Below are 284,137 nucleotides of genomic sequence, written 5' to 3'. Positions count from 1 at the left end.
CCGCCGCCGCTGCCACCGCCTCCCGGTGCCCGGGTTCAGCAGCCGCGGCTGAGTCCTTCTCCTTAGGACCGAGCCGAGTGAAATGACAACCAGCTGGAAAGACCAAGAGACACTTCCGGTTCGAAGAGGGAGGGGTGGGTTAGCGCAGACACCCCGCCCACCTGCCGAAAAGCCAATCAGATGCTAGAATTCAGATTAGGCCACACCCCTCGGCTCAGGCGCCCTCCCAGGAAGGTCGAAAAGTTATCTCGAGAGACGCCCCTTCCGTCTGCGCCTCGCCCAGTGAGGCCTGGCGCCTGGAACCCGCTCCCCCCGATCCAGAGTGAGCGCAACTGGTCGCCATCTTTAGTGTGGGCAAAGGGCTCCTGCGCTGTTTATCTCGCCTAACCACGCTCTGCAGGAGGAGTATAGCGGGACGCGTGGAAGAGAACGGATTCCTCTAGCACTGCGGTAAAGAGTCCAGGTGTGGGAGATCGGTGGGGCAACCCCTGAAACCGCGGATGAACGGGAGGACTGCCCATAGTAAACGTGGTTCCCCAGGCATCACGTGCTTTGACCAGAGCTCCTCCCCAGAGGGATCTGGAAGAGGAGGCGGGTTTTCCCGGCAGCTGTGCGGTGCCTGGAGTTGCGGATGTCCTTGTCCTGAATGTAGACCTCACGCGGGACTCTCCTTTCACCTTCCATTCCCCCACCCCCACTCCTCCTGCTTAGTTTAGGCTCCCGTCTGGTGCAGTCTCAGGCACAAAGATACAGCTGCTGTAAACGTCTGTGGCTGAGCCCTCATTCCCATCCGGCTCTAGTGCACCCTTCTCGCTTACTAGAGGGACATTTCCAAAACGAAAAGCTTGTTAGGGTCCTCACCTGCTCAGACCTCTCTGCGACTGCCCACTACCTCCTTGAAAAAGACCAAACTTTTTAGTCTGGTGTTCAAGGCTTTTCCACTCTGGGGGCAGTATATCTTAACACCTCGTCTCCCTCCAACCGCCTCACGCCAAGGTGCTCCAAATATAATCTCAGCGCCTTTTAACCTTCCCTTTCCTCACTTCTCCACTTGGTAAACTCCTATTTAGTTTTAGGAATCGGTTCAAAAGCTGCCAACTCTGTCTTCCGAGCTCCCTCTTACGAACGTCCATGGCCCAGTGTACATCTCATGCTTCTTTATCACCCTCTATTGTAATGGTTGCTTATGTCTCCTGGGCCTGTGGTCAACTGTGGGCTCTTTGAGGAGGGAATCTTGTAGATAGGAGTCATCAGTGAATGAATGCTGAAGAAATGAGTGAACAAACCAACTACAATGAAATCTTTCCTGAATGACAGTCCCTTTTCCAAATCTGAATAATTTCATTCCTTATGCCATTTGGTTTGGGACTCACATCTCTCAAACTTTAATCATTTAGATTGTTCATTTGCTGCTCAAGGGCTCCATGTCTTGTTCATATTTGTACGTTCTCACCACTATGACCACCATCAGGACCTAGATTAATGCCTTGCTCTCAGCACTCGCTCTAAAGATGTTGAATAAGTGAGTGTTTTCCTTTAGTAGAAAACGAGAAATGAAAAGAAATCAGAGGAGAGCCATGAGTGACTATGGCAAGAGTCGGGAATAAAAAAGGGAGAGATCAAAGACTTTTAAGAAGAATCTCATGAAAAAAGGTGGCTTCCATTTCATTTCCCTAGCCTTTCTTCAATGACCCCAACTTCTGCTGTTTAAGTTTGTCAATCCTCCCATACTTCCATGTAGAACACCTGTTTGGGACCTTAATCGGTGATTTTTTTGTCTTTTCATTGTGCCATGAACATGAGTCTTGTCTCTGTAACTCTACTTTGAGTTCCTTAAGTGTTAGGGATTGGGTCTGATTCTGCTGTTTATTCCCCACAACTGGACATACCTTGAGACTTAGCTGGTTCAGTTAGGTGTCACTTCCTCCAAAATGAGTTCCCTGACTGCTCCTTTTTGTAGCATCTTACAGATTCCTCTCATTTACTCACTGCTGGTTGTCAGTGAGTTAGTTTTTTCACGAGCAGAGCTTGTGTCTGATTTATCTGTGTGTCCCCAGTGGCCATCAGAGGGTCTGGCACAGAGCAGACTCAGGACATGTTTATCGAATGAATGAATGAATGAATCTTCAATGTCCAGTAGATGGTTGAGAGTCTTTTGGGGCTGCCAATTCTTAGTGACTAAACTGGCTGCCATATTTGAAGGAAAGAGGGCTATCTTTAGAACCAAACAGGTAATTTGAATTCCAGATCTGCTACATCCTAGTTGTAGAGCTCTGGGCATCACCACTACAAGCCCCTGGTTCCTCATAGATAAAATGTGAATGATATTCCTCCCTGGCTAGGAGGTGGTAAATTACATGAGATACAAGTGAAGTGCTGGGCTCATAAGAGGTTTCAAAAATGTCAGTTCCTCATTAACATATGAAGCGCAGAGAACCACTTCTCAAGTGCCTTTTGCCTAGAAGCTGCATGCATGAGTGAATCCAGGAACCTATGTTGGTTTGCAGAGGGAGGAGACACACCAGAGCCATAGTCAGGGTGCTGCTAGGTCAGCCTGATCTTTTAAGGCTAAATCAAGCATGGGCAGTAGGTTTGGGCTGGGCTGAAGCTAAAATGATCTCTGCAAACATCAGGTTCCTGGCTAGGGATTAGGAGCATGGGAGAAGGAAGCGGGAAGCAATTCTCTTGAGTCAGTTGCCTACTCAGAAACCCAGGATACCCAGCTCAGGGCTGCCCTCCTTGAAAACATTCTGGCCTCAGAAACTGTCCCAGGTAACCATGACAACAATTCAGCAGCTCTATTTAGGATTTCCAAAGAGATCAACAGTTGCAGATGAGTGCTGGCTTGAACACTTTGCTGGCAGAAGAGAGCACCTCCCATGAAACATGCTCACTGGGAAGCCTCCAGGTTGCAGAGAAAGCAAGCTCTCCCTGGACATTAAGGTGCTACCAGATTTTTTTTTTTAATTAAAAAGATTTTTTTTAAAACCCTCCTTCCCTGTCCATTAAGGGCTGACACACCTTCAGAAAAGTTGTAGGCTAGTGAATGGACCCTGCTGGCTACAGCCCAGCCCCCTCTGGGGTTTGAGGTCAACCACACCCCAAAGTCGGAGCCTCCCAGGAAGCAGGGCCCTAATATTTCCTTCATCAGCCTCTCTTAAAGCTTGGCAGGCAATATAAATCTCACCTCATAATCACACAGAGTGAACTCTTCCCCATGCTGGCTAATGTCCTCCACCACTGCCCTTGAAGCACACACTGTCTTCTCCCAACAGCACACACCCAAGCTCCCCAGGGGCCTGTCTAATGACTTTAGCAATCAGGGCCACCACCCATCGTTGCCCAGGTTGTGCACTGTGCAACTCCATAAGGCACCACAGACTATGATGTGAATACCCATCCCCCTGTTGCACAATGCAGTGGCCCTGCTTTGGTTCATTTCCATGAGACACCGAGGCACATTATGGAAATATGACACTCATACACAAAGCCACCAGATACTACCATAAATTACATGAACACATGCTCATCACATGGAGAAATATGTAAAGCAGTTGATCTTTTTAGATTTGGTGGCCCAGGAGCTTTCTCTAATGGAACTGAAGGACACCGTGTCCTTGGTGTTGTTTTGGGTAGGGAGCTGTAGTGAGAAGACAAGTCCGGGCACGTACATGGTCCAGTCCCCTAAGAGATTAATACCCAGCAGTTATTTTGCTTAGCAGCGTTAACAAGGATTCTAACATAGTAGAGGAATATATATGTTACGGAAACGAAAAACATATAATATTAATATTCAAAAGCAGGTCTTGTGAAGGTAGGGGAAGAGGGAAGGATGGAATTACTTTTGCAATATCCTCTTTTCCAAAACTACTTGAAAGCTCACTACCAGAAGGCAAGACAGACAGAAAGAGAACCACGTCCTGAAGGCAGGTTTTATTAAACCCACCTCTGATCTTCACCCTGTTTCAGTGTTGGAAAGCAGGCACATTTACTTAGAAAGCACCATTGGTTTTTTTACAGTTAATTGCTGGGTTACATTTTCTCCTTTTGTTTGTTGTTTTATAACCTGCAAAAGCCCTCTGCATTTTAAATACTGTTTTCTTCCTGCTTTCCCACTTAAGGTGTTGTCATTAACATGGAGTCCATAGTTAACAATCCATTTTGGTGGGGAGCGGTGAAGTCAGTTCTTCCAACGCAATGTCACTGAACAAAAGGTTTGGAAAGGTCCAGGACAGAGACGCGCTTCACTTGATTTCGCCATATCCCGGCAAAGATTTAGGTGAGCTGGAATGGAGGGTTGACCTTCCAAACTGTGACATGTATCACATGGGATGACTTGGATTCTTTTGTGGTTCCAGCCACATATGTGGATGGGCTGTTGACCTAGATTACCCCTGGCTGTTTTGATTGGACACACTTCACTTCCCTGTATCAAAACCATGGCCAGGCTGCCAAACAGCCACCATCTCACACTCTGTGGCTAGACTAGAGGATCTTCACCTACGATGCTGGAAAAAGAAGAGCTTTTTGGAGCTCACAGGGAAGCTACAGAGATCAGAGATCTGGGAGTCAGAGACCAAAATTTTATAGCCTTGAGCTCACAGGCACTGGTCCAGTTTGTCCAATGATTTCCTTTCAGCCAGAATTTTTACTGCCAAAGGAGTTTCACTTTGGAACCCGTAAGCAGTAAAGTTTCAGAGAAAGTCATCTATATAAAAAAACACTAAAGATGGTTCTTTCCTTTTATGTCCAAATTTCTTGCTCCCCTATTCTTGGAGCATATATATATATATAAAACTAAAGAACAATTATAAGAGTTGATTCGTAAGCATCCAACCTCAAACTTTAGCATGCAGTCCCCATGGGAGCCCATCAAATGCAAATTCCCAGGCCCTGCCCCCACGATATTCTGATTGTTTTCTCATAGTATTTTCTCATAAAGTTATAAGGTACTAAAGATTTTCTCATAATAATGCAAAAGCACAGAAAATCCAAATGAAGCATGCCTAAAAGAAGTGTCTTTCTCGCATGAAAGAAGTTTGCAAGAGTCCATATAGCGCTGGTGGGGTAGTTTCAAGAAGTCATCAGAAACCAGGGTTCCTTTTATTTCATTGCTTTTCCCTCCTCAGAATTCAGCTTCTACCTAGGATCTAAGATAGTTGATCTAGCTCCAGCTATCACGTCTGTATTCCAGACCAAAGGAAATAGAAGAAGCTGAAGAAGGACACAACCGTTCTTTGAGGGAACTTCAGAAGACATACACATCACTTTCGTTCTCTTCTCGTTGGCCAGAATTTGGCCATACGGGCACACCTAATGGCAAAAGAAGTTAGGAAGTATAGTCTTTATTTCATGCTTTATGTATTAAGCTAAAAATGTATATTCTATTATCAAAGAAGCAAAGGGAGGTGGATATTGGGGGTGAGACATGTAGACCAGAGAGGTTTCATGACTACCTGAGGTCTTATAGCCAAGTCAATGCCCTCATTTTGCAGTTGAGGAAACTGAGGCCCAGGGAAGGGCCTTGTCTAAAATAACTCAGTTATTTTGGCCAGGTATCTTGACTCAAAACTCTTCCCTCTACTCGGTGGTCCTCAAATTTTAGTAAGCATCAGAATCACCTGGAAGACTAGTTAAACTGGAATTTCTGATTAAATAGGTATGGGATAGAGCCAAGAATTTTCCTTTTTTTCTTTTTTTTTTCATTGCCCTATTACTTTTATTTTTTTTAATTTTTATTGGGGTATAGTTGCTTTATCATATTGTGTTAGTTTCTACTATACAGCAAAGTGAATCAGCTATACGTATACATATCCCTCTTTTTTGGATTTCCTTCCTGGACCGGCTCACTGAATTTTTCTAAGTAGAGAATCTAATGACCTTACTCCATTGCTTAAATACTTTCAAGTGGCTTCCTTATGTATTCAACTCTATTTTTCAAACTTGAGTGATTTTCATTCCAGCATCCCAGTTTTTGCCATATGGATGTAGTTCCTGCATTGTCATTCCTTTAACATTTTTTATAAACTGGTTTATCTTTAAAAAAACAAACAAATAAATATGCAGTCAAGACAACTTGATTAGCCACCCGAAATGCTATAACCAAAAGGTAATTATCACATTTAAAATAATGAAAACAAAATAATGGTATTGAATTGCTCCTAGATCCTCTGAGTATATCACCGGCCCTAAGTCTGAGGCTTTCTTTCTCTTTGTTAAAAAGGAAGATTAATAAGGTTAGAGAGAGGTGCTAAAGACTTACTAGCCCAACCTGGAAGGTCGTCTTTACCTAATGAGAAGGGCTGAAAAAGAATGGAAAAGGAGCGAAATTTCTCATTGTGTGATTCAAGATTATATACTGTCTTGTCTGTGTACCACCTACAACTATCTCATATACCCCACTGGGAAGGGACCCATTCTCTGGAAGGCACTGCCAGACTCCTGAGTGTGGCACCCCATGCACCTGATGAAGTGGCACCTGCCTAACATTTTAGCATCATCTCCTGCCACTCTCTGAGAGCACTGTTCCAACCATTCTGAAAAACTTGAGGTTCCAAGTACTTGCAATGTCATGAATACTATTTACTGGAAGTAACAGAATGCATGAGTAAGAGTGACAAACAGTAAGTGGTGATTTTTCTCACACATCAAGAAGTCTAGAGGTGAGCAGTTGCTGATGCTGGCTGGTCAAGTATGACAGGGCTGTGGATTGGAATCTCTGGATGTTCTTGGCCTCACCTTCAGGGTCTTAAGATGTCTGCCACAGCCCCAGTCATCACACCATGACATTCAGAAGCAAGACACAGAGGGCTTCAAAGAGCTGAGAGTTTCTGGTCATGAACTTTCCTCTGATCAGGGAGGAAAGGTCCACCTCAAGGACCCTCCAAGCACACTTCCTGTTATATGTTTTTGCTCAGGATGGGGTCACATGCCTTGATCTAGACGAGATCTGGGCCCACCTTCCCTGAGACCAAAGGATCCCAATGTGAAACAAACAGAATCAGAATTCTGCTAGTGAAGGAGCAGGAAAGTCTTTGGAGGAATCAACAAGCGTGTCCTATGCTCACCGCATAACTTTCTTAGGCCTTTCAGTGTATGTCTGTCTGCCAAGAACAGCTATCTCGTTTGCCAGGGGAGATGGGACTCAAGCACCCTCACTGCCTTCTCTGACCCCCCCAGCAGAGGTGGGCATCTTCTTCCAGGTTGGCACAGACACTTGGCCACATAACTATTTATGTAATTGGCTATTTAGATCCACCCACTGGAGTTGCTCCTCCAGGTCAGGCACTTTTCTTTCTGTTGTGGAACCCCTAAGCCCGGCATTATGCCCAGCACACAGTAGGCCTTTAATGAGTGTTTAAGGTTGAATTAATCAGTTTTCTTTCCTCTTGTTATACAAGTCATAAGGAAGTCCGAAGTAATAAATGTTAGGTTGACTTTAACAACAAGCCTTGGAAAATTTGGGGAATCTCCTAATAGCGTACATCAAGTTTCTATTGGCATAGCATAAAACTTCTACCACACTGCTGATCTTTTGGCGAATCAGTGGCTTTATAAACTTAGTAAACCATTTCAGTCTTGTGTAAAACACATTGTACAGGGTAATAGCTTCATTTGGCCAAGTCATCTTAGGTGCAGTTCCACGATTGCATAAAGCTAGTCTTTATTGATATACCCTCCATGCTAAACAGCCTGTTAATGAAGTGTGCCTTGAAGCCATTGAATAGTGCAGATACACACACGTACACACACACACAAAGTTATCACCACCTGAAGACAATGGCAGAGGCAGTAATTGTATAATATTAACGAACAATATCACATACAATTGGATGTGCCAGTTTCTAACATGGCTGAGTTGATTCTCAGTAATGGGTTTCTTGAAATGACCTGGCCCCCACAGAAGTACCATCAGGTTCAACAGCCCATGTAAAATATAATAAATGCATAAATAATTTAGCAAGGGAAATAGGTAGCATTATGGCCGCACTTCTGTGCTGCTCTTATTTAAAAGCCTGGCAGCTTGGTAGTTAGAAACCACTATGTCCAGGGGTGTTGTAATTCACCATTTGCTTGGAGTTGAAATGAGGCAGAGGAGAGCTCCAGGCCCCTAGCTCATTTCTTATTTAGAGGCAGGGTTTTTTTTTTTTTTTTTTTTTTTAATCCATTTGGCTATTTAAATTCCAAAAATAGAAAGAGGAAGAAGAAACACGCTTCAAATTTAGAAGTTTAGAGGCTAGTTGGAGTCCTCTTAGGCAGGCCCTGGGATGTGTTTTTTTAAGCAAGTGAGTTTACAAATTAGTTTCATTGTGTGTGTGTATGTCTTTTTAATCCATGTATGGCAACTGATGAGGCAGTGTTTTTCAAATTCTAGTTCTTTTTGTTATCTCAGACACATAATTTTTGCTTTATTGTTGTATGACCTATCTTATTATTCACCCACCATTTTGCCCAGGTATCTTGACTCAAAACTCTTCCCTCTGCTCGGTGGTCCTCAAGTTTTAGTAAGCATCAGAATCACCTGGAAGACTAGTTAAACTGGAATTTCTGATTAAATAGGTATGGGATAGAGCCAAGAATTTTCCTTTTTTTCTTTCATTGCCCTATTACTTTTATTTTTTAAAATTTTTATTGGGGTATAGTTGCTTTATCATATTGTGTTAGTTTCTACTGTACAGCAAAGTGAATCAGCTATACGTATACATATGGACTCAATGTTTTAGAACTTAACTAAATGAGTTGGAAAGAAAAATTCTGTTATCACCAATGTAAATAGAAAAATCAATACACCATGCCATAAATGGATGCTGTCATTTATTTTTTCCTAACCCACACTAAAATAAATGAGTCAAGCAAATGCCTAGTAATAGAAATAAGAGTTCTTCTGTGCCATCTAAAGACATCTCAGAAACCGTCGGTGGCACTTTTAGGGAAGCCTGGCTTACTGGTTGAGTAATACGTACCTTTCGAATCAGGCAAGATTGGTTCAAGTCCCACCTCTGACATTTGCCAGCTGAATGACTCATGAGCAGGTCTTTTTGTCTCTCTGAGCCACAGTTTCTGCATCTGGAAAGCGGGGATAAAAAATTGTTGAGCAGTTAGTTGAGAGGATTATATAGGTAATACATGTAAAGCTCTTAGGATGGTGCCTACCTATAGCAAGTGTCCAAGAAATGTCCCCTATGATTATTATTCATTTGTGATTGGGGAGATGTGGGTCATCACAGAGAACCAACCACCAACAAATTCAGTCCAGAACAGACAAAATGTGCTAGGTGTCTACCATATGACAGGCTCTGTGGTAGGCCCTGGGGACATGGAGGTAATTCTTGAAGTGACAGACGTGTACAGAGCTAATGACAGTGCTACATGGGAAGTGCAGGGAGAGGTAGGTTCCCAGGTTATTATGGCAGGCCAGAGGAGGACATGATGAGAGTCAGTGGCAGGGAAGAAAAATGAGCAGATCCCCAAATCAGGCCTTTCCTGATAGCTTATGGGGGACATACATCAGTACTAGGAGGTACCAAGTAAATTGGATTTCTGCTGGGGAGGAGAAAGTGCATGAAATTCAGACATATATACAGCAGTGGAGACATACCATTTACTTATGGGCTTAAGTGACATTAATGAATTGGTGAATATCATTTTCAAAACTAAATGGTGGTCAAGCAACTTGTAAATGGAATTTTAATTTTCTTTCCTTTCATAGAGGCCACAGTGATTCACAGATACTTTTTAATTTGGCCAGCCGGATGATTTTTGTGTTTTTTTCATTATTATTATTACTTGGTAATGTAAAAACTATGCAGTTTCATAGGAAAACCCAGATTTGTGTTCTCTCTTTAAAAAAAGTGGAAGATGTAGCCATCTGAATCCATTCCCCACATATGGCAAATTAGGGCTGGCATTGAGTAGCTGCTGCTCTTGTACGATGGGGCATCTGCTCTACAACACTCCCAAGGTGACAGTGCTGCCCTAAGACTCCGGCAAGTGGGGGCCCTGCCCTTGACCCCATGCAACCAAGGGATGCCTGCACTGCCTCGTCTAGACCAGGCTGCTGGGCCCTGGCCACGTGACCCAAGCCTGCTTCCAGAGCCTGCAGAGACCTCTTTCCCAGTTAGTTCTCCCAAGGGCGAATAGCACTGCTAGGGAGTATACCCCATGCCCAAGGGGTGGCCAAGACAAAAGCTGGAGGGAGGGAAGGGACTGAAGCTTGAATGTGCAGGCCCTGGTGTCCATCCACCTGTACAGAGTTCCTTGCTGTGGGGGATGGAGTCAGGCATGGGAAGAGAAGAAGAGCAGACGGTGTGTTGAGTGGGGTGGGGAAGCCCTTGGCCTGGGGACCAGTTCTCCCCATCATCTTCAGGTAAGGAACCCTGAGGAGTCTGAGAATTCTACATTGAACTTGGCCTTCCAGGTCATTATAAAGGTACATTTGTCAGGGTAGGAGACTAGAAGTTACTTCAATTTGTTAACTCGATTTATAGCTTGTAAAGTATTTAGTGATCTGGTAGATGGACTTCCATTTAAACTTTTTCCCAGGGCCTGCAAAATATGAGGAGTGGGCCTGCTGGTGGATTTCACTCCTTTCTCCCTGCTGCCTGACCCCCATTAGTGCTGAGTTTGTGGTTCCCAGTAGACTATGAGCTTCGTGAGGGTGGGAAGTATACCTGATGTTTGCACTTCATCTCCTCACCCCTAGCACAGTCCTCGGCTGGGGTACCCAATTCATACTGAATGAGTGACTGTCTAACCTGAGAGTTGATAGTTCAGGTTAGTCCCCTTGGAATTATCTTCTGTCATAGATGTCCACACATCACAGATTATTTAAAATTGTCTCCTTAGCAACTTCATTAATTGCTAGAAATGATTTTGGTTATTTGTTTTTCTGATGTAAAATGAATTTATGTACACGGTAACATAATCTGAAAGGTTTTGTAAAAAAAAGTAAAAAGAAGAAGAAAAGAGCATCACACATCACCCTCATTCCACTGGTAAAGCCATTATTAACATTTTGATATATTCATTTCAGTCTTTTTTCATATGTTTCTTTTCAGAGTTGAGATCCTACCCAGAGACTGATGACAATAAGCTGCCATGTTCCAAACTTTGAGCGGCTTTCTGGCTGCTGTTTGTCACTCCCCGTGATGCCTTTTAAAAGATAAATTGCATGAGAAACTTCTAGATTTCATGGAGAAATATTGAAGTGAGGAGCATTACAAACATTTTCCCAAGAGGTGAGTGATGTGGTTCTAAAGTTTTGTGCGTGCGAGAGTTTGTGATTTACCCTACTTAGCGATCATTCATTATTTTTATCAACATCATGATCACTGTCAAGGGTCAAATATTTGCCATCTAGTTTTTTACAGCCTTCTTCTGTTCAGCTCGATGTGAAGAATGCTGCCCACACTTGGCCCCCTCTCTTTCAAAGCCAACAGACTGCCATGCATACATGCTTGTTGTGCTGCCAACCGTCCCCAAACCCTGATCAGGTGATGCCTAAATACCATGCACCACTGAAATGCTGAGACTGTCCAGTGTAACAGGGGAGAGGTGACTAAATTCCAAATTGCAATAAGCATGACAAGCCTATAAATAAGGGTGCCATGGGGACACGGAAGAGAAGCTGCCTTACTCAGCCTGAGCTCCAGGGAGGGCTTCCAAGAAGAGGGGATATTTGAGAGCTGTCTGGAAAGCTGAGCTGGGGGTTGGCAGCTGCAGAAAGGAATCGGGTGTTGGGTTGAGGCCCCTTGAGGGTGTGGCTGGTGCAGAGGAGAGGACCTTAGCAACATTTAGTGACTCTGCACTATGTATCAGGGGCCATGCTGGGTCCTCAGAAGACAGAAATGGCTAGGCTGGTGAATGAATACATGAACAGACCTTTGGGTGACATCCTACCTGATAGGATACTTCAGAACTACATCCTGATAATTAAGCCCAAATCCAAGGCATTCTACATGATCCCTAATTAAAGTAATGTAAAATGTCCTCTACAGTTCGGCAATATCTATTAAAATAAAAAGTGTGCATATCCCACGATCCAGAAATTCTATTTCTTGGTTCCTACTGTAGAGACAAAACCTGTTCAAATCACTTGCTTGTGTAAAAGGGTATATATTGCAGCACTTTTTGTCAAAATGAAAAACAGTTGGGATCAACCCAAATATTTATGCATAGAAGAATGGCTGTCAAAACTAGGCTGAATCTATCCCATAGAAATGTATGGAAAGTTAGAAAGAGTAAAGTTGATTTATATATAGACAGTAAAGGCTATGAGACAGATAGCTGAGGAAAAAAGTTACATAATACGCATACAATATATCATTCACGTAAAAAATTCCACACACAAAAACCACCATGTTTTCTATAGTTACAGAGACATGAGAGTTTTTATTAGTTCATAGATATACATTTTATATAAGCACACAGATAACTAATTAAATGCATTGATTAAGGGCTTTTTAACTGAAAACGGTGGCTGCCTTTGAGGGGTTCAGAGATTGGAGGAAGTGGTGATAAGAGATACGGGCCTTACCTTTTAAATCTTTTTACAAGGAGCGTGTATGCTGTGAATGACTTCTGCAATTAAAGGTTAACTAAAATGGTGAAAATGTTCTTTCAGGGTAAATCAGTACCACTTATTCAGAATCGAACTGAGCAACATGAAACAAGACACTAAATTGTTCCTACCCTATGACCCAGTAATTTTCCTCTTGGGAGTCCAGCCAAAGGAAATAACCCCAGAGAGTCACAAAGATTTTCATATAAAGGTGTTCAATGCATTATTATTTATCAGAGTGAAAAAAAAAGGGAATCATCTGAAATGTCCAGTAATGGGTGACAGCTTAAATGGTAAGTTTGCATAATGGAATGCTGAGTAGCCATCAAAACCTGTTGCAGAAGAATTTTGTCGACTTGTAAAAATGTGACCAAAGTCATATTAATATAAAAAGGTGAAGGTAGAATGATCTCAAATATGGTATAAGCACAAATACACATACATAAGACCCACGGGGGTGAGGTAAGGGACCCAGGAGAGCTATTTGACTGCGCCTCATGTTCACCTAACGTCTCAGATTTAGATTTTTGACATCATCTCTAAATGCAGTTCTATAAATAATCATAGGGATACTCGCACATAGTCACAGATACACTCTTGCTAATATCATGTGACTCTGATTGTTGCCTGTAAATATTTAAAATACAGCACAGTTTTTTTCCATCCTGCTTTAGCATTTGCTTCACAAATAGAGGAAGCCAGACTGGTCTCACTGGCTGAGAGACCCCGTTCTGCCACAGGTACAGAGGATCAGAAGGAAATACCCCGAACGGGAGTATACAAGCTGGTTGCCTCTTGGCAGTGGGATTTAGATTTTTTTAATGGCTAGTTTTCTGTTTTTCCTAAATTTTCTACAATGAGCATGATAAATTAGGAGTTTGGAGTAACATATACACACTACTGTATATAAAATAGATAAACAACAAGGACCTACTGTAGAGCACAGGGAACTCTACTCAATATCTTGTAATAACCTATAATGGAAAAAATCTGAAAAAAAAACATATGTGTATAACTGAATCACTTTGCTGTACACTTGAAACTACCACAACATTGTAAATTAACTATACTTCAATTTAAAAAAAAAAAGCTCCTAGAATAAGAGTTTTGAAAACAAACGGGAGAAAAACAAAACAAAACAAAAACACAGAAGAGGAAGCGTCCTCCTTTAAAACACAAAAGCAGCGCCTGGCTGGAAAATGTGCCACATCAGGATGTCCCCGGGCGGAGTCCTCGGCAGGCTGGCACCAGGGCTGGACAGAAAGAATGCGGCTGGACCCTGCTCCAGTGTGTCACGGGAAGGCCAGCGCGACTCCGGCCCCCGCCCCTCCCCCCCGGGTCCTGCTGGGTGAGGCCAGAGCAGTTCCGCAGACCAGAGGCGCAAGAGGATTCGGGTTCAAAGCCGGACCTGGGGTTTCGAGGGGGGGGAGATTGTCCCGGCTCCTGATCAACCAGGCGAACCTGCGTCCGTGGCTCTAAATCAGAGTGCGCAAGAGCGGGGAGGAGCAAATTTGCAGGAACAAATGGGACACTCAGGTCGGGCCGATAAATAAATCCCTTTATCAGGGGACTTCAGAGCGGAGGATTTATTTGCATAGCCGACAAGCTGCACACTGGTTGGCAGGCACAATAGGGTGAGAAAGCCAAGAATCACTAGATTACGGTGGAATCTCTTATTAATAGATTTGGGCCTTAACTCTTGACAGGTTCACGGTGTGTGTGTGTGTGTGTGTGTGTGTGTGTGTGTGTGTGTGTGTGTGTGATTGTGTGTTATAGTCAACAAAAATGAACACTCCTTCCCACCACCCTCCTCCCCCAGGCTTTTACTTCTCACTAACAAAGCGGGTGTAACTGGTTCCATCAGTCGAACAAACACAAGGCCATCAGTTCTTCCCCTGGTGAGGAAATCGCTCCTGCGTCCTCACCGGAGGAACACGTGCTCCGATAGGTCAGGGAGCACATTGAGTGTCTGGTGGTGAACAGCTGGGGCCAGGAGCCAGCACCCTCATTAGAGGAAGCTGCTACTATTTCCAGCCCGCCTCTATTCACTGAAAGCAGGTCATTACAAACACAGCGCGTTTTTGCATATTAGCCAAATTAAAAGAATAATATGTTCTCTCCTTTCATGTGCTATACTGATAAATCCCAATTTATGAATGAAACATGCTGATTAGTTAGTTAAAAAATAATTAGTCCCAGAATGTGTTTCGGAGTCGGAGACTTAATGAAAGCACACACAAATACTGTTTCCCAAGTATTCAGTACATGTCTCTGAAAGAAAAATATTCATAAGATGCATCTATGAGAGACTAATGATGAAGTAGCCTGATCTTATTTTTCTTTCTTTCTCACCATGTGGGTTAACATTTGGATGTTAGTTGGTGCCTGACAGGCTGGTCACTTTAGAAATATGGGTGATGGCTGTTCTCCTTGATTGAATCTCGATTTTCAGATTGTCAAGAGAAAGGGTCTCAGCTCAGAAGCTCCATCTTGTTCTGGAGAGAACCTTCCAACCCTGCTTTGGAGCTTTCATTTCTGGGTCCAAAGGTTAATTACAGAAAGACTGGCAGTGGAGAACCAGGGGGTAGCATCCAGTGGGGTCCATTAGATTTTCATTGTGTTCCCACAGCTGGGAAAACCAATATTGGGTTTCAGACAAAATCTGAGTGTTTTGGCCACTGAGAATCAGAAGGTTCCAGACACTCCAAGGACATAAGGGCATAAGGATGACGGCCAAGCCAAGGACCTTTAACCCAAATACCAGCTGACCATTCCTAACCCTGGAGGCTGTACACAGCACAACTGCACCGTACCATATACTACAGCTTGTACTACAACGTATATTATAAAAACCACCCTTGCAAATGCCTTCACTTGCCTATCCGATGTATGTGGTACAGTAAGATGGTTTAGCTTCCATTTTTGGACCAGATCATGGTTTCTTTGATTGAACCCCCAAGGGAGTATATGTTTGCATTTAGGAACTTGGCTGTGTGGAAGTCACACCGAGATGCTTTGGCCATGAGAGGCCTGTGGGAAGAGAGATGAATCAGGCTTCACCCCATAGTTACTTCAGGGCGCAGGCCATTGGGAATTAAAATGTTGTGTTTTTTTTCAAATATGTATAGTGCAATTTACATAAGTGAAACAGTCCTGCTCCCCTGCAGGGTATGGGCTAAGGGAATAAGATGTGGTGTCAGACAGGTCTGGCTGTCCAAACTGTTATCATATTCCTCTGAGTTTCCACACGTGTATCTGTAACTTGGGGATAATAATAACTAACACCGATGTAACACTTGCTATGTGCCAGAGGATTTTAGGTGATGTGACTTCGCTCCTCTAATCTTGGCAATTCATCTCCCTCTGACAGGCAGCAGGGAACATGTAGCAGACTACAATAAATGGCAGCTCCATTATTGTCTTACCGCTGCTCTTCAGTTTCATCCCCTGTGACTACCCATCCCACGGCCTCCATTTCATTCATTCGTTCAACAAACATCTCCTGACCACTCTGGGCTTCTAAGGGACCAGAGATAAAGAAGTCTCAATAGCCCCCTAACTGACTCTCTCTCCTGTCTCTGCTCTTGAAGTTTGTTTGCCTAATGACCAAGCCCTCACAACTCAGCTCAGGCATCTCCTCCTCTGTGAAGCTCTCTCTCAATCCACCACGAGCTGATATTCACCCAATTCCATGTAAAGACTGGAATCTCTTCTGACGGGTTAGGCGACCATTCTGCCTGGTACGTTAGTACCAGTCGTAAAATATCTGGAAAATCCCCCCGACCTCCCGGCCCATCCCTCTTTCCCTGACTCCACTCTGGGGTCCCACAGCACTTTGCATGCGTCTCCATCTTTACTTTATTATCCCGCATTTTCATTGTTGGTTTTTCCTCTCCTAGCTCCCCTACCTGACTGTGAGCCCCTGGAGGGCAGGGTGGAGTATCACTCATCTCCAGGGCTGGCCACTAGAAAATATCAATAATGGAGAGAGAGGGAGAGGAGAGAGCAAGACGGATAGAAGGTAAGAAACATGGGGGGAAAGGGAGCTGGTATATTTTTGGCCCATGTGCTGATCACCATGAAGAAGTGACCACAGGCTATAAAGCTGTCTTTATAGACACCTCCCCCAGCCATCTGCCCCAAAACTCTGGCATGAGAAATCTCTGCCTTTCCTATAAAAATGTCAGCTCATATGCAAATTGTATATAAATGTTGAGTATTATCTGAGTTTTACATTTGGAAAGGGAAAAAAGAAATCTCTTGCTCTTGCCTGTGTCTGTTTCATTGTCCGGCCCTTTGAGGCGCGGGTCTGTGAGTGTCTGTGCCAGTGTGTGTGGCTGAGAATGGACGCCTTATGTGCAAAGGAAGCGAGGCTTTTCTTTGGCTGCTTCTCTGAACCCAGCTGCCAGTCACAGGGCTGGCTGCCTCGATCCACTTCAAGCAAGTCTCCCGTCTGTGTTGTAGCTCTGTATTGAGGAGGCTGCTGCCTTTTCAGGCAGGCCTTTAGGATATCCCTTGAGTCAGGAGTGTCCTGGGGCCATGGAAGGCCCACAGCCCAAGTGCCCGGTAGCACAGGGCAAGGGCACAGAGCCCTGATATGCCTTCTTCCTCGGGAAGCTGTGCTACAGTGGAAAGGAGTCAGGCAGATAGCACCAATGTGGCTCTAAGTCTTCAGCTGAGTGATCTAAGACAAGCTCTCTGACCTCTCAGTTTCCTCATCAGAAAAATGGGGAGAGCAGAATTGCCACCTCGATACAGTTACTGTGAGGAATAGGTGAGATAATGCATCTGATCACATTTGGTGAACGGAGAGGTTAGATGCACATGTCAATTCATTATTAACAGGAGGTTCAAGTTGAAGTTCTAGCTGAGGCACCAAGGTATGACAGCTGCTGCATTCCACAGGAGGGGCAAGGCCAGCCAAGAGCAGAATTTACAAAAGAAAATTCCAAAAACCAGTCAAACCCTTCTCAAGGCTCTCCACCACTTTGGAAGGTAGGAAAGGGGTGGGCTGTTGAAATTTTGGGAAGGTTTTGTGATGCCTTCTTTGGAGAAGGAGTTTGTGCTTTCACCCTGAGTCTTAGCCCATTGGGACTCTCAGAGAGCTTGTTTTGTGTGCCCTGCAGCTGGAGGATGTGGTGGGCCTGGGCCTGACCTGTGCTCAAGGGAGCTACAGTGGCTGGTGGCAGCAGAGAAGGGGAAGAGGGACATGGCCCTACGATGGCAGACCAGAGATAGGTGAAACGGGGGCCAGGTATTGGGGACTGGGGGGTTGTCACATTCAGAACCACAGTAGGAACGTTAACCTGGGATCTTTGTGAAAGAGATCCTGTCCTGAAGGAAGTGCTGGAAGGGAGAGGCCGAGATGGGGAATGGCGGGGACTGGCCAAATGGAAAGCCTGGACTTGTCATCATGGGTGGTCCAGCAGGGATATCTCTAGAAAACCTAAGTGCGAAACTGTCAACTTCAAACATCTGTCAGACTCAGAGAGGGCAATGCCAGCCTTTGACAGTACCAAACAATTGAGAACTTTCCTATCCCCCTTACTTTCCTTCTCTATCCGCATGTGATCCTTGGAGGGACCAGAAACTAGGTTATCATGCTAGTGGGGGAGCAGAAAGACCCAACCCGCAGGATCCTGCTGGCAGCAGGCCCTGGTGGAAAGAGGGGAGAAGAAGTAAGTAACGAATTGAGGCAGTTGTCCCTGACTTAAAGTGACCACATGACCTTTTATTACCTAACAGCGATTAGAAAACTCACGGGACTGCTCATAATCTCATTCAGGAGTGAGGAACAGATTACTTGCAATGAATAGGTTTAAAGGGAAACGGGAGACAAAAATCAAGTTGTTTTTATAAGAATCCTGCTCGTTCAATGTATTGGATACATTATTTTTCCTAAGCTAGCACTAAGCATGTGCTAAGTACTGTGCAAAGCACTTTATAGTTTCAAAATAACCACAGAGGTAGGTGCTATTATAATGTCCATTTTGCAGGGGAAGAAACTGAGGTTCAGAAAAGTGAGATAATCTGACACAGGTTGCAGGATGGATGGCGAGGGGCCGGGATTGGGAGCCAGGAGTCAGGCTCTAGACTGCCATCCTGCCTTCCCACTTCTGTGTCTCAGTAGGCAGATCAGACAAGGGCTAAAGTTGTCCAAGTATACGTAGCTAAAAATACTTCAAGGATTCACAGGAATTTTCACAATCCCTTTGGGGAAGGACTTCAAGGAGGCATGTTTTGGTTAGAATGACTTGGTTTTAAATCTCAAGACCCACTCAGGCTAGCTTAAGGAGAAAGCGGGGAGAAGAACATCGTCATAAAGATACAGGGACATATTCTGGAAGCCTGTTCGGCCCTCTCTGCCTCCACCCCTCTCGTTTCTGGTTCTTATTCCTCTTCCTTTACCCTCTGCACAGTCCTTAATCCTTTTGCAGATTGTAGCTGCCTCAACTCTCGGGTTAAGTGTCCCTCAGTGCCAGGCCTGCAGAGGACAGTTGGCTAAATCCTGATTCCAAGTGCAGAGAAAGAGTCAGTTCAATATATACTGTGCCTGGCATAATCTTAGGCACTTGGGATTTAACATTGCACAAAATAGGAAAAAAAGAAACAAACCAAAACAAATGCTGCCTTTGGTGGTGGTGTCCCTTCCAGTGAGATTCTGATTGGTCTATCTCAGGTCAGCTGACCTCTTCCCCCAGCCCAATCGAATGTGCCCAGGGGCGGGATCACAGAGGATAGCCTCCGTGGCTGGAAGCCCAGCCAGGAGGCTGACTTGGGTGTGGAATCCAGGGCATCCGGTTCTTGAAGCCAACCCAGCCAGAAAATGTCAACCTGCCTTGGATCTGGTTCTAGCAAGGCTTCAGCCCTCCATAGTGGCAGCTGCCCGCTGCTAGGTCCTATTGGCTTTCCCTTTCAGCAGGGCCCCTCCCTCATCAGCTTTGTCCCCAGTCTCTTTCATGCTGGGATTGACACACATTGTCCCCCTTTGGTGTTGGATGAAGCCAGATCTTATTTTCCTGTTGCTTTTTGTCCATCTCTCCTCTGTGAGTGAAGGCCTTTAAGGAGGAAACAGGGTAGTCTCCCCCTGCCCTGGTGCAGACAGCCAGGGGAGGCAGAGGACAGACTATATACTGGGGCTCTTGTCCCCCCAGATGGTCTCCTCTGAGGCAGTGACACTGCTGTGTACAGCTGGGCCTGGCTGTGGGCGCCTGGCTGAACCGGGCCTTGTCAAAGTGCCCTCATCCTTCATTGTCCCGCAGGCAGGGGTGGTGATGACCTCAACTGTTAGGGTCCTCCCCTGCTTCCTGTTTGATGGCCACCGTGATCAGCTTGGATAATACCAGCCACTGCTTTTCGATTGTCTGGGTTCTGGGCCTCCCGCCTTCCTACCATTTCTACAGCCTGTTTTTCCTTTCTTTCCTTTTATTTATTTATTTTTTTTAATGTGAGCTACTGCGCATTCAGTAATGGAATAGATTACATCAGATGCTGTGTTTGCCAGCCTCGGTGCTAAGCTACGCATCTCACTGCTGCAGCAGAGGATGATGCCAACCTCGTTTATATTGGGATGCAATTCACAGGGCAGAATCCCCCCAGACAGGCTTCTGTAGGATCCCTGAGTTTTGTCAGTTGAGAAGCATGGTACTGTCTTCTTGGTGGTTAAGAACGTGAATGTCTGAGTCAGAGCAGACCAGGATTCCATCCTGCCAGAGCCACTTAATATGCATGACCCTACGTATGTAACTTAACCCTCTGTGCCCCAGTTTCCTCGTGTACAATGAGGTTAATAATGGTTTCCTTGTTGCATCATTGGAAGTTGAAATCGGGATAACGTATGGAAGATGCTTAGCACAGTTCCTGACAAGCATGGTAATGACCCAACACACGGCAGCCATTGTTAATATCTTCATTACATCCCTTCTCAAGCTCTGTCCCCCCAATAATCCCTATGGCCATAGAAACAGTGTGCTGGAACCAGGCTTTGGAGTCAGACAGATCTGCAGAGCTCTGACAATCACATATAGCTCCTAATCCTGTGAGGATAAAGTAAGTACATAATCATAATAAGCATATATAAGTGCTTTACACAGCTAACTCACTTCATCCTCACAACAAATCTGGGAGGTAGGTACCATTATCGTATACACTTCACATATGAGGAGACAGGCATTAACAAGGGCCTTAAGTAACTGGTTCAAGGTCACAAGTTGGTAAATAAATAAGGCGGGGAGTGGGTAGAGTCAGCATGTCTAGTCACTCTGTCAGTTCCACTCTCTACCATAGGAGTTCAAAAAAATGTGAATTATATTTCTACATGTTGCAGATGTAAAATGACAAGGCGACAGAGCAGAATGGATGCTTGAGACAATGTCTGTGTGAATCTGTGAATCATTAGGGAATATAGGCAAGCCGATGATACAACCAAATGAGGTTAAGAGTGCCTACTGTATACCAGGTGTCCTCCTGAGGGTTTGGCGTGTGTAGCTGCAAATTAATTCTGAGAACCACCATGCGTGGTAGATGAATAGGCCCTGGTGGCTCATGTGAATTCTGTCCACACATATATTCGAGGCTCCTAATCTCAGATGAGGCTTGAAAACCACTTTTCCTTAGAGCTGGGGAAAAAAGTGACTGGCTGGTCCAAACCAAAGAGCAAACAGGAAGTGCAGAGATTCGGAAGGGCAGCTTCATCATGGCCAAATTTCCAACCTTATTTTCCACGTGGGCCAGAAAAATATATGCGCAGAGCAAAGTGATCTCCAGGCTGAGAACCTGGAGGTGTCAGTCAGGGGCTGGCAGGAAACAGATGGCATGCTCAAATTAGGCAATTCGAGGAGCGTTTAATAAAAGAGCTATTTACAAAGGTGTGGGGGAACCACAAAGATAGCCCAGTTCCCCGGGACTGGTAATAACTGAGTTCTGTCACCTCCCCTAAGGCCTGAGGAGAGAGGGGAAAAAGTGGTGACCAGAACCGTGAGACAGAGTACTGTGTGGAGAGTTCCACCTGGCAGGAGCTGTGGCCTTGGGTAGAGGGACTCAGCCAACCCACAGAGGCCCAGCAAGGCGGAGGCAGAGGAATAAATACCCCAGTCTCACCTTCCTCCCACCTTCCCATCTCCTGTTCAGGCTCCCCATTGTTTGAGCCTAACCAGGAACCAGAGGGTAAGGGGCTCCATTGATTGAATCCACCAAGGTCAGCCTCCCAGGGGCAGGCACAGAGCAGGGTGAAAGTGGGTGGAGTATGGGTCTGGATGGGCACAGGGAAGATTTCTGGGACACTGGTTCTCAACTGGAACCACAGAGAGGCCGTTGCCCACCCTGGGACTGGAGATTCAAAGGCAAAGAGAAGTTTTGGATCTTAGGGATGGTGGCCTGTTCCAGGGAATGTGGAGGTGGATGGCTGGTACCTGACTAGACTCGTGTTGGCCCAGCTGGGAGCCTGACATCACCTTCTGTCCCTCCACACTTTGGATGGAGTCTCTCAACCAATTCGAATTGAATCAACTGTTGAATCTCATTTTTCTCTATGGCTATATTCTCTTAAAAGCCAGAAGTAGCCAAAGAGGACTTTGCAAACAGGATGTCTCTGACTACAAACCCATTTGTGTCCTTCAAACGTGGCATACATTTCCCTTTTGTGATGTCTCTCATGATGTTTGTGTGCATGTGTCCCACTATTTAAATACAGACCCCACAATGGCATGTTTTTTTGTTTGTTTGTTTTTTGTTTTTTGCGGGCCTCTCACTGTTGTGGCCTCTCCCATTGCGGAGCACAGGCTCTGGACGCACAGGCTCAGCGGCCGTGGCTCACGGGCCTAGCCGCTCCGCGGCATGTGGGATCTTCCCGGACCGGGGCACGAACCCATGTCCCCTGCATCGGCAGGCGGACTCTCAACCACTGTGCCACCAGGGAAGCCCCTGGCATGTTTTATTCATCTCTGTATGCCTGGTACCTGACACGAGACTGACATACTGTAGGATCCCAAAAATATTCGTTAAATCTTTATGTCCCTATAGTCCTCAGCAGATTCCAATTTAACCGGCATTTATTAAACCCCTACCACTTTCTAAGCACTGTGTCAGGTCATTTTCATATCAGTTCTCTAATTTAATATTCCCAACAGCCCCTGTTATTCTCCCCATTTTTACAAATGAGGAAACTGAGGCTCAGAGAGATGAAAGAGGCAGAACCTGGATTTGAACAGAGTTCCACTTCCCTGGTCTAATGCTCTTTCCTTTCCTGCTCAGAAGGTGTCCTCTGATTGGTCATTGAACAGTAACCTCCTGCATATGCATGAGCTGACTGCATGAATGAGCTCAGCGGAGGCTATGTGTGTGTATGTGGTTTGTGAAGCTCTGAACATCGCTGATGGTGCTGACCTGTTCACAGTGCTCATCCCAGGTTGATGGCTGCTGCCAACTAAAGCAATCATGGATATCCTCCCTGTAAAGTCTCCCTAAACCCACCCTGCAATATGACCATGAGATCAGATCCGATGGATGCTGCCCCTGAACTCAGCTCCAAGTTGGATGCAGGAACCTGGCTCTCTCATAATTGGCTTGCTCCCATTGATTCAGAGCACATCTATTTCTGACAGTTTCCTCTTTCAAATACTGAAAACATGAAATTGTCAAGTGCCTACCCTTCAGTTGTTCTGCAACGGAGCTGCCAAAATTCTAATTGCCCAATAAAATCCACCTGTCTTAGAAGATCCCCAAACATACCCCCACCCACCAAAAAGAGAACAAAAGTTAAAAGCTGGTCCTTGTTATGCATATTCCATATGCCTTGAATTTGCATTTAGTTCTCTCAATCCTCATAGCAACCCTGAAGATAGCACTATTTATTGTTAACTGTATTTTACAGGTGATGGGCCTGAGGCTTCCAGATGGTGAGGTGTTTGTCCAAAGTCACACAGCTAGGAAGTGACAGAGTGCGGACTCAGGGCGGATCTGGACTTCTGTCTCTTGCCCGTGGATGAGACCAGCCCGAGGGACCTTTCTGCTGCTTTTAAACCTGCTGGCCTCAATCACAGGTAGTATCACCTCGATTCCTGCTCATTACCTTCTGCCCTATTTTACTGAAGATTCAGGGCAGATTTGAATCTGGCCTAGAAAAACATCTTCCTGACCCCTCAGAGAGGGAGAGAGAGAGAGAGAGAGAGAGAGAGAGACACGAAGGAAAGTGTTTCTAGGCTGTTCTATAGAACTGAAGGCATTTCCATGACAATGCCTGCCAGTCCTCAGGACACTTTAAGTGTCTCCTCCTATGGCCCTATCTCCCCTTCTAGGCAGGGGGCTCTTCAAGGGCAGCGTCTGCATCTGATCCTTTTGTCTCCTCTCACACTCAAAGTCTCAGTGTCCATCCACATTCACCGAGCACTTTCCACATCAGACACTTTCATAACTGTAACCATCTTTCCTGTTTGTGGCAACCCATGTGGAATCGATTGTACAATTAACCCATTTTACAGATGAGGATATTGAGGCTGGGAGTAGGGAAAGAAGTTGCCCAAGGCCACAGAGCTAGTCAAGGGCAGAGCTGGGAATTGAGCACCAGCTGTGTAGCCCCACCGTCAGTGATCTTTGTGCAACATCAGCAGCTACATCTGCTGAGCAGGTGCTCTGTAAATGTCCTCCTTGAATGACAAAGGAAGGAGGCAAGGAAGGAGAAGAAGGAGGGATATTGAAAACTGTTGAAGATAGCAAAATAAAGAGAAACAACAGAATTTTTCAAAGCAGTAAATTGATGGAAGATTAGAGAAATGGGTCTAGGGTCTAACTTCCTTTCTTCTAAGGCCACGAAAAGACAGGCACACCCCCAAGATCAGAGAAAGGAAAGCACGGAAGCAGCTGGAATTTGAGCTTCCCAGTGGACCATTCACTGGGCTCTCTGTGGGGATAGACACGCTCAGAAGGTCCACCTCACAGCATCAGGATATGCCTCATAGCTCTGTGTCCAAAGAGTAAGATTCTTTTCAATGAACTTGAGCAATTTATAGATATGATATACATATACCTACACGTGCAGTGAAGTTAGAGGTCTCTGCCCTTGGAGTTAAGTGACCAAGGATCAAACTCCAGGTCTATCCTTTCCTAGCGCCCAGCCTTGGATAAAACTTCTTATGTCTCTTAACCTCAGTTTCCTCATTTGTAAAATTGGCATGTCCTCATTTCACAGGGGGCTAGTAAATCAAATTAAGTAGTGAACATAAGCCCCTAACAGGGGCCTTAGTTAAATGTTTCCCACATCATTCTATCTAATAAATTCTTTTTTTTTTTTTTTTTTTTTTTGCGGTACACGGGCCTCTCACTGTTGTGGCCTCTCCTGTTGCAGAGCACAGGCTCTGGACGCGCAGGCTCAGCGGCCATGGCTCACAGGCCCAGCGGCTCCGCGGCATGTGGGATCTTCCCAGACCGGGGCACGAACCCGTGTCCCCTGCATCGGCAGGCAGACTCTCAACCACTGCGCCACCAGGGAAGCCCCTAATAAATTCATTTTAAATGAGGAGAGACAAAGTAGCCCCCACTGCTGCAAGTTCCAGCTCTCCACCTCGGTTAGCACACGGAGACAGTACAGAGCAGAGAGGGTTTCCAGGGACTCTGGAGCCAGACTATTGGGGTTTAAATCTGGCTTCACCATTTGCAAGCCAAGTGACCTGGGACAACTTAACCTCCCTTTGCCTCAGTTTTTTCACCTGTAAAGTGGGAATAATTATAGGACTTCCCTCTTAGAGTTCTTAAGAAACATGTGGTCCCTTGGAACCCTGCCTGGCACACAGCAAGTGTTCAGAAAATGATAGTTATGACAGTATTGTCATTATTATTATTCTGTGCTGCGTGTTTTTCTTATGGCTGTTGCATTGCCCCCTCCCTCACTTCCCTCACATTCCAACTGCCGAGCTGCAGGACCCAGATCTGCAGGCCAGAGAGGCCTTACTTAAGCGAGGAGAGAGCCTCTTCATCTTTCACTGATGTCAGGAGGGCTCCTTATCAATTATTGAACAGTTTTTCCAGGAACCCAATCTAGAGAGTGCAGTGCCCTGGCTGCTGCAGAGCCTGGCTGGCGGGGGCTCCCGGAAGGCTCTGGGCACAGTGGGGATTGTTATCTGTTTGCTCTGTGGGCAGAGGGGTCTGGTGGCTGCTGGAAGGACTCCTGCTGCAGGGTGGGACTCAAAACTCAAGCCTCCCGGCAAGGTCCTTGACCCTCCCCCAGGCCCCACCCTCACGGACCCGTTCTAACAGCCCCAAATTAGAAGACCTATTCTGCACCTGGTGTGTTTGAGCCCAGAGCCTGGAAGTCATTCTGAACACCTCCCCTTCCCTTGCTGCTCACTTTCAGGCCATCCGTAAGTTCTGATCATTTTGTTTTTCAGCATGACCCAAATCTGCCCTCTTCTTCCATTCTTGTTACCACAGCCTGGTCCAGGCGTGCTGGGGCTCCCACAGCAGCATCTCTCTGGCTTCCCTGATCCCCACCCCCAGTGCGTGTATATGCATGCGTGTGCACTCACTCACACACACACACACACACACACACACACACACACACACACACACACACGGCGGCAGCAGCAACAGCAGTGGCGGCAGCTAAGAGTAATGTTTCTAAAATGCAAATCTGGTCATGTCACCTCCATGCCTAAAAACTTCAGTGTCTCGGTGTTGCTCATAGGAAAATATTCAGCCCCTCCATGTGTCCTCAAGGCCTGTGGTTAACCCAACTTCACCCCAAGCCCTTCTTGTCTTCATTCATGACCTGCTGGCCACTCTACCCTGTCCCTGTCACAGAGCCTTCGCACCTCCAGGCCCTCCCCCGTCCTGTTCTCTCTTCCATATCTGCCTCCTGCTTATCATGCAGTTCTCAGATAATGTCACTTCCGCAGAGAAGCCCTCCCTGACCTCCTGTCTAAAGCAGTGACCCCACACCCTCACCCCTTCTTCCCTCCACAGACCCTGCATATTTCCACCATGAGACTCATCCCAACCACAGTGATTGTCAATTTATCAGCTTCCTTCTTTAGAGTCTCCCTCCCCCACTAGAAGGTGAGCCCAAGAAACACAGATCCTGTCTGTCTTGCTCACAGCTGCGTCCTCATGACATCCAATAGCTCCTAGTGCCTGGTAAGTGGGCAGCAAAAATTTATTACATGGGTGCACAGCAGCTAGGCAGTCATGTTGTGTTATGGGGTGCGTGCTGGACCCGTGTCCAGAACCTTGGGTTTGAGTCCCAGCACTATGACCTCTGTGTGCTGTTAAGCCCAGCCTTGGACCCCTCTGAAGCTGCAGTGGAGTCAGGAGACCTGGGGTCTAGCCCAGGCTCTGCCACTCGCAGGTTACGTGAGATTGGACAGCTTGCCTTATCTCTTTGAGCCTCCGTTTCCTCATCTGTCAAAGAGGAGTATACTGTCTACCTCACAGGGGACTTGTCAAGAGTCCTTGAAATGGTGTGTGTGGAATCTGGGCAGGTAGACAGAGACTGACACATTCTGGGAACGATGGGAGCGGAGCCTAGGGTCTGTCAAATCCTACAGGCATTCTGCACCGCGCGAGTAGACAGATCCTGTGTTCATGCCGGGGAAGCCACAGCCAGAGGGGTAAAAAGTAACCAGCCCAAAGCCTGGTAGATGGTGCCCACTTCAAAAGCGCCAAGCCAAAGCACCAACACCCTCTGGACTTCACCGAATTTCCCTTGGGGAATGGGCTGCCAGGGAGCTCAGAGAGATCTTGGGCCCTCAACCATAGACTTTTCTCCTGTAGTGTGAGTGTCCATTGTGCAAACTGGCTATAACCCAATGGATTATTTACGGTATACAATTGGCCTTACCGGGCCCCCTGAGGGAACCACAAGGATGATAGGTGAATGGCTTTGAAGTTATAACATTTGCTTTGAGAGACTTCGTCATAACACTGGCTGAAAAAGACGATAAAGAGGATAAAAAAATACCTAAGATACTTTGCCCCGATGTCAGAGCTGGTGGCCGTAAGGGGAATGGCACATGATCCAACACAGCAGGAGCTGCTGACATTTAGGTTTTAAGGCTGTGAACACCCAGCTACAGAAACACTTCTACTGCTGGGACTCCTGGAGGAAAAATTATTTGTGTTATTGCGACGCTAAAGCTCTCTAGTCCAAACCCCCTTATTTTTTTCTGCCATCGGAACAATTTATTTTATAACCATGGCCCTGAACTCGGGGCTGCGCTGGCATTAAAGCCAGAAATGGGCCACCAATGCTTAGCAGGTCTGCTTTCACCTGCTTGCCAGAGAGTTCCTTTTTTTGTTTCCAATCTTTGGAAAAACATTAATGTGGGTAAGGCACTTAACTCAGGACCTGCTATATAGTAAGCGCTCTGTAAACATTATCTGTTATTATTCCTACTCCTGTTTTATTAACAGGAGTGTATATAAACACACTATGTAGTCAACAGCCTCAGATCCTTTTGAGGTAGAATGAGGTGAATGGTAAAGAAATCCTAGGAGTCTCGAGTAGGTTCTAAGTGTGTGGATGGAGTGAATTTGGTTCCATTGCCAGGTGACCCAATATGCATCAGGTAATGCCTGGCTGTCTCTTAAAGTTGACCTAGGTAAGAAGCCCCGGATTGGATGGGAGGAGGAAACTTATATAAAGTAAGAACCTACCAGGTACCTCCAAATGATCTTATCACATTGAGACCTCATGGCAACACTGGGAGGTAAGCCTTATTTTCCCCAACTTACACAGACAGAAACGGGGTCTCAGTATAACTCAGTAACTCGCCAGGGGAATAGAGCCAGAAAATGGCCAGGCTGGATTTGAACCCAGATCTTTATGACTCTAAGGACGGCAATCCTCTTCTCTCTGGTATCGGTTCTCAGGTCTCGGCCACTGTTTTAGGAGTCTGCAGGAAGTCTGAACTTGCAAAGTTTGCGTTTGTTGAAAAAGTAGCACCCTAAATTGCAATTTCTTTCTAAGTGTTCATTCTCCATGTTGCAGGCAGCCCTGCTTCAGACCTCCGACTTCTCTTAGCTGGTCAGACCTCTCATCTGTAATCCAATCCACGATCCTAGCAGAATCCAGTCAAAATAAGTTATCTGCTGTCAGGGCTGCTTAAATATTTCATGGTGGCCTGGATCAAGCTGGAGGACAGATCTCTCTGCTATGGGGGCAGGAGAGGCAGCTAATGGGTCAGCTGCAGGCACCAGATGTCTGGGAGCTGGGGACATGGCTCGTCAGATGAGGCAAGCAGAAAATGGATGTTTCAGGTTAAGCATCTTTTAAGGACACTGATGCATGTTTATAAGAGGTCAAATTTTTAAATGCCTGCTTTAGATGGACATTGAAACTGGCCTTAAAGAAGAAGCTGCTTTAGTGTTTTTATAAGCATTATATCAGCGCTTGCACAATCTTCTACAAAACACACACACACACACACACACACACACAGAGCCATGAGGCTGGCTGAGCACACTAATCTGCAGATGGGTAAACAGAGGCTCACAGAATTTAAATAACGTGTTCTAGGTTACCCTGGACGTAATGGCAACTCAGGCGTCTGATCTCCATTTTCTCTGTCTCCATCTAAGAGAAGTAACAGGTTATTGAAAAGATCTTGGAATCTGAAAAGAGAGGAAACCAAGGTCGTCTTCCACTCACTGCCTGTGGCCAGATCATTTTCCCAGTCTGAGCTAAAATTTCCATCTTCTGAGGAATTCTTGGGGTCCATTGCCAATGTGACCTTTTCCCCACTGCAGCAGATCCGGTGGGGCGCTACTGGCAGAGAAGGCAGGGAGGTGGACAATAAAGCCATTCCAATCCTGGGCCCGGCATCTCAGTCTAGGGACCGTAGGCATCAATCCTGGGCAGAGAAACCAACTGCAGGCCGGGAAGTTACTTATGTGTTGGTTGTCTGTTTCTTAAGGGTTCAAGTGCAAAGGGAGAATGCTGATCGTTAGGGGGAAATGCCAGGGAGGTTAATCAACTGGAACTTGCCTCTGCAAGTTAGGGAGCCCACGCTGCTAGGGAAACAAGGAACCTGAATCCGAAAGGAGGGAGGAGAAGGGTTCTGAAAGGTGGCGTCTAGCAAGGTGGGAGGTGCCTCGGATTAGAATGCCAGCTCTCCACTTCTCATTCACCCGGAGATGATTTCTTGAGTGCTTTCTACATTCCAGGCACTGGGCTAGGTCCTGGAAAGCGAGCTGAATAGCCCTCATGGGCCCTATGTTCCAACACAAGGGAGGATGGTGCCGTCCCTAAACAAGAGAGGTTTCATGAGTTCCCAAGGGTTCTGCAGGAAACCGAACAGGATGGGATGGGGTGATTGGCAGGAGGCACATCCAACAGGGAAGTGACAGGGAGTGACCTCAGAGGTGGACCTGAAGGATGGGGTGGAGCCAGCCAGGGGGAGAGGGTCAGGCAAGAGGAAAAGCCTTGAGGCTATGCACACATTTTCAGCTGAAAGTAACGGAAAACCCAACTCAAGGTGGCTTAAATGATAAGGAAGTTTCTGACTTCCCTGCCTGGGAGTTCTCAAGTCCAAGGGTGAAAAGCGGGGAACACAGCAGTGTTCAAACACGTCATTAGAATGTGGGGTCTTGCGCGTGTCACTGCTCTGCCAGTCCCAGCATCCCAAGGCTGGATCCCCTTTAGGGTCCTAGGGTAGCTGCCTGTAGTTCCAGGCACATTTAGACCTGTGTCTAGGAGAGGGAAGAAAACTTCTCATGGGTCATTTTGAAAAGAGAAGATGATTTCCCCGGGAGACCCCACCCCCCACCCCAACACACACACAGGACAATTTTTCTTAAACCAGAACTGGCTCACAAGCCCAGCCCCAAACCAATCACAAGTGAGAGAAATGGCATTATCCATGATTAAATTGGGCATCTAATTGCGATGGGCTACGATAACCACCGCCCACCCACCATGGGTGAACATGTCTATCCAAATCAGGATTCTGTTAGCTGTGGTGGGAGGTGGAAAGAGTGTTAACCAGACAACCAACAGTACCCAGTATAAATAGGCACAAGCTTGTGGTGAGAGGTGGGAAGAGAAGGCAAATGTAGCAAGAGGGAGGTGTCCTAGGAGGAGGGTAGGTCAGGGAGATGGGCAGGAGACCCCCGATTTACTTGTGAGCAGGCTGTTACTCATCCATGAGAAATGAAGGTGATAATCATGTATTTCATAAATAAAGGCACCAGCAATTATAAAGCACACCATTATCTTATGAACTACTAAGAAAGAATCACCACTGTCAGACTATGACATGCTATTAATTGTGAATTATGCTCTGATTTCTCAGATGTTAAAATGCGGGAAAAAAAATAAGTGTGAGTTCAAATCATTGAAATATGGTGGCAGCAACCTCCGGGGCAGAGGCAGAACTGGAATTTAAATCCAGGTCCCCTGTTTCTCTTCCTATGTGGTGGTTTGATTTCTGTTTATCTTCCAGTATGGTGATACAGTTCCTGTAGGGGTTGTTATGGCCACACCTTAAAAGTAGGGCCGACATGTTTGACTCATGATGGGGTGGAAAACATACACAGCAAAGAGTGAAAACAACCTAAGTTTGAGTTCTTCTTGGGCCACTCAGCTGTAATGGGACCTTGGACGAGACCCTTGTCCTCCCTGGGTGTGTTTCCTCTTCTGCCTCTCCTCGTGCTATGAGGATTCGCAGAAGCAACGTGCAGGAGCCTTCTAGCCCATACCCAACACGTTTGCAGGAGCCCAGTTATTTCCCTTCCTTTCCGTCTTGCAATTGGGTAGACTCAAATATAATTCCCCAGAAATAGAAAGAGCCCTTGCTGTCAACGCCCCTTCCAAGCCCACTGGCCCTAATGTTGCATTTTTGCCTTTGAGTCCACAGTGACCGGAAATGGACATCACCATGGACTCCTCTGGATGGTGGCTGAATCAGCTGTGTCCAACCTACCACGTGCCACCAATGCACTTGCTATTTCAGTCACAGTCACTGAGTGCTTCCATCTAAACCTCTTGAGGCTACAAGGTACCAAATGTTTTGAATTAATTGGCTTCTATTTTCTTCCCGTACGTGTGCCTCGGTGCCTTTTTAGGGCAAGATTGACTAGAGGAATCCTTTCTGAATTCTGGCAGCCCTGATTCAACTTGGAGTTAATTATCTCTTATATGCTATACAATTCCCTCTGTACTTTTTATGACACGGAGTGGAGGCATAACTTATCCAAGTCTATCATTTGAGACTTTTTTTTTTACAAAAAGAAAATTATTACGTGTGTGCCTTATAAAAATATTCATTCTGCCATCACTGTACATTTACGAGATGTTTATGGAGGACGCACCTCTGTGCCAAGCATCGTGCTGTGTCCCTTAAAATTCATTACCAGATTAACTACTCACAAGCCTATCAGGTCAGTGGTCTTATCCCCCAATGGCAGAGGAAAAAACTAAGTTCAGAATGAAGAGGGAGTTCTGCCAGGAGCTGTGTCCCTCCATGACTAAATTTTCCATAACCTCCAATAACTCAGTTTCCTCCCTTTGTCCTCCAGCCCTAGGGCTGCTCCCAGCTTCCCTCTGTTGCCTCAGCATCCCTGGTTGTCCCCTAACCACGTGCTGTGAAGGGTCTTTCCTCCAGGGCGCTGACTGGTCCACTTGTCCAAGAGCACGCAGCTGATAGGGAAGGGGTGACTCTGAGATCCCACGTTCTCCCTCTGTCTACCTTCTGCATGATTCTGCTCTCTCGCTCCCTGTTATCCTAAGAACTTATTTTTTGAGGATAAGAAAAAGAGAGCCGTGTTGCATCTTCGAATGTCTCTGTATTTTTGGTAGGACATTTAGAGGAAGACAGGCCATTTTAGTATCCGGTGAAAAGTGAATGTGTTTCGCTTCCAAAATTCTATTCAAATTGAACCAATTGACATCTATCACCTAGTTCCTTTTGAAAGACTCTTGTTCAGTGGTAGATTCGAAGACAGCTATGCGGAGCTGTGCTGAGTTTCCCAGGGCACACACTGGGTGCTTAGAACAAAAGAAATTTGTTCTCTCTCGGGTCCAGAGGCCAGAAGTCCTGAGCCATGGCATCAGCAGGGCCGTGCTCCCTCTGAGACTATGGGAGAGTCCTTCCTCACCTCTTCCCAGCTTTTGGTGGTGGCCAGCAATCTTTGGTGTCCCTTGTCTTGTAGCTGCAGCACTCCAATCTCTGCCTTCTCCCATGTGTCTATGTGTGTCCTCTTCTTCTAAGGCACCAGTCTTATTGGATGAGGGACCCGCCTATTCCAAATTGAACTCATCTTAACTAATTACATCTTCAACAGCCCTATGTCCAAATATGGTCACTTTCTAAGGTCCTGGGGGCAGGGGTCTGGATTTCAACATATCTTTTTGATTGACGCAATTTAACTGATAACAGAGCTGTCGCGGAAGACTGGGGGGGGTCAACTTGGTAGGGGTCTGACTGCCACTTGGAGATGGGTTTAGCAAAAAAGATTTAAGAAAAGAAAAAGATCAGGAGCCACAATAAAATTTAAGGGCAACCTTTTTTTTGTTTGTTTTTTAATGACCTTAAGCAGTGTTTACACACTTTGGCTTACACCCATTCCTATTGGAGGGGCGAGGATGGTAGTGGTGGAGACCCCAAGGGGTGGGTGATTAGACAGATCATTTTCATAGAACTAACAGGACCTGAGGACACATGCAGTGTTGGGTGGGGGTAGCGGAGGGTGACTGGGAGATGACAGTAGGCTTTTGAAAAATCCCCTTTTCTTGTGTTTCAGAGTAACATGTACCTATCTGCACCAGTCAGTGTAATAGGCAAGAGCAGGGGACTGCAAGGGCAGAGGGGACAAGGGAAGCCTGGGGCAAGGGGCAAGGGTCTGGAGGAAGAGAAGCTTTGGAGAGGCTGTCTACAAAAAGGCAAGAATCAGCACCCCTCCCTCCCTCCCCCCCTCTTTCCTTCTTTCTTTTCTTCCATCCATGTTTCTTTCCGTCCTCCTCTCCCTTCCTCAATTGGCTCCCAGTATATCCCACATCACGATCTTGCTAAATAAGTTTAGGCATTAGGCTGCCTGAAAGTCACAGATTAGGATCCCGCCAAGCAGAAGCAGGGGCCACCAAGGAGGGTGTGTGGCGAGGAGGCTGTGGGTGTGTAGACGCATCGTCTCCAGCAGTGATGGGACACAGCCCAAGCTGTCTGCAGTCTGAACAGGCACTTAATGAACAAAGGCAGAAGCACTTCAAGAGCATTATAAAACAGCGATTCCCTTTTTATAACTTTATTTTCTGTTTAAAAAGGCTGCAGTTCTGATTGCAGCAGGAACCCTCACTAACAGGAGCCCCTGCCCTACAGAAATAGAGGGTCCGGGAGGAAACCAAGTCAGGTGAAGAGTCCCACTCTGTGTGCTCTTTTCAAGACTTCTTGTTATGGGGAAAACGGGATTGATCTTCTTTGTGTTTAGCTGTGAGTTGTATTAATGACCAGCTATGTGCTCGGCAAAATAATCATGACCAAAGAGAAATTGTTTCAACGTTTGAATTTCCCATATTTAAATTCTTAATTTTTTTAATGATAAAGACTACATGTACATGAGGAAAAATATCTAGACAGTGCCAAGGGGTAAGCACTAAAGCATAGCTTTTCCCTCCATCTCTAATTCCTGGTCCCCCAGAGGCAACCTCTATTATGGGCTTTCTTCAATGAACAATCTTTATGAAGTAAAAAGTCAATGTCTTCTTTGCTGATAGTGTTCTAACTGTTCCAGATGGTTTGCTTTAAAGTAACATAAGAGGTTTTTTTGTTTTCTTTTCTTTTGTTTCTTTTTTCCCCAAAATAAACTTGTTTCTCTGGAGACTAAGCTTTTCTTCTACTAGGTCATACCACCTCAAGATTAACCAAAAAGGCTAGGACATTTCCAGTGAAACCTGGAAATACCTTGTGAGGTGGGTGTTGTTATTCTCATCTGTAGGTGTAGTTATCCCCATTTTACTGATGAGCAAACTGAGATCCAAAAAGACTAAGTGACTTACCGAAGGTCATAGGAGAAGCAAGGTCTGACCACAGGTCTGGTGAGCTCTCTTCAGTATATGGAGCTGCCTTCTCACTTATTCCAAGAAGACTGTTAACCTATTTCAAGGTCAGTGATTCCCAAATAAATAAATAAATAAATGATGGAATCAATTGATCACTCAATTCCCAATCCTACTCCATGTAGGTGATTCAGGAGGTTATGCAGGTAAGGGATGGTGCATTCAAAGATGGCTGCACATTTTTTGCCTCTTTTCCCATGAAGAGTCTATTTCAAATCTGGATTGACGTGTGACTTGCTTTGACTAAGAGAGTTCAGCAGAAGTGATCATGAGGCTGGGCTTTAGGAGATTTGCAGCTTCCACGTTCACACCTTTGAGATACTTCCTTTTGGAATCCAGCTGCGCATGCCACACGGAGAGACCATGTAGAGAACAGAGTCGTCTGGTTGACAGCCCCAGCTGAGTTCCCAGCTGACAGCCAGGACCAACGACCAACCACAAGAGCAAGCCATCTCAGCTGAGCTGTGCCTCTAGATGAAAGTAGCCTCTGCCAACACCGTGTGGAGCTCAGCAGAGTAAGTCATGTCCTTCGCTATATGATAGCTTACAAGCAAACTTCTGATGATTTCATGTGCTGCACTATACCCTTTTTATAAATTTATCTTCTGTGTAAATGGGCTGGAGCTCTGATTGCAGTAGGAACCCTGACTGATGGGAGCCACTGAAGGCATTTTTCCTAAGCAGTGTCAGGATAAGTCTGCATTTTACGAAGACCACTTTGGCTGTGACTTGGAGAACGCCTGGGAAAGGGAGAACACCAGAAGGCAGGGAGACCAGTTAGGAGGTCACTAAGGGTGATGATGATGTCAACTTGGCAGTGGCAGGGAGAAAAGAAGCACTTTGGGAAGATACTGAAGATGTAGCCTTTATATGTCTTGGTGATACAGGGGGTAAGAGAGAGGTAGGAGGTAAGGAAGATAACCAAGTTTCTGACTTGATCAACTGGGTGGATGGAAGTTCCAGTTACAGAGATCAAGAACCCTGGAGACAGAAAGGTGAATATTAATTTCCATCTTTCCTTAGTAGGCAGTAGTACTGAGCAGTTGCTGGCTTCAGATCCACACTCTGATTTATCCTTCCACCTTAGGAGATCTGAAGCCTGGGTGATTATTCCAATAAGCACGTCTGATCATGACACATTGATACTTAAGACCCTTCATGGCATCTCCATTCTTTTAAGATGAATCCACAGTCCTCACTGGCTTGCTCCTTACTCTTCCAGCCTCCTCCAAAACCTTTCTCAACAAGTTCCAAGAACACGTAGGTCCCACTGTGCACCGTGCTCTTGTCTATTTCCAGACCTTCGCTCCCATGATTCCTCTTGCCTGGATCATCCTTCTCTTCTTTGCTCTGCTGAATCTTTTGTCAAGATTCAGTCATCACCTCCTCCAGCAGCTTTCCCATCTCAGGGTAGGCGTCAATCCTCCAAGATCCGAGAATACCCTCTGTTTACTTTTGGAGCCGCCCTGCTCAGATTCCATTGTAATGGCCTGTTTTATGTGTCTGGCTCTCCCACTGGACTGAGAATTCCCTGAGTATTTGTGTCCTCAGAGCTGGCTCAGAGCTGGGCTAGGACTTTTCCCCTGCATTACCTCATTTCTTAGCTATACTACCATCAGCAGCATTTTTATTATTGTTTTTGCTTCACCTCTGTTAAGGGAGTACTCTTGGGGCAACCCTGTCCAGAGGAATTCATAAATGTACTTAAGAAAAAACAAACAACAAGCAAACAGCATTTCAGAATTGAACAACTAAAGAAAGAAGCCCAAAGTTTATACACAACTTCCTGTGGTAGTGGTTTCAACAAGAGGAGAATGAGTCCCCGGGTAATGTTTTACAACTCAAACAAGTCCCAGGGGACATATGGAGAGTCTAAGGCATGTGAAATTGCACAGGAAAATTGGAGAGCTTCAGCAGAAGCCAGCTTCTGGGAGCTAAAGCAGCCTGGCTTGTCCCTACTTGTTTGATCCCAGCCCCCTTGCCCAAACTGCTCGCGGGCTGGGGCTTCGCACCCACACCATACAACCGGGGGGCAATGCCCCAGGCCTCCTGCCTAGGGCTGGGTCTTGGGCTGTAGAGCAGTGCCTGCGAAGAAGTCCTAGAGTCCCCGTACTGTTGGTCCCACGGGAAAACTCAAATTCCCTCCAAATGCTCCCACTGTCCCATCCCTGCCCTTCTTCAAGGACTCCTGGCTGCAGATTCGGGTGGTTGGAGTGAGGAACAGATGCCATCGGATCCTACCATCAGCACTGCAGGCATCAGATCCGTGGGGGAGACTGCAAAAGGCCAACTGGGACAAGGCCAATGACACAAACAGGTGCACTGGCCGAGGGTAAGGCGGTAGAGAAAGGTGGGGAATGAGGCAAATCAGGGTGCCCTGCTCCATCCAAATGCAGCCGCTGCTACCCAGCTCCCAGTGACTTCTGCCAGGAGGGAATGTCAGGTTAGGGATGCCAGATCTTCTCATGTTTCTTCAGCTATACCCAGAAACTGGAATTTTAATGTGGAATCTCTCCCAATGTTAAATATCAAACATGAATTTATAAAATTTAAAAAGTCTCTTGCCAAGCAAAGCACAGGCAAGGTGTCCAGTTGGTGACCTCTTTTCTATTGACAGCATGTGTCCAAATTATAATCTGTATCTGAATGCTTTCTACTGCAGGAACTTTCCCGTGTCTGGGTTATTGATAAATCCACAGGTAGAACAAGGCAGTGGAAAGATTTTTGGGAGTCAGAAAAATAATGGGTTTGAAACTCAACTTCATAATCTTCTAGGTATGTGGTCCTCACTGAGCTGTACTTTTCACATCTGTAAAATGGGTGCAATAATTTTCCCCATTGCAGGCTCTTGGTTGCCTGCAAGCGGTCATCTCCTACCCCCACCCCCGATTGGCTCTTCCTAATAGGAAATAACTTTGTTCAGGCATTGGAGGGGCAGCAGTGAGCTTACTGCACATATTTGAGAAGATTATGCCCATTCTTGGAGATACCTTATGTATCAAGCAAAGCCATAGTGCTCAGGAAGACCTTAGTTTCTTTCGTTCTGTCTTTATTTTCATCTGAAGACATCTGAAAAGGTGTCATTGTCCACCCAAGCCAACTTGATACAGGTCCAGCTTGAACTAACAGTCTGAAATATACCTGGAGGGCTGCTCTCAAAAAATATTCATTATCCAAATGTAAAGGACAGTGAAATTTCCCCTGTGTAACTTCCCATAGAACCTCTCACCTCCAGCATGTTTGAGAAACCTCCATGAAATGTGCAATATGGGACTGGCTTCTACCTTCAGTACAAACTGTCAGTTCAAACCTTTGCAGTGGAAGGGCTTGAGATCAAGAATTTCCCTGTACAGCTCTTTTCAGAAGCCTCCCACTTGGTGACTCTGGATTTCTCTCATTTACTAAACACCCACCTAATCATGCCCAGAAACCAGTGTAACTATTTACCATTATCTCTCATTATAGTGGAGTCTCTTCAAAGCTTCCCTCCCCAGACCTGCCTCTTGGCTTGCTGTCCCCTTATGACCAGGCTTTTTCTTCTGCTTTCCTTTTCACATCTCTACTCCTACTTCCTATGAATCCTTTTCCTATACCCAAGCCCTGCACATTTTCCCCTTTCAGCCTGTGCTGGTGTTTTCTGCCCAGCTGAAAGGGCTCAAAGGGAGGCAGTGTGGATCAGTAGAAACAGTCTGGCAAAGCTTCCCTTAAGAGGAACCTCTGGGCTTCCCTGGTGGCGCAGTGGTTGAGAGTCCGCCTGCCGATGCAGGGGACACGGGTTCGTGCCCCGGTCCAGGAAGATCCCACATGCCACGGAGCGGCTGGGCCCGTGAGCCATGGCCGCTGAGCCTGCGCATCCGGAGCCTGTGCTCTGCAACGGGAGAGGCCACAACCGTGAGAGGCCCGTGTACCGGAAAAAAAAAAAAAAAAAAGAGGAACCCCTGCCCAGCCCTCTCTCAGTGGAGTCAGTGGGTTCAGGGGCGTTTGGTAGCAGCCAGCTTCTCAAACTTTAATATACATATCCATTGCCTGGTGATCTTGCTAAAAGACTGATTCTGTCTAGGGTGGGGCCTGAGATTCTGCAGGTGCTGTGAATTCTGCTGGTCCCCAGACCACACTTGGAGCAGCAGGGTTCTAGACCTGCACTGCCAAACAAGGCAGCCGCTAGCTATTGAGTGGCTGTCAAGCATCTGAAATGTGGCTGGACTTAACTGAGATGGGCTGTCTGGAATTCTAAGGCTTAGCACAAAACAAAGGACGCACAATTTCTCGTGAATATGTTTTTACATTTGCTTACATGTTAGAGGGATAGTATTTTGGATATATTGGGTTAAATAAAATGGATTACTAAAATTAATTTGCCTTGTTACTTTTTACTTTTTTTAATTTTTTTTTGCGGTACGTGGGTCTCTCACTGTTGTGGCCTCTCCCATTGCGGAGCACAGGCTCCGGACGCGCAGGCTCAGCGGCCATGGCTCACGGGCCTAGCCGCTCGGCAGCATGTGGGATCTTCCCGGACCGGGGCACGAGCCCATGTGCCCTGCATCGGCAGGCGGACTGTCAACCGCTGCGCCACCAGGGAAGCCCTGCCCTATTACTTTTTACTCTTTGTTCCTAATGTGAGCTAAGAGTGAATTTTATTTTTTTTAAATAAACTAAACCTATTTGTTTATTTATTTATTTTTGGCTGCGTTGGGTCTTCTTTGCTGCACGCAGGCTTTCTCTAGTTGCGTCAGGCGGGGGCTACTCTTCGTTGCGGTGCACTGGCTTCTCATTGCAATGGCTTCCCTTGTTACGGAGCACAGGCTCTAGGCGCACGGGCTTCAGTAGTTGTAACACGCGGGATCAGTAGCTGTGGCTCGCAGGCTCTAGAGTGCAGGCTCAGCAGTTGTGGTGCACGGGTTTAGTCGCTCCGCGGCATGTGGGGTCTTCCCGGACCAGGGATCGAACCCGTGTCGCCTGCACTGGCAGGCGGATTCTTAACCACTGCGCCACCAGGGAAGTCCTAACAGTAAATTTTAAATTCCATATGTGGCCAGCACCTGTAGCTCATGTTATTTTTCTATCAGATAGCGCTTTTCTAGATCATGCTCCATGCACACATTCTGGGGACCATGGAAGTCTTGCCCAAATGGCTAAAAGCCCAGTTCTGGGCCCTGCATAGACTCCTTCCCCCATCTGTCCTCCCAAAGGCTGAGCAAGCTGCCTATGTCCAAACCTGAAAGCCCAGTGGAGGTCAAAGGGCAGCTATTGGAGAGGAGAGGGTGTAGATGATGGGGCTTGGACATGAGGCTGGGGTACTGTCAGGTGTTTGCCTGCACAAGGCCCATCTCAGGACAGAGATCAGGGTGGGGCAGGGGCCAGGCCTGGGGCTGGGGACCAGCTCTCCTAACGTCATCAGACTGAGGCACAGAATTCTGAGGCGTGTGAGATTTCTCAATTCCATCTTAGCTTCCAGATTGTTAGGCAGATGTATTTTTCAAGGTATGTGGATAGGACATATTTTATTTAATAGTTTGTTAGCTTGATTTATAACTTTCAATATTTAGACCTATGATATGTGGACCTCTGTCTGTGTTCTTGCCCTGGGCAAGTAAGGTAATTACCACAGAGCTTCGTAAGGGCTGATGCAGGATGTCTAGGGTGCAGTCGGAGCCCAGAGGAGGGCCACACTCTGCCTGCTTCACAGGGACCTTGAAGAATGTTGAACTTCAGAGGAAAAAAATCATAGCTGAAGGACCACTAGTAAGTACAGTGGGAAGAAGTTGAACCCATTTATTTTTCCATGGCAGAAAGGCAGGAGGAATGTCCTGGGCATCTAGTTGCTGAGCTGGGGATCCCGGTGAGCAACACAGCCAACCAGCTTTGCTTGTCTCCACTGCCTTACATTTGCAGCCACGGACCATCTGGTTGCGACACCATCCATCTGCTTCCTTAGGGGAAACAGAAGATTGATTAAGTACCGTGAGGGCCCAGGCTGCGAACTTAGTTCTTTGAAGCCTCCTGACAGCAGCATCACATGCAAGATGCAGGACCGCTGGGATTTGAATTCTGGGTTCCCCTCTCTGAGTCTCAGTTTCCTCATCAGTATAAAATGGGCTTGATGATACAGGCAGACCTCAGAGATTTGGGGGGTTTGTTCCCAGACCACCTCAATAAAGCAAATATTGCAATAAAGACAGTCACGTGAATTTTTTTTGTTTCCCAGAGCGTATAAAAGTTAAGTTTACACTATACCGTACTCTGTCAAATGTGCAATAGCATTATGCCTAAAATAACAATGTACATACGTTAATTAAAAAATACTTTATTGCTAAAAAATGCTAACTATCATCTGAACCTTCAGCCAGTTAGAGTAGTAACATCGCCGGTCATAGATCACCCTAACGAATATAATAATAATGAAAAACTTTGAAATATTGTAAGATTTACCAAAATGTGACACGGTGACACAAAGGGAGGGGATACAGTTGGAAAAATGACACTGAAAGACTTGCTCGACTCAGGGTTGCCACAAACCTTCAATTTGTAAGAAAAAAACGCAGTATCTGCAAAGTGCAGTAAAGTGAGGTATGCCTGCCTTATGAGGTACCGTAAGTGGGTCCTTAAGAAGATGAATTGAGATACTACTTAGAAAGGACCTAAAACAGTGCCTGGCTCCGCCCAAGCACTATACAAACACTGGTTATCACTAAGTCCATCTTACAGATGGGACACCAAGGTGTAGAGCAGTGAGGGAATCTTGTTTAAGGACACCTAGTTCAGTGGCAGAGCTGAGGTTCAGACCCAGCTTTCCTGCGCTTCAAAGCCCGTGCTCTTTCCTGCTGTCACGTTGCCTCTCCCATGTGAGCATTTCTCAACCACGAAGATAAATGCGTCTCCTCTTTCATGTGGGGTGCATTCGCTGAGCTGGAGAGAGAAGGCTAAAAATACCACCGGGTGTAAATCTGATCCAGCGAGAAGGGGTGAGTTTGGTTGGGTTGTGTGTGGAAGGAAAGGCCCAGCGGACAGAGCATGAGACCTTACAGTGGCTCTACCGTTCCCTTCAACCTCCTCTCCTGCGGCCTCCTTCCGGCTTGCTCCCTGGGCTCCAGCCCCACAGAGCACGTCCCTGATCCTGGAACAAAGCAAGCTGGTGTCCTCCCCGGGACCTCATGCACATGCCCAGACCCAGATCTTCCCAGGGCTGGCTGCTGGCTCAGATGTCACAATCAAAGTGGCCCTTTCCGACCACCTTCCCTAAAGTGGCCTCGGTCACCTCCTCACACCGACCCCTCACTCTGTAGCCCAGAGCCCCTTCATAGGCTGTGTAGCCCTTAGCACAATCTGAAATCCCCTTGTCCATCTGCCCTTCTAGAATGGGAGCCCAGAGACTGCAGGCACTGTGCTCATCTCGCCCACTGCTGCGTCTCTAGAGCCTGCAGTATGCCTGATGCCTATTCATGTTTAAAAATATTTTTTGAATAAACGAATGTGCACCTGTAGGAATGAATGAAACCTCAATTCTGGTCTTTATTGTGCCACTCACTTGCTGTGTTATCTCAGGAAAGTCCCAAGACCTCTCTGAGTCTCAATTATAAAATGAGAGGGTTGTACTAGATTAGGAAGTTCAAAGGTTACTTTGTGGGTAATACTGGGACCCAATAGGAAGTGGATCAAATGTGCCCATTCTGGAGCCCAGGGAGTGGCCAAGAGGCTGTGACAGATGTGCAGGCCAGAGAGAAATGAGTCACCCAGGCTTATCAGAAGATAGCATGTAAAGATCACAAACTGTCTCAGGTGACAAACTGTCACCAGGACCCAAGCCGACTATAGACTATAGAGTTATATATGCTGTGGTTGAAACTTCTCTGTCTCTCTGTCTCTGTCTCTGTCCCTGTCTCTGTCTCTGTCTCTCTCTCTCTCTCTCTCACACACACACACACACAAAACCCCTTCCCCCATCAATCTGCTTCATTATCATCTGGGTTTACAAGATTACGTGATAACGGCAGATTTTTAAAATTTTAATATTTTGAGAAATTATTTTCCCACTAACAGTTTATATATATCTAATTGTCCCCTTTCTATGTGCATCTTACAACAGCACACACAATATTATATATGTACAATTATACTATACAATACAATAATACCATAAAGTAGAAATTTACAAATAGAGACCAAATCAAGATTACGGAAAGATAGATTTTAACAGATTCAGACCAGGAAGGAAGTTAGAACATAAACAAGCAAACAGAGGATTCTAGGCTTGAGTTTTGAAATCAATTTTTCCTCTTGGTAGAAAAATGAATAAAAAGAGCTACAATTTATTGAGTCTTTTTTATGTGCCCAGCTCTACGCTAAGCAGGTGACATACAGGAGCCCAGTCCTCCCCCAGACCTCAGAGGATGGATTATCCCATCGACTGATGGGCTTAGCGGGTTCTCACACCTTGCCAGAGATCAGATAGCTCTTAAGACTGGTCCTTTTGACCCCAGGTTTCTACCCCAGAGCACGAGACTCTTCCTCTCTGGGGAGTCTGTGACTTTGCTGAGGATGTGGGTATTGGTCACAAAGCCAATTTTATTTCATATCAAACCCCAGAGGAAGACTCTTACAGGAGATTTCATCCCAAGATGAATGCACAACAATGTCCACATCAGTTTCAGAGGGAGAAACTGATCAATCCACAAAGATGCCACCAAGATCCACCAGATTGCTATAATGCGGTAACGTATTATGTACAAAACATAAAATGGTCATTATAAGGTGGCAAATATGTTGCCCTCGCAATTGTTTGCAGGAGACAGAAGGGGACAAGCCTCGGGCAGCCAAGCTGTTCAGTTTTCCTTGATTTTGCCCATATTGCACCATAATGCCATCCTTATTAGAAGACAAATACTAAAAAGGACAAATCCTGTTGTTTGGAGAAAACATCTCCAGAACACTCTTCGTCCACATTCTCACTTAAGTGTAAGCCTGGGTTCTGGAGTGTGAAAGAATCGAGTTCAAGTTCTGGCTGTGCCCTCATTAGATTCCCTTGGCCAGTTATCTACGTCCTCTAATGATAACAGCTCTGACCCCGTAGGATTATTGTGCAGGTAAAGAGTGAGATGCCGGCAGTTTTGTCCCATGTCTGGCACACAGAAAGTGCCTAATAGATGGGAGTTATAATTATTCAGTAGCTTGGATTACAGCCCATCCCTGGACCCGTCACGCTGGCCAGAGGGATGTTGTACTCTCCTTGGCCTGGCTTGGGCCACAGAGTTACACTCTGAGAGATGATACTGATTGCAGCGTGGGCATGGACCAGGGGTTGCAGAAAGGAAAGCGTGGGAAGCACTGATTAGGAGCCTATTGCAGAGATCAAGGCAAGAGATGGTCGTGGTTTGAAAGAGGGTGGTGACTGTGGTGCCAGAGGTGAGGTCCAGGCATTGTGTTCCTGGCAAGCTGTGGGCAGTGAGTAATGCGTTCTCCCAGCTGTACTTGTAGCTCTGCTTCTTCTTATCTGTGTGCATAGGGACAGAGGATGCCAGAGGGACCAAGGTGAGGCAATACACACCATGGGCGCATCTGCAAGGCTGAATAACAGGCTATCCTTCCTGTATCAGGTCAGGCCACCAGATAATGCCTTCCTTTGATCTTGGATTTCTATAAAAAGGAACCCCATGGAGGAAGGGCTTACTGCAAAGCCAGAAGCAAACTCAAGAGCACAGCACCAGTCATGTAACCGCGGGTGACAGGCAGTCCTTAGGCATGGGGAGTTGGGAACTGTCTTCCCCACGCCTCTACTGCTCATCCTTATTGCAAGCGAGTCCCTGGGTTTCAAAACAGGAAGCAGCCCAACTTGGGTTGCTGTTCTTCCTGGCAGCTTCCCTTCTCAGCAGCCCCTCCTTCAGACAGAGGCAAGGCAGCTGTTCCACAGTGAGACCACACCCTTCGTGGAGCTCTGGGGCTGGAGACATGAATGGCCCTGGACGGGGGACCCTGGGAAGCATGGCAGAGCTTCGGCATGGCCCGCTACCGCTCTACAAGGCACGCTTGGGATTAATCAAGCAAGAACCGCATGAGAGGGAAAGGGACATGATAGGCATTGAGAGCTAGCCATGTGCCAGGGGTTGGGTTAGGATGTTTTATCTTGGAGATGGCTTTCAGTGACCCTGAGAGGTGGGCATTGTATCTCTCATGAGATAAGCTCAGAGTTAGTAAATGGTGCAGCCAGGACTCACATCTCTGTCGGACTCCAAAAGTCTGTACTTTCTTAGTCAATCACCTGGTCGTCTTCACGTCCACAGGGAACCCATGACTCCATGGAGTTGGAGAAGCACTCAGACCAGTCAGAGACTGCCAGCATCTACTGCCAGGAGATAAGAACAGTCTCGTAGTTGTGTATACACATACACAGATATGCATGCACTTTGCACATTGTAGAAGGTAACGAAAACGTTAGGGTTTATCATTATGAGCAACTCTCCTATTTATCATACTGATTCCCCTCTTAAGTTAGAACAGTCTAATTTCCTTGAAGTCAGGAAGCACCTCTATCTGTTTCATCTTGTTCACCCAAAGGATGGTACCCCATTAATATCTCACACGTGGCAGGTGCTGGCTGTGTTACGCTTAAAAGGAAATGAATTGAATTATATGTTTTATCTGTGCTTTGCAGTTCTTCGGAATTTAAAAGGGAGCCGGTAGTCCACAAATTTTACTGTTTTGTCAATGGTAAAGAACTTTTCAAAAGGGAACATTTTCTTTAAACTCCAAAGGGGTTGGTAAACATGGGTTTGAAGGAGTATAAGGGCACGATATTCCCCCAGCTCATTTCTCAGAAGGGGTCTCACGTCTCACACGTACACAATTGTGCTGTGTCCAAGACTCTTATTAAGCTTTTAAGTTTGGCTTTGATGAGAGCCTGACCAACACCCAAAGGCCTCTCCAGCCTAAACTAAGGCTTGTCTTGCCAGAAACCAAAGTTCCCAGCCATTAATCAATGTCTGGTCCCTATCAGGATGAGAATAGACCACTTGCCTGTAAAGATGTTCAAGGAAACTGCCAGTGGCTTCCAGGAATAGGTGGTATGAGTGGGAAAAACATAAGTTATCAGGGCGGGGGTGGGGGGCATTGAGTGGATAGACAATGAGGGACCATTGTCAACAGTTTTATCCAGGCAGAGTATGATTTTACAAAAAATTAAAATAAAATAAAAGGAATAAAGTAAGGTCAGTGTCACTTCCTAGTTCATTCTGGGTTGGACTTCAAACACTGATTATTTGTGTTCAGTCTTATCTATGAAGCAAGATGTGATTGCAACTGAAGTACATTGATTAACCCAAAATAACTTTCCCTCAATTTGCTGGATGCTCGAGAATACCCTGGAGACATCGCTTTTGTTTTGAGTTAGCCATTTGGGAGCTTGGCGCTGATCCTTGCGCAACCATTCAAACTGAGTGAACCAGAAACATGTCAGGAACTACACAAGGACATATAGCATAGTTTAATTAGTTTAGAGAGAGGGTGGGGGGTGGGTCCCCCCTTCTCCTTAAACATCACTCAAGCAAATTGTTTTTTTTATCGTACTTGTTAAAATAATTTCATGGTTGCAGTTTTGTTCTCATGCTAACTGAGCAGGGACGTGTGGGTTATTAAAAAGGGTAGTCAGCCTGGCAAAGTTGGGTGCATTCTCTCTGCTTTTAAAAAACAAGAGGGGTTTAATCACCTGGCTTGTGCAATGGCACATGAAAGAACCCAATCTTGAATGTCAGCGCAAGGCTGAAGCGCCTGTTAATAATAATCACTAGCTAGGAAATTCTTCTGCTGACTTTTATCAGGAATTTTCCATAGTAAGCGAGGCTGCCCACGGCAAGCTGGCCTGTGGGATTTTCATTCCATCACGTACATTTTTCTGTTCATCGTGGTAAGGAGAACATTACTTACTGGAACATGTGACCAGAGTTATGCTCTCTGGGAATGGAAACCTTCCTCTTCCTCCTCCTTGGGACAATTCCTCAAAGAGATTAGAAAACTGATCTCTTTAAAGGAAGACAAGCCACCCTGGTTTCCAAATATTGGTCTGCTGCATTCATTCTGAGCCCCCAAGTCACTCTGTGTCACTCTATCTCATCATACACATCTTGCAGTCATCAGGGCAATCAGGGCAGCCCTCCCACCTTATGTGGGAACCAGGTTCAGAATTGATGGCATAGAAATATCACTCCCCTGCTGAAGAAACTTCCATGGCTCCCCAGGGACCACGGGATAAAATTCGACTTTTAAAGCCTGATAATTCAAGGTCATTCATAATCTAGCCACAAACCATTGCTGGCTTCTTTTCCCTTTCCCCATGCTGCCCCAGCTAGACCCCAGCCACTGTGAGTGGCTCTTTTCGGCTCCCTTAACAAAGGCTCTTCCCAACCTCACACCCATTAGGGTAGCTACTATAAAAAAAAAATAAAATAAATAAAAACAGAAAATAACAAGTGTTGGCTAGGATGTGGAAATATTGGAACCCTTGTGCACTGTCGGTGAAAGTGTAAAATGGCACAGCTGCTATGGAAAACAGTACGGCAGTTCCTCCAAAAATTAAAAATAGAATTATCATACGATGCAGCAATTCCATTTCTGTATATACCCAAAAGAACTGCATCCAAGATTTCAAAGAGATATTTGTACATCCACGTTCACAGGAGCATTATTTATGATAGCTAAAACATGGACGCATCCCAAGTGTCCAGAAATGGATGAATGGATAAGCAAAATGTGATATATACATGTAGTGGAATATTATTCAGCCTTAAAAAGGAAGGAGATTCCACAATACGCTACAACACAGATGCACCTTGAAGACATCATGCTGAGTGAAATAAGCCCGTCACAAAACAATAAATACTGTACTTCGGTGAGGCACTTGGAAAAGTCAAAACCCTAGGGACAGAAAGCAGAGTGTGGTTACCAGGGGCTGAGGCAAGAGGGGAATGGAGAGCTATTGTTTGATGATATAGAATTTCAGCTTTAAAAAATGAAAAGACGTATGGGGAATGGATGGTGGTGACGGTTGCACAGCACTATGAATGTATTTAATACCACTGAATTGTACACTGAAAACCGGTTAAGATAGTAAATCTTATTTTATGTGAATTTTACCGCAATTTAAAAAGAGAAAAAGAATGTCCTTCTCCATGTCTATTGGACAAAATCCTTTTCATCTTTCATCTGTTGAGGCGAACTCAAATAACATCTCCTGCAGGGCCTTAAAGGCTGTGCAATGCAGACAGTGAGGCTGCCTCAACAGCACTTTTTAGACCTATCTCCGACTGAAGAATTTATAGAAGGGTATGTGTGGGTTTCTGTGCGCACGCGCGCGCACGTGCACGTGTGTGTGTGTGTGTGTGTGTGTGTGTGTGTGTGTGTGTGTGTGTGTGTGTGTGTGTGTGTGTGTGTGTAATATAAAACTGTCTTTTGGGGCTTCCCTGGTGGCGCAGTGGTTGAGAGTCCGCCTGCCGATGCAGGGGACACGGGTTCGTGCCCCGGTCCGGGAAGATCCCACATGCCGCGGAGTGGCTAGGCCCGTGAGCCACGGCCGCTAAGCCTGCGCGTCCAGAGCCTGTGCTCCACAACGGGAGAGGCCACAACAGTGAGAGGCCCGCGTACTGCAAAAAAAAAAAAAAAAAAAAAAAAAAAAAAAAAAAAAAACTGTCTTTTAAGCCATTTACCCGTCAGAGAAGCTGGTGACTCCCTAGAGCTTTGCTATTCCAAGTGAAGTTTGCAGCCTCACATGAGAGTTTATTAGAAATGCATAACCTCAGGCCCCATCCCAGATCTACTGAATCAGAGTCTGCACTTTTACCAAAGCTTCAGGTAAATCATTTATGCATTAAAGTTTGAGAAGCCTTGGTCTCCAGGGCCCAACTTCATGAGGGTCATCTTTCATTCCTCCATGGTACATGGTTACACAACAGAATCAGTATGGAACTCTTTAAACATCACATACACCTAGGCCTTACCTGATTCAGTAGGTCAGGGGGTAAGTAAGCCCTGAGCAAGTATAGATTTTTAAATTTCACAGATGATTAAGATGCATAGGTAGGGTAGAGAAACATTGGCTTAGCCCAGTGGTCCTTAAATTTGAGTGTTGTATTACCTGAAAGGCTCCTTAATTCAGGTTGCTGGGTCCCACCCCAGAATTTCTGATGGAGTAGCTTGGGGTGGAGCTCAGAACTTGCACTTCTAACAAGTTTCCCAGTGATGCCACTGCTTAGGGGATCACACTGAGAGCCACAGGCCTAACACATAGGAAATATTTGCTGGATGTATAAATGGAAAGGACGATTAGAAAAAAATTTAGGTTCAAGAAATGTCCAATGGGGCTTCCCTGGTGGCGCAGTGGTTGAGAGTCCGCCTGCCGATGCAGGGGACATGGGTTCGTGCCCCAGTCTGGGAAGATCCCACATGCCGCGGAGCGGCTGGGCCCGTGAGCCATGGACGCTGAGCCTGTGTGTCCGGAGCCTGTGCTCCGCAACGGAATAGGCCACAACAGTGAGAGGCCCGCATACTGCAAAAAAAAAAAAAAGAAATGTCCAATGTTTTAGTTATAAGTGGTTGTACAACTAGCCATCCCCAAACGTAGGGGCTTAAAGCAACAGTAATGTATTATATTTCAGAATCCTGTGGGTTGACTGGGCTCAGCTGGGTGGTTCTTTTGTTCCACATGGTGTAACTGAGGGCACTCATGACCTGCCTTCCACTGGAATCTTGGCTGAGCTACACTGCTCAGGGCAGCCTCTCACCCTCAGGGCCTCTCTCCACGCCTTGGCTTCGTACCCTTCACTAGTCTGGCTGAAGCTCCTTTAGAGTATGCAGCTGGCTTCCAAGAGGGAGAAGGCAGAAGCTGTCAGTCTCTCACTGTTGTGGCCTCTCCCGTTGTGGAGCACAGGCTCCGGACGCGCAGGCTCAGCGGCCATGGCTCATGGGCACAGCCGCTCCGCAGCATGTGGGATCCTCCCGGACCGGGGCACGAACCCGTGTCCCCTGCATCGGCAGGAGGACCCTCAACCACTGCGCCACCAGGGAAGCCCTGTCAGTCTTCTTTTTAAGGCCTGAGTTTGGAAAGCCCAGAACACCACTTTTGCCATATTCTGTTGGTTATTATAAACCAAGCCTCAAGGCCAGCTTATATTCAAGGGGAGGAAAACTAGGTCTCCATCTCTTAATGGGAGAAGCAGCAAAGAAGTTGTAGCCATCACGAACCCCCTGTATCTAGTTTTTTACAGAGGACAAATTAAGAGACTGAAAGAGAAGTACATAAAATCCCATTAATCTGTCAGCTGGTCAGACCAGCAATGTCTATCCCAGGCATCTCTTGCCCTCCACGCTGGATGTCCATGGCTGGGAATGCAGTGGTGGGTGTCAGCTTTGCTCAGCATTCCTGCTCAGGCAACCTCTCCTTGTGATCTCGTTTTTTTTGGACCCAGGCTATTTTCCTGTTTCATCTATTATGCCAAAGATGGAAGGGGCTTGGGAGAATCAGTCTGTAGGTATAAAAACCACACTTCACCGAGGGTTCTATAGGACTCAGATACTGAGGTAGTGAAAGCTCCTAATTAGTGCAATGAAACACTGATGAACCTCTTAACCTTTGATCATCAGATGGCAAAAAATTTGAGGAATGAATGAAAACTTGAATGACTCTGCCCACGATCCATTCAAGTGGGAGTTGTTATTAGTAAAAATATTCTTTTGGTTTTTCTTCCTTGAATAACCATCCTTTCTGGACAGTCTACAGAGCCCTGTCTCAGGGCCATTATCACATCATCATTCATCAGGTGGTACAATTAGCCTCATGCTGCCCAGGAGGAAGCTGAGTTTCTAAGAATGGAAGTTGCCTGAGATCATGATAACTAAATAGCTGCTGGAGTTCAAACCCAGGACTCCTAGCCACGAACCCTCTCCATGACTCTGTTTCAGGAAATTCCTTCCAGGAAAGAACTTAAGTGAACATCCTGTTGTCAACCTAACATACCAGGAGGGAATATAGTACAATTTCGATCTCTGTTACTTAAAGTGTATACTCAAACCAGCAGCGTCACCATCCTGCGAGGGCTTCTTGGAAATGCTAAATCTTAGGTCTCAACCCAGAAGCTACACTTTAACAAGGTCTTTAAGTGATTTTGTGTCCCCCAGAGTTTGAGAAGCACGGTTTGGGAGTCAGAAAGGCTGGGGTGAAATCCTGCCTTGGTTACTTACTAGTTGCGTGACTTGGGCAAGTCATTCTCTAAGCCGCAGTCTCTTTATTTGTAAAATAGTAATTTAAAAAAGCACCTGCCCTCCCAGCATTATTGTGAAAATTCTATAAGTTAATGCACAGAAAGTGCTTTGCAGACTTCCTGGTTCATAGTAAGTGCTCAGTAAGTGTGAGCTACTATTATTGTTAAAAATAATCACCTTCCCCATCAGCCAGCCAGACGGCTCATGACTCCTTGCTGTGAAAAGCAAAATTCTCCACCCATATTCAGAAATTGCAAAAGAAAGAAGAGACAGAGACTTTGCCCTTGAGATGCTCTCGGTGCAATGAGAAAGGGAGGGCAGCTGCATCGAAAAACAGACAAGCAAACTTCTCCCACGGAAACATCCCCACGGAGCCCGCACCCTCGCAGCCTAGATGGGCTGTTTGATGAAGTGTCACAGGGAAGAGGCATGGTTCTGGAGCTTGTTAACTAACTGATGAGTCAGGGGCAACAGCCACTGAAGCGTGAAGGTGGAAATACACAAACAAGGCTCAGCATAGCCAGGGCTGCCAGGGCACACGTCCCCTCCCTCGTCCCCCCACGGATGAGAGCGGAGAGGGGTGGCAGGCTGGAGGCGAGTCTGGAAGGGACGGGGGTAGTGTGGGGTCAGGGCTGGTCCTACCTGGGGACACACGGGACACGGGGGCCTGAGGGGCTGACTCAGCCAGGACCTATAGGGGAATGCTGGGCTCCAAGTCCTGGGGACAAGTACATTGATTCCAAATCCAGAGTGGATAACGGCAGGATAGATGTCAGCAGTCCGGAGTCTCCAGATACGTGTTCTATAAGCACTAGGAGCCAGAGAGGGTGAAAGTGAGGGTCAGGGTCCTGAGGGCTGCCTTGAATCATGATCATCATAACAGTAACAACTGACATCATCATAATAATATAATAATAACATACATCAAGGGCTTAGTGCATGTCAGCAATTCCTCTGTGTTACTTCATCCTCACAAGTATATGAAATCAATACTTTCTTAAACAAATGAGAGGACCAAGAAGAAGAGATGGTAAACTACTGGCCCACAGTCACACAGCCAGGAAGTGGCAGAGCCACTCTCAGAACTGGGCTCTCAGAACTGGATCTCTTAACTGTTAAACTAGACTGAATATCAGCTGGTCTTTGATGATATTTTCAGGGGTGGGTGTGGGGTTGATGTGTGAGTTGGGTCTACCTGGCTTAAGGAGCCTAGGGGGAGAAAAATTAGGATAACTTATGACACTGTCTTTGGAGGGGGTGGCCACCCTAGAGATGAGGTCACTCCTAATTTTACTTTATCTTAAGTTTCAGTCCACATGGGGCAGATATGGTAAGTGCCCATCTGGGTGACACACGGAGCCAGGCTCTGGGAGACACAGCTGGGTCCTGCACTGTCCTGGCCCTGAGGAGCTCAGGGTCTCATAGCTGCCTGTTGCAGTAACATGTGTCAGAGAGGTGCAAACTACAGAGAAGCAGGGGAGGAGGCTGTGGCTGTAAACTTTCTTCTCAGCCAATGAAACCTAGATGGTGGAAAGGTTGGCACTATTCTTCCTGCTTCTAATTTCCTCCATGTCCTGGGTCTTTGTGAGTCTTTCCCCCAAACCCAATTCGGTTTTTGTTTTTTTTTATAGATTTTAAGCTATCTAGTTTTATTTTTTTTAATTAATTGATTTATTTTTGGCTGTGTTGGGTCTTCGTTGCTGTGCGCGGGTTTTCTCTACTTGCGGCGAGCGGGGGCTACTCTTCGTCGCGGTGCACGGGCTTCTCATTGCGGTGGCTTCTCGATGCAGAGCCCGGGTTCTAGGCACGCGGGCTTCAGTAGTTGTGGCTCACGGGCTCTAGAGCGCAGGCTCAGTAGTTGTGGCGCACGGGCTTAGTTGCTCCGCGCATGTGGGGTCTTCAAGGACCAGGGCTCAAACCCGTGTCCCTTGCATTGGCAGGCGGATTCTTAACCACTGTGCCACCAGGGAAGTCCCCAGTTCGGTTTTAATTTGCTTTACCTCCTCACCTTCTCTGATTTCTCCACACACCTCCTCAAGTCTCCTTCTTTATGAAGTTCACAGATGTGGTCCCCAAATAGGAAGATGCTTTGGCAAAATCCCGAATTATACAGCATGTGGTTAGAAATTGAAACTGTGTGCCTCGGGTTGGATTTGAACCTACGCAGCTGGGACTCGAACCCAGCCAAAACCTACAGTCTTCCAAGTGAGATCACGCACCTGGTTTCAGGACTTAATGAAACTCAGGTTCTTGATGTCTCATCGCAGAAAGAATTCAGTGAGAGACAAAGTGGTATGTAAGAAGTGGGTTTATTTAGAGAGAACCACACTCCACAGACAGAGTGTGGGCCATCTCAGAAGGTGAGAAAGGCACCAGGGTATGGGGTTGTTAGTTTCTAAAGGGGTGGGTAATTTCATATGCTAATGAGTGAGAGGAGTATTCTAGCTATTTCAGGAAGGGGCGGGGATTTCCAGGAATTGGGCCACCACCCACTTTTTGATCCTTCTGGTCAGTCTTGGAACTGTCATGGCCCATGTGGGGGTGTCATTTAGCTTGCTGATGTGAGCGTATACTGAGGCTCAAGGTCTAGTGGAAGGCGACTTGTCCACCGTCTTAGACCCATTTGGTTCTAATCAGTTTATGTCATGTCCTCCGGCTATGTCATTCTTTCAAAAGTTGTGCCCAGCCTCCTTCCCTCCTGTTTCAAAATGACCCCAGTGGGCCAAAACAAGCCATGAGCAAGTCTCTCCTGTAGAGATTGGCTAGGACCATTCAGCTGAAGAGGCAAAATGCCCTATACATCAGTGGAAAGAGACTTGGTCTTGGCTTGGAAGATCTCTGTGTAAATCCCAGCCCTGACACCAATTAGCAGTGGGATCCTGGGTAGTGACTTGCCCTCTTTAAACCTGCATTTCCCCTTCCTGTGCAAAATCCTTGACTTGCCCCTATTGCCCTGCATGATCTAGGCCCTGCTAACCTCTCCAGTCTCACTTCTCACAACTCCCCATTAGGATACTTTTGGCTACAAATAACAAATGAGCAGTCTTTTAAATCACAAGGATGTATATTGTTTACTTGGCAAGAAGTCTGGGGGGACACGCTTCCAGAGTTGCTTCAGCAGCAGCTCAAGGTCCAGATATTGGTTCCATGTTTCCCCAATTCTCTTGGCCTTCCCCTTATTATCACAAGATGGCTGCCACAGCTCCAGGCATTACACTCACAAATAACAGTGAGGAGCTCTCTCTCTCTCCCTTTTTTTTCCAAAGATTTATTTATTATTTATTTATTTTTAATTTATTTTTGGCTGTGTTGGGTCTTAGTTGTGGCCTGCGGAATCTTCATTGAGGCACGCGGGCTCTTCGTTGTGGTGGGCAGGCTTCTCTCTAGTTGTGGCATGGGGGTTTTCTCATCTCTAATTGTGGCACGCAGGCTCCAGGGCTCATGGGCTCTGTAGTTGTGGCGTGTGGGGTCCAGAGCACGTGGGCTCTGTAGTTTGCGGCATGCAGGCTCTCTAGTTGAGGCGTGCGAGCTCAGTAGTTGTGACGCGTGGGCTCAGTTGCCCTGCAGCATGCGGGATTCTATTTCCCTGTCCAGGGATTGAACCCGCGTCCCCTGCGTTGTAAGGCAGATTCTTTACCCCTGGATCACCAGGGAAGTCCCTACAGTGAGGAGCTCTCTTCATTGGCTTCTTTGCTTTAATCTGAAATTTCCAAGGAAATGTCTCCTGACATCTTTTTTGGATGATACTGTGTCACATGGCCTTCTCTAGCTGCAAGGGAGGCTGGTAAATCATATACCTTGCTCTCTCTCTGTAGTGTAAAGCTGGTAAGAGAGAAGTAGATGGCAAATATATGTTGAGTAGCCAAACAATATTATCTGCTATATCCCTAACCAAAATCTTGTCCCTCTAATGCACCAATTCACTCAATGTTCCCCCAGAAGAGCATATAATTTCAGCTTCTATGTCATTGCATATGATGGTTCCCTCTGTCTGGAATGCCTTTCCTCACCTTCTTCATCTGGTAAACCTCACTGACCTTCCAAGATTCAGTTGTGCCACAAATTCCTTTAACATCACTTCCACTCTAAAATCTGGGTTCAACAGACCTCGCCTCTGTGAACATAAAGCTTTTCTGATTGATTTCTACATCCTAGAATCTAGCATATTACCTAACAGAAAACAGGTACCCATTAAATGTTTATTGACTAAATAAATGAGGATAATAATTACCACCTCATAGTTATTATGAAGTTAAAAATGAGATAATTTATGAAAAAAAGTTTTCATATTTTATTTTATAAAAATAATGCATATTATTTTCATGCATAATAATTGATGTAATAAGTAGTATCTGCTAGCATTCACTGAGTACTTAGTATATGCCTGCCACTATTCTGAAGATCTTACACACCTAACTCATCTAATCCTAACAAAAACCCTATGAAGTAGGTTGATTAGTTAGCATAAGCTAGATCTTGCTGAAGTAACAAATAATACTTCCATCTCAGTAGTTTAAACACCAAAAATTTATTTCTCACCCATACTAAACGTCCATTGTAAGTTGAGGGGATCTCTATTCATTTCAAGAATTTGGGAACCCAACCGACCATCCTGTAATTACAACATCCAGGGCACATGGCCTCCTTGGTCTAAGTGGCAGAGAAAGAGAGCATGGAAAACCAACCCCAGCTCTAAATGCTTCTGTCTAGAAGTGATACACATCACTTCCACCTACATTTCATTGCTAAGGGCAAGTCCCCTGGTCACGCCTAAGTGCAAGACAGCATGCGTAACTGAAGGAGCTGGTGAGAGCTGGTAGCGTCTACCACATAGACACTACCTTTAATTAACAGATGGAGAAACTGAAGCAGAGAAAGGAGGTAATTTGTCCAAGATCAAGCAGCTGGTAAATGGTTGATCCAGGATTCAAACTTGGCTTTTGTGAATTAGTGCAGAGGTTAGCAAACTTCTATCAAGGGTCTGATGGTGAATATTTTAGGCTTTGCTGGCCACACAATCTCTGTTACAGGGCCTCATCTCTGCCGTTGCAGTGCAAAAACAACCACAAACAATATGTAAATGAACGGGCATAGAGGTACTCCGATGAAACTTCATTTGCAAAAATACAGGGTGGGCCTGATTTGGCCGGTGGCTGGCCATGGTTTGCTGACCCTTAAGTGAGAATTCAGGCTCATGACCTCAAGGTTACCCTGAGCTCTGAAGATTGTGAAATGATGAACAAATGTGAGATATCATAACCATTTGCTACCAAATATCTGCTGCATTCCTCCCTAGCCGGCCAGAGTCCGATGACTTCACACACTTTCATGGGTCACTGAGCTTTCATCCAGCCAAGGTTAAAGGTAACCAGCTTCTCTTTGGGGGCTGGCTAATTATTACTGTACAAGTTTAAAGGGAATGACAGACACAGGTAATTGTCTTACTGAAAATGAGGACAGGAACCATACCAAGGACCAAGCAAGCCAGTATTAAACCCCCATTAGCTGCGTGGGGTCATTCCTAATGGCACATTCACCGATGGGACAATTGTTCTGCTGGCCTGTGCTAACCAGCAATTGAAATCAATGGGAGGCTCTGGGCACAGAAGCAGGTTTTTTTCTGGGCCACCTAACACAGACCTTGTTTTTCCAGCTGACACTCTGCCTGTGTCAGCTAATTCCCGCTTTGGAAAATGCATTCCAGGGCTCATAAAGACTTTAAAGTCACACTATTTTCTCACCATGTTATTAAAACCTAAATGGCTTTGCTTCTTCCTAATATGACCAGATTTCCTGGCTAGCTTAGAAAAAAGGCCCGATTGTCACAGAATCTGGGTTTCCAATTGGAAAGACAAAGCCCGAGGTTTATTTGTGGATTAACTATTTCTAAATGATTCAAGCACTGCGTTGGGAAGAGAAGAACATGGAGGCGGCAGTTTTAGGAAAATGCACGTGTGTTTGAAAATCTGTAAGGCAGGATTCAACTTCACCGCTCACTTACTGCCTGCGGGAACCTGGGCAGGTCACTTCACCTCACTGAGCCTCAGTTTCCACGTTTGTAACTTGGCAATAATGAGACCAGTTTCTCAGTGTTGTCCTGAGGGTGGCAACAGGGTGTCAGTGCCCAGGAGGCCCTCCCAGAATGGCAGCTCCCACGGAAGCAGGAAGGTCCTGGGTCTGGCCAAGCCAGAAATAGCTGAGAACTGGCTCTGGAAAACTGGCAGAATCCACCCCAAACTGGGCTTGCTGGTGCTAATTGGAAATTAATCAGGAGAAACAATCCCCAGCCAGAACAATTAGGAGAATGAGCTAATGGAACCTGCCCACCCCAAGCCCTGCTCCTTCTGGGATGGCAACGAGTCCTCCCCCAGGCCAGTCGGCAGCTACCTTGAGGAAGGCAGGCTGCGTTGGGGCAGAGGGCGAGCGTGCCTTATTTCAGTGGGGCTGTCTTCATCTCCACCATCAGTTCTCACAGATGCTGCACTTAGCTCACCAGAGAGGGCAGCCAGGGCCATCCCTCAGAGGCCTGGGGAGGCCTGTGTGTGTCCCCAACAGGGCAAGTCACCAAGGAGCAGGGAAGGGCCAGATGTTGCCCTGGGCCCCAGCTCTCCCACGGTCGAGCTACAGGCAGGGGCTCAGACTAGAAGCTTTAGAAGCATGGATGGGCTTTTGGGGCTCAGCCCCACTTTATATACCCCTTTTTCAGATAAGAAAACTGAGGTCCAGAGAGAGGTCAGGCAGTAGGGTTGTAGCCATGCTAGGAACTGAACTCAAATCTCTGCCTACTGACCTATCTGCCTTGAAATCCCTTTAGAGATGGGACAGGTACCAGGGTTAGGTTGAAGAGGCTGGGGCTGTATTTAAAGAGAAGGGAACAGTGTGAGGTCAAGAGAACAGATTTCAACAAAATCTTGTAATAATCTATAATGCAAAAGAATCTGAAAAAGAATATGTATACACATACGTATGTGTATATACACATACATGTGGGTATATACATATGTATGTATGTATATATAACCGAATCACTTTGCTGTGCACTTAAAACTAACACAGCATTGTAAATTAACTATGCTTCAATTTTCAAAAAAAAGATTGCATAATGAATGAATAAATAATGAATATACACTGACCAGATTCAAAAAAAAAGAAAACAGATTTCTAAAATTCTGAGCTAGGTAAAAGGAAGAAGATTTCCTCATGATGATACTCACGTTGGAACAAGGGACCCTCTCAATCCCGTCACCCTCAGACTGTACTCAAGTCAAGCTAACCCCCGGTGAGAAGGGTTAGCCAATGAACTAGAAGACTGAGCACAAACACTATTTTTGCCCGATTTGCTTTGTGGAAAATTTTCTCATCCTGGCCCTGCCATGTCCTGGCTATGTGTCCTTGGGCAAGTCACTTCCCCTCTCTGAGTTCCAAATTCCCCACCTGCAAAACTGGAGTGATGCTAGAATTGACTATCTTTTGTAAGCTGCAAAGCATTGGACAAACATAAAGCTTTGGCCAAGAGGCTTTTAATTCTTTGTAAAGCAGATTGACGCAGAGAATTCCCAGCTGGTAGCTGGTGTCTCCATTCCTTTAAAAAGGGTAGAGAAAAATGCCAGGCAGCCATCCTGCAGAGCCTAGAAGCTCCTTCCTGTTTTAACAGCCTCCCTGTAAACTGTCCAGGGGGTGACCGGCTCTCCTCCACGGAAATCTGCAGTAAATTGCATTCCAGGCCGGCTCACCAATCATCAGCCATGCGATCCTGTTTATCCTGCCCCAGCCTGGAATTTGGCCTCTTATGAAACCCCAGCTCACAAAAAGGAGAACAGGTTGGACCAAAACTGCATAGCCAGTGAAGGAAGCTTTCCAGAAGGCTAGGGGATGTTTATTAAACAGACACGGACCAGGACCCACCCATCAGATCTCAGCCCCAGAGTCCCCGCTGACCTTTCTGTTGACACTGATTTGAGAGTTTGAGGTGTGATCTGACCCCCCCGAAAGGACAGCTCCCCAATTCAGATAATCGCCTAGCCCCAGGTCTTTACTGCCAATGACGGCATCACCGCCTTAAATTATTTGCTGGTCACCTTCGGTGGGGGCAGGGATTGTGTAATCCTTACAGGCTCTCTAGAAAGGTTTTATAGAAGTGGAAGTTGGGCTTCTGATTCATTGAGTCATTTGCCCAAGGTCACTGAGCCAGGAGGGTGGTGCAGACAGGGTAGCTGCTGTTTGTGGGTGCTGGCATGCTTCCCTGCTTCGTGGGGTAACAGATCCAGCTGCCTGTCCACCTGAGCTGGGCACGAGACCCAGGCTGATCCAATCCTAAGACCACATCCTCCTGGAAAAATGAGAGAGGAGTATGTGACCAAGCGGGACCAAACAGACACCGTTTTAAGCACTTTACATCTCTGCACCACTTTACGCCTCGTAACAACGCAGTGATACTGATTCCCATTTTATAGGTGAATAAACTGAGACCCAGAAAGTTAAGTAAAACAGCTGACCTTAAGTGGAAGGGCTGAGAATCAAATAGAGCAGTCTAACGCCAAAGCCCATACTCTTAACCACTAGGCTGGCCTGAGCCTGAATATATCTGGTGTGGACTTGAGCTGTGTGACCAACCATCAGCTGGCTTCTCTTTCACTTCCACTGCACTGCTTCTCTGGGCTTTTGTTTTTTGTGAGACCTCCCAATCCCTCCTCCACTTTGCTTCTAGGTATCGTTCTAAACATCTAATCCTGTCATTCTGCCTCTCACAGCTTCTGAATCAGTCTCTGTCTCCTACAGACTCAAGTCCAAGTACTTAGCCTGCCCCTGGGTCTGCTGCCTCCCCTGATAGCTCGACTACACACACACACACACACACACACACACACACACACACACACACACACACACACACACACACACACACACACACACACACCCTTGCAGGTAGGCCAAACCACCTACAGTTTCTGCAAAGTGTTCACTTTTCTTCCTAGGGCAACACTTTCCGTACATGTAATGGGAGTCACATATGCAATTTAAAATTTTCTAATAGCCCCATTAAGAAAACTAAAAAGAAAGCAGTAAAAATAATTTTAGCAGCATATTTAATATGTTCAAAATATTAACATTTCAGCATGTAATCAATATAAAGCAAATTATTAATGAGTTTCTCATTTTTGTTCTAAATGTTCACAATCTGGTATGTATTTTAGACTTACGGCACATCTCAGTTTGTACTAGACACATGTTTCTAGCGGCTACTGAATTGGACAGTGCAGCTGTAGAGAAAGGCTTCCCAAATGTTTTCAAGTCACAGCACATGTCAGAAACGATCATGCTTGTACGGTCGCCTGGAGTAAATAGTTGACCATGATTAAGGCCAGAGGCAATAGGCCAGGTATCCCAGTGTTCCCCCACCCTGCCAAACCCCCTTACGGGCTGGACCATATGCATATCAGGGAAAGGCATCTTGTCTGGGGGTTTCAGCCCCATTTCCCCTTGAAGCTGAAGCTGGATGCCCTTGTCTTCAGGATCCTGCTGAGGATGAGGAATCAGTTCTGGGCACACACATCTCCAGCCGCGATACATGGGCTGGGAAGCTCTGTGCTGGAACTGCCAAGCTTTTGTTGCCTTTCTTCCTTCACTTCTTTGCACCACTTCACTGCCTTCTGCTGAGCACCACAGCCTGCCCTGTGGCTTCATAAGCAGCAAGTTAGGCCAGTGGTTCTCAAAGTGCAGTTCTCGGGCTGGCAGCATCAGCATCACCTGAATCTCGGCAGAGATGAAAATTCTTGGATCCTACTAGTCCAGACCTACTGAATCAGAAGTTCTAGGGGTAGAACCCAGCCGTCTGTGTTTAAGAAGCCCTCTAAGTGACCCCGATGCTCTCTAGGCACAAAAGTAATAATAATAACATCAACAACAGTACTTTCCATTCACTGAGTGCTTTTTGTGGCCATTCACTTACTAAATGGCTTACAGGCAATCCTATGGTGCCATAACCAGCCCCATGTTACGGAAGAGGAAACTGAGGCATAGAGATGAGTGACTTGGCCAGGCCACACAGCTATTTCACATCATGGACTGGAAAATGACTTTTTTTTTTTTTTTTTTTGGTTTGTACAAAATGTCAGCTGATGACAAGCAGTTAAGTTAGGTGAGTAGATTTTAGTGGAAATTTAGGGGTCAAAGGAAGGAAGATTAGCTCAAAGCACACAGCCTTCCACCATCTTTCTGGCGTTTAAGTCGTCTCTTCCCTTCTGTTATGGCCGGCATGCTTTATCCCCCCAAATCCATGTGTCGAAACCCTAACTTCCAATGGGATAGTATTAGGAGGTGGGGTTGGGAGGTGATTAGGTCATGAGGGTGGAGCCCCATGATGGGATTAGTGCCTTTATAGGAAGAGGAAGAGAGCTATTCCTTTCTCTCTGCTCTGTGCCATAGGAGGACACAGAAAGAAGATGGCAGACCAAGAAGAGGATCTACATCAGAACCTAACAATGCCGGCACCCCGATATGGACTTCTCAGCCTCCAGAACTGTGAGAAATAAATGTTTGCCATTTAAGCCACCTAGTCAATGGTATTCCATTATAGGAGTCAAGCTGTCTGAGACATCTTCCCATCTATCTCCGTTACTTTCTCCCTCCTTCCTAGAATTCCTAAAATTCAAAATTCTAAATTCTTTTCCCTTTGTTATCCAAAGTAGTTCAGCATCTTCTCCCAAATATGGGTGGCATGAAATAGCAGTTGGTGTCAGGGTTGATGGAGCCTTGTAAGACATACATCTTCTGTGGTCTTTTTTTTAACTTTTATTGGAGTACAGTTGATTTACAATGTTGTGTTAGTTTCAGGTGTACAGCAAAGTGATTCAGTTATACATATACACATATTCATTCTTCTTATTCAGATTCTTTTCCAACGTAGGTTATTATAGAATATTGAGGAGAATTCCCTGTGCTATACAGTAGGTCCTTTTTGGTTATCTATTTTATATATAGTAGTGTATGTATGTTAATCCCTCTTCTGTATTCTTCTTGGTGTCCATTCTGCTGTGGACTGCCTACTTTAGTCTGGTCTCTGGATTGGTGCCTGCCAAGGGTAACTGTTCTCACTGGCCTTTGGGACATTGGGCGGCCACTATCGCTGAAGTCCGTGGTCCAGATATTTGCCTCTGGTTTTAAAGCCCATTTACACTAGCCCTTCTCTGTGTCTCAGTATCCCTTGCTGGGGCCCCTGGGAACTTGCCAAAACCTCACACACCTCATGCCGCCTCGGGTTCATTTATCCAGCTGCCCGCTCCTGTCCCTGCACTGTTGGGACATATGCTGCTGTCCCTGACAGCTGGACATGACCTTGTGTAGCGTCCCCCTTCAGCTATGCAGCCTGCTCACAATGCCCAGGAAAGCAAGTCACAAGCACGCCTCCTCCCCCACCCCATCCCCTGTTCTCAGCATCCTCCCTCCCACCTGGGTGTGTCTACCATGTCCTCCTTTGGAGGTCCTCTCTGACCTGGAAAAACCAGACACACATCCTTCTGGCCTCTTCATCTCAGCATCTTCTTCTCCATGGAACAGTCACATGGGAGCAGAAGAAGCAGGCCTCCTCTTCCTTGCCTCCTTCAGCTCAGGACTTCTTGGCAATCTCATCTTCTCCTCTGTCCTGGGGTGGCCTTTACACTGTTCCTTCCCTGAGGCCATGATAGATGGAGCAGGCAGAGAACTGCAACACTTCCAACAACTTGCCAATCAATAGTGGAAGATCCGCAAATATTATCCTGCCTTCAATTGCTTTTCCAAACATTTCCCAGGGCTCAGCAGAACAAAGGGCTGCTATTCAACAGTCCCCACCTTCCTGAGAAGGCAGTCAGGGTTAGAAATGACAAGTTTTTCATACATTGTGATGGTTACATACAGGAGTGAGGATTACCATGTTAATGACTCATTTAGTCCGCCATGGAAGAGAGGGAAAATACAAGCAATGCAATTAAGAAATGCACTTGGCGTTGGCTTATAAGACACCTTCTCCTCCTCTGCCTCACTGAGGCATGGCAGAAATCCGCCTCTCAAACCCAGTCCCCGCAGTCACAATTTCCTGCACTCTCCTTCCCTTAGATCTACCCAAGACACTCGTTTGCATTCAATTTCCCCCACCAAACAACTCATCACAGAAATGGAAACAGAAACAACACTGAAGTACCAACTTTACCTGTTCTGACAAAACACATAAAGTGATGATCATATTCAGTGCGTGAACCCGTTGACAACAACTTGGCAGTGAGCTGCCGGAGCTATTAAACAATGTTCATCCCCTTTGACCTAGAATTTATCCTACAGACATAATTCCTGAAAGGAAAAACTGTCACACCCATGTTCATTGTGGTGATATCTCTAATAGCTCCAAATTGGTAACCTCAGAACCAAATGACAGGGGAAAGGTGAGGGAAAATACAGTCCTTTGAAGCAGTGTAATATTATGCAGTCATTAAAACTGACGGGAAGATTAGGTAGCAACATCAAAAGTGCTTGTAATTTAATGTTCAGCATAAAAAGGCAGAATACCAAATTGTCTCCCTGCAAGTTCTCCCAGACCCCCGACAGCCCGTGTTAACCAGATCCTTATCAGTCTGGTCTTTCCTCCCTAGCTTCCTGTCTAGCCCAGTTCAGGCCTCATCCTTGCTAGCATGCATGCAATAGAAATTCTCATTTTCTGTCTACATGTCCACCTCTGGCCTTAGATGATGCATTTTAGGAGGAAAGGCACTCTTTAGGAGGAAAGGCACACTTTTCTCTCTCCTGCTGCCTGACATTAAAAAATGCTGAATAAATGTTTATTGAATTAAAGAATCAATGACAGTAACTGACTACTGTTTATTGAGCACTTACTATGTGGCAGGCATTGTGATCAGCATTTCCCATGCATTATGTCACCTTACTTTATTCTGAGATAATCTTTTGAAGTTGATACTATTATTAGCCCCATTGTACAGATGAGAGATTGGAGTTCAGAGAAGTTGTCACACGTTCAAGGCCATGCATTTGATAAGGAAAGGAGACAGGACTTGAATCCAGCCCTGTCTGACTTCTGAGCCAGTGTTATATTTATTTTAGGATACACAAGTGTGTACCTGTGTGCTGTGTATCTGTATCATCAGAGCATCCACAGAGAACATGGGAAGAAAATCTGGTTGATTTACTTGGCTGGCGAGCAGTGAGATGGGGGGTAATTTTTTTTTCTGTTTTGTATACCATTTCTTTCAATGTTAGGGTGGCCTGAAAAGAGAGGAATACACTGAAGTTTCCAAGCTCTTGTAGGGTTGAGTCTGGGTAACCTGAATATCTTAAAGGGAGATACCGTGTTGGTCACTTAACTCCTTTTCCGCTGTCAGGGCCCAGGAGACATTCAGCTGCAAAGAGACAGTCATGTGTAAGACCCAGGCCTGTGATTGGGAGTCAGGAGCAGAAAGCCTCAGCTGCCCTGTGGCACGCTGCTGAGCGAGTCTGGCTCGCCTGCCCACGGCACAGGGGCAAGTATTTGCTCACCACCCCTGCTACTCTGCTCTCGCCGCCTTCGGTGGGAGCTGCCCGGCTGATGTTTCGGGGAGCATCTCATCACTGGGGTGTGAGTGCTGAGCGGAGGCAGGGGCGCATGGAGGATGGAAGCACACTCCATGTCACTCTATTCATGGAAGTCCCAAGGGCTAGAAGACTGATGCTACCTCTAACTGAGTTGAGACAAGTTAAAGAAGATATTCATCGTAGTGCTTTAAGCTTACGTCTCATTACTGTACCACTCTGCCTGTGTGTCATGAGTTAATATATTTAATAAATCCTGTAATTATCTTGTGAATAGCATAATTATATTGCTTTGGAATTTTTTTCAGTGTTGAAAGCATACATTTGGCAAATGCAAATGTTTAAAATATATCTCAATTTTCCTAAATTTTGTTTCAGCATATCTTCAGTTTTTAAAAAATTTACTCAGAAATACTGAAAAAATTGAAGTGGCCCAGGGCTGTTTTATTTTCTAAGAAATCCAGGCCCCTGGTGTCTGAGTTCGTTTGGCTTAGAGAAGCTTGTAGCTCTTCGTGCATTTTGGACCATTCAGGGTGCTTGCAAACAGATCCCATTCTTCATGTTGAAAATAAAATAAGAGAAATAGGAAAAAAGCCGAAAATAAGATGAAAAGAAACAAAATTTAGGTTTATAAAAGAGCAGTGGGGAACTTTAATTTTAAAATAGGAATCAAATCCATTCATTTTCATCTGCTTTTTCCTCAAACGGCACTAAAATGACAAAGGAATATAAAAGGTATAGTTTACCAAAAAATAGGAACTCAGATATATCAATTAATTTTATGAAAAGGGACAACATACAGGTGAATAGTAATCAGCTTTGCCAACCAGAGGAAGCTTTAACCTAAGCCTACAAGAGAGAAGTCAGAGGACCCCAAAACATCGCAGGAATTGGATAGCAGGTAGCTTGGAGATGGAGTGAGGAGTGGAGCTGAAAATAATAGGAATGTTTGCAGAAGTAGGAGACAGCAAATACCACCACCACCAGCACCACCAGCACCAGCACCAGCACCAGCACCACCACCACCACCACCACTGTTACCACCATCACCACAACCACCATCGCTACCACCACCATCACCACAACCACCATCTCTGCCACCACCATCACCACAACCACCATCACTACCACCACCATTACCGCCATCACCACAACCACCACCATCACCAGCACCACCAGCACCACCAGCACATTCACCACCACCACCATTACCACAACCACCATCACTACCACCACCATTACCACCAGCACCAGCACCACCAGCACCAACATCACCACCACCACCACTGTTACCACTATCACCACAACCACCATCACTACCACCACCATTACCACCATCACCACAATCACCACCATCACCAGCACCATTACCACCATCACCACAACCACCACCATCACCACAGCCACCATTGCTACCACCACCATTACCACCATCACCACAACCACCACCAGCACCACAACCACCACCACCAGCACCACCAGCACCACCAGCACCATCACCACCACACCACCATCACCACCATCACCACAATCACCATTGCTACCACCACTATTACCACCATCACCACAACCACCACCATCACCAGCACCACCAGCACCACCATCACCATCATCACCATCACCACCACCACCACCATTACCACCATCACCACCACCACCATCACTACCACCACCATTACCACCAGCACCACCAGCACCACCAGCACCACCATCACCATCAGCACCAGCACCACCAGCACCAACATCACCACCACCAGCAGCAGCACCAGCAGCACCACCACCATTCCCTCCCTCAGCTGGTAAATGCAGACAACAAAAGCCTGGACGCTTATCTTTGGGGGGAAGATGAATTGGAGAGACCCTCCTACAGCTCAGGTCAGGTGCAAAAGACTATTTTACAGAGGTATTAAATGAAAGTCTCCCTATTGAATACAGAGATCCCTCCTGGGTACCTGGGTAATAACCCCCAGGCAGGAGGTTCAAGGACTCCTCTCTAGGGAAGCTAACTAGCCTAAGAGCAAAACCAATTCACCACTTTTTTGCACAATAGTGAAGCTCACCCATCAACAAGCCTCACTGATGAGTTTTCAGACAGCTTTTCAGCCCTTAACCATGAACAGCAGCCAAAGCCTCTGGAGCAAAACAAACAGAAAAGAGGGGAACACAACAGACACACAGACATGATGCTGAGGGCAAAAGAAAACTGCCAAGGAACAGGAAGAAGAACGATAGCAATGATATCCTCAGAAAGGGAGGGCTGGCAGCCCCATCCCTAAGACAAGAATAAGAGGCTGTATAAATGAAAGGTCAGAGGATAAGAAAGAGCCCTTTTGAAAAAGGAGAACAAAATAGGGACTCTAAAGGCCTTTGCCCTCCCAGACGTTAGCGAGGATAACACATCGGAAAACTAAGCCACAGCTTTGGGCAGCAGGGCACCTTGTTCCCATCACTCTCTGGCAAAGATGCATTTGAAAACTGGTGGATTTGGCTACCAAGCTAGGTCCTGGTATTTATTGTACATCTGTACAACAAACCTTTAGGTACGAATTATTATCCTCATTTGATACATAGAATCGCAAAAAGATACAGTTTTAGATAGAAACGTGAAATAGTCAGTTTTGCAGGTCATTGCAGTTTCTATGGTTCAACCTAATATTTGGTCTAAGGTCACACTACGACGTTTTTGGCCAAAGACAAAAACGTTAAAAGAGAAGACATCATCATCCAGGGGTCTCAAATTGCTGCTTTTCTCACGTGGTATCCTTGAATGTAAAAGGAAAAAGAATGTATATTTTGGTAAAGGTTGCCGAAACCCTCTTTCCTGGTTTGCAGCAAAACCATAGCGTTAATGGTGAGTGAGTCCGTGTATGTGTAGGGGGAGGGGCAGGGGTTAGGTGAAGAAATCAAATTATTGCGTTGCCCAACGTCACAAAGAGACAGCGTTTGTGTGTCGGTGGGAGTGTGGGTTGGATACAGAAAGCTCTCTGCTAGATCTTTTCTTCAGGTTGACCCTGTATGGAGGTGCAGTTCTTGGTAGAAAAGCACAGCTCTTTCGGTGACAGGCACCAACCAGGGAACTTCTTTTTTCTTCTGACTGCCCTTGTAAACTGTTAGCTTGACTCCTTTTTCCCAGCTATCTTGGATAAAATCTTTGAGAGGTGGAAATTCAGCCATCGTTTTTTTGGTCACTTATCCTACATGGTAACAAATCTTCCCCAGACACTTATGTTCCCAAGCATAGTCTCATTTCCATAATTAAAATTTCCAGTCTGGATAATTAAAGGAACTCCAAGTTTTATTTAAAGTGAAGGTGTGTCTCCTCCCCCAAGTTGGGGTCTGCTTAGGGCCCCTGCCCAGGCCATCTTTGGCCCCTCCAGGTAAAATGGAGGGTGGGGCTGGGTAGAGCTCATCTTTCTATGGTTCCTGGTACCCATGGTCCCTGGCTTTGGTTTCCCCTGGCTCTGGCAGAGGGTTAAGCCTGACTCTTTCTCTCCTGGGTATCCCATGGGTGCTTGGAAACCTTTATCATTTGGGTTCTCCCAGCGGCAATTACTGTAAGGCACAGATCATCTCTGCTGGCTGGCTGTGTACCAGCTTCACCTCCTGTAGACTCCTCATTGGGGTCATTGCACCTGGGTGGCCTTTTTGGACAAAGCCTCCAGCCAGCTCTCTCTTCTGCACGATCCCCACATCCATGGGAAATTCTCATGCATTTTCTGCCCCACCAAATGTCTGGAGTGATGGCTGTTCCCAGCTCAGCACCCCTCCGCTCTTCTTTCCCCAGCCCAGCCTCGTCTTGACCACTGACCTCTTGGATGGGGAGCAAACACCAGCCCTATATGTTCCCCCAAACTCCAGGAGCAAAGGCCAAGCTCTCCAAGTGGTCCTCTGAAGGTCTCAGATGAGAAGGAAGTACTCCCTCCCATCTCTTGCCTTGAGGCAGGGCCGAGAGCATTCCGACTTCTCCCAAGAGGGTCTTTCCTCTCAACTTTTTCAGTCTCAACGCTTTGATACCCTCCAGTGGGTGTTGGGCTCAGGGTTACAAAGCTAGATTTTGTCCCCCACCTCTGTAGGTCCTGCGTAGGTGGAGGAGTTCATCATTTTGCGGTAGAATGGGTCCTCTTTTGGTAAATTGACATTCCACCAATGTGCTCCATGAGCAAATATGTGCTTGGTAGGTGTGGGAGTAGAAGAAAAGGCTTGTATATGAGTCTGTCTGTGCCTGTGAGAGTATGCAGGGCCGGATGTCTGTACGTAGATACACACTGTGTGTTCGGCGTGTGGAGATGATCTCAGGAGGTGTACGCCTGGTGTGCGCATGCACGCATGTGTGTGTATGTGAAGCGTGTACTTGAGCTATATGTGCACATCCAGATCTCATCTATAAACACCAAACAGTGGGTTTTCCCCGTGGCCTCACATGTGCCAATACACGAGGCTCCCTCCGAGACCCCTCTGGTAAGTTGTGGGAAGCCAAAAGCCTGAGACCAGAGCATGGGTCCTCACCAGCCTGGGAGGTGGACATACCCTTCTTACAGGCAGGCACGCTGGGAAGGAACAGCAGTCACAGCTTCCCTAAGTAGAGCAAGGCACTGGTCTCCCTGCTAGGAGACCTAGAACAGTGATTTGATTTGCCTTAGAGCAAAAAGGCAAATTCTGGTTTTGCCGCTTAGTTGAATGCAAGGGGGAGAGAGCAAGAGATTCCCGCAAAGATTATGGCATTTGTGAAGCGAGCTTATTTCCCCCCCTCTTTGCACGTGAGCCACACGAGCAGTCCATGTGAGTCTTAAGTCCCTGCCATGTGACTCTCATTCTTATGTTGGTGGTGTCACGGAGCAGCTAGAGCCATTGCACCAAGGTTACTCTGTGTGTGTGTGTGTGTGCGTGCGTGCACGCATTTTCGGACCCTCAGAAGTGCCAATGAACGTCGCTGGAATATGTCTTTCCGGAGAGCCAGGGACCCATTTCCATAGCAATGTACAGAGAAAGCCAGGGACTCGGGGAAAAGTTGCCAGATGCCATGACCAGGGCAGGCTTGCCACAGTGCACAGGAAGGAAAATTCCCAGGTTGAGTGGAGAGGGTTGGGAGAGAGGTTCGTGCTCTGCTTGTAAAGAATTTGCTGTGTGTTCTGCTGCATGTCACTGGCAAACTCAGCATCCCAGGGAGAAGTGTTTGCATTTCTCCTATCCTTTCCCCAGAGAATCCAGGAGTCCATCCTGGTACCCTGGGCACACAGCAACCCTTTTAGTAAAGGTGCCAGCTAGAGGGGCTGGCTTTAGACAGGGACTTGACTGCAGAAGTGGGGAAAAAACCCAGTCACTCTCATTGTCCACGTTGGGCCAGGCCATGGGATTACCCAGCAAACTCATCTGGAGTGTTTAGATTTGAGGTGATTAAGACAGTGATGCTCTTTCTTCTAGGAAAGACACAACACAGTGAATCTCAACCATTCATAGACTCTTTTCTTTCTTTTTTTTTTTTAATTTATTTTTGGCTGCATTGGGTCTTCTTTGCTGTGCACGGGCTTTCTCTAGTTGCGGCGAGCGGGGGCTACTCTTTGTTGCGGTGCGCGGGCTTCTCATTGCGGTGGCTTCTCTTATTGCAGAGCTCTGGCTCTAGGTGAGCAGGCTTCAGTAGTTGTGGCACGCGGACTCTAGAGCGCAGGCTCAGTAGTTGTAGGCTTACTTGCTCCTCGGCATGTGGGATCTTCCTGGACCAGGGCTCAAACCTGTGTCCCCTGCATTAGCAGGCAGATTCTTAGCCACTGCACCACCAGGGAAGTCCCCATTCATAGACTCTTACAGCTTGAGAACCCCTGCAGGTCACCACCTCTTTGCAGATGAGCACACTGAGTTCATGCATTCATTCACTGGGCACATATGTACCGAGGACCCACCATGTGCTTGAGATGGGCTCTGGGAAGACAGTAGGTCATCCCAGACAGCAGGCAAGATCCCGGCCCTCACAAAACTGACATTTCATGGGGGGAGGGTATTGATGATGATCAAGATTAATAAGTGTGACACGTAGCATGTCAGATGGTGATAGATGCTATGGAGAAAAATATAGCAAGGTAAAGGGCATAGAGGGGGAGGGGCGGTCCTAGAGAGACATTCCCCTTCATAAGGGAGGCAGAAAGCCCTCGCTGATAAGATGACCTGTGAGGAGAGATCTGAAAAAGTGGAGGGAGCACACCATAGAGATATCAGCAGGAAGAGCATTCTGGGTTCCGGGAGGGCAAGTGCAAAAGCCCTGGGGCAGGAGCCTGCTACGCATGTTCAAAGAATTGCAGGAAGTACAGGGAGGCTGGAGCAGAGAGCCAGTGGGAGGGTGGTAGGAGTCAAGGTCACAGGGGTAACAGGCCAGTGATGTGGCCTCTGAAGACCTCTGTAAGGGCTTTGTTTTGCCCTGAGTAAAAAGAGAGGTCATTGGGGGTTTTGATCACAGAAGACACATGATATTACGTACATTTCTTTTTCAAAAAAATTTTTATTGTGGTGAAATACACATAAAATTTACTATCTTACCATTTTTAAGTGTACAGTTCGGTCGTACTAAATATATTCACAGTGTTGTGCAACCACAGCCAGCACCCAGCTCCATGATTCGTTTCATGTTTTAAAAGTGAAACTCATTAAACAACAACTCCCCATTTCCCCTCCCTACAGCTCGGCAGCCACCACTCTACTTTCCGTCTCTACGATTTCGCCGACTCTAAGTACCGCATCTAAGTGGAATCCTACAGTATTTGTCTTTCTGTGACTGGTTTATTTCACTTAGCATAATGTCTTCAAGGTTCATCCATGCTGTAACATGGACTGGAATTTCCTTCTTTTTCACAGCTGAATAATATTCTACTGTATGTGTACACCACATTTTTTTCATCCATTCATCCATCAGTGGACACGTGGGTTATTTCTACCTTTTGGCTATGGTGAATACTGCTGCTGTGAATGTGAATGTGCATGTATCTCTTCAAGATCTTGCTTTCAATTATTTAGGATATGTGCCTGAAGCCCAGATTCTTCATCAGTGCCTGTCAACACGGTGACGCCTGGGCGAGGGGCGGTCTTGCCTTAATGGAGCGTGTCTAATAGGCACCGGACATGCAGCTCCAGGTGTTAAGGGACACAGATGGCCGAGCCTACTGTGTGACCCAAAGGGGGAAGAATAACAAAGGAGATCCAGACTCTGCCCCTGAGATGCTCACAGAATATAAAAAAGGAGCCAACCCTATTAACCAAAGGGACTTAATTTATAATCTTCCGATGAGGATGTCTCATGGTCCTAATGTACCCAGAGCAGAGTGAATAAATGTTTTAGATCTACAGGAGCAAAATGCTGATGAGGAGGATGCTAATCGTTTTTTTTTTTTTTTTTTTTTTTTTTTTTTGCGGTACATGGGCCTCTTACTGTTGTGGCCTCTCCCGCTGCGGAGCACAGGCTCCGGAAGCGCAGGCTCAACGGCCATGACTCACGGGCCCAGCCGCTCTACAGCATGCGGGATCTTCCCGGACTGGGGCACGAACCCGTGTCCCCTGCATCGGCAGGCGGACTCTCAACCACTGCGCCACCAGGGAAGCCCGAGGGTGCTAATCTTTAGTGAGTGTTTACCCTGTGCTAGATACCGTGCTAAAAGCTTAACACACGTTATGTTACTGAATCTTTGCAACGACCTCGCAAAGTAAGTACGGTTATCATGCTTTTACAGATGAGGAAACTGAGGCTAAGGGGGGTGAACTCTTCTGCCCAAGGCATGCCGCTGGTGCCAGAGTTGGGGTCAAGCCAGCTCTGCCAGGCTCTCAGACCCGTGCTCTTGTAAGCCACTGCCTGCCTGCTCTTGGCCCTGCCATCAGGTCACTCACTGTGCCTTTCCCTCCTCTGGCAAGCTGGGTTAATCAGGCTTACGGAGGGGCCGCGTGGGCCAGGCCCCGTCCCCAGCAGTGAGGAGCCTTTGCCTCTGACAGAGGCACCAGCAGATTTCAACACTCTGATTTCCTCATCTTCCTTTCCCAACATGTGGCCCACTGGCCCCATGACACGGCAACAGTCAGGGAGAGGGTGTCGGAGGGTGACATGTGTAAGGAGATAGACTTCACCTGTTGCCTGTACTGCCCTATCGCCTCCCCACCGTGCCCTCGGCATCCCCTGGCAATCTCTGTGCCACACAGAGACCTGAGTGGTCTTTTGAAAGTGTGAAATTATGTCGTGCCAACAGCTACAGTCCTTTTGCAGTTTCCCATTTCTCTTGGAATAAAAGTTGCGCTCCCTACCCCAGCCTACAAAGTCCCACGTGGTGCTGCCCTGCCCCCCTCTCCCGCATGATCTTACCCCACTCGCCTACCATCGTTTGGCCGAGCTGGCTGGATCCTGTTGCCTCCTCCACTCTGATCAAATGTTCCTTCTCCAGAAAGGCCTTCCTCAACCACCTTAGGTAAATTAGACCTCCCATTCTATCATATAACTTTTTTTTAAAAAATCAATATTTTTTACTGCGATAAAATATGCATAACATAAAATGTACCATTTTAACCATTTTTAAGTGTACGCTTCAGAAGCATTAAGTACATTCACAGTGTTGTGCAGCCGTCACCACCATCCATCTCCAGAACCTTCATCAACTCGAAAAGGTACTCTGTACCCGTTAAACAAGAATTCCTCATCCCCCTTCCTCTCCCAGCCCCTAGTAACCTCTATGCTAATTTCTCTTTCTATGAGTTTGCCTATTCTAAGTAACTCATATAAGTGGAATCATCTTTTGTGTTTGTCCTTTTGTGTCTGACTTATGTCATTTAGCGTCATGTCTTCAAGGTTCACGCATGTTGCAGTCAGAATTTCCTTCCTTTTTAAAGTTGAGTAATATTCCATTGTGTGTCTGTTCCACATTTTACTTATTCATTTGTCTGTTGATGGATACTTGGGTTATTTCCACCTTTGGCTACTGTGAATAATGCTGCTATGAACACTGGCGTACCAGCATCTGTTTGCGTCCCTGCTTTCAGTTATCCTGGGTATCACAGAACCTTTTGAATCATCTCTATAACACACCACTACCTGAAATTAGTTTGTTTATTCCTTTGTTTGATAACTTGATTTCCATGTCCCCACATGTCTCCTTGGATTCAGGAACATTGTCTGTTTGGTTCCTGGTTGTTATTACTGTGACCCGCTGATGGTAGGTGCTCCATCATCATTTTTTTAAATGAATGAATGAATGGATGGATGAGTAACACTGCGGATGGGCCAGCCTGCTGGGCACAAGACTGGTCACTTCTAAAATGAGGACATGTCTGAAAGACTAAAATGTTGACAGGCATTCACAGACATTATTTTTTAAGATTTTTCTCTTTCACGAAAGCAAATTTAAATCAAAGTCTACGCAAGTGACGTGTGCATCAGAGTCCATGGAAATGAAAAGTGCCCGCACCATGGACAAAGCGTCAGGAAGCTGGAGAAATCAGGAAAGTATCCTGCCGATGGATCCGTGTGTCTCTGTTGCTGGCGTCAGGTCAGGGGACGGTCTGGGGGGCTCTAGCACAGGGCCCAGTCTCCCCCCAACTCCCTCCTCCAAGTGAGCACATCTCTTTGCAGGCCCCAATCATGCGGGCTGCTGTGAGGAGGAAGAGAGTCTCAGGAAAAAGACAGCAGCCCCTTACACCCCAGTGAAACCACAGTGTCAGTGAAGCAAGGTGAGGGGAGAGGCCAGGGTCCTCAATTCAGCCTGCTCTCCTCTCCCTGTTTGAGAGTGGAGCGGCGTCATTTGTCCCCTTCACTGTTCGTGTCATCTACTTCTTCCAAGTCAGCCGTAGGTCCAGTCCCCCATAATACGTCCCCTGTACCCTTCCTTATGTGTGTGTACATATGTGTGTGGGGGCGTGTGTGTATGAGTGCATGTATGTGTGCGATTTTGTGCTTCATAATAAATATGTAGTTGGTCTTCATCCCAGTTTCTGACACAGAGCTCCTAAAACCCTTAGAATTTCCTAAGTGATAAGAACAATAAAGTTGTCTTTGGATGTTTGTAACAAGCCCCTTTCAACCACACCTGAGTTTGTTAATGAAGTGACTTTTGGAAAGCCCCTGAGAAGGGAGGCTGGTTACCAGGGAACCAACCAGGATTAGCAGGTTGGAATTTTCTTTTTCTTTTTCTTTATTATTTTATTCAATAGACAGTTTTTGAGCATCTACTATTTACCAAGGATTCTAGAATAGTTATCCTCAAACTTTAACATATGTATGAATCACTCGGAGATTTTTCTAAAATGCAGATTTTAATGTGAGGGGAGAGGGACTTGGATTTTATTTTCTAACAGCCTCCCATGTGATAGAGAGCGTTGGAATTTTCAGTCTCACACCCGCCCTCCCCAGGCCTCCATGAAACCCCAAAATGATGGGGTTTGGAGAACTTCCGGTTGGTGAACACGCGGACGTGCATGTAGAGTGGGGCACTCCTGGAGGACGTGGAAGCCCCTTTCCCCATGCCTTGCCCAATGCATCTCTTCCAGTTGCCTGTTCCTGAGTTACATCCTTTTCTAAGAAACTGGTGATCTAGTAAGCACAATGTTTTCCTGACTTCTGTGAGTTGCCCTAGCAAATTAGTTGAACCTCAAGGAGAGGGTCATGGGTTCCGATTCATAACTGACCGATCAGAAACACAGGTGACAACTTGGACTTGTGATTGGCATCTGAAAGGGAGACTGGACAGTCTTGTAGGACCGAGCCCTTAACCTGTGGGATCTGATGCTCTCACCAGGTAAATAGTGCCTGAATTGAGTTAAATTGTAGGATGCCCCGTCGGTGTTCACTGAGATTTGAGTGAATTGCTGGTGGTGTTGGAGAACGCACCATGGAATGTGTGTGTGTGTGAATATCGGTGCGCACATTTGTGGATGTGAGTGCAAAGCATACATACGTGTGTATACGTGTATGGGCGTGTTTAACTGCCTGACATTTGGACTCAGATTCAATTCCGACTGGACAGTGCCGCTTATAAGCTTGGGACATTGGATAAATCACAAACTCTCTGAGCCTCTGTTTTGTTGTCCATAAAAACAGATAAATAAAAACTCTCCTGCTCTGGGGATCTGTGAATTAAATGAGGTGATGCCTTCAAGCATTGCCCACGGGGCCAGGGTCCGGCTCACGGTAAGTGCCGATAAATGACGGTTGTTGCTTTCATTCTTTTCACTTTATTACTCAAACTCCTGGCCAAGGATCTTTTTGTCAGGCACCAGCTAAACTCAATAAATTATATTCTGCTTCTATTCAGCTGGGGGTAGAGCGCCAAGAGGGGACATCAGTCAAAGAAATAAGAGAAGCTTTGATTCACCGAGCACATGGCAGAGGGGCATGTTTTCTAGCCATCCTCTGTGTTTTATTTATTTATTTTTAAAATATGTATGTATGTATGTATGTATTTATATGGCTGTATCGGATCTTGGCATGTGGCAATCTAGTTCCCTGACCAGGAAGAGAACCCAGGCCCCCTGCGTTGGGAGTGCAGAGTCTTAGCCACTGGACCACCGGCAAAGTCCTTCTCTGTGTTTTATATCCATTTCCTCACTGAATCCTCACCTCAGCCCTATGAAACTGGCTTATTTACAGATGCCCAATTTACAGATGAGATGCTTAAGGCTCAGAGAATAAAAGGTCACACATCCAGCCAGCGTGGAGCTGGCATTCAAACCCAGGTCTAGGGTCTTTAGGGCAGTGTTCCCTGTACTCCCTGACCCTAAAGGATGGCTCGAGGGCCAGCCGATGAGGCTGCTGCTGAAACAGTCCCAGGCAGAGGACCTGGGGAAGAGAGGAAAAGAACGCATGTGATTCTGGAGCAGAGAGTGAATGTGAAGTGGGCAAATGTGTGGATTGAGACTGGAACGGTGAGCAAGGACCAGATGACACAAAGGGTTGAAAGCCACATTGAGGAGTTTGGGGTTGATCCTAAGGCCAAGGGTTTTAAACAAGTAAATGAGGTCAGATGTGAGCTTTAGGGAAATGACTTTTGCACATCTAATAACAATCAACCTAGAGTTACTCCAAGGAAGAATCCAGGAGCAATGGCAGTGACCTGGAAGGATGTTTCTGGGAAATGTGTCCGAGGAAGCAGCAACCCACTGGGGGCTGCCGGGTCCCCACGCTGACCACACCTGTCACAGCACCCCAGTCTCTAGGAAGTGGGCCAGGGGCTGGGACCCAGCTGCTGCTTCTCTCCCTCATCCCACGGAGCCAGTAGGTCTGTCCTCTAGGCAGGAGTTCCAGTGACCCACACAGATGTCAGTGGAGGAACTGGGTCCAGTGGCCACAGGGAGGTCGGCAGAAGCAGTGGGCACCACAGCCATCAGGAACACACACCTGCAGAGTGTCGGAATTAACCACTGGGGTGTTACTTTGTGTTTTGTGCTCTTATACTCACTCCTCCTTTCTCCAGTGCCGACAGATAGCCCCGTGCTATAAATAGAAGATGCTCAATGACGGTCTGCCTCCTTGGCTTCTGTATTTCAAAAGCCTGAACTTGAGGTTATTATCCTACAGGGAAGAGAGAGCCAAGGGCCTTTGAGTGCAATGAGACAGCGGAGATTCCCCAAGACAGGGAAGGGAGCGGAGATCAGCCGTGTCAGTGGAGGCGACTGGGGAGGGGGGACATTTAACTTATGGAGGCCAGACCCTGGTACAGCAGTAGCAGGGATGCCTTCCGAAAGGGGGACACACAGGAAGGACAATGAACCACAGCTGGAAACATGCCCTGAAGACCCATCTCAGATGGGAGTCTACCATTTTGTGAGCTGCCCTAAAGAAGAGGATTCCCCTCACCTCAATAACAACTGAGACCAAATTTCCAGTCACCTTGGCAAGAATGTGGACTCAGGGTCAGATTTAACTGGATTTCAAGGAAATACAATAATGCAACATTTCTTGCACAGTCAAGTTTGTGGATTCATACCCTGTAACATTTATTAACAGGACATAATCATAACACTGAGGTTTTCATCAGGAATTGTCTGGTTGCTAGGAACAGACTTTTACTTGGAAAAGGGAGCCAATCATCAAGATAGAGAGCAGCCTGACAGGCTTGGGCTGTAGGAAATGCGCTCGGCTTCAGGGGAGCCAGAGCCTTCTTTCCACATGTTTCTGTGGCTCCATGCTTGGGGCGGCTTCTCTGATCTTGTGATCCACTCTCCCTGGCAGAGCCATACTGTCTGCAGGTTTTCTCTTCCTGCTCCAAGCTCTGGTCCAGCTCTCCATCATGCCCTGGGGAGACAGGAGCATGAAACGATAAAGACCCAGGTCACATCCTATCTATGGAATTTTGTTACTGCCTCTGCCAATGGAGTAACATTATAGACAAATGGCAGCAATGTAGACAAATTCTACATCCACATACCTCCTTCTCCCCTCCCCACTGAATATAGCCAATGTGTCTATATTATTAATAAAGGCCCATAATGAAGACTTAAAATGACAGATAGACCTAACGGCATATGGTCACATGATCTTGGTGGAAGTCCTCCCTGGTATACAAAGCCCATGTTAAATTCATTTCTTACATTCTTTATCCTTTGTGCCAGTTCCAAGAAATGCTTTATTTCAGAATAAATAGAACTTATTGGGAATTTTTTACTGGAATTTCAGTATACAATATATTGTATTTACATGAGCAAAATGAAATGGTTTCTTCTACAAATACCTTACAATTATTTTCAATATATGTATGAGGAAAAATATATTGAATTGTTTTTTCCTGGAAAATTGGAATGTATCTTTACCAGCTGCATGCCATAACATGACAAGTATCGTACTTCACTGGAACTCAGTTTCTCCATCTGTAAAATGGGGATACTAACACAGCCTACTTTGCAGGGTGATGTGAGAATGAAATAAAGGGCACAGGGGAACAAGTGTGCAACAAATATTAGTTATTTTTCTTCAGAATATTGCATGTATAGACTAACCCTATCTAATTGATCCAGGACCTGGATATCTTGGTTTAAATTCTCCAAAGGATCAATCTGATTGCTATGGAGTATGGATGGACTATGTCTCTTTAGGGTCAGGAATCTTGTAGAATCTGCTCCAATTAGCTTGGCCGGAGGGGAGAGGAGGTCACGTGGCACAAACATGGCAGCCTAGGCCGACCATGTGGCTGGCTGGTGGGGAGGGTGATTGCCAAGAACCTGGATGGGTAGCTTTGCAGTGACACGTGTGTCTGGAATCAACAGTCAGAGGATTTAGAGTCCCAGAGCTGGAAAGGCAATTGAGATCATCTGGCCCAGTCGTTCCAATTTTATGTTTAGAAACCGAGGCTCTAAGAAACACGGTGAGCTCCTTGAGGTCGCATATGAACTGGAAGCAGAGGCTGATCCAAAAATACCGTTTTCTTCCTACCAGTCCCTATCCAGTGGGCAGGAGCCCGAAAGGGCATGGAGGGGAGCCATAGCTGACCCAGCCACCAAACCACCTCCCAGGAGCCTGTGAGTTTGATGACGTCACAGCCTCATCCTGTCAACAGATTGGACTCCCAGACTCCAGGAAGTATTCAGCCTCCTGGCCCTTTGCGGCCTAACCCCAGCCACCTGTCTAACCAGATTCCACCCGTTCCATCCAGCCAAGCAGGTGTTCCTTCCTCTGTACCTTTGCTCAGTGAGTACTTCCCTTTACCTGGAATGCCCCATTCTCCCCACCCATGTGAGTTCCACAGACCCTGCCGCAGGCCACCGCCTCTGGGAGGTCTTCCCTAAGGCGTGCCCCTGTCACACCCCCAACTCCCAGTTTCTGTGTCTTTTCCTGTCTCTCAACTCAAAAGACCACTGCCTGCTCCATCCAGGGGGCACATAGCTATATACTGCTGGCTAGTTTCAATTCTCTTTTATGTTCTCTCTTGAGCTTAGAAAGCTTGTCTTACACATTTTGCATCAGCAAAGCACCTAGTGCTGTGCTGGGTGTTTTGAAGGTGCTCAGTAAACATCTGTGGAAGGGAATGAGTGAGTGAGTGACTCAGTGAACGACCAAGAGGATGACTGGAGTGACCGTCAGGCGGGATCCCCTCCTGCCTCCACAGTCCTGTGAGTTGGACCAGCAACGCCTTCTTGGACCCTGGATTTCCTGGGAAAGGTGGTGAGGGCCCTGGTGTACACCAGTGACCGCAGCCCGTCCTGGAGGACTCACTGGGATGGGTCAGCCAGGAAGCCTCGCCAGCCACTGCCCATTCAGTCTCACCTGTTATCACTCCCATTTCACCAAGGAGGAAACTGAGGCTCAGAGATGGAAGTGACTCCCTGGGAGTCACACAGGCAATCTGTATCTGACTGGGGACTCAGACTGGGGTGAGGCTGACCCCATGGCTCTGACCACCTACCTCATGCACAGGCCATGTGTGGGCCCCAGGGATGCAGATGGGCAGGACACACCCCTGACCTCCAGGAGCTCCTCAGGGGCCTGGTGAGCTATGGCTGGAGACCAGCCCTGAGGACACTATTGAGGTCCCACGTGCCCAACGGGACAGAGGCTAAAACAGGGGTTGCGGGAACTTAAAGGAAAGCCAAAGAAAGCAAGTGACCTCTTTCTCTGCATAGCAAAATCTATAAGGTCCCCTAGACCTTCAAAACTTCCCTGTAAGGCAGGTGGGATGAGGATAATGAACCGTGATTTACAGGACAGCAAACAGAGTCAGGGATGTAAGTGACTGGCCCAAGGGCACACGGAGACCAGCGGGGGAACCTTCTTTCCCAGCCTCCTCTCCGACTAACCACTTCTCTTTGCACTGTCCTGCAGGGAAATCCCATTCCAGAGGCTCAGCTCTTGGTTTTCAAACTCACCCTTCTTTATTTGGCTGCCCAGGCTTTGCTTGGGCCATTCCCGCTGCCTGAATGCTTTTCTCCACCTAAACTTTCCAAGGCCCCGGCTTTGCAGGACCCAGCCCAGATCTCACTCCCTCTCAAAACCTCTCCAGGTCTCCTCCAATCTGAATAAACCCCTCCACTCACCCCAAAGAATCTCTCCCTATATCATGCTCTGATTTAATACTTCATTATTTTGTAAAATTATTTTTTAATTGAAGTACTGTTGATTTACAATGTTGTGTTAATTACTGCTGTACAGCAAAGTGATTCAATTATACATATATATATTCTTTTCCATTATGGTTTATCATAGGATACTGAATATAGTTCTCCGTGCTGTACAGTAGGACCTTGTTGTTTATCCATTCTATATATGAAAGCTTAACATCTGCTAACCCCAAACTCCCACTCCATCCCTCCCGCAAACCCCTCCCTTGGCAACCAGCAGTCTGTTCTCTATGCCCATGATTCTGTTTCTGGTTTCATAGAGAGGTTAATTAATAGTTCCTTAAATAAGAATACAAGTGCAGAGCACAATATCTGGCACGCCTTTGAGGCTCAGACCGTGCTCTCTGGAGTGAAACGGCATTCCGTAAGCTCTGGCGGAGTGAAGGTCTGAATGACTGAATGAACATTTCACTGCTGTGGAGAGGATTCATTTCAGTGAGATGGCCTACAAAATTCCCAGCATAGGGACTTCCCTGGTGGCACAGCTGTTAAGAATCCGCTTGCCAATGCAGGGGACACGGGTTCGAGCCCCGGTCCGGGAAGATCCCACATACCACGGAACCACTAAGCCCGTGCGCCACAACGACTGAGCCTGTGCTCTAGAGCCCGCGAGCCACAACTATGAGCCCGCGCGCCACAACTACCAAAGCTAGCGCGCCTAGAGCCTGTGCACCACAATGAAGAGTAGCCCCGGCTCGCCACAACTAGAGAAAGCCCACATGCAGCGGAGAAGACCCAACGCAGCCAAAAAATAAATTAAAAAAAAAAGTTTCCAACATGGAGTGGGGCCCTGAGCAGGTGCCTGGAACATGCTCACTGGCATGAATTGGTTTGAAGCAATGCTGTCTCCTAGGCCACAGCCGGCCAGCATAATAGACTTCCTGATCGGGGCAAATGGCAACACAAAGGCCCCAGCAGGCCCAGTGCCAGGGAGCTGCCCACTGATATCGAGAAAGGAGCAAAGTTTGTGGCCCTACCCACCAACCCTCCGTCCTGCCAGCCATACCTCCCCAACTTCCTGGGCCCACAGTTTGGGGAAGAAAAGGAACAAAAATCAGGTTCAGCCAGATGGCCAAGCTGTTCTCTTAATCAGCACCTGTGGAGCCCTGGGGCTGGGGTCAGGAGGTATGGCTGCAAAGCAGGCCAGGGCACCTCATGGTTAAGAGCACAGCCTCTGGGTCTAGGTAAAATACTGACCTTGTGGGTACCAGCTGCTATGACCCTGGGCAAGCCCATCTCCCTCTCCGAAGCTCAGATTCCTCACTTAAAAAATGCAAACAATACATTGCCATGTGTCAATCTGAAGACAAATACTGACTCGGGACAAGTTTTTTACTCTTGCACGACATAACGAGAAAAATAATGACAATGAATATACATATATGTATCCGTATCTATAGATCTCTCTCTGTGTTATGTAGATAGAGAACTAGACATAGATAGTGATGTGGTGATATTTATCACAATAGGTTTCCAATTGCACTCCCTTAAGAAGCATTGGCCTTTATTCTGAGATTATATCTTTCCTCTATTTTTATTATTTTGCTGTTGAAAGGGCTAAGGGCCTTTGTTCTTCATCCGTTCTGCCTGGAATCCTTAACCCAACCACCTGTCCACCCACAAGACTCACTCCCTCACCAGCTTCAGAACTTTATTCAAATGTCTCCTTCTCAAGGACACCTTCCCTGACCCCTGTTTAAAATTACAGCCCATTGTGGTGTGCCCTATCCACTTCCCTGCCTTGTCTTTCCTCCATGTGATACTTACCACCATCGGACCTATTATTTATTTCCTGTTTTGGTCCATTGTCTGACTTTCCCCACGAGGACAGGGATTTTTGTCTATTTCATTCACAGCTATATCACACTAACCCTGAAATAGTGCCTGACACATAGTGGACCCTCAATAAGTATTTGTCAGATGAATAAACAATTGAATGGATATTTGTTTTTTTAATGTGTTTCCTTGACAAAATTAAAAATGAGCAATTCACTCATTTTTCAGCTCCCAAAATCAGGCATTGGAAAGGAGAGAATTTTACTGCTCTGTGAAATCCTTAAATCACTGAGCAAATCTATATAAAAGTTTTGGTAAAAGTCATCAAATGGTAATAATGATTCCGCTCTTCCTCCTGTGCCCCTCCTCCCATCTCCTCTCCTCCCCTCCCTTCGTCCTCCATCCTTATCTGTCCTCACCAGGACTGTCCCCAGCCCTGCAGAACTCAAGGAACCCTCTGGCCTCTCCATTTGCCTAATTCACTTATTTTCTTTAAAAATCCTGATTACAGGCCTGGCTTGGGAGAACCAACCAGGCTGTAAACAGGCATGTAATGAAGCCTGGCCCACCTGGGATGGGCCCACCATCCCCACCAACGAGGGGATGTGCCCAGTTGGAGGCCATGCATCTCCCCTCCAAGTGGGACTCTGGGTTCCCGGGACTCTGGGATTCCCGGTTAAATGTCCCAGCCCACTTCCCAGGTGTCTGCAGGCCTCTCCCCCATTCCATCTTCTCTTGGGTGGCCAGTGGGTGCTGCTTGCTGGGCGGGGGCTGGGGGCACTGTGTGGGCTACTTGCCCCCTTACAGCACAAGAAAACACGGAGGATGGGAAGGCGGCTGCCATGTTCTGCTGTAAAACTACAGTTAGGCCCAATTCCAGGTCATTAGGAAGCCCTGTCGCATTAGGCGGTAAAACACATTTTAGTTGTTCATTAACTTGGTGTAGGACTTTTGAAATATGTAGACTATGGTTTGTGATCTGGGGTGAATCTCTGCCTGGACTGTACGCTGCTACCCAGTGCCTCCAGCGTGGTCTGGTGGGGGAAAGGAGAGGAAAAAAAACATCAGGTTCTTGGTTTTCTTATTTCCAAGTGAGATCTTGAGTCAGTCCCTTAACGCTCTGGACCTCAGTCTCCCCAGCTGCACGGTGACAGAGTCAATGGTGTGGGTGGGGAGAGGAGACCCCCCAGGCTTCCCGAAGGAGGGAGTTGGGAGAAGGGAGTGAGCGTGGCAGCCTCCCCCTCACACAGGCGCTTTGAATCTAGGGCCCCTTCACATCACCTTTTCAGCTCAGGAAGCTCGGGCTCACAGGCTTTGGCCAAGGTCACACAGCCAGGAACAGATGGCCAAGGGTCTTTCGCCTTTCCCAGACAAACAGCAATTTAACTTTGAAATGACAAAACAAGGGGACAGAAAGAGAAGGCCCTCCCGTAAGCGCCCCCTTCAGCACATGCAGGCTTTGCTGGCTGGGCATCTGCCTGGCTACTTGACCTGGCCAGCTGGGGTGGGCAGGAGCCATGTGCCGTCTCCTTCTGACTACTGCTACGGTCCAGTCATCCTGTGACTTCTCGGGAAGGAGACTGATTGATGGGGGTGACCATGTAGGAAATAAAAACTGGCACCAGACGTGCCAATGGATATAAGAGGCTGGGATGGGCTTTCTTGGGAAGTCGGGCTTCCCTGTATGTTTCCCCGGGAGCCCCAAATCTTCGCTAAGTCAATTCCCTGTGGAAGGGAGACCTTTACTCTGCCAGCGCTTCTGTTTAATTGTTTCTGATGAAAAGACCTGAACCAGAGGTCTCTATCAGACCTGACCTCTCCCCCATTTAGAACTTCTAAACACTGGTCCCATCTGCTGCTCCAATTTCCTCTCTTCCCATCTCCACTCCCTGTGCCCTGGGCTCCACTAACAGCTTCCTAAGCAACTTTTGCTTTTGCACATGCTTCTTGCCTCGGGATGCCCTTTCCCTCCTTTCTCCAACCAGCCGGCAAGTTCTCATTTGGAAGTCAGCTCAGTCCCTGTCCCCCTGGCCTGGCCCCTCCCAGTTGCCCCCAGGCTGTCTCCTCTTTGCCTCCTGTGTATTGCCCAAGCCCCTGGTGCTTCCTTCTATAAAAGGACTCTATACAGTGGGCTGATTGCTACCTGTCTGTCTCCTAGAGTAACTAAGTCCCGAGCAACTTGGGGGCAGGGACTGGATTTAATTGTCCTCTCTGTCCTACTAAACAACGCAAGCCTGGGATGCTCGAGGTGCTCAGGAAAGGTCAACTGAGGGCAGGAGCCCCCCCCCCCCCCCCCCCCCCCGCCAAAGGGTGTGCTCTCAGTGTGACCTTATCTGCTATTTACTGACCGAGGACTGATTGGGACAGTTATTATTATCCCGATTTTATCACTCTGGAGGCTGAGAAGCCCTTGACCATGCTTGTCTCTGGGCACTGGGGCATCTGCAAAGCAGTCCTGGTCTCTCCCCTGCTTGGCTGGGGGCAGGGGAGCCACACAGCACTGGCCACGTGCTGCGCAGCCGAAGTGCAAGGTGGCGGTTGACCGTTTTCTCAACAATCCCCAGACTTTGCCCCAGGGCAAGGAGGAAGGGTGAAATGGGAGCGCTGGGGTGAGGAGGCCAGAGACCCTCCCTCTCCCAGGAACTGGCAGAGGCCCAGGCAGGGGGCATTTCCAGGCAGGAGCTGGGTCCAGCTGGGACACACCAACTCAGGGCTGGGGAGGAGGAGAAAGGTCAGTTGCAAAACGCCATCTGTGGCAGCCTCGCTGAGTCATGTTCCTGATGCCAGTGGGGGACTAAAGTCGGGGGCCGCAGGCTCAAAACTGCCCGGTTAGCATTGAGCTTGTTGATTCTCTGGGCTTCCACGTCTAATCCTTGCTGGGGCCCTACTAATCTCCTTCTGTAGAGCACAGCTGTTGTTTTGGGGTTTTTTCCCAGCATATCCCCCTTTCTTTGGGTGACAGCACCCCAGTGTTCCGTGGAGACCCGCTTCCCCCTCAGCCGGGGTGAAGTTGGATTCTTTCCTCCTCCCAAACACTAAGTCTGGTCTCATGGCCCGGGCGTAGCCAATCAGAGCATTCTCTCTTGCCCTTGATTGGCTCTAGGATGGGAACATGGTGGACCCATAACCAGTGAGACTCAATTCCAAGATATTCACCAGGAATGCTGGGAAAGAGACGTTCCTTTTTTTCCTACAGGGATTGCTAGATGCTTGTAGCAACTACAGCCTCCACGTGCATGGAGGTCGCCTGAGAATGAGGTCACCCCAGAGACAAGCGGGATCGAGAGAGCGTGCAAGCAGGACACCCAGCCTTGCAGCCATCTGTGAAACTCAAAATGTACCTCTCGCTTTTCAGCTACGGGAACTAATACTTTCCCCTTTGCTTATGCATGTTTTAAAGTTGGGTTTTTTGTCATTTGCAAACAAAAGATTTCTAACACCACCTGGATAATATTTATTCTATCTTCTCTCTGTTTTTACTCTCTAAGTCCTAGCTTAAGCCTTGTCGTTGGCCTTGGTATCCCTACCCTGGATTATTGTACCAGACCACCAACTAATAATGACAATAGGATAACAGTAGTAGTTGAATAACTGCTACCTACATGCACTTCCTACTTATTACAGTGACCCTGCCAGTTGATATTCTCCTCTTTCTCCTCCTCCTGATGAAGAGACCGAGGGTCAGAGAGATAAAGGACAGTTAGCAAACAGCAGGGCTAAGATTCAGACTCAGATGGTATGACTCCAAAGTGCATGCTCTTTGACCACAGCCTCATCCTGATTAGTTGAACTCTAGATGGACCTTGTTTCTCCCACACAGATTTTTAGGGTAGGAACACTTCGGTCCTTTGGAAGCACAGAGCCACGAGTAGCCAGACTGTCAGATATCCTGGACCTCATGGACACTTTCTAGGGGCACTGACTCTACTTTTGGTGTATCATTTTTCTTCTGCCTTCGTTTTCCTTTCCCCCAATTTCCATACTTATCTTTAATTTTGCTGCCATGCTCTGACTGGCCATGCTTGGATGGCCTAACCAGCGCTGGGCAAGCACTGAGGTCAGCTGTGCTCTCTGATTGGGCTGCCTTGGATCATATGCTCTGCCCTGAGACTTGATCAGTACCACCCAAACCAGATGGGTGGAAAGGGGGGGAGATGATTCCTCAGGGACCAATCCAGGTGCTATTACCAGAAGGGGTAGCCGCTCCTTCTCACCCGCTGTCCGAGACCTCATCCACACAAAGCAACAATCATTTATTTGGTTTTGAGGCTGCCAAGCCCTCAACTGAACACTTGCAGGACAAAGAGGGGTTGGGTGCAGACTTGTCACTGATCCAGATGGTGAGAAGTTTGCTGTCTGAGAGTAAGTGTACTATGGACGAACCTCTAAGATGTCCTGGGATGAGGTCATAGCCAAGGAAGCATAGAACACCGTGGGAACAATTCATTTTGCCTGGGGATGGGAGAGGGGGTGTCGGAGAAGCCATATTGAGGAGCTAACACATGAGCTGGGCTTCAAAGGGTGTGGTTGCTTTCATTAAGAAGGAGTGGTAGGGGAACAGCATTCCTGGCTGAGGGAACAGCATGTGCGTCAGTGCAGAGGCATGAGAAATCTGGTGCATTCTGGGAAGAGAGTATAGTTGGGTGACAACGCAAGACAAGGAAGGGGAGGAGGGCAAGTGGGGCTTAGCCTGAGGAGTAAAGGGAAACAAAAGCATAAAATCAATCACTATTAGGTAGGGTGATCTTTCTTGGCCTTTTACCTAAACTTTGCTTAGACAGCCCAAGAGGAAGTTGGTACTTCCCCAATCTGCGGTTTCCCTCAGGAGAGGAAGGGTTAATTCAGAACAAGATGAAGAAATGCCTGGAGAGCTGAGTGTGGAAGGGAGAGACCAAGGCAGCCTGAAACTTGAGCAAGGGAAAGGGGGCTGGGGAGGATGGGGGCAGGCCAAGGAAGGGACAGGTCAGTTGCTGAACTCATAAAAACGTCCATGACGAGCCCTGCACTCGACCTGGGGGATACAGAAAGCAGTAAGACAGGGCTCCTAGGCTGGCTGGAGAGACACACAAGGAGGTGGAAAAGGCAATAAAGTGGACTGAGTTCTGTGGCTTGGGCTGTGTAGCAAGTGTCTATGGGGAACACCTACCTCAGGCCAGAGACATGGAAAAGGCCTCCTAGCGGAGGTAACATTGGAACTGGGCTTTAAAGGATGAATAGGAGTTTGCTGCCTAGAGATTGAGGAGCTTTCATAATTCCCTTATCCCCCCTTTTATTAAGACTGGCCACACTGTAGCTTCTTGGCCAACGTCTGTCCTTTCTGCTGGACTCCTCAGGGACAGAAACTCTATTTGTCTGGTTCATTGAGTTCTCGCCTAGACCTAAAAGAGTGCCTGACATAGAGTAGGTGCTCAATAATGTGTGTGTGCAGCCTGGGCAAAGGGTCAGCAGACAGTGCAGACAGAGGCAGCAGCAAAAAGTGTGGTTTGGGACAAGGCAGGTAGGACAGGCAGAGTCCAGGGCAGAAATGGACTTGGTTGCCCATCTGAGCAGTTTGGATTTTATCTTCTAAACATGGAGGGACATGATCAAATTTGTATTCACCCATTTATTTGACAAAGACGTATGGAGCACCTATTATATGCCAAGTATTGTGTTAGACCCTAGGGACACCATGGCAGCAAGACCAGCTCCTTCCTCACGGGAGCCAACGTTCTTATGGGAAAACAGCAAACTTGTAAACCATGAAGAAATAGTGTATCTTCAGCTAGTGACGAAATGCTAGGTAGAAAAGTAAATATGGGTAAGAGGCTAGAAATTGATGAGAAGCAGCAGGTTCAGTGCCAGATGAGGAAGGTGTCAGATACGAGTGTGTTACTGCGAGGAGCCAAGAACCTGGCTCACAGTAGCCTAGTGTGTAGGAGTTTGTACCTCGCAATAGGAAGTCCAAGAGGTAAGCAGTCCAGGGCTGGATGGGGACTCAGTGGTGATGTTGAGAAATCATGTTCCTCCATCTTCCCGTTCCATCTAATTAGCTTTATCTCTGATGCTTTAACTTCTTTTTTTTAATGAAGAGAATGAATTCATGTATTTCATATTTATTTCAAAGTACATAATTAAAAACACTTAAGTTGATGCTTTGCTGACATAAATTTCTCCATCCAGAAAAATTCGGAAAAGTATAATGCTCACAAAAATGACTGGTATGAGTTTTGGGCGTTGGGACATAGGGAGAAGGGCCAAAGCCACAGCTGGGTTGATGTGATCTATGATTGGATGGCATCCATGCGTGTGCAAGGTATTCAGTTCCTATCCTGGGCGAATTCAATGGAAGCAGGTATTCAAAGCCAGAAATGGCCATGAGAGTATAACCCCGGTGTCCCCCTATCTCCCACAAAGAAACGTTTTAGGGAGAGCATCAGGCTTCCTAACTTTTATAGAATGGGAGATAGGGGATAAGCTGACCGCAGCTGACATTTGGTTTACTAAAGGATCATTCTGGGGCGGTGGGGAAGATGGATTTGAGGAGGAAAGTCTGCAAGTCCTGGGACAGATGGGGAAGCCTGGTTTAGGGCAGGTGACAAGAAAGGAGATGGGGGAGCAGCTTTGAGAACTAAGGGGGAGAATGCTGACATAGTGACAGTTCATGTAGAGCTGAATGAAAGACCACACCGAGGTGAGAGGACCTAAATGCAGCTGCAAGAATCAGTGAGCCACTCCCAAGTCCCCAACAATATCAGGCCCCCTTTTGGAGAGTTGCTTATAAGAGACAAATTCCAAGATGACTTTCTGAATGCTAAGAAATTCCTGAGGTCAGCCTGCCCTTCCTTTATTGGTGGAGCCAGCCGGTCATAGAATCCAAATACTCACTGGGTACTGGGCATTCATTAGTGTCTTGGTAGCCAATAACAAATCTATTTTAAAACAAGCAAACAAACATGGAGGCAGATCTTTGAGGAGTTTGGGGGAATGCAGACCAGGCAACCCAACCCTTGGGCCCTAGTCATTGGACACTTGAGTTGGTCACCGATTAGGGGAGATTTTGTTGACAGGTGGTAAAAATTGCTCTAAAATCTTGGGGCCTGGAACCTCCCTGGTGGTGCAGTGGTTAAGAATCCACCTGCCAGTGAAGGGGAGACGAGTTCGAGCCCTGGTCCGGGAAGATCCCACATGCCACGGAGCAACTAAGCCCCTGAGCCACAACTACCGAGCCTGTGCTCTAGAGCCCACCAGGCACAACTACTGAGCCTGCGTGCCGCAGCTACTGAAGCCCGTGCGCCTAGAGCCCGTGCTCCACAACAAGAGAAGCCACCGCAATGAGAAGCCCGCGCACCGCAACGAAGAGTAGCCCCCGCTCGCCGCAACTAGAGAAAGCCTGCAGGCAGCAACGAAGACCCAATGCAGACAAAAATAAATAAATATATATTTTAAAAATTAGTTCCTTAAAAAACAAAAACAAAACATCTTGGGGCCAGGAATTTCCTGGTGGTCCGGTTGTTAGGGCTCCGCGCGCTCACTGCCGAGGACCCAGGTTCGATCCCTGCTCAGGGAACTAAGATCCCACAAGTCGCGTGGTGCAGCCAAAAAATAAAAACAAAACAAAACAAAAAACCAACAAACAAAAATAAACTTGGGGCCACGTGGGGCCATGAATACCATCTCCTGAGCAAGGAAGGGTGGATGACTGGTCTCAGAAAAGCTCCTTCCCCATAGATTATGACGTTTATTTGTCTTTAATGTAGCTAGCTGAACTGGTTTCGGGTAATCAAATAGTCCACACTGCCTGGGCCTGGCACTCTTCTAAGTACTGGGGAACAAAACAGAAAAAATCTATCCCCTCAAAATTCTGGTAGGAGGAGACACCCAAAGCCCTAAATAAACAAGTAGTCTCTATATGGTATACTAGTTGTTTCCTTTTGTTCTTCTATGTTAAGCAGTGCTCTTGGAGCTAAATCCATCCTTCACTGCATAATTCACTTGTAAGTCATGCTGTCTTTTCCTTCTTCAACCCTATAGTCAAAAGGAGATTTGGTCCAGCCATGTGCCAATCCATCAGCCATAAAGAGAGTTCTGGGTACCTATTTTCCTAAAGTTTCTCATTCCAGTATTTGGGAGAATTAAAGATGGAAGCATTGAAGCCCCAGAGGTGAACTGTCCACAGACCAGTCGATTGACAAACAAGACCCAGGTTTCCCAATTCACAGGCTGAGGGGGTACAAATTCTCCATTACCTGATGGTAAGACTATTTGTTCTATTCTCCAGACCAAGCTGGTGGCCCAGGGGTTGATATGCACATGTCTCATGGTAAAGACATTATTAAGTGTACTGCTCTTGACAGGTGACAAAGAACTTTCACATTTGTCACCTCACTCCATATGCCACATAGACTTGCTAAATTTAGCTAATGAAGGTACAGGACACCTTAGTTAAATCTGAACACGATATCTGAAACATACTTACACTAAAAAAAATCTTTGTCTATTTGAAATTCAAACTTAACTGAGTGTCTTAGTGCATTAGGGCTGCTATAACAAAATACCAATAGACTAGGTGGCTTAAAAACAAACATGTATTTCTGATAGTTCTGGAGGCTGAGAAGTCCAAGATCAAGACACTGGCAGATTTGGTGTCTGATTAGAACCCTTTTCCGGGTTCACAGATGGCCATCTTCTCCTGTGTCCTCACGTGGAAAGAACAAGGGAGCTCCCTGGGGTCACTTTTATCAGGACTCATCGCATTCAGGAAGCCTCTGACCTCATGACCTTCCAAAGGCCCCACTTCTTAATACCATCACATTGGGCATTAGGATTTAGCACATTAATTTTTTTTTTTTTTTTGCGATACGCGGGCCTCTCACTGTTGTGGCCTCTCCCGTTGCGGAGCACAGGCTCCGGACGTGCAGGCTCAGCGGCCATGGCTCACGGGCCCAGCCGCTCCGCGGCATGTGGGATCTTCCCGGACCGGGGCACGAACCCGCGTCCCCTGCATCGGCAGGCGGACTCTCAACCACTGCGCCACCAGGGAAGCCCTAGCACATGAATTTTGATGAGACACAAGGATTCAGTTTATAGCACTGGACATTCTGTATTTTTTCTGGCAACCCTAACCCTACACTCCTCACAGGCAGGCAATATCAGTGTCCTCATCTGATCATTGAGGCTCAGAAGGAAAATTTTCTGAGGTCAATCCACCAAAGCGGCGGCAGAACCTGGCCCCCAGGTTGGCCCCTGGGTGCCATGTTCAAGGCATCAAGGATGCCCTGGGGTGGAGTGTGGTGGTGGTATCGGGGCTTGAAGGGATGAACACTGTAAGGGAAGGCCTTAGAAGGCCCAACCACCATGAGTCGTGGGCCCCACGGTCTTCATATTAGAGGGCAGAGAAGAGAGGGTTTCCATTCTTAGTTGTAACATGTTTTCGGTTTTAGTTTACTGCACCAGGGCCTCGGCAGCCCAGCCAACTAGGCTGGAAATGCAGGAAGCCATCTGGAGCTGAGTGCTGAGTCATAGGGCCTGGAGAAAAACAAGAACATAGGCAGAGGAGGGGGCGGGGAGCAACCTCCCTGGAGATCGCGGTGGGCACTGGAAATAGAAACTGCTCTCTTTGAAGCATCTGTTAGAAGGTCCAAGATCACCACGCGACTGCAACCCCCTTCCTATTAAGTGCCAACTGAATGTAGAGCTCTGTTCTGTGAGAATGTCAATAAGTCAGGTGGTGTAGCAGAAGTTTCTAGTTTTTTGGGGGGTGGTGGTAATGGGCTTTTGTTTTTTTGTTTTGTTTTTCAAATCCTGGTTCATCCTCTTCTCTTACTACCCGTCAGCCCTTGGACGGTCTACTTAAACTTTCTGACCCTGTTTCATCTTCAGGAATAATAATCCTCATCTCATTAAGATAAGTGTGAGGGTTTCAATGAAATAACATTTTTTACAAGTGTCTTGCCTAGGTTTAGCACACAGTAGATGGTCCGAAAAGGGTAGGTTTTGTTATCAGAGAGACCTAAAAATATCTTCCTGTCAGGTTGGTGTGGGGATTAAATCAGATAACGTATCTTCACTCTCAAGAGAGCGCTGGACCCAGGTCTTAGCAAGAAGTCAGCTAATGACAGAGATTCCTTTCTCCTGGTTTTGCCCCTGAGATGGCTGGTTCTGGTCCCCCTGGGTGCTGTTTCGTAAGGTAAATACACACACAGTGAATTCTTACATGATATATGTTCATTCCATCCACAAATGTGTCCTTTAACATTGTTCATGACACTGGTTCAGCCTCTGTGGAGGTAGAGACAAATGAAATGAAGATAAACATTCCTATTTTTCCGTTGTTTTTAGCAACTGTTCTGTGTCAGGCACTTTGCGAAGTACTTAGTATCGGAGTCTCAGAGCAACTCTTTCAGATCGGTACTATTATAATGCCATTTTATAGCTGGGAAAACTGAGGCTCAGAAGGATTCAGTATGTCAGCCAAAGGCACAGAGCTAGTAGGTAGCAGAGCCGAGGCTCAGTCCCAGGCCTGACTCTTCCAAAGGTCCTGACTATTCTACAGTGGACCAGATCCCAGAGGGAGAAAAACCCTCAGCTGGAGATTTCAACTTACTCAGGCACAAAGGTAACTAGACAGCACAGGGCAGTGAGATGATGAAATGCCAGAGGAGAGACTGGCCATCAGAGTAATCACAGTTCTGGGCTGGGAGGGGCTCCCTGAGGGACTTCCTAGAAGCTGGGCATGGAGAGTAGCACTAGACCTTGAGAAAGGAGATGGAGGAGGGTATAGAGAAAGCAGGTGAGCAAAAGCACACAGGACTTGGCCAGGTATGGGCAGTGTTCAGCGAGAGGCCAGCTGGCCGAGCCCAAGGCGTGTTTTGGAAGCAAAAGGAGGAATATCCAGTTGGGACAGAATCTGGCTGGGGCAGGCTGTCATCGGTTTCCAGAATGATAAACACCTCAAGCCCAGCTGAAGTGATTTCTAGCCTTAGAGCATCACTGCTTAGAGGATGCCTACAAATCGCGTGCTGGGCCTAGGCAGCAGTGCTCGAAGGTGTACCTGTTGTTGAAAAGGAAGGAGGTTTCTGCAGAGTCAGTAGACATCACCTGTCTTGCCCAGTGGCCTCAACCTTAGGTAAGGAGATAATGACATTCCCTTTGCCTTCAGAGGATTCCGCTAAGAAGAACAAATGCTAAGGGTCACCAAAGCAAACTCAGAGATGGTACACCTTTTCTTCAAGCCAGTCTGGCAATGTATATCAAGAGGATGAATGCAAGCCCCCTTTGTTCCCATGATTTTACTGCTAGGAATTAATCCCAGGGAAATGGTCATAGAGGTGTGCAAAACAGTGTGTGCACAAGGACAGTTGCAATAGTATCACTTGCAAACACAAGAATCAGAAATGTACCCCCCCCCAAAAAAATAGAGAATAGATTTGTGGTTGCCAAGGGGAAGGGGGAGTGGGGGAGGGATGGATTGGGAGTTTGGGGTTAGCAGATGCAAACTATTACATATAGAATGGATAAACAACAAGGTCCTACTGTATAACACAGGGAACTAAATTCAATGTCCTGTGATAAACCATGATGGAAAAGAATATGAAAAAGAATGTATATGTATTATAACTGAATCACTTTGCTGTACAGCAAAAATTAACACAACCTTGTAAATCACTATACTTCAACAAAATAAAGTAAAAAAAAAAATGATGATATATCCCTTCAATGGAATACTACACTGCCATTAAAAGTCATTGTGGGGCTTCCCTGGTGGCGCAGTGGTTGAGAGTCCGCCTGCGGGACACGGGTTCGTGCACCGGTCCGGGAAGATCCCACATGCCGCGGAGCGGCTGGGCCCGTGAGCCATGGCCGCTGAGCCTGCGCGTCCGGAGCCTGTGCTCCGCAACGGGAGAGGCCACAGCAGTGAGAGGCCCGCATACCACAAAAAAAACACAAAATTCATTGTGGTCACACCATATTAAATGAAAATATCAAGTTGCAAAACATTAATATAATATTATCCCAGCTTGAAAGTACATTAATCTAATTCATTCACTTATTAAATAGTTAATGTGCTGTGTCCCAGGCAATATTCTGGGCACTGTGGGTATGGAGGGGAGCAAGTTTAGTGTATTACTTGGGGGAAGTCAGACAACGAGCATATAGACTGTGTTCAGGAATAAACAAGGTAATTCCTGAGAGTAGTACAATGCCATGAAGAAGATATAAGATGGGCGAGTTTAGAGTGAGTAACAAGGGAGGGATTATCTGAGGAGCTGACATTTTGATTGCCACCTGCATGTTGAAAAACGTCTAGTCATGAGGATCTGGGGAAGAGCCTTTCAGGCAGAGCAACAAAGGTCTTGAGGGACAATGCAGTTGGAGTACTAGAAAAAAAGATAAAGGAAGAGAAATAGTGTGTGAGTAGGGAGAGAAGAGGTAGGGGAGAGGCAGGCACAGGCAGGGTAATGTAGAGTCTGAAAACCAAAGTGAGGTGTTTACAAGGGGTTTGGATTTTATTCTAATTGCAGTGGGATGCTACTGAGTTTTAAGTCAGGCAATGATTATATTTACACTTATATTTATGTAACCAGAAGGAAATACATCGACGGGTTAATAGAGATCATCAAGGGATAGTGGGGTAATGAACAATTTTTTATTTGTTTCTGTGTGTTTTTCTGTAACTCCCAAACTTTGGCAGTTAGAAGCAAACAATAATTTCTCTTAAAAAAAAAAATTCACCAGTGTGAGCCAATGGCTGCCAGTTACGTGGAACTGCAGTAAGAAAAGACTTTTGCCCACGCCGTCTCATTGAATTTTCACAATGACCCCGTGAGTTAAGTCAGACCATTTTAATGAGCTCCATTTTACAGGTGAGAAAATTGAGGTTGGAAGGTGCAGAAAATGTTAGAACTGGGACCAGAATCAAGTTTCTACAGCCTTTGCCCAGGTTGGCTGATCTTGCCACGTAGCCGAGCCTCTGGGCGGGTCTGCCTTAGATGCAACCAGATACCCGGAGGCCCCAGGAAGAAGTCATGGAATTACTCCTCCCTGCTTGGGGGAGGGTGGGAGGGACCTACAACCCCCAACTGCAAATGGCTAGTGCAAGAGCACGTGTGTGCAAGAAGAGGGGTCTTGCCCACATGTTAGATGCTCAATAAACATTTGTTAATTAATGAAATAACTCGCTTTCAGGAAAACGCTGCTTACCCTCGGGAAGTGGTTTAGCTGACTTCATAATTCAGTAGCTGCATGGTCTTAGGTTAATTTTTCTACCTTCCAAGCCCTGAGTCCTCCTCTGTAAAATGGAGATAAAGTCTGTACTCGTTCACCTCTGTGAAGTGTGATAGTTGGGGGCAGGCTCTGGAGCCCAGCTGCCTGGGCTTGAATTTACTTCTACCCTGTTCTAGCTATGCCCTTGTGGAGCTGCTTAGCCTCTTAACACCTCAGTTTTCTCATCTGTAAAGCGGGAGTGATAATACTTGTCTCCTAGTGCTCGTGTTAGGACTAAATGAATGAATAGAGAACTTTGAAGAGGTCTCAGCACATAGCATTTGCTCCTTAAATGTCAGATAATGTCAGCATTATAGGGAGCTTGCATTAAGGGAGAAGCTTTCGGAAGCCCACAGAAGAACTTAACACAGGGTGCCAAGCAGTAGAAGTTTCTGCTACTGCCTTTCTACCACCATGCCTACCATTATTACTGCTTCAGTGGCTTTTCATAGGAAACATATAAATTCACTGTCCATCTTTTTGTTTAGAAAGGAGACCCCTTACCCACCAGGAGGGTCCTTTGCCAAGTTAAACAAATAGATCTACTCTCTCCCATCTCAGGAGGTTTCTGTCTGTTCAAGGTCATGGGAAGACTTCCCTGGCATTTTCCAGTGTCTGTCTCTAATTCATTTAAGGAGCCACTTTTTACATTTCAGGCTTGACATTTGCTTAATGACATGAATGGAGCCTCCTCCGGTGAGTGGCCTGGGGTCATGGGACCTCTGACCTCCACCCCTGTTTTCAAGCTTGAGTTATTTGAGGACCACCAATAATTGTGCAACAGCTGTATACCACTGGGTCTAGTCTTTCCCTCATTTTTCTTGAACTTGTCTCACATTTAAAACTCAAAATACATTTATTCAAAAGGGAGATGTACTCATTACCATAAATGGAAAGCCACAAATAGAAGCTACTCATAAAAAGAAATATCATGAAAATAAAGCAGTATTATTGAATTCTAGAGGAATAGGGTTGCCCATTGAAGACTCTGGGCTCTTGAAGCCTGTTTGATTTCCATTTAAAAGAGAGATTTGGAGAGGTGTGACAGACCTATTAGTACCACAGTAAGATTGTCTTCTTGGTGTAATAAGAAGGATTGAAAACAATTTAAAAAGGAAAAACTCCCAATCACACGATTCAGTGTTTTTATTTCTCTGTCTCTTCACCTTCTAGAACTTCCTCCTGTCTGCCAGGGGCTCCCTTCTATGCGATTCAGTTCTTTTTTTTTTTTTTCCCAATTTATTTATTTATTTTTGGCTGCATTGGGTCTCCATTGCTGCACGCGGGCTTTCTCTAGTTGTGGCGAGCGGGGACTACTCTTCATTGCAGTGTGCGGGTTTCTCATTGAGGTGGCTTCTCCTTGCGGAGCGTGGGCTTCAGTAGTTGTGGCATGTGGGCTTCAGTAGTTGTGGTTCACGAGCTCTAGAGCGCAGGCTCAGTAGTTGTGGTGCTCGGGCTTAGTTGCTCCGCGGCATGTGGGATCTTCCCGGACCAGGGTTCGTACCTGTGTCCCCTGCCTTGGCAGGCGGATTCTTAACCACTTCACCACCAGGGAAGCCCTGATTCAGTTCTTTATTGAGAAAAGCTAAGGAGCGACCAGCCGCCCATCCTCTGCTTCTCACTTATTAGGTCATTTTAGGAAGATTCTTAGCCCTCTCTGAAGGCTAGGGGGCTGAATTAGAAAAATGTTCTTCTCTGATGATTTCCAGGCCCCCAAAGTATGTTGGACGCCCATCCGTGCTTTTTACCTGCTGATGGAGCAGGCGTGAAATCCATCCAGAGGATGGCTTCCTGGAATAGTTCCGGTCTCTGGATCTCCATGAGAAGCCAAGATGTGTGATTCACACAGACACAAATGAATTCACGTTTCCCGGGGGTGGACTTTCTGCATGTTGAACCGAGCGGTTGGATGGCTATGTTTCAACTGAAAAAGGAAGTAGCCAAGACCCCTCTCTGCCCAGCCCAGATCCTCGGAAGAAATGACAAAACGACCTCAGGTTTCATCCCCTTGTTCAGCAGCCCCTGCAAGTGCTTCCTTCCTCAGAGAGCGTGGGAGGAGCTGCTGAGGCATCGCTCCTAAATTATTCCCCTTTTCAGGTCTTCAACCTGCTTCTAAATCGGCTGGGATCTGCCACACCTGTGCCGCATCCAGATTCTTTAGCCTGACATGCAAGCCCCTCCCATCCGCTTCCAATCTGCATTTGCCGCCGTGGCTGCTGGGACGTCCTTCCTTGAATCCCCTGCTTCTGGCAAGTTTGTTCCCTGGCACATAGTAGGTGTGGAAATGGAATGGAATAAAAGAGTATGTCTTATGCTGGACTGCCTCTACGGTCCATTTCAACACGTAGTTCTTGAGTGTCAGGGACAAATGGTGCTCAAAGCCTTCCTATATGCCTGGCCCTGGTGGGGTAACCACTGTCTCGATTCGCTGAGGATTTTCCTGGTCCTGGCACTGGAAGACCAGAACTAGGAAACACCTGGGACAAAGGCAAAGCAGGATGGTTGGTCACCCTGCTGGATTAGACTACACATGCTCTATCTCTGTGGGACCTCCAGCATAGGGGCAGAGGATGACAGTAAACAAATTATCCCGCAAAGACATAAGTAATTACAAGCCATGGTGAATGCAGAAAAGAAGCCAGCCCTGAGCTGAGAGCCCTGTGGGTACAAAGAGGAAAAGGCATAGTTCTGGCCCTGGAGAGTCTCCTGGTTGCAGCCAGGAGAGAGAGGGACACACAGCTTATTTAATATCAAGTACCAAGTGCAATGGATCAGAAATCTACCCTCTCTTTTCTCTGTTCACAATGCACTGTTTCTATTTTAATTGTGGTTTCAAGCATCAGAATCCCATTCCGGTAAATTAACTAGATATACATCTATTGAAAGGGTATTACAAGGAAAAGCTAAAAAACTAGGCCTTGGAAGAGAGAGAAACGATTGCTTCTTAGGGAGTTGAGAGAGTAAGAAATATGCCAGAACAAAAGAACATGCCTTGTTCCATTTCCATTAGAAAAATTGTCTTGAGCCATTCTCTGCCCTTGGGTTTCTCTGCCCAATATTCTAATTCCAGGAAGAAAGAATTCAATAGCCAAGCCTGGGTCTCATGACAGCCCCTTGGCTAGGCTAGGGGGGCACCGTGATTAGAAATCCACCAAAGTAGCTTGCGATGGGGGATGGGGCCCAGGGGGTGGGGGGCGGGGGGGGCTGCTAACGGACACCGAAGGGCCAGGATGCTGGGAAGGTGAAGGCTTCAGTCACCTGCTATCTCCTCTTCGCGAGGTGGTTCAGACACTGCCTAGGGCTTCCAGCTCTGTGGTCACTGCCTTCCAAGGAGCTCTCTGCTGGACTTATGTCCGGAATATTCTGTTACCATGGACAGCCCCATGCTGACAGCTTCCTTCCCTAGGCACCTTGACCGTGACCACCTTGGAGCATGTGCTGTGTCCTTGGGTACAGCTGGTGCAATTCCTGTAACACTCTGTAAGTGTTGATGAGGACTTTCTGGAGAGTTCTAAGGAGCCCACTGCCCTCCAGCCAAACCAGTCTTCTTTCTCCTTCTTATATACTCAGCCTCCTTTGCTATCCCTTCCACGCATTTGCCTGCTTTGCTGACCTCATGGCACAGCAGTTCTCCATCAGGGGCAATTTTACCCTCCAGGGACATTTGGTGACATCTAGAGACAGTTGTGGTTGTCACACGAGAGAGTGGGCTGCCACCAGCATCTTGTGGGTAGAGGCCAGAGATGCTACTAAACATACTAAAATGCACAGGACAGACCCCACAACAAAGAATTATCAGGCCCCAATGCCAAGGCAGAGGAGTCCCGTGGCATGGCTGGATGCCCATGTCTCCGCTCAAAATGTCTCCACTCTAAGAGGCCTTCTCTGACCATCCACCCATTTCTTTCTCTCTCACCCCCTATTGTATTTTCCTAAAGTGATGGTGTCTGTATATTCAGTTGCTTGTTTGGGGCCCGTCTCCTGCAGGAGGAGGTCAGCCCTAGCAGAGCGGCCCCATGGGGCTTATCCCCCGCTGCCTGGAGAGCACCAGCTGACACACTGTGGGCGGCTCAATACAAATGTGTTGAATGAATGTTTAATAAAGGAGAGTGGCCTCAACTTCTCAAATAGCAGAAGTCAGAACACTCAGCTATGAAGCCCAGTTCCTCTAGGGCTGGCCATCTTTGGGTGCATTTGTTTATTTCCCCAGCCAGTTCAAATTCAGCCTTTGGCAAGTTTCTGAGGCCTCCTGGGCCTCAGTTTCTGCATCTGTTAAGTGGGGCTGTGATTATCAGCCCCTTCTTTGCAGAGATGTGGTAGAGATGAAATAAATGAACCCACAGAACACTTAAGAAAATGCCTGACTCAGAAGCGCCTCTGTGAATGTCATCTCTCATCATCATCATGATGATGACTTGGCCGGAGTAGGTGGTGAAGATGACAGAATGGGCTCTGGGGCCCTCCCAGAAGATCAGGGGATTAATGCAGCTTGCAAGGCCAAAGCTGTCCCCACTTGGTTTTGCCAGCTCTTGCTTCATCCATGAAATAACCAGATGAAGCCTTTATCCATCTCTTGTTTTAGAAGGAGGCCATCAGAAACTGTGGATTTAATGTGGCAGGTGGTGCTGTCCTTGAATTATGAAACCAAAGGAGGAAATTAAAGTGCTCTGTTGCAACAGATATGGGCCAGCAGCGGTAGAGGGCAGTGGCTGGGGCACAAAGGAGAGTGGAGAAGGTGTTTTATCAGCTGGACAGTGGCTATTCTTGAAGGTAGCTGGAGTCCTAGAATAATATGATTTTATAGCCTAAAATAATTTGAGGTTACCTCCTTCATTTTATATAGGCAAAGGAGGCCCAGAGAGGGAAAGTGACCCCCAAGGTCACAGAACCAGTTAGTGGCAGAGCAACCCACACTTCTTGTTTTATTGAACAGGGTAATTTTTTTTGCTGTTCCAGGCCAAGGCCAGGGGCAGCCTCTGTCCCCAGGCATCCTGACTTTGCGCACCTCTGCTCTGCAGAGAACGGGGCACAAGCACCCCGTGTCTCTTCCCAGCACATCAGGGGGACTATGAGTCAGAGTCCTGGAACCCTGTCTGTGTCCTAGAACCTCAGTTTGCTTATCTATAAAATGGGAATTATAATAGGCTCTATCTCACAGGGTCACTGTGAGAATTTGATGAGCTACCATCACATAAAGTATTTAGCCATGGGCTTAGCACATAGCAAATGCTGCATAAAATGTTAGTTCTTATTATGGCCTCAGAATTGACTTTAGGGTCCAAACGTCCTTAGGCTGTGAGCCCCTCAGAGGCAGTGCCCATCTATGGGACATCTTTTGTCCTCTATGCCTTGCCAGGCTATCGATGCCTGCCAGGGGCTCGGTAAAAGGTAGTGGCTGACGACAGCCCCCCTTAGGGACACCCATTTCCCATAGGCACCATGAAGCACCAGAAAATGCTGCCAGCAACGCATGTGACTTTTGTCACTAGTTTAGACTTTAATCCTAAACGGATAAAGCCACTCTCCTGTCCAATGGTGAACTGACCTCGTGATGAGGGCTGTGTTTGTTTTCCCAGCCTTTCTGGCAGCACGGAATCTTTCCCCAACTAGCTGTGGGCTATTTGCATTTAAATTGGTTTTCTCTCATTATAGAAATCTCTTAGGTCAGCTGGAGTTTCCATTTTCCTCGGCATCAGTCTGGAAGCTCCGTTTCTTGCTCGAGGGTCCCTCACGCCTTCCTCCCTCTTGCTGACAGTGAGATGTGGTTACGTATTCTCATCGTGGGGACCAGATAGCCTGAGAAAGTCACCCAAATCCCAGGCAGGCTTGTTGTGTTCCTCCCAGGAGAAGGTGGGGGCTGCGGGGACGGGCTGGAGGATACTGGCCCTGCGATTGCAGGAAGGAGACCCTGGGGTGGTTCAGCTTCAGCATCTCGGCCTCATTTTCTCATTTACTCAGAAAACATCGATCGACTAAGCCTGACGCTAGGTGCTTGGAATGCAGAGATAAATAAGACGCACTTACTGCCTCCCAGGAGCTCCCTGTCTAGCAAAGGAGAGGGAAAAGCAAAATAATACCAAAAAAATCATAACATAGTCCAATAATTGCTTTAATAAGGATCAGAATAGATTCCAGCCAGAGCACAGGATTTCAGGTAACGCTAATCAAAAACCACGGTCACACACGTGCACGCACATGCACATGTGCACACACACACTAGCTAACACGTTTATAGCACTCACCACGTGCCCGGAGATCTTTCTAAGAGGATAATACATGGTCTTTTACTTTGCTTCACTTTATTGTACTTCTCAGATACTGCGTTTTTTACAAATTGAAGGTTTGTGGCAACCCTGTGTCAAGCAAGTCTACGAGTGCCACTTTTCTAATAGCATCTTTTTTTAATTAAGGTATGTACATTGTTTTCTTAGACACAATGCTATTGCACACTTAATAGACTACAGTATAGTGTAAACATAACTTATATGCGCTGGGTTACCAAAAAATTGGTGTGACTTGCTTTACTGCAATATTTGCTTTATTGTGTTGATCTGGAACCAATCCTGCAATATCTCCAAGGTATGCTTGTAAATACATAGATATATATATTTATACATAATATATAAATATGTATTTAGTAGTATATTAATTTAATCTTCATGGAGGCCATAAAGGAAGTGCTATCATTATCATTGTTTTCTACATGAGGGAACTGAGGTGTAGAAAGATGAAATCACTTGCCCAAGGTCATTGCTAATCAACTGTAGAGATAGATTTGAACCCAGGCAGTCCAGGTCCAGAGCCTGTGCTATTCATCCTATGTTATAACCACACCTGACATAGAGCGATGTACTTTTGTGTTTTCTAGTCTAGTTCATCTTTCAAGACGTACTTGTCAAGATCCACTACACTGCTATCCTGACCCATCTATGGGCCGTGGACCATGGTTTGTGAAGATTGAATTGAACTATAGAAGGAGGGCCCAAGTCTGCCTGGGAGAATCAGGGAGGGAAAAACAGGGAGAAGATGCTTGTGGTAGATTTGAAGGATGACTAGAAATGTTCCAGATGGGTGAGAGGAAGAGCAGAGTATTCCACTAAGGACGACTGTGCCAATCCCAAACGTATAAGCAAGTGTGGAAGTCTAGGTCTGGGGGGACTCAAATTGCATGACAGTGCTCAGGTGTGATGTGGGCTGAGTAGGTGGTGAGCCGTGAGACTGGGAGACCAGCTGAGACCAGACCGCGGCAGGCCTTGACTGTCATGTTCATGGGCTCTGTCCTGAGGGCAGGGGGAGCCATGGAGTGGTCGAGCAGGAGAGGAACATAGTTGGTTAGAAAGATCACTCTAGCTCTGGTGTGGAGGGCTGCCTGGACAGGGAGGCAAGGAGACAGTATAATCAATAGAACCAAGAGGTGTAAGAGCCCTACTTGACTGGGTATAATCGATAGGGTTAGGTGGGGGGGGTTTCCTGCAGAGAGGCACTCCTGCTGCCCAATGATGCGCTGTGGAGTTGCATCTACCCAGAGAAGATATCCTTATCTAATTCACCCAGACACCTTATGGGCTGGTGGTGGCTCTCGTGTGTGATAGTCAAGAGGGGCGGGGACAGGGCTTAACTAAGGCTGTGGCATTTGAGGAAGAGATGGGAGACCAAATGTATGAGATAGAGTGGGGCAAAGTAATCTGGTCTTGGTGATCAACCAGATGTCAGGGCTGAGGGAGAGAGAGATCGGATGGTGCCCAGTGTACTGGTTGAGCTCAGTCAGCTTTAATCCTGCTTCAATCTAACACCAGGGGTCGGCAAACTTTTCTGTAAAGGACCAGACAGAAAATATTTTAGACTTTGCAAGCCTTGTGATCTCTGTGGCAACTACCGAACTCTGCCATTATAGTGCAAAAACAGCAATAGGCAATACGCAAGTGCATGGGCGTGGCTATGTTCCAATAAAACTTTATTTACAAAAACAGGCTGTGGGCCAGATTTGGCCTGAGAGCTGTCATTTACTGACCCTGCTCTGTGTCATCAGGTGGCCCAAGCACCAAGTAAGATGACCAACTAACTGTGCCAGGTGGCTGTTAAGGGAGAGAAAGGCTCACACCTCAGCAGGTACAGATAGACCTTATATCGCTCCTTGAATTATGCCCACCTGATCATAAAAACTCATTTGAAATTGAAGAGTCATTCCGTCGTCTAGTCCCTGGAGCCCAGCTCTGGCAGGATGGAGGCTGATGTCTCACTGCAGATACTCAGTCTCTGTTACAGTCACAGTGGAGGTCCTGGGCTCATAATTCCATTAAATGCAACGCAACAGAAATACTAGCTCACCTTCATTGAATACTCACTCTACAACAGACACTGGGCTTTACCTGAATGACCTTCTTTAATGCTGACAAAACCTCTGTGAGGTGGGTAGGTACTATGACGTATCCCCTTTTACAGATAAGGAGACTGAGGTACAAAGAGGTTCAGTACTCTGAGGCTTGGAACCAGGCAGTCCAATCCCAGAACCTAGGTCCCCAACCACTCTCCAAAGCTGATGTCACAGGCCCACATGGACAACCACAGTCCTGATGGCAAACCCACATGCTAGCCCTAAAACATAGGATAAAGCTGGTCAGACGCTTGGGAATCTTTTGTCCTCTGGTCTGCGTGGCACTCTTATTAAAGACACGGAGTCCAGCAGAGATAAACCCATCTGCTTCCCAACCAAACCAAATCAACAAAGCAAAGCTCTCCAGGGTCTCTGTTATTGAGCAAAATGTTTGTCAGAAATGGGTCCAGATGGATAGATTGATATCTGAAGGCACTGCATCTAAGGAGGTGGGGACGGAAAATGAAAGAAGACAGCTGATTTCCATGTGTTCACTCTGCAAATGTCCACAGAGGGCTTTGTGGTTCCCCGTCCCTGCCCTCCTGGAGGGCACTGGCTGGGAGGGAGCCAGACACAGAGCAGACCGTTCAAATGCCCTGGACATCATGCACATTGGGGTGAATCCAGGGTAGGCTAGGGACACAGAGCAGGGACATCTGTCTTAGCCTGAGCAGAGGCACCTAGAGCCCAGCCCAGACGATCTGGCGCTGGAGTGGTGGTGAGGGGTATTCCAGGGGAGGGAACAGCATGGTCCAAGGCAAGGGGGGTTGAGGTCTTGCTGGAGTGAGGGGATCATGTAGAAGGGATGTGGTTGGGCATGTGGGAAAGCTGGCCCCCGGCAGTTGGCCTGGACCACTCTGGGCTGGAGGCTGCCTCAGTCTCAGCTCCCTTCTGCAACTAGAACAGCCTCGGAGTTCTAGATGATATGCAAATTGCTTGCCAGGAATATGGTGATGCCAAGAACACTCTGCATCTTGAAGTCGTAAAAACAAATGATAGTAAATCACTTCTATCACTCGTCCATTTCACCCTCACTTCCGGGGGCCATGTCTTGCCTACACTCACTGACAGTTTGAAAGTGGGCAGGTATTCATATTTCCATCACCCCTGTTGCACTAACCAAAATATTAACAGCTCTCGTTTGGGGGGCCCTCACGGTGGCTAGCAGTGAGCTAAGTGCTTTCAAAATAATAGCCTATTTAACGGAGAAGCAATCTGAGGCTCAGAGAGGCATCATAACTTGCTGAAGGTCATACGTTAGGAAGAGAATAGAGCCAGGATCCAAACACACATCTGCCTGACCTCTGAGCCCGGAGTCTTCCCGCTCGGCCTCTCTGCTTCGACATCATAGGATTTAAGGACTTTGTGGATTTCTGAGAGCATTTTCATCTATTATTATATTTGCTCCTCCAAAGAACCTTCTGAATATTGCAGGTAAAGAACCCTGGCTCAGAGAGGTAAAGTGTCCTCCCCAAGGTCACACAGCTTTTGAAGGGCACAACTGGAAACTTGAAGAGAGCTCTTACATTCCAAAGCCAAAGCTCTATCTCCTTTATCATGGCTCCCAAGTCCAGAAAGAAGATGGACAGCTACTGTTCCACCCCTGGATGTTTCTTATTTAAAAAAAAAAAACCCAAACTCATGTTCTTTCAATCTCTACATTGACAGGTATTCATCAAGCAATCAAAAGACAAATACCTAGCAGAGCAGAATGTGTAGATCACAGCAGCATGACCTCATAAGGAGCAGATTGTGCCAAGCAAATCTAATTTCCTCTGGCAGAGCGGCAGCCTGGGAGATAAGGCAAAAGGCACCGACGCTGTCGTTTCCCCGGTTCTGAAGCACAAGTTAGATTAGCTCCACAGAAACACCTGGGGGACGGGGAGGGCGGCAGCTCACCCCACACACACACACAGAGGCACGCACACACGCACAGTCACTCACAGACACCAACACACACACACACACGCACTTCTCCAAAGACACACATGCAAATCGAGAGATGCCCACAAATGCATAGGCACAGACACACATCTATCCACACACCCCCAATTCAGACACACACAGTCACTTGGATACACACGCACACACGGAGGCACACATAAATACAGACACATGCAGACATATAGAGTCGCACAGAGAGAGACACACACAAGTACACATACACACATACCTGCATGCCTCCCCTCCTCATGCAAACACACAGACACAGAGGTACATGCACACGTTCATACACGCACAGAAATAGAGGCACACACAGACGGTCGCAGACATCCATCCACACACGGAGACGCACCCAGCATCCCCTTGCTGCCAGTAGGAGCCTACTCTTCTCAAAGCCCTCCTCTGTAGCCCTCAGATTACATCCTTCCCAAATTGGAGCCTCTGAAAACGGAATACCTCTCGGTGTCCGTGCATATTCTCGACCCTGCCTCGCTGGATGTCTTGATCCAGAAACTTGAAACACACCCTGGGGGCTGTGTGCTGTTGAGAAAGATTGCGGACTTCGGGGTCAGGCTGGACTGTGTTCCAGCTGAGGCTCTGCCAGTCAGCAGGTGTGGGAACCTGGGAAGGTCTCTTCACCTTTCTGAGCTTCAGTTTTCTCATCTGCAGAAAGGGCTGGCAGTCCCTGTGAGGAGCCCGTTGCACTGGAGCCCTTTGAAGTTCTGGCATTCAGCAGGGACTTGTCTGTGCCAAGTATTTTCCTTATTTGAATGTCTGTCTTGTCCCCAGTCTGGAGGCACCTTGTGGGCAGGGGTCTTTACCGTTTCTACCCAAGTCAGTTTCCAGGGCTTAGCAGTGTCTGCCAAGCACATCGTAGGTACTCAGCAAATATTTGTGAAATGAATCAAACAAGTCTGTATCCTTAGTTCCTAGCGAGGGCTGGGCACAAAGTATGTGCTCAATTACAGTTAAAGCGTGTTGAGAAAAGCAATACACGAAAGTATAATCGCAACCATGGACCAAGTTTTAACTATATGCCAGACATGCCCTTTACCGCATTCCACACTCTCCTCGAAACAGGCATTCATTCGTAGATGAGGAAACTGAGATCCAAAGAAGTTAAATAATTCACCCAAGGTTACCGGGCTTCCTGGGGGTGGCAGTTCAAACTCAGGAATCTGTTGAACACACACTCAAAACCTAACTCTAGTCTCCATGAATAAACATTTTCCCCTGGTGACACAACTCAACTGATGATGTCTACAGCCAACTCCGCTTCAGTTACAATGTGGAGTAACTCTTTAAGTGAATCATTACCTTCAATCCCGGGTTGACTTCTCAGTATCCAGCATCTGTCTGGCGCATCTTCCATATGGTCATGGTTGCGTTATAAAAGTATCACACCCCCAGACTCCCGATGTCTGCATTTCTCCTCGGTCCCTCTCAGCTGACAGCCATCCATCCATCCATCCATCCATCCATTGATCTATCTATCTCTCAATCTGTCATCTATCACCTGACCATTTTCCATTTAAGGCCCATTCTGTCCCCAGATGTTTTGCTTCCGTGTCCATATAAACCACACAGCCCCATCCTGCATCTGTCAAATCTGTTTTCCTCTCTCTTGCATTGGTACAATCCGTGGGTTTAAAACTCAACCAACCAGTAGGCCAATTAAGCTACTTTGCATAACAACCACATCTGGCAGTAATTGATGGCGCATAGTTAAGGACCTTGCAGATCCTGAAAGGTTGCTACACTTGCATCAGCCTTGCTTCTGCACACCTCAGACAGGCTCAAATCCCCACCACCAGCCCCCACCAATTTCCCTGAAAAAAAAAAAAAAAAGAGGAGGATTTCTTGAAGGATCTCTGCCTCTGTCCAGGCACTGTGCAAAATGGAAACAGCCACAGGGCACGGAGGCCATAATTACCCCTCCCCACAAGGGAAAATTAAAACGTCCAAAGATAGTGGCCACCTCGCAGGCAGGGGGCCAGGGCAGGCAGCAGTGACTCATCGGCTGCGCCAGGCAGACACTCTTCCCCTGCAAGCAGGCTCCATGCTTACTCACAGCTTTGCCAGGCATACGATCAGAACAGAGCCATCTGAGGGCGAGGGAGGTTCTATTTCTGAGAGCTTGAACCCTAACATGATGCAGGTGGGTTTTTTTTTTTTTAACATCTTTGTTGGAGTATAATTGCTTTACAATAGTGTGTTAGCTTCTGAACCTAGGGGCAGGACAGGAATAAAGACGCAGACATAGAGAATGGACTTCAGGACAAGGGGAGGGGGAAGGGTACGCAGGTGGGTTTTAAGACTTTTCTTTTAAGTCACTCTCTTGCTTCCCAGTTTTGGCTCTATTCATTGGGATAGCCCTTGTGAACAGAATAGATTTTTAAAATATATATAGTATATAGATTAGCCAAGCAACCTATATTTTCCCTACCCTTGCCACCTCAAATCCCCCTCCCCCTCTCTCCCTCAGCATCCGAATGAAATTCTACCATGATCAGTTCATTTCATGGGATTGAACTTGGTCCTCGGTAAGGGGAGCGGTTATTCGTTAAAACAGCAACTTCTGCTTGTATAGAGCAGATGGGTGGGAAGGAAGGGATGCGAACACAGCAAAGGAGAGAGCCACTGTGGGCTGGGAACAGTGCCAGGCACTTTACAAAAGTCATCTCCTCAAACACTCACAGTACCCGACTGTCTCCGTTTTAGAGATGCTGAAAGGGACATTCAAAGAGGGGAAGTGACCTACTCAGCACTTGCAGAAAGACCAGGATGCAGGTTTGTTTGTCTCCAAAGGCTACACTCTCCCCTTGTACCCCCATCACCTCCCGAATGTTTTATAGTCTTACTAAAATGCTGCTAGACACACTGCACTTTGTCCACCTTGGGATGAGAAATAAATGACATCTCAAGTGCCAATGCTGATACACTGGTGGAACCAGGAAAATGTAATGTTTCCTGGAAAACTGGTCTATTTCACCGAAACATTGAAGTTGAGGACACAGCACGCATCTGCTAGCAGGAGGGAACGTTAGAAAGACCAGAAGTCCAGAGGATGGTGGAGCAGAAAGCAAGCAAGCACCTGGGTCCCTGCTGGCATGGCTGAGCCCCTGAAAGCAGCCCTGGAACTCCCTTCTTCAGTGAATCCTAACATCTGTATTTATTTGGGCCACGAGTGCATGTTATGGTTATCTGCTGTTGAAACATCCTAGTTGACCACGGTCCATAGCAACTATTGGAGGTCTTCCCTGGTGGCGCAGTGGATAAGGATCCGCCTGCCAATGCAGGGGACACATGTTCGATCCCTGGTCTGGGAAGATCCCACATGCCGCGGAGCAGCTAAGCCCACAGCTGTGCGCCACAGCTACTGAGCCTGCGCTCTAGAGCCCGTGAGCCACAACTACTGAAACCCGCGTGCCTAGAGCCCGTGCTCCGCAACGAGAGAAGCCACCGCATTGAGAAGCCCGCGCACCGCAATGAAGAGTAGCCCCCGCTCACCTCATCTAGAGAAAGCCCACGTGTCCCAACGAAGACCCAACGCAGCCAAAAATAAATAAATTAATTAAAATACTGGAGTTCTGAGGCTGCCTCTCTGACATACTTCTGACATGAGTTTTGCTGCTCTAGAGCTTTCTGCCGAGAAGCTTCCTTATCCACAGGGTCGTAACTCCAAACTGGACTTCAGACTAAACGAATTCCGCCTCTTCACCAACCTTGGGGTTGCCGTCTTGCCAGCTCGGTAAACGGCACCGTCAGAGGTTGTGGAGTCGTCCTGAACTCTTGGCTCTCCATGTCCCCACATCCCCTCAGGTACCAAGTCCGGGTGGCCCTGCTCTCTAGTCTCCAGGGAATTGGTCCCCTGCTCGCCTTGCCTATCTGTCCACTGCAGCCCTGTCTTTCCTTGTCCAGGTGGCTGGTACCCTGACTCTAGCCCATCCTCCACCCCAGCTCAGAGAGAACATTCTAAAGCACAAAGCTGGCGGCCTCACCGCATGCTTAAAAATCCTCTCATGGATCTACATTTCCTGGAGATAAAATCCAAATGTCTAGACCTGACATCTAAGACCTTTTGTTACCAGATCCCTGCTCACTCCTCCAACCTTATCTACAGCTGCTCCCCAAGGCACAACCTGCATTCTGTTCAGACAGGCGGCAGCCACCCAGAGGCCCGTCTCCATTCCTCCCCACCTTTAACCAGGCTCTTCCCTTGACTGAACGGCCCCTTCCTTGATTATCTCTCTCATTCTTCAGCTCAGCTCTGGCCTCCCAGGCCCACCCCCTCCCATCTGGTCAGCCCAGATGGGGCGCCTCCTCTGGTCCTCTATACCCTCTGGCGTCACTTATCACCTGGTGTCAGGAGGCTTTCTTGGCTTTAGGGTTTTTAAGACGAGATTCTCAGGAGATTGGAAAGATCTCATGGGTTAGTTAAAAACATTTGGAGGAAGAGATGAGCAGAGCAAGGTGCTCCCCACTCCCCTGTTGGCCAAAAAAATGTCCCCCGGGGCTGTACAGAAAAGGACTAGGAAGGGGAGGAATGAGAAAGTTGCTGTCCCGGCTAAAAAGGGCTGCATGCTCTGCTCCCAGGGCCAGGTGTGGGGACAAAGACAAATTTCCCAGAGGGACAACCTGTGGGATCTCCGAGCAGAAGGGAAGGAGGACCCCCAGGGAGGAAGGAAAGCCCAGAAGAGCAGAAGTGTCCACATGGCATGTAGGTGATTGGGAACTTAGACATCTCAGAGTTTCCCACAATCCTGTGAGGCAGAAGAAGTAATACAATGACTCCTGTGAGCCCCATAACGTCACGGAGGTAACAGGGTCACCTGGTCTGAGACAGGGCACAAACATGGTGACCTGAATTGACCAATGGCTGAAAGATAAATGCCACTGAAACTGACATCGATGACCGGTGGCCTCCCTCCCATCACCTTTGCACACCAAGCACAGATGTGATTGCCGGGGAACGGAGGGGATGGATTGACTGTGACTCAGCTGTGATCCAACCCGGCAAAATGGAGGCTCAAAACAGAAACTGAACTTAGTTCGGTATAATAAAGAAATACCTATTTTCTATTTATCCCACACCTGAGTTTGTAGACTGAAAATCATACCCATTACAAGTGAATGAAGGAATGAATACAGTTGTTAAAAGAAGCTTCGCCAGAAAAACACATGTATTCAGAGCTGGGTCCTGACCTGAAATAGGGTCTCTTTCCCCTATTTGGACTTCTGGGGCAGCCCAGTATGAGATGTCAAGAATCTGTGAGTTGGACTTCCCTGGTGGCGCAGTGGTTGAGAATCCGCCTGCCGATGCAGGGGACACAGGTTCGTGCCCCGGTCCAGGAAGATCCCACATGCCGCGGAGCGGCTGGGCCCATGAGCCATGGCCGCTGAGGCTGCGCGTCCGGAGCCTGTGCTCCGCAACGGGAGAGGCCACGACAGTGAGAGGCCCGCGTACCGCAAAAAAAAAAAAAAAAGAAAAAAAAAAGAATCTGTGAGCTAGGGACTTCCCTGGTGGTCCAGTGGGTGGAACTCCACACTTCCGATGCGGGGGGCCCGGGTTCGATCCCTGGTCGGGGGAACTAGATCCCACATGCATGCTGCGACTAAGAGTTCGCATGCCGCAACTCAGCATGCTGCAGTGAAGGTCCTGCATGCCAAAATAAATAAATGTTAAAAAAAAAAATCTGTGAGCTAGATCCAAAGTCCGTCTGCTTGATGATTACAGCTACAGCTAAAGGGTCCCAATGCAGCAAACCTCATAAGAGAGAGAATTGAATGATCAGGGTCCAGGCTTCTGCTTGAAGGTAACCTCCTGGGCTACCCAGGGCTGAGTGAAGGCACCCCTCCTTCCCGTGACTCAGGGGAAGGATGGTCAGGAGAGGCTTCTCTGCAAAAATGAGGCTGGAGAAGAAATCTGAAATTAGGCAGTGAGGAAGGGAAGAGCTACCAAGCAGACAGAACTGTACGTGCAAAGGCCCTGTGGTAGAAAGGAGCTGGGCTTGTTCATGGAAGGAAATAGACTCCTATGTCAGGAACCCAGCGAGAGAAGGTGAGTGATGAAGCAGGACATTGATTGCTGCTTCTAAAACGTTCCCCCCTCCCTCCCCTTTAGTTGGACTGGACCTAGTGACTTGTTTATAACAAATAGAATGAGATAGCAATGGGATGCCACCTCCAAGATTAGGTTATAAAAGACCCCTTGCTCCCACTCTGTCTCTGGTTTTCTCACTTGCTTGTTCTGATGAAGCAAGCTGCCATATTGTAAGCTGCCCTACGGAGAAGCCCTCGTGGCAAGAAACCGAGGAAGCTTCCGGCCAACAGCCAGCAAGGAGCTAAATCCTGCCAACAACCGCATGAGTGAGCTTGGAAGCAGATCGACCCTGAGTTGAGCCTTGAAATGACTGCAGCCTCATCGGATAACTTGGTTGCAGCCTTGTGAGAAGCCCTGAGCCAGAGGACCCCAGCTTCTCACAGAGGACACCCACATTCCTGACCCACAGGAACTGTGACATAATAAACCCGTGTTGTTTTCTGAGTCACTAAGTTTGGGGGTCATTTGTTACACAGTGATAGAGAACTAATGCAGCTGATGAGGTAGGTAGGTGGGAGATAATGCAAAATATTTTCGATTTCAGTGGTCAGTCTTAGGGTTTTTAGTAAATTCTCCACGTGGAACTTGTGTGTAATTCACCTAAGCTTCTGACTCTGAACCTTTCTGATTCATTAAATTTAGGTAGCATTTGAAGTTGGATGTAAGCTAATGTTAGATTCTCTAACATGGAAGCGGTAGGGGGCAACAGGAGGTTGGAAGGGAGACAGGAACTCACCTTTGCTGACAACCTATGGAGGACCAGGTTCTCAAGATGCTTTTGGTTCCTGGGGAAATATTCCCAGCGTTGACCTAGGCAGCCCTTTCCAGTGAAATTGAAGAAGCTTTGAATCGGCTATGGAAGGGACAACATTCTCCCATTTCTCCTTATTAATAGAACCCCTATATTATTGCGGGGTCCACTCACCCAGTCCATTTCCCAGCCTCCCTGGCTGTAGGGGGAGCCAATAAGCTATAAGCAGAAATCATTGGATGGAGTTTCTGGTAGGTTTTTGTTTGTTTGTTTGTTTGTTTGTTTTTAAAATTTTTAAATGCGGACTCATCTGAGAGGTGCACGCTCTTATACTTCTCTTTCTCCTTGCTGGTGCCTGGAATGGTGGCATGATGGCTGGTGCTCTGGCAGCATTTATGACCATGCAATGATCTTCACAGTGGAAGCCACACTGTAAGTATAGCGGAACCAAAAGATGGAAGGAGCCTTGGCTCCTTGGAGGGAACTGCTAGGGAGCCACCATTCCAGTCCTCAACTGTTTGCAGTTTCCTATGAGTGAAAAATAAATCTTTATCTTGTTTAAGCCACTATTATCTAGGTTTTCTGTTACAGGGAGCTGAAAAACCAGTCAGTCCTAAGTGATATACTTGCATTCTAAGTAAGGTATTTAAGCAGGATTTGGGGATTTCACTTTTAAATTGCCAAGATTCCAGACGCTCAGAGAAAGATTTTCCTTTATGCCCCTCTTGGTTAAAAAGTTATTAGTATGCTCTCCAGAGGAGAGGGGGACTAAAATTTCCTGAGCTTTACCCCATGCAGGGTAGTCTACCCATTATTTGTACTTACCTCACAGTGTATTTGTGAGATGGGATTATCATCCCATTTCACAGATGAGGAATTGGAGGCTCAGACAGATTATATCACCATCCAAGGAACACAGCTAGGATTTGAACCCGGAGCTGTCTGATCCCACAGCCCATACTTTTTCTGTTGCTTTCCGACTGTCTCCCAGGTCTAGAACTCTGAGTCCCAGTTCAGGCAGAAGGTGGGGTCAGTCAGACCTTTCTGAGGTCCCTGGATCAGGCTGCCCAGCCCTCACCCAAATCTTCCAACTGCAGCCACCGACTGAAGGCTTCTCCGCTGCAAGGTGACTAAAGCAGACGGCCCAGCTGGTCCTCTCCCTAACTCACTGTCATCCTGTTTACTGGCCATCTGGCCCTCATCTCTGTGATTCTCTGACTGTCTCTCCTCAAGGACCCTCTTAAAGGGACAGAGGCCCTCCTTGGTTTCATAAAGGACCTCCATTCCTAAGCAAATACATGCCCAACCTTGACCAGGGCAAGCCTGACAAAGAAAAGGCCAAAACATCAGGGATTTCTGGTAGCAACACAAGTCTATTTCTAACCTCAGATTACAGCATTCAAAAGGATTACCTGTTCTAAGCAAACACACTCCCACTCCAGGGCAGGAATGAGATCAGAGCCACCTGACTCCTTGGCAGGATCCAAATATTCTCCATCGAAACTTGCTTTACCCTGTTCGAAACTCCTCTGTCTATCCCAGGAGAGACTGGAAATACACTCTTTCTAGGAGCTGTTGGAAAATTAACCCACATTAGGAGAGACCTAGGTGATGCTGAATTGGGGACAGGAAGGTCCATTTGAAAGAAAAAAAAAAACATGTTCTTTGTAACCAGGACAAGGCTAAACATGCCTTCTCTCCATTGGTCCAAATCTATGCCAGCCTCCCACTGGCATCCGTGGGTGTGCTGAGAACAAGCTATGGATTTCTATAGAGACCGTCACCATGGCACTAGGGGCCTTATTGTGCTATTTCAAGAGGGAAAATAATCAAAAGGTCAAAGGAAGAAAATCTACCATAGAGCTTTTCAAACTACAAATATTTATTAATCCTTTAGTGAGTGCCTGGCACCGCATTTGATGCCGGCCAGAGCAAGATGGGCTGGGAGAGATGACCTGTCTTGCAGCCCCCAGGAGTTAAGCACAAGGCTGGGCACTGCCCATCCGTCATCTGATTTCTTTCTCACGACAACCTCAAAACGGCAACAGTGTAATCCTCATTTTGTCAACTGGGGAAAAAATGAAGTTAAGTAACTTGCCCACGGGCATCTGGGATTTGCAATCAGGACTGTGATACTGGACCAGACCGAATCCCAGCAGAGGGTCCGCTCGTGGGTGGGGGGATTCTGTATGGAAGTACGGCTTGGTCTGTTTACGGAGACATGGGGTGAATTAGGAAGCCGACAGGGGAGGAATCAAGATGGTGGAGGAGTAGTACGTGGAGCTCACCCCCTCCCATAAATACATCAAAAAATACATCTACAGGGCTTCCCTGGTGGCGCAGTGGTTGAGAGTCCACCTGCCGATGCAGGGGACACGGGTTCGTGCCCCGGTCTGGGAGGATCCCACGTGCCGGCGGAGCGGCTGGGCCCGTGAGCCATGGCCGCTGAGCCTGCGCATCCGGAGCCTGTGCTCCGCAACGGGAGAGGCCACAGCAGTGAGAGGCCCGCGTACCGCAAAACAAACAAACGAACAAACAAAAAAACATCTACAAGTGGAATGATTCGCACAGAACATCTACTAAACGCTGGCAGAAGACCTCAGAGTTCCAAAAGGGCAAGAAAACCTCCGTGTGACTGGGTAGGACAAAAGAAAAAAGGAAAAAAAAAAGACAGAGAGAGAGAGATAGGGAGCCGACAGAGATGCCGAGGCAGCTGGGAAGATCACGGACAGAATCTCATACCTTCTGTTGGCCTGAGGGGTAAGGAAAGAAAACAGTGCTACCAGCCCAGTGGAGACACTGCAGGGGAGAAAGGGACCCTGGGCTTGCAGCTGGGCAGAGAGTGGATGGGAGGGGGGTGGCAAATGGAGAGCCACCAGCACAGGGACGCCTGCTAAGCACACCTGGAGCGTGCTCTCCCCCCTGGGTGATGCCGAGCCCCATCCAAGCAGCTGAGGATGGAAGGGGGATGCTTCATTGCAGAAACTGGCGATTACTGCACTAATCCTGGTGAACAACCACCAAACCCAGTGGCTTACACTAACAAGCATTTTTTTCTTGCTCACGCATCTGAGGACAAACTATGCCCCTGCTGGGGTCGCCTGGGCTGGGCTCCAGGCTCCAGGATGAGTTGGGTCTGCGCCACTTTCTCCTTATCCCGTGTGGACCAGGAGACATGATTTTCTCATCTCAGATGGCAGGCATACAGAAGACCAGACCTCACAAGCACACCGAGACACTCTGCTCACCTCGTGTCCACCCACATCCCATAGGTCAGCGCAAGTCTCTTGACCAAGCCCAACAGTGTTGCCATGGGGAGATAAAGCTACCTGACCGAGGAGCACTGAAAACCCAGGAGGTGAAGGGTACGATGTATAATCCTGTTCTATGGGAATGAAGAACTAGAAGCAATAGTTTAATCTACCATCTTCCCCAAAGGAAAATAAAAATGTTAATACCAAAAGAGGAACAGAGGTAGATTCAAAACTACCCAGGTCCACCACAGTGGTCTCATGGACAAGCTGGAGACGTTTGGGGGGATGAGAGTATGTTTGCTGGATTCCTTGGGTCAAGATTCAAAAGTCAGTGAGTTGGTAGAGGCCAGAGAGGGGCAGGTCTCTGGCAGAAACGTCAGGACTCTGAACTCAGCAGTGTCCTATTCATGACATTGAATGTCATGATGATTAAATTCCGGAAGTTACAAAGTTAGGGGTCACAGCCCAACCTAGGGTCCTGAGATACTCGGAACCCTAAAATGTTGTGAATGGCATGTATGAGAGACTGAATCCAATCACATGATGGTCACAGGGTAGTTACAGGTCCTGCCCGTTGCGACTCAAAACTTGACCACAGGGATACCAAACTGGGGGTTTTCACTTAATCCTGTGCTTCTTAGTACAGCCCCTCTCGGAGCCTCAGCTGTCTCATCTGCAAATGGAGCTGATAAGGCCTGCGCTGGAGAGATGGGGTGAAGTTTGTGAACAGCACCGTACGGGAATTGGGCCTGGAATCCAGGAGGTGCTCCAGGCACGTGGGTGCCTGCACACTTGGCCTGAGTAGCGGCAGCAGGTGTGCCCGTCAGCAAGGGGTTCTCGTTGACTCAAAGATGATGCTGCGCTGGGTGTGCCCAGCAGGAAGCCTGAGAGCAAGTGCTCACTATGGCAGGTGAGAAGCCGGTCACAACGCTCCTTAGCCCTCCTCTGCAGTGGCCCATTCGACTTCAGGTATCTTGCTTAGAAGGGGACTTTGATGAAGGCTAGTAGGTCTAGGAAGTGTCCCAGGAAAGGGACAGGAACTCCACATTCTTTCTAAGAAGAAGATCGAAGGAATCAGGGATCTCGAGTGAGGACAGAGTCATGATGCCAAGCATTTGCCAGAGAGAAGTTGAATGGAGTGACTTCTATTTGGGGAATGCTGCAGGCGAGGCTGGATCCAAGGTTGGAGCTGCTGGATACGGATGGCAGGCTGTGGATCTGGGCTCAAAGCAGGGAGGGACTTTGCACCCATCAGAGTGGCCTGAGTTTGGGATGCACGGCCTTATCACAGGGCTTGGGTCAGACGCGTCTTGTTCAAATCCTCGCTTAGCTGCTCACTCCCTGTGTGACCTTGGGCAAACGCTCCATTTCTCTGGCCTCTGCCTGGGTCAGAGTCTTGGTCACATAAAATGCTAAGGAAGGGGTAACAGATGGCAAAGATTCTCTGATTCTGTCTGCCGGTAAGAATCACCTCTTCCTCCAGAACCAGGCGGGAGGCAGAAGCCATATGAGGGGAAATATTGACACCCCCCCTTGGGACCGGGGGAGCGTGAGACAATGTGAGGGTCATCGTCTATTGCCCCCTTCCCAGTAGAATGGCAATCTCTCAGGAGAGAGGAAGGATGAGGGCGCTGTTTGACTTTTTGGGCTATCCCCCCAGGACCTAGCACTAGACCTGACATAATGGCGACTTTGATCAACATTGGAAGGAAAGAAAGAAAGAATGTGGGAGGGAAGGAGGGATAAAGGAGAACATTCTATGTGCTCAGCGCTCCTCCCTTACAGAATCTTATCTTCCCGAGAACCTAATAAATTAGGAATTATCATCCCCCATTTTCCAAATAAGTACAAATTGGGCTCAGCAAATTGCCTTTTGCAATTTATGAGACCTTGGGCAAGTTACTTAACTTCTCTGTGCCTCAGTTTCCTCATCTGAAAAATGGAGGTAATAATAACGTCATCTAGCTCATAGACGTGCTGTATGAGTACTCTGTTAAACCTTGACTAAACCCAGTGTCTGACTGGAATATTTTTTTTTCCTTCCATGCCATTCACCTCTACAAATATTTAAGTGCTTCTATCACTGTCATCAGTGCCTGATATATACATTAATTTTCTTTCCCAGGTTGATGGCTGAGCACAATTTTGGCAAGCCACAGCTGTCCACGTAGCTCTAAGGCAGATTATTTTGGAGGATGGTGAAAATGTGGCACACAGCAAAGGAGGGAAAATCACTATCATAAAATAGCGTCAAAGCAATAAATGCAGATCATGGGATTCATGAGGACGACAAGCCAACAGTGTCCATGAATATTCGACCAGGTCGGCTTCCAGTGTGGTGTGGTCTGGAATTTGCAAGCAGGCTCTGTGGTTCGGGCTTGCAAGTAACGCACATGCAGGAATGAAACTGACTCCTGCACCTGGGCAGCCCTCCCAGCTGCAATTTCTGCCTTGCCAACTCGAAGCAGGTGGTGTGTCAACCAAAGGGACCAAGGGCCACCCGCCCAGAGTGCCCCACATGGCCAGCGGCTCCCCTGGCACTGATCTGAGCTGATGCCATTAGCAAGGGCCAAAAGTCACTTGGCCTGCTAGGGAAGAGCTGGGCTAGAGTGAACCGATCTCCAAGCCCCAAGCTGTCCTCCAGCCCCTCTCAGGGACAGGTCTGGGAGCAGGTCAGGTTTCTGGCTGCTGTGGCCTCTCTAAGCACATCCCGTTACACTCCAGCAATGCCTGCCTAAGGCAGGGACACTCAGTTGGGGGAGGTCAGCCTTTGGCTCTGTGGAACCTGGGGTGAGGGCCATTCGACGGGGCCTGGCAGTATCCGCCCCTGCATCCAGGCCTATGGCTGCTACTTGAAGATGCACTACAGGGGGAATGCCTGGTTCGAATCCTAGGTCTGCCGCTTTCTAGCTCGAGCGATTCAGCCTCTCTGAGCCTCAGTTTTCTCATCTTTAAGTGTGAGGATATAAAAGTATCCAGCTCTTGCATTTATTAGGAGACACAAGTGATATAAGCCATGCAAAATGTTTTGCATAGTGCGTAGCCCACACTTAGTGCTTAATAAGCCTGAGCTACTTTTATCGTTTCTTCCTATTGCTGCTGTTCAGAGTATGTTCCTAGGAAACAGAGTTCCACGTTGTATTGGCCAAGGTCATCTCTGTTAGACCCAGATGGAACAGTGAGATAGTATAATGTCCAACCTTCTCTTAGAGACTGAGATTGCGGGGGCCCACCAGATAAGCAACTTCCTCCAGGTCACACAGGTAGCTAGCGGGTGGTTGGGCTGAGCCCGAATCCAGGCCTTCTGAGGCTCCTCCTCTGCCTCTTCCTCTCCCCACCCCCCTCTTCACTGCACTCGCCAGCAGACAAAGTGTTTGCACGTCTGTCTGTGCCCATCATGCCAGGCTCCTACAAGCCCAGATCTGAAGCCACGTGCAGAATAAAGGGAAGCAAGGCCATGCAGCCTCCTCTCATTTGTCTTTGTCCTTCTCTCTTGCAGCGCATTCTGGGAACCTCCTCTGAGCTCTGGGAAGCCCTGACAATTAGCAGCCTTCTGCCGGACTTCTTAATGTCCAAAGGAAATCAGCACAGGCAACTTCTCCAAGATTTCAATTTGCCCTCAAATTTCAGCCCCAAGCCTCAATAACATCTCTGTTCCTCACTCCCTCCATTTCAAAGGAGAGTTGGAGAGACACACCTGCCTTTGGCTTCTTTTTGTGAAAGTTAAAGCAAATGCCCAGGGCACAGGCCTTTTCTCTTCACAAGGAAGAGGAAAGGAAGAGCGGGCTTTGTAAAAATCATTCCCCAGGCACTGAGATTGCTGCTAAAGCTTGAAGGTCACCTGTGTTGTTATGAATGTTATTTTTTTTCCATAAACCTGAACTGAATTGTAGTCCAGACAAAACAATGTCTGCCTCAAAACAAAACAAACCTAAACCTGTAAGCCACGAGATATAGGATGGGGGCAGGGGGAGGGGTGCAAGGAGGCACAGGCTTTGAACCCAGACAGACTTTAGTTTGATTCCCAGCTCTGCCAAGCACTGGCCCCAAGTCCTCGACCACATCACTGCACATCTCTGGACCTCTGTCTTCTCATCCGAAAAACAGGGACAACACTGTCTACCTCAATGATTCTTTGTCAGAGCCTTTGACCAAAATGAGATGATATATGAAAAGCCCCGGACACAGAAGCACAATCAATAAGAGTTTTCATTAAGTGTGACTGCCACCATGGGGTCGTCAATCCCCCAGCAGCATTTAAAGCAGAGTTCCAGGATGGTTCTGCTGCTACGAGGAACCTTGAAAAATCACTGAACCTCTAAACCTCATTTTCCAGATAAGGAGACTGAGGCCCAGAGAGGTAAATTAGAATGGAAGTAGGGGGGCAAAAAGCTGGAAATGTCACAGAAAGTCTGTTCCAGGGCCAGTACTGCTGACTCAAGGGGCTGGAGAGGGACAGACAAGATGATAAGGATTTTCGAAACTTATTTACAAAGCCACGCCCACAACCTCGACGCCGGTGACGTCAGTGCCTCAGTCAAGTGCCCCAGTGATCCCACCGCAGGATTTGCAGCGGGGTTCAAGGCTGTGGGCGGACTGATTGGTCAGCAGAAGGGGTCCTTTAGGTCAGTTCCCTTGCCGTGAAGTGAAAATAATACCTCCATCTCAGGCTAGTCGTAAAGACAAATACTATACAGAATAAAATAGCTGCTAACTCATCTGAGTGGCAGGCACTGTGCCGACTGCACCCCAAACATTCGCCATTGGTCCCCAACAGCCACAGGAGGCAGGAGTCAGTCATTTCCTCTCGTTTGACAGATGGAGAAGCTGAGGCTTGTGGAGATGAAATAACCCACTCAAGGTCACATAGCTTGTGGAGATGAAATAACCCACTCAAGGTCACATAGATTGTGGAGATGAAATAACCCACTCAAGGTCACACAGCTGCTAAGTGGAAGGAAGAGTGGGCCTTGACCACAGTCTGTCTGTCAGATTCCTGATTTCTGTGCTCTTACTCATGGCACTGTTCTGGACACAGCTGGTGGGCCCTCGGTAAGTGGCCACCACAACCAGCAGTGACAGGGGACAGCTCTGCCACCCCAGAGGGAAAGGAAGACCACTGACACGCAGACCCTTGTACCCAAATTGTTTGGGTCTAGCAGACTGTTACTGAGTCCAAGCTCATACTACTTGCCTCAGGACAGGCCAATAAATCGAGAGACGAGGTGTTGGGGCAGGGAATGTTGACTTTATCTGGAAAGCCAGCAAACAGAGAAGATGATGGACCCGTGTCCCAAAGAACCATCTTTCCTGAGTTAGAATTCAGGCTTCTTTTATGCTAAAAGGGGAGGGGTGTTGCAAACTTCTGGGTGCTGGAATTCTGTGCTCTTACAGCTGTCCATGCAGGTGTGGTCACAATGTTCCTATAAACTTCCAATGAGACAAATGTTATTCTCTGTTCTGCCACTTTTTATCTCTATATGAATGCAAAAATGTTGTTCCTTTAAAGGTCAGAGCCTTGAGAATGGGCTACCTTGTATTTTTCAGGCTATTGGCAACATTCTTAACTTGTAGCAAAAGCAATAGAATGCAAAGGTTAAAGTAAAAGAAACAGATCCAATATGGAGTCAGATTTGTTCTTCCCTATTACAGACCATCCTTCCTAACACCTCTGAGTGGACTGGCTGGGAGGGACAATGGAAGGACAGGCTTCTTGCCTCCTGTCTTAGGCGGCTAGGGCTGCCACACAAACCACCACAGACTGGGGAGCTCAAACAATAGAAGTTTATTTCTTCACAATTCTACAGGCTAGAAGTCCAAGGTCAAGGTGTCAGCAGGGTTGGTTTCTTCTTGTAGAGGGTCGCCTTCTCCCTGTGCCTTCGAATGGGCTTCCCTCTGTTGTCTCTGTCCTTACTTCCTCTCTTTATACGGCCATCGGTCATATTGGAACGCATTTTAACCTAGTTACCTCCATAAAGACCCTATCTCCAAATACAGTCACAGTCTGGTACTAGGGGTTTCTTGTCCATCTCCTCCATTAAAACGTCAGATTCACGAAGACAGAAATTTCAGTTTGTCCCAACTGTATCCCCAGCACTAAAAATGGCACCTAGGTCAGGGGATGGGGCAGTGGAGGGAGGGAAAAAGTTGGAGCACAGGGGATTCTGAGGTCCGTGAAACTAGTCTATGTGATACATGTCATTATGCATTTGTTCAAACCCAGAGAATGCACAACACAAAAAGTGAATCCTAGTATAAACTACTGACTTTAGTTAATAATAACGTATCAATATTGGCTCATCAATTGTAACAAATGTACCTCACTAATGCAAGACATTAATAATAGGAGAAATGGGGTTCGAGGGTTTAGAGCAGTCTGTATTTTCCACTCATTTTTCTGTAAACCTAAAACTGCTCAAGAAATAAAGTTTATTAATTAAAAAAAAAGAACAACACATACCTAGCACATCGTAGGTATCCAGTAAATCTGTGCTGATGACTGAAAGAACCATCTGGTCAGCCTGAATTTATGGAGGTTTACTCCACACCTAACATGGTGATGTGAGAAACCTAGATAAGGTAAAAAGCATAGACCCCCCCCCCACCCCCCGCCACAAAAGGGATAAAAAACTTGCTGGGAAAACACAAGGTCAATGGTAAGTAAATGTTAATTCTAAAGCTCCTGAAACTCCTGTGGGGAGGCTGGGCTGTTGAGCATCTGCAGACAGTTCCTATCCACCTGAGGCTGCGGGAATGCCTTGCCCTCAATAAACTGACTCCCAACCGCAGAGGGACAGGAGTGGCGGATTCCCTCAGGATGACAGTTGAGGGGGTGAGGCACATGATTTCTCAGGGGCCCCCAGCAGGATGGAGCCCAGTTGCCCAGGGCGGGAAGCTGTTCATTATACACACTCAATGGTTTTCCTCCCTTCCCTATGTCACATGACCACTCCCTCACCAAGCTTAGTGGGGTTGCCTCCTACCTAAACTACTTGCTCCAAATCCTGGTCTCAGTGTCTGATTCTGGGGACCCAAACTAAGACACTGTCCGCTGCAAAACACGGTACAGGGAAGGCACTCCGTAACTGGCAACTGCACTTATCACTAGTACAATTAACAACAACAAAAACAAGAATCATGATGATGAATAACTAAGGCCCAAGAGGGGAGGTCTCTTGCCCAAGTTCACTCGCAGTGGGTAGAGGGCAGAGGGGGATCCTGATCTAGGTCTGTGTGACACCAGTGCCCGTGAAGTCCCACGCTCCCACATACCTACTCACTCTGGCCAGTGAATGCAGAATCCGCAACCTGCTGCAGATTCCAGGGCTCCCAGGAAGCTGCTATTGGAGGTCAGATGAGAAGGACACTGGAGTAATGCCAGAGAGCTTCCTGGAGGAGGTGCCACTGGAACCTCCATGGAAAAGCACAGATTCTGGAGTCAAGCTCAAATCTGTTATTGGATTCTGTGGCCCTGGGCAAGTCATTTTACTCTGGGTCTCAGTAGTCTTATTAGAAAATGGGAATATGGGGCCCTCCTCACAAGACGTTTACGAAATTTGAGAGGACAGATTTTAGTCTGAGACAGCTCTGGGCTGGGGTCCGAGTACTGTCATGTGCCAGCTTAGAGAAGATTTTTAATCTCTCTAAGCCACAGTTCTTTCATCTGTAAAATGGAAATAATAACAGTACCTACCAAATAGAATTGTCATGAGAATTAAATAGGATAGCACACGGGAATTGTTTTGCACCGCTCATGAGATACAATGAATGGTCACTAAATATTTTGATACTTTTTTTTTTTTTTTTTTGCAGTTGTGGAGCACAGGCTCCGCTGCGCAGGCTCAGCGGCCATGGCTCACGGTGGGATCTTCCCGGACCGGGGCACGAATCCGCATCCCCTGCATCGGCAGGCGGGCTCTCAACCACTGCGCCGCCAGGGAAGCCCCTGAAGACTCATTTTTAATATCATGCTTTTCTAATGTTTGAATGTATTCCATTCATAGGAACAACAACAACAAAATCTGCCCGCTCTAAACTATGAGATCAGGCATGTAAAACGCCAGCACACGTGTCTGCTCACGTGGTGTTCTTTCCACCACTTTCGGTTTCTGCATCTGCAGAAGCGGGTGTGCGGACGTTTGCTTTCAGGGGCGGCCGCAAGGCTCACGTAAGACAAAATGTACCAGGTTGAGGGCAACCCACATCTCAGTGTGCCGTGGTCACTCGTCAGGGACAGGTGGAGGCACCCCAGAGATGCTCCTGGTGTGTTTGAGGGCAGGGCCTCGGCTTGTGCAGAGGGAGAGCAGAAGCAGGAGATAGGCGGCAGGGGCTTGTGCTCGGGGACCATGGAGCCTGCAGCTGTCAGAGGCAAAGCGATGGGAGGCTCCAGGATGGATCCCTGGAAAAACAGTCCAGTGGGCAGCCTGCCAGAACCCACTGCAGGAACAAAGGACATAGGCTCATTCAACACAGAGCAGAGGGTTCCGCACGGAGGAGGGCCCGGCTGGTGACCACGTGGACCCGAGACCCCGCACTTGCCAGCTTCAGCAAAGCAGGTCCAACAGTTTGGGAAAATGTTTTTTTCCTAAATAGCTAACAACAAAAACTTAACATAGGGATACTTACCACTGACTCCTAGGCATACATCTTACATATATATTTTCCTATTTCATGCTCACACCACCCAAGAGCATAGGAAGCATCATGTTACAGGTGGAGAAAAAGGTTCAGAGAGAAGTGAGATCTTCACAATTCCAGGTCGGACATTCAGTCACCGACCTGCTTGGGGAACAGTTGCCCCAAATCCCTTCTGCTACTGGCTACTCTTCTGCTGAAGATCAGGTATCTCCCCCCACTTTCCAGACCAGGAATGCTTCTGAAAGACACACCCAGAGTTTGAATAGCCACATCCTTCTTTGGGAAAGAAGAGTCGGGAGCCTCACTGCTAAGATCAATTTTGCTTCCCATGGCAGTGAACCTGACTTTGCTGGGTCCCTGTGAGACAGGGCTGCCAGGTACCGTACAGGACACCCTGCTAAATGTCCCCTGCAAAATGTCCATACTTATACTAAAAAATTATTTGTTGTTTATCTGAAATTCAAATGGAATTGGGTGTCCAATATTTCGATTTGCCAAATTCGGCAATCTTACCGTCGGAGCAAAGAGGAGATTCGCTCTTCCCTCTGTCCCGAGGAGCAAGCCTCGTTCGGGAGAGAGTTTGCATCTGTTTCATTGGAGGCCTTGCTCACTTACCAAGGGAGCTTGGAGGCTGCAGCGAGGCCGAAGTGGTCACTGCCCCTGACACTTAGCCTGTTTGGAGGGATTTTTCTGGAAGCTGTTGAGCACAGGGACCATGGAGGAGAAAGGGTTGAGCGCAGAACGCAAAAGCTAATGGAGACCCTCTCTGGCACAGGTGTCTTCCAAGACCCTACTTCACATCGGTAAAAGTTTGTTCTTTCTTTCTTTTAAAATACTTCATTTTTCTAGGGCAGTTTTAGGTTTACAACAACATTGAGAAGGAGGTGGAGAGATTTCCCATATACCCCCTGCCTCCACACATGAGTATCTCCCCCATTATTAGCATCACTCACCGGAGTGGTACATTTGTCATCAAGATAAACCTACATGACACATCATAATCCCCCAAAGTCCGTAGTTTACATTACGGTTCACTCTTGGTGTTGTACATGGGATGGGTCTGGACAGATGTATGATGACATGCATCTGTCATTATAACATCCTACACAGTATTTTCACTACCCTAAAAATTCTCCGTGCTGCACTTATTCATCACTCCCTTCCCCCAACCTCCGGCAACCACTCTTTTTGGGGGGGGGGTGGGGGCGCTGTGTTGGGTCTTCGTTGCTGTGTGTGGGCTTTCTCTAGATGCAGACAGCGGGGGCTACTCTTCGTTGTGCAGGCTTCTTATTGTGGTGGCTTCTCTTGTTGCAGAGCACGGCCTCTAAGCACGCAGGTTTCAGTAGCTGTGCCTCGAGGGCTCTAGAGAGCAGGCTCAGTAGTTGTGGCGCATGGACTTACTTGCTCTGTGACATGTGGGATCTTCCCGGACCAGGGCTCAAACCCTTGTCCCCAGCATTGGCAGGCGGATTCTTAACCACTGAACCACCAGGGAAGTCCCAACCACTTTTTATTGTCTCCGTAGTTTTGCCTTTTCCAGAATGTCATACACTGGGAATCATATAGCATGTAGCTTTTTCAGATTGGCTTCTTTCACTCAGTAATATGCATTTAAGGCTCCTCCGTGTCTTTTCATGGCTTGATAGCTCCTTTCTTTTTAGGGATGAACAATATTCCATTGTCTGGATGTAACACAGTTTATTTATCCATTCACCTATTGAAGGGCATCTTGGTTGCTCCCAAGTTTTGGTAATTATAAATAAAGCTGCTATAAACATCTGTGCGCAGATTTTTGTGTGGACGTAAGCTTTCAACTCCTTCGGGTAAATACCAAGGGCTGTAACTGCTGGATTGTATGGGAAGAGTTTTGTAGGAAATTACCAAACTGACTTCCAAAGTGGCTGTACCATTTTGCGTTCCCACCAGCAACATATGAGAGTTCCTGCTGCTTCACATCCTCTCTCCAGCATTTGGTGTTGTCTGTGTTTGAATTTTTGCCATTCTAACTGGTGTGTAGGGGTATCTCACTGTTGTTTTAATTTGCCTTTTCCTGGTGACTTAGGATGTAGAACATCTTTTCATATGCTCATCTGTATCTTCATATGCTCTGAGTATCTTCTTTGCTGAGGTGTGGGTTTGGCCCATTTTTTAATCAGGTTGTGTGTTTTCTTACTATTGAATTCTAAGAGTTCTTTGTATATTGGGGATAACAGTCTTTTATCAGATGTGTGTTTTGCAAATATTTTCTCCCAGTCTGTGGCTTGTCCTCTAACTCTCTTGATACAGTCTTTTGCAGAGCGAAGTTTTTCATTTTAGCGGTGAAGTCCAGGTTATCAATTATGTCTTTGATGGTCATGTCTTTGGTGTTGTATCTGAAGAAGCATCGCCATTATCCAAGTTCATCGAGGTTTTCTCCTCTATTATCTTCTAGGAGGTTTATAGCTTTGTGTTTTACATTTAGGTCTATGACCCATTTTGAGGTAATTTTTGTGAAGGGTGTAAGGTCTATGTCTAGATTCCTTTTTTGGTATGCGGAAGTCCAGTTTCCAGCACCATTTGTTGAGAAGACTATTTTGCTCTATTGTTTGCCTTTTGATCTTTTTCAGAGATCAGTAGACTCTATTTATGTGGGTCTATTTCTGGGCTCTCTGTTCTGTTCCATTGATCTATCTGTCTATTCTATTCACTGTCTTGATTACTTTGCAGCTTTCTGGTAAGTCTTGAAGTTGGGTAATGTCAATCCTCTTTCTTTTTTCTTTTTTTTTTTTTCCCCTTCAATATTGTGTTGGTTATTCTGGGTCTTTTGTCTCTCCATATTAACTTCAGAATCAGTTTGCTGATATCCACAAAATAACTTGCTGGAATTTTGATAGGGATTGCGTTAAATCTATAGATCAAGTTGGGAAGAACTAACATTTTGACAATTTTGAGTGTTCCTGTCCACAAACATTTTTTTAGTTTTTTTTCCTTTATTTTGTTCATCAGAGTTTTGTAGTTTTCATCATATAGATCTTGAATATACTTTGTTAGATTTATACCTAAGTGTTTAATTTTTGGGGGTGCTCATGTAAATGATACTGTGTTTTTAACTTGAAATTTTATTTGTTCATTGTTAATATAGAGGAAAGTAATTGACTTTTATACATTAACCTTGTGTCCTGCAACATGTTATACTTGCTTATTAGCTCCAGAATGGGTGCTCTTTCTTAAAGAGAGACCACAAATTGTATAGGCTCCAGGGTCCACCAAACCTGGATTGGGTCCTGGCTGAGAAGGCAGGCCTCCTTAGTTTGGGAGACCAGTGGTTAATGGTGTTTATTGAGCATCTTCTACAAGCCCAGCCAAGAGCACACTTAACCCCGGGCGAGACCTCACTGTGGACATTCTACGAAGGAGTAAACAGGGTGCTGGAGTAACTCCCTCAACATCACATAGCTGGGAAGTGGCAGAGAAAGGATTTGAACCTAGTTTGAGTTTCCTCCTGGCTATGAGGGCAGTGCTCAGGGCTGTGTTGTCCCCAGGGACTTGTGGGAAGGAGAGAGTTTATACCCTGAGGGTCCCTGCTGGTCCAAGCACTGCAGGAAGGGGCTGACCCCTCAGGGAGGGGTAGGGCCCTAGTCAGGGCCAGAGCAGGAGGTGGTTCTAGAAGCAGAAATGAAAGTTACAGAATTATGCTCAACAACTAAAAATATCATCAAGTACCAATTTTGTGCCAGCCACTGTTGCTAAGAGACTTCACAAGCACAATTTCATTTAACCCTCACAGCAGGCCTGTGGGGTCAGTTTGATCATGAGCTGAGTTTTGCAGATGAGAGAACCAAGTCCCAAAGAGATACTGTGGATGCCCAAGAGCAGCCCCTGGGTAAACAGAACTGGGACTGGAGGTCAGGTCTTCTGAGAGAACGGAGGAGGCTGGAGAGTCAGGAGGGAAAAAGTACTGGGCTGCTGTTGGTTTCTGGTGGCTGCTTGTAACAAACGGCCACAAACATAGTGGCTGAAACAATGTAAATGTATTACCTGACAGTTGGGGTGTCACTTCTGCAAGCTTTAGGGGAGTGTACATCCCCTTGTCTTTTCCAGTTTGTAAAGGTCACCTACATCCCTTGGCTTATGGCCTCTTCCTACATCTCCAAAGCCAACAGTATAGCATCTTCCAGTCTCTCTCTCTGACTTTCACTTTCTGCCTCCTTCTCCCATATTTTAAGGACCCTTGTAATTAATTGCGCCCACCCCCGATAATGCAGGATCGCCTCCCCATCTCAAGATCCTTAATTTCATCATACCTGTGAAGTCCCTTTCGCCGTGTAAGGCAACATATTCACAAGTTTTGGGAATTAGGACATGGGCATCTTTGCAGGGGGTGTTGTTCTGGCTACCACAACTTCCTCGGCTGGAGCTGAAGGTGGGTGTGGGGCTGGGTTAGTGTGCAAAGGGAAGCCATGGTGTGCCAAGGGAAGCCATGAGCTTGGGCCATGGGATCAAGGGATGTTCCTCCCTGAGAGGTCTCTGACCAAAGCTCTGAGGAGAGTATATGCCATCTTCCAAGGGAGGGGTGATTCCTGCCCACTGAACCACACCAGGGGCCACATGGCAGGGCACAGTCCCTCTCAGCGGTGTCATCCAGGTCTGTATCACTGGAGAGGAATAGAGAAGAGCTCAGACAGGGCAGAGGGAGTGGCCTGGTGGTTCATGTCTTGTCATGTTTGAATAGTGTGACCTTTTGACCTAGAAGTTCCATTCATCTGAGTTTTTCCTACCAATAGACTCACCCATTTGTGAAGTGACGTGTACACACTTAATTTTTGCAAGATAATTTGTAAATTGGGGACAACGTAAATGTCCATCAATAAGGGACTACCTTGGTGGTTTAAGATTCCATACAGTGGAATCCTCTGCTGGCCTAAAAAAGGTGAAGATGCTCTTTACACACTGTCATGAAAAAAATCTCTCAGACAAAAATAAGGTACTTGATATTGCATGCTACAATTAGTGCAAAAATGGGCAAAGGGAAAATATAAATACACATGGTACTTACATGTCACAAAACATCTCTGGAGGAATATATAGGGAACTGATAGCACTGGCCACCTCCAGGGAGAAGTGGGTGCCTGAGAGATAGAGTGGAAAGGAAATTTCATGATTTACCTATGTGCCCTTTAAAAAGTCTGAACCATATGAGTGTATTACCTATCAATAAATAAAAAATTAAAGAATTATTTTTAAAATCCTATGCAATCACATGCTCACAGAATTACTTGATAGTCTGAGTTGGAAAAAACTTCAGCTCTTTGACCCAAACTGATGTTCTTGAGCATAAGCTCCTATCCATGGCCCCCCTTTAAGGGCCAGGGTGAGCACGATACCCAGGTCACTTCCTGTCACCATTCCTTCCTTCTACCTATAGTGACAGCCAGGCTGAGCGTGTGCTAGTTTCCCAGTATGCTTTGCTAGCTTTCCTCCAGACCTCTGCACACAATGGTTCCCTATCTAGAGCACCCCTTCCAGCAACAATATCCATGTTCCTCCTCTTCCTGAGCACACAGCTGGATTACATTTCCCAGCAGCCATTGCAGTTGGCTATGGCCAAGAGACTGAGTTCAGACCAATGGAATGTGAGTGGAGTACGTTGCTATGTCCAGGCTCAGCCTATTAAAACGTCCCATGAACAGTGCTGCCCCACTTCCCCATCCACTCTCCGAAGAGAGGAGACTCCAAAGACCTAGAGGAGAGCCCAGACATAAGGAACCCGAGACCCTGAGTGACTGTGTGAAGCAAAGTCCCACCAACTTTTTGGACTGTGACAGGAACAGGAAATAGACTTGTATTAGCTTAAGCCACTGAGATTTGGGGTTGTTACAGTAATTGGCCTACCTTGACTAATATTCTAAATAACTTTGATTCATTCTTCAGGTGTTGGCTTAAATGTTACTTTGTCTTTTGAGCTGACTTCCTGTTTGCCCTATGTGCCTGGAGGTGGGACAGAAAGGTGGCTGGATACAACCCCGGGGTGTGCCTGGGGTGTGCCTGGGGCTTGGCCTGGATTAAGGCCAGAAGAGGGCAGATAGGCATTCACACTTAATATCACACTTGGTTGTAATATCTTGGGGCCTATAGCCAAGTAAGTTTAACTGGTATTTATAGCGAGAGGGATTTAGGGTTCCCCCGCAAGAGACCATGAGTCCAGTGACTGTGGTTCAATCACTCTATCAGGTTCCTTTCCTAAGAAAGCGGCAACATCCTTTCCGGTGTGGTTATGAAGGCCACATCTATTCTGTAAGAATGGGCCTTTTTTGAGACTTGTTTTATGTTGATGTTTATAATTAATCAATCATTAATTAACTTATTTGTTCACCTAACTTTTATTGAGCTCTTTTTCTGCAACAGTGCCCTGGGCTGGGCACTGAGATTATAGAGGCTAACACCCAGCTGTTGCCCTCATGGGGCTTACAGTCTAAATGGGGGACCAGGTCCAAATATAATGCAGTGGGCTGAGGGCTAAGATGGGAGGGGGATCTTTCTATATGAGGCTGTGGAGCCTAGAGGAAGGGCCCTGAAATTTAGCTGAGGGGTCTGATCTGCAACCTTCAGGAAGAGTAGGAGTTAGCCTGGAGAGGATAAGGGAGGAGGGAACAGCATTTGGAAAGATGGAAAAGTGAAGGAATGTAGGTTTGGTGGACTAACTTTACTTGAGGTTAAGTCTGCAAATACTAACAATGCACAATCAACCTAACAATAGCCCACATTCCTTGACTTCCTGCTGTGTGCGAGGCATTGCGCCAGCTATTAGTTAATCTTCTCAAGAACTCTATGAAGTAGGCATTAATGTTCTCTCCATTTCATGGATGTGTTAACGCTATGGACTGAAATCTTGTCCCCTCTAAATTCATACGTTGAAGCCCTTACCCCCAACTGACTGTATTGGGAGATAGAGTTCTTAGGAGGTAATTAAGTTTAAATGAGGTCATAGGGTGGGATTCTTATTCAATAGGACTGGTGGCCTTTTTAAAAGAGGAAGAGAGAGAGATCTTTCTAGCTCTCCATGTGCATGCAACAAGGAACAGTTATATGAGAACACAGTGAGAAGGCAGCCACCTACAAGCCAGGAAGAGAGCTCTTGCCAGAAGCTGAACCCTGCTGCACCTTGATCTTGAAATTTCCAGCCTCCGGAACTGTGAGAAATATATTTGTATTGTTTACACTACCCAGTCTGTGGTATTTGTTACGGCAGCCCGAGCTAACTAATACAATTAACGTTATTTTTATTTTCATGACCGTCATCATCATTATTGGTTTAGTTGACATATCTTTTTTTTCCTTCCACTTTTATTGAGATATAATCGACATATAGCACTGAATAAGTTAAAGGTACACAGCATAATGATTTGAATTACATACATCATGAAATGATTACCACAATAAGTTGAGTGAACACCCATCATCTCATATAGATACAAAATTAAACAAATAGAAAAAAAATTTTTTTCCTTGTGATGAGAACTCTTAGGATTTACAACTTTCATGTATAACATACCGCAGTGTTAATTCTATATATCATGTTGTATATTACATTCCTAGTATTTATATATCTTATAACTGGAAGTTGGTATCTTTTGACTGCCTTCATCCAATTCCCCCTCCCCTCATTCCCCACCTCTGGTACCCATGAATCTGATCTGTTTTTCTATGAGTCTGTTTGTTTGTTTTGAAGTATAATTGAGATACAACACTAGGTTAGTTCCTGTTACACAGCATAGCGATTTGATATTTCTACACATTTCAAAATGATCGCCATGATAAGTCTAGTTACCATCTGTCACCATACAAAGATATTACATAATTATTGACTATATTCCCCACACTGTACATTTTATACCCGTGACTCATTTATTTTGCAAATGGAAAGTTTCTGCTTCTTAATCTCCCTCAGCTATGTCTCTCCTTCTCCCACCCCTCTCTTCTGACAATTTGTTTTTTCCTGTATCTATGACTCTTTTCCTGTTTTGTTTGTTTGTTCATTGTTTTGTTTGTTAGATTCCATATGTAAGTGAAAATCAGATCATATTTGTCTTTCTGTGTCTGACTTATTTCACTTAGCATAATACCCTCAGGTCTATCTAACCATGTTGTCTCAAATGGCAAGATTTCATTCTTTGTTATGGCTGAGTAATATTCCAGTGTGTGTGTGTGTGTGTGTGTGTGTGTGTGTGTGTGTGTGTGTGTGTGTGTGTGTATAGATATAGGTATACTTTATCCATTCATCTGTTGATGGACACTTAGGTTGCTTCCATATCTTGGCTATTAAAAATAATGCTGCAATGAACATAGGGGTGCATATATCTTTTCTAAGTAGTGTTTTCCTTTTCTTCAAATAACTATGCAGAAGTGGAATTGCTGGATGATATAGTAGTTCTATTTTTAATTTTTTGAGGAATCACCATACTGTTTTCCTTAGTGGCTGCACCAATTTACACTCCCACCAACAGTGCACAAGTGTTCCCTTTTCTCCACGTCCTCTCCAACACTTATTGTTTATTGTCTTTTTGATAATAGCCATTCTGACAGATGTGAGGCTATTCTGCCATTCTGCCCATTTTTTAATTGGCTTGTTCATTTTTTCTGATGTTAAGTTGTATGCATTCTTTGCATATTTTAGATATTAATCCCTTATCAGACATATCATTTGCAAATATCTTCTCCCTTTCAGTAAGCAGCCTTTTCATTTTGTTAATAGTTTCCTTCACTGTACAAAAGTTTTTTAGTTTGATGTAGTCTCTTTTGTTTATTTTTGCTTTTGTTTCCCTTGCCTGAGGAGACATATCCAAAAAAATATTGCTAAGATCAATGTCAAAGAGCTTATATACTGCCTATGTTTTCTTCTAGAAGTTTTATGGTTTCAGGTCTTACATTTCAGTCTTTAATGCACTTTGAATTTATTTTTGTATATGGTGTGAAAAAGCAGATGACATGATACTATATGTAGAAAGTCCTAAAGACATCACCCCAAAATTATTAGAACTCATCAACGAATTTGGTAAAGTCTCAGGGTTCACAAGTAATGTACAGAAATCTTTTGCATTTCTATACACTAACAATGAACTATCAGAAAGAGAAATTAAGAAAACAATCCCATTTACAATCACATCAAAAAGAATAAAACATTTAGGCATAAATCTAACTAAGGAGGTAAAAGACCCATATTTAGAAAACTGTATAACATTGATTAAAGAAATTGAAGATAACACAAACAGATAGGAAGATATATCATGTTCATGGATTGAAAGAGCTAATATTGTTAAACTGACCATAGGCCCCAAGGCAATCTACAGATTCAATGCAATTCCTATCAAAATACCAGAACAGAACTAGGACAAATAATTCTAAAGTTTGTATGGAAACACAAAAGACCCCAAATAGCCAAAAAAATCTTGAGAAAGAAGAACAAAGCTGGAGGTATTACACTCCCTGACTTCAAACTATATTCTAAAGCCACAGTAATCAAAACAGTATGGTACTGGCACAAAAAAAAGACACATAGATCAGTGAAACAGAATAGAGAGCCCAGATATAAACCCACACTTATATGGGCAATAAATCTACAACAAAGGAGGCAAAAATACACAATGGGGGAAAGACAGCCTCATTAATAAATGGCATTGAGCAAACTGGGCAGCTACATGCAGAAGAAACAAACTGGACTAGTAGACATTTTTTGACCACCCAACATACATCTTGCTCCTTCCCTGCTCCAGGAGTAGCTGATTCAGGTATCCATTCAATTGTTTGTCTGTGCTGCCCTGGGTGCTGGGGGACTCTGGCCTCCCACCTGCAACTCAAGTGGTGTGTCTGATTGGGTCAATGTCCTTCTAACTCTGCCACAGTGATTTGATCAGTCTCTTTTTTGGTCTTTTCCTGGTTCCTCCTCATTTCCCAGTCTCTGCATGTAGGAGAACCCAGGACTCAGTCTATGCATCTCTTTGATTCTCGAAGTACACCCCTTGCCCAGGTGATCACAGCCAAATTCATGGATTTAAATTCCATTTCAGTGGTTCTCAACTCTGTCTGCACAATGGAATCACTAGGGAGGTTTTAAAATTCTCAATGCCTGGCTATGGCCCACCAAACTCTGAGGATTCAGCATCATAGTTTTTAAAGCTCCCCACATGAATCCATTGAAGTTGGGTTGGGAACAACTACTGCAGGCAGGAGATGAAGCAGGGGAACCAGCTAAATGCCCAGCAAGACCTGGAGATTATGGGCACTTTGATGAGGGTGGCAGTGGATGTAATATGAAGTGGTGGATTCTGGATATATATATATATATTTTTTTTTAATATTTATTTATTTATTTAATTTATTTGGTTGCACCAGATCTTAGTTGCAGCTCACGGGCTCCTTAGTTGTGGCATGTGAACTCTTGGTTGCGGCATGCATGTGGGATCTAGTTCCCTGACCAGGAAATGAACCTGGGCCCCCTGCATTGGAAGTGCAGAGTCTTAACCACTGCGCCACCAGGGAAGTCCCTATTCTGGATATATTTTGAAGGTAGAGTGAACAGGACCTTTTAAAGAATTGGAGGTGCGATGTGAGACTAAGAGATGAATCAAGGACAATGCCAAGCTTCTGGCATGAGGACTGTAAGGATAGAAAACCCACTCACTGAGACAGAGGACCCTACGGGCACAGCAGGTTTGGGGAGGGGTCAGGAATTCGACTGAGGCCAGGTTAAGTTGGGAGATGATTATTATGATTATTAGCATCCAAATGGAGACCTGGAGTTAGAAGTTAACTCAAACATGGACATCCAGGGAGAGTTTTAAGTCAGAGATAAGGATTTGGCATATAGACCCAGGGCTCTCAACCCCAGGTGTACATTGGAATCATGTGGATTTCAGGGGAGCTTTTAAAGATCCTGATTCCCAGGCCCCATCTCCACACAACTGTATCAGAACCTCTGGGGATGGGACCCGGGCATCTGTATGTATGTATGCATGTATGTATGTATGCATTTATTTATTTATGGCTGTGTTGGGTCTTCGTTGCTGTGCATGGGCTTTCTCTAGTTGTAGCGAGCAGGGGCTACTCTTCGCTGCAGTGCACAGGCTTCTCACTGCGGTGGCTTCTCTTGTTGTGGAGCATGGGCTCTAGGCGTGTGGGCTTCAGTAGTTGTGGCACACGGGCTCAGTAGTTGTGGCTTCCAGGCTCTAGAGCGCAGGCTCAGTAGCTGCGGCGCACAGGCTTAGTTGCTCCACGGCATGTGGGATCTTCCCAGACCAGGGCTCAGACCTGAGTCCCTTGCATTGGCAGGCGGATTCTTAACCACTGTGCCACCAGGGAAGTCCAGCATCTGTATTTTTAAAGGTCTGCAGGTGATTCTAATGTGCAGCCAAGATTGAAAATTTCTGTTTTAAAATTAGATCATGTCATTTCTCTGCTCAAACCCTCTATGGAATTCCTATTTTACTCAAAGTAGAAGCCAAAGTTCTCACCACAGGCCTCAAGGGCTGTACCACCCGCTGTTCCCCTTACCTCCCTAACCTCACTCCTCTACCCTCCTCCTCACTTTAGTCACTTGGTTTCCTTGTTCCTCAAAAATATCAAGCATTTCCTGCCTCAGGGCCTTTGCACAGGCTGCCTGCACTGCCTGGAATACTCTTCCCCCAGATGCCCTCATGGCTCACTCCCTTACCTTCTTTGGTCTCTGCTTAGACGCCCCCTAACTTAACATTGCAACGTCCCTGACTTGTGCTCTCCATCTCCCTGCTCTACTTTATTTTTCTCCATATTTTTCTCTACTTATCACATCTCAAAATACTGTGTATTTTACTTTCTTCCTTGTTTTTGTCTATATCCTCCTTCTAGAATATAAGTCCATTTTTGGAACTTTTGTTTTGTTCATCACTATGCTGCATGTAGTAGGCTCTTAAATATATGTTGAAAAGAGGAATAAGTTAATCCAGTCTTCAGCCAAAAAGAGCTACAGGAACTGATTTGGAAATGGGCATGTATTAAAAAGAATGAAATAATGCCATTTGCAGCAACATGGATGGACCTAGCGATTATCATAATAAGCAAAATAAGTCAGAAAGAGAAAGACAAATACCATATGATATCACTTACATGTGGAATCTAAAATATGATACAAATCAACATTTCTACGAAACAAAAACAGACTCACAGATATAGAAAACAGACTTGTGGTTGCCAAGAGGTGGGGTACGAGGGAGAGAAGGATTGGGAGTTTGGGATTAGCAGATGCAAACTATTATATATAGCACAGGGAATTATATTCAATACCCTGTAGTAAACCATGATGGAAAATAATACGAAAAAGAACGTATATATGTATAACTGAGTCACTTTGCTGTACAGCAGAAATTAACACAACATTGTAAATCAACTATACTTCGATAAAATTTTTTTAAAAAGAAATGGGCATGTGACCCAACTTGGGCCAATGAGATGCAAGGGAGGTGGATTGGGGTCTTCTAGAATAGCCATAGGAAGAGACGGTATGTGGATGTGAAGGCTGCAACTGTCTCACCCATTGTCACCTTGTGTGGTGAGGGGATCTAGATGGAGGTCAAGGCCATTGCACCAGTAGGGTAGAGTTGAATGAAGGGTAGGTTCTAGGTTTGGACAATCCCTAAATTTGCTGTTTCCTTGTTTAAGCCAGTCTAAGGTTTTTTTTTGTTGTTGTTGTTCATTTTTATTTTTAAGATTCCTAACTGTATGAGAGATAGTTGTGGTATTTTTAAAACAAATTAAAACAAATTATTAGAGAAACACACCTCAAAACCAGATTGAGGTATCACCTCATACCTGTCAGAAAGGCTATCATCAAAAAGTCTGCAAATAACAAATACTGGAAGGATGTGGAGAAAAGGGAGCCCTCAAACACTGTTGGTGGGAATGTAAATTGGTGCAGCCACTATGGAGAACAGTATGGAGGTTCCTTAAAAACTAAAAATAGAACTACCATATGACCCAGCAATCCCACTCTTAGGTACATATCCCAAAAAATTGAAAACTCTAATTCGAAAAGAAACATGGACCCCAACGTTCGTAGCAGCACTATTCCCAATAGCCAAGACATGGAAGCGACCTAAATGTCCATTGACAGATGAATGGATAAAGAAGATGCACTATATATATACAATGGAATACTACTCAGCCATAGAAAAGAATGAAATAATCCCATTTGCAGCAACATGGATGGACCTCGAGAATATTAAGCTTAGTGAAATAAGTCAGAGAAAGACAAAAAATATATGATATCACTTATATGTGGAATCTAAAAAATAATACAAGTGAATGTATATACAAAACAGAAACAAACTCACAAAGAAAACAAACCTGTGGTTACCAAAGGGGAGAGGAAGAGGGACAAATATGGACTATGGGATTAACAGATACAAAGTAAAAAAAAATTAAAAATAAATTTTTAAAAATTAAAAAAAAAGACAAATTAGTTTCCAAGTACAACTTAAATTTTTCTCAAGACATTTAAAGGCTTCATTCCTGGGCCCGAGACTCAACAAGAACAGCAGGTCTGGAAGCCAAGAGGCCCAGGAGTGAGTCCCAGCTCTGCCATGAGCTAGCCAGCCTGTTTCTCACTCTGGGCCTCAGTTTCCCCATTTTCTAAAGTGAGACGTCTGCGTGAGCCTTTAGGTTCTCCCAGCTGGCAAGTCCATGCTTATCTGAGATGACTGGGATTTCTTTCCTTAGCCTCATCTTCCCAGCACTCACAGATTAAGCAGCTAGACCACGATCGCCAGTTTGGCCCCCTGACCCAGGCAAACAAATGAAGGTGTTCCCTGCTCTTCTCTGCGACATGTGTTACCCTGCTAATTTCATCCACGACATCACTATAGCCCAGTTACAGTGATCGTGCAGGATCAGAAAGAGAGGGATGTCAGAGGGGGTCTCAACTCCCTTCAAAATCTCAAAAAAGAGATACATGATCTGAGGAATGTGGAGGCCCAGCTAAGGATGCGTTCCCCACGGCCCTGTCCTCTGAGGAAGGCCACACTCCTTGAAGAGCCTGGGAGTCAGATTTCCTGTAAGGTCCTTCCCTCATTTAACAAGCACCTCCTGAGCCTGCTGTGGGTGGGTCAGGCCCTCAGCATGTGCCGGAGCTACAGGCTGCTGATGTGAGTGTCATTAGGGCCTCCCCGCATCAGCGGTTATACAAGCATTATCTCTGTCTTCACCATATCCCCCCAGGGTCGCTACCATTTTTGTCTGTTTTGTACTGAAGGAAACTGGGGCTCAGAGAGGGTAAGAAACATGCTCTGCGTCTCACAGAGCAAGAAAGTGCTACGGCCAACATTCGAATCCAAGTAGTCGGCTCCTGATTCCTGAGCTATGCTTTTAGGCTCTTCATGGCAGCACTTGCCACGGGAATCGGACCCCATCCGTCCATTCATTGGATGCGGGCTGCATATTTTTGGGGCATCTGCTCTGTACCTAGTCTTGTCCTGGAAGCTGGGGCTTCGGCCACGAATCAGACCCTCAAGAGCCCATGGAGGGGCTCCAAGGTCTCAATACAGAGTCTAGCTAGTGAGATGGACCAAGCGTGGAGGCCTGTTCCCACTCAGGCCCAGAGAATGTGGCCCACTCATTCATTCACTGACTCACTCATTCATTCATTACCTCACTCATTTATTCACCCAACTCCTATGCCCCATGCTGTACCAGGCCTTGTGCTAAGACCTGGTACAATCCTGAACAGGAGAAACCCAATCATGACCTCACAGATTTGAGGGTCTGAAAGGAGAGGCAGACAATCAACACAGAAGCAGATGAAATGGTTCTGGTGGGGACGAGTGCTGTGAACACAATAAAATTGGATGAGGAATTAGAGTGACTGAAGGGGCGATGAGGGTGGCCAGGGAAGGGCCGCGAGGAGATGACTTTTACAATGTAGTCAGAAAAGTGAGAGCCAGCCCATAGAGTAGCAAGTGCAAAGCCCGCAGAGCCGGGGAGAATAGAGTGGTGTAAGGGGTGACTGACGGCCTGTTTCGACCGTGGCTCCCATGAGGCCCCGGGGCATGGTCAGGCCCAGACCTACACGGCCCATATCTATAATGAAGGGTTTGGAGTTTTCTCCAGGAGCCAGTGCCGTCTCCCTACCCAGCAGCCTCTCCTGGAAACATTCCAGCTCACAGACAGCTATGACTGTAGTCAAGGTCCTGCTTGCTCCCTGGATGGGGCCGGGCCCATGTCACCAATACCTGCTATCATGGGTCAAGGAGTGTGGCCTTCCTCAGAGGACAGGGCCGTGGGGAATGCATCCTTAGCTGGGCCTCCACATTCCTCAGATCATGTATCTCTTCTCCCACCTCCAGGGCTGGGGGCCCGATGAAACTGGCTGTGCTACAGCAAAGAAAAGCTGAGAGGCTGGCCTGAGGTCATTCAGCAGGTCCTTGGGGCAGGTGGGTCTAGAATTCAGCCTCTTCTCCAGTTTCTGGCCATGATCCTCCATCCTTGGTGGTCTCTAGGCAGAGAATACGCTTCCTTCTCTTCCTGAACAATTAGCCCAGCCTGGGCTTGAGTGAAATGTGGTGAAAGAGGAAGGTTTTCTCTGTGTTTTCTTTTATTAATGTCTAATGTTCCCTTTTCTGTAATTGCCGACCCATTCATTTATTTGTTCCATGCACTAATTTATTCAATTGATTAAAGAATTACAAAGCACTCACTCTGTGAATTACCAGGAAGGACAAGTAGAGACTCTATCTTCCAAGAACTCACAGCTGAGTCAAGGGGTCAGGGCATGGCAGAGGGCAGAAAAGATGAGAGAGACAATTGCATATAGTTACCATACAATGTGATAGGATCATATAAAAAGCATAAGCAAATTACTGTCAGAGTACTGAGGAAAAAGTAACTAACTGCTTGGGGAGTCTGGGAAGGCTTCACAGAGGAGGTGACATTTGAGCTGGGCCTTGGAGGATCAATAGAAGTTTGCTAAGCAAGTCACATAGGAGATTGTTGAACTAGGTAGAGGGGCCCGCATGTGCAAAACACAGCAATATGGAAGGCCTATTTAGGGCAGAAACAGGATGGGACCAGGCTAAAGAAAACAAAAATAGCTATCACTCATTGTTTGGAGTGATATATGTCCATGTGTTTGCATCCATTTAATTTTCACAACAAGCTGCAGAAGTATCATGTTGTGGATGGAGAATTTGAGACTCAGGACAGTGAAGTCAACTGCCAAAGGTCACACAACTGATAAGAGGCAGAGCCAGGATTCAAATCAGGTCTGCCTGACTCTGGTACCCTCTACTCCTCCGTCTCAGGCTGAGATGTCAGGATGAGGACAGTCATGCCAAGGAATCCCATGGAAACTTAACTTGTTCCAGAATCTGCAGTGAGGTGGCCTGCAGCTTGGTGGAGGACATTTCAGAGTTATCTCCCAGGACACTTTTCCTCACTCTCCCTGTTAGGACTGAAGTCTTGGGCCTTGGCAGGGCAGAAGCCTCGTTGGTAATCCCTCTCTCCAGCCATCCATGTCATGCAGGCCTTGTCTCATCAACCCTGAGTTAAGGAGGGCCATGGGGACAACCGACATGGCTTCATTTTCAAAGATGTCTCTGTGCCCAGGGCTGAGGTCTCATCGACAATCAAGGGGCTCCCGCAGAGGCGGGGAGCTTGGGGTGCTGCCCGGGACGTTCTCCGAAGCCAGGCAGCACACTAATTACAGGCTGGCTCTGTAAGGAGAGGTGGGCAGGCTGGACGACAAGGAATGGCCTGGGGTAGAGGGGGGTGGGCAGTGTCCAGGCCTGCAGGAGCACTTCATTTGGCCACCAGCTCAGCATCTAGCCGGCTCCAGACCACACGCGCGCTGGCCCTGCAGAGCACGAAGGGAAGGTGGGAAAGAGAATTGTGCTGAATACCGCCCATGGGCCAGGGCTAAGCTAAGCTGGGGCTTTCACCTCCACTTTCTCATGTGCTCCCCCAATCACCTAGAGAAACAGGTGTAACTTACTCAGTTTTACAGAGGAGAAAATGAAGGCTTCCAGAAGTGAAGCAAATTGCTCAGACACCTAAGAATGGTAGAATGAAGATTCAAAATTAGGTCCGGATGAATCCGAAAGCCTGTTTTCTTCCAAGAAGGAAATGGGGGAAGAGGCGGGTCCATTCTGGAGCTGAGAAACCGTGAGGAACAGCGGGGAGCAGCAGAGAAGCAAAATGTGGAGATGAGGTTGGCCGTGGGCCTGCTGGGGATCCCCCAAATGCACGTGAGACAGAAGCCCGAGGCAGCCTTTGGGATGTTGAAGCCCAGGGTGACATCACAAGACTGAGTGGTTTGGTTACAAACTGGGGGCTCTTGTATTTTGCTTTTCTTTCTTGGATGTCTTCCCTTGCTTTTCTCTGGGCTCTAAATCCCTAGGAAAGCAAATCTCTCCTCAACCCCTGAAACAGGCTGCGCCTGAGATTTCCTCCCCACTGACAGTCCTCAGAAGACTCCTCCTGCATGTGTCTTCCTCCTTGGAAGGTCCAGGTAGTTCTTTAGGAAGAGAGCCACGCTTTTCCCTGGGGTCTTGGGGCATGTTTAGAAGAGATTTCAGTTGTCGGTGGCTTGGTTACATCTGCGTGGGCTAAGCAGCTATGACTAACCTCCCCGAGCAAATGCCGGGGCCTCGTGGCACAAAAGCGAGCTAAGCGTTCTCAGCCCCTCTCGGCAGGATCACCTGCTCCTTATTCACCACGGGGCCTGCCGAGGGGGCTGTGGGCGCAGCTGCTTCCTGGGCTCAGATCACTGCACGAGCCCCAAGCTCTGACGGGAGTCTGGCTCCCCCAGCCTGGCAGGACTCGTGCATTCTGGGCATGTCTGGGGGCTCTGAGAGCACTTTCCGCTTGTGAAATGCCCATTCACAGCCGGAAAGCACCTTCCTGTGTCCAAGGTGCTTTTCTGCCGATTCCAGTGACCTAGCAGGGTGAGCAAAGGTAGGAACGCAATAGACTGAGTTCCAAATCCTGGCTTTGCATCTTCTTAGCTGAATGACCTTGGGCAGTTGATCTCACCTCCGGAGTCTCAGTGTCCTCAGATGTAAATTGGGGGTGATAATAGTTAACCCTCACATTTGTTCATAATAGTGCTACAAAGTTGTGTAAGACCTTGGCCTCTGGAAAAAGAAGTCTCTATTCAAATCGTGGCTGTGCTGCCTGCCAGCAGTGTCATCCTGGGCACCTTGTTTGGCCTCGCTAAGCCTCAGTTTCCTCATCTATAAAATGGGGATAATGAGACTCTTTAATCCACAGGGTTGTGGTAAAGATTAAACGCCATCTAAAGCAGTCCATCAGCCATTTAACATCTCTTTGCTGAGCACTTACTCAGGGCTCAGCCGGGGATGCAAAAGCCCTAAAGATGCCCGGGGTACTTGCCTTTTCCTCTTTTTTAGGAACACCATCCATTCAGACACAAATAATTTTCTTTCATCATCCAGGAATCAGAAAAGATGCTGTCACATTCACTGCAAAACGCCTCTCTTTCCAAAAAGGGAAATTTCCAGTGATAGTAGCTCAGGAAACAGGCCAACAGGGCAGGGCTCTCTGTCAGCATCATGAAGGCTGGTGTAGGAGCTGAAATCACTAATGTCTATGTGTAAAGATGTCACGCAGTAGGTCTTTGCACCTCAGGGTGGCTGGCAAGGGCAATGCAAGCCTCCACTTCTACCCAGAGGGATGTGTTTCATTCACTGTACCAGCAGATTAGCTGTAGGATGGCCCCCATCCACCCCGGGAAAACAGGTGGCGGTGCTGAGGGTCTGGAAGAAGGCTGGTGTTAAAAGAGACTGGAAAGGTCTTGTGTGTGTTGTTTTCAGAGGCTCAAATAGCATCTTGTCAGCCCCATGGCCGCTTTCTCCTTGTGCAAAGGCAGAAGTAGCTGGCATTGCCATGGCAACCAGGCAGCATCTTCCAATTTGCCCCTGAATTTTCCATAACAATGGCAGAGTCACCTAAAACATGTTTGGAAAGTGAGAGCCATGAACAGAAAATCACACCAGGGCACTGCGGGGAGCTGACAAGGAGGGGAAGTCACGTTTCCTACCTTTTCAGTTAACCGAGAATGCAGCGAGAAGACACGGGATCAACCCAAATTCAGGCTGAGAGAAAGAAACCTTTTTAAGACTTAACCTGTGCTGAGATCCCAAGCACAGGGGTTGCTCTTTGCCTTGAGATCACAAGCACAAACTGTTGTCTGCCAGGCTCTGGCTTAGATGCTGGAGTGAGAAGCTAAGGCAATTTTTGAGATTCAGATTTCCAGGTCTGTCAGCACTAGGTACCTGGCATCAGAAAGGTGGCTCCGTGTCTATCAGCCCATCCACCTCATGAAGGTCCTGATCGCTCCTTATCTTTTTATATTAGCCACATCATTAATTTTAATGGTTCTATGAGCCACATGAATCAAAGTAAGAAGAAACAGGTGAAAGTCATTTAAATCATATATTCCATTGAGTCCAATAAATACATGTAAAATATTATCATACCAATATGTAGCCAATAGACAAATTGTTGAGACGTTTTATATCCTTTTTTCTTACCAAGTCTTAGAAATCCAGTGTGTCTTCTATCCTTACAGTGCACCTCCGTTTGGACTAGCACATTTCAAGCCCACAGTAGGCGCATGTGGCTACCATACTGGACGCTGCAGCTTTGATATTGGAAGTGGAGGCTTGGCTATGTGAGATGCTTTGTCTCAAGTCACCCAGCTCGTACACTTCAAAGCGGGGATCCAGTCCAGAAATGTGACCATAGAGGTGCTTTGAGTAGCAGGGATGGTCTTGGTAAGGAGGTCTTCTACGTCAGGATTCCTCAATGTCTGTTGACATTTTGGCCAGGATGGTTCTTTGTTGTGGGAAACTATCCTGCGCACTGTAAACTGTTTAAAACATCCTCGGTCTCTACCCACTAGATGCATGAGCATCCCTTGAATTGTGACAACCCAAAATAGCTCTATATATTCCAGGATGTTCCTTGGGGAGCCAAACTTATCCCCATTTGAGAGCCTCTGTGCTAGAATAAGACAGAGGTGGGGGAACAGGGAGGTATGGTATTGGCTTATGTGACCAAAAGGTGGGAAAGGCAGGGGTCAGGCTGGGTCTCAGAGACACACAGAATCAGCTACTGGAAAATCACCAGAATACCCTCTTTTCATCTTTCACTGTTGCTTCTCTAGCCCCATCAACCTTGCTCTACTCTATGAGCCTGGAACCAGGGCGGCTAATGGGCTCCAAGCTCTCACATCTCAGCTTGACCACAGAGAAGGACTCTCTGCCCCTTACCATTAGCATTCATTCCCAAACTCCCAAGGCAGGTGTCTGATTGGCCCAGCCTGGGTCACATGGTCACTCCTGGGCAGGGGGTAGGCAGATCATGAGGTAGGAGCAGGAGGAGGAGTTCACCCAAAGAAGTGGGTGAAGTGCCAGGAAGATAAAACAATGGTGACCCCTTCAGGGCAGCAGAATTCCCAGGAGCCAGGAATGAGACAGAGAGAGGATTGTGTGGGAACCAGCACGAAAGCTCACGTCCCTCCTCAGAAAAGACAAGCATGGTAAGTGGCATGGAGCGGGCAAAGAGCTTAAAGCCCAGGTTGAGACTGATAACAGAATCAGGATGACTTCTTCACTAAACTTTGAGCTTTAGAATGTCAAGAATCTCTCTCTTTTTTTTTTTTTGGTATTCTCCTCAGCATGGAGCAGAGCACTGGGCAGATAACATATGTGATGGTTAATTTTATGTGTCACCTTGCAGGGTGTTTTTAAATGAGATTAACATTTAAATCAGTGAACTTTGGGTAAAACAGATTGCCCTCCATATTGTGGGTGAGCCTCATCCAATCAGTTGAAGGCCTGAATAGAACAAGAAGACAGGCCTCCAAGCAAGAGGGAATTTTTTTTTTATGGTGGCTCACGGGCTCTGGAGCGCAGGCTCAGTAGTTGTGGCACATGGGTTTAGTTGCTCCGCGGCATGTGGGATCTTCCCAGACCAGGGCTCGAACCTGTGTCCCCTGCACTGGCAGGTGGATTCTTAACCACCGTGCCACCAGGGAAACCCCGGAGATGGCTTTAAATAAGACCCAAGTTGAGTATGGGGTGGGCCAGGATGGGGTGGGCCAGGCTGGGCTGGTGGGGTGGGGGAGAAGTAGGGCTGGCCCTCAGAGCAGTGCTAGATGGAACCAGTTGGAATTGGCCACAGATGGTGGGGAGGGTGTGAGATGGGGAATGTGAATGGGAGTTGCCCAGGGTTGGTGGCCATCCTGGCACATAATGATGAATTCTTACTGGGACCCTGCTTGATTGTACTTGGTAGTTGGGCACCCACAGGCAAACAGGCTGGACACCTGAGGGACAGGAACCTGAAATAAAGGTATCCTTTGGGAAGCTCAGAGAGTAGATGAGTTTCCCAAGGAGGAGACAGAGGCCTGCAATGGATCCCCGCGGGGAACCAGCCCGGGGAAGCAGAGACCAGGAGCCAGCCGGAGCCGTTCCTAGAGCACACGCCCTAGTTGGCCCTGCATATGGGGCAGATGGCTCTGGCTTTTTCCTCCTCTAAAAGCGACCATCGCTGGGCACTCCCTGTGAGCCAAGGGCTTTTCTACGTGCTTTATGCATAGTCACTCCCTCCTCAAACAACCCTCAGGGGTGGCACTAGGATTATTATCCCTATTTTGCAGATGAGGAAACTGAGGCTCGGAGACCTACCGAAAGGCACACAGCTCTTAAGTGCTGGAGCTGAGTTTCAGATCCAGGCTGCTGGACTCAGCGCCTGTTCAGCTCTGCTTGGCCACCCTACGATGCTCTGCCACCAGACTCTCGGCTCCTCGAGGGCAGGAGGGGCCCTCACTGACAATCTAGCCCTGTGGGAGTGACAGATGCTCTGCAGAGAATTCAAACAGTGCACCGGGAGACAGAGTAGGACTCGGCCCCTGCTCTGGGCCGAGTGCATCTTCTCATAGCGCCAAGGCTCTCAGGGGCTGAGCAGTCTACGCCAGGTACAGCAATTAGAGGGATTTGACAGCTGAGAGGCAGAGAGCGCCGCAGTGGCAACTCTAGGCTGGATCTACCCAGAGCCAGATACTGGGCTGTGAAGGTTGAACCCAGCACTTACTAACTTCAGGGGCTTTGGGCAAGTTATTTAACCTCTCCTGGCTCAGTAACCTCAAATAGAAGGCAGATAATGAAAATACCACAGTGTTAGCTAATATAGGTAAAGCCTGGCACGTGGTGAGTGCTGGGTAAACGTCACTCGTTTTCAGATGAAGTGCTGAGGTCTAGAAATGAAAGACAACAGCTGCCACTTAACAGGCATCTGAGATGTCCCAGGTCCTTTCTCTGCATTATATTCACGGACCCTCACCACCTGTCTGGGAGGCGGGGATCATTATTCCTCTGTGCCTGACCGATGAGGGAGATAAGGGAGAGAGAGGGTACGGGAGTGTCCCAGATTACATGAATGCAATGAATGGCCAAGGCAAGACTTCACGTTTTCCTCACTTGAAATGCCACGCCCTCTCCCACCCTTGGTGTGTCATGGAATGTTGAAGGGGAGCACAGAACAGCTCCCCAGATTGAAGAGAACTCAAACAAGGGCGGAGTAAGAGGAGGAGGAGAGGGGATGGAAGAGGAGAGCAGGGCAGTGGCATCTCATTGGTTGGATGGACCCTGGGAGAGGCGCTTTCGAAACACTATCACTCTGCACCATTATTATCCTCATTTCCCAGATGAGGAAGGTGAGGCTCAGAAGGGAAGGGCCCATCCAAGGTCACACGGCCAGTAAGCACCGAGTCAGGGTTAGAACCACTGAACATCAAGCCCTCCTGCCTCTGCTCAGGGCACCCTGGAGAGAGGAGTGGGAGGCAGACGGGGAGTAGGCAGGGAGGTTACAATCTTACTTCCACAGATGTCCAAAGAAATGCCTGGGGCCTGCATCATTCAGGGGAGCACGATGCTGCTAACTGGATTTCTGAATCCCACGGGATTATGAGCAGGGTTAGTTCCCTCCCAGGAGAGAAAGGGTATGGGGGACAGAGCCAGGCTGCAGTAAGCACACGGGTCTGTAGAGAGCACCTCCCTCTGCATGTTTCCATTCCAGTTCCAACCACACCTTCTGCTTTCTCTCTGTCTCCCCGCTGGAATGCCAGCTCCTAGAAGGGAGGAACTGGGTCTTTCCATCTCTGGCCCCTGGCAATTCACACAACTGGCTTGCAGTATTTGAACTCACATCGAATCCTCTGCTCCAAACACCTGTCCCATCGCTTACTATCCCCATTCCCTTTGTTTTTCCTCAAAGAATGTACCCCTACTTGACACCAGACTTTTATTCATCTGTTGGTCTGTTGTCTATCTCCATCACATATGCTAGGCTGTGATGATGAGAGACAGTCTGTTTTGTGCGTGGCTGTGAGTAACTAGTAGAATTTCTGGCACATGGAGGCGCTCCATAAATACTTGTCAGTTAATTGAATGAATAGTAGGTACTCAGTATGATCTTTTAAAATCAGTGACTGGGCAGTGGTATCGTATGCTGGGCAGTTATGTGTTTTATTGCATCTAATCCTCACATGCAGCTTCTGAGAAAGAATTACCTATCTTTTAAAGATCAGATGAGAGAGGAGAAGTGACTTGCCCAGGATCACACATCTAGATGGTGGCATTGGTGAGATTCAAGCCTGGTTCTACCTGACTTCAAAGCTATGCCTGTTCCACTTCTCCCTGCTGCCTCTAACTGAATGGGGAAATCAGGAAAGCACAGTGCTTGCTTTGCCAGGAGAATGTGTGGCCTCATTTTCTGGTTAAGGATACATAGCTCACAAGGTCTGTGATCTGGTCACCAGAGGATAAGGACCAACCAGGTTGAACTAGAGAAGGCATCCAGCTGCCCCTGTTCAGTGAGCATCGATAAGCTGTGAATGACATACCTGAACTCATCCAGAAGGCCTCGTGACAGCCCCACTGTGTTCATTTCCTGGTTTTACAGGGGTTCAGAGAGGTGAAGTAACTTGCCCAAAGCCACACAGCCAGCTCCTGGGAAAGCCGAATGGAGATTTGATCCCAGCCTCGTTTGACTTCAAAGCCTGTGTTTTTCCCAAGCTGTTTCTCTTTATGTTTTATGCATGCACTAGCAGGTCCTGGAGCCAAATTGCAAAGCCGTCCCATAGGCATCTGTTCTTACCCTATTCCCATAGGATTTCAAATCCCTGGCAGCCGATTTCAACTTCAGCGTGAGTTTAATAGGGGTTTCAATAGGAGCCCCTGGAGACTGAAACACCTTTGGGGTCCAGTCGAATAAGCCTCTGAAGAAAATTCAAGCATTTGGGCAGAGGACCGGGTGTAATCAATAACCATGATCCTACCTGCCTGGCTGCCACTCCCCTTTCCTGGGAATAACTCTGTCCCCACTCCAACCACTGAACCTCTCTCTGGAGAGGCCATGTCGCATATGACCCTGCTCCCCAACCTCTGTCGTTTGGTCCAAACTGAGCCAATCACGGTACCCTCCTACCTCAAGCAGTTTTGATTGGCTGAACCCAGACCAATCAGAGACCTTCCCTTTCTGAAGGTCTTTCTGAAAGGGAACTGAGGGAAGAGGTGAGTCCTTCTCCAGGTGACAGGATGTGCAAAATGTTCGACTCAACAATCAAGAAGTAGCAAATTCTCGGAGAGACATTTGAGAGTTGAGACAGCCTGCTTTGTGTCCCTGAGGACACGTGATGCTGGGGGGTGGAGAGGGACGGTTTTCTGCAGATGCACTGTTCAGTGCCACAGCCTGCTTCCCCTAGGGATTTCTCCACGGAAACGCTGCCCACACAGGGGCCAGCCTCACTTTGGCCCCAGAATATCCCCTCCAAAGGTTTGACTCCTCATCCCTTCTCTGGCCTGAGCCTCGCCCAGCTGGGCCTGGAAGGGCAAACCCCAGAATTCCTGGCTGAGCCCAGAGCCTCTCTGTTGTCATCCGAAATTCACCCACAGAGATCTCCCTCCTACTTCGGCTCCCTTTACTCCAGGAGGGGGGGGGTGCACATGCACGGGGCGCACAGCCGCACCACACACACATGTACATGCACACACACAGATGCACGCCCACTCACCCTCTCACAGCACGCTCCCGTTTATAGATACAAATTTGCACTTCGCAGAGTACTTCGTGCCCTTCAATACAGCCCTCTCACTTCCACGCATGTGCACGTGGGCACAGGAGCATCCGCAAATGCCCCCGACATCCAACACACACACACTCACGTTCACACCACACTCCCACAATCCTCTTCCCTGGGACAATGCAGACTTTCCCCGGGATGTGCAAAGAGGGCAGGAGGAAATTAGCATGTAGATGGTGGGCTGGGGCAGGGGAGGAGGAACACGTGGCAGGAACAGAAATGGACTTTACTCCCAGCAGTCCATAAAAAGGTAGTTTTACTAATATCTTGTTTCATCCTGTGACCCACACCATGAGGAAGGTACCGTTTGGACCCTCGCCTCACAGACGAGACAGTGGGGCTTAGAGAGGGTGAGTGACTCGCCTGTGGGCACACAACCACCAAGTCACAAGCTGGGTTCTGGCCCGGGCGGTTTGGTTCCAGAACTGGACTACCAGAGCCAGTGCTGTGCTCACTTAACCTGTGTCTGAGCCGGGTCAAGTTCACTGCCCTAATCGGGACTGAGGTTGCCCTTTTGCTAAATGAAGTTGAAGGAGGTATTCTCTCATTCCCTCCCCACCATTGGATGGAGAGTGTGTGATTTCATAGTTAACACTTGGCAGGTGTGAGAAACTTGACGCCTGTCAAAGCATTTCCAAATAGCCTACCTGATTGGATTCGCACAACCTAGACAGGAACCTGGAGGCTCAGGAAGGTGAATAGGTGGCTAAGCCGCGTCCCGGGCTAGTGGCGGGACCAGCCCGAAGCACCTGGCAGGTTGCCTGAGTGGCCCAGACTTCTTCCCGCCTCCTCCATCCAGGGACGGGTGGGATTTGCTCCCCCAGAGAAGTAACCATCCCTACTACCTCTAGCTTCTCCCTCCTTTCTTTCACTCAATGATAACTGAATGAATATTCAACACCTATTACACACCAGGTATTGCACCGGCCACGAGGGCTAGGGGCCACCCCTGCCTCACGAGCTTGCATTCCACAAGAGAAGCAGATGAATCCTGCCTGTGTATCGTCGGGGGAGCTGAGAGTGGAAGTGCAGGGACCCTTAGGGGCACATGGATGGAGCCCCTCGGGGTCCAGGAAGGCTTCCCTGAAGAGGAATGATGCCTTCCTGGAGAACAGTGGATTTGAAGGAATGAATGAAGTGACAGTGGAGGAGAGGGGTCTGTGCTGAGGCCCAGAGGTCAGGAAGCCCCCGTACCCACCCACCAGTCAGCTCTGGGGACCCAACCCTGCACAACCAGTGCCTCCGAGGCCACCGACTCTTGTCAGAAGGGCGCTCCTTCCGGTGTCACCCAAAGGCCGGCTGCTGCAGGGCCCCAGGGACTCCCCAGCTTTCCCCGTGCCTCGCCTGCCTCCTTCCATCTCCAGGAAAGCAGGATTCATCCCACGCCTGATTTATGAGCCTCGTCCTGGAATCATCCCAGATGCTGTCATTGGTCTCATTTTCTGACCTGCCTGAGGGCCAGGGAAGGAAATTCATTAGGCCGGGAGAGCTGGCCGCCAGGCCCATCTGTCTGGGCATCTGTCCCCCTCTTCTCCCTCCCTTCTCCCACCCCCCCCACCCTCCCCTTCTATCCTCTCCACCTGCAAAGGGAGGAGTTCTGTGCCTGCCACTCTGCCCAGGATCACCAAGGCAGTGACACCACCGAGCTGTCGGTTCCCCAGGGGAGGATCCTGACCAAGGAAAGACGGCAGAGAGCTCCTCAGGAGCTCCTCAGAATCTCCTTGAAGCTGCCCTCCAGCACTGCCTTCCCAGGCTCCCTGGGCATCCTGCTCTGACTGAGGAGACTAAGCATTTTCCATCTGGGGGTGTGGAAACCTCTCTCCCAGTAACTGAAGGCAGGTACACCAGACCGGCCTGTTTTCACGCAAAAGGTGTCTTTCTGAGCAAGTCGTAAGGAAATCAGATCTCCTGACACAGACTGTTGCTTTTAAAGCTGAAGGCAAGAGGGGACTTGCAGGCCATTCGCATCCCGACACGGGGCAAGCGAGATGATCTGAAGGAGTATTGGGATTCGTGCCTTTTATTTTAATATGTATTAAATAAATTTAAAATATATATATATGTGTAAGTAGCACATCTAATCTTTGATTACATAAGATATAATTGCTTTGAATAAATAAAATTTAGGTATTTACATTTTTAAAAGCAGATCAGTGTTTTTAAATGTTAAGTAAATAACAGTTAGAGGATGTGTACAGATTTGGCAAAAACATCAGTTTAGCACATGTTGCTTGAAATGAACGAGGCAGTGAACGCACCGCCAAGGTTAAACTTCTTGAGGTGAAACAAACCTTGATTAAGCCAGCCTATTCCATGGAGGGAAACTGCAACCCGAGTTTACCTGCTGCCCAGCACCCACTCTCCCCAGCCCACAGAGGGAAAGCGCTCAAGCCAGAGTTTGCCTGTGTGCAGTGACCCTATAAGCAAACACAGCCTCAGGTCTCGGGAAATGTTCAACCTCGGTGACTGGCTGACAGCGCAAGGCTATAGAACCTCTGTCCCTGACATCTGGCTCCATGGGGGCAAGCAGGAAGCAGGGAGGGAGAGCCTGGGTCCCATGATGCTCCTGCCCATGGTTACCTCTTCTGACCTAAGCAGAGGTAAGATGCTGAGACCCTCGGAGGCTGCAATGAACAAATGAAGGGCAGTGTTTGCAGCTTCGTCTGTGTTGATAACATCCTGGAATCTCTCTCTCTCTCTCTCTCTCTCTCTCTCTCTCTCTCTCACACACACACAGACACACACAGACACTGCCCACAGTCACCGCCATCTACATGCACACACAAACACATAGCCTACATAGTCACTGGTACGCGTTTACAGGCAGACACACTGTATACTCAAACACAGATAGGTAGCTACAGACACATCCCCCACAAACATCTGTGTACATAAAAACACATCAACACACCATCATGTGTGCACACACATGTACACAGACTCATTTCACGCACACATAGGCACAACCATGCCCACAGTCACCTACATATACACGTACACACGGACACAGCACTAACACAGTCAGAAGTAAGCAAGCCCGCAGACATGTCCGCTTGGATATTCAAACACAGGCAAACAGAAAGAAAGGCACCACGTACACAAAGAAAGATACCTAGGCACAAAGACACATAGCACAATCTCAAACTTATACTCACATCCACAGATCCACCATGACACATACAAATCAATACACATACAGGTGAACTCACACACACGCACACACACGCACACAAGCAGAGGATGTGAATATATACTCCCAGCTATAGTACAGAACAGCCCACCTTTCGCTTGGGAATGTCACATCAGACATAATAGGATCGGCTGCCCACGTGCCCCCTTGGCTGCCAGCTTCCCAATTCACAGATGATGTGAGCTGGGCCTGAGCCACGTGTCTGGGTGCAAGGAGGAAAGTACCCCTCCCCGTCCCCACAGGGAGCTCAGGGGCTGAGGGAATCAGAAGGAGACCGCTCCACAGTCCCAGAGGTACATGGGAGGGACCGAGATCACACCAGGCCCTCACCCCACACAAGTCTTTGGCACATGGTTTGTACTAGACACTCCAACTGCTGCTACAGCACGAAGCCACCTGACCCTGGCACTCAGTCACAAGGACAGGAAAAAAGGGGGAACCAGAGACCATTTGTAATAGTGGAGTCAAGCAGACCAGAGTTCCAATGCTTCTGCTGCCACCCCAAAGCTGTGGCCCTTGAGCAGGTAACGTCACCTCTCTGAGCCTCAGTTTCCTCATCTGAAAAATGGGTGTGATGTTAATCCTAGCTCAAAGAATAGTGTGGGAACTAAATTAGATGGTGCACCTAGCACAGCTCTCATCACACAGTAAGCACGCCGTAAATCAGGAGTTCTCAGCCTTGGTGCTATTGACATTTGGGGCCAGAGAATTCATTGTTGTGTATGTGTGGTTGGGGGCTGTCCAGCACAGTATAGGATGTGTAGCAGCACCCCTGGCCTCAACCCACTAGATACCAATAGCCTCCCCCCTTCCAAGTTGTGACAACAAAATATGTCTCCAGACAATGTCAAATGTCCCCTGGCGGGGGCAAAATCTTCCCCCGTTGAGAATCACTGCTGTAAATGTTGACAGTTATTCTTATTTTTGTTGCTATGATTGTCATCATCATCATTAGGATGACATTAGCTACAAGACAGTCGGAACAGAAAGGGGACCATGAGGAACATGCCCTTATTCCAATAGCCACTTCCCTCCTCTCTCCTCCTCCTCCCCTTGCCCTTTCTCTGTGTTTGCTCCTGAAGCCGCCTCTCCTGACCAGACTGGGCTTAGCTGAGTAGCTGAAGAGAATGTGGTCGAGGCACCTGCAGGAGAATCGGGCTGGAATCTCTTTCCCTAAATAAGCAGACTGGCCAGGAGCAACTATGTGCCTGGAAACCAGGCTTCCAGGGAAGAAGTTCAGGATGTATCCAACTTTTGGGTAACCTCGGGTGGGATGAGAGTAGGGGGCCAGGACTGGGGAAGACAGAAGTGAAGAAAGTCACCTGGGAAAGCAAAGGGGCAGGACAAATGCCTTCTTGGAAAGTAACCTTGCCGTATCTATTAAAATACAAAATACGCATATCTTTGGGCCAAGTAATCCTTTACATGGGAATCTATCCAACATAACAAACACAAGTGGACAAGATTTATAAGCATCACATGTTTATTGCAGCCGTGTTTGTAGTGGCAAAGATCTGGAAATAATCCTTGCATGTCCATCAACTGGGGACCGGTTGAGTAAATTATGGGTCACCCACACAATGGAATATTAATGCAATTTAAAAAAGAAATTAGCTATATAGCCAATAATCTGGATTGATGTCTCTGGACACAGTTAAATGAGAAAAACAATATATAGAATAATGTCAATAACAGAATCCCACTTTTTGGTAAAAGCAACTGAAAGCCCTATTTTTGTATGTGTCTCAGCGTGACGACTACTAACATTAGCTGCTGGGCAAGAAAGGTGGAACAAAATGAATATGGAGAGATTACTTTTTGTATATATGTGTATATATAGATTATGTGGATCATTGAGTGTTTTCACTCATAGTAATGAGAGAACCCTACTTTGTTCATTTCTGCAGAAGAATTTAGTAAGGAATGTTGTTAAATGAAAAGAACTCAGTACTGAACCAGTCTCCAAAGCTGAGGTTTGAAAGTATGGCAAGTGACTCATTCGTTCATTGATTCATTCAACAAATACTTCCTAAGCGGGCATTGCTCTAGGCACGGTGGACACAACAGGAAATGAGATGCATCCCTGTCTCCTGGAGCTCACATCCAGGGGGAGAAGCAGACAACAAACAGATGAACACCGGTGTATAAAGCGTTGCATTGCGTGGTCACGTTTGCGTGAAAAATAGAGCGGGGCAGGGAACAGAGAGTGATGGGTGGTGGCCTATCTTCTAGATGGGGTGACCAGAGAAGGTCCCTGGGCACAGACCCGAAGGGCCTGAGGGGGCAAGGGGCCAAGGGGAAACCCGGGCAAGAGTGTTCCAGAAGAGGACCCATGAGGGCAAATCCCCGAGCGACACGCTTGGTGAGTTCAAACACAGAAGGAGGTTAGTGCAGGAGATGGTGGCATGCGGGCACAGGAAGGACTTTGAACTTTAATGCAGATGAGCTGGGCGCCTTTAAAAGGTTTTGGGCAGAGGAACACAATGGTCTTATTTCCCCCGGCCAGACTGGCTGAGGGGTCTCAAATTTGTTCTAGAAAAGCAGGCTCCACTGTTTCTGGATTTCTTCAAGACTGCCATCAGTCCAGGCCCTACACTGGAGGGTCCGAGTAGAGGTCCAGCCAAGGTTCTGGTGGGCTCAGGCAGAAACTATAGGTGCTGCACGATGCCCCGATCATTCTTACAAACTAAGCTTGAAAGGAGATGCCCTTGGATGTGAAGCGATGGGCATTCTCATCCGTCACTGGTGGGAGAATCCTCGCAGAATGATCCTTCTGGAAGCAGTTTGGCATTCCCCAGTTCAGCTGAACACACGTGTACCCGGGGATCCACAATTGCACTCCTATCTGTGAACCCTCCAGGAACTCTTGCACACAAGAGCCGGGAGACGCACCCTCTCGTGCTCAGCAATACCATTCACGATCGCAAAGACGGGAACAGCCCAAATGTCCACAGAGAGGGGAACACGTGAAGAAACTAGGCGATATTCCTCCAATAGAACACAACACAGCAGCGAAGACAAATCAACCATTGCGTGCGTGGGCTTGGGGGCTCCCAAACCCTAATGTGCGTGAAAGAAGCAAGTCACAGGCCACATACGTACGATTTCATTTATGCAAAGTTCCCATGCAGCCAAAACTAGCTATCCATTGTTTAGGAATCCATAAACAGGGCATACAAATATAAAGAAAAGCAAGGGGGCTTCCCTGGTGGCGCAGTGGTAAAGAGTCCGCCTGCCGATGCAGGGGACACGAGTTCGTGCCCCGGTCCGGGAAGATCCCACATGCCGCGGAGCGGCTGGGCCCGTGAGCCATGGCCGCTGAGCCTGTGCGTCCAGAGCCTGTGCTCCGCAGCGGGAGAGGCCACAACAGTGAGAGGCCCGTGTACCGCAAAAAACAAAACAAACAAAAAAAAGAAAAGCAAGGGAGTAATACAACATTCAAAACAAGGTGGCATAGACTTTGTAATTTTCTTTAAAAACTGAAAATAGTTGATACTTCACTGTATAGCTCACTTAAAAAGAAGCCAAAATTTATGAACATCTCGACTTATTTTGTTGTTAAAGTAGAGGTGGCAGGTAAAATTGTCACTAGACTAAATTCATCCCTCTCTTCTCCCTTTTCCGTAGGTTTCCGTCAAAAGAGTGCTCCACATAGGTTGGTTGTATTGTTTAAGCCTTGAAATAAGCTACACAATTATACCCATTTCAGAGGTAAGCAGAGTGGGGCTCAAAGAGGTACAGTCACCTACCCGAGGTTACCTGGGATTCAAATCCAGGTCAGTGTGACTCCAAAGCCAGAAAGAACTCAAAGCATTGGAAGAACTGAAAATAGGCCAGGGTGGCTGGAGTGTAGTGCATCAGGGCCAGAGGATGGAGGGATTTGTAGGTCATGGAGAAAAGCCTGGGTTTTATTAATGGTGCCCTGGGGAGCCACCAACGGGTTTCAGGGCAGAAGAGTGAAAAAGGCCAGATCTGCATTTTATAAAAATTTCTCCAGCTGCTGGGTTAAGAGTAGATTGGGAAGGAGTAAGAATGACCCTGGAGACCGGCAGGGAGGCTGTGGAGTCACATGTAGATGGAGGGGAGCTAACGGGTTCTTGAGACATTTCAGGGAGGGTCACAGAATCTGGCAATGGATTGAATTTGGGGCTTGAGAGGAAAGAAGAGGCCAAGGATCGTCCGAGTTTTGATTTCAACCACTGAGTGGAAAGTGGTGACATTTGAATTAACTGAAGAAAAAGCAATTTTGGGGGGAAGCACTTTAATTAAATAGGACTTCTGGTTTCCATCCCGGTCCCCACACTAGAGTAAAGGGACAAGCCTGAGCTGCCTGAGAGTCACCAGCAACCCCTAGCAGAGGCCATGCTCTTGGCCTGCCCATGAACCCCAACTCTCTTTCTCTGCAGGTCAGTTCTTTCCCTGGGGCTCCCTCTGCCCTTCGTGCAAACTGAAGCCCCTGTCTAAAGGCCTGCCTAAAGCCTTGGGGGAGCCCAGCTTGGGCTGCCAAGCTGAGACGTCCAGTGCATTTGGTGTTGGTCACCAAATGTCACCTCTGGCCTCTGGTGACATTCTCTAGTCTCCTGCCTTTTGCAAAGTTGGAGAGAATCATCAAAAATCTGTACTGGCCCATGAGCTACCAAAAATCGCTTTTTGGGTCTCCTAGAAGTTGGGTAGCAGCATGAGAAGCAACTGAACTTCTTTTCTTTTCCCCTGAGCATCGCCTGAATTATTTAATAATTTGCTTTTCCTGGAGATGGTAGAATAGAGTGTTTAAGCCAATGGCGTTTGGAGTCACACAGTTCTGGGCCGGAAACCAGCTCTTGCTACATTAATAGCTGTGTGAGCTTGGGAGGGGTAGCACAGGGCCTGGCACTTAGTAGGGCCTTACGTAATGGAAGGTGGTAGTGATTTAAGGAAGGTGAGACCGGAGAAGAGAATTTTGGCTAGCGGAGCCCTTAGAGATCTTCCTGCCATTATATAGGTGGGGTAAACTGAGGCCTGGAGAGGTCAAAGGGCCTGCTCTAGGAATCCCATTAGACATAGGATTGGGGAGTAAATGCCACACCCTGACCCCCAGTTCAGTTCTCTCTCCAGACCTCCTTTGGGAGAGCCGGGGACACGAGTGAAGGCAGCAGAACCTACACAACATGGGTTTTCAGTTGACTGCAAGGTGGGCGTAGAGCAGAGGGGCACACAGGTGTTCCATGGGCTGGGTGGGTTTGCCTGTTTGTACAGGACAGGCAGCACAATGATTAGAAAAATACCTGAACTAGTTGCTACAATTTACAAATCAGGAAGTTTAATATAAAAATCCAAATTTCTGAATTTTTTTTTTTTAATCAGAAGACGGGGCCACCCTGGACCTGTATTCATTCATGGCAACAAGCTGTTGGAGCTGACCTGGTGCTGCTTCCTCTGGCTGGCTCTGTGCACTCTGTTTGTCACAGTCTCCACCCCTCTCTATTGCCTCCTGGTTACTACAGCCTGGTGTTGCCTGCAGTGTACCGTTATGTTTGACCTACTTTGTTTTGAACACGTGGCCCACTTCCCTCATTTATGTGACCTGCCCTGTCCTATAGTCATGCATTTATGATTCTGGCCCTAGAGTGTTTTTTTTTTTTGTAAAAAAATGTTTTGGGAGACAGAGCTATACATACACCTGTACCATATTACCTCTGTTGTGTAACCCTGAGTCATTTCTCCCAAACACACGGCAAATGAAATCTTCCTCCTCGTATCCATTTGCAGATAGAAAATCCTGCCTGTGGTCACAGTCGGGCCCTTTCTCTAGGTTCCCCACTTTTCCTTTCAGTTTGGATCTTACCAAGTGTTACAGTGCTTCCTTTCCCACATTCTTTCCTTCCCGCCCCGCCGCCCAATCCCTTGCCTGCCCATGAAGTGCCTCTCCTCCCCTCCTCCCTACAGAAGCCCAGCCCGGCGCTCTGCCTCCTGCAGCTCAGAGGGGCTTGCCCTTCCTTTCTGCATCTGGGTCGGGTGGTGTGTGGCAGAAGGATCCAAGGCCAGACAGCGCTGTGAAATGCGCTCTTTACCTGGGAGGTGGGGCAGGGGCGGGGTCAGATGTCTTGAATTTCTTATAGCAGGAAAAACAATCATCAACTCCCCACCCCCGTGGGTTGAAAGTGGGATAAGAAATCTTTACCTGCCTCTCCTCCACTTTTAGAGATGAATAAAGGAAGTGCCCAATCTGTTTGGAGCCTCTATTTAGACCCGCACCACTTTCAAATTTGCTGTGGCCTCCCAACCAGCCTCCCTGCCTCCACCTCTTCCCCTCCTGCCCCTTTTTTACTCTGCCTCAAGCGTGACCAGGTCTCCCTCCTGCTTAAATGAGCTCCCCATCACCTCCAGAATAAAGTCTAAGGCCTTGGCCAACCAGTGGGGCCACCAAACTTCCCAGCGTCGTCTCTCACCTTCCCCGTGAGCAGTAGGCACTCAGGCCAGGAAGCCACAAGCTCTCATCTGGTCTTCTGCTTTGCCTCTGCTTCTTTCTCTACCAGGACAATCTCCTGTCCATCCTTTAGGAATCAGCTTAAACACCACCTCCTCTGACTCTTTGTCTCACCAAAGTGGTTAGATTGTCATGCTCCTCCTCTGCGCTGACACCCTTCTTCTGTGGCCTGCATGGTTGTACTGTGTTTATAGATCTGTCTCTCAGATTCTGAGGCTCTCAGACAAGCACCCTCTGGTTTGTCTGTGTCAGCAGAACCTGGCCCAGGGCCTGGCAGGGGGAATGGCTAGTAAAGACGTGAGGAACTGAAACAGTACAGTATGGAATTTCAGCCAAGATGCAGAAAGGGTGTTCACGATTGGAAGAGGTTGCCCTTGGGTCTTTTGAGAATGTGTCTCCTGTTTCATACCAACAAAATCTCTGTCCTTCAAGGAGATGATCATGGGCTTCCTCCCCACTTGCCAGCCACAAGGCCCTTCCTCTTCTTCATTCCTCTCACAGGAATAGGTCCTTCCATCAAAGACACTGGACCACAAAGTGCCTTGAGTTACTACTGACCATTTTATGGGTCTAAATCTTGTTAATCCAAATGGACAGTAATCTCCTCAAGGGTAGGTCTGTGATATTCATCCATCCATCCATCCATCTATCCAGGTAGCCATCCATCCAGTTATCCATCCATCCATCTATCCATCCATCCGACCACTCATCTGTCCATCCAATTGTCCATCTGACCATCCATCCATCCATCTATCCATCAGTCCTTCCATCCATCCGACCACTCATCTATCCATCTATCCGTCCAACTATCCATCCATAGGTCCATCCATCCATCCATCCATCCAGTCAAGCATCTACACTGTACCATACACTCCAGTGGGTACTGAGGATAAAACGGAAAGCAAAATCAGATGGGACCTCTGCCCTCACTGCAGCTAGCAGTGCGCTTTGGGAGGAGACATGTAAATAGATAATTACAAATAAGGGTAAAATATCAACGGTGGCAAGTACTTTTGAAGGTGAAATCAACAGTGCTATAAAGCTCTGTTACAGGGTGACTGGTCCTGGTGTGGGGGACAGGAAAAGCCCCACGTGGTGGCAGCAACGAGAACGTGGGTGAGTGTGGTACAGACGAGCAGGTGCTGCAGAGCTAGGAGGCCGCGTCCAGGAGCCCTCTCTTTATGTATTAGCAACAGGAAGACATTGGCCTGTGTTTAGGCACCATTACCCCACTGAGCGGGCATTCCAGGTGCTTCGTTGCCCATTCGTTTATACAAACATGCCCAATAATATAGATGCATTTTTCCTGTGACGTCACTTTCTCTTGCATAATGCAAAGTGTGTATTTATATACCATATATGTCTATCTATAAATATACAGACACACGCACATATGCACAAGCACATGTGCACATTGCTTCTTTCTTCTCCCTGATGCTAGGTCTACATAAAGTAGTTCATTGAAATGCGGATACCGTCATCATCATCATCTTCATAATTATATAACTATCACATCTTATACTCCTATATAAGATTATATATATATATGATATATTTATATAACTCTTTAGTGAGTACCACTTTACCAGGACAATCACATGCATTGTCTCTACTCCTCACAACAGCCCCGCTGGATAGGTCTGGTTTCCCCATTTCACAGATATGGAGACTGAGGCTCAGAGACATGAAGTTACTTGCCCAGTGTCACACAGACAGAAGTGGGGGGAGGCAGCCCTGGAGTCCAGGTCTGTGTGATTCCACCTCCCTGCTGCCTCCTTTCTAGAATTTCTGAACCCAAAGTGACCTGAGACAGTGGTCAGACAGCTGGCTGAGTTAGGAGCTGCCTGTGACTGCCAAAGAGTTCGCCTCTATTTAAAGAAAGAGCCATTCAGGAAATGGGGACCATGACCGTGGCTGCACGGACCAGCTGGGCTCTGGGGAGTCGATGGAGCTGCCCAGCCATCAACAGCCCCTGCACAATAGATTCACTGACCCGGCGGTCCGAGGTGACCCCCAGAGGGCCCCTGGCCGAGGAGAAGGAGCACAGACCTGTGATGGCTTTTCCTGTGGACCATATAGGGAGGGGAGAGGGCCTCTGACTCAGATGGACAACCTAAGGCCCACCGGGAATTAGTCCCAGGCCTTTGGGGTCAGACTTAGATTCACATGCAACCAGCTTGGGTTATGTGTCTGACATTTGTTAGGTACTTTCACATGCGTCTTTTCACCAATCCTCAAAGTGATGCTTCAAGAATAGTACTATTGGGCTTCCCTGGTGGCGCAGTGGTTGAGAGTCCGCCTGCCGATGCAGGGGACGCGGGTTTGTGCCCCGGTCTGGGAAGATCCCACATGCCGCGGAGCAGCTGCACCTGTGAGCCATGGCCGCTGAGCCTGCGCGTCCGGAGCCTGTGCTCCGCAACGGGAGAGGCCACAACAGTGAGAGGCCTGTGTACCACACACACAAAAAAAGAATAGTACTATTTAATATCGTCATTTAGAGAGGAAGAAAGGGAGGTGCAGAGAGGTTAAGTGTCTGACCCAAGCTCACACAGCTACTAAGTAGTAGAATTCTACTAAGTACAGTGTAGCATCCATTCATCCATCCATTCATTCATTTAATCGACGTTCATGACATGTCTACATGTACCAGGCACTGTTCTAGGCACTTGGAATTCACAGATAAACAAAACTGACAAAATCCCCATTCTCCTGGAGCTGATATTTGACTGCCACAGTGCCAGAGCCTGTGCGGTCACTACTGAAACAAAGAAAACTAAGACCCAGTTCTTGCCTTTGGGGTGCCGTAGTTTACTCGAAGAGACACACAGGTGGGAAATTTAAAAGCACTGTGAACAGTTCAGGGTGCTTTGATGTGGTTAGCAGAGAGGCTGTGAGAACAAAGGGTGGGCATCAGGGAAGGCTTCCTGGAGGAAGTGTTACCTAAAATGAGCCCTGCAGTGAATGGAGCCCAAACCTGTTCTCTTTTGGCTGCTGCACCCTGAAATCCTGACAAAGCTGCCCAGACCTGACTTGTTCTCTCAGGTACATCTTGAGCAAAGGCCCAGAGGCAGGAGGCTGCTCTGTGGTTCAGGGAACTCTACTTCTGGTTACAAAGGTCAGGGATCAACCAGGCTACAGAGGACAATGGACTCAGATAGCCTTGGGCTTTCAGGAAGCACTGGTGAGTTTTAAGCAGGAAAGTGGCCCAATGCCACTAGTGGCTTCAAAGATCCCTCTGAGGCTGAGTAGAGGCTGAAGTGGAGGCGGTGAGGATGGAGAGTGGGAGGGAGCTTTGGGGGCATCCAGGCAATGACAGAAGGACTGAAAATTGTTTTGTAATTTATCTTTTTAGAGGCAAAATTATCCCTGCTCATTAAAATACAAGAAAGAAAGAAAGAAAGAAAGAAAGAAAGAGAGACAGAGAGAGAGAGGGGGAGAGAGGGAGGGAGGGAAAGAGGGAGGGAAGGAGGGAGGGAGGGAAAGAGGAAGGGAAGGAGGGAGGAAGAAAGAAGAGAAGGAGGGAGGGAAGGAAGGAAGGAAGGGAGAGAGAGAGAGGGGTGGGGTGGAGGGGAGGGAAGAAAGAAAATAGAAGGATGGGAGAAACATACCTAACAGCAAAGTCAAGCCAATGTTCTCCTTGGAAACATTAAAAAAACAAAAATGCATCTTAGATCCTTCTGCCACCTGCATTTTAAGTTCGGTATCCTGTGTCTCTGATTTATCTATGTTGATGCATGTGGCTGTAGTTTTTTTTTAATTGAAGTATAGTTGATGTACAGTAATGTTATATAAGTTACAGGTGTACAATATAGTGGTTCACAACCCTTAAAGGTTATACTCCATTTATAGTTATTATAAAATATTGGCTATATTTCCCATGTTGTACAATATATCCTTGTAGCTTATTTTATACCTAATAGTTTGTACCTCTTATTCCTCTGTCCCTGTATTGCCCCTCCCCCCTTCCCTCTCCCCACTGGTAACTACTAGTTTGTTCTCCATTATCTGTAAGTCTGCTTCCTTTTGGTTTTATTCACTAGTGTGCTGTAGTTTTTAGACTCCACATATAAGTGATATCATACAGTATTTGTCTTTCTCTGTCTGACTTATTTCACTAAACATAACACCCTCCAAGTCCATCCATGTTGCTGCAAATGGCAAAATTTTATTTTTTATGGCTGAGTAGTATTCCATCACGTGTGTGTGTGTGTGTGTGTGTGTGTGTGTGTGTGTGTGTGTGTGCGCGTGCCATGTATTCTTGGTCCCTTCATCTGTTGATGGACATGCAGGTTGCTTCCATATCTTGGTAATTATAAATAATGCTGCTATGAACACTGGGGTGCATGTATCTTTTCAAATCAGTGGTTTTGGGGGTTTTTTCTGATAAATACCCAGGAGTGGAATTGCTGGGCCATATGGTAGTTCTATTTTTAGTTCTTTGAGACACCTCCATACTGTTTTCCACAGTGGCTGCACCAATTTACATTCCCACCAACAGTGTACGAGGTTTCCCTTTTCTTCACACTCTTGCCAACATTTGTTAATTGTGTTTTCTGGTGAGAGCCATTCTGACAGGTGTGACGTGGTATCTCATTGTGGTTTTTATTTGCATTTCCCTGATGATCAGCGATGTTGAGCATCTTTTCAGGTGCCTGTTGCCCATCTGCATTTTCTCTTTGGAAAAAATGTCAATTCAGTTCTTCTGCCCATTTTTTAATCGGGTTGTTTGTTTGACGTATGAGCTCTTTATATATGTTGTATATTATTCCCTTAACAGTCATATCATTTGCAAATATTTTCTCCCAGTACGTGGCTGTAGTTTATTCACTCTCACAAGTATATGGTGTATACCATTGTGCATATATAACCCAACTTACCTACCCATTCTCCTGTCGGCAGACCTTTGGGTGGCATCCAGCTCTTTGCCATCTCAAAGAGTGCTGTTATAGGCATTCGTGGGCATAGCTCGTGAGCACCTGTGCATGAGTTTCTCTAGGCAACCTTGAGGGTGGAACTACTGGCTTGCGGGGCCCAGTGTCCGCTCCAAGCCTCTGTCCTGAGCAAGGCCCGACCTCCCCAATGTGGACCTTGCTGCCAGCATGCGGGAAGCCTGGGGTGAGGCAGCCGTGTGCAGGCAGGCCCAGGCCAGTCCTCAGTCGTCTCCCAGGACTCGGCAGGCGCCTCACACGCCCCTCATCTGCCGGCAAGACCAGAAACCCTCCAGCTGGCTACTAACTAGGTCACGAGAGAGCATCGCTCTCTGAATTTGTTCCCTTTCCTTCGGCACTTGGGCCTAGTGAGGCTCTGTTCACAAGCCACTGGCCCCAAGGGAGGTGGTAATAATAGCAGCTCTTGAGCTGACTGCACAGCAGGCACTGTTTAACTAACCTTCCGTGCACGTTAACTCACTTAATCTTCATAACCAACCACACGAGGTAGGTACTGTGTTATTCCCATTTTACAGATCAGCAACCAAAGCACGGAAAGTCGAGGCTGTGGCCCAGAGTAACACATGCTAATAAGGGATGAGATCAGGCTTCAAGCCCAGGCAGCCTGGCCCCTGCACCCCCTGCCACTCTGCTAGGCCATCTCCCACAAGATGGAGAGGGCCAACCCCTTGCCCAGTCCTGAATCCATCAGCATTCTTTTACTTGCAAAAAAACAAAAACCAAAACAATTCGAATGAATGAACATAAGCAAAAAGGAGGACTTAGTGGATGACAAAAATAAATCCAGAAAAGAAAGGTGGGAAGCAGACATCGGGGCCCGCTGGGTCCAGGGAGGCAAACACTCTCACCTCTCCATCCCCGCCTTGACATCTCTGAATGTGGTGCCTTTGCTCTGTTTACCACGACCAGAGGGGCAGGAACGTGGCTGCCTGCAGCCTTCGCTTACCTTCTAACACACCCACCAATTCCTGCTAAAAAACAAAACTCAAATAAACCAAACATAGGAAAGGAGCCTGATTAGCTCCGCCTGGGTCCCCTGTCCTCCCCTGGAGCGTTGCCAGTGGCCGGGAGAGGTCAGGTGCTGGCACTGGTGCAGAGAGGCTCACGGGCCCCAGCCCATAGCCAAAAAGGCTGCACCTGCTCCCAGGAGGGGGACAGCACAGATGCAACCCCTGAGGCCCGAGTGAGGGGTGAGTGACTGTGGGCACGGCAGCTGCCCATAATGGTAGCTTCACATACCACCAGGGCCCTGACTGCCAAGGAATGGAGGAAGCCCGGGGGGTCCCTGCCTCCCCTCTGGACACTCATCTTTACCCAGGATTCAACTAGACTGAAAAGAAGTCCCCCTTTAACAGCTTTCTATTCAGCATTCAGGGAAAAGAGGTTTCCTCCTGGTGTTTTTAATGAACAAAAACCTCCTTCCACACACCTCACCCATGGAGGGCCCCGGGACCAGCGGAAGTGAGGACATCCAAGGCTCAGGGGAGCTGCAGAGCCTTGGGAGGGGACCCGGGGGTCCCCTCCTGGCCTGTTGATTACAAGCACTGCAGCCCAGGGTGCCATTCACCCTGGCCACTGCGAGGAAGCCCAGGAGGGGGGCTCGTGGCCTCACCCTCAGGGCACAGGGAAAGGAAGCAGAAAGCCAGGCAGTTGACACGCGAGTTGACATGAGAAAATCCTGCATGGGTTGGCCTGGCTCCTCGCTGCCCATCTTCCCCCTAAAGTCCACCCAACCCTCCCCCAGCCCTGTGCTCTGGCCACCCCTGTGGACCCCCACAAAAGTCTGATGTGTCCTCAGTGAAACCAGGTCACAGAACATTCGAGAAGCGATTCGGGGAGGCCAGCAGACGCAAATCTGGACAGAACAAAGCCAACCTGTCCACCAAGGAAACTCAATCCGCTTACGCTCTGGAGCTCCCTCGTAGCAGAGAAGAAAGGGTGCTTTCATGGGCTCAGCCCTCCCTGCCTGCAAAATATGTCCCGCAGGTGTCCTGTCCTCTCTCCAAGCATCTGCCCCCTGGGACCTGTGGCCCCTCACAGCCCAGGGGTGGGCCCGCGGAAGGGACCCCATCCTTGGGCCACTGAGGAGAGGGGAAGTGGGAGAGGGGAATCAAGAAAAGCCCCGAGGAATGAATGACTTCAAGGTTAAGGCTCTGGAGATAAAAAAAAAAAAAAAAGACAGTGTGTGTTTGTCCTGGAAATTGGCTCATGGACAGATTAAATTTAGGAGTAACTGGGGCAGATACGCAGGGAAGCATGTTTCCTTAATGAATCCGTCTTTATTTAACTGCTTAGTCATTTACTGGGCCAAAAAATCTGGAGGTGACTCCAAAAGTCACAATGATGAAGACAGTGGTGGACTGTACCCTGTTGATCGGTTTCAGGGCTGAGCTCCCGTGACATTACCTTGCCATGCCGATGGGGTGAGGATGGGCTGCGCTGACCGCCAGGATAACCCCACATGACACAGCTGCTTTTTGCTCAGGAGCAATCGTCTTGCCACATCATTTTCCTAACAGGGAGGTGGCTGGGATAGGCAAAGTCGATTTGGGTGGTGCTTCCTCCTCTCACCCTGACAACTCCTCCCTTCAGCCTCCTGTGTTCTCATAAGCCCACAGTTATATCATTACACACTGCAATAAGGGCACTGAAGAAAAAGTGGAGAAAGCTGGGTTCAGAGGGAAGGGGGAGGAACAAGTGGGTGGAGCTCGGGCATTTTTAGGGTAGGGAAGCTACTTTGTCTGATACAGTCTTGGTGGATGTAGGCACGACACGTTTGTCAAAACCCGTAGAATTGTTTAACACAGAATGAACCCTAATGGAAACTATGGACTTTAGTTAATAATAATGTCCCAGTTGGTTCAGCGGTTGTAACAAGGGCACCGCCCTAATGCAAGATGTTAGAAATAGGGAAACCTGGGGGGAGAGGGGGTATATGGGAACTCTCTGCACTTTCTGTGCAATTTTTCTGTAAACCTGAAACTGCTCTGAAAAATAAAGTCTATTTTTGAAAAAAGTGAAGACGATTATAAAAGACTGTAACAGGGGGCTTTATCTACCCTTGAGCACCTGCGGAGATGCTGCTTGAATCCATAAACTGGCTGATGGTCATTTGGCCATGGTTGCATATCTGTCTGCAGGGATGGGAGGGAACCACTGTTTAGTGAGTGCCTGTTCTGTGCAGCTCATCACCGGGCACTGCCCACCTGTTACATTTGCTATGGGAAAGGGGTTCATTCTTCTAGGAGATGTACCAGAACAAAGATGGGGAGAGGCAAGGAGAGGGGAATGTGTATAGCTCCAAACAATAGAGCCAGAATAATAATATGATTTTATACTTTGGGGGGACATCTTCTATTTCATAATACAAATTGTGGGAAAGCTGGACAAAGTGTTCTTGGTTGGTGGATGTGTGTGAAATATTTATCAACAGGCCATGGAGAGGTGGAGCCTCTGAGGAAGAAGGCAGAGATTTTTGTATTTAACAAAAGAAGACACGGAATAGAATAGGTTGAGAAACACTGTACTATTGCATGTGAACTCACCACCACACTGAGAGCAAGACGGCATGACTCCCACTTTCCAGAAGAGGCAACTGAGGCTCAGAAAGTTTAAGTTCCAGCCCATGTCACACAGCTGAAGTTGCAAAGATAGAATTTGAACCCCAACTAGACCTGCCAACACAGTAGCCATCATTGAGAATAGGATGGTGCAGGGGGCTCCAGAGGACGCCAGTGGCATTCCTGGGGAGATTGGAAGTCACAGTCCAAAGTCAGTAGGTCAGCAAGTCACCCTCTGCCTGCATGGCCTGCGAGGGACAGCAGTGGGGAGACCCCACTGTGCTGTGCTCCAGGGAAGAGAGGGACCTGGGATCTTGATGCCATCCAGAAGTGTCAGCCCAGGAAATAGAGTAACAGCCTCATTTATCTGGATGTCACTAATGCAGGACACACTGTCAATCCAGCCTGGGCTGAGCTGAGGTCCAGGCTGTCCTAGGTGTTCAAAAGTTTTATAGAGCTAAAATGGGAGGGAGGACACTTAACCAATCTCAGCTAACTCTTCAAGAATTTCAGGTTATCTGACTTTTTTTTCAGGTTATCTGATTTTGTTTTTGTTTTTGTTTTGTTTTTTTGTGGTACGCGGGCCTCTCACTGTTGTGGCCTCTCCCGTTGCGGAGCACAGGCTCCGGACGCGCAGGCTCTGCGGCCGTGGCTCACGGCCCAGCCGCTCCGCAGCATGTGGGATCTTCCCGGACCGGGGCACGAACCCGTGTCCCCTGCATCGGCAGGCGGACTCTCAACCACTGCGCCACCTTTTTTTTTGTTTGTTTTTTAAAGGAGGTCATTAATCATACCACAGGTGATTCCAAACGCACGTTTCCCGCTTCCTCCTAAAAGCAGGTGCAAAAGGACTTCCAAAAGGCTATATGTCATTAGCCATGTGAGGACGTGAAAACAATGAACATCTAGGAACGTCACGACGCAGCACAAGCTCCTCAGCACAGAACACTTGGACTCTGCTATGGTGGATGTGTCCCCTACCTGCCCTGTCCAATACGGTAGCCACCAGCTACACGTGGCTATCGAGCACTGGAAATGTGGCTGCCACACCAGAGAAACTGCATGTGTCATTTTAGTTAAATAAATTAATCAGTTTAATAGCCACATGTGCTGAGTGGCTCCCACTTTGGACAGGGCAGACTTCAACGGTTCCTGTCTAAGTGCTGTGACTTCTCTCCCTTTTAGTCCAAATTCTTGTTCTCACCAATGCAGCCATGACAACTCACCTCGCCGGCGTGGCCCCTGGCACAGAAGCCTTTCGCACCTGCCAAATTGGCACAGACCCTGGGAGAGATGGAGGAGGGAGGCCATGGAGGGGGACCCCTGTGGCCCAGAGAGGAAAGGTGACTTTCCCAAGGTCTCCCAGCCTCTGAAGAGCCAAATGGGATGGGATCTGGGGCCTCTGCTCTCAGAGGGTGGCCCTGCTAGATACATTGAGCCATAAGATACAAACGTTTGCCACAAACATATACATATATATATATGTATACACACACACACACACACACACATATATATATATATAGTTGGCCAAAAAGTTCGTTCGGTCGGTGAATACGATGTTCAGTTAAGTTCTTGGTGAAAATGAAAAATGTCTTTTCTTTTTACTTAAAATCGAATGAACTTTTTAGCCAACCCAATGTCAAGCGCCAGCCTGTGCCAGCCTTGGGGACACAGCATTGGAGACAGCAGACAGGACCCCTTCCTCCTCCTTCCACAGGTCCCAGCCCAGCAAGCCTGTCACAGGCGCCCAGCTGCCTGAGCTGGAGGGCTGGTGCTTTGGAGTCAAGGGCACAAATCAGAAGACCTAGGTTCCCCAGCATCTGATTCTCATAAGGCACTCTGCACTAGAAAAAAAAGAAAAAAGTTTCCACTGACGAATGTGCTTGGGAATCACTGAAAACAAGACTTCTCCTCCAGGAGACTGACAAATGCTCATCAGCATTTTAAGGAAGGGGACAGGGAGGAGGGAGGCAGTTAGGGGAGTGGACAGAAGCCTGGGTTCGGGGTTGGCCTGCCTCACTTCTAAATCCTTGCTCTGTCCCACTAACCAGGGGACATTGGCAGGAACCTTTCCAAGCCTCAGTTTGCACGTCTGTAAAATGGGAATGATGGGAACACTGCATCTTCTATAGGACAGGGCGTGGGTCTGCACCCAGCCTGGGGTGATGCCCTGTGATTGACGGTTTCCTTTTCCTTCACCTGGCAGGAATATGGAGGGCAGGGAGGGGAGGTTGGCCAGGGAGTATACGGCTGGCCAGTCTGGGTAGACCTTGGTCACTAGGTAAAGAAGGAGGAGTCTGTAATTAACTGTCACCAGGGTTCCCTGAGGAGCATGCAACACCCTGGATAGTGGAACGGAAGGCAGAATACGCACTCCACCCCGAGCCTGCCAGCTCCTCACTTGCCCCAGGTTCTGGCCCCTCAGGCTGCCTAGCCCAGCTTGGGGTCCTTCCATTCAAGCACAAGTCAGCTTCAAAGGGGACCTGAGCCAGTCCTCGGAAAGGACAGGCTGGCCTGTGCACACGTCCACTCACCAAGAGCCCACCGTGGCCCAAGCCAAGGCCCGCAGGAGAATGTGGGTGACCTCCTGGGCCCGCAACAGAGACAGCCCGTTAAGAGCAAGCATTGACACAGTTTTCTGTGTTTTTTCTGGTGGAGGCAAAATCAAAATGTAACAACCACCTCCCCGAGGCCACATCTCTGGATCGCAAATCAAAGACCTGGGCTGAATCCTGGCTCTGTGACCTTCGGGCTGTGGACAAGTCACGTCCTTTCAAATCCCACATGCTAGCTCAGAGCCTTTAGGAAAGCGATTCAGCTGTCCAAGCCTCAGTTTCCTCTTCAGAAAAATGGGGTGAAAAACCTCTTATACTTGGGTAGTACCATGCTTACAGTAGGTATTCCCCAGACCAGTGGTTCTCAAAGTGGGGTCCTCGGACCGGCAGCTTCAGCAGCACCAGGGAATTGGCTAGAAATGCAAATTCTCGGGTTCCACCCTGGATCTACTGAATCATAATTCTAGGAATGGGGCCCAGACATTTGTGAATTTTAATGAGACCTCCAGCGGTTTCTGACACTCACGATTTCAAGGCACCACATTAAGTGGTAGCTGTCTGGGGGTTATTGACAGTCTCGAAACCCTTTCCAGCTCCCGGTCTGACTGTGGCTGGCAAAGTCCAGGGCGTGGGGTCAGACAGACCTGGGAGAAGTCCTGGTGCCTCTACTCCTAGCCGGTGGTCTTGGGCAAGCTTGTCGCCCTCTCTGAGCCTCAGTTTCCTCATCTTTGAAATGGGAGTAACACTTGTCTGGCTGTTTGCCATAAGGCACCGGATGTAATTATCTCAGTGCCTAGAACATTGGAAGAGCTCAGTAACTGGTAGTTACTATTATTATTGTTGGTTTTCCTCTTAAACAATCAGGTACCAGGGATTTTTGTTCTTAAAAAGGGTCAAGTTTCTCTGGCCTGAATCCCCGCCCACCCTGCCATCATCCCCCAGACAATGTTCCCATAAGGAGTGGTGAGTAAATTGCCAAAGGGCCCTCTGCTACCCATCAGGAGGAAGGCTTTCCACGTTTGAATGAGGCAGAGGATTTCAATTACCCAGGATTACAAAGGAGGACCTCGGATGTACCATATGGTCTGGGCCTGGCCGCCCCGACGTTCTGCGTGATCGGAGGCTCTTGTGTGAGATATTAACATAATATCCCTTCCAAAAGCGATTACAGAGTTGCAGGCAGCAGAATGTCATTTGGTGGCCGCAGCCCGCTCTCATCAGCAGCGATGACTAAACAAGCTAATCAAATCAGCACAAATTTGCACATGGGCCTGGCAGCTGGGCCTGAAATCACCATGGCGAAGGCATAATCCTGCTGTAGGATGACTTGACTAATGGGCTCCCGGTGGGCAGCCAGGCCCTAGTGGGCTGCCTGGCGAGTCCGCATGGCGAGGGCGGCTGCACCCACAGGCAGCCAGAGTCAGGCTCCTGGAAGGGACAGAGGCTGGGTTAGCAAACAGCAAATAGCCGGGGAGAAGCAGGAAGGGCCAGAACCTTGCATCAGCCTCTCCAGCCTCACCATGTTTGTGTGTGGCGTGTGTAGGATGCATGCGTGTGTGTGTGGGGGGGAGAGAGGGGGACAGAGAGAATGGCTGTGACATGCAACAAGAATGTGCACTCCAGAGGCTGCCCTTGGTTCAAGTTTCAGTTCTGTCATTTGCTGTGTGTCCTTGGGCAAGATGCTTATCATCTCTGAGCTCAGTGTCCTCTTTCATAAAATGGGGATACCTTGTGAGTGTTCAATGAACAATGATTGTTGTTGTTATTATATTGCTCAACAAACTTCACGTGGGCCTTCTATGTGCCAGGCCCCAGGCTATGGGAATGCCAAGTCAAGAATGACACTGTCCTTCCTTCAGCGAGTGCATTATGTAATGGGGGCTCCGGATGAGTGACTAGAGAATGACAATATCCCATGATGAGTGCTGTGACAGAGGAGAGAGCAGGGGGCTGAGAGCACGGAGCAGGGACACCCCAGCCTTGGGGACCTGGGAAATCATCCAAAAGGTGATACTACAGCTGAGTCGGGGAGGGTGGGTTGGGGTTATGTAGAAGAGCAACAGCGGAGTCAGAGCCCGGAAGTCAGAAACACAGTCGCCTGTCCCGGCAGCGGGAGTCCCCAGAGGGGCAGACAGACACCTGCTGCCCAGACCAGCGGGCAATCTGCCCAGGGGCGGGGGGCCCCTCAAGTCAGAGACAAGATCAGAAGGTACAGCCATATCCGAGGAGGCTGGGATAAAGACACACACGTTACTGGAGAACTTCACCCACCAAATCTTGGCTCCCAGACATATAAACGATAGAAGCAGCCGAAGGAGGCTTTCTAGGGTAGCAGGAGTGAAAAGTGGTTAGAAGGTGCCTGCTCGCCTGGCCTCAATGCGAGCCTCTAGGCAGGGCCCTTCCCAATGTCACTGCTGGGAGGGATGGGCTTGTTCCCCCATTCTGCAGATTTGGAAGTTAAGGCAAGGCAAGGCTACGGTTCCACCTCCAGCGTGGGAGGGCCCTGGCTCGGTGCCTTCTGCCTCAGTCACCTCCCTTCTACTTCACAAGTTGCCACAGCCAGAGAAGCCTGCAGGACGACTGGCTTGACATTTGTCTCAAAACAGAGGCACCCCCCTTTTATTTATTTATTTATTTTTTTTGCGGTACGCGGGCCTCTCACTGTTGTGGCCTCTCCCATTGCGGAGCACACAGGCTCCGGACGCGCAGGCTCAGCGGCCATGGCTCACAGGCTTAGCCGCTCCGCAGCATGTGGGATCTTCCCCGGACTGGGGCACGAACCCGTGTCCCCTGCATCGGCAGGCGGGCTCTCAACCACTGCGCCACCAGGGAAGCCCGAGGCACCCCCTTTTAAAAACTTAAATCACTCATTCAAACGAAAACTTTATAACACTGCCCTAACTGAAGAGCCAGTATCAATTTGCCATCGATAGAAGATAGCTGTAAACACAGCACAGTGATACATCGTTAGTCAGATGCTGTCACTTCCTGAAGACTCTGGGCCTTCGGGGGGGTGGGGTGAGGGGGTGGGAGGAGATTAGCAGGTGTTCTGGGAGGTATTCAAAGACACCCCAACATACAGGTGAGACTTTAGCAAGGTGAGACTCTAGCAAGGTGAGACTCTCTCCCTGCAGCATCGTAAGGTTGAAGGAGACCTGAAGAGGGAATGCCTCGCTGGTTAACACAATGTCCTTTAGTACCAGGTGTGTGGACCACCTCCGTGTTCTTGCAGACCACAGGTAATATCCCACCTACTTGCCCTGCACTTCGGGAAATGCTGGCCCCGATCATCTTAAAAGGCGTTTCCAGCTAGAAAACTCTTCAATGCAGTGAATGTATCAACTCTATAGAACAGGTGGAAGTGACCAGGCATGAGGCACCGGGCCACGCCCCCTGTCCTCTCTACTCCCGCCCAGTGAAGCAGACCTGGATGACACTGCTGAGAGGGGCTATGCCCTGCTGGTGGCCCCTGTGTGGTTCAGCGGGCAGGAACCACCCTGCCCTCGTAAGATGACTGTGCCCAGTGTGCTCTGCTCAGATCCTTTTTCAGAAACCTCTCAGGGAGGACCATCCGTGATCCCTCCTAGGAGCCCACCTCAGAGATACCTGTTTCCATGGCCTCCCTTCACCCACAGGCCCAGCCCCACCCCCACCCTCAATGCCAGCGCAGTGACTCGACCCCCACCTCCAGAACAGAGGCAAAGCCCACGAGGCCGAGGCAGCCCTGATCTACCCGTGCAGCAGCCCTGTGCTGCCACCCTCCTGACTCCGCAGCTCCTCCCCTCTCTCAGGAGGCCTGGCTTCAAATTCTAGCTCTGCCACTTGCCTTCTGGGGTCCCTCTGAACCTCAGTTTCCTCATGTGTAGTCATATAACTGACCTCATGGGATTGTTTCAAGAGTCAAATGAAATAATGTTGACAAACACACCAAAATACTATGAACAGACTGAAGAGATGAATGAATGAATGAATGAATGAAACTAGTTGGCCTATGGCTGATAAGAGAACCAGATGTCAAGTCTAGAGACCTGGGTTCTAGTCCTAGTCCAGAGCTAGCTGACTGCATAACCTTGGGCAAGTCGCTTTGCCTCACTGAGCCTCAGTTGCCCCATCTGTCAAGCAAAGAGATTGGGCTTGGATTTCTGCAGAGATTGTTTCCAACTTTAACTGGTAAGCTATGATTCAGGGTATGAGACCCTGAATGCGTCTGCAAGCACGGTCTACACCTGTAATTTTGCCAGCACTGGGCAGTGTAGCCTGGAAGGTGGTTAGCTAAGGGGGCAGGAAAAATCCCTCTTTTGCAGCAGAGTCGGCATGGAGTTTAACAATGCAGGTGAAAATAACAAACCTGCCATTTCCTAGCTGTGGGATGATCTTAAAAAAGTCATGTGAGCTGTGGGCCTCAGTTTTCCTCATCAGTAAAATGGGGTCAATTTTCCCACTCTCTGTGACATGTTATGAGACTCGAATGAGAGTGCTGATTCGTACTACTTGCTGGTTCTTGCTACCTACATGTAACACTCTCTCAAGAAACGGTAGAATCCTTATTTTTTAAGTTTTTAATTATTGTCATCCTGGTACAAACAGCCTTCACACTGAATACAAGGTCTAAAAGTAAAGGCAGGAAGTGAAGTCACAGGAGTTTGGGGGTGCTTGGTTCTTCAGTCCCCTCTGCCAACACAGCTGGGGCAGCCAAACCTGGAGGGGCGCAGAGGGGCAGCAAGGGGGGCCTCTGCTGAGAGAGGAGGCCAGGCCTCAGGGATGGATGGTGGTTCTGTCTCCCTCCTGCCCCTTCTCAGCCCAGCCGAGCACATACTTCCCTGGGCCCCTGGAGGCTAGTACTGAAACCAGATCCCCCCCGTCCCACCCCACACACCCCTGACTCTTCCTAAGCCCATGCCACAACCTTAACAAACAGAAATAAAGAATGCTGGGCACATGTGTGTGTTTGTGAGCACACAGCAGAGCAGTTACCGGTGTTGGACAGGAAACAGGGCCCCAAGTCTGAATCCTGGTACCACCACCCACCAGCTCTGCAACCTCGGCAAACACCTCCACCCTCTGGGCCTCAGTTTCCTCCTCTGAACAATGAGGGCAGTGTGGTGAGGATGACATTACATCACGCAGGGAACCGATTAGCACGGTTCTGGTTCACATTGCACGCCCCATCAATCCCAATTGTTTTGTTTTGTTTTAAAGTGTGGCAGTACATTTCCCTTTAAGCCAACCTGGGATTACAAAAAGCAAAATCAGGAAGGGAAGCCTGGCCTTGAAACCAGCCCCTTGGCTCTCTGAACTTCAACATGTGACATGGATTTCAAGCAGGGGTTCTCTACCCTGGCTGCACATTCAAAATCTCCCGGGGAGCTTTGAAGAATCCTACACTGGGGCTACACCCCAGGCCAACTGGTTCAGACTCACAGGGGCAGCACCTGATGCAGGATCATTCAAAGCTCCCCAAGGGCTCCCAGTGTGGAGCCAGGGTTGAGAACCAGGGGCTTAAATCAAAAGGACAAGCTCAGGGATTAGACTGGCTTGGGGTGAAATCCTGGTTCTGGAACATCTAAGTGCAGCCCTACATGAGGCACTCAACTCACCGCAGTCCTGATGTGTTCATTTGTTAAAAATCAGTGGTAGTAATATAGCCTCACAAGGATGGTACGGAGGTTTGCTGAGACAGCAGGACTCGTTACGTGCTCAATACGGTAAGAGCTGGTTACCCTGTGAGTCCTTCCAATAACTTTAAATTCATAATATGACGTTAACTAAAGGCAAGTTTAGCCACAAATATTCAAGACCATACATTTACTTACATGTTTATTTCTTTTGATTTGCTTGTTGGTGTTTGTTAAACCCTACCTTGTCTTAGGAAACATGTAAGACTACCAGGTATATCTGTAGTACAAGTATTGTAAAGTTATTCAGTTATTCAAAGTAGCGCCTCTCGCCAGCAAACGTGTGAATGCTTTCCCAGCTCGGTTCTTCTCGGCTGTGTTTCTAGGAGGGAATCTGGGAGCCGCTCAGGGGAGCTGGGAGCTAATGAAGCCAAACAGGGCAGATGCCCTTTGACAGCTGCCCCCTTCCCCGTTCTCAGAAGGGCCCTCATCCCCACCAGCTGTTTGCCTGGTCTTGGAAGAAGCTGCTTTGGGACCCTGCAAACCTTCCCTGACTACACAGTGAACCGCACCTCATAACCCACTGGTGCCTGGTGCAGGGAGAAGGGTGGAATGTTCCAGAAAGGCAAGTGGGTGGAAGAGGACTCAGGAGAGCAGAGTTCTAGGCTCGTGAAGCTCATTGGCTGTGTGTCTTCAAGCCGCTGCTTCCACGCCTTTGAGACTCAATGTCCTACTCTGTAAAATGGGCATAGCCAGGGCCACCTACCGACTTCCTCTACTTTTCATGCGGTTTCAAGGTGAGACGCTGTGGAAGGGCACTGGGTGAGTTTCCTGGGGCTGCCGTAACGAATCACCACAAACTGGGTGGCTTAAAACAACAACTTATTCTCTCACAGTTCTGGAGGCCAGAAGTTTGAAATCAAGGTGTCGGCAGGGCCACGCTCCCTCCGAAGGCTGCAGGAGAGAATCTTCCTCCGTCTTCCAGCTTCCGGTGGCCGTAGGCATTCCCTGGCTCTTGTCTCTATCAGTCCAATCTCTACCTGTATGTCTTCTTCTCTGTGTGTCTCTTCACCCATCATTGAATTTAGGGTCCACACGAATAGTCCAGGAGGACCTCATCTTAGGATCCTTCATTTAATTGCATCTGCAAAGACGTTGTTTCTAAATAAGGTCACATTCACAGCTTCCAGGGATTAGGACATGGGCATATCTTTGAGGGGCCACCATTCAGCCCATGACAGGTACCTTGTAAACCATTTTAGTGTTTTTTGAACTACATTCTATTGCTAGGGGGCCAGTAGGTTTCACAGTGCATGCCGATCTGTGCTTTTCACCATTTATCTCATCTTATCCTCACACCAACTAAGCCAGTATTCCTGCCACATTCCCCAGATGGGGAGCGCGAGGCTCAGAGGGTTGAAAGAACTTGGCCAGGGTCACTCACAGAATAAGAGGTGGAGCTGGCATTCGAACCCAGGCACGCTCTGCCTCTGTTGGCCATGCAAGTAACCACTGTTATCACCAACCACAGCAATCCACATCCACCCAGCACACAGACCAGAAACCCTGGCTCCACCTTCTTCCCCATGGTCCCCATCAAGCTAGCATCATCCCGCTGATTTTAACTCTGCACAGTTCTCGAATCCACACGCACCATTCCATCCCTGCACAATGCCCCCGGTTCAGGCCTTCATCACCTCACTCCTGGACCACTGCCCAAGTCTCCCCTGACTGCTCTCTGGACTTCTGGTATTTCCCCGCTCCCTGCTCGTTAGATCCATCCCCCTCTCAGCAACTAGTATGAATTTAGGAAAATTGAATTCCAGCCATGTGGGTCTAAATTCAAGCTCCTTAATCGTAGGTACAGTAGGGACCACTGTCTTCTGGCCCCGCCTCCCTTCCCAGCCTCGCCTCACACCCCTCCTCAATCACACAGCAAACTCCCCTAGCACCCATGTGCTTGTAGCTCCCCACCTACAACATGCTGTTTGCACCTCAGGGCCTTTGCACGTGCAAGTCTCTCTGCCTGGAACACCATTCCCATGTCTAGCCTCTTGGTCCCATCTTCCAGTCTGCATATTCTTTGAGGGCAGGGACTCTCTCTCTCTTGTTCACTGTTTTATCCCTAGCTTCAGCATAAAGCCCAGCTCCTAGTAGGGGATCGGTAAACACTTCTGAATAATGAATGGACAATTTGAATAAAGATGCCCTTAGGCTGAACTCAGTACCTCTTTTCAGAGGTCTGGTAGCACGTGTTCCCTTGTGGTATTATATCGAAATTCTCCATCTCCCTCACTAGTCTCAGAGCTCATCCAGGGTGGCAGGAGTCAACCTGAGGTTATAGACCCATGGCCCCAAGATGTTCCCTGACATGCTGTGTTAGGTTTACCCTCATGTTTTCTTTCTTTCAAAAAAAAAATTTAATTGATTGCCAACATTTTAATAGTGGGTGATTTCAAAACAATCCAAATTTAGGCTTCTCTTGAAAAATATCATGTTCTGGTCACCCTGGGCTGGATCCCTGCATGACAAGGACAGGCCAGGGTTAACAGCTGCCCCTTCAGCCAGGACATTTGCTGTCCAGTCCTCACAGGTCCACCCAGCCCACTTTCTGCATCTCTGTCACCTGCCTGCCCACTCTGGCATTTGAATTTTCAGGTCTCGGGACACATCATATTCATCTGAGAAACTCTTCTTTTGAGGACATAACAGTGTCCTTATTAGGTCTCTGCTATGTGGCATGTCTTATACATGAGGCCAAATAAGCCAACACTTCAGTTGAATTAAACCTTTTCTTCTTAGCAAAGAGGGAAACAAGCTCAGTTACAAAAGTCAAAGTGCCCATGTGATTTTTTTAAAGCACAAGTTGTCCAAAGTCAGCGCAGCATCCACCCAAGGAGGACACAGGGCTGGGTGCCCTAGGGCAGCGCTTCTCTTTTAGCGTGTGTAGGAACCGCCTGGGGCAGGGTTGGGGGGAGAGGCTGTTAAAAGGCACGTTCAGATCAGTGGGGACAAGCAGGGCCTGAGACTCTGCATTCGAACAAGCTCCAAGGGGAGGACAATCCTGCTGGTCCCTGCACACTCTTTCAGTGGCCACCACCCCTGCCGCTTGGCTGTTTGAAAGAAACATCTTCCCAATCGTTAGGGTGTCCTTGGGACAACCATTTGCCTGGCATCACCATGATAAAGCCCTTTGAGAATGCCCAACTCTTCATTTTAGTCCAGGAAAGGGAAACGTGGAAAGCAAAGGACACACAGCAGGTAGGGTGGGGCTCGGATGCCTTTGCCTTAGCCTTCCCCGCTCCCTACGGCTGACCCCCTGAAGTCCCCAAGTGGGCTATCTCACGGGGTCTCAGACTGTGACCCCCACAATAGGATGGGGGATGCTCTCAGAAGGACCTGAAGATTCTGGCTCAAGTCAACCTTAGTCACAAACCTCAACTTGCCAGCTTGGTGTTTTTTCTGAGCAGGCTTCACAGTTAAGCTCCCGTTCCCAGGGTATTATTTTTCCAGGTGGCAAAGGGAAGGCCTTTGCCCTCACAATGTCAGGGATCTCAGAGGAAGCAGAAAGAAAACTGACGTGTGCAGAACTGGTCCCCAGGGCTTCTCCCATGGAGCTGTAAACAGGAAGTTGCAGGTACACTCTTCAGGAACACCCTGTGTTTTTCTGCCGGTTTATTCTGCGGCCATTCTGCCCATTCAGATAATCTGGGGAGAGGATGATCAGAAACTCACTGAGCCTGTTGGCAGCCCGCACCTCCCCCTGCACTGACGCTGGCCAGATCTGGCGATAGCAAGGCTGCTGGGCAAAGATTTGCACCCGGGGAGGGGGCAGGCGATGGGTGCTGCTCCAGGCTGCAGGGATGTGCCCTCTGATTACTCTAGCCCACTTTCCGCCAAATCCCCTCATGCCACCCCACCCCACCGGCCCAAAGAGACATTCCTCAGGGCCGTGGAGGTTTGAGAAGCCAACCCCTGGATGTGGCAGCAGCTGGCATAGCTTTCAACAGCAGGTGAGAGGAGGAAGGGGAGATGGGGTACCCAGGCTCATACCAGGCTGCCGGCTCTAGGCTTTCATTATTGTCCCCTGTTTTCAAAGTTCCAGCTCCAGAGGGGGCTGGGGAGAGCAGAGTTTGGGGATTCGTTCAGCCTAGGTATACATAAAGAGCAGCAGACAAAATGTCCTTTATCAGCTATTTCCCAGGAAACAGAAAATTCTTCTCGTCGCCAGATTAATAAAAGGACAGGGAGACAGCCCTCTCTTCTTCCCTCTCCCCCATGCAGAACACTGAGTCACTGTTCTGACACCCACCGGGAGGGTCCCTGCTGGAGAGAAGGCAGGGGTGGGCTGCATGACTTGGGCAGCTGCTAGGAAGACAGGTTCGCTGCCAGCCGGGGCACAGAAATTCTTTCCCAGGAAAGGGGAGGTGACGTAGCCTGCTGGGTAAACTGGAAATTATTAACCACAGGATGAGTAGAATCAAAAAGAGCTGAAAACCGATTGTTGGCTTTACCGGGAGTTGTAAACATGCTAGGAAGAAAAGGACAAATATATTCGAAAAAAAATTTTTTTTTTCCTGAACCAGGAAGCACCATTTCCAATAATTCTGTCAAGTAAAGCTATCCAGTGTTCTCTCCTGCTGGTATTTCAAGGTTGGTTTTGTTATTCTTCACACAGATGGCCTAGGAAACACTCACTACACTCAATATATTTTTCTTTTCTTTCTCCCTTTTTTTTTTCACCCAAAGAATCTGAGTCTTTGTAATCTGCCCATTGCTTATTTTCTTTCTATTTCTGATTTAGATAAAACACTGACTTAAAAGGACCTTCGAGACTATTTACATCACAGGAGAATTTGAGATTCTTTTTTATCATAAAAATAATAGGTCCAGCTTCCTGCAGTCATCAACTAACATTTTATCGAGCATTTACAGTGTGTCTGGATGGGTGGTAGTTCTATTTTTAAATGGATTTTTGTTGTTGTCCTTATTGAGTTGTATGAGTTCTTTACATATTTTGGATATTAACCCTTTATCAGATATATGATTTGCAGATATTTTCTTCCATTCTGTAGGTTGCCTTTTCATTTTGTTGATCCTTCCTTTTGCCGTGCAGAATTGTTTTAGTCTGATGCGGTACCCCACTTGTTGATTTTTGCATGTCCAGCAATCCAATTTCTGGGTATTTATCCAAAGGAAATGAAAACAGGATACCGAGAAGATACCCACCCTCCCATGTTTATTGCAGCATTATTCACAATAGCCAAGGTATGGAAAGAACCTAAGTGTCCATCAATGATGAATGGATAAAGAAGGTGTGGTGTATTTACATACAAGGGACTATCATTCAGCCATGAGAAAGAAGGAAGTCCTGCCATTTGTGACGACATGGATGAAAATGGAGGGCTTTATGCTAAGTGAGATAAGTCAGACAGAGAAAGACAAGTACCGTATGAGACCCCTTATATGTGGAATCTAGAAAAATTGAACTCATTAGAAACAGACAGCAGAATGGTCATTACCAGGGGCTGCGGGGGGGGGCGGTGGGAGAACTGGGGAGATGCTGGTTAAAGGGTACAATTTGCAGTTAGAAGATGAATAAGTTCTGGAGATCTAATGCACAGCACTGTGATTATAGTCAACAATACTGTATTATATACTTTAAAGTTGCTAAGAGACTAGATCTTAAGTGTTCTCACCCCCCAAAAAGAAATGATCATTATTTGATTTATTTGACGTGATGGAGGTGTTAGCTAACAGGCTATGGTGGGTATCATAATTACCATAATAAATATGGTAATTTATTGCAATAAATACAGTAAATGTATCAAATCAACTTACATGTATACAATGTACACTTTACATTTATACAACATAATATGTCAATTACATCTCAATAAAAATAAATTAAAAAGACTGATGTGTGAACAAACCACCCAGAGACTGTATCAACACACAGAGCCTGAATCATTTGCTGTGGGGCCCTGGGAGTCTGCATTCCTAACAGCTTCCAGGTGATGCCAGTGCTGCTGGCCTCTGGACCACACATGAATTAGCAAAGCTTATACCCCAATCTCATCTAATCCTTACGTCAGGCTGGTGGAACTGATTTCATCAAAAGAACTTAAGGAGTTTTCCAAATGAAAGGGAGGAAGACAGGCCTGAAACAATCTTCAGTTTTGGAACAGGCAATGCCAACATGGAAAGGTGAGCAGATGTGAATAAGATACCTGTGGGCAGGGGCAGGCCCAGGCTTGAGACATCCTCCTTAGCTACAGAAGACAGGAGTATAGACCTTGGGCTCTGGAGACAGGAAGACACAGATTCAAGTTCCAGCTCTGCCATTCTCCAGCTGGATGGTCCTGGGCAAGTAATGTCACCTCTCTGAGCCTTAGCTTCCCCATCTGTAAAATGGGGGTAAAACCTACCACCCAGGGTAAAGAGCAAGTGAGAAGCCACATTTCCAGCATTTCACATCTGCCCACCACCTGGTCCCTGCCCCGCACATGGTAGCTCTTCACTCATTCAACAAACTTAATGAACACCTACTGATTTTCAGGTCTGTTCTACACACTAAATAAGAAAGGAAATAGACTGATGCGGTCGCCATAATAATGACCCAATGACCCCCCAAAATGCCCACATCAAAATGTTATCTTACATGGCAAAAGGGATGCTGTAGGTGTGATTAAGGCTAAGGACACTGAGGTGGGGAGACGAGCCTGGATTATCCAGGTGGATCCAATCTCATCACATGGCGAGGAAAGTGGACAAACTTCCACATGTCAGAATGCGAGCAGCATTTCTAAATCTTCCAACCCTACTCTGCTTAGATCCTGCTCAGAGCAACCTTGAGCTTCTGAGAGGAACTTGGAACCATCTAAGAACCAAGTGTAGGCTTATGTTCCTCACATCTTGCAGTTCTCACCTGGGTAGCTTTCAATTTGCAGGGGGTGGAAATGACCTTCACTCACTTCCAGTTCCTCTGCAGCTGCTGAGGCCTGAGAAACCCCAGAGTCATGGACACGTGCCCCGTGAGCAGCTGCTCTTTGACTCGAGTCTCTCCACTTACGGGAAGCTGGTTTTCCTTGGAAATCAAGGGAGATTGTGGGATAAGTCTTGAGCAAAAGCGAATGCTCCAAGCACGAGAGATCGAACTGGGGCAGGATGGAGGCTGTTCATTCTTAAGAATATCTTTTTCTTGCTTTAATACACACAAATTTGAGCCCAGAGGATTTGGGTATGAAAAGCTACACAATCATATACCAAAATGTGTGTTTTTAGGCCCAAGACATTTTTATGTTCCTGACCTTTGTACAGGTGTGTACGTTGCGCTGTATTGCATGGCACCCTGCTGAACGTATGTGGCGTGTCTATGATCCAGTGCGTTCAACAGCTGATAATCATGACCCCATCAAGGAGGCTGACTACTTAGTCACTGCTAAGCATTTCACGTGCATGAGGAGCAGTAACAATAGGACAAGAACAGGAATCCCAACTCTGCCAATTACTGGCTTGGAAACCCTGAGCCAGCTACTCGAATCTCAGTTTCTTCATCGGGAAAATGGGAACAATACGACCATATTTCATCAGTTCTAAGATGCACAGTTTTTCACATTTTAGCAGCTCTGAAATCAGAACATGCCATACAGCCAACAGAGCTTTAGATGCGATAAAAAATGGTATTACCAAAAAAAAAAAAAAAAAACAAAATGGTATTACCCATCCAACAATCTTGTCGTGAGGATTAAAGGAGATTACACTTACAAAATTCTGAGCCTTGGCTCTGACACATGGTCCTAAAATACATATCAGCAACTAATGCTTAATTTCTATCTCCAGCGCTGGGCTCTCCCACACCTGTCCAGTGATCTTAACTTGTCCAAGTAGGACCTTGATCTCCTTGCCCCATGCCTGCTCCTCCCCAGTCTTTCCCTTCTTAGTAAACTGTACCACCTTTCACCAGCTGCTCAAGGCCAGAAATGTAAGAGTCATCCCTGAGTCCTCTTTCCCTCATCCCTGGGGCAAAATCCATCCCCTAATTCCCTGAGCTCCATCTTCGAAATACATCAGGAAACTGACCACTTCTCCCCACCCCCACTTCTACCACCCTGGCCAGAGGCACCATCCCCTGTTGCCTTTGCTGTCACAACAGCCTCCTCCTGACCCAGCTCCCGGCTTCCACCCTTGCTGTGTTCCCTCCCACTCTCCAACCGCACAGCACCCAAAGGATCCTTTAAAAGCTAAGTCCCTCCGCTGCTCGGAACCCTACTAGCCTCTGGCCCACTCAGGGCACAATCCACACCTTCACCTGCTACAAAGCCCTGCAGGACCTGGCCTCTCGGACCTCACATCCTCCCTCCCATGATGCTTCCCCCTGGCTAACATGTCCCTTCCACTCTGGCCACCTTGCTGTCCCTTGCACTTGCCAAGTTCATTCCTGACTCAGAGCCTTCACAGTTGCTATTCCCTCTGCCTGGCATGCTGTTCCCTCCCCTGCTTCAGGTTTCTACATTTATGTACAAGAGACAATTATGTACTCATTTGCTTATTGTCTCTCTCTCCTCCTAGAATAAAAGCCCCTTGAGGATGTCAGAGACTAACCGTCTTGTTCACTGCTGTTTATCTTCAGCACTCAACAGTGCCTGGCGTATAGTAGATTTGCAACATATATGTGTGTTGAGTGACTGAGTGAATGAATTAGTATGCATTAGGTATGCTTTCTAGACATATGAGGATATGCATGTGTATATGTTGTTATAAGCACATATATTTACATACACACACTATTCATATCTGTATGTCTATATTCATATCCCTATCTATATCTATCTATAAAACACAAAGCAGAACATACTCATTCACAAAGGGATACAAGATTTTATTTCTGGCTCTGTATTCATGGAGGAATTCTAGAGGCAAAACAATGCTGTATTTGAAGAAACATAAGCCCAAGGTCATACAGCTACCAGGTCCATCAGAAGCCACTTTCCTAACTGCACTGGATTGCCTCTTCAAAATCTCAGCATAAACTATGGGGAAGGAAAAAATAAGAGCCAAAGAATGTTAGAGCTAGAAGGCTCTTCAAGACCTTCTAGCCCAGAGTCAACAAAATGTGTCCTACCACTTTCCCCTCTTGTGCCCTTGGCAGACATCACCAATAGATCACAGTACTTTCCCCCACTGAACTTCTGAGTCCTTCTTAACATATTGCTCCAGGCAGCCTCTGCCACTTAACTGAAATGATCTGCTGTCCCAGATCTGGCCTACCCCAATCAATTTTTGGATTGAGATTCTGAGGCCCAGAGAGGAGCCATTATTTATCCCAAATTTCATAGCATGCCAGAAGCAAAGCCCAGGTCACCATGCTGGACACCTAGTTTATGTTCTCAAGGTCAGACATTAAGCTGGAAGGGAACTTAGAGATTATCTTTAATATGAAATCACATAGTCAGAAAGTCATTTTTTTAAAAAAAGATCTTTCGTTACTTCTGATTACTTCAAAAGATTTTAATCATTTGCAGCCAAAGGCAACTCACTAGTAAAATGAGCTCAGGAATCAGACCACTCCTGGCTGCCAGGAAGTTGCTAAATAGAACCAATTTAGCAATCAAGAGACCAAAAAGAACGTCCTGCCTTTGGGGAGACCAAGAGACAGTTCAGCAAAAATAGAAAGGGGCTGAACAGCTTGAATGGTGGAAAGTGAAGGAAGAGCAACACATTTTCCAGCTAAAAATGGAATCAGAACTGTGTTCAGATTCCACCCCTCAGGCAAGGTAGCCCTACCCTCAGCTCGAGACTAAATCCCAATTGTCCAAGCCAAACGTGCAGTCCCACTCCTCTGACAGTAAAACGTGCAAAACTGCATGTGACAAAATTCTGACCATAGTCCTGCTGCAGGACTCGGGAAAGTTTGCTCACTTTTACAATGAGAAACACAGAGAAATTCAGTCTCTTTTGCTTATGGCAAAATGTTGTTGCAACTGAGTGTGATGACTGGGCTGTGGCAGCCACCTTGGCACCATGAGGGAAGCAGGCTAAGGCAGGACTGACAGGCCTAAGATGCCAGAGCAGTGGGATCAAAGGAAACCGGATGCTTGGTAACATGAAGAACCAGGGAGTCAACAGGCCCTGAAGACACTCTACATTGAATCATAGATCCTCCTTTGTTTAAACTGTTCTGAGTTTGGGTTTCTGTTACTTGCTCCGCAAAGCATCCAAACTGGCACATGAAATCACCTCTCCTTTCCTTCTAGAGATTCAAACAGGCCTAGTCAAAGCTCCAGACCTCTCCCAACTCGCAGGCATTGCACTCCCACCCTTCCAATTGTATAAAGACAGAGCAGACCCTTATATCCAAAGGCAGCTGGGAAAGCTCTACCATTACCAAAATATATTCCTGGTGTCTGAATACCACTCTGAGTGAGGCATGGTTCTCATTAGGTAGGCAAAAGGTCCTGGGATAGAATAAGTCCCCTAATTGTGAAGGAATTAATCATATCTCTTTCTTCTTGTAAGAAACGTGGTCAATGTGTATTACTGGAGAAGCATGTGCCAAGACAGGAGCAAATGTACAGGGGTTTTATTAAAGGAAATGCCCATGGGATTAATGGGGGAGAGAGCGAGGGCTTGGACAGCAGTCAGACCATGATGCACTCTAACCCGGAGTGAGGGAGAGAGGGAAGATTGGGTGGAGATGTCCTAGGCTGTTGTGCTATCACAATGGTTTGGAGGGCCGTGCTTGAGCCAAAGTCTACTGTCAGAGTCGTCCTATGTCTGCCAGGGATGGCCCACCTTTGTTTTTCTGCCACACAGATGCAGCAGGGGCCCTTAGTCACTTACACACCCTGTAAGCAGAGGGCTGCAAGGGGCATTCCCTGGCTGTCACAGGCAGCTCGGGAAGAAAAAATGGGCTCACGGGGTGGGCGAGAAGGAGACATGGGAGTCCAGCCGGAGATCAAAGTCTGTGATGGTCATGTGCCCTGCCACCCAGGGACTCAGTCAACCTCTTTCAGTGACGTTAGCTCAGTGCACCTATGTGTCACCTGGGTACCTGGTTGCTGTCACTGTTGTGGGAACTCAAGGTCATGGTGTGGTGTAGGCTAGGGTGGCATGAGAGGAAGCTGGGCTCACAAGGTCCAGGAGCCACAGAACCTGGGTATTAGTGTCACTCTGGACTCTCAAGGGCCATGCACTTTGGGGCGGTTTGAGGCAATTCACCTGGTAAACCCCAGCTGACCTCTGACTTATTCATTGTATTGGAAGAATATAAGCTCAAGTGCTGCATCAGAGATACAAAGACACAGTGGCTTAAAGGAGAGAGCAGTCAGCATGTCCCCACATATCGGTGCAAGTGCAGTGTGGGAACTGGGGCCCAGGCTCCCACACTCTTGTTGCTCTGCCCTCCTTGGAGTGCTGCAGAATCATATTGATGGAATAATGCTTTAGCAGCACATGCACATGCCAGGCCCCATTCTAAACACTTTATAGCTGTGACTCTTTTAGATAGTAGTATCTCAGTTTTACAGAAAACAAAGAGGTTGAATCACCAGCTCCACCACCTGTGCTCCTGGCGACCATACCCTTCAGTAAGATGCGCGGGGTGAGGCGGGAGCAGTGCATGTCCTCCCCTCTTTAAGGACACAAGACAGACACCATTAGCCAGATGGCCACCCTTGGCTACATGGTTGCAAGGAAGGCTGAGAAACGCAGTCTTTGGCTGGGCAGGCACGGGCAATGTCTCCAGTGAAATTTCTACTCCTCTGCCTGGAATGGCTCTCCCAATCTTTTTGTCATGATTTAGGCTCCCTTTACCATCATTCAAGACTCAGTTCAGTTCATCTTCACTGGGAAGACACTCCCATTCCCCACACTGGCTGGGTTAACGCCCACACCCACCCTAGGCTCCCATAAGTTTCTGAGATTCCTTCTATTTCAGCTCTTATCGTATGTTATTGTAAGATCCTCCCTGGACCCAACAGGCCAACAGACGTTGTTCGGCCCACATAGTGTTTTAAAGAAGACAGAAAAGAAAAATCATACAAAATTCCAAATATTTGTTTTCTCCTTAAAAATCATAAGGTACAGCCATACTGAGCAGTTATTCTTGTGTAGGAACAGTCGACTGGGACTGAGTGGCTCCCTAATCCCTGTGCAGAGGACACAGTACTTTTCACGCAGACCCAACAACTCCCTACTGTCTTACACCCTGTCTGCTTCATTTATTTATGTTGCCTGCCTGGCCCCTGTAGGAAGGAGGAAGGAAACCCCCTGGACCACGGGTTTCTTTGGGGGGCAATGTGCATTTCTTCTGGGTGTACCTTGCACTTGGCACATGGTACGTGCTCAAATGCACTCACTGAGCCTGTGACTAGATCCACGGAAACCTTCAGAATTAAATTGCATTGTGGCACCCGCTTACAATCCACCCACCCCTCACCCCAAAGGATTTATATTTAATTGTCTTTGCAGAATCGAAGCCTGCGAGCAACTTCACACTGGAGATCCTTCCCAAACGTTAGAAATGCAGCAGCTTGGCCGGCCTCGTGCTCCAGCCTATCAATAGTCAGCCTGTCTCTGGTAGTGTTTCCTGGGCAGCCGCATTGTTCTTAGTGGCAGAGAAGCAAAGGCGACCTTCTAAGTCCGACCTTCCCCTTGCTTTGCTTAACCCTCCCTGGCGCCCTCCCTCGCATCTCTTTCTCTGCATGGCACGCCCCAACTGTCTATCCTGCAGGATGGTTTTTTATTTTTTTATTTTTGTCAGCACTCATCAGTGTGGTGGGGACGGGAAATAAGAGCCCTGGCCCATGTGAAAGTGCTTTACCGGGGTCTCCAGGGAGAATCCTGTGCTGCTTGCAGCGCCAGAGGTCACCGTCACCTTGGCCTTGGAGGTGGCCTGTTTACCAAAGTGAAATGAAGATATCAGTCAGATGTCAGGGAAATGCTAATGGCGGGCGCCGGCCAGGGAGCTGGGTGCGCGATTGGCTGGGCCCCGCTATCCCTTCCTTCCCAGTTCTGCAGCACAAAAGCCTCGGTGACTTAGCAACTCCGATAAGAGGTCAATAGGCAAATGTCAGGTCCCTGATTGAATGCTTCTCTTGGCGCGGTTGCAGAGCCTTCCAGACAGCCTCTCTCCCTTTTCCACACCCCTCCATACATCTATTCAACTGGAGGAAGGGTAAGTGTTTGTTTGAAACCCTGGCCCACCCTTTCCCTATCTCTGGCAGGAAAGAAAGCCTCATCCCTCGGGTCCCAAGGTCTGGAAGCACAATGAGAACCGGCATCATTATCCTCTGGCCATAGATGGCAAGAGCGGGGTGTTGACCAGGGCTCATCACTTAGGAGGATGGATGGGACTGGATTCTGCAGCAGAAAAGGACAGGAAACAGTGGAGCCCTGTTTACGGCTGTGTGATAGATAAGCACAGCCGTGCAGCCTCCCCACACTGGGCCTCATTAAGAAGTCACTACCTGAAACAGGACCCCAGCGTCATGAGGCCCAAGATGAAGCAGGCCTATTAGGTCTGTCTCCCAGGGGAGCAGCTCCTTTTCACATTCCTTCTATTGCTTTTCCATCCTGGGGGTTAACATCTGAGATGCGCTTCCCCTGCTCTGCTCCGGGGAGTCAGGCTATACCTCTGCTAGAGCTGGCTAGCACCCCATCATCTTCAGGCACCCCATCATCTTCAGACAGCCCCCTTTCTGCCCTCCCAACTTCAGCTGGCTCCTCCTTTGGGCTCCTTTGTGAGAAGCTAAAGAGTTACTTTGTTTGTATTCAACATCCAGGTTTTTCTGCAAAGTCTTCTTGCTCCCCAGTCAGCAAACTGCTTCAATTCCTTTTCTGGGCTTTTTCCTCCAGTCCTGCATTTGTCACAATAAACCCATCCCTCCAGGGAGCCCTGCCCTGCTACTTTCTAAAGCTAGACCACTCTCTAGTCTGTTGATGGCATTTCAGGGCAAAACAACAGGAAAATGATGATCTCTTCCACATTTCCAGAATCAAGTTTAAATTATCACCAGCTTGCTAAGGCTCTCCTTGCCGCCTATGAAAGAGCAGTGTTAAAAATGTGGTTTCACTTTTCCTGCCACAAGGGTGGAGATTGAAAAAAAAAAAAGCCCCCTGGTTCCTTCCAAGCCTGAGAGCAGAACTTTGGGGTCCGTCGGCCATGACAAGTTCCTTTTGTTCCCAGCGGTCACCGACTTTGTGATCATCTGGTGAGCACTGCCAGTAGGATCTTGCAGCAGGAGTGCACAGTCCTGCAGAGAGGGTAAGACCAAGAGAACAGTGCTCACCAGCAACCCAGCAACGGGGACTCAGGAGTTCTTTTAAAGCTTGGAGGATGACTGACGAGCTCCCCTGTGGGACACATGGCCTGGGAGGCAAGGATGGCAGGAGATGAAGTCCCTGAGTTGATGTCTGCGCATTCTCCCTTCTCATATTTCACGGGAAATGGGGAGTGTCTGGGTGGTGGTGAGCACGGCACGGGCCATGGAGAAAATCACTCCCTTAAAGTTCAGGAAAAACAGTGACAAACAGAGCAGTCTCAAATTGTTTTCTCTTCTTCAGGAAATCAAGTGATGTCTAGAAGGACTGGCCCTGTGTGTGCTTGGGTTTTTCAGAGGATGGAGGGTCCACAGGACCACAGGGACCGGGGACTCTTGTGTAATAAGTGGGAGGCCTCACACTTATCCCTTTCTGCTGGCTATTTTCCCTTTGTGCCCTCCACCCACCCCCAGAGCGATTCCCAGCCCTGGAAGGTTGACCCCTCTGGACTGTGTCACTCAGTCTCACTCAGCCTCTGGTTTCTGGTTGTTTGCCCAATAGGAGGCACTAAAAAGAAATGGGAAGTGAGGAAGGGAGAGAGGTTGGGGCATTTCTTCCCCGTTGCTGTCTTCCTAAGGCACAGGTCTCTGGCAGTTGTGTGACTCTTCAGACCTGGGGATGGTAATGGCTTCTGCTATTATTAGTTGTATCAGTTATCTACTGCTGTGTAACAAATCACCCCAAATGTAGGGATTCAAGGCAATCATCATTTATTTGCAGATGATTCTGCAGTCAGGGCTGGGCTCATCTGGGCAGTTCTTCTGCTGGTCTGGGAATCACTCATATAGCTGCCATCATCTGACAGGTTGACTAGGTGGATGACCTGATTGGGGATTGGTGCTGTCTGTTGGCTGGGCGCCTTGGTTCTCCTCTACATGGCCTCTCATCATCTAGTAGGCTAGACTAGGCTTCTGTACCTGGAAGTCCAGGTCAGCTTCCGAGAAGGTGAAAGCAGAAGTTGCAAGGCTTCCAGAAGCCTTGCTTTGGACCTCTCACAACACCACTTCTAGCACTTGACCAAAGCAAGTCCCAAGACTAGGCCAGAGTCAGGAAGTGGGAAAATGGACTTTGTCTTTTAACAGGAGCAACTGCAAAGTCTTTTTGCAAAGGGGCCTGGATACTGGAGTGGGAAGGATCTGTGACCATAACTTGCAACCTAGCACCATAGTTTTTGGATACCTCAAATTCTTTGGTTCTCTTAATTTTCCATTCCCATGCGAGTGGTGCCTTCATTAATCTCTCTTCAATAGAATCATCTGAATGACGTTCTATTTCTTGCCAGGACCCTGGTAAATATACCTTACGACAGTAGCACTATCTCTGTTCACTGTATAGTTATTATTGCCATTGTTGTTGACATGTAACCCTTGACTTGCTAGCAGTTTGATTTGCAGAGTCACGCTTATATCCTTTGTGCATTTACAACTGTGGCATTTCATGTCCAATGCAGCCCTACTCATATGAAGAAAAGCTGTCTCCTCAGGAGCAGCTAACACTTTTCTAGCACGCACTATGGCCCAAACACTGTCCGAGAATTCTGTGTGGTCAAGATCTGACTCGATGCACACAGCAGCCCTGAGAAGGAGACACCCCCTCACAGAAGAACAAACTAAGGCACTGACAGGTTAACTAATTTGCTCAAAGTCACACAGCAATTGGGAGAATGACTGTCAAAATCTTCCCAAAGAAAATTTTCTGATTTTTTTTTGGCATTGATATTTTTTCAGCTTGTGAAGAGTCAGAAATCACAAAGAATTTAAGAAATCTGAATGTCGTCCAGCATCACATGCAATAAAATGGGCATGATCTGCTCTCCTTTGTACAGTGTAATTGATAACTGTGTCAGAATGCTATGAAATATGTAGGGCATAGGTATATAGCGTGTCTTAAATTTATCCCTGTGTATGTTGATTTCTATAGACAGCTAGGCATCAGACCCGTGGTCTGGAATGCATCCCTGAAAATCAGACATGGCTTATATTATTTTGCCTTGCCTCACAGTTACACAGCACAGACTGTGGCTATTCCACTCTATTCCACTGGGGGTTTGCTTTGAGTATCCACCGTGCTCAAGTCCACTCTCACTGGCTTGTTATTGCAGGGCTGCTGGTGCTCAAAAAATCAGACCCTTGCCCACAGGTGAGTTTCTGGGGCCTGGTTAGTAAAACATATGTCAGAGTGCACTCAAACCTCCATCCAGCTGTCCACTGGGGCGTGGCTCTCAATGTCAAGAATAAGCAAAACCCTAGAAATATTTTCTTGAAGAAGGGCACCGTATTTGTTTTGTGGAAGGTGTCTCTGTCATTGGAAGATAAAACGATTCCATTCTCCCACCTGGAGTGCCTGAGTAGCTTTCTGATTGGCAGTCCTGCTTCCTGCCTTGTGCCCATCCAATCCATCCTCCATCCAGAAAGCAGAGAGATACTCTTAAAACATAAATCAGGTCATCTGTCTCTCCCCTGCCTCCAAACTACCAAAACACATTCAGCATCTCCCTCAGACTCCTTCCTATGATTGTGCCTACTTCTCCGACTTCATCTCATGCCCTTTCCTCCTTGGTCACCCAGGCTCCGGCCACACATGCTTCCTCGCTGCTTAACAGACATGCCAAGATCACTCCCTGCTCAGAGGCTCTGCACTTGCTGTTTCTTCTACCTAGGATGCTGTTCCCTCAGATCTCTGTTTGGCTGGCTCCTTCTCATCGTCTTGCCTTGAATGTCACCTCCACCGAGAAGCCCTCCCTTCTTGCTCTTTCACATCACTCAGTAATCACAGCACTCATCACTAGCAGTATCTTTCTAGTTACTTAGCTGTGCACTTTCTTCTCCCCGTGAGCAGATGAGCTCCATGAGAGAAGCAGCACTGTGTGGGGTCACAGACACAACCCACTGATTCTGGGTCCGTCTCCAGGTGGCTCCCAGTTCACAGTTCTAGCCACAGCACCAGCCTGCTTCTGGAACAAGTGCTGGCATTTTGTCCTCAGCAGCTTTGGAAACCAGATCTCATTCCCAAACCTCGTGACTCAGTCGGCAGCAAGAGAGAAGGCTGGGGTGGGGACACAAGGGTGCCTTCAGTCTTCAGAGAGATAGCAGCCCTCCAAGGAACCGAGCCACAGATAAAGCCTGAGAATCAGTCCCGAGGGCTGCCCTGTTCGCTGGAAGCTGACCCTCTCCTAAACCCTGCCAGCTCTCAGCATCTCACGAACTCGGCTATCTCCCAGCCTTTTGAACGCGCCAGTATCGCCTAGCTACGGAACTACCACGCAGATAGGGCTCCAGGGATGAAATTAGATTTCCCTTTGCAGAACAAAGACAAACACACACTCCTCTAGCCCATCCTGGGAGAGCTGCATGGGGAGGGGCTGCTTCGGGGCCAGGCATTGAAAGCCCATGGGCTGTCTTGCTTGCTTCAGCAGTTCCTGGCAAAGTGCAACGGAGTTCTCCGGCTTTGAAATCTAATTGCCTGCCCATGGCTGTGAATCCATCTCCAAAGGCAAAAAAAAAAAAAAATATATATATATATATATATATATATGTTTTAAGTGAGGGGGTGAGGGGGACGGGGACAGTTCTCGCGGAACTAGCCGAGATGAGCCCATTTAAGCTTTGGCATGATACCTTTGCAGGAGGCCAATTTTTAATACTCTAGTCTGAGAAGCTCCTGTTTAAAAGAGAAAGATCCATAAATGCAGCTTCTGTCAGTAATGAGAAAATGGAAATCACAGGCAAAATCAGAAAACTCATTCCCCCAGAATCTTAATGATCTCCAGAATAATTGTGCTGGTTTCTCAAATCAAGGAGTGAACGGTGACAGCTCCGGATTTTCCTATGAGGGTCAGATGGGATCATGTTTTTTTAATTGGGCTCATTTCTAAGCCATGTGCTTGTCATGATGCCTTAATCCCTTCGCTGTCCCCCAGAAAAATGCTTTCTCTCTCCGTGTTTCCCTCAAACAAATGCAGCTTCTCAAAGGCGATATGAGCCTCCCTCTCTTGCAAACAGATTTCTTATCATATGACTGCTCTGCTGTGAGTGAACTTGTATTTCTCTTGCATAAGAGAGCAATTTCCTGAAGGTTAGAAAAAAGGGGGAAAAAATCCAACTGCTAGCTGCTCCTCGTTTTCCATGTAAATATCTAGAGCCTCAGCTCCCAAATATAATGGGAAAGAAGCGGCTTTATTTTGGGAGGATGAATATCAATCTTTCAGATGGCAGTGAAATGCTTTCTTGCATTTGTTTTATTTGGCTGGACTCACAGCAGGAAGAAATTCGTTAACAATTTTAAGGGTTCTCCAGGCCAAAAGATACCTTCTGGTAAGATCTCCTAGCAGCTTAGAGTTCAACAATAATTAACAAATTAGAAAACTCTGCCATTATGGCCGAATATGAATTAGTGGCCTTAATTTAGGAGGCTTAAAACAAGGAATGAGATCTTAAAAGTAATAAAAATAATAATGAGCTTCAGGATTAAAAAAAAAAAAGGAAAGTGTAATTTCTGAAGGGTGCTCAGAGGTGTGAAAGGTGACAGCAGCCATCGATTACATAATGAAGCACCAGCTCTCTGACAGACATTGGCCATACCATGAAGTCTCAGGGGAGCCTCAGATCTGTCTTGGCCATTTCACTCTCCTTCTAGTTTCTGGCTACCAGCTTTATCCCACCCAGAGAGGACAGTGGGTCCTGTCCCGGGTGAGTATGAGGGTCAGCTCTGCTAGTGGGGGTGGAGTGTCAAAGAAACAGGGAAGAGGGAGGGAAGGAGGCTAGGGGGGAAGAGACGACCATTGTACAGTCATTAACTGATTGAATAAAAGCTTGTTACGTATCCATTATGTGCCACTCACACTAGGTGCCCAGGAGACAGTAGCGAGCAAAGCAAGACCCCACTCCAGCCCTCTTGGAGCTTATGGAGGAGATAACTTCAACCACATAAATACATAAATAAATAAACACAAGACTGTTGCTTTGCTGAGTGTCACTGGGAGCACATGAGTGCAGGAATAACCAGGAGACAAGACCTGTGTGGTAGGCAGCGTGTCTGGGGTGTGAGGGAGTTTGGGGTGAATGCCCACTAGGTTTGAGTGCTTTCACATGCCACGTCCTGCCTAAGTATTCTTACAAGCATCATCTTATTCACTTCTCACACCAGCCCAGTGGGGCAGATGCCATTATAATCCCATTACAGACAAGTCCCCTTAGGCTCAGCGAGGTAATATTGCTGCCCAAGGTCACAGGGCTTATGATGTTCAAGAGCTCAGACTCATAGCCAGGTGGACCTGTCTCCATCGCCCATGACCCTGAGCAAACAGCATATAGTCCTCCCAGGAGTGGCAGAGATAGGCAAGGCCAGCCTCCCCGTCCTTGCCTCCCTGCACTTGCCTCCCCTTCCACTCTCAGGCAAGCACACACTCATGCTCTCTCACACGCACACTCACACAGTCTTTACACACACGCGCGAGCACGTGCACACACACACACACACACACACACACACATGCGCACCCCCTGTCCTCCTGCTCCCAGAAGCCAAGGTGACCCTCAGCTTGCTGCCAGCTTCCCCACTTCCTTCCTCCCCAGTTGAAATGTTCCTTCGGGTCCAGTGTGACTCAGGCTATGAGCAAAGGGAGATGCTGAGCTCCCACCAAGGGTGCAGCTGAGTATCCCTGAGGAAGCGGCATCTGACCTGGACCTTGGAGAGTGAACAGGCATTTGGTCAAGAGAGCAGAAAGAAGAGCTTTCTGGGAAGCTGCACGTGGAAAAGTGTGGGCACGTGAGAAGCAGAGCACATCTGGGGAGAGAGGATAACGTCGGGTGGCTGGCTCAGACGTCCCCCTCCCCACTCCCCTCAGCACCCCCCTACAGCCTGCTTCTCCCCAGGATCCCCCGTCTCAGCAGAGGTACCACCAGCCCCCCAGGGTCACAAGCCACAAATACAGGCGGCACCCTGGCACCTGCCCACTCACTCGTCCAAGCTGTCACCAAATCCTCCTAAATATAACGCGAATCTGCCCACTGCTCCGCCCCATCTTTGCTGCTGCTGCCGCCCGCCTTCCCGCACCCCCAGCTCCTCCTGGACTGCCGTCACAGGCTCCTGACAGCGCCCCCGCACCCATCACCCTGCACTCCTGGAGCAGCCGAGGTGGCCTTCCTCTCTGCACATCAGAATCCCTGCTGAAAACCGCTTCCCAGGGCACCGCTCAAACACTCCTCCCTGACAAAGACTCCCGCCCCCAGACTAGGTCAGATGCCCTGTTTTATGCCTCATGACTTGCCCTTCTTTCCCTCCCTGATGCTCAGCAAAGGTGACACTTCCGCATACACGTCTGTGATTGCCCGGTCTGACACTTGGGGCTACAGGAGAGTAGGCACTGTCCCCACCCATCCCCGGTCCTACACACAGCAAGCCTGCTGTAAATTTTTTTTATGGGTAGACGCTAAAGCCTGGAAGTATGGCACAGATGGGACCTGTAGGCGAGTGGGGGAGAAGGACGCACTCCTGAGGGTCTCAGTCACCACACGGCAAGGACAGCCTTGGCAGTCTCTCTGGGATGGAAGGGTTGCACTGACCTCCTTCTTCCCCGCTGCGGGCAGACTTTGGAAAATGGCTTTGGGCTCACTGCAGGGCACCTCTCTCCACGAGCAAATTTGGATTGCTGAGAAAACAAACCTGGGGAAGGTATTTGGAAGGCGAGGTGCTGCCACCTGCCACCCATAGACAGGCGGCACCTCGGTCCCTCCCACAAGCTTTGATGCCCAAGGATGCCCAAGGCTCAATAGGGCCCTGGAAGCTGGCAAGGTGGCCAGTACCTTCCTCGGGCTCCAGAAATTCCAGCCAGGCAGCTGGGGAAGATGGGGGGATGCCTTCTTGGTGGGTTGTACAATGCTAATGACATTTCTGCAGCTGCCTGAGAGGCAAAGAGGTAGACGGTCGTACTCGTGACGACTCCAGGCCCCCAGGCCAGCCAAAGAGTCCTGGCAGTCATAACAATGCATCCGAGAAAGGAGGATTCTCTGGGTCCCCATGCCATGGCCCAGCCAGAAACATACCACGGAAAACATTCATTCATCCATTCCTTCATTCACACAGCAGACGATGACAGCCTTCCTTGATCCGGGCCCTGGGGCTACAACGGAGCTGGTCCTGTCCTCATGGTATTTAGAGCTGGTGCAGGATGAGCAGGTGGGGTGCTAAAAGCACCTGGGCCCTGGGCATGTTTGTTTGTTCTTAAAAGAAAATGGCTTCCAACATTTAAAACAGGCCATTTCACATCAAAGTCTAGATTTCTGGCTTCTCTTAAAAAAAAAAGCTGGAGGATTCCATTCCCTCTTGGCTTTAATTTCTGCCACCCCCCCCCCCGAGATGGTCATGACCTCAGCACCCCATCAGTGCTCCCACTCTCTGTGGACTTACACTCAGTCCTATCAGCTCTCTGGCCCTTGTCAGCACCTGAGAGGGACAGTCAATCATCAGATAATCCTCCCACTGGCTGATCACGTGTGCGATGAGGGACACAGAGGAAAAACAGAAGAGGGCTCCTGAGCCCTTGGCCTGATGGGGTTGCGGTCCTCCCACTACGGAATGCAGGGAAGCCTCCTGTTGGCCCCCGTTCATCTGGGTCACCCAATCCTGTCCTCTGAGGCGGATGAGCTTCAGACCCAGCGATGTTCTTGAGACCAAGGCAGCCAGGTGTGGAGCGAGTCACCCGGGCCTTTTCCCGGTTCAGATGCCATGGAACACGTTTCGAATTCCGACAGACGTCCCCCCAGCTCATTCGATGGTGATAAACCCATCTCCCTGAACAGGTGGCATCTTCAGCACCACCAGGCATGACACCCACTGCACCGCTGATCTAAAACCCTCCATGACTCCCCGTGGCCTTGGCTTGATACTCAAGGCCTGCTTCACCTTGGCCTTGTGCCGTCCTTACCTCACCCTACTCTCCTGTCCCACAGAGCCTGGTCCCAGCCAAACTGCCCCAGTGTACATCTCCCAGGGGACGAGCGTCCCCTCCCCTCCCCTACTTCATCACTCCCCCCAACACCTTCCCTTCTCCCTGCTTTCATCTGTCCCTTCCTGACCTCTCTCCCAAGGACCCAAGCCAACCCCTCCAGGAGGCCTTTCTGAGGCCCTCACCAAGTGTGACCACTCCCTCCTGAATCCTTGCGTTTAAGTCAGGTGGTCTTCCAGGACAAAACCCAACTGGGAGAAGAGACTCACAAATCTATACTTGCCAGAGCAGACCTAGGGCTGGTGTAAGGACGGCAGGAAGCTGCCTGTCTCTACACCTCTCACCCTGCCTCCCCGCCCACCTTTGGGCAACCTTTGTCCAGGTGGCAGCCCCTGAGGGACCCAGGCTCACTTCTTGCCAGCATGACAAGTCCATGGAAAGAGCCCTCTTTCCCATAGCTCCAGTGAAAGTCCTTCAACTGACCCTCGGCGCCCTGGACCACTCACTGTGGCCAGATAGAAGGGTCAGCCACGCCTAGATCACATGGGGCGAGACTAGAGGAAGCATCCTTTCCCAAAGGAACAAGTTTCTGGATGAAGAGGGCTGGGATGCCTTCCAAGCACACACAGTAGATGTCATCGGCTCTTTGGCTGTACGTCTCTTTAATTACGTACCTTACTCCGCCAGGGCCCATGGCTGGCTCACTTTTGCAGCCCCTCCAGCGTGTGGCTTTATGCCCTACACATAAAGCTTATGGAATTAAACTCTAGTAATTGACATCATCTCTGCTAAGAAAGACCCTGACATATATGTCCTCAAAGTGCCATGTCTGTTCATTTTCTCTCTCTAACAGACAAAAACTCCCTGAGAGCAGGCCTGGCTTCTCTTTCTTCAGTGTCATCCGTGGTCTAACACAGCACTGGGCACCTGGCTGACCAACAACTCCCTACTGATGAAAATCCTAGAGCACATCACCGGGAGAATAGAGGCTCCCCCGTCGGACAGAGCTGGGTTTAAGTCGAGGTTTCTTACACCTCTTAGTATCCGTGCCTTTGTCAAGGGATCAGTCAGGATTCAAGTGGGGAAGAGGCCACTAGGGTCATGGGATAAGGGCTTTATTATTGGAGTTCAACCTTACACCTTGTGGGAGAAGGAAGGTTGGGACAGGGGAGTGGGAGGGTCAGATGGCTGACGGGCTGGTGGATCCGGGAAGCCGAATGGGACTGGGAAGGGGGAGCTGGTGGGGGAGAAACCAGGGGGCTGCTGCCTTCGTGCATCTGCCAGAGTGTCTGGGGGAGGAGAGCTGGACACAGAGTCAAAGAGAGCAAAGGCCCCCAGGCACCACTGGCCCTTCAGCATCTCACCGCCACCACATCCAACGAGGTCCGAGCTGAGTATGGCCGCCGCTCACCTCCACTTCCGGATTCTCGCACACGTGCCTCCTTCCCCCAGCCACACCCAGGGCCGTGCAGGGAAGCGGATTCCGAACAACACAGTCCAAATCACCTCAGTCAAATATTGGACCCCTCTGAGCCCCTGTTTCCTCATCAGTGAAATGGGGATGTTACTACTTAGTGCAGGACGCACCAGGCACACAAGTTTCATTTATTATAATAAGTATTTATATACTAAAAAGGTATTATTACTTATTAACCTTTGGCAGAATCTGGTTACTAACGGAAGCTGCTGGCCCTTGCCTCCCACCATGGCAGTGCCTTTAAGAATTTCCACCCCAAATCATTCCGGTAGAGAAAGACAAATACAGTATGACCTCACTTAGACGTGGAATCTGAAAATGTTGAACTCAGAAACAGAGAGGAGACAGATGGCTACCAGGAGCTGGGGGGTGGGGAAATGGGGGGGTGCCGGTCAAAGGGCAGACACTCTCAGTTATTAGATGAATAACCTCCAGCATGGCAACTACAGCGAACAATTGGGAAAGTAGATACGAAAGTAAATCTTAAATGTTCTCACCAGGACAACAACATGGTGATTATGTGAGGTGAAGGATGGGTTAACAAGCCTTATTAGGGCCTACACTTTGCAATATATCCATGTATCAAATTACCACATGGTACACCTTAAGCTTACAAATGTTATGCGTCAATTACATCTCAATTAAGTGGGCAAAGAAAATTCCATCCCCAAAGCCCCGAAGCTCTGGCAGTGGCCTCAGAGAGCAGCCATGACTAAATTTAAGTCTCAAATTTGAACCAACATTAATTATTGCCCCAAAGGAGTGGCCTATGTCTGTAGTGCTCTGGCCTTTCACAGAACCAGGGTCCTCTGGTCCATGGGCCCATTTAGAGGTCATTCCCATTTCCCACCCAGCTTGCATCTGGGGTCATATTGGTATGCGAATTGGACAGGTGGCATGAGGTTCTAACGTTTCAGGTGTAGGCTAGTCACCACTTGCAGCCTGGGGAGAGCCACCACTTCCTCGGGGAGCCCTGACTCCACAGCTCCTATAGCTACAATTTGCCTCCCCAAAGGATAAAACCAAATGAACACCTTGCCAGGAAGCAACAGCTATCCTGTGACTTCAGAAGACATCTCTCTCTGGGAACTGCAGAGCTGGGCTTTAAGGCCCGTGGCCACCTCCTGGGGTGGGGCTGGAGGGGACCTGGGAGGAGGAAAGGACTTCTCAGCTGCTTGGGGGAGACAGAGAGAGACAGAGACAGAGAGAGACAGAGAGAGACAGAGCACGAGAGCAGTTGTAATACCATGGCAATGCTGAATACTCCAAATAGATTTGTTTAGTTCAAAGACTAATATTCAGGGAAACAGGACAACTTGCTCTGGGCTGCTCACAGGTCCCTGAAGGGGATGAGACCTGGGCTGGGTGGGTTGAGACCTGGTGGAAGGGACCCACTTCCTCGGAGCTGGGGAAACTGAGGCTAGGAGAGGGGAAGGAACTGGTCCATTGTTACCTAGTTTGTCAGCAGCATCTCCAGCAAACACGTCAACGGCTTATTTGTTCCTTTAGGCAACGTATTTATTGAGTGCCTACTATGTACCAGGTGCTATTCAAGGTGCTGGCAGTATGGCGTGGGATACTTGAAGGGTCCATTGCTGGTAGAGTGAATGTGTAAAATTACCCCGTGCCAAGCTTGCTGCAAGCGCGTGCGGTGCGCTGCTCCATCCTCGCAGACAAAACCCAAGCAGGTGCGATCCCGTAGTACAGCTGGAGCTCAGGCACTCGCCAAGGTCACCCGCCCAGTCTGCCTGAACTCTGCGACCACAAGGTGCCTTCGCCTCTTTCCCACATCACCACCCACATGCTTGACTGGAGTGACTCTGAGCTCAGAGCCCAGAGACCCGTCACCTAAACCCCTGGGAGTTGGGTCACTGGGGGCTCTGAGAGAGGCACATAGGAAAGGATGCTGGGGACGTGGGACCCCATGGCAGCAGGTCCCATTACAGTAGGAGGTCACTTGGATCATGAAAACCGGGAAACGGGACTTGCTCTATGGTCAGAAAGATCTAAGTTCTTTCAGAAAGGCAAGTCACTTGACCTCTCTGAGCCCCGGTTTCCCCATCTGTACAAAGTGACGTAAAGAGGACAGTGCACACAGAGGAGCCTGGTCCAGTGCCTGGCTCAGAGTAGGCGCTCTCTAAACGGCAGCTGTGATGCACTCACCTGGGAACGGGCAGGGAGTCCCAGGGCAGGGCCTCTTCCACAGGGCCTTCCAGCTCTGGCCTACCGGTGTGCCCCATCACCGTCCTTCTCCCTAAAAAGCTGGGGAGGCCAACCACTGTTCAGGGGTCCAGCACAGCCCATGCTTGGTGTCCACTGGCAAGGGGCTGGCATTGATGAACTGCATACATTGACAGTAGCGCTCAGCCCCATCTAGAGAACGTGTCATCGCTGAGGCCCTACCAGACCGATTCATGGGGGTTAGCGATGGTGACACTGCACTTCTGATGTCACCTTACAGTTCACAAGTCTCTGTCACGTGTATTAGTCACTAATCCCAGGGCCTGAGTTTTAGAGCTGAAACATCCCCAGGAGGGCAAGAATCATCTAATCCAGCGGTTTACCAAGCCTAGGGGCTCATCAGATTTACCTGGGAGCTCCGCAGATGCTAGCATGAGAACGGTTTTCTTTTGCATGCACACCGCTGTACCCTCCAGCTGTACAAAAGGGTATTCAGTAAAGAGTCCCCCAGTGTCTCCTCTCCAGAAGCAACCACTCTTTCTTATGTACCTTCCAAAAGGCAATCCATGTATGTGCAAGCAAAACTGTCCTCTACACTCCTGCATGCCCAGTCCACACACCATTTTGCTCCCTGCTCTTTTTGTTATCAGTGTACTTTGGATGTTTGTATCAATATGCCAGAACATGAAGATATAACTAATTTTTGATGACTGCATAGTATTCCGTCGTACAGAATTGGCCCCATATCGATGGACATCTATGGACATTCTAATTACGTGCTCAAACAAGGCAGCAGTAAGCTTTCTAGCCCTTATACGTAAATCTTTGTATACTTTTGTGAATTCACTAAAGGATATTACGGAGGTTTAAAATGACAGATTCTTGGGCCTTCTCAAAGATATTTTGAGGGCTTCCCTGGTGGCGCAGTGGTTGAGAGTCCACCTGCCAATGCAGGGGACACGGGTTCGAGCCCTGGTCTGGGAAGATCCCCCATGCCGCGGAGCAACTAAGCCCGTGAGCCACAACTACTGAAGCCCACGTGACTAGAGCCCGTGCTCCGCAACAAGAGAAGCCACCACAATGAGAAGCCCGTTCACCACAACGAAGAGTAGCCCCCGCTCACCGCAATTAGAGAAATCCTCCGCGCAGCAACGAAGACCCAATGCAGCCAAAAATAAATAATAAGTAACTAAATTAAAAAAAAAACAGTGAATTGTTTAAAAAAGAAAAGATATTTTGATTCCATTGGCCTGGGGTGACACCCAGGAATTTGAATTTTGTAAAGCACTCCCATAATTCGGATGGACACCCACGTTGGGAATTTCCTGGTTCATCTTGTAAAAGTGGAGTGTGCTGCCCTGTGAAACTGAGTGGCCTGTATCAGGCCGCTGATGCCCAGGTCAGGCGCTGGGTCCACTGTAGTACCCTGGTGAAAGGCCTTGCATTGTCACCACTACCAGTGACCAAGCGTGGGCATCCCTGAGCACACGCCAGGCTCTCTCCAAGAAGAGAGATCATTAGATCATTAGTCAAGTGATCATTAGTCAAGAGATCATTAGTCAAGTGCCTGTGGAGCCTGGCTAATCCCAACCAGTCCCAACTTCATGTAATTTTATTACATTTGATATCCAGATGGACACACAAAAAGCCAGTAACAGCAGCTGCTTCTGAGGAGCAGACTGGGCATAGGGGCATCAGGGTAAGAAAGGGGACTTTTCAATGATTAACATAGGAATTATTATTATCACTATTACTTTTAAAATCTGCTGAGTGAAAAACAAATAATGAGAGAATAGCTGGGTCTACTACATTCACTAACCATATTGATCTTGAACAAGTTGCCTACCGTTGGAGCCCTGGTCAGGCACCACTACAATACTGATGGGCAGCAGTAAATGCTAAACAGTTCATGGATGTGAAACACTCGATGTAGCTGTAAACAGCTACCCAAGCAGCAGCGTGAAGCTTCAGGAGACAGAGAGAAGCGGGGGAGGTTGTTACCATTCTGTAAAAGGGCAGAAGAACACATAGAAACAAAGGCCATGAGCTTGAGGCTGGCCATAAGGCAAGGTCAAGGATGAGGACAGCACGACCGCCCAGCCTCTCTGAGGGCCTCTGAGGCCATCACAGGCCTAGATCAGGCTCTCTGCAGAAGCCTCCACCTTCAGGTCATGGACCCAGTAAGTGAATTCACTTAGTGGGATGTTTTCTGCCCAGGATGGCTCCATGGGACCACATGTATTCAGGGAGTACCACATCCCTTCAGACTGCCAGGAGCCCCGTGCCTGGGATGGGGACCCATGGCTGGGTAGGCCTAGGGAAACAGGAGTTGCCTGCCTCTCAACAAGGAGTTTCCCTGGCTGGCCTTCCCTGGGAAGCAGCAGCATTTCACAAGATGAGATGAGCTCAGAGAAGCAAAAGCCAGTTGGGAGGTGGAAGATGGACCAGCAGTTCCCTGTGAATTACCTTAACTATGGGAAAAAAAAAAAAAATCAGAACATTTTGGAACCCTTTCTAGAGCTTATAGTGAAAAAAATTGCTTTTTTTCTGTTGGAACAAAGGCAGTGGGTATGTTTCTCTCTCTAGAGACTAAACTGGCAGGGCTCTTTGGGAAGAAAGTCAGACACTGGGCTTCTGTGGGTCAGATCTGGCATGCAAATGTCTTCTCCATCCCACTTCCCCCCGACTCAGACAAAATTGAGGGATTTGAATACTCAGTGCTTTTGAAGTATTGAAGGAGCTGGTGCTCTTGGGCCAACCTAGCAGCAAAAGGCATGGCCTTCATGACAGCTATCTCTTTTAGATGAGGCATGCCCTCTCCTGTTTGCCACAGTCCTCACCATCCCCTATCACAGCACAGCAGCCTACATCTCTCCCACTATGCTACTGATGTAGCCCTTACCTTACGTCCTACTATGCTAAATCTAGCTACCACGCTAAAGTCCTCAGTAAGAATCAAACCAAATCCACTGCCTCGCTCTAAGATGCATTCCTGTGATGTTGCCAAATGATTTGCTTTCCAATTACTGATTTCCATTATTAACTGCTGGCAAAATTAGTTTCCACGGGCACATCTTGGCTGTAAGTCGGATGCCCTACTGTTTAAGGACTGTGTGATTGAAGGAAAGCTGCTTAATGTCTCTGAGCCTGTTTCCATAGGACTGATGTGAGGATAAAATTGTATTATTATTATGTTTCACGATTTTGTAGATTGATTCAGTGGTTCTTTTGCTTCACGTGGTGCAGCAGAGGCTCAGGGATGGCTGGGAAGTCCAAAATGGCCTTGCCCATATGACTAGTAGTTAGCTCTGACCACCATCTGGGATCTCAGCTGGAGCTGCTGGCCAGGAATCTTGGTTCTCCTCCATGCACCTCTCCACATGGTTGCTTGTGCTTCCTCATAGAATGGCCGTGAGGGATATTGCAAGAGGTGAAGACAGACGCTACAGCTCTCTTAAGGCCCAGAAGTTACCCGGTGTCACCTCCATCACATTCTGTTGGTCATAACAGGTGTGAGGGCCAGCCCCAAAGGATTCAACGCCAGGGCAAATGGGCTCTGCCACTGGTGTGGACATAGCAGTTCTCCTCACAAAGAGGCATGGGAGGTAGGGGATATTTTTGCAGCCACTTTGGAAACATAATTTCCTCCAAAAAGACTTTCGCAGTGCCTAATACACAGAAGACTGTCAACAACGTTAATTTCATTCATAACACATTTAGTAAGTGCTCACTCTGTGCCAGGCCTTAACCTAGGCACTGGGAAGATGGAATTGGTTCCACCCATCAGGGAACTCACAGTTCCAGGTAGGAAACAGGCAAGCAAAGCAGTAATTACAGCACAACATGCTAAGTGCTTTGCCAGAGGAACGCATGGGGATTGGAAGGTGGATTCAGGCTGGGCCAACGGAAATCAGCGTGGCAGATTGGCTGGCTCTACTGGGAAAGAAAGTCGCTTTTCACAGGAATGTTAGGCTGGCCGCAGGATGCCGGCAGCTGCTACAGGCAGCCCTGCCATCACATGGGATCGGCCAGCACCCGTCTTGTCATGTACGGGGAGGGCTTGTGACAGACGCGTCAACCAAATTTCCTTTCCTGCTAAAGTAATTTGGGTTCGGGTTTCCCTCACTTCTTGTCAAAGAGATCCCTACCAACACTCCACCCTTGCGGCCCTCAAACTAATGGAAGGGACCGACGGGCAGCAAGTAATCATGCTTCAGTGTTGTAAGGGGTAAAACAGAGATGGGGGAGGGTTATTTTGAAGGGAAGGACTGGGTTCGTTTTCTCGGAGGCAGGTAAAGAAGTTCTGGACCGCTTCCTGGAGGAGGCCACCCACCCGCATACTTACCGCAGGGCTGGTCATGTTGACAGAGGCTCTGTATGTACCAGTGGAAGAGGTGGTGGAGTCTTAAGGCAAAACTGGTAGAGACCAGGGGATCCCGTTTTAAACCTGCCCCCGTCCTAACTTCCTAAATTCCAGGGTTTTGAGAACTGGCCGCCCTGGCGTCTGTGTGACAGAAACAGAATCTCCTTAGCAAAAGCAGAGTCTGTTAATAGACCTCCAGAGGTTAATGGGCCTGACAGATCTTTGACATTTATTGGATTTTACAAGCTAGTAGATCCGACTCAGAAAGCCGATCAGATGTTCCAAATCGATGGCCCCTTTGGGCTGCTGTCTTCACACAGAACCGTAACGAGGTGACCTTGGATGCCTGAGTCGTGAAAGAACGGAAAGAGGACATCAAAATCCTAGGAAGTGCTAAACTGATCAAGGCCTACACAGTGCCCCTGGGGTCCCTCTGGCCCAAGATGCTTTGCCCACAGAGTCTGTAATCGCGCATCCCTTCCACCTCACCCTGCCTGAACGGCTACAAGCGCCAGTCTCCCTTTATAAAAATCCCTACCCTCATTCCACAAACATTTGTGGGAAAGCTTCGTTATGATGTCACTGAATAATGAACATTTCCTGGACCACTGTTCTGCACTAAACATGGTTCAAGCAATAGGGGACCCATATTTTCACACCCTTTACTGTGGGGGAAACTGAGGCTCAGAGGTGGTGAATAACTTGCCCCAACTCTTCAATGATAATAATGATTATTTATGCTGCCATCAGTAATATTAAACGACTGCCTTTTCTCAAGTTATTGTGCCATGCACTGTTACATACTTTACTTGAACAATCTCATTTAAAGTTCAAAACCATCCTAGGACATAAATACTATCATTTTATTTATGCTATAGGTGAAGAAACTGAGGCTGAGAAAGGTAAAGCTACCCAATTTACAAAAAAGGAGCAGAGTCTGGGACTTCCCTGGCGGTCCAATGGTTGGGACTCCGTGCTTCCACTGCAGGAGGCGCGGGTTCGATCCCTGGTCGGGGAACTAGGATCCCGCACGCCGCACAGCGTGGCCGAAAATTTTTTTTAAAAAAGAAAGGAGCAGAGTCCAAGCAGAACCCAGATCTGCTCAAATCCAAAGCCCGACCTCTAAGCCCAGAGCGCACCACCTGTCAGGGATGAATACCCATACGAGGGCCTCACAGCCTCTCCGGAACAGGTAGGATGGAATGGGGAAAGGCCTCCCCTGAAAGACAAAGAGGAGAGGAAAGGGAATCCTGAGGGGGCAACAGGGGTGTTAGGCTGAGAGCCATGCGCATTCCAGATCATTCCACTGAAGACCCTGGTACTCGCTGAGACCCCTCTGTGTCTTCTCTAATGTGTTACTTTTGCTTCCTAACTGATTTGCCACGGGATTCCTCAGCTGTGGTGAATGTGTGTCGTTTTTCCTGCCCAGCATCCCGGCTTTTGGAAACGGTACCCTGATTTCCTTTGGGGAACAGCTCCTCCCACTTGGGTCCATGCGGGTTTTATGGTCACCTTGAAGTAGGCTTCTTTATTCTGTGCAGTCACGTGTGGCTCCTCTTAGTTATAGAAATGCCAGGCAGACACGCATGGTCCTGGGGGAAGGGGGAAGGAGGGGCCAATGGCTGTCCCTCTTCAAATCCCATGGAACACAGGTACAGGGTGGAGATGGACGAATCTGCACAGAAGCCACTGGTAACGGAGCATTCATTTGGGTGGCTCATTTGAGGGAGAATTCGCCGCCCCATGAGTCTAGCCGGCGGGCAGAGACCACCCCCCGCTACAAAAGCTGAAATTCACTTCCCAGCCTCCCGTGTAGCTAGCGAGATGGCCCGTGAGCTAGGCTTCTCCTATCAGACATGCCCTCTCAGGACAGCGTGGGCACTAATGACACAGGGAAGCAGGGACCGTATGGAGAGCATGGCAGCCACGAGCTGAATCCGGTTTCCAGTGGCATCATCAGGCCCAGATGCGGGGTCCAGCCCTGCTAGTGCTGGTGGTGCCAGTGGCAGTGCCTGTACCCAGTGGAGGAAGAGTCGTGTGGTTTTGGAAGTTGTTCCTAGCTGAGCGACCTCCAAGCCTGGGTCTCTGGCCCTTGGAAAGACTCTGGAAGCTAGTCAACAAGCAACCTTTAAGAAAGCCTTTCCTGCTTCAACTGGCCAGGTTTGGTTCCTGTAATCGAGCAGGGACAGTAAATGCAGAGCTGGCCATGAGGAAAAGGATGCAAGAACTGGTAAGGTTCTCCAGAGCTCGCATCACCCATCTTTGACTGCAGCCTGACCCCTGGAGACCAATGAAGAACTTGAATCTCTTGCACGATTCCAAGGGAGGGAGAGATGGAGTCAGGAGAGAGATGCTAAACCTTCTGCTAAACTGGGCGACTGGGGGCTATGGTGTGCATGGTAAAACGACACGTGACCTCTTTCGTGCACCAAGCTGGGGAAAAAGTTAAACCGCTCCCATTCAATAGTTTAATAAATACATCTTCAGAGGTGAATTTCAGGCACCTGTGGTTAGTTGAAGGAGGGAGGGGGGAAGGATGTGAAAACTGGGGGCAATGGAGCCTCCCCTGGCACTGAGGAAAGGATAAATCCATTGCCTACTCCACTCACTGGTTCTGGGGCTAAGTGATCTGGACATATGGGTTAAACTGGTCACCATGGGCCCTTCATGAAGAGTGGGGGCAGAGTGGTCCTGGGGTTCAAAGAGTCCCCGGTTCCTCCTGGCTGCAGTCCCTTCTACGCCAGCACATGCCACAAAGTCAGGCTTCCAGAAAGCTTCGGGCTTTAAAAGTGCAGAGTCTGGTGAATTCCGGACATTCTGAGCCACTGCAGGGATAGCACCCGCCATGTCCCGGCGAGGAAAGCCTTCTGAAGGCTCTCCTGGAATTCAACTTATTTGTCTGTAGGTTGTTTTGAAATTTTCAGTAGAGAATCAGTGTCTTAATTCAGAGAAGCCAAGCATATACACTTAAAATGCCAACAAGCAAAAGCTCATTATTGCTACGCCAAGAGAGAGGCAGCCATCCCACGCAGAACCCCTCAGCTCTAAATTTACAACTGCAGCCAACTTCTGAACTTCAAGTCCTCCCGCGAGGCTCAGGTTGGGGGCCCTGGCTGGAGGAATTTGGTTGTCTGGGGGGCTGCAATTGAAATGTTCTAAAACTGATTGTTCTGATGTTTTCACAACTCTGTGAATACACTGAAAGCCATTAAATTGTATGCTTTAAAAGGGTGGATTGGGGCTTCCCTGGTGGTGCAGTGGTTGAGAGTCCGCCTGCCGACGCAGGGGACGCGGGTTCGTGCCCCGGTCCGGGAAGATCCCACACGCCGCGGAGCGGCTGGGCCCGTGAGCCACGGCCGCTGGGCCTGCGCGTCCGGAGCCTGTGCTCCGCAACGGGAGAGACCACAATAGTGAGAGGCCCGCGTACCGCCAAAAAAATAAAAGGGTGGATTGTACGGTATGTGAATTATATCTCCATAAAGCTGTTACCACATTACATAAAAGGAGCACAGAGAGGGCGGACTGGGTTTGACTCTCAGGCCTTCTGTGGACTAGGCGGGGTGTGAAGCTAGTTTCCTAACCTAGCTGAGCTTGGTTCCACTATCTCTAAAGTGATAGGAAATAATCAAATTATACGTATGTCCTGGACTCAACATGAAGAGGACATGAGAGGCCATCTGTGACACTGCCTGACCCCTGGGTCACAGCTGGTACGTGTGTGTGCTCTATCAAGCCCCTCTTATGCACCAGACCTTGGGGACACAGAGACAAATGACACCTTGCTCCTGCCTTCAAGGAGGAAGCACTTTAGGGTGGGAGCCAGGCAGTGACATTATAGCGTCATCAGTGCTGTGATTCAGAGACCAGACTATGCAGGTGAGATAGCTGGAGGGTGCAGAGAGGACAGATGTCACTCCTTAGACACACCTTCCCTGACCCCTAATCCCTACAGCCCCGTACTGTCTGCCTCATCGCCCTCCTCGCTCTCTCCATGGCACCGTCAGAATGTATTCTTGTGCACTTTCTTGGGTGCTTCCTTCATGCCTGTTTCTCCACCGAGACTGGCAGCTCCATGAGAGCAGGGCCCTTGTCTGTCTTGGTCCCCAGTGGCCAGAACAGTGTCCTGTACTTGGTAGACACTCAATAAATATTTGCTGAATGAAAGAGAATATCAGGACGAGGCTTGGAGGATGAGTAGGAATTAGCCAAGGGAAGAAGCCTGGGTCCTCCAGGCTGAGAGTGCCACAGCCAAAGCCACCTTTGGACCGCAGACTGTTCGGGGTAACGGGACGGGATGGGAGGGGAAGTGGAAGGAGAGGAAGAAGGGGACACAGGTGGGGCAGCCCCAATAACAGACCTGGCCCTCACTGTGGAAGGAAGACTCTAACTACTACTGAGTCCCCCCTCTCTATCACCTCCAGTCTATGAAAACCCCCCACAGATCCCGGTAGGAGTGCTGAGTGCAGCCCGTGTGTTTCTATAGTAACCGTCACCATGGCACCAGAGGCCTGGATCCAACTTCCAGCATTGCTGAGGCCCAGAGCTCCTATCCCCCTCCCCCAGCAGCCTCCGTCCCACAACCCAGAAAGGAGACACAGCTGGGCACCCACACTAGGGGTGTGCAAGGAGGGCTGTGGCCAGGTGTGGGACACAGGCTGTCAGGATTAAACATCAGATATTTCACAATAGATGTACCTGCCAAGGGCGGGTGCCGCCTGAGCCTTTACTAGCAATTTCAACTTGCATTGCTTTGCCCAGGCAGGGGATGGGGAGTCAGGTTTGAACATGCAGCAAGTGGCAGAGCAGACTGGCCTCCATGTGGGCTGGCAGGGTGGGGCGTGGAGCTCAGTAGGCCTGGAAAAACCCCAGTTCCCTCAGTTCCCAGTCCTGTGGCCTCACTGAGCATCGCTCTCCCATCCTGTACAGTGCAAAAGATAAACAACGATAGTAGCAGCCCATTTCAGATATCAGAGAAACAAACACAGTGCCTTGTCCCTGATAGGTACTTGATAAATATTTAGTGAGCGAATTAGCAAATAATAATAAAAACCACTGTCATCTGTCAGTCAGCAAAGGTACAAGTCCCTATCTCCTTCTCTCTTCACCCTCCTCCCATGTTCTGTTCAAGCCCAGTTCTGTCACATGAGCTTCCAGATCATCTGTTCTCCACCACACCCCAGCCTCTCGGAGGAGTAATCACAGGTTCCTGAGTCACAGACTTGAGTTCCAATCCAGCCACTGTGACTTGCTGGCCTTGTGATGCCAGGCAAGTTGAGTCATTTCTCAACTGCCTGCTTCCACTGGGATCCCTTTAGTTGTAAGACTCAGAAACCCAACCAGACTGGCTTCAGCCCAAAAGAGGCGTGAGGTTGGGGTTCTAGATTTAGCAAACAAAAATACAGAAATACAGGATGCTCGGTTAAATCTGAATTTCAGATAAACAACTGATAATTTTTAGTACAGATAGGTCTCAAATATGTCATGGGGCATACTTATAGAAAAAAAAATTTCATACTTATGAAATTCGAATTTAACTGGCCAACCTGTGTTTTATCTGGCGGCCCTAGGCGGGGTGGGTACTTTTAACTCATGAAACAAGCTGGATCCAGAAGTTCGAGTAACGTCGTGAGGACTCTCTCTCCTCACGTTCCCGTCTTGGCCTTTGCTTCCTGCAGCCTCACCAAACCTGGCTCTCCACGCCTGAGCTATTTTCGCTCTGGACTTCAGTTCCCTGGTCTGTGGGTTGAGGGGACTGGACCAGCGAGAGGCCGCAGATGCCAATGACCCCGGAGTTTAGGCCAGGACTTTAAATAGCAAAGGCAGCCCCGTTTGAAGGGGGCAGGAGCAACTCAGCTCTGGCCCCCTGTCGTGTAGAACGGCAGGCCCAGGATTGCCAATGCTCCACACTTTCCCAAAGAACAAGAAAGCTGAATAGAAATGGAAAACTCTCTCAGTTTCGAGGGGTGGTCCCCCAGCTGTGGCCTCCGGACTAGACGGCCCAGCCCTGTGACCTAGGGCAGGGCTCTCGGAGATGTTCCCAGGAACCACCTGCCGTAGACCCCTGAGGGGACTATTTAAAGTGCCTTCTCCAGCCCCACCCAGACTCTCGGGAGGCAGCACCCAGGAATCTGCATTTTAGCAAGCATCCTCAGATGGTGCTTACTTTCACTAAAATTTGAGGGTTACCAATTCTGGATTTTCCATTTTAAGAGGAAATCAAACTCTTCATTTGCAGCCAAAGGGTGGAGGCAGGGGCACCTCCCCTTTAGCATTTTCCTCCCAAGCCATGACACCGCCCCACTCCACTACAACCTCAGAGCACAGCAGGCGAAGGAACCCAAGCTTTGTCAAGCAGGAGCTCTTGCCACACACCCATCACTATGCTGGTCCCGTTGGTACAACCTGGAGGGCAGGGATCAGGATGGAGAACCTGAGACTCCAAGAGGGAGGTCACTTGGCCAAGGTCACAAGGCCATCAATGGAGGAGCTAGGGTTCAAAACCCAGTCTGCATGGCATCAGGGTACCCTGCGGAGCTTCCTACCAGGCCACACTATCTCTCCCCAGATGGGAACAGGAGAAAGGTAATCATGGCGTTGAGAGAAGGGAGCTCCTGTCCCCTCCTAAAGAGCAGCTACCGCCACCAGGGCAGAGCACCAGTCATCTACGATGGGAAGAGGACACGGCAGTGTCCTGAGGAGGGGGAAGGAGGATGAGTGGCTCTGATAAGAGCAGATGGCTCCTGGGGACAGGACAAGAGCTGCCACAGACATCAGTTCTGATGAACTTCCATGGCCCTTAGCTGCCCGCGGCACCTCACAGAAACAGGGACAGTGGCTGCCCGCCTCTGGCCTTCACCGCCCAGCCCTCAGGCCCACTTCCCACCAAGTTCAGCTTGAGCTATGTGCAATCGCTGCAAAGTCTTCAACCACAGGATGCCCATGCAACGGGCAGCTGCACTTTGCCGTGGGTTCCATCTCTGGCTCCATTTACCTGGAGCAGTGCACATGCTTATCATCTGGCCATGGTTGAGTAAGGTGCAGATTCAGAGTGAACATTCATTGAGCACCTGCTGCATGCTCTGTGCTGTGCTCACTGCAAATGACTGGAATTGGGGGTGCACTAGTCTAACAGAACAGAAGAGCCTCACTGCCTCCTAGGTGCTATGGGGATAGAGCAAGGAGAGAGGTAACTGTCACCTGGGATGGAACCAGGGAAAATCTGGTGAAGGAAGTGGCCCTGGAGCCAGGATGGGAAAGGCGTGGATCCAAGCCGCACAGAGGTGAGAAGGCAGGGGCATTCTCTGTGTGCAAAGCGATGGAAGCAGGTTCCAGTCCCGCCAAGTCTGCGTCCCTCACACTTCCTGTCTGTTTCCTTAAACCCAGGGCTTCTCAAACTTCAGTTACTCGTGGAAACCCTTTGCATGCTTGCCATATCCATGTGGGACCTGGGCTCTTAGTTATGTCACATTTTTCCTGAAATCAACTCACCGATTGCTATTTTATAAAATTTATGTTAAGAAGAATCTTTCTCTCATCGTAGCAATTGGAAAATACGTTTCACTTGCTATAGATAGATGATCATCACAAAAATAAGAACACTAAAAACAAGATAACGTTCCTGAAACCCAGCCAGGTTCTGCAACTCGGGGAGCTGCTAAGTCTGCAGCCTGCTCTCTCGTTGTCGTTAAAAAGAGAGAAGAGCTACTGTTAGGGAGGCGTTAGGGACACCCCAGCACCAGCCTGAGAGCTTCTTGATATAATCAGGGCTGAGAGATGCTCTCTCTGATGCTGTGTCTGCGTCCCCCACTACAGGAACCCTAGATACTACTAGTGTCCCCAACACTTGGGGAAACTCCTAACCAAAATCTGAGCCAAACCCCAACCATACACGTGTCTCCACCATTCCCGGCAGCTGTTGGTTTGTAACTATGCTCGTTGGAGACCTCGAGCTCCATGGCTGTACCTGGGGCCGCCGCGATGGGTGAGCACCTTGCATAACAGCAGTAACCACAACCCTCGCGATGTAGTAACAACCACCATCAGACTGAACATTTATATAGCTTTTATCATGCACCAGGCACTGTTCTAAGCATTTACACATATTAAGTTACTTCATCCTCTCAAAAACATTGATGACGATGGTGCCATTACTAGTCCCATTTTATGGATGAGAAATTGGAAGCACAGAAAGGTTAAATACCTGCCCAAGAGCAGTCCTTATCCTTTGTACATGTTGGATTCCCATATACAATTTCATTTTTCGATTCATTCTTTCATCCAGCCATTCAACAGATATGCATTGAGTATCTTCTGTGGTTCCTTTGAAGCAATGCTTATTTTTAAATGAAACTTGCTGTTTCCAGCTCCCTGCCATCCTCAAATGGCCTCTGATTGCCTCTGTGGGCTGTGCCATGGTACACTGCCCAGGTGGCCCATCAGGACCCAGGCACTCGTCCCTCTGGCTTCCAGCGCTGGCGGCTGCTGGTGGCCCTCACTGAGTTCTTCACTGGGAACTGCACTAGACCACAGAGAACTGCGTGGATGTCGGTTCTAGTCATTCCCCCTGGGGGCAGCCGGCAAGCAGGGACTGACCATCATGGGGGAACAAAACTGAAACCCCTTGATTCAATTCAGAACAACTCTGCGGGGCCACCAAAGCTCCCCAGGGGATGGGCTGAGGCCTCTGTTGCAGCTGCACCCCAGCCCACCTTCTCTGGCTAGCCTCGCTCCACTCCCTCCCTCACAGGTGTGGTTCCCAAGCCTGCTCCCCCAAAGCCCCTCTCTCTCAGAGTCTGTTGCCTGAGAAACTCCACCTAAGACGCCGTCCAAAAGCATTTGTCCCCAACCAGCGTTGCAACCAGCCCTGTCTCCCCAGCGGTCCCACCCCAAGAAGACCCAAGCAAAGGGAGCACGGGTGCATCCGATCTTCTCCAAGGGCCCTGGCGGCACGGAAGCCCCAGGGTCACCTCAACCTCCACAAGCCAATCTTGGAGGTGGCTGGATTTCTTTATTTATATATCTTAGTACATTAGCTAATTAGCTTTGTTCCCAGGCCCCATTGGGATCCACTTGATCCCATCAAGTGGATCGTGGCCTTGACTCTGATGACAGGCAGCTGCTCAGGCCACTGGGGAAGATGCGCTCTTTCAGGCCCACGGGGAGCAGCCCAGAGAAGGAGAAAAGGAGAGAGGAGATTGGATGGCTGGGTGTCAGGGAACAGTCACCGCTCCCCCACCTCTTCCTGCCTTTGAGCAAGGAGAGCGGAATCAGCATTTCCCCTCCTGCAGAAGGCAATATCCCAAGCCAGGCCGAGGAAGGCCCTAGTGCTAAGTGGTCCACCTTTACTCTTCTTAAGTGGCCCATCTTTAAAAATAGCCTACATCTGCCTCAGGCCTGACCCCTAACATGTCTTACATTTAGTTGCAAATTACTGTCTCAGCAACTCTGCAGGCTTCCCAATCTGGCCTAAACCCAGCGATAAAGGCCGAAAACAAATGGAATTAGAACCTGCAGTCTGCAGAGGCGAGTTGGGATGTGGATGTGAGGGCTCATGGGTAATCCTACTTAGCATAAACTGGGCAGCAGAACTTGGTTTGAGGGAGCTCCCAGGTCACCACGTCCAGCTCCTGCTTAGAGTCACAGGAGGGAGGACCAGGCAGTCTAGACACTGTCCTTCAAAGAACAGAGAAACAGAGTGACATGGGGACCAGGCGGCCTGGCCTGCCACCACCCCCAAAGGCCCGGCCTCCACACCTATTTAATGAACACCTACTATGTGCCAGGCCATGAGGCAGCATCTCTCAAAAATCTTTGGTCTTGGGGCTTCCCTGGTGGCGCAGTGGTTGAGAGTCCACCTGCCGATGCAGGGGACACAGGTTCGTGCCCCGGTCCGGGAAGACCCCACATGCCGCGGAGCGGCTGGGCCCGTGAGCCATGACCACTGAGCCTGCGCGTCCAGAGCCTGTGCTCCGCAACGGGAGAGGCCACAACAGTGAGAGGCCCGCGTACCCCAAAAAAAAAAAAAAAATTCCAATTCATTAGTATCACCATAGTTCTCATCAGAGACTGTTTCACGAGAAGATGTCAAGCTCAGAGTGGCAGATAAAGTTTTCCAAACTTCTAATTTTCACTGAACAGCTTGAATTTTATCCCTGGTGACAAATACTGCCTGTTGCTTTCGTTAAAGTGACAGGCTCACTTTGTTCATTTTTGAGAAAATATCTGCCCAAATTTGAAAACCCTGGTGTGTCAGCTGTTCTTTCAAGTAAAAATGATGTGCCATTAAAAAAGTGACCAATCCAGTGGACAATTCAATTACACGTGTTTTTCTTGACCTTACCTTCAGCAACCAGTGTGCTTTGGTATGCGGCAGAAGTGCTTTCTATGTAGCTGTCCTTTTTTTTTTTTTTAAACACAGATCATTAAAAAGACAGGTACTCAAGGGAGGAGATTTCTAAAGTTAATCATTTTACTGCTTCATTTAGAACATTCTTAAGTGAAACTGGTATATGTGTGATAGTGAAGGACACAACGATTCCTTGTACACTTTGGTGCTGCTTCCTTGGTGTGTACTAAGATGCCAGCAGTTTTACTCACCACCAGTCCAGATATCAACAGGATGAAAAATGCAAACAATGTCCCAGAGTTATTATGAAAACAGTTTTAACCTCAAGAACCTGCTAAAAGAGTCTGGGGGAATCCCTAGCAGTCTGCAGACCTGCTTTTGGAAACAGGTACAATAAAGAAAATAAACAAGAGAGTTCATATTATTAATAATATTGGCCACCACCATGGAACACCTACTATACACCTTACATTTTACATACATTATCATATCTAATGGTCTCCAAAAACCTCTGAAATGCAGCTAAGTATCCGCTTTGCTTGGAGAAGTTGGGTAACTTCCTCAAGGACAACAGAGCAAATATATGTGAGGAAGATCAAGATTAAAGCCGACTGCCTGACTCCAAAGGTCACTTTTGTTCTTTCTATTTCCTTCCCTAAGCAGTGTCCTGGGCCTCCAGTGCTCCAAACTTCAGCTGCTCCCTACAGTTGACCAAAAAAGACCTAGTCCCTTCCACTCGGCATTCAAGGCCTCCCAATCCAGCTCCATGTCCCTTTCCTAGCCCTGCCTTCCATGAATCCTAAGTCCGGCCACACTAGGATCCTTTCATCCAGACTTGCTTCGGGCTTTTCCTGAGCAGTGACCTCCACCAGAAGTCCCTGCCCCCTTCCATCTTGATCAACTGTTGGAATCCTACCAGTCTTTTCAGGCTCAGACAACCTCTCCTTTCTAATTGTCTGCACCTCTTATTTGCGTTCACGTCATGCATCATGGTCTGCCTACAGCTACTGATCGATTCATTTATCCACTCCTCGAACCTAATGACCCATCACTGGACTGCAGGCTCTTTGATGGCTGGGACCACATGGTCTAAGAATATTATCTCTTGGTTCTTGCACTTGCTCTTCGAGCCTCCTGTTTCCCCCTCTGTAAAATCGATATCAGCACCCTACCTCATAGAGTTGTGGTGAAGATTAAATGCATTAATGTACGTCAAGCGCCTAGAAAACTGCCTGGCACATAGGAAGGACTCAATCAGTGTGAGCTGCTTCTGTTGTTATCATAATAATAATTATCGCTGTCAAATATCATTAGGGGAGTGGGGGTGAGCACCTTCTTGCTCTTATCAGTTTCATGGCCCACTTTCCCATAATAAGGGCAGGCTCCGGTAACACGATGCATTTTAAGCCGGTCTAGAAGCGTGAAAATATGTCCAGATATTTATTACTTTGATTTTCCTGCAAGCAGTTCTATTCCTGGGGACTTATTCCAGTTGGGTCCCTCTGTTCTGTTCCTCATGCCTGCCAAACCTCCACGGACCTGAGAAGTCTGAAAATAACTGAGCCAGGCCCTCCAGGCGAGTCGCAGAGAAGGCCCAGGGCACTCAGGGCCCTCATTAAAAAAACTTCAGTGGGGTTGGCTTTGTATCAGCTGAGCCGCCTTCCTTTTTCAGTTCGACCCAACCACCCTCTCTGGGATCCGAGCCCCTTCAGTCCCGCCGGGCACCCCGAACCAGAAAGATAATCAGTGCCTTGAACTTTGATCTCTGCTGCTGTCACTCTGATCAGCAGGTGAGGAGAACTCTCCAGTCCCTGGGCCCTGCCCCGCCTGAAGCAGGCTGGCGGGTTGTTGTCAGTGTGCTGGGTTTGTTTTTAAGGTCAGTGAACAAAGCGCCCTAGAATGCGAGCTGCCTCAGGTTCGGTTACTCTGTTCTCCAGATATGATGAGCTCTTGGGATTGTGTGAATTCTGAGGAGGGCAGGATGTGTGCATGAGCTCCAAAGGGCAACACAAGCAAATCAGTTACATCCGGGCTCCCGAGTCCTATTTCCAAACATGCTTCCGGCCTGCAGATACTGTTATTAGAGACGGTGAGCCGCTCCGTGCAAAGACCTGATGCCATTTCCCACTCGTTTCATCATCTTTCTAAGGTTGGTACAAAAATTCTGCCCGATGCCACGGAGCGTACCGTTTCTGTGGCCTTGGATCAGCCGCGGTCACCATAGCTAGCACTTGCTATACTCCAGCCACTGGGTGCAACTCTTCTCCTGCATTGTCTAGTTTCACGCTGAGCACGGCCCTGGGGGGAGTCTGGATACCTCTGTTTGACAGATGAGGAAAGTGCACCTCCCAGTGGATAAGTCACTCATCCAAAAGATACCTCTCCTTGACCCAGGAACCAGGAACCAAGGCCAGTGTGATCAGCTCCATGGTGTGAGGGCTTTCGCTCTGGGGCCCTGGCTGGTTCTCTTTGCCCTCGATCACGCTTAGCTGAAATGAACTGGGGAAAAGTTGGAACTAGTATTTTGGGAGAGTCTTCACCTGCACCAGACCCATGCATTATCTTATTTCCTCCTGTAAACAGGAGGATTGGGGGGCTCAACTTGTCAACTGGCTTGCCTAGGTCCACAGTCAGAGCAGGATCCAGACTCAAGTCAGCGTGAGCTCAGAGCCCAAGCCCTTCCTGCCACGTTCATTGCTCCCGCTGTACTAGGACGTCTGGTTGTCCTGGGAGATCCGAGGGAAACCTCTCCCGGACAATGGGCACAGCTGACAGTGCTGGTCACTGTCAGTGAGAGGAAAGGGGAGAGGAAAGCCCGATACCAAAAAGATTTGGGGGTAGGGGACTGCAGTGCAGGGGAGACAGGTAGGAAAACAAGAAGGCAGGTCCCCGCAGTGTAGGAACAGGGAGTCTAGGGACAGACAAGTTGGTTCTGTGACCATACCTGTTCCTTCCACCAGAATCAGGAGTGCCTAGCCCTCCAATTCCAGACCCTTCCAACTTCAGGACTCAGTTTAAGCACCACATTGTCTACAGAGCCTTCCTCCAGCCCACAGTGACCCCAATCTCTGCTAGCATCTCATGTCTGTGCCTCTCGCTCTTTTAATTATGTACATACTGTGATCTGTCTGAGTGTCCTGAGACAGAAAGTCCCCATCAGATAGGAGGTTCCCACTGAGATAGGAAGTTACTAAGAAGGAGGATATTGTCCTATTAATTCCTTTTTTTATTCCTCACAGAACCCAGAAGACTGGCATAAACAAATATATGCGCAAATACATGTGGTATTGAACCATTCCCATTTTACAGAGAAAAACAGAGGAACTCCTATAAATTAGGTCAGCAACTCCACAGCTATCTGATTTTCCTCTAACACTAAATCTCCTAATTGCTACTATACCCCAAATCAAAGCCAAATAAATGTGGATTGATTTTAAAAGGAGGAGAGGGAAGAGAGGCAGAAGGGGGTATGGGAGAAGAGGTGGAGGAAGGGAAGAAAGATAAGGGGGAGGAGGGGAGAGAAGATGAGGAGGGAGGAAGAAGAGGAGGAAAAGGAGGAGGAAGAGTGGGAGGAGATGAGTGGGGGGAGGAGGAGATAAGTGGGGGGAGGAGGAGATGAGTGGGGGGAGGAGGAGATGAGTGGGGGGAGGAGGAGATGAGTGGGGGAGGAGGAGATAAGTGGGGGGAGGAGGAGGAGAAGGAGATGAGTGGGGGGAGGAGGAGATAAGTGGGGGGAGGAGCAGATGAGTGGGGGAGGAGGAGGAGATGAGTGGCAGGAGGAGGAGGGGGAGGAGATGAGGGGGAGGAGGAGGGGGAAGAGGGGGAGGAGATGAGTGGGGGGAGGAGGAGATGAGTGGGGGGAGGGGGAAGGAGATGAGTGGGGGGGAGGAGGAGGAAGAGGGTTTTGCACTGGAATAGGACACAGCTTCAAACAGAAATGGGTACAAAATGAGACTAGAGACAGAAATAGCACGCCTCTCAAGCATGAATTCTATTCTGCCCAATCTAAAAAGAGATTTTTCTGCCATGCAAACCTCCCCTTCTGCGCCTGCTTCACGGAGATGTAAGGCATAACTGACTTCATCGACTGTGGAAACCTAACCCGCCGTAGAATGAAGTACATTCGGAACTCTGTCGGGTTAATCTCGACAGAAATCTGGCAACAAGGTCAAATCTTGAAGCAAAACAAAACAGCCAAGCGGGAATTTGCAGCCTGGCCATGCCTCACGTGGCATGGCGCGGGCAGGCCCTGTGAGGTGCTCCAAGGGGCGGGCAGGCAGGAGCACTTTGCTTCTAGTTAACATTTAACATCCTGGGGACCCCCAGTGCCCCCCACAGAGCCTGACACAGGAGATGCTCCACAAACCTCTCACCTGTTCCCATCTCTGAGTTTACAAACACAGTCAGTGACTGTCAAATTTAACCACTTTCGTTAACATCAGGATTCTCCAGCTAATCTCAACACCGGCCACATTTCAGACTTTCTCAACAACATGGTTTTCATATTTATTCATGCTGGCAGTATTATTAGTAATGAACTTCACAGATGATACGGGCATTCTGGGTATTTATATGTGGCTGGCACCTTACCTAAGCCTTCATACCTGGACCATTAGATCAGTTTTGACCAAACTGTAACATATGCTGTATGTCTTGCTCTTGTGTTTTCTCTCACTTACTGTGTTCAGAATTACGTATTTGTAGGTTTCCTTGTTTTGTGTGTCTTCACCCCCTTAAAAATACTGATGTCTGTGAAAACCAGAATCATTTGTATTTTGGTCACCACATAGTTCCCCATGTATAGTATATAACATGGCACTAATATAATGCATTGCACATGGTAGGTACTTAACGAACATTTACTGAATGAATGAATGAATGGTGCTGGGTTAAATGTCTCTTGGTGCCTGACCCCAAGCAGGCAGCCCTTTGTGAATTGGCTGGTCACGCCAACGTGTGTTGGGACCCCAGATCCAACATCCAGGGTGGCTGCAGGTCCTCTGTTTGCACAGCTGGGACCAAGGAGGGCTTGGTCATGGGAGTGATCTCAGGTTGGGGGCCTGGAGGATGGGCCCACCGTGGAGCTTGCTTGACCACTGCCCCAATCAGGACCCAGCTGGGGAAGGGTATCTCCGATTCCAGCAGGACTACCTGCACCCCTGGCAGCCAGCACCAGTGTGTGCTCCACACGCTAAGAGCAGCAGGAGAGCCTGGTGGCAGACAGGAGAGCGTATTCACCCCCTCCACCCAGGCGCGACCCCCACGGTCAGGGAGACATGCACCGTGTGAAAGTGGGCCACACATAATAATGGCGGAACTACACCTCTCTTCTGAACGATCTGTCCTTTAATGCAGAGTCACAGCAGGTGTAGGCCAAAGAGGGGCCAGAGCAGGCCTCCAGGGAGACATTGGTGAAAGCACTCCACCCTCAGTACGTGTTCTGGACTCTGGGCCCAGCCCCAGTCCTCCGGGCAGCCTTCCTATGAAATGAGCTCTCCCAGGGCTTCCCAGAAACCATCTGCTACCCCCACCCCGCCGCTCCATCAACCTTGGCCACACGTACCCCCTAACCAGTCCTGTCCCCACCTCCAAGCCTTTGAACTATTGCTTCCTTCCCAGGTCCCTCTTCCCTCCGGCCGGAGCATGGCCGCTCCTTGTTATTTAGATCTCGGTTCAAATACTGCCCCGCAAGAGAAGCTTTCCCTGACCACCTACTGATCTGGACCCCAAATGATTCTGATCTTGACTTTGCTTGTTTGTTTCTTGTTAGCTTCAAGAACTGAGATCAGGCCACCTTTCACTTAACTCTTTTAGCCCAAACCCCAGCACAAGGCAGCATGTAGAAGGTGATCAATAAATACTGATACTTTTATGAACGAATGAGAGGCTGACTGAGTGAATGCACGTGCTCAGTTCAACAGCAAGAACCAGCCCAGCTTCCCGGGGTCCCTTCGATGCCAGGCCTGTCCAGTAATGAGACTAATCCCAAGATCCGTGGATGATGAGGCAGAAGCCCTTGAGAAGAGTCTCCCTATCTCGGGAGGGGCTCTGGGTCTAGGCCTGGTTAAGTTTTCCTTCTTATTGAGCACTGACTATACAGCAAGCAGACCTGCAGGCCTTTGTTTAATTCACAGCCTCCCTCTGCGTGGTCACCATGGTGATTCCCATGTCAGAGATAAGGAGACACGCTTGAGGATGTTAAGCAACTTGTTCAAGGTCTCTTGGCTATGAAGTCACAGACCTCGCTCGGCCTGGCCCTGAGGACCCAGTGCTTCGATACCTCTCTCTCCTGCTTCCCTGCAAATCCCCACGTCAGTCTGCAAGTCCACGCCCCGGGGGGATGAGGCAGGAACAAGAACTCTCTGAATGAAGCCGTTCCTACTCCTTCACCCAACAAGCACCTGCCAGGCCTTTGCTCTGTGTGGGTCCCAAAGCCAAGGGCTGGGGACACAGAGCCACGAGGCTGAGCCCCACCCTCCTGCAGCTCAGGGACACCCATGTCGCAGTGAGTCACCCATCACAGTGGTCTTCTAGAAAGTTTTTTCTTAATCAAGGGTAATTAAAATTCCTCCAGTTTTTGAGGATTTCTTAAAATTCCTTCAGCAGGGTGGTGAGGGGGGCGGTGATAGTATGTGGAGTGAGTACTAATGTCTGAAATCAGGGGAGACCCTTGAGGTGGTGGGGGAAGCTTGGGCAGATAGCAAGCTGACTAGGTGGGCCGGCCTCCCAGGGCTTTCCCCACTTTGAAGCCATTTCCTCACCAAATTCTGACTGCCCCCCTCTCCAGCCCAGAGCTATGTACCCTGGCGGAGGACCAGAGGGCAATGGCGTGGGGAAAAGCGCCCTGCTCAGCATTTGGCAGAAGGTCCTGGAGTACAGACACCAGGACCTCTGCTGAGACACTGGAATTTTTTAATTTGAAGCCCAAAGTTTGTGCGCTCGCACTGTCTCTCTCTCTCTCTCTCTCTCTCTCTCTCTCTCTCTCTCTCTCCTTTCATTCATTCACTCACTCCTGGCACACTGCACATTCTCCCCTCCTCCCACGGCAAAGCCCATTGTCATTCTGGTGGCATTTCAGCCCACTGCAGGCCTAAGGAGCCTCCCTCTTCCAGATTTCTCTGTCGAATCGCTGACAAGGACAAAGCCGTTAGGAGCGAGATTCGGTAACTAGTTTTTTAATTTTCATGGCCGGAGGTTGTCAGGACAGTGCAGAGAAAATTGCCAACGATTCGGAGAGTGGCCCACGGATCTGGGGCAGAGCAGGCGAGAACAAGGGAGCACTTCAGCTGGGGCGGGGGTGTTGGCAGCCACCCGGATGAGAAAGTTCTCTTCTTCCAAATTTCTTTGATTCAGATGCCATGCTAATTGAAAAAGATCGATTCAGCAATTTCTCACCCTTCCTCAATACAGTGTTTTAGAGGGCTGAGAAAGAAAAAAGAGAAGGGGTACTCCAGGGATCCTTCTGCAGGGTGGGATAAGGATGAGTTGACCATAGGTTGCTAGGAAATGGGGGTTATTCATTTGAGGGAGAGTTGTCCTATTCCCCAAATTTACTTTGCATCCTTGGATTACAGCACAAACATATCTCCAGATTAAGGCACACTGTCAGAGTGAAAAGATCTGCATCCCAACCCCAAGCTCAGGCACAGAGTGGCTGTGTGGCTGTGGGTTGGTGGCTCTCCCTCTCTGAACTATGAAAATGGAGGGGATTGAATAAAACAACTCCTAATATCCTTTCCCATCTCTGTGCTTCTCTGCCTTTACCAAGCCCATCAGGAATCTTTTCATTGCTTCCAGTCTGAGGTCTCTGGTCTCTTGAGTAGACTCTCAGATGGATCTGAATTGTAAGGACTGGCCTGGGACCTCCCGAGAGGTAAGTGATAGGACGGTGGCATCAGGACGAACAGTTTTCATTTAACCCTGTCACGCCAACCAAGATTCCCCAGCTGGATATACTCGGGCACGCTAACACAGAATAATGTGATGAACTTGCACTGGGGTTTTGTTTTATGGTTCCCAGAACTCTCTCAAATACATTCTCTTTCAAATACATTCCTTACAACCACTCTAGAAGTGATGTCCTATAATCAGCCCCATTTTACAGATAAGAAAAGTGAGGTTCACATGCCCAAAGGCTGACCAAGTCTGACCAGAGCCCCCGCCCAGCACCCTTTGGCTTGCTCTGGCCTAAGACAGACAAAGGTTGCTCCCAGAGAAGCAGCTCGTGCAGGGGAGAGAAGTCAGTTCATCTTGCCAGATCCTTCCTTCCAGCTCCTGGCTCCCGGGCCGCCCCACGCTGCCCTCTAAATTGGTTGCATCCATCCAAGTCTCTTAGTCAGGGAAGCAACATAAATGAACTCGGTGATTTAAGTTGAATGTGAATTTATCGAAAGGATACTGAGCAGCTCACAGATGAGACAGGAAGGCTGGAGAACTAGGCTTAGGGAGTAGGCAAGAGAAAAGGGAGGCCACACAGCCAGAACCACAGCCCAAACTCTTGCAATGGAACCAGCCCAACAACGTCACCCACTGCAGCTGCTACAAATGCCGAGCCCATGGTACTGCCGCTGTAGCACTATCTTCTCTGGCCTTGGCCACGTGCCTGCACCTGAGCTGCAAGGCGAGCTGGGAAAGTGGTACCTGGCATTTTCATCTATAGGAAGGCTCTGCCTCCCAACAAGTCTCAAGAGGGTAGAAGTTAACCCCAAAATAGGAAGGGCATTGAGATGTCAGGCAACCAAATAGATGGTAGGTGTGCACTGTTAGGTTAGGATGGGTAATGCTGTGATAACAAAAAAAATCCTAAATTTTTAAAATGCCAAAGATTTATTTCTTGTTCACGCTACAGATCCGTCAGGGGTCAGCTGCGGGCTCTGCTCCCGGTCACAGGCTGATGGAGCACCCACCATCACTGGCCACTGTCACCTCAGCAGATGGAAAGAGAGATCTGGAGCAGCCATTGAAGGCTCTAGGCCAGAAGTGACATCACTTCTACTCATGGCTCATTGGTTGGAACTAGTCACATGGTCCTGCCTTGAGGCCGGCAGTTACAATCCTGCCTTGGGTCTAGAAAGCAGAGAGCTGAGACTCTCCAGTGAATAGCATTAATGATGCCCACAGTCTGCTACATGGAGCCCGCCAACCAGAGCCTTCCTAGGGAGGGAGGAGAAGAAAACGGCACTGAAATGGAGTCAGGAGACCTGAGTTTCATTCCAGGTTGAGCCACTGGGACCTGTACGTTCCTCTAGCACCCCTAAGGGACAGAGGAAACCCCAACTTTGGAGTGTGATCACGGAAGTGGTCCCCTCAAATTGCACATGGCAGCAGCAGATGCTCAGAGCACAGCCCACCAATGAAGCACTGGAGGGGCCAGGAGTACCCAGAGCCAGGAGCCAAGGCAGCCTCCTGGAGCTCAGGCAGGCAGGCAGCCTCGTCCTCACTCATAGGCTCCTTAGCCATTGTACTGTCTCCCCAGAATGATGGGCACTTCTCAGTAGCCCTAGTATCCCTCTAGAAATAAAGTCTCTACGGGCAGCAGGAGCTGAGCTATTTGGTGTATCCACAGGCCTCTTGGGCCCATACTCTATTTCAGCTACAGAGAGGTGACTGGCCAGACTGAGTCCCAGGAAAACACAGGGAAGCAAAGCCCTATGAGTGAGGGTCTGCCTGTACCTATGAGGGGCCTCAAACACCCCGGGTCTGACTGGCCCCCAGCCATTCCTGAAGTTGCAATGTTGACACTTCTAAAGGAGTGAGAACAACTATTGGTACCATTGTACACCATGACCAACAGACTAAACATTTAAGCTTCCTTCAATACCCAGTCCAGGGAAAAGTTCAGGTTAACTTCTGAGGTAAGTGGTCTTCATAGATACAGCCCAGAACACTAGTTTCCTCCCAATGTGCATTTGCCCCTTCTTCCTTAATAACATGAACACCAAATTTTAAACAGAGGTTGTAACAAAAAGGTCCAGCAACATTTCCCAGCCTGCCCGCAGCTCCCTCGGGCCTGGAGACTTGGGTAGCCACCTTCGATCAGAGCTCTCAAGACGGCGGAGGAGCCTGGGAGCCTGACGGTCATGGAGCTGCCCTGTCAGCCTTCCTCCAGACTTTTACATGAGATAGACAAAATTCTTCTATTTTGTGGTTTACAATTATTAGCAGCTCAGAATTCCATGGCAGTCCCATAGTTAGGGCTTTGCGTTTTCACTGCCGAGGGTGCGAGTTCAATCCCTGGTCAGGGAACTAAGATCCCGCAAGCCGCGCGGCACAGACAAAAAAAATAAAGTAAATAAATAAATAAATAAAACAATTACTAACAGCAAAATTCAACCGTGAAAAGCTATCATAGAGGCAGAAAAATAATTGTTAACACTGTTATCTTCAAAGGGGTGTGGAGCTTTTTAAGAGGATAACCTCATGTTTGGATGGCCTCCTCCATGGGCCTGGAGGTGCGAAAGTGGGCCTGGAGCTGAGTTTGGAAGAGAGGGCTTGAGAGGGCTGACTTGTGGTGCATCCCGTCAGGAGTATCTGGCATTTCACCGGCAAACCATGAGGGTGGGAGTGAAGAGGTAGGCGGAACCGGGGAGGGGAGAGAAGAGGTAATGAGTTGCACTGAGGCTGGTGCACCCGTGGGGAGAAATAGCTGACCATGAATCCCTCGGGACATGTAGAGTCCTCTAAGAACAAGACGGTTGAAAGTACAATTTGCAGTTTGTTTGTTTTTAATGTTGCTGAAATGTCAGTGTCTCCTCTGATACTCTCAGAACTTCAACCTGTGCCAAAGAATCAAGGTGCTGAGGTTCACATGAAAATCCATAAACTAAAATGAATACAGCAGAGGCAGGAGCTCTGAAGCAGAGATGACCGTGGAGAAGTTGCAGAAATTGTGGAAGGGGTCCCGCCTGGCCTTCTGCAGGGCCTAGGAAGGCAATGGGGTGGGGCGGGGGGAGGTGATGAGGAAGGAGTGAGCAGTCTTAGCCAGATCTCAAGGGGCAGGGACGCCCTAGCCAACACCTACCACATGAGATGCCCCTTCTAGCTTCCTCATCCGCCTCCCTGCCCCCAGCTTCACCAGGTCCAGTCACACTCTGTGCTGTCCCAGAGAAATCTTTGTCAATTTTGCATCTGATACTGGCCCTGCCCTATTTAAAACCCATTGTCTCCACTCCAAGGTCACATTCAGCCTCTGAAATGGTAGCATTTGAGGTCCCAGCTTATTTCATCAACCTCATCTCTTTCTGGTCCCCACTCCACCCCAAATACATGCTCTGCAACCCATGGGACTGGCGACCCTTTTCAGAATATATCCATGCTCTTCAAGACTCTGGGCCTTTGCTCAAGCTGTACCCTCTGCCTGGGACCCTGAACCTCTCTCCTCTCTACCTACTTATCCAGGAAAGGTCCTTTAGTCGCAGCAGAAATGAATTCTGGCTGGTTTAATCGGTAAAGGTATGCAGTAAAGAATAGGGGGTGGCTTCCAGAATCCCTGGGAGGGCCAGAGATCCAGGCTTGGAGACGACATGGACAGAAGCCACAGTCAAATCACACCATGGAGATGCCACTGTCCCAATGCTGGCAAAGAACAGCATCAGGTGCCTCTGATGTTGCCCGTGCAGGTGCCGGACGCCCTGCGGGACCCCACCATGGCCCTTCTGGAGGCAGACACCACCTCCCCCAATTATGAAGCTTCCTTCTTCACACGCTACCTGCTGTGTTAAGTGCCAGATCGGCCTCTGATGGCTGAAGTCAAGACCACATGTTTGGGAAGCTGAGAAAGCAAGTCTCCGGGCTCCCAGGTAGAAGGGGGTCTCCCCAGCCTGCCAAGACTCGTAAGGTGGGGAGGGCCCAAATGCAGGACCATGTTCCAAGGCACTTCTACAAAGAAGGGCGATGCCCACCACCCTCATTAGGACCCTGTCTGAATGCCACCTTCTGTGGGACGGCCCCAGAGCTGCCTCGATCAGTTACCGGCACTCCTCTGCACCCTTCGTACCTGCCTCCATTCTCAGGCACCACTATTGATGGCCTCCCTCTAGGTATAAACTCCCTTCTTTTTACAGACAAGAGATGCAAGAGCCAGAGGGGAGATGTCACTGATATTTTCAAGGGAACCTTTAATCAAAGGTGATCACTTAGGTAGAAGTAGCCACCTGGGAACAAGGGTGAGGGCTGAGGGTAGGAGCTGAGGCAGGGATGACTGAGAGATGCTGGAAAACCCACATGCCAGAAACAATCACCCTTTCAGACCTGTTGATGGGGGTCTGAATTTTCTACCCAAAGTGGCAACCGTCCCTAACTTTGGCCCATTGTCAGAACCTCCTAGGAAACTTATAATAAATGCAGATGGCCAAGACCCACCTCTAAGGATTGATTCTGCAGATCTGAGGGGATGGCGGGGCATCCGTATTTTTAATGAGGCCCTCAGAGAATTCTGATGAACGCCAAAGTTGAAGAAAGACTGACCTCAGCTGTCTACAAAGGTACACAGAGTAAACTAGGTGGATTTATAGTCATTCCTAGACATGATCTGAAGGGATGGGGCCCAGGAGAAGGAAGTTAATTCATTCATGCTTTTAGTTAATCATTTGTTAGTTAGTTTTTACATTCAGTCATTCCATAAATGATGGGTTTAGTGGAGGAATGGGGTCAGGGTTATATCAGTCAGGATGGGCTAGATTATGCTGCAGTAACAAACAACTCCACAACCTCAGTGGCGTAAAACAACCAAGGTTTATTTCTCACTCCTGCTGGTTCTTTAGGGGCCAACCAGGGCCCCTACTCCATGTCCCCTCACTCTGGGGCTCAGCATGATAGATCAGCCACTATCTCAAATTGCGCTGGTTATCATGGCAGATGAAAGGAGAATTCTTGGAGGGTCTCTTGTTGGTACTTTTTTAAAAATTTTTTACTGGAGTATAGTTGCTTTACAATGTTGTGCTAGTTTCTGCTGTACAGCAAAGTGAATCAGCTTCATGTTGGTACTTAAATGTCCTGGCCCAGAAGTGACACAACTCTCACTTCTGTTCACAGCTCACTGGCCAGAACCAGTTTGTAACTGGCCCCTAACTAACCCTTAGGGTGTTGGTTTAGGACTGGTGCATCTCGACGCCACAGCAGGAAGGGGCAATGCTTCTATCAGCAAGGCCAAGCTTTCCCAGATACCCTCAGCTTCTATCTCCTTGGCCAGAAATGGCACCTATGGTCACTCCTAGCAACAAAGGAATCTAGGGAAGTACACACTTCAACAGGGCACACCGAAGCCCCAGACAAAATTGGGTTCTGTTGATAAAGAAGGGGAATGGATACCAGATAGGCAACTAGAAGTAAATGATTCGATATGTGTGTCACTGGAGAATGAGAGACGGCATTGTAGGTGTGAAGACAAAGGCAGAGGACGGATCCAGACCACAGCAGCAATAGCATGGAGGGCTCGACTGTGAACTTGGCTTCCCTGAGCTCACCAAGTTAGGGACTGGCTGAGTGGTTCTCTATGTCATCACAAGATTAAAACTAGCAAAGTAATTAAATATGCATTAATTCTGAATATATATTATTCAAGATTTCTGCCCACAACAGACTACAGATGAGTACATTAGGATGTTGTTTCAAGACCATATTAGTGCCTACCATGTGCCACCTTCTGCATATATATTATCTCTACATTTCACGACAAACGGAGGCTCAGAAGATTGTCCTAGGTCACATAGACGATAGCAGAGGTGCTGGATCCAAACTCAAGCCAGATTCCAAACTTCCCATTCTTTTCTCTACATTATATCAGGTTGCCTCTTCCACTCAGCATTCTTTAGTAATGATAATTCAAAATGACAGCGTGTTAAAAACACTGCAGCCTGAAATGTTATCTAAGATGCATGTTAGGTGGGAGAGGCAGTGGTAGTATCGATTGGTGCTGAGGACGCCTGCTTATCAAAGCCCTGTTTTCTGAGTGTGTATTTGGATCCAATCTGTCATTAGAGATGCTGGAAAACATCGCAAAGAAACAAACAAAAAGCAGCCAAGATCCTTTGATGCAGATGTAGCCAATACACTACAGACAGGCAATCTCGAGAAACGCTGGATGCTGTCAATTAAGAAATGAATACCTGTCCAGCCTAAGAATTAGTAAGGCTCTTTGGATGAAAACAAGGAAGCAAGGAGAAAAAGGGCCACACCATGAACATGGATAAGGACCCACAACCTGTCTACCCCAAGTGGATGTGGTGTCTAAATGCAGCCCTGGGCTCTGGAATGCTCTTGCTTATATAACCGGATCTTGGATTAGAAGGTTGGAAGGTTACCAAGGCAACACACAGACTGACTTCTAACCCTGGGGCCTGCTCCCAGCCCCAGGTTCCTAGTCCAGTTCAGTCACACATATGGAAAGCTCACTAGAACACCTAACCCCTCTGTATATATAGTCAATATATTGAGTATATTCTGCCATTCGGTGGAGGGAGGTATCAAAAATCTTGAATGGGGCTTCCCTGGTGGTGCAGTGGTTGAGAGTCCGCCTGCCGATGCAGGGGACACGGGTTCGTGCCCCGGTCCGGGAGGATCCCACATGCTGCGGAGCAGCTGGGCCCGTGAGCCGTGGCCACTGAGCCTGCGCATCCGGAGCCTGTGCTCCGCAACGGGAGAGGCCACGACAGTGAGACGTCCGCGTATCGCATTAAAAAAAAAAAAAAAATCTTGAATGGCCTGATCCTATACTTAGAAGAGCAAATTTCCCATTTACTCATTCATTACTTTCTTCTTCCATCCATCTATCATATATTTACAAAGAGCCCGTATGTACCAGACACTGTTCTAGGTGCTGGGCACACAGTGATAAACGAAACAGACAATTCATTCCTTCATGGAATTTAGAAGTTAGCAGAGGAGACAGTGGTTAATCAAATAACTTCCCAACCCAAATGTGAATTTGTGGCTGTAATATGTTATCAACACTTGCTGAGGACCAGGAATTATTATGCTAAGTGGATTGCTAAAATGGAACTGAGGCTCGGAGAGGTGATGCAACTTTCCCAAAGTCACACCACCCCAAAGTGATGGAGCTGGGCTTCCAATTCAGTGCCCCTGATGCAAAAAGCCCACGCACTTGGCTGCTTTTTCACATCTCCCTTGGCAAACTGTGTATCTCATTTCTAGTTTCTGCCCTTTCTCCTTTGAGATCTGGGTTTGGCCTGCAGTCTTTGACATAAAATATTCCAACACCTAATATGTACAATTCACTGGGCTCAGGAAACTTGTTACAGACAAATTTTAACAATGAGAGGCAACAATTATTTTTTCCTAAAGGATATCTGAAAATGAGATCACCACCTGGGCCAAAATTAAAACAGTGTTCTGCATAGAAATTTCTAAAGGTCCTGTATTATTAATACAGCAATGGCGCTCCCTGGTGACAATTATTGTGTATTACATGCTCCTTGACTTGGGGGAGGAATACATTTTGGATGTAGTGGAAGCTTCCTACTGCAAATTTGGACGAACAACAAGCCTCCCCTAGTCTTGATTTCCTTCACTCCTCGTTCCCCCGACCCCACCACACCCAATTTATATCAAAATTCCAGAGGCAAGGTCACAGGTATAGGGTGCAGCCTCTTTTCACAGTTGAGAGTTCTAGCAACTAGGACACAAGGTCCCCATGAGACTGACAAAGGGTTAAACCATTTGCTGCCAATCTCTAGGATCACTGACCCATTTGGTCATGATGGATTAATCCATCATCTCCTACTTTCTTTTCTGAAAGTAGCGGCTACAAATGACACCCTCCTCCACCCACCTCCCCCGCTACACACACACACACACACACACACACACACACACACACACACACACACTCTCTCTCTCTCTCTCTCTCTCTCTCTCTCTCTCTCTCTCTCTCCCTCTCCCTCTCCCTCTCTCTCTCTCTCTCTCTCTCTCTCTCTCTCCCTCTCCCTCTCTCTCTCTCTCTCTGACTCTACCCCATGATTATAGGAAATAGACAAAAATTTACACATCTACTTTGAGCTAGGCATTGAGCGATGGGCTGGGAACACAGTGATGAAGAGCAAGCTGTGATTCCAGCTCTAAAGCTTACACTGTAGCAGGGGAAACAGGTGGCCAACTAGCCTATAAATTATTCACTTTTGATTATAATAATTGGTACAAGAAAGAGGCTCTGAGAGTCTATACCAGTGAGACAAGACCAGATTAAGTCAGAGGGTCAGAAAAGTTACCCTGGAGAAAGAGAGTAAGGGGTGCTGTGCCAAAATGAAGAGGCTGGTCAAAGTCAGGGAGCTTGGAGGAGAATGGACATGAGGCCCAGGTGGTCTGAATAGGGCCTCTCCTGGGGCTAAAGGTGGGTGATGAGTGTGGGACAACTAGGAAGAATAGTCATTAGGTAATCTCCAGGATGGTGAAGTATTAAGAGAGAATGTTGGTCATTAACTTAACCTTTGAGGAAGATTTAGCTTGAGTTAAAGGATGAGTATAAACTAACATCCCGATTTTCATTTTAAGGGTTAAACTCTGTTAAATAGGAAATGGTGGAGTGGAGAGCATCCCAGATCTCTGTCTATTATGCCTCCTCCCAGAAGGCAAGGATATTGAAGAATTTATTATTTACAACCCCTCCACTGCTTATGGAAGATGAGGAAATAACAATAGCAGGCAGAATTGCCAGGGGCTGTGGGCAGGAGTTCAGTCAATAATGGACAAAAGGCTGAATGGAAGAGAGGACAGTGGTGGCAGTTCCAACAGTAAACTGGGGCTACAAAAAAATCAAGAAAAAAGCCTTACCTTTGATGCCAGCTAGTTCTCAGAATGTAGAACACCTTAGGTTAAACATTGCCAAGATTTGGATTCAGGAAACCTTTGTTCAAACCCTCCTCTTCCACCTCTAGCTACGTGATCAGGGTAACAAACTTTCTGTGCCTCCATTTCTGCCTCTGTAAAATAGCGATGACAAGATCTGCATTTTAGATTGTGAAGTAGTGTATGTGAAGTACTTAGCATCATGCCTGTAATATTCCAATTACTCAATATTCGTTTATTATTACTGACAATATTTAATATCTGGAAGGAAATACATAAAATAGAGAATCAGAGAAATTTTTTTACAGCAGTTTTCCATTATTTTTCAATTTGCTAAAATAAGTATGCATTTCTATTAAAATCAGAAGGGGAAATACACCCACAATTTCTGAATAAAAGAAATTTGACTAGTCCACTGCTTCCCACATTTCCTGGATCGTATTGTTCAAGAAAGGCGCGGGAATGCATGTTAAAAGCACAGATTCCTAGGCCCCGACCCAGAAATATTGAATCAGAATCTCTAAGGGACAAACCTGTGAATCTATACTTTCAATCAGCCTAGCAGACGATTCTTATAATCAGGCACTTTGAGGACGCGCTGATTTAAAGTGAGAGGGCAGTAACGGAGCAAGGAAGGCCAGCCCAGGCAGCAGCAATCACGAGGGCCTAAGCCTACAAGTCCCATACTGCCCCGCAAACTGGAGACGAGAGTCCGGAGCCTGCCGGGAGATGTAGTTTTCGTCGGCCAGACCTCTGCCTATAAGAAAGCCGGAGATGACTGCCGGAAAACCTCCTGCCCCACAATGCAGAGGTCGGCGGTGTCGTCACCCGGAGAGCGCCATGGATGGGGTGGGCGGTTTCTGCCGCCTCTACCGCCACCTCTGCTGCCTCAGAAGCTGCCGTTGCCGCCGTCCTCGCCGCCACCATTTCCTTCTCCCCCGCCGCCGCCTCCTCCTTCTCCGGCCCCTCGGCCACCTCTACACGACCCAGGCCCTTTGTCCTTGAGAGGAATCCGTATTCAGTCTCCTTCGCGGGCCCGGGGTGCAGCCATGGCGGACGGCGGGGGCGGAGGGGGCACCGGCGCGGTGGGCGGCGGCGGCGCCGGCCAAGCCTCGGCGGGGGCGACGACAGGCGCGACGGGAGCCGGTGGGAGCGGCGGCCCCATCAACCCGGCCTCACTGCCTCCCGGCGACCCGCAGCTCATCGCGCTCATCGTGGAGCAGCTCAAGAGCCGGGGGCTGTTTGACAGCTTCCGCCGGGACTGCCTGGCCGACGTGGACACCAAGGTAGATTAGGCCGCCTGGACTCAGGCGGGCCGGGCTGGGCATGAGGCTGCCAGGGTTGCATTTCGCATTTCCAAAGGAGAGAGAAAAACAAAAGACACCTTAAAAATCTCAGCAGCGAGGAGACCGCTTAGGGCAGTATAGGAAGCTTTCTGAGGGATGCCCACGTGGGTTCGGCTCCCAGCCCCATCACTATTCTGTGCGACTTAGCCCAGTCGCATCTCTCAACTTGGGGATCCAACACCGGTTTCACAGCCTGCCTATCTCCTGTCTTTCCCAAGATGGGACTCCTTTAAAGCCCTCAGTAACAAATCTCAGTATGTTAAAAACAGTGGAGGAAACCAGGTAAGTAAGCGTGAATGGTTTGAATGCACAATCATCAGCCTATAATAACTGTTCCTTTTTTCTAGCTTAGTGATTTGCAGACTTGCATGCACAGTTAATTAAGGTACACTGTTGTAGAACCAGCACCCTATTTTGCTCTCCATCATTGACTGAAAGGGATTTGGTGCCTATTTTAGATCCTAATGCCATAGGTCAACCCAGTCAACAGATAGTACAATGCTGTTTCACTTTACTTACTTGCCAAGGTTCATTTGTATTCAGTGAAGTCACGTGTGTTAAGTGTCAGACAAACAGCAGTTGCTGGAATATTTGTTTACTCCCTTTTCAGAAGCTTCTCCAACAAGACTTAGGAGGCTCTGTTCCTGAATGGGCTGCTAGAGGGAAGTGATTTCTCCCCTCTGAGCCTATCATGGAAATCTTTTGCGTACCTCACAGCAAGATTGTGAGCTTAAAACTAGGCCTTCAAAATAGGGAAAGACCTTGTCCATGTACCCATTAAACATTTATTGATGGGGCTTGTGGATACAGGAACGAGCAAGTCACTACCCAGTCCTCAAAGATTGTATTCTAGGGTAGAAAACTGAAACGTAGACCAGATAGTATAAATAGTAAGTGGTGTATGCTGTTATTCTCCAAGATTAAAAACTCAAGGAGAAGTGCTATCCTTGAAATGGGGTGTTTAATTTTCCTTATTTAAGGTTCCCAGGTACATATTGACAGAGCTTTCACCTTTTCCAGTACTGGGTGTTCTCAACTTCCCATTACAAGTTCTCCCCTCATGTTTCATTTGTCTCACTGGGTTTTGTGTGGCTTAATCAATGTAGTATACATTACTTTAAATTGGTATTGAGAATCTGTTGGGGGAGAGGGAATTGGAGCCTTCACCACTTAACATCTCCTTAGATGTTCTTTCTGGTAGTCACCTGGTTGTCTTAATTCTTTTTTTTTTTTTTTTTTTTTTTTTGGCGGTACGCAGGCCTCTCACTGCCGTGGCCTCTCCCGTTGCGGAGCACAGGCTCCAGACGCGCAGGCTCAGCGGCCATGACTCACGGGCCCAGCCGCTCTGCGGCATGCGGGATCCTCCCGGACCGGGGCACAAACCCGCGTCCCCTGCATCGGCAGGCGACTCTCAACTACTGGGCCACCAGGGAAGCCCTGTCTTAATTCTTGAAGATAGTGTGTTTTAGACACATCCTTTATCGCTTTAGTCCCATGGTTCTCAAAGTGTGGCCCCTAGGTCATCAGCATCACCTGACAACTTGTCACATTTATTGTTAGGCTCCACCCCAGACTACAAACATAAAAAGTGTACTGATGGTGTTTGTAATTTACTTTGCAGTGCATCCAAAATATAAACAAACAGAACAAACTGATAGGTGAAGAAGAGACGGAGATAGTGATAGTAAGTATAATAAAATGTCAGTGGCAGGCACATTAGGTCCTTTCACTTCATGAACTGAAGGGATTATTCTGTATTGTCAGGGTCTCTTAAGGTTTGGTGGTGACATTAACTGTCCTTTGTCCTTTTTCCTGTGAACCGTTTCTACCTAAAACTGGGTGAGTTATTTTGAATCGTAGAAGGTATAGTATCAGAATTAATGGTTAAAAGCTACAAATCTAATTCTAACTCCTGTAAGCCAAGGGGAGACTCTGTTGGTTCATGGGATCTAAGGAAAGCTAGAATGGATAAACTGCCAGAAGGGTAGGGATGCATTTGGAACCAGGGATGCTCCACTAGGGCTGTCTTTCATGCCTCTTCTTCATAACTCTCTTAACTGTCACTGCAGAGCAGAGTCATCCATCTGGTTACTAGTATCTATTGGTTACATCTTACAGCTTCTTCCTCTAGAAACAGCTCCAGTTCAAAAAATCCCAGGAAGTGTCTGCATCGCTCAGCATGGGGAGGCACCTACCCCTGTAGCCAGGAGAACATGGCACCCACTGCCCTCCCCACAGTAGTGGGTAATGAAGAGGGGAAGATGGTTGCCAGGAAACAGGAGTTGCTAGGCAGACGGTACAGGGGTATCTGAATTTTAGTCCTCACCCGTCTCCCTGCCTTACTCTCTCCAGGTTTGGTGGAGAGTCTTTATGCCTGTGAGTCACGGCCTTTGGGAAGAGCCCATTCATGGAGTTGAGGCCAATCGATTCCTTTGTCAGTTTCATTGACCTGACTGTTAGCAAACTTTTGTCACAATAACGCTACATGATAAACCAAATCCCAGTGACTTATAACAAGCATTTGTTCTCATGCTGATGGGGCTACAAGTCAGCTAAAGTTCCTCTGATCTAGACAGGCTTGGTGCTCAGCTGTAGGTGGCCTGGGCTTGGGTCCAAGCTGTGGGTTGGGGTAGGTCTGCTGCACATGTGCTCATCCTAGGTCCCAGGCCAAATGGACAGGGGCTGCAAAGGACTACCCTCATCAAAGGTCACCAGAGTACAAGAGCCAAGCCAGGTGGCACAGCCACATTTAGGACCTCTTGTCACTAACACTCTGTTGGCCAGAGCAGATCACACTGCTAAACGCAGTGTCACTGGGGTAGGGAAGTATTCTCTGCCCACAGTGGGAGGGGAGAGGAATGAAGTGTGAACAGCAATGCACACTGCTACACCTGGTTTGGAGAAGAACAGCTAGTGGTGCCAGAAGGTCTTGGAGGCTTAGAACATGCATTCCTTATGTTCACATGGATTCCTTGTGTTCATCAGGTTCCTTTCTGATTTTGTTCTGATCCTAGTTGGGTCTAGAACATTTGAGACCAAGAAGTGCCTGTCAGGCTCCTTTTGGGACTTAAGTTTTGCTTCCCTTCAGCCTTTCCCAGTGTTCCGTAGGCGTTGACTTCAGTCTGCATTCATGAGTCATGCTGAGGGTTGGGTGGGCCTTCATTTTATGCGGAGAACTTTCCCGAGGCCTTGCTTGTGGCCAAGAAGACCCTGTGAGGTAAGCAGGGCAGTAATACTTGTTTTACAGATGGAAATAACTGAGACTCAGGTTGGCTGACCTGTCGAAAGTCAGAGAGCTAGTAAGCAATGGAGCTGGACTAGAACCCATTTCCTTTGATTTGGAAACGGCCTGGGTCTAACCTTGGCTTTGCCACATTTTAGCCTTGTAGGCAAGTTGTTTACTTTTTCTAAGCCTGTATCCTCTAACATGAGAGCAGGAGAGAGCCAACAGGACCTCCCTCGTAGAGTTATTTGAAAAGTAAGTGGGGTAATAAAGCATCTGGCATTGTAGCAGGCACACATGTTGGTCATTAATCCATGCTCTGCCATGCTGCGTGATGATCTTCATGGACACGATGGGAATGTATTTAAGGACCTGAAATTCTGCATTTCTATGAAAAGCAGTGTTCTGAATGACTAATTTCCAAAACTTCGGTGCGTGTAACTTCTGACCTTGCCCCTTCTTTTTAATATTTTAGCCAGCTTACCAAAACCTGAGGCAGAAAGTGGATAATTTTGTGTCAACACATCTGGACAAGCAGGAGTGGAATCCTACGATGAACAAAAACCAATTGCGAAATGGTCTGAGGCAGAGTGTGGTTCAGTAAGTAAGCAGAATTGAGAGCGAAAAGGCAGTTATCACAAGCGTGACTCGCAAGAAGGCCAATGCAAGGCACTATTTGGTCAAGGTGCATGGTACTTTCCAGCAAATGTGACATACAAGTTACAGCAGACCCCGCCTCTATTAAAATTAAGGTTCAAGTAAGCAAAGAACTCAATTGAAATTCTTGCTACGCACATAGGCCTCCCATGCACACCTCTACCAGGAAAGATATTCCAAATTGTAAGACATATTTCATACTCTTTGAAGTTTTCAGTGTAATTTGAACATACGCTGGAGTTCATACCGATATATCAATGTTTGGGTCTTGGGCAAGAGCAGCTGGATCTCCTCACAAGTCAGTGTGGGTTATACAAATTTTCTGAATCCACACGGCCCCTCTAAAGTGTAATGGCAGCTTTCAGGAAGGCATGGAGTCTTATTGAGGTATATTCTTCACAGCAGCAAACTGAACCTTAGTTAATGATGTGCTACTGATCGCTCATCCAAGTGACTTCTCAGTGTCACTGGCACAAAAGTGGTGGTGGCTCAGGAAATCCAGTGTCCTAAGATAAGCTTTTTCTAATCCATTCAGAATCCTTTTTTTGCTCTTCATATCAGCACTTATGTTCAGGTTTTCTTGATCCACTGTCTCTCCTGGAATATCTAAAAGCTTGTGAAGCCTTCCCCTTTAAAAACAGAAGTATCAGGGAATTGTGCCGAGTGAAAAAAACCCAGTATCAAAAAGGTAGTGGTGCACGATTCCATTTCTGTAACATTCGTGAACTAACATATAATTATAGGGATGGAGAATAGATTAGTGACTGCTAGGGCTTAGGGTCAGGGTCGGGGGGTGAGTGTGGCTAGAAAGGAGTAGCATGAAGGGGGTGGGGTACAGGTGAGTATGTTAATTGTGGTGGTGGTTACATGAAGGTCCTCATGATAAAGTTGTGCAGAGCTACCCACGCCGACGCACATGAGTGCAACTGTAACTGAGATGTAACTGAGGTCAGGAGAGTACCCGTGCTGGTTTTCTGGGTTTTTGCGCCCACCCCCTTTGTTTTTGGAGGTATAATTGACATACAGCATATTGGTTTCAGGTATAATTAGTTTCAAACATAAAGATTCAATATATGTATATATTTTGAAATGATCACCACAGTAAGTCTAGTTAACATCCATCACCACATATAGTTACAGAATTTTTCCTTTTTCCTGTGTTCCTGGCTTTGATGTTGTACTGCAGTTGTGCACAGTACAAGCATTCGGGGTGGCTGGGTAAAGGAGTGCGTGGACCTCCCTATGTAATTCCTTGCAACTTTCTATGGATATATAATTTCAAAATAAGTTTTGTAAAATAGAAAAGGATGCTTATTAACAAGCTGGCACTTGCAGTATGGCTGTATGGCTGATGAAATCTGAATCTTTTTAAACGAAACTAAAATTTACAAAAGCTCTCAGAGTTAGGGAAGAAGCATGATACCAAAAGATGCCCAGTGCCTTGTCATTCTGGATTTATCACCCATTGCCTTTCTGTTTCTCTAGGGAGCAGACTGTGGCACAGGGATCCTTCAGAGAGAAGGGGACGATAGCTTCCACTTACTGAGCAACTATTTCATGTCTGGCACTGGTCCCTATATGTGTTATTGCTAATCCTTACAAAAAACATATTTGACAGCTACAGTAACAAATCAGATGAAACTTTTTTTTTAACCCTGCTTTCTAAAAGATTGGCAAGCATATTAAGAAACTAAATCTAAACACCAAATATTTGAAAGGGTGCCATTAATGGTATGAAAACTGTCAACGTTACTGTTAATTTCTAATACACAATGATGTCATTCTTGAGGTATGCATGTGGCGCTTCTCTTTATATACCTTTAATATGAAATGTAACACAGAAAGGTGCTTAGAACAGAGATGCAGTCTAACAAGTAATTAGAACATCCCTGTAGTCACCACCCAGGTTGAGAAATAGAACTTACCAGCACCCTCCAAAACACCCTGGCCCTGCTTCCCTCCTTTCTTGATATACCTTCCTCCTCTCAGAAGGTTACCATACTTCTGAGTTGGATGGTCATTCTTTCCTTGCTTTTTTTTCGTAGTTTTACCACCTATGTAAATATTTCCTCCTTTTTGATTTGAGCTAGAATGTATTTAACCTGAAAACATGAATTTGGATGTAGTACTGAGACACTTCTATGTGATTCTTGCTAACATTTTGAATTTGAGGCAAATTCTAATGAAGTTTTAAAGTGAAGATTTGCTACTTAACCCTGTAGATGAAACACTGCAGCCCTCAGCATTGGCTGACTGGCCTGGCTCTTCAGGCCCAGAACCTGTATCCCAGTTCTGCAGCATGGAGGGCTTAACAGGAAATCAGGCTCTACTGTTGAACCTAATTATGACTGATAAGTCTTTTAACTGCATATTTGTTCATTTCATCTTCCGTTTTAGGCTCCTGACAAGATCCTGTTTTCTCCGAACACTTTTAAAATCTCCAAGAAAGGGAGCTACACTCTTGGTACTTTGTTTTCCTTGGTCAGGCTTTCACCTCCAGTAAAGACCCCTGTGAATCTGACCTGGGAAGCGGGGTAGTGTAGGTGGACAGCCGTTGGCTTGTGCCTAAGGAGAGGTGGCTTTGCTTCCCCACTGACCCACTGGCCTGCTGCTGGCCTCGCTGTGTTCCACGGTGCTCATCTCTAAGGGCACACATTGTCTATTGGGGTCTGCCCAAAGTGCCCCTGTACTCTAATGGTGGTCTGTTTACATCTAGGCTTTCTGTTGATAAGCTGTCAGTTCCCACTGGATCTAGGAAGCACTTTATTCACTACTCAGCCTAACCAGTTCAAGGCCTGTTTCTCATCTCACTTATCACTGTGTGTGTTCACCCAGTTCTCCTTGGCTGTACCCTGACACACCATTTGCCCCATTACTGCAGGACCTATTTTTACCCAAGCAAAAACTTGAATGGCCTAAGAACTCAAGTCTAAAGGAAAGTAAGTAAAACCTGTCCACCATGCTTGTGATGGTATTTGACTGTTTTAATCCTTCGAGGAGAACAGTTCTGTTTGACCCTGCATGGACTATTTTCCAAACCCTTCAAATGAGATTTGTTTCCTGTGACCATAATCTTCCTCACTACCCACCCCTGGTGTTTGAATATAGACATCTTGACTAATTTTTGCTCTATTTCAGAAAGGATTAGGGATGTATTTTAGCCCCTTAGGAACTGAGAACCAGTCTGTTTCTTGTCTGTTTACTTGTTTGCTTCCAAGTTACCTAGTATGTGTCATAGGTAACAACCACAGCCGAAGGCCTTGTTGAATTGCTGGTGATGCTGTAAACATTCCCAGCCCTGACTGATTTGTGTTATATAAGATTTAGGGCTTACGAGCCAGGTTGCTGCTGGAGGCTGCTTCTCCTGCTTTGACTTGTGAGAGGATAGATGTTGAAGGAAATGGAGTCAAGTGGGAGGCTTACTGGCTTTGACAGACTGAGGTTTTCAACTCTCCCCGTGCCGTCGGTTCTTTCCTACCATATTGTTACTTGCTCTTTGTCTTTGGGACAGTGTTGTTTGGTTCTCTTGTACAAGGTTGAGGTGGGAGTGGATGAGATTGTGTATCAGGAATAATGATAGCTGCTGGTCATGAATTGCCCTCTAGAGATATCATGGCTTGAACCCTATGTGGTAAGTGGACCGCCCTGTGAAAGAACTCCCTCAAGGGGCGGTACTTTGCACCAGGTGGACGTTTATTGGGCTCTCTCATGACATTTGGAGGCTAAATAATGGAATGATCTATTTGTCTTCTCAAGGTCAGGGATGTTGGAAGCTGGAGTGGACAGAATTATTTCCCAGGTGGTGGATCCCAAACTAAACCACATCTTCAGGCCACAGATAGAACGAGCAATTCATGAGTTCCTGGCAGCCCAGAAAAAAGAAGCTGTGCCGGCACCCCCTCCAGAGCCTGAAAGCCAGGACCCTCCAGCCCCATCCCAGGACGCTTCCTAAGGTCCAGTATCCCGTCTTTTTTTTTTTTTTTTTGCGGTACGCGGGCCTCTCACCGTTGCGGCTTCTCCCGTTGCGGAGCACAGGCTCTGGACACGCAGGCTCAGCGGCCATGGCTCACGGGCCCAGCCACTCCGCAGCATGCGGGATCTTCCCGGACCGGGGCACGAACCCATGTCCCCTGCATCGGCAGGCGGACTCTCAACCACTGCGCCACCAGGGAAGCCCCAGTATCCCGTCTTTTGTCCAGGAACATTCACCTCTGGCTTATAGATATAGAAAATGGATAGAAAAGGGGTAAGCCATTATTGAGGGTCATGTTTCTTGTCTATTCAGAAAAGTATTTACTGCAAATGGACTTCATTTTGTTATGAGTCATTTTTTACTGAGAACTAATTAGTAATGTTTTCCTGTGTCTGTGAGTATGATTTTCTGTGCCGGCAGAGCTAAACGTTTAAGTTGTGAGTAGATGTTTCATTAGAAACCATCTGGGATGATTCGTGTGCACAAGGCAAATTCACATGAAAGTCTTGTTGTTCTGAAATTGTTTAAATGAGTCTCTCCCCTGGACATGAGTTAACTTGGGTTTACAGTTTTTATATAAAATCAAGCAATGCATTCTAAAGTGGCATCCTAAATGGGGCTCAGAGTCTGCTTTAAGTCCTGCTGGATTTCCCTGTATTTAGTAAGGATTTCAATTCACCACTGTCAGTTACCGTGGGATTCTTCTGTTATGAGCACTCCTTTTTTTTTTTTTTACATTTGAAATTTAATTTTAAAAATCAGCTCTAGATACACAAAACAATGCTTTTTGCAGAGCTTGGGAGACATTAGTAAACGTAAGCAGCGATCACCAAGTAAGCAGTGGCGGACTCAACTCAGCCATTGTTGGTAACCATCAGGGTGTGCCTCATCCCCTCATGCTACTTCCGTGTTCTCTTTGTAAGAGTCTTCAAGATGGCTGTTACTTTTGATAAATAAAATAAGCATCAGTGAGTGAACAAAGTGAGAACATCAGGCTCACATGGGGCACTCGAGAGAAATTGTCCCTTTGTACCTGTCTATATTAGGAGAACACCTCAATTCCATTATGGAGAGTAAAACATTCATTTCAAGTCTTTCTAGTTTAATTCCTTTGGGGATATAAAATTAAACATAACACAAGACTAACATTTTGATATGATTATCTTTTCTTTTTAGAATATGCCTGACACGTTTTGGAAGCTCCATTGAATTAATGGTGAAGAACTGGATTCAGTTACCTAAGAGTACAACTTCAGAGTGAAGACAGGCCAAGGTCATCACTGATTTCACAATTCAACGTTGACTGTGGGGCGGTGTCCAGATAAAGTAGGGAGCAAATGGGCCAGTAGGAGAGTTGACCACGTGGGCCCCACATCGTGCTGCCGTCTGGCCAGCCTGTCCAAGGGGTGACACCCACTAGACACTACAGATACATTAAGAAACACTACATCAACTTGGGGTTGTCCTGAAACAAACCTCTGTACTTGAACTTAGAGACTGTGTATGAATTTTAGGGTTTGTGCTTGGGGATAAGCAACAGCTACAATGAAGGCACATAACCAGTCCCAAAGATGCAATTTCAAAGAATGACAGTAAAGGTTAGCCAGGAGTAGGTATTTGACAATGCTTATTTGATACTGTTTCTCAGAGTTTCAAATAAGAGTGTACAAGCCGTTAGCATCAAATAGCTTTAAGGTTGTTATGACCCTCTTGGCCATGACTCTTTAGCTTCCGTTTCCTTTCCCCTGTAAGAGGTGTCAACACATGGGACCCTAGAATGCATGAGGAAATGTAGAATTAGGTATAAGGAAAAACATTTGCAGGCTCTCTGTCCAGGGCTGCTTCCTATCCTGCAAGGGCTAGTGAGTCTTGGGTGTGTTTATTTTATTCTCATGTTTGTGTTTTTTAGAAGGTGAATAATTAATAAGTGGCTTAAGTTTTGTAATTAAATCATTTGATACTCTGAAGTTTCGACTAATTCTTAGACCCCAGGTGCGCAGTGTAACCTTTGTCCTCGGCCTGCATGCCGTTCCTGTGCTCAACACGACTTAATGGCAGTGAAGGACTGGTAGACGTGCCTTGGAACTACCGTCGTCCTGCAGCTAGTGGGTGTCGTCCTGCAGCTAGTGGGTGTCGTCCTGCAGCTAGTGGGTGTAGCTGGAAGTGAGCAAGACGTTCCTCTCTTCCCCAGACTATTCCTGATGCCAGTCTTTAGTTGAGCGTACTGTGCTCTGTCAGTGTTTCCCAAACTTGTTTGTGGAAGTGTCACCTGGGGATTTTAAGAAAAAAATGCATATTCTGATTCAGAAGTTCTGGGAGGACCCGAGAGTGTTTCTGACAGGTTCCAGGTGATGACTCGGCATATTGCATCCCAAGCCTTGGATGATATCAAAAATTACTTCAAACTAAATGTCTTTCGTTCTTAGTTGAGTCTACTCCTGGATATTGTTACTCAGACTTTAACCTGTTTAGACTTCCACCTTTACCATCAAAACCTGTAAGTTAGGACTGCACTTCCGTATTTAGCAAGATGTTTGGGCAACATGTGCCCTTACTTCAAAGCAAGCTGACCACATGTTTGGGGCAGGCGGCAGTTACCTCTGAAGTGTGTTCTGCTTCCCGCTGAAACAGGTTGGTGTCCTTTTCAGTTTAGGATTCAACTACCAAGTCCTCAGTACCCAGAGAAGGGCCCCTCTAGTCCTCTTCACTCCACTAATAGGTAAACATGGAATGACCAGTCTTACCGGTCCTGTGCTCTGCAAGGAAGCTTCTCAGACTAGTATCCCTTCTTCAATACCATGAACCTCCTTCCCTGGGAGGCCTCTGCCACCGGACGGAGGCCTCAGCAGAGCCCCGTTCTGTCAACCCGGCCAAAGTCCTGCCCATCCAACACTGACCTCAACCCAGTGACAGGGCAGAATAGAGCAACCCAGAGAAGGTGTCCTTCTGCCCACAGATGCCCAAGTGACTGTTGTGTATGCTTTTTGGCGGACAATTTTTGGTCCATCTCAGTTCTCTTTTTTTTCCATTACAAGAGAAGGGTGTACCAGTTGATGAGAAACACCCTAATTTTCACAGAATGTTAAATATGCCAAGATACCAAGGAGTTTTGTTCTTTTTTTAAAATCAGTGTTACATCCACTAAGTCACTGTAGACTAGAGATAATTTTTTCAAATGAAATCATCAGGTTACAGGAGTAACTAACTCCTCACTACTGTTGGGACAGAGGGCTGACTTGGACTCTTAGCTGAGCCAAATTGAAATGGAAGTAGTGCCCATATTCCCTTGAGTAAGTGTAGTTAACTCGGCAGGCTGGGAAAACGAGACCAGGTAAACAGCACCAGAGGGGCTGGGAAGCCCAGAGCCACCTCTGCTCTTTCCTTCTCTCGCGCGAAGCCTATTTGCATTGTCAGTGGAGTCCTCATGCTTGTGTATTAGGTTAGGCATGCAGAACCTAGAAAATTCATGTGTTCTGAGTTAAAGTAGAAGAATTCCTCCCTGAGGAGGATGAAGCCACCCAAAAATATCTCATCCCGAAACACCCTTGCTGTATTCACTCCTAAACAAGAAACTAGTCTCGGACCTCAAGGCTTCTCTCCCTATAGTTGGCAAAACCACTGCCATTTGCAAAAGCCTCGTGAAGCACAGAACTAACCTTTGTAAGACATCACCAAATATTACCAACCTTTAGAAACCATCAAAGCCTTAGAGTCACGGTGATACAAAGAACCCCATGCTCATTCTTGTAGTCCACTTCTTTGACCTGGGGCAGTGTCTACAATTACTACTGGAGACGATCGCCCCCAGCATGTTCCCAGTTACTAGCCTAAGTGCTTGACTGGTATTGCCAAACCACCATGTCCACCTAGTCCTGACTGTCTAACTCCTTCTTGGCTTGTAGTGAAGTTGGTGGCTCCTAGATCAGATTTTCAATCATTGTTTTATCCTATTTCTGTTGTTTAACATTAACTTCTGTTTACTCATCAGGGGATGGATGTCGGGATTCCCATGCATTCTGTAACACTCATGAGCACTGTGGACTGAATAAATACTAGCAGATTCATTACAGCAGTGCTTCTGAAAGCATGCCACCCAACCACCAGCAAGCAGCATCAGTATCACCCTGGAACTGTTAGAAATGCAGCCCTGATCCCAGATCTACCGATTCAGAGACTTGGAGAAGGGGCCCACAAGCCTTCCAGATGCTTCTGATGCACACTAAAAATCATTTTCACTTTAGGAACACTTTGGAAAGTCAGCGATGCTGATTGGTAATGACGGTTTGATTATATTAGTGGATAAACATAGTGTCTACATAGTGTATAAACTCAGCGTCTCTTCTGCTCCTGAGGTGCAAGACTACCATCTCTCTCTTTTTTTTTTTTTTTTGCTAATTCTCCCATTAGTCCCTTGCAAGGACTGTGCATTTGGCCATTTTGGCTTAGAAATGTCTGCATGTAATTTAAACCTCCTTAGCTTTCAAAAGCTATAAACCATCTTCTGAAGATGAGTTTGCCAAGCAGCTCAGAATTTTGCCAGGAACTCTGCAGAAGGGCCTTCAGTGGCTCCTAAAGTTAGAGGAGAGACGTGCAGGGACCCAGCAAAGGTCAGGGCCTGGCTGGTGCCTGAGGCTGGCACTGAGGTTTGGGCTTGAAAATCACGTCTGGGTCAGCAGTGGCAAGAGGCCAGGCTCTGGTGGGAAGCAGACAGGAGCAGCCAAGCTTTCTTGAGCACTGCGCATTGCACACTGTCCATCACCTTACCCGTGGAGGAGCCAGGGGGTCCGCTTTTATGGTCTTGTCCCTGGGGATGGGCTGAACTCCAAAGCCGTGCAGTAATGATTACCTGTGCTCTCAAACTGGTCACACCGCCTGAGACCTAGCCAGTCTTTCTGACTCCAGTCTCCAAGCTGCCATTTGGCCATTCCTCCTGAAACACTGCTTTCAGCAAGTATCGTCCTCACTCACAAACCTTTGAAAGGAAGGATCAAGTGAACTAGGCACCTACGAGGTGGTAGACATTTTCGTAGGCACAACTTCATTTAATTCTCATGACCCTGTTAGGTAGGATCTATCCTCCCTTTTATGGATGAGGAAACCAAGACTCAGAGAGGTGAAGCATCTTACTCATTACACAGCTATTAAATAGGGAAGCAAGGCTTGAAGCCAAGCCTCTCTGAATTCAAAGCCCGTATTTCCCCGTCCGCCTCGCCGTTTGCTACTCTGCCGCCCTATTACTTAACAGAACAAGTTCCAACTTGTCAGTCCTCCGGGGTCCTCCCTTCATTCCAAAGGTAGGCCCAAATCAAATCAACTTGACCTCCTACATCTCGACACATGCCCTTAGTTCTAGCCAGCCTTTGCTCCCCTCACTCAAGTGCACGTCACAGGGCAGAGTTTGCCAACTGACAGGCTGCTCTGCTGTGCCCTCTAACCATATTCTGTTGGCCAAGGAGTTGTGACTGTTGTCTATTAATTACCGATATTTTTAAATGGGGAGATTTCCGTATAGATCTGTATTTCTGGCTCCTAAAGGAAAATGTCAAGGTTTGGAAACACTTTCATATTCCCACTGGATAACAGTCAGCCCAAGTTTGATAGCAGCTCACTATTTCAGATGAGTGGGACACGGCAGATGCCACAGGCTGGCTTCACCCATCTCCATCACCCTGCTGGCCCCTGAGGACATGTGAGTTGGAAATGCTTGCCCTAGAGGGCCATTATCTTGTGATTATTTTAAATTATTCAAAAACATCTCCTTAGCTGTCTTCTAGACCTTCACTTGCCATGAGACTAGATTGTTAAGCTACCCGATTTTGGTTCTAGAATTTTCAAGAGAGGAAGGGATGCCTGCGGTTCCCTCACATCCCTGTCTGGGTGTCTGCACAGAACCACCCGAGGATGCATGAGGGTGACAGGATGTAGACAGCATGGAGAGGCGGGTGTGAGGTACAAGGAGGAAGCAGGCAGAAACCAGCACCCAGTGTTCTCGAAGCCTCTCAGAGGTGCCCCAAGAGGCAGCCTTCCCGAGCCAAGGCCAGAAGAAGACTTATGTGTGGAACTAATCAGTGTATGTAGCTTAACGTTTTGTAAATGAGAGGGAAGGGTAGCAGAATATGCCGCTCCAAAACATGGCAGTGGGAGTTGAGGACGTGCCTCCACAAAATAAGCTGCTTTAGTACACTGATTACTTTGAGCTGTAGGCCCTTGAGAAAGAGCAAATGCAGGGAGAGGCTTTGTCTGAACGCCTCTTATCTGCCTAAAGACAGACCCTCCAAAAGGAACTCAGTTGTCATTGAGGGCCCCCTCTTTGGGTAATTTGTTTGATTGATCCAGCTAATTATCTTATTTATTTAAAGGAATAATGCTTGTATGTGGGAAGACATCCCAAGGGTACAAATGGGTTTAACAGGAGAAGTTTCCCACCGTGTCCCTCCAGGCTGCCAGATACCCTCACTGTTACCCGATCTATACAGACCTCTCCAGAGACAGTCTGTGCATATATAAGCATGTAAGTTTTCATATCTGTCTTCAGCTGGGACACACTCCACCTCTCTTAACTGTCCACAGAAGAAGTTCCTAGGAAAGGGAAGATAGTGGGCTGGGGGCTGAATAGTCCACAAGTCTTGGAGGTGGGAAGAGGGGTAGTGGGGAAAACGGCAGCCGCCCTGCGGAGTTATGGAGTCAGTGATGCGTAATGATCAGGATAAGAGGAGGTAGTCCGTTTTGAGAACTTGCTCTGTGCTGTCCACTACAGCCACTACATGAAAGGCTTCCCCATGGGGTCTCTGACTCTGCACTATGAAGACAGTGTCCTTGTCACCAGTAACAAAGAAAGAAACAAGCACTCACCTGAGATCTCAGTAACAAGTGTCAGAGCTGAGAAGCTGTTCACCTCCAAAGCCTAGCTTTTTCTCCCCCTCCAATTTCTTTTATTGTGGCAAAATATACGTACCATAAAATTTACCATCTCAACCACTTTTTTAAGTGACATTAAGTACATTCATCTTGTTATGCAAACATCACCACCATCCATCTCCAGAACTTTTTATATTCCCCAACTGAAACTCTGTACCCATTAAACAATAACTCCCCATTCCCCCTCCCCCAACCCCTGGCAACCACCATTCTACTTTCTGTCTCAGTGAGTCTGACTACTCTAGGTACCTCATGTAAGTGAAATCGTACAATATTTGTCTTTTTGAGACTGGCTTATTTCACTCAGCATAATGTCCTCAAGGTTCATCTATATTGCAGCATGTGTCAGAATTTCCATCCTTTTCAAGGCTGTATAATATTCCGTGGCATACACACAGCACATTTTGCAAAGCCTAGCTTTCAACCACAGCACTGAACAAAGATGCCTGACTCTTAGTAGATGTTGAATAACTTTTTAAAACTTTTTCCTTTTCCTTTGAAATGATTTCAAACTTACCCAAAAGTTGTAAGAATAGTACAAATAACTCTTTTCCTGAACCATTTGAGAGCAGTTGTTCACATGATGCCCCATCACCCCCAAGTACTTCAACACGTAATTCCTACAAACAAGGACAATCTCCTATATAGCCACAGTAAGAGCATTAGGAAATTAACATTAATACATTACTACCATTAACCTGCAGACCTTCAGTTTTGCCAGTTGTCCCGATTATATCCTTTACAGAGAAAGGATTCCGTTCAGAATCACGTGCTACATTTAGTTGTCGCGTCTCCTTTGATTCCTTCAATCTGGTATAGTTCTTTATAAAGACAACAGGCCAGATCTTTGGTAGACTAGTCCTTGGGTTTGTCTGACGATTCCTCATGGTTAGATTCAGATTCTGCATCTTTGGCAGGAATATCACAGAAGTGATGCTGTGTTCTTTTCATAGCATCCAACTAGGTGCATTATTTAGATTGTCCCTTTGCTGGTGATGTTCGCCTTGATCACTTGATTGAAGATGTGTCTGCCAGGTTGCTGTTTTATCCCTTTGTGATTAATTAATATCTTGTGGGGAGATACTTTTAGACTTTGTAAACATTCTGCTCTTCATCAAACATTCACACCTATTGATGTTTCTCTGCTGAACTAGGTAGCACTGTGACAAGGGCCAAGTGGTAATTTTCTAATTCCATCATTCCTTCTACAATTATTAGTTGGCATCCTACTGTAATGAAAACTTTCCCTTGTCCTCATTTACTTATTCTTTTATTTATTTCTATTCGTGTTGACCCATGGATTCCTATTTAATCAATGTGTTCTATTAGTGTTAGAGTTATTTCTTTTGATGCTCAAATTGTCCCAGATTTGGCCAGTGGGTTTTTGTATCTGTGGGACATGTCTCCATCTCTCTTTCAGCACTTCCTTCCTTTCTGGCACAAGAAGATGCCCCAAGATCATGTTGTACTTTCCCTTGGAATCTGCCGTTTTTCCAAGGAGGCTTGATTCCTTTGGCTGGTATTTAAAAATCAAATCTGAGCGCTAGATGTGCCTCTGCTCCCAGACCCTCTCGGGATTCAACTAGTCTCCTTCCTTCCTTTAAGAGTAATCATTTTTCTACCGCTTTCCCATGATCCTAAACGCATTTACACTGATCAGTACCACTATTCAGAACCCATCTCCCATCACTGTCACCACCTCAAGCTCCCACTGATGCCCCTCGGCACTGCACTCTGATGTTTTTCCCCCACTCTCCCATCTCCATGCACGCTTACCTTGCTCAGTTCCACCTGCTGGCCGTGCGTGACTTTGCAAACCCTTGACCTGACCCCAACTTCAAGGTCCTATGGTATGAATGGGCCAGGGGATGGTGAGAGTGAAGAGATGAAACGGCAGGAGCAGCGGAATCGAATCCACACCACTTGAGAGCCCCTGCCCGGTGGAGCAGGTGGCTTGGCTGACTTTAGGCTTGTCCGCAAGAGGAAACAGTAGGGTCACCTCCCGGACGGTGTGGACCACAGAGAGAGGCCTTGGGGTCAAGCTCACTCTTTCTTTTTCCTTTGTGCATGCTGTCTCATCATCCCCACCCCTCCCCCATCCACTTCTTGGGTCCTCCTGCCATGGCTCAGTGTCAGCCCCTCGGGTGGCAGGCCGCCTGTCTTTCTGATGTCTGCTTATTCCTCATCACCAAGTTAGACCACCTGAAAACTACCCACCAGTTTGGCGAAAGTCCACAAGCTGTGGAAACTAACAGAAACTTATTTATATTCCATAAGTTATTAATAAGCTAGGGTTTCACTGACGTCCATTCCAAGCACAAATCTCTCCATAAACGCTTGGCAAGCGTGGATGAAAACACAGAGAACGTTATTCGCTGAAATCGCCGTAAAAGGAGTATTGTGTTATGTCATTGCACTTTTCCTCATTAAGTTCACCCTGGGAACATTTTGTGGTTTGCAGTTGTAAGATGAGTTCTATGCAACCTGGAGACCCAGGACCACTTTCCTCCTGCCTTGGCCCAGGCTCCCACCTCCTTACAAGTCCCCGAGGAGGTGTTTGCACAGTTGATGCTGGCAAAGCGGTCCTTTATGATCAGCAGAGCCTCTGGCCCCAAACCCTGACACAGAACTCCAGGGAGACAAGCTGGACCACATGGGGGCTGTGTTCACCCCAGCCAGCTCTCGGATGGCCTTGAACCAAAGCCAGCCTGAAGAAGGTGGCTCTGCCTGCTTCCCTGTGCTGCACCCAAGTCTTGGAACTTACCACTCCAGGGGGATGCAGGCCTCTCCCACCTGAGGCAGAGGAAGAGAGGGAGAAAGATGGGCAGCAGGAGGGGCACGTGGAGTGGAGCAGAGCTGAGTCCTGGAGCTAGAGAGGGGAGGGACAGCGTGAGACATGGAGAAGGCCCTACCAGGGCCTATAGAGCCAGGCTGTGTTCTCATCACATGCCTCCAGAACAGAAAAGAAAGAGGTAGAGGATGCCAGGGCCTGCCCTGAGGGAGCAGAGTTACCTCTGGGCCCACTCTAATCTCATATGACAGTTAGAAAAAGGCAACGACCAGGGCACTGGACCTGTGAGTGGAGACCAGTGACATCACACTAGCCCTGCCGCCCCGCTAGGGCCCTAGAGTTGAACTGTTCCAACAAAGGCTGTTCCCCCTGGCCAGGGGGGTCTCCTCGGTGGGATAAACCCAAGTGCAGAGTGAAGGGGACTGGAGGGGCCAAGGGAGGCAAGAGCAGGCCTTCCACAAATCTGTCAAAGGTTGTTGTAAGATGGAAACGGGGCTTCCCTGGTGGCGCAGTTGTTGAGAATCCGCCTGCCGATGCAGGGGACACGGGTTCGAGCCCTGGTCCGGGAAGATCCCACATGCTGCGGAGCAGCTAAGCCCATGCGCCACAACTACTGAGCCTGTGCTCTAGAGCCCACGAGCCACAACTACTGAGCCCGTGTGCCACAACTACTGAGCCTGAACTCTGGAGCCCGCGAGCCACAACTACTGAGCCCGTGAGCCACAAGTACCGAAGCCGCCGCGCCTAAAGTCCGTGCTCCGCGACTAGAGAAGCCACCGCAATGAGAAGCTCGCACACCGCAACGAAGAGTAGCTCCCACTCGCCACAACTAGAGAAAAGCCCGCACGCAGCAACAAAGACCCAACACAGCCAAAAATAGATTAATAAAATAAAATAATTGGAAACAGGAGGTGCATGGTTCCCAGAGGTTACCTAGGGGATGGTTTTTAAGTTCTAATGTAAGACTGACTTGTGGCCTATCCATTCGTGAGGAGTGACACAGCTACATCTTCGAGGGACAGGGTCGCCTTACTCAACCACTACCTCTGTTATCTGGCAGCTTTCTCGTTCCATGGGCTCTGAGACGTGGCACTCCACTCGTGGCCAGGCTCCGCGGGGATAGAAATGGAATAGGATATAGAAATAGGAGAGAAATAGGAATAGGGGAAGGAACAGCAGCTAAGAGGAACCTCAGAAACACTCACGTCCCTGAGTTCACCCCTTTCCATCATTTATCCGTTAGTGACCCGTGCCTGCAGAGCACCGGTCCGTGCAGAGCACATAGTAAGCGCTCATTAAATATTGTGATTGCTCGTAGTAGCAACAGAAGCAGTAGGTGGTGTTGTTGATGACTCATTTGACCAACACCCCAGAGTGCAGACTAGCCCTTATACCCCCATTTTACAGAAACTGACGTCCAGAGCTGTGAAGCAGCCTGGTTGCCTGCTGGCCTGAGGGCAGCAGAGCTGGGGCAAGGGCTTGTCTCCTGACGAAGATCAGGGAGCCTAGCTCAAGGCGTGGAACTAGAGCAAGATCCAAAAGATGCGGGGAAAGGGAAAAGAGAGATAGGAAGCGTGAGGTGTGGACGCAGCCTGGGAGAGAGGAGAGCTGGGGGACAGGAGGGTCCCCAGCAGTTTGGGGGCGTTGCAGAAAGCAGGAGGCGGCGGCGACCAGTCTGGGCTCTGAAGTGAAACCCACCTGGGTGAGTGCACCGCATTCAGTAGCTGGGTGATCTGGGGCAAGTCTTCCTAACGCCCTGAGCCCCCATTTCCTCTGCAGTAAAATGGGGCAGATGGTGGTTCCTACTTCACGGAGCTGCTGAGGGAATGGATGAAATAATGTGCAGCACGCAGCTCTTAATCATCGCTCAGCCAAGCTGCGGTTATTAGCATAGAGCCAAAGAGACATGGCAGACCCGTGCTTCTCGGATCCACTCCACGTGGTCATGACAGGAGGAACCAGTGAGACTCCGCCATGCATTTTCCCAGAGGAAAAGTTTCTATCAGAAGAGAGCTGCTTAGCTCCTTCCCTCACAATTTGGAGGAGCTGGGTGATGTGCCCCAGCTCTGTCACTTCTACCTGTGCGACCACGGGCAAGTGACTGCTCCTCTCTGAACATCAGTTTCCTCATCTATAAAATTGCCTTGAGGACTATAGAAATTCTTTAAACAGAAATACTGGTATTAATTTTTACCTGGGGAGGCAAAATAACCAAGCCGGAGAAGGCACAGACTTCCGACTTCAGAGAGATCAGGCTCAAATCCCAGCTCCCCTAAAAAGTAGCTGAGCAGCCTTGGACAAGTTTCTCAGCCTCTCTTTTTCCTCCTCCGTGTGGCATAAATTACTGAGATAACGCGTGTGAAGCCCTGAGTACTATCTGGTATGTAGTAAGGACTTTAAAAAGAGTAGTTGCGGGCTTCCCTGGTGGCACAGTGGTTGAGAGTCTGCGTGCCGATGCAGGGGACACAGGTTCGTGCCCCGGTCCGGGAAGATCCCACATGCCACGGAGTGGCTGAGCCCCTGAGCCATGGCCGCTGAGCCTGCGCGTCCGGAGCCTGTGCTCCGCAACGGGAGAGGACACAACAGAGAGAGGCCCGTGTACCGCAAAAAAAAAAAAAAGAGTAGTTGTTATTATTACTGCCTGTCTGTTTCACTCTCGGCCTGAGCCAGATCCTGGCCTGACCTTGACTTCTATCTCACCCTGCTTTTGCCCCCAGTTTTCCAGCCAAGTGTGGCCTGAAAGCTGTTTTCGTGGGGCAGCCACCCAGGCCCAACCACAGCGCTGGTCTCATCAGTGCCACCGCTATAAACAGACAGAGGCAGTGTAAGTAAACAGGCGCTCCCTGCTGGCCCTGGAGGCCACCGGCCTCGAAGGAGGTCAGGTGGAGGGTGGCAGCCTGGTTGGATGGAAATAATGACCGAGCCCAGGGACAGGGCAGGCCACGAAAGACCCTTGGCCAGGCAAAGCAGCAAGATAGGTGCTGAAGCCAGAGGGCATCCAGGCCGAGTCCCCAGCTTCTGTCTCGCCACCCCAACGGGCCTGGCATCACCTGCCCCACCCCAGAGCTAGCATCTGCCTCTCAGTGACCCCCGCTGGCCTTGCCCCCAGGAGTGACCACAACAGCAGCCTTGACAAAAGTACACACCCCGGGTACCTTACACACAGCATCTCGTGAATGCCCTCACCATCCGAGGTGATGGGTGCCGTCACTGATGAAGCAATGAAGTCTCAGTAAGACGACTGGCCCCAAATCATAAAGTTGGAGGGATGCCTGGAATCGGAATCCAAGTCTGGCTCCAAACCCCAGGTTTCACCCTCCTCCACCCTGGAAAATCACTTCTACCTGCCCTGGAGTCAACCCTCAGAGCCACGCAGGCTCTGCTGACCCTTCTTTTGTCAGCACCAAGCACACTCCAACACCCAGTGAAACAAGCAAGTTTGCTGAACGGCTCTACACATGGATATAGGAACAAGAATCCGAGTGGGAAATGTTTATCTGAAGGTGAAGGGCGTGGATTGAGCACTCATCAGGACTTCACATACTGCTTTGCAAGTGCTCATTCATTTCACCCTCCAGACCACCCGATCGGGTCAGTGGTCTGATCCTCATTCTACAACTGAAAGAATGGAGACTAGAGGTTAAGTAAGGTGCCCAAGGAGTGCATTGCTCTTAAGTGGCAGGGCTGAGTGTGGACCCAGGACTGGGATGCTGACATGGTAAGGACCACAAACGCCTTCCCCTCTGTGGGGCCACCACCCGGCGTGGACCTGGCCCAGCATGGGTGAGCACCACGAGTCTGGTCATTGAATAGACCCACAGGTAAACAGGTTACTTCTTAGGCTCCTTGAAGTTCTAGAAGGATAGTATAGGTGTAAAAAGTGTGGACTCCAGAGCCCCGCGACGTAGATTCCTCATCCTGGCTGCCCCCAACCAGCTGTGTGTTCTTGAGTGAGTTACTTCATTCTCCTGTCCCTCAGTTTTCCCATCTGTAAAATGGGGGTTATAGTAGGGCCCGCCTCAGAGGGCTGATATGAGGAGCCAGTGAGTCAACATTTGTAACATGCTTAGAACATTTCCTGGCACAAAACAAGTTCCAATGAAATGTTTGTTAAGTTAAAAAAGTTATATGTATATATTGTTGACTGAAAAAAAATGCACAGCCTAAAAGTTGAGAGTTGTTTCATTCTGCGGACGTTCTTAGGACTTCAAGCCTGGGAGACAGCAACTCAGATAATGCTGAGAAAACTGTTCTGAAGAGGAAGGCGGGGAGCCAGGATATATAGGAGTTTTTGCAACAAACCAGATAGTTCAGAACAAAAGCTTACTGTTAATAAAAGAAAACTAGATATCTCACATTAAGGAATTTAGTGCTCTTCTATGTATGGGAAGATGCAAGAGCCTGGGCTCACTGAAGCCATTCCTTTGATATGCACCTCAGCTATCTGGGGCCAATATCCTCTACTTTCTAATCCTGAATTTTCTCAGGTGCACAGTCCGGAGGTGGCTGCAGTCTGATGACTGCTAGATGGCAGGCAATCCTTGTTTCCATCCTGAGTTCCCTCAGGGCTCACTGCCCACGTGGCAGTAATATAATGGCTTGAAGGCTGCAAAATCCTTTATTTACTGATTTGGTTTTAGTTCTCAATATAATAGAAAGATATTTACATATATACATATATTTATAATTCTACTTCATAGCTGTCTCAATTCATTTTTGGAGGTCACATTGTGTAAACCTTTAAAATTATGCAGTTATCTAAGCTAGTATCTGACCTGATAAAAATATTACCTCTCAGTTGCTTGTGGATTTAGATACCTTTGCACAAAATCTTAATTTATATTTTGTTTTACATCAGAGATGGACATCAGGCCTTGATCGGGAACCCTTGCGGGGGAGGGGGGGTGTTCCCCATTAAGCTTGGCACTTGAGTTGCTTTGCTCCCTTTCTATTTAAGATGAAACAATGCAAAAGGGCTGGTTTTAAACACCAAAGCTGAGAACATTGTGTTGCTAGGGGAAAGCACAGAGCAGAGCTTCTCAGAAGCCCTCAGGTGAAGATAAAAAATGCAAGTGACTCATGGGAGATAAAAAGGGGCCATTCCCGGGAGGGAGCTTGGTGAGCCCCCCTGTTCCTGGGGACCCATCAGAGACCAAGGGCAGCACTCACACAGCCATTCCACACACACCCGCCGTCTGTGCCTCTGGAAGCCAGACCCTGGTGTCTGTAATAAGGTGTCAGGCCTGCCTCTGGGGAGCTCACTTCAACTGTGGGTTCAGAGGCAGCATTGAAATAGCGTAGCTGAGCCTCACAAGGCCCTGCTTTCAGTCCCACACATAGAAGGACAGAGAAAATGTCCTCTGTCGGGATCCTCAGAGGGAGAACGTTTTATCTCCTTGAAAGAAGTACTTTGATAGAATGATCGAGATGCAGGGTGAGACCCATAGCACATGTACAAATACAAAACGATATGACTGAATGGTTCAGAGACCAGGAGGCAGGAAAAGGAATGAGTCTTCTCCAAGGACAGAGGGTAAATTCTGTTCATGAGGAATGAGAATGGTAGGGGCTGCCAGGGGGCCACCGGAGAGACAGCCTGCTGGCAGGATAACCAAAGAGAATGCAGAGAACAGAACTTCCTGAAAGAAGAACTTTAGGGTTTTTACTGTGGAAAACATAATGTAACCCCAGGCCTCTGGCCCACTTACTAAATCTTGAGTAAAGGCTACATTGACCACTGCTGCTATGTGTGAGTGGATGATTTTGAAAGCACTCAGAGTGGCTGAGTTTTATAAAAATAATAGCTCTCATATGTCAGGCCTTATTCTGTGTGTCTTACATGGATGGACTCATTTAACCCTCATGACAGTCCTGTAAGGTGAGTCCTATCATTACCCCTATCTTCCAGGTGAGGAAAGTAAGGCTCAAGGAGAGAAAATAACCTGCCCCAAGCTCACAGTTAGTGGATGGTGGAGCCGTGATTGAGCTCAGGCAGCCTGGCTCTAGACCTGGGCAAAAAGGACCCCTCCTCCAGGCCACACATTTTAGAAGCCCCTGCCCTGGTTCTGCCTTGGATTTTCACTTTTAAAAAGTATTCGAAGCGGGCTTCTCTGGTGGCGCAGTGGTTAAGAATCTGCCTGCCAATGCAGGAGACACGGGTTCGAGGCCTGGTCCGGGAAGATCCCACATGCCGAGGAGCAACGAAGCCCGTGCACCACAACTACTGAGCCTGCACTCTAGAGCCTGCAAGCCACAACTACTGAAGCTCGCATGCCTAGAGCCCGTGCTCCGGAACAAGAGAAGCCACCACAATGAGAAGCCCATGCACCGCAACGAAGAGTAACCCTCGCTCGCCACAACCAGAGAAAGCCCGCGCGCAGCAATGAAGACCAAACGCAGCCAAAAAGAGAAAAACAAATACCATGTGCAGCCAAAAATAAAATTAAAAATAAACAAATTTATATTATAAAAAGTATTTGAAGCATTTTATTTTATGAGAGAGAACCACTAAAGTCTTGTGCCATGTTCTATGGATATTCAGGCATGCCTGTGCTCTTATGCACTGTGAATATATTTAAAAGTTAGCCAATGTGAACAGGTGAAATCCTTTTATTACCAAGTTGCTTAGCGGCTATGCAGATGTATTCTTTTCCTGAGGAACTGGTAGGCCCTATATCACCAATATGAATCTGGGCATATCTCTTTTTTCCTAACTCATCACTTGAATCCTCCCTCCCTCTCAAACTCTATTATTATAAAGTTTAATATCTTGCTTTTGAATATTCCGAAGACGCCAGGGCCTTAGTCTTGCTTCTGAAATACTGGATGCAGGGAGAACTGGAAAGCCCATATCCCTCTTTGATAAGAGCTCTTGCCTCTCTGCACCACAAGGGGGCACTGCTGAACACCAGTTCTGCACAGCCCTGTGGACACATAAACCACTGTGGGGTGGTCCCTGCTTTTCTGTATCTGCTGTTTCTGCAGTGGTGTCCCACACTTGGGCTCCAAAGTTGGCTCCCTTGGTTCATGTTCAGACATGATTCCCCAAGATGAGAACCTGAGCAGCTTCTACTGCTGTCCCACCGTTGAGCCTGAATCATTCACCACCTAGCCTCCCGTGTTTTTCTTGGTAAGCGTTATGGGCTGAATGTTTCTGTCCTCGCCTCCCTCTAAATTCATATGTTGAAGCCCTAGCCCCCTGTATGACTGTATGTGGAGACAGGGCTTTTATGGAAGTAATTAAGGTTAGGTTAGGCCAGATCCAATTGAATTAGTGTCCCTATAAGAAGAGAAACAAACCAGAGAGATTTTGCGCTCTGACTCCTTGCCACGTGAGGACACAGTGAGAAGGTAGCCATCCGCAAGCCAGGAAGAAGGCCGTCACCAGAATCTGACCAGGCTAGCACGCTGATCTTGGACTTCCAGTCTACAGAACCACAAGAAAAAGAAATTTGTTGTTTAAGCTGCCCGATCTATGGTATGTTGTAATTGCAGCCTGAGCAGACAAAGTGAGTTTGTCTGTGGGGCGTTTCATCTCCATTCCTTCCAACATACTTTGATCAGGGTCACCCGGGTCCTACTTGACAGAGCCGTTTGGGGAGGGAATTCCAGGGTACAGAGTACCCAGGGCCTGGTCGAGAAGTAAGGGGGGACATAGGATCCAGGTGGGCACATCCCTTGACCCTTGTCCTGTAGGGAGGGGCATGGCCAAACACTGTATGTTTTCACTTATATGTGGAGTCTAAAAAATAAAACAAATGAACAAACATAACAAAACAGAAATAGACTCACAGATAGAGAACAAACTAATGGTTACCAGTGGGGATAGGGAAGGGGGGGCAAGATAGGGGTAGGGAATTAAGAGGTACAAACTACTATGTATAAAATAAATAAGATACAAGGATACAAAGGTACATTCGAATGTACAGCACAGGGGATATAGCCAATATTTTATAATAACTTTATATTGTGTATAATCTATAAAAATATCGAATCACTGTGTTATACAGCTAAAACTAATATAATATTATAAGTCAACTATACGTCAGTAAAAAAAAATGGTATGGCCACTTTGGAAGACAGTTTGGTGGTTTCTTCCAAAACTAAAGATACTCTTACCATATGATCCAGCAATCACGGTCCTTGGTATTTACTCAGAGTTAAAAACTGTGTCCACACAAAACCTGCATGCAATATTTATAGAAACTTTATTCATAATGGCCAAAACTTGGAAGCAGTCAAGGCGTCCTTCAGTAGGTGAACGGATAAATAAACTGTGGTACATCCGGACAATGGAATATCATGCAGTGCTAAAAAGAAATAAGCTATCAAGCCGTGAGGAGACTTGGAAGAAAGTCTGAAATGCTTTTGGAAGAAAGCATTTCTTCCAAAAGCAATGGAAAAAACTTAAATGCATATTACTAAGTGAAAGAAGCCCATCTGAAAGGGTTACACACTGTATGATTCCAACTAGATGACATTCTGGAAAAGGCAAAACTAGGGAGACAGTAGAAAGATCAGTGGTGGCCAGTGGTTGTGCAGGGGGAGATGAACACAGAGGATTTTTAAGGCAGTGAAAACACTGTGTATGACATTATAATTAATGATGGCTACATGTCATGATACTTTCATCCAAAAAACACCAAGAGTGAACCTTAAGGTAAACTCTGGACTGTGGGTGATTATGATGTGTCAGTGTAGACCCATCTTTGGTAACAAACGTACCATTCTGGTGAGTGACGTAGGTAATGGCAGAGGCTGGAAACGTGTGGGGAGGGGGGTATATTGGAAACCTCTATACCTTCCTCTCAATCTTGCTATGAACCTAAAACTGCCCCCCACCGCACCAAATGAAGACTTTTTTTTTTTTAAAGGAATGGAAATGTGGAATCATTTTGTTTTTTAAGAATCAAGAGCTGGAGATCCGTGCCAGAAGAGGAAGAGGAAATATATCCTTCACCACGCACTATCTTTACTGTTTGGGATCCACCTTCACGTCATCCCCTCCAGCAGTGAGTATCACTCTGCCCATCTCTCTGGAAGAGGCTGCGAAGCCTGCAGCAAGCATTTGGAAGCAGCTGAGAAGCTCATTTCAAATAGCTGCTAGGAGAGCAATGGCTCATCTAGACACATCTTCTCAATTCAGGATTCAGGAACACAGAAATCTCACTCAGCCCTGCGTCCGGCCACAGACAGCCCTTAGAGAATATTTTCTGTCCCGTTGCAATGGAGCCGTGCACAGGGCACGCGACCTCTGTGAGAAACTTGCATCTCAGGTCTGGGAGAAGGACAGAGCAACCCAGAAATTCACGTCTCCTGCGGCCTGTGTACTGGCGTGTGGGTGGAGTGCAGCATCAGACAGCATGATGTGACGAACAAACCCCAGCCCTTAGGTGACACCACCTCCATTGGCAGGGACTGTGTGATCTTGGCCAGTCTCTCGCTTAACTCCTTGAGACACTGACAGCAAGTGAGCTCTGGAATGAAAAGCACCCGTAACCTTTCCCAAGGGCCTGACAAACTTTGGCAATGGCAGCATTTTAGTCGATGACCCGGTCTCTGCAGTAAAAAAAAAACCTTTGCCGTTAGTAGCCACATCTTGTTTTTTCCAAATTGCTTTTGCCTTTCATTGCACAGCCCAACCCAGAAGAGCCTTTCCTTTCATCACAGAGTGGAAAAATTCTTGGTGGCATTCTCCCAGAGCTGGGACCCAATCACGAGTCCCAAGGGCCCCATCTCCCCTGACCAGGTGCTTCTGGGGCATTCATGGGAGAGCAAGTCATGTTGGGAGCTCTGGACACACAGTTCAGCACTGGCCACACAATCAAAGAGGGGAGAAAGGACGAGACAGATTATTTTGCTGTGGTTTTGTAACTATTTGACTTTTTTTTTAAAAAAAAACAATCTACTCAGAGCAGAAAAAAGAAAACTTTTCCATTATTGTTTGGAAAACTCATGGGTATATTATGGCAGGACTCTGGGTCATGTCAGCCAACCTGACATGGTAGGGTTGAGACAGCCCGGGGCTATAGAACTGATGTAGCTACTCCTCCATCAAGGAGGGGCAGCATAACTCTCCCTGCTCTGTATGGGCTGCATACAGTGACTTCCTCCAAAGAGGACCTACAGAAATGAGGAAAAAGTAACGTGACAGCCAGGTGTCAAGGTCAACGTCAGCAGTGATAAGTCATGTCGAGAGTGTGTTCCCTTGACATGAGGTGATGTGAATGGAACTTTACCTCTGGGGTCTTCCTCCCCAAAGCCTATAACCTCAGTCTAATCATGAGAAAAATAACAGACAAATTCCAGTTGGGGGCTGTTCTGCAAAATACCTGAGCAGTACTTCTCAAACTGTCAAGGTCATAGAAGCAAGAAAAGTCTGGGAAACTGTCACAGCCGAGAGGATCCTAAAAAGACATGGTCGCTAATATAAGGTCACTATATATAAGGATCCCATCTAGGATCCTGGAACAGAAAAAGAACATTAAGTAAAAACTAAGGAAATCTTGGGACTTCCCTGGCGGTCCAGTGGTTAAGACTCTGCGCTCCCAGTGCAAGGGGCCCGGGTTCACTCCCCGGTTGGGGAACTAGATCCTGCATGCCACAACTAAGGCCCGTTGCAGCCTAAATAAATAATAAAATAAGTATATCTTTTAAAAACTAAGGAAATCTTAATATTTGTTAATAATAATATACCAATATTGGCTCATTGATTTTGATTACCATGCTAATATAAGATGTTAATAACAGAGAAAACTGGGTGTAGAATAAATGGGAACTCTCTGTATGACCTTTGTGAATTTTTTCTGTAAATCTAAAATTGTTTGAAGATGTAAAGTTTCTTTTACAAAATGAACGGATTTGGTTTCATCTTTTGCCTTCCTTGTTTGCCCCCTTACATCACCTTCTTACGAGCCTTGGCATCTTTGATCTGGTCTTACATCTTTTTAAATCTATTTACCAGTTTATTTACTTTGCTCTCCCACTTCGGGGGTATTTATAAAAGTTTAGTCTACCCAGCCAGTAATTCATCCAGAGATGGACACACCAGTATCCATCAGTCCTCCTCAGGCATTTTTAAGGGAGCTCCCAAGGGTCTGGAACCAACATCCTATTCGAATGCGTTTTGCGTAGCTACTTGGCTAAATCAGATATTTCACAGGGAGCTCAGGCTCTCCGGGGAGGAGGGGGAGGGGAAAAGGAGGCGGAAAAGAAGAAAAAGAATATTTATAACTTGTGTACTGCTAATATTCTGAGGACAGTTTTGAAAGAAGATACAGGAGCCCCCCAGCCCCTCAAAAGAATTGAACTGCACCCCAATCCCATGGCCCTGGTGGTTCAAACACCTCTCAGGTTTACCAGGCTCTCCAAGGAAGCAAGAGACTCAATGTCCCCAACCCAGTTCTTCCTCTGCGTCCTTGCCCCTGTGTACGTAAACTCCGGGAAACTCATCCCCTCCCTTGATTTCCACAAAATCTCGCTGACTCCAAGCATTCATTAGAAGAAAGAGATGTTTTTGAAATTCAAGGGCATGGAGGGAGATGAAGGAGGATTTTTTGTCTCAGCAACTCAAATACTTTCCAGCTAGACACTGGGCATCACTATCTGTAAATAGTCACCTGCTCTGGAGTCTCAAGGCGCTTTCCACTGGTCCCCTTGCCCCACAAGTTCCCCAAAGTCACCCCCATCCTGGGCTCTTCTCTAGCTCCCCCTCTTAGGAAAAAGAATAAAAATATTTTTACTGCTAGGGTTCTTGTCCATGCCCTTGGAGTCTGGGTCACACCTTATATCCCAAACAGCTCACCAAGATGTGTTCTCAAAGACAGTCCCCTGGATCCTGCTTCCAGCAGTTAAGAAAATCTTTGCCTTATCATGTCTGGCATCATTTATCAGCTCATCCTCTACCCTGGCCCTGTTCCTTCTGCATTCATCTACCCTCTTCCAACCAAGAATAAACCCTAGCTTTTAATGTTAATCTTTGAAGCTGGGGCCAGCTTCAAATATAAAATATTTGTCCATGTCATTATCTTATTAAACTCCTATCCATAAACTTACCTTCAGTCAAAGCTGTAGGCGAGACAAATGAGCTTCGCTGCCTTGGATTACGTACACATTTCTACTCAACACTAAAGGGAAACCAACCCGTTACAGAACCACAGTTCTTACTGCCCAAATTAGTCTTGTCCTCTTTGGATAAAAATTTACACCTGTAAATATTAAAGTCAATAATAAAAAGAACAAGATATGAAAAAACATCTTTGGACCCTTACAGAATTACTTTCTCTTAATCATGCTTTGGTATTTTGCCTTGGGCGCTGAAAGATGCCATGAGAGGATGTCGTAAGAACTTCACTTTTATTTACTATGAGGATGTTGCTGAGGATAACACTGTTGGATCTCGTTTCCTTCTTTGCTTTGACTACTAGGAAACTCAAAGTTCAAGTTATAGCCCACCTCAATTAACTGATCGGAATCTTATGACAAACGTGGTACAAAAATCTCATATATCATACAATTTATCCAATTAAAGTATAAGGTTCAATGGCTTTTAGTGTATTCATATGCTGGGCATCTATCACCACAATCAATTTTAGAACGTCTTCATTACTCCAAAAAGAAATCCCATATCCCTTGGCTATCACCATTCAACCTTTTTCCCCCAGTGCTCAGTAAACACTAATCTACTTTCTGTCTCTATAAATTAGCCTATTCTGCCTATTACAGATGTGCCTAATTTGCCTATTACGTATAAATGGAATCATACAATATGTGGTCCTCTGTGACCAGCATAATGTTTTCAAGATTCATCCATGTTGTAACATGTATCAGTACTTCATTCCTTTTTATTGACAAATAATATTCCATTGTGCGGATACACCACATTTTATTTATCTACTCATCAGTCGATGGACCCTTGGGTGTTTCCCACTTTCTTCTGTTATGAATACTGCTTCTATGAACATAAGTGTACAAGTTTTTTTGTGGACATATGTTCTCCTTTCTCTTGGATATGCACCTAGTCGTGCAGTTGCTGGATCATGTGGCAACTCTATGTTTAACCATTTGAGAAACTGCCACTGTGTTTCCATCTTTGCTTTGACTGTTTGCCAAAATGCTACACCACTTTATAGTCCCACCAGCAGTCAGTCTATGAGGGTTTTGTTTTTCCATATTTTTCCCAATGCTTCTTCTTACCAATCTTCGATTATAGCCATGCTAGTGGGTGTGAGGTAATATATCATTGCGGTTTTGATCTGCATTTCCCTGATGACTAATGATGTTGAGCATTTTACCATGTGCTTAGTGGTCATTTGCATATCTTCTTTAAAAAGCTGTCTATTCAGATCCTTGGCTCATTTTTAAAATGGGGTTGTCTTTATATTATTGAGTCGTAAACATTTATAAAGTTCCTCATGAGATATATGATTTGCAAAATGTTTCTCCCATTCTGTGAGTTGCCTTTTCATTTTTTCATTGATGTCCTTTGAAGCCCCAAAGTTTTCCATTTTAATAATGTTCAGTTTATTTTTTCTTTTGTTGCTTGTGGGGTTTTTTTTGCGGTACGCGGGCCTCTCACTGTTGTGGCCTCTCCCGTTGCAGAGCACAGGCTCCAGACGTGCAGGCTCAGCGGCCATGGCTCACGGGCCCAGCCGCTCCGCGGCATGTGGGATCTTCCCGGACCGGGGCACGAACCCATGTCCCCTGCATCGGTAGGTGGACTCTCAACCACTGCGCCACCAGGGAAGCCCTGTTGCTTGTGCTTTTGTGTCATATCTAAGAAACCATTGCCCAATCCAAGGTCACAAAAATTTATACTTGTTTTCTTCTAAGAGGGACTATATCTTCTCATTCATTAGCCAGCACCTGCCCACTATGCTTGTAGAGAACCAGGGTTCCCCTTTCCCCTCACACTATGGCTAACACTTGGCATTACCCGACTTTCTAATTTTCACTCATCTGATGGGTATACACAGTAAAGTTTCAGGTTGAACTTTTGAAACAAACTTTTAAAGCTTTTTCTCCTTTTGGGAAAATATGAGGGGAAGGGGGAAGGAAAGAAAGAGGCAGCAGGCTGGGTGGGCAGAACCAGGAAGTGAATTTTGTTTGACTGCTTGGGCCCCTGTGCAATCCTAGAGGCAGACAGAGTGGTCATGGGCCACCTTGGGGAGAAGGAAGAAATGCAGTTGGACTTTGGGAAGCTGGCTTCCCAGGCAGCTTGGCTGGAAGGAGTCCATCCCGTATGACCAAGGCTGGCTGTGGTTGCCTCCCAGAGGACCCTGGGAGCTCAGGGAGGCTGGAATCCAGCCTTGTTCTCACCAAGACGCCTCCTCCTTCTGTTTCTCTCTCACTTCTTTCTTGGGGATTAGAGACTCTATCTTAGGGGGACTTATATCATTTTGATTTTTTTAAAAAATTTATTGGAGTATAGTTGATTTACAATGTTGTGTTAGTTTCAGGTGTACAGCAAAGTGATTCAGTTATACATATACATATATTCATTCTTTTTCAGATCCTTTTCCCATATAGGTTATCACAGAATATTGAGTAGAGTTCCCTGTGCTATGCAGTAGGTCCTTGTTGGTTATCTAATCTTATATACAGTAGTGTGTATGTTAATCTCAAGTTCCTGATTTATCCCTCCCCCCAACGTTTCCCCTTTGGTAGCCATAAGCTTGTTTTTTTGTTTTGTTTTTTGTTAGTTTGTTTTGTTTTTTTTAATATTTATTTATTTGGCTGCCCCAGGTCTTAGTTGCAGCATATGGGATCTTCGTTGTGGCATGCGAGATTTTTAGTTGTGGTGAGCAGGATATTTAGCTGTGGCACGTGAACTCTTAGTTGTGGCATGTGGGATCTAGTTCCCTGACCAGGGATTGAACCTGGCCCGCCTGCACTGGGAGCCGAGTCTTAGCCACTGGACCACCAGGGAAGCCCCCCACAAGTTTGTTTTTCATATCTGTAAGTCTGTTTCTGTTTTGTAAGTTCATTTGTATCAGTTTTAAAAATTAGATTCCTGTATCATTTTGTTTAATCTTCACCTCGTTTGCTTTCTCTTCCATTCCTTTCCTCACTCTCTTCTGCCCTTCTTCTTTTCCTGCTCTCCCCACAGGACAGATGTGGCCCAAACCCGGGTCTTTAGGAATATCTGCAAGGACACCAGCTGCCTTCTCCTGGGACCAGGGAACCCCTGACCCCTCTGACTATTCAGTTTCATCCAAGGACCTTGGTTCTCTGGCCAAAATATTTGCGCTGAAGTCAGCAGGATCCTCTAGCTGTTAAGATAACTTGCTACAATCCCTGAAGATTTGCACATGTAGAAGGAAGAGGGCGATGCTATTTTGTTAAACCGCGGCTGCAGCTGGAGCTGGCTTGCCTAAGAAGAGCATCACCCAGTTCTACACAGGGATAGTGCATCACTTTTGGAAATACCTAGACACGCAAGAGATGCGTAGAAAAAAAAAACCAGTTTAATTGCTCTGATTAAAAGGGAACAGCAAAAAAAAAAAAAAAGGGAACAGCAGCTTGGAACTTGGCTAGCAGCTGCATGCAAGGTTTGTAGGAGTCAATGGGGGACTTGAGGGCAGAGTAATTTACTTTGGGGATGACACCCTTTGTTAACTGCAGAATTTCAGGAAACATCTGCTAAACTTGACAGCTGTGTGCCGGTGGTCATTGAAAACCAGCATTAAGTTGACAGGGACAGAAAGAAAGAGACAGTCCCAGGGGGAAGACAGGAATGAGATTGAGTGCTCAGAGCCAACAGGAAATCAAAGGCAGGAAGTGATCAGTAAAGTATAAGCCCCAGGGGGTGGGGGTCTGGGAACATTTGGGAAAGAGCTCCAGGCTTAAGGCATCTGGGATACACGTGTGCAAGCATACACACACACACACACACACACACACACACACACACACACACACACACACACACACACACACACACACACACACACACACACACACACACACTCCTGTGCAGGACCAGATCTTCCTGAGCAGTGATTCTCCACATTGGCTGCAAATTTGAATTGCCTGAGGCCTTTAAAAAAACGTGCCGAGCCTACCCTTCCACCAAACCAATGACATCACAATCATCAGGTTTTCAGAGCTTCCAGGTCCTTTCGGCTGGGTTCGCAGCGCTGCCCTAGAGCAAGGGACCCTGCCAACACCAGCCCTACAGAAAACTGATGTCATTTATGGCCTCCCGCAGCAAAAGAATCACCTGAACCCACACTTCTTTCCCTCATGCACTTTTCCCTCCAACCTTCTCTTCTCCCTTGCTTTCTCACTCCCTCCTTTTCCTCCCCTCCCCCATGCCAACTGGAGCCTCTCTCACGGGCAGGAGGGCAGGACGCATAAAATACAGGAATTTGAATTTCAAATAAATGGCGAATAATTTTTTAGGATAAGGGTGTTCCGTGCAACTATGCCACACAGTCGTACGAAAGAAATGACCCGTGATTTACTAAAATTCAAATCTAACCAGGCACCCAGTGTTTTTTGTTGCTAAATCTGAAAACCCCAGATAGGGACAACTTAAAAAGCAATAAAGGGAAAGACTTCTTCCACTCCACGGAGATCTGGCGAGACCACCAGCCTCCAACCCAGAGTCAAGGGTTCCGGGGCTGGGTCCCGGTGAGAATCAGCAACGTTTTTCTGCTTTTCCCCCCAAGTGTTACGGGCCCACAGCGCTACACGTTACGACCACCAGAGGGCGCGCTATGAGCGGGCGGGAGGAAGAGTCTTGGGAGAGCCAACAAGGACTAGACCCGCCTCTTCCCCCCCAACCCCCCCACCCCGCCACGCTGCTCAAGGATGGAGCAAGGAAGCCCCCGCCGAATGAGCATTAATGCTCAAGCAGTGGGTTAGAGGGAAATGGCTTCCTCTTTGAAACTAAATCCTCTTGCCAACAGACAAGATGAAATCAGAGAGTAAGCTACACCCAGGGTAGAAGAGCTCACAAACTGGCAGCTGTTTCTCTTACAGGGGTTTATTGTTTGTATTTGTTCGTTTGTTTGTTTAAGGGTTATATATTTGCTGTGGATCTTCCCAGAACTTTTTCTATGCATGTGAATGTGTGTGCATCGATATGATTTGGATTCGCGGGCAAAATTCTTTCACAAATGCCATAACGAATGTATGTGTATCTATATATACGTATTTCTGGAAGTTGCTGTTTTCATTTAATACATTTTGAGGGTCATTCTATGGTATACATAGTACTAATCTCCTTGTATCTTCACAATGACCCTTTGAGGCAGGGGCCCTTGTTATCATCCAGTATACAGATGGAGAAATCACAGCGCAGAGAGGTTAAATGACTTGCCCGAGATCACACAGCAAGTAGCCAAGCTGGAATTTAGACCTGGGCCTTCTGTCTTCAGAGCACACATGCTTAATCACTCTTCTGGAATGCTTCGTTTTTAACCAGGGTATCACAGTCCATGCTACGGACCGGCCATTGTGTATACGCATGCCCTTTTGGAGGGACCTTTAGCTGAGTCCAGGTTTCCACTATTATAAATGACGCAGCAGAGGAGCCTTTTACAGGGGTGGTTGAGGCTCTGTGGGGTAGAGCCGAGGTGGAGCCTGCACGGGTCCCATTTCCACGGATACTGCCTCATTTCTGTCCCTACTCTCAGCAATTGTGTGTGAACATACCCATCGCCCTCACTGCCACCAAAGGCATGCCGGGAAGCAGGAACAGCCTGTGGAGAGGCGCAGGGATACACTGTGGAAACTGGAAGAAAGGGGACTTCCGTTACGGGGAGGGGAAAATTTAGCAACACTGCAGCAACGCAGAAAGGAGAGGATGTAGGTTATCAATTGGGTGATCTAGCTACGGTTTTTTTCTGGGCAAGTCCAGGCATTGGGCGCCTCCACTGAAGGTCTCTTACTTGTTACACAGTCAAAAGACTCAGGCCATGCGGCCCTGCTGGTTGCCTCTGGGTGGGTCTCACCCAGCAACATGGGCTGTGCCCACTGGTCTCCATGGAGTCCATGGACTGGGAAGGGAGAGGGTTATGATTCTTGCTGATTCCCAGAGTGGGTCTCAGAGCGCTTGGGAGTGAGACAAGATTGTGTTCATGCCCGCCCCCCACCAGAGTCTAGAAGAGATTAGGTTGTCAATACGCTTCTGAGGAAGTGGGGGGAATGAAGGGTACCCCAGGGAAGCACTGACTCAGCCCTCTACCCTGCCCAGGGGACTTTACACATGGTGACAAAGCCACGTGACCCAGAGCTGGCGTGTGTCTTGGGGTGCTTGTGCCCTGCCAGGGGAGGCCCCTGGGTAGGATTCTCAAAGAAGAAGCCCCTCCCATATTATTCTCCCTAATGACAAAAGCGACTAGCACACAAGCTGTCTCTCCTTTCCGATGATGGGGTGCACGATGGTCTGAACTTGAAAATGATTTTCCCTTATTTCCTTGTAATGCACATTTGTCCTTCTGCTTGTCTGGCATTTTGAACACCCTTCAAAGCTTTGAAGAATTCTCTCCTCCTGGGTCTCTGACTCCCCAGAGAAGCCAGAAACTCTGTTTTCTCGGAAACTAGGGTGCAGGCACAGGAGCAGTCTCTCCGGTCCAGCAGTGGACTCAGATTCAGAGTCAGCGGCTCTAAGATGAAGCAGGTTCGCACAGATGGCGGGGAGGCGGCAGGGTCCAGGGGCAGAAGGTCCACGGTTACATCCGGGCCCTTTGGTGTAGTGGCTCTGCTAGGTGCTGGCCACGGTACTGCTCCCTGGAGCTGCCCTGCAGTGGCATGTTTGGGCCGTGTTCCCACGGGCAGGGCCTCCAGCCTGGTCCTCGGGCTGCTCAGGACACGCCGGGAGCCCCCAGCATCCTGTAATCAATTCCGTTTCGGCATCTTTGAAAGGGAGGCATTTAGTGTACGGTGTGACGGCTGCATGCATGCCTTTTACCCTATCAGGCACGGCTGATTCCAAAACCAACCCAGACGCTCTGTAGGGTAAATAGGCCTCTAAGTAGGGTTATTCAGATTTGAAAAGTGATTTGGGGGCCATTTAGAGTGATCTGGCCTCCCGCCTCCTCCCCCTCTCCCACTCGGATCCGTCCTCTCCTGTGTGGCCAGAATGAACTTTCTCGAACATGACCTGACTGTGCCACTGCCCACGTGATAGCTCTGCCGGCACTCTCCCTGCCCTCACGCAGTCCTTCGCCTCCCTGCTCTGCCATGAGGCTGTCCAGGGGGCGGCAGCAGTCATGGGAGGGAGAGAGGAGAGTGGGTTCGGGGCATTTGTAGCCCTGAATCCTTCCCTGCCTGTTCACCATGGTCAGCTGCACCCCTTTCCCGTGACCTTCTCCATGCCGCTGCTGTCTCTGGGTTCTGATCACCCCTCCCTGCCCGCCTCCTTGGGGTGGTCACAGCCTCCCAAAGAGGGGGGAGCACATCACTGCGGGTCCAGTCCCAGGTCGGCCCCGCCCCCTGTTCCTTAGCCCCGCCCACCCTGGAGCAGCCGCACTCCTCCTGCCACCCCCCTCCCACAGTCACCTGCTCCAGGAAGCGGTGGGGTTTCCCCCAGGGGTCCAGGGCCTCATCCCCAGACCTCAGGAGTGTCACCTTGTATGGCAAAGACTCTGCAGATGCCATTATGTTACTGATCCTGAGACAAGATGATCATGCATTAGCCAGGAGGGCCCTAAATGTCATCACCAGCGTCCTTAAAGAGGGAGGCAGAGGGGCATCTGACGACAGGGGACAAGGCCACTGATGACAGAAGCAGAGACTGGGCTGGTGTGCTCTGGAGATGGGGTCAGGGGCTCTGAGCCGAGGAACAGGCTCGGGCTCTGGAAACAGAAGGAGGAAGGGAACAGGTTCTCCCCTCAGTGGTTCCACAAGGAACCTTGGCTTTAGCCAGTGACACTGATTTCGGACCTCTGGCCTCCAGAACTGGAAGGGAAGAAATTTATGTTGCTTTAAGCCATTGAGTTTGTGGTCATTTGTGATAGCCACAGGAAACTGATCAGAGGGCTTCCAGGACCCCAGGCGGGACTGGTGGCCCCCTCTGAGCCCCACTGCCACCCACTGCTGACTGGTGGTACTTCTCACGCTGCAGGGGACCTGCAGCTGACCTGCCCGTCTTCTCCAGCAGACTCCATGCTCGGCCTGTACGCTGTCACTCCTGTGTCCCCAGCACCCGCTGAGGGGCCGGCACGTGGTGTGGTGGGAATGAAAACTTGAAGGACAAACTGTGCACCCGGCTATGTCACTCATGGACTGAAACACTCCGAAGCCGGGATGCTCACTTACAGCCTTCAGGAATCCTAGAAACTCCTCCCCGTGACCCCTTGGGCATCATTGCTGGCCCCCAGGACACCAGCCGTCAACTTCCTTCAACAGCTCCGATGGGACCAAATCAGGGCTGAGACCCGGGTCCTCCAGTGACCCAACTCCTCAGAGGGCAGCGTTTCATAGTCCGAATTCTTGGGATCCAGGGAGAGTAAAATCTGGGAATAGTGTCCCATAAAGCAGGGGACAGGAGCGGAGGACCCAGAAGATGGGCACAACACCCCTTTCTGTCCCCCGCTCCCCACTGAGATCCGGGGACTCTTAGGAGGGGGCAGCTCAGCTGCGCTGGGATGGGGAGTGTGCAGTCTTCTCTGTGCACTCAGCTCTGTCCTCTGTCCCCAGTACCAAGGGACCTGGGGCCGGAGGCCATGTCTGCTGCAAGGGATTTGTGTTTGTTTGTTTGTTTTTAGTCACACCACGGGGCTTGCGGGATCTTAGTTCTCTGACCAGGGATTGAACCGGACCCTCGGCATGAAAAGCACCAAGTCCTAACCACTGGACCACCAGGGAATTCCCAGGATTTGGGTTAAAATCACAGGGGTGATTTGGGTCCTCTCCATCCTCCTTCTCTGAACCTCTCCTATCCCCACTCTCGTGGCAACAAAGCCCTACTTCTGCCATTGCACTCAGGTCCACTGAGCCCAGTCAAACAGTGTCACCAGGCATGGGCTTTCAGCCTGCTGGGCTACCTGCTGAGAACCTCTGGTGTGGCCACTACAACCATAGGCCACTGGAGGACCAGGGGGCCTGGACCCCATCACACCCACATCACTCCACAAAGCTCTCCACGTAAGTCTCTGTACTGTCATCACCCCTCTACCACCGTCCCTCCCACCAGCCTGGGGAGTTTCTGAGGGCAGCCGACAACAACTTCCTCTTGGGTCCCCCAAACCTAGAAATGGCACATACATTTGCTGAGTGAGGAAGCAGAGCAGGGCAGGGCGTGTGGACACTGGGTAGAAGGAAGGTGTTTATTATGGTAGCCCCTCTGGTGGCCACTGCTTTCCTCAGAATATAGACGTGGACACCCTCATCCTCTGCCCCTCAAACCTCATCACTCCTCTGCCCTCTCCTCTCCCACTTCTTCTCCTTGCTCATCTACCCCAGCCATACTGGACTTCTTACTGTTCTTTGAACCTACAAAAATGCTCCCTGCCTCAGGGCCTTTGCATTGGCTGTTCCCTCTGCCTATCATGCTCTTCCCCCAGATGCCCTCATGACTTGAGCTCTCACCTTTCCAAAACTTTGTTCAAATGGCATTTTCTGAATTGCCCTATTTTGATTATCCAATTTAAAATTGCAACCTCTCCAGCATACCCAATCTCCCTGGCCTGCTCATTTTTCCCCCTTTAAAAAAAGAGCAGTTATCCTCTAATATTGATTTTATTATCTTATTGTTTATAGTCTTTCTCCATGTGGGTAGCAACGTTGGTCTGTTTTGTTCAAAGATGTTTCTCCCACACCTAGAACAGTGCCGTCACGTAGTGGGCCCTCAACAAATATTCGTTGAAGAAATGAATGGATGAATTGAATGAATGAATGATTGGGGAAGCTTCACTGAATGGTGACAGTTAAACAAGTCATGCAGGAAGAGGTTGAGCAATGGGAATCACTGGGGAAAGAACATTCCCAGCAGAGGAGACCTGTGCAAAGCCCTGAGGTAGGAGCCTGCTGGTGTGTTTAGGCAACAGCAAAGAAGCCAGTGTGGCTGGAAGACAGCCAGGACAAGAAGGGAGGGGGAGAGATCAGAGAGTAGAGGAGGCGTTTGCTCTGATATGGGACGCGATCTGATTTATGTTCTATAAACATTATTCTGTCTACTGTGTAGAAAACAGACTCTAAGGGAGGTGGAGAAGAAGTAGAGAGACTAGTGAGATTTCTGTGATCACCCAGGTCGGAGACCTGGGGGAAAGCCATGGAGGTGTGAGGAGGGGTTGGATTGGGGATGCATTTTGAAATGATAGGATTTTCTTTTGGATCGTATGTGGAGTGTGAGAGAGGAGAGAGGCATTACAGGCAGCTCCAGGTTTTAACCTGAGCAACTAGAAGGAAGGAGTAGCTGCTTCCTGAGCTGGGGATGAATGGGACCAGACTGGGAATGGGAAACTAGGAGTTCCATTGGGGCTTATTAAGCACGAGGCACCTATTGGTAATCTAAGGGGAGACGTCAAATAAACAGTTGGATGTATGAGCCCGGAGTTCACGGGAGACTCCCGGCTGGCTGGACAAATTTGGGAGTGACCAGCATTTAGGTGCATCTTAGGGTGAGGAGGTTATGAGCTCACCTGTGCAGGGAGAATGGGGACAGAGAAGAAGGTGTCCAGGACTAAGCCCCGGGCTCCAGCGCTGAGAGGCGAGGCTGTGAGGAGAAACCAGAACAGGGCAGTGGAGGGAAACCAGAAGAGAGACGTGTCTGAAAAGCCAGATGAAGATGTGTAAAGGAGGGGGCACCACGGGCTGTTCCAAATGCTGCCAGTGGGTCCACAGAGATGGGAGCCGAGAACGGTGATAAGGGCAAGACTTGAGTGTAAAGGACCCAGCACAGGACGGACTAGGGAAGGGGCTTCGCCGATGGCACTGTAATCACCCTTGAGGACAGTCATCTTCTCCTGCCTTCTTAGCAAGTCTGGGGACCTGAGGTCACAGGACAGGACTGGAGTCCCAATTTTGTCACCACAGGCACTCTCCTTATCGAGATGAGACTCTGTTTCCTTTGTTGTCCAATGGGATGGCAAAGTCTGCCCTTGGACGGCTGGGGAAGAGATTGAACAAGAATTCTCAAGGCATATTGAGAAGTGGAAAATAGGATTTCATAGGAGAACACCCCCCATGGTTGGGAGAGGCACCTCTGGGCAAGGGAGAGGAGAGGGTGAGGAAAAACCTTTGAACTCTCCTATTTTGTAACAGGGATCAACAACAACAGAAATGCTAGCAAGGGCATTATTGCAACAATTGGTGAAATTTGAATAAGGTCTGTGATGACATAATAGTATTGCATCCATATTAATGTTCCTGATTCTGATAACTGGACTGGGTCAGGGGAGAGAATGACCCTGTTCTTAGGAAACACCCACGAACTATTTAAGGGTGAAGGATCATCATGTCTGCAACTCACTCTCAAATAGCTCAGATTTATAAAATATTATATATTTAGAAAGAGAGTGAATGATAAAGCCAATGTGGCAAAATATTAACAATTGATGAATAGGATAAAAGGTGTGTAGAATTTCTGCACTATTCCTGCAACTTTTCAGTAAGTGTGGAATGATTTCAAAATAAAAATTATCTAAAAGGCCCTAAAAAGTTTTGCAGTATGTTCTTCCATATTGTTTGAATCTTGTTCAATGAGAAAACATTGATGTTACTAAAGTGTGAAGTGTTTTCAGTTGTGAAATAGGCACAGTCAATAAAAACCTCTTGTGAACTGTAACTCATAAGCTGTTAAATATTAATCATTATATTTCTTTGTCATTCTGTTCATTATTATTGTTACTGTTATTATTGATATTGTTAGTATTTCGAGTTCTTGAATTGCAGACAGCCGCCTGTTTTTGTGTGTCCCTGGTGCCAGGTCAGGTCATTTCGACCCCTGGGGCCCCGGGCCAGGTCGTTTTCTGCCTTCCCCACCTCGACCCCCGCCCGAGGGAGCTCTCCATCGCCCCCGGCCAGCTCGCCGGCTTTCGGCAGTGCCTCCCTCTGTCCACTAGAGGGAGCCCGCAACTCCTCCTTGTCGGCAACGCGGGTCCGCAGAGCCTGAGATGCCCTCGCTGAGCTGCAGGACCACAGCCCGCTGTAGGCTGAAGCGAACCTGCGAACCCCCGGGGAAAGGGTCTGGGGTCTCTGGAATCCAACTCAATTCCCTGATCCCTTTTTCTTTTCTTTTTTTTCCTGCATAGTTGGCTGTCGGCTCAAGGGTGACATTGAAAATGCATAAAATTTAATAATTCTGGAGGCTGGATTGGGGGAAATACAACTAAATCAACCAACACAGACCACCTACTCCACGATGCTGAGAAATACACAGAGGTAGGCGACACAGAAGTGGCAACAGAGCAGCCCGTCCGCCGGATTTGGCCCCCAGATGTCCTCTGTTCAGCTTCCTGGTGTCTGATAAACTGAATGGGGGGGGGGGTGTCACTATTTTAAAATTTTTAAGTTGGGATATTTCACATAAAATCCATATTTCTGTCTTTGCTTATAAAATGAGGTGAAGGGCCCATATCCTCACATGGGCAACCTCTCTGGAGCTATGGGGCAGTTACCTTCTTGGGACTGGGCGTACACTCCAGCTCATCACAGTGCCCACCAGGCCCTATTGCCTCACCCCCGGGGGAAGACAGTTAGGAAGGTACATTTGTCAAGAGAAACTTTTAGAGCATACTGTACTTCATGGCTTGTTAGCTTGATTAGAACTCTTAACTGTTGAGCATAAGATATGGGGTCTTCCCGGTACTCCTGCCTGGGCCTTGCATTTCCAGGGACAGACCTGACCACCAGCACCTAGAACACCACTGGCATTTTCAGTAGATGCTCAAAAGATCTGATTTGAAATGATGCACTTGTGGGCCTGGGGTGGGGGCAATGGAGGGGTTAGAGGCTGTCCACTACGAAGTGCAGAATGTCCTGCATTTGCCCGGTAGTGGGGCTGGATTCCAACTCAAGTGCCTGTGGCATGGGGATGGGAAGGTTGTCCCCATGCTCAGCCATCAGAAGAAGCCAGATGACGGACTTCTCCAAGGCTCCAGAGTGTCTCAGCTTCGCATCGCCACCACTGAACGAACGTGTTTTTGCATCGGTTAAACTTAGAGATTTAATTTTGTGATAAGGCTACTACCCTGAGTCTGAGAGTCCCGGGTGTCTTGAGGAAGGAAGGACTCAGGAAGGACTCCAGGAAGCTGGTTACCTATGTGGGATGGGTTGGATACAGATGCATGTGTCACATGGTGGTGAACTGGCAATACCAGGCCCTGCATCACCAAGGAGCAGGAAGCCCACTGGACAGGTATGTCGGAGGCCACTCTCTGTTCTGATCTGGCTGGATCCTCTTTTTCCTCCAGCATCTAGACTCAACTGAACCTAACCTTCTGCCCTCTGCCCTCTGCCTTCTCCCAGGTTGCTTTGTGGGCTCAGAGCTCTTGTTGCTAATTGCATCTCCCAATGGTCGTAAATCACAGAGTACTCAACTACTGATTTCTAAAAAGGCATTTTCCCCCAATATCCGCTGCAAAATGCCTGCTCCAGATCTGACTGCCTGGTAGGCTTCTCCAATTCTCTGTTTTCTTGAGGACTTTCTTCTCTCACTTTCCCTGTGATACCCTGGAAATCACTCTAAGTCCACACTAGACAACGTCAAGGATGCTTCTTAGAAGGAAGCCAGCTAGATGGAGTGTCCCTTTCCCCTCTCCTCCATCCTTCTTTCTGGAATCCGTAATAGGTAGCTGGAAATGCAACAGCCTCTTTGGTCCATGAGGCAAACTAGAGGATGAAAGCAAAGGCTAAGGATGGAGAAGCAGAAATAGTGAGGGAACCTGGCACCCTTTTGACCATGGAAATACCACACCAGCCCTGGACTAACTACTTGTAGAACTGTTTGAAATGAGAGAAAAATCAACATTATTGTGTATAAACTACCACTGTCCTAGGCACGGTGCTTTCATAGCAGCTGCTATGAACTTAATCTTACCCATTAGACCGTCTCTCCCTGGGCTGACTGCCAGCTGAGATACCTCTTCCTCTCCCTCTCCATGTAGAATCGACCCCCAGTGAACTGCTTTAACCCACTTTGTGGGCCAGGATGTTCTGTTTCTCAGGTGGTTTGTACAATTGTTTATAAGAGAGAAGTGTGTGTGCTGCCTGGGTGTCTCTTGGATAAAAACGTCTTTCCGATGACCTCCCCCCAGTCCTCATCTGGATAGAGTGGTCAGGCTGGGCTGACCTTCAGCCACTATATACAGACACACTTGTACTGGCTGATAAATTATAAACACTACCACGCAGGGTGTAAACAGCTACTGCTTCAAGCCCCACTAGTGTACCCCTACTCTGTCCCCAGTTTCTCCCTATAACTCTCAGACTCACATAATCCAGCAACTTGAAAGGTTAACACCTGGGGTGGTGAGGGTCTGAGGCTTTGCTCTAACTCACCTGCCTCGTGTGTGTTCTGATGGGTGATGCCCACAAGACGCCTCTGCATCCAGGAGTGGGGAAGGGGCCACACCCCACCCCGGAGTGGGAAGGAAGGGGCCCTGGCCTGGGTGCTGGCTGGGACCTGCTGACATCCAGAGTCATGACCCTTCCCACCTGGTTGCTGGTGCCCTGCTGACTCTGATGCCCCCACCTGTGACCCGTGTGACCTCACGGCTTGTTCTTTGGGCTCAGAAACACCCCAGGGAGCACTGGCCATCTCCCTCTCACTGACTTGGTCCCCCCTGGACACTCACTGGATGCAAACCCCAACCTCTCAGCTTGTCCTCCATTCAGCCTGCTGGCCTGGCAGACCACCTGCCCCCCACCCCCACCCCAGCACCTGGCTGTCAGCACTCACACCACGTGAGCATGGAGTGTGGGCCAACACAGCGTCACCAGCTGGTGCCCCTGCTGCACCTGAGCTCACAGCCCAACACGTGGGGCTGCGTCCCAGGTGGCTTTAGAGCAACCCCTTCCAAGCTCCAATCCCCCTCCTTGCTTCTCTGCTCCCTTTATAGACTCTTCCTCCCATCTGCTCCTGGTTGCGAACCAATATACCCCTCAATCCCTTTTACTTTCCTGTGTAGAGAATTTCTCCATTCGTTTGTCTTAACCCCTTTTGTTTGGGCCAGTGGTTCTCACAGGGGGATCTTTGGGGCCGTTTTGGAAATGAGTGTGGCATCTTCAGCTATCTCAATGATTGGCGGGGAGCCAGTGATATCAGTGGATAAGGGTTGACTTTTTTTTCAATATTCACTGTAAACTTATTGAACTATGGCATGAATAGAGAAGCGTACATATATCTTGAGTGTACACACAATACATTTTCACAAAGTGAACATACCCATGTAACCAGCTCCCAGACCAAAACCAGAAGCGTATCAGCATCCCCAAATCCCTTTGGATCCCCTTGCAGCCATGACCATCTACCAGGGATAACCACCACCCTGATTCCTAACACATCTAAGGAATTCCTTTTATTTTTTTTTACACCTCCTAGAAATGACTTCATGCCATGTCTGGCTTCTTCCACTCACCATCATGTTTGTGAGATTTCTCCATGTTGCTGCTTGTAGTTCTTGATGGACACGTGGGTTGTTTTCAGTTTGGAGCCATTAGGAGTAGCACTGCCACGAACATTCCCTCACACACTTTTTGATTGATAGATGTACACATTTCTCCTAGGCAGACACCAAGAAGTGAATACCTGGATCACAGGACAGACATATACGCAGCCTTAGTAGCCACTGCCAAAGAGTTTTCCAAAGTTATTGTAGCAGTTGACATTCCCACCTGCCCAGTAGAAGCATTCCTGTTGCCCTGCTTCCTTGTCAACACTTAGTACTGTCTGTTTCATGTTAGCCATTCTGGAGGGTGTCCTGTGGTATCACACTGTGGTTGTTGGCCATCTGGATATCCTCTACCGTGAAGTGTCTGCTCAAGTCTTCTGCCCAGTTTACTGTTGAGTCATTTGTCTTTTCTCTTATTGACTTGTAGCTCTTTTGTATTCCAGGTATGACTTCTTCAATGAATATATGGATTACAGATACCCTCACCCATTCTGTGACTTGTCTTTTCACTCTCCTAAAAGTGTCATCTGATAAAACAGAATCTTTAGAGGGTAAAATTCATTAACTTTTCCTTTGAGGTTAATAACTTTTTGTGCTAAGTCATCATTTCCTACCTCTGTTTCCTTCTAGAAGTTTCATAGTTTCACCTTTCACATTCTGATTTATAATCCCACACACTTTTGAATGATCCATCAGACATCCATGAAGATGAAAAACCTGTTTATAAGGATCTGACCTAGAGCCTAGCTCAGCTTTACACATAAACAAAGTATTTTTTTGTACAGTTTAATATACACTGAGTTTCCCAGAATGTAACTCCTATGTAAATTTAAGAGACGATTATATTTTGTTTTATTTGGAACTTTACCAAGATTTGAATCACCATTTCAGAAGAAATACGCCACTGACAGGAAAGTTGCTTGAGTTACGTGAGTTACCCATGTAACCCACCTGTATCTGTCTACATTTCTAGATGATTTTATGTTTGAAATAGGCACACATACTTAGTTGACTCCTTTTCAAACTATTTACTATAAAGGAAGTTTCGACAATCTTCATTGGATAATCATCTTACTTTTCAATCCAAACATAGTCATTATAGCTCAGAGCACATATCTGATCACTTAAGCTATATCCCCTGGTCTGGTCATGCCCAGGTGTCTAGATATTGGTGCACATATGATTTTATCATAAATCGCTTTAGTTGTATTTCTCTTTTCGATTACAACTAGAGCATTAAATTAATTTGGGAGGGGGAATTACGTGTGTAGATACATTTCATTTCAGGATGGCAAAGGGGATTTTACGAAGCATTTTCTGTAAGAAGGAGCCATTGTGTCTGGTAGAGAGAAGACCAATGTGATCGGCTCTGCCAAGGGGACCTCACATTTCAAATCAGATAAGAACAGTAAGATGTGTTTTTTTTTTTCCTAAAATGGAATTCCTCTTAAGCCAACCAATTTTATGGTAACTATAATGTGCTTCCTCTTATTACATTTGTGAAATAAAAAGACCCATCCCAACCCCAGGAGAAACAATGTGTGCATGGCCTTTCTACTCAAAGGCACCTCACCTCCCGCCACCATCTACCTGCCTGAAACCACGCACTCTGGTTCTTTACTGGGTTTAGTTTCACAGGTAAAAAGGTCTGATTTCAAGCCCCAGTTCTGCCCCAGACACTCTTTATGGCTCTGGGCAGTGTGTTAGCCCTCTATGAGCCCACCGCATACATTCACAAAATGAAGAAAAGGAAACTTACTTGGCGTATCTGTGATAGTCAAAAGGTAATAGCTGCTAACATGGACTGAGTGTTTATTCCAGCCCAGCTCCTGTGCTAAATGCCTTAGCAGGATAATCTCTTTTCCCCTCACAACCCTGCTATTTGGGTAGGGACCGATCCTGTCCCCATTTTACAGATGAGGAAAGTGGAGGGACAGAGAGTGTAAGTAAACTGCCCTAGGTTACACAGTTGGTAAATGGCAAAGATGAGAGTTGAACCCAGGCAGTCTGACTAGTTCCTGTTAAATAATAACTTGTAGGGAAAACAGTGCCCAGCACAGGGAAAAGATACTCAAAAAATGGCAGCTCTTGCCTACTCTTATGTGCTCACTGGCTGTAGAGTTCTGAACACCTATATGTATTGTTGCTTTCTCCACCCTCCTCCCCGCCGTAAGAACTGGGCACATGCCCTTGGTTTCATATATCCAACCTTTTCATATATGTCATAGTGAGTTTTAAACAACTTGATTTCTGGGACTTCCCTGGCGGTCCAGTGGTTAAGAATCGGTGCTTCCACTGCAGGGGGTGCAGGTTTGATCCCTGGTCAAGGGAACTGAGATCCTGCATGCTGCAGGGCATGGTCAAAAAAATTAAAAGAAAAAAAGTAAACAACTTAATTTCTAATATCCCAATTGCCTAAATTTGCCAGGGTTTGTCAACAGGACACTAGTGGAAGTGATGTTAATTTTAATTTACCTGTGAATGATATAGAGAAGCCTGTGTTTGCACTGGAATTCATGCTGACATTTACCTAAAATTAAAATAAAATAAAATCCCATAAGCAACAAAAAGCACACTATGTCAAAAATACTTCCAAGCCCCAGGCCACTTATGCCTGGAAATACTTGACACAAGGAAACACAACTATTTCCCCCCACCCCCCGCCTCCTCCCCATGGCCCCAAGTACTGGTTGTAACAGGATTTGACCTGCATGTCTCTAGATCCTTAAGAATGTTCTCTGATGCAGATCAAGGTCAGGTATGGTAAATAAAGTGGCTTCCAGTGCAAAATAGACTCCACTTCCCAGCAGGTGTGGTTGCTGAAATTTTCCATTTTTGAAAATGGTCCATGCGCTTAGAGAATTTTCGGGAGCTCTGTCATGTAAGGCTGTGTCATGGCAGCCGTCCAAGCAGCTGAAGTGTGTGGTTGTTAGCAAGCAGCAGGACCCTGGGCTTTAGAGCTGAGTTTCAGGGTGAGTCTCTGCTATCACCCAGCAGTCAAGATGCCTTGGGTCTCTGGGCTTTTGCTTCCCTCCCCATCAAAGGAAGAAGCTGAACAGGAGAATTCCTAAAATGTCCCCAGGTCTAAATTCTAGGAGCTGAGGAGTCAACACTTTCCACAGTTTTGGATCGATTGGTGCTGGATCACATTGCGAACAAGCCAGGACTCACTTCCTTTGTAGCTGTGTGACTTAGACCCATCACTGTGCCTCTCTGAGCTTCAGTTTCCTCCTTAATAAAATTACGGATAATAATACTGATCTCACAGCCTTGTTGTAAAGATAACATTTAAAGGCCTAAACGTAAAATAAATGCTCAACAAATGTCAGTTTCGTGCTCTCACACATTTGCCCACCTTCTCATTTCACCATACTCCCCACTCATTTCACCATACTCCCCACTTTCTCCCCAGACCCACCCCGTGCAGTCAACCCACTTCTACCTGTGCCCCACCCCAGCCCACGCTGTCTTACCCCCAGCAGTACCGAGCGTCTAGACCCTCAAATTTTCGGTCACAAATTAGCATCCACTCATAGACCAACAGTCACAATGGGAACCACCTGATAAATTGATATATTTATGCTTGTCACTTCCCTGGAACATTTGCATTAAGAATTCAAACAGTAGGGAACTCCCTGGTGGTCCAGAGGTTAGGACTCCGTGCTCTCACTGCTGAGGGCCTGGGCTCAATCCCTGGGTGGGGAACTAAGATCCCACAAGCCATGAGGCAAGACCAAAAAGTAAAAATAAAAATTAATTAATTAATTAAATAAAATAGGGATTAGGGAAAGAAAAAAAAGAATTCTAATGGTAGAATTTCAGTGCCTAGAACAGAGAAGAATCAGTAATTTAAATATGGCAACATGTGCTTTAAAAATTCCATTTCCTGGCTTCCCTGGTGGCGCAGTGGTTAAGAATCCACCTGCCAATGCAGGAGACACAGGTTCGAGCCCTGGTCCGGGAAGATCCCACATGCCGCGGAGCAACTTAGCCCGTGCGCCACAGCTACTGAGCCTGCGCTCTAGAGCCTGCGAGCCACAACTACTGAGCCCGCGCGCCTAGAGCCCATGCTCTGCAACCAGAGGAGCCACCACGATGAGAAGCCCACGCACCGCAATGCAGAGTAGCCCCCACTCGCCGCAACTAGAGAAAGCCCGCGAGCAGCAACGAAGACCCAACGCAGCCAAAAATAA

At 47.8% G+C, this 284,137-nt stretch overlaps 1 protein-coding gene and 2 long non-coding RNA genes across 8 annotated transcripts; 2 read left to right on the top strand and 1 right to left on the bottom strand.

Annotated features, from left to right (window-relative positions):
• The first annotated feature begins 11,199 nt into the window (after positions 1–11,199).
• On the top strand, positions 11,200–23,550 carry LOC132518595 (uncharacterized). The gene is made up of 3 exons (XR_009539922.1): positions 11,200–11,237; positions 16,459–16,580; positions 23,430–23,550. It is a non-coding gene; the product is annotated as an uncharacterized LOC132518595 (long non-coding RNA).
• Positions 23,551–77,355: 53,805 nt separating this feature from the next.
• Positions 77,356–234,616, bottom strand: LOC132517298 (uncharacterized). Of its 2 annotated transcripts, none has more exons than XR_009539682.1 (3): positions 234,010–234,204; positions 233,462–233,610; positions 77,356–77,640 (listed from the first exon to the last, which is right to left on the bottom strand). It is a non-coding gene; the product is annotated as an uncharacterized LOC132517298 (long non-coding RNA). The 2 variants fall into 2 exon arrangements; XR_009539681.1 differs by lacking the exon at positions 77,356–77,640 and adding an exon at positions 169,473–169,717 and having other exon boundaries at positions 234,010–234,616.
• Positions 234,282–244,642, top strand: BOD1 (biorientation of chromosomes in cell division 1). Of its 5 annotated transcripts, none has more exons than XM_060144212.1 (5): positions 234,282–234,762; positions 236,444–236,506; positions 238,521–238,645; positions 241,100–241,166; positions 242,459–242,597. In XM_060144212.1, the coding sequence occupies exons 1-5, from the start codon at positions 234,526–234,528 to the stop codon at positions 242,558–242,560; spliced, it is 594 nt and encodes a 197-aa protein (XP_060000195.1). In that variant the 5' UTR covers positions 234,282–234,525; the 3' UTR covers positions 242,561–242,597. The 5 variants fall into 5 exon arrangements, with proteins under 5 accessions (XP_060000195.1, XP_060000197.1, XP_060000198.1 ...); XM_060144211.1 differs by lacking the exon at positions 241,100–241,166 and adding an exon at positions 243,852–244,642 and having other exon boundaries at positions 234,287–234,762; positions 242,459–242,655; XM_060144214.1 differs by lacking the exons at positions 241,100–241,166; positions 242,459–242,597 and adding an exon at positions 243,852–244,642.
• The last annotated feature ends 39,495 nt before the right edge of the window (positions 244,643–284,137 follow it).

This window comes from Lagenorhynchus albirostris, chromosome 3, assembly GCF_949774975.1.
Source record: "Lagenorhynchus albirostris chromosome 3, mLagAlb1.1, whole genome shotgun sequence".
In the NCBI taxonomy this organism is placed as follows: Eukaryota; Metazoa; Chordata; class Mammalia; order Artiodactyla; family Delphinidae; genus Lagenorhynchus; species Lagenorhynchus albirostris.
This window is presented reverse-complemented; position numbering and strand designations above follow the sequence as displayed.

Bases quoted from the DNA above. Each gene is read 5' to 3' on its own strand.
- BOD1 (XM_060144211.1), top strand. From the start codon at position 234,526: ATGGCGGACGGCGGGGGCGGAGGGGGCACCGGCGCGGTGGGCGGCGGC. The intron at 234,763-236,443 runs GTAGATTAGGCC...TTTACTTTGCAG, and splicing joins TGGCCGACGTGGACACCAAG to TGCATCCAAAATATAAACAA. The intron at 238,646-242,458 runs GTAAGTAAGCAG...TGTCTTCTCAAG, and splicing joins CTGAGGCAGAGTGTGGTTCA to GTCAGGGATGTTGGAAGCTG.